The sequence below is a fragment of the Phycodurus eques genome, chromosome 12 (genome assembly GCF_024500275.1).
Source record: "Phycodurus eques isolate BA_2022a chromosome 12, UOR_Pequ_1.1, whole genome shotgun sequence".
NCBI classification, from domain to species: Eukaryota; Metazoa; Chordata; class Actinopteri; order Syngnathiformes; family Syngnathidae; genus Phycodurus; species Phycodurus eques.
Genome location: NC_084536.1, coordinates 13,671,328 through 13,913,633, shown reverse-complemented (window position 1 = coordinate 13,913,633; position 242,306 = coordinate 13,671,328). Strand labels below are relative to the sequence as shown.

Sequence of the window (242,306 nt, the reverse complement as noted above, 5' to 3'; positions counted from 1 at the left end):
AAAACATGTCGGCGGTGTGGGACAGAAAACATGTCTGAGACCGACAACACGTAATGCCTGAATCAGACAAATTTGCTCTTTCACGATTGCACTAAGTCAGACTACTGCAATAAAATCTTGTATTCCGATACCACCGCATTCCATTTTTTACAATCATTGGGCTTTATCTTGTCAACTCAAATGCGACCGGATACACTCGTTACCGTGGCAACAACAACAAGAGTGGATCGTGCTGACTGTATAATAAGAACAAAATGGGGGGGGAAAAAGTGTTGGTGGTCACCGGTGCTCAGGAGAGGACGTTTGTTTAAGGCTTGCTTGAGGTATGTTCCCGTACTTTTAATACGATACGGCTCGCAAGCAGGCAACAAAACGTTATGTAGCCTAACAAGCTAGTGCTAGCACTAACAGTTGTGCGTAAACATGCTGCCCTTCTGTCGAATCATGCTCTAAAGTTTCAGTGTGTGTGAAGTTTAATTACAATAATGTAATTTAATTACAATAAGTTAGCACCCATTATTTCTGTCATGTTGTAATGTTGGTTTGACCTGACTGATTAGAATACATGACCTGACTAGAGCAGTGATTTCCAACCTTTATTGAGCCAAGGAACATATTTTACAATTGAAAAATCTCACGGCACACCAACAAACAAAAATGTCACAAAAAGTAGATACATTAATTACTGTATGTACTTCCTGCCATCTAAAAGAAGACCATTCATTTGTTCTGTCTGTCACTATGCCTCACTGGCAGAAATAGATGAACAAGATACATTATTTATTGTAAATATATTTTTTTGAGCAATTAAGTACACAAGTATATACAGTAAATGAACAGGTCATTAAAAAAGACACACTGCTCCATCTTGTGATCGGATTGGTGATGGGTTATCGTTTTTTTTAACTTGTTGATCGGTCATCGGCCTCAAAAATCCTGATTGTGTCAAGCCTAGTTCAAAGGGGAATCACAACAGCAAGTCATCAAGTATCATATGACCTGATTGTCAATCAAACCTGACAGGAGGGGAAGGGGAGTACCTGGAGGCGGAACCGCGTCCGGGACGATGGCAGGACTCTCCATGGTCGCAATGGCAACATCAACAGCTGCTAGAATACCTGTGAGGACACAAAGAGGGACATGGAACAATTACAACCAGGGGAAACACTGGGAGCAGAGAGACTATTGGAACCATGAGAACTAACAGATCCACTGGCACCAATAGAACCACTGAAACCAGATGAAACTACTGGAACCACTGGGACCATTGCAACCATTGGAACTACTAGTATCATTGGAACCACTAGAACTATTAGAACCACTGCAACCACTGGGACCATTGAAGTCCCTCGAACCATTGGGACTAGTGGAACCATTGTAACCACTGGGACCACTGGCACCTCTGAGAACCATTGGGAACATTAGAACCACTGAGACTACGGGAACCATTGAGGCCACTGGGGCCACGAGAATCATTGAGACGACTGGAAAAATTGGAACTATTAGAACTGCACAATGGATGCTACAGTCACTACGGATGGGGAAAGTGCTACAAAGGAAGATCACGGCCAAAAATACACAAGCCGGGATCGGGATGTGTGAAACAGGAAACAAGTGTTTACGGCCACCAGCACAACAACTTCCTGTCTGGAGTGTGTGTGCGTGTGTGTGTGTGCGATTTGCAGAAATTGAAAACATCATCACACATGCAACCAAAGTCACACACACAAACTTTCAATACACTTAAAGTGTAAACAACAACAACAATTCCACTAACACCAAGACAAACGGTCCCAAAGGATATCATGGAAATTGTCCTTACCGGGGTCAAACTGTGGCATAACAGATTTAGTAACTGTCCAGACAGTGTTTTAATTCCTATTTTTAACACTTAAAATAAATTAAAATTAAGTAAAACTGCTCAGCTTTAGCTAACATAAGCATACAATGAACACTGTTTAATTGAATGACAACTGTACCGGTAATTCATGCATCTTTTTTTGTTGTAATATCGCAATAAGTGCAAAAATAAGCTTAACACAATAAAACATAGGACCAATACATTTTCATTCTATCTGTGACAATTTTTTTAAAATGCCACAAAGCAAAACACACACACAATGATCAACAAAACACAACTTCTTACTTTTAGTGCAGTAAAATATACTATTTGAAGTTAACTTTTCTACGTCCCTAACCAGTGTTTTATGACATTAATGAAATTTTTTTTTTTTTTAAATGCCTTAACTTGTTTGTAGAGACATGAAAGCTTTCAGTAAATATTGGTGTCATTAGAGATCGTGTATCATTAAGTTGTTTATCTTGGCAATAAACATATTTAAATAGTTCACTGACATGGATGTTTCTATTCATCAAGTGGAATCCAAACGTTTACTGCTCGGATCACCAACATGATGCCCACAGGCTCCAGGTAGACCCCAAGAACCACATAAGTAGCCCACGGGCCTGTTCTACAAAAAGCTCACCAGTGATGGGACTTTGCGATTTTCTAGGAATGTTATAGAAGTGATCATTTGAAAATGTAAACACTGACAGAGATACCGAGAGTTTCTTAATTATTGAGATAAATCATTAACATGATCAGTGTTTTCACATAAATTGCCGTCTATCTCCCCAATCGCTATTTGCATTGACAGTAACGGATGAATAGCGAATCACAATCGAATCGTTACTTCTTGTACTATTCTGTAATAAAGACGTCGTTGTCCAACAAATTAAAAATCTAATTTAAATATTTGAAAACTATCTATAGCCCCCTGGTTAAGTCCTGGCCGCAGATTTTGTCAGAACACCAGAAAAGATGCATTTTGGGTTGTGCGAGCAAACGCTGTAAAAAGCTGATGCCAAAAGGCTTCTTTTTAGTTTAATATGGCTTACTTTAACCATGATCCCTTGCTGCATCATGGCAGTGGTCTGTTTTGTGCCATCCTCAGCAATGTAAAATGAGTAAATACATGCTGGCTGCCTGGGAACATCTGCTTCTACTTAGCCAGCTAGTTAGCTTAGGTGCTAGTTGGCGGTAGCTCTCGACAACCATCTTCCACGATGTTTTGAATGAATGTTGCATAACTTTATACAATTCATCTGCTGTGGTCGCAGTCCGCCATGAGCATTCGTGTGGCTCCTCCTCATGGGAAGCTACTTTTTGCGGAGGTTATTGTCTCAGGAGAGCCAGCTCCGTGATTTATATGATCAGCTAGTGGCTACTGTAATATTGCGCATGTGCAGTAAGTCAAACTGGCGGCGGAAGTAAACAAAGGAAGTGGCCAGATGACGTCGCTGAATTGCAGTTTTTGTCTCAATAAAATGTGCTTTCATTCCTATTTATTCAAATGCAAAAATTCTGATTTGGGATTCGTTTTTTTCATTGGAATTCAGGACTCAAGTGACTCTTTCCTAGCACTACATAAGTGATTATCATCAATTATGTAAATAAAGATACTGTATAATAACATATTCATCCATCCATCCATTTTCCATACTGCTTATGCCCAATTGGGTCGCCGTTCATGACCATTCACAACTATGACACACTGAACTGGTCGCCAGCCAATCGCAGGCCACATATAAACAAACAACCATTCGCGCACACATTCACACCTAAGGGCAATTTAGAGTCTTCAATTAACCTATCATGCATGTTTTGGGATGTGGGAGGAAACCGGAGTACTCTGAGAAACACAGGCGGGGCTGGGGATTGAACCCCGGGCTTTTTAACTCTCTACATATATTTGTATGTCTATGCTATAAACAGGGTTGTGACTAGGGTTACTTGAAAGAAAGAAAGAAAGAAAGAAAGAAAGAGAAAGAAAGAAAGTAAAGAGAACAAGGAAGGAAGGAACGGAAAGAGAAAAAGAGAGAATAGACAGATCGATAAATAGATAGATAGACAGACAGACAGACAGACAGAGAAATAGTTACATAGACAGATATCTTCATAACAAAGTTATTAAAACCTTTGAACAATGGGTGACATGAAAACGAGACAAAGACGCAATCTTTGCAGTTAGCGGTGTAGCCCTCCCCCACCTCCCAACACACACACACACCCTCATAATTTTGAGATGATCATATGTGACATCACTCTGGGAAACAACAAACAACGGCGGGAGGAGTTTACCAGCTTACCGGACTTTACAAGGCAGATGCGGGCTAGCTAGCTTGCTCACTAGCAGTCCAGATGAGTTGACAGCTCACACTTGTCATTTAGAATGAATAAGTAGCGGGCCAGTGTCAACACTGGTACGTGGTGGCCACTGGCCAGACACAACCACGTACTGACCCGTCTGTTATATATGGTGCGCATGTACCCGACGGTGCTGTGGAAAATAGCATGTCCCTAACTGAAAGAAGCAGTCAATTATGTTGCAGCAGGCAGCCAATCATATTGCAGCGGGTCACTTCAAACACAAATGTAATTTAAAACAACTGCTCGAGACGGCGCTTGTGCTCTTCTCTCTCTCGCCGTCTATCTGAGAGCGTGCAGGAGGAGTTGATTGCAGTGGAAAAAAGTCGACTTTCAATCATTAAAACATGGACTTGCGCAAGTGCGACAAAATTTTATTTTTAGTTGCACAAGCATTGAATAGTTTTCATTAGTTTCTGATTTCAAAAAGTTATCCATCAATTTCGTCTATATTTGTAATAATATGACGCAATTATACATTTATAGTACATGGTTTCACAATCATAATGGCCCTCAGCATGAAACCATAACTGTGAAGTGGATCATGCCAAAAATGAGTTTAACACCCCTGAAGCAACTGTGAATATCGAAAAAGTGAAGCGTCATTGAGTTTTCAGGGTGTAATTGAAAGTAGAAACGGGTGCTTTTGCAAGGAGATGTGTGTGCAGCACATACGTCTAGGCTAGATTCACTTTGCTCATACATCCTTGGGTCGAGTTAAATAAAATTTAAAAATAAATGTAAAAACATGCAGCGGCACGGTGAGCGACTGGTTAGAGCGTCTGCCTCACAGTTCTGAGGACCGGAGTTCAATCCCCGGCCCCGCCTGTGTGGAGTTTGCATGTTCTCGCTGTGCCTGCGTGGGTTTTCCCCGGGCACTCCGGTTTCTTCCCACATCCCAAAAACATGCATGCAGGTTAATTGACGACTCTAAATTGCCCGTAGGTGTGAATGTGAGTGTGAATTGTTGTTTGTTTGTATGTGCCCTGCGATTGTCTGGCAACCAGTTCAGGGTATACCCCGCCTCCTGCCCGATGACAGCTGGGATAGGCTCCAGCACGCCCGCGACCCTTGTGAGGAGAAGCGGCTCAGAAAATGGATGGATGGATGGATAAAAAAAACACAGTCAGATTCCCTTAAATTGTCAGAGTTACCATTGTATTTTCTGTACCCAAGTAAAATGTTTGTTTGCCTCTTCCACTAACAAAGCACAAAACCCTCTTTTAAAAACGGGCAATACCATACGTGGTCGCATACACCCCTCCTCCTCCTCGCTGCCCCTAATGAAGTGGCCAACCACAGCTCGCTACTTGAAGTCACCATGAAAGAAGGAAAGAGAGAATGTTGTCCTGATGTAGTTTAGACCAAAACATGAGTGCTAGTGAATAATGTGGGACAATTTGAGGGAAGAAATCTAACTGCGCTTTTTCAGGGAGATATTGCAATTCTGATTTGATTCACGTTTAAAGAAAAACATAAAGAAGATGGATGGCTGAATTAATTGAATCAAAAGCTAATACTCAAATAATGAAAGGAAATAAAAAGGCTTTGTGACTCTGAGGCAGGCCTTTTTCAAGGTTTTTAAATTGGTTCAAAAAAGCAATAATTACCACATCTATTTGAGCACTTGCTGTCTTCTCTATATAAATATGTAAAATACTGTATGTAAAAACTATTTTAAACTTTTGAACTAATGTACATGTTAATTGTACATATATGTAAGATTGTACGTAAATAAATACTTTTTCATATTTTTGTCCCAGACTGACTGCTACAAATGGAGACTGAGTGCTTGGCGATATAGTCTAAATCATATCATGATACAAATGTAACAGGATGTATTATGATATCAACTTCAGTGTAAAAATGTGTGAAAAAGTGTTTCTGCATGGGTTATTTAAACAGGAAGTGCAATTCCTGTTAAAAGGGAAAGGAAGTATGAGATTTATTCTTCTCTCTGCTTTTCATTCAAATTTTGGATTTACATGTAATCATTTTCCTTTTCTTTTATGTAATGAAAAATGTAACACATAAAAATAAATATAATCTGTTAACAAAGCTAAATTGATTTAAAAATGTTGAGACCTATCATTGTGTAGCTCTCACAAATCAGCAAGCACTCTATGGTGCAAACGAAACCAAATAACATTTCTGGTATTATAAATATTTAATATACTAATATAATTTTGACCTTATATGGATGACGTATGCGGTAACCAATTGATTTCCTGTTTTCAGGCGTGTGTGCTTGCTTAACGTGTAGCTGCTCTAATATTTTATCTCACGACACAATTAATTTACCTGCTAATTTGCTGTCTATAGTTGGTTGCTTTCCAGACAGACTTCGGTAAAAAGTGTACTGTACACCTAAACACTTAATTCTGGTGTTACTCAACATTTCACATTAGCCCTTAGCGACTCCTCATCCACCTTTAGTGATAACAGTTCGTGTCAGAACTGTAATTTATGTAACGTCATGGAGGCGAGGATTAGTTACTGAGGGGAGGATCACCACTGCAGAAGGATAGTGTTTAGCCACGTCGGCTAGCAAGTGCAGCTCGTAGCTGGTGCTGGTGCAGAGCAAGTTATCTTAGCACATAGCATTCCCCCCAGCTTGCGACCAACAAGAAAAGGAAAACAGGGAGGATGGGTGGATGCACTTTTTCTTTTTTTGCATGCCGCTTCTGAATGGTGAGCTTGGCACGATTCTGCAGTTGACACACAGATTCTGGGTCAGTTGGGAGCGTTGCAAAAAAACAAAAAAACGCAGCTTTGGCGATGACATGCCCGCGTTGTCTGAAGTCACGGTTTTGATGAGAAAACAATTCATTCAACCCGAGTAATGAACTATCATTAGCTAATAGCTACGCATGATACTATCCGTCCGTATTGAACTCATGTATTGAGGTGGATGAATTTGCTTGAATACTACTACAGAACTCACATCGTTCAGCGAAATATTCAATATGTCTTGAGTAATCGCCATTTTACATGGCGATAGACAGCGAAATCCATCCAGTGGCTCCTGAGAAATAGCGTTACTAATGTAATTCTATTACAAAAGTCTTGTTAACATGGCAACCAATTGTGACATTTTCAAAATTTCGACTTTTTTAAAAAGTACACTACGGGTTCATATATATTGTCCAAATTTGAATAGCTTAGCTTCATTATTTTCCTTTTGAATAAAAAATATAGACCATTCCTTTAAAAAATTATGACATTTTGGCAAAGTTTTTGTAATTACTTTCTAATTAGGCCTTTAAATGAGCATCTTCATAAGAAATAAGTTCAAAATCACATTCAGCATGACCAATTACATTAGTGTGTGAATTTTTGTCAAGACATAGAGAAATAATGTTGTAAAAAATAAAAGTTATACTGTTTTACTCTAATTTGAAGGTGTGTTTCTTTTTTTATTTAAAACTAGATTTTCTGTCAGTGTTATCAAACAAAAGTGTTCTCCCAAAAGGACATTTCTTTCCACACAAAAAGCTAAATTTCTCTGGAACCTATCATCCAAACACGGAAATTCAAGGTGGGTTTTACTGAGGTTGAAGTGGCCATTCCAAACAGTATTTTAACAGATTGTCATTTTTGGGAAATCTTTTTGCGTTGCTATTACCATGCTTCTTTTCATAAAAAGCTAATTTCCTCGGTTTTTGTTCCAAAACCGGTGTTTTTGGTGAAGCCCAAACCATGTTCTGTTGACTTTTTTTTACTTAACAAAAAGAGGTAGAAACAAACTTTTTTTCTGGTAAAAGAAGAGTCCACCATTTCTCTTGTTGCTTAAATTTTCACAGATCAAAATATTCTGTGGGTCTTGAAAGATCAGACAAAATGCTCTAAAACAGCTGCCACTGTTCTGTGCTTTGAATATAGCTGTTAGTGAATGAGTTAACAACAATAATAATGATAATAGGTGTCACATACTTCTCAAATTACTTAAATAGCTGTTAATAGTTTCTATGTATTTTTATGTCCCTAACCAGTATTTAATGAGATCATTAAACAGTTTTAAAACAAACCTAATTAGTTTGTCATGATATTAAATGTTTAAAAAAAATGTCTTTAACCTGATTTCATGACATCATTAAACCAGTATCAACATTAAACTAGCTAGTACAGACAATAGATTATCACTAAATTGTTTAACTTAGTATCAAGCATCTTTATAGTGTCATAAACTAGTCATTTCATCACATCCAATGTAAAATATTAATTTGGTTTTCATGACATCATTAAGCATTTTTAAAATGTCACTACTTTATAAAGATGTTATGTTTTTTAAGTATTGCTAAAGAATTTATCTCACCATTAAACATTAAGCAACTACAAACGAGTTAACAGCATTTTACAAACATTTAATAATGTAATGGAAAAACAATTAGGGAGACTATTGAGATTTTTAATGCCAAGACAAACGATTTAGTCTGTTCAAACTAGTTAGTGACATCTGGAAAACGTTGTCATAAAACAGGAGTAGGTGACAAGTGTCACACTAATAATTATATAAATTAATAATTTGTACATACATTTAAGCCTCTTAAAACATTAATACATAATTTATCTTCACTTGGACATTGTCTTAAATGTCGCTGACATAACTTTCCCGAGTTTCTGCTTATATTTTTAACGTGTTTTAAGCGTCATTGTACAGCTTGTGTACTTATGACATAAGTTAGTTAGTTAGTGTCACTCAGGTATTCAACGCGCAAGTCCACGATTCGAACAGAAGTTAAACGTGTCGCTAACGAGTTTATCTCGTGGTTAAAATGTGTCTTTCGGTAGTTTAGAGGGGTAAAACGTCACTAATGAGGAGTTGATGATGACCCCCCCCCCCCAAAAAAAAAATAAATAAACGCCACTAACGAGTTACGCTAGTCTTTGGGTGATAGTTGAGCGACGAGGGCGGACTGCGAACTTAAGACTTTTGTTAAGTGTTTGTAAATGTCAACAGTTGACAGACGGTGCGGAGTTGTGCTGCTCACCTTCTTCATGCTGTCCCTCGCGTCGCGTCTGTCGGCTGCAAGTGTGAAAAGTGTCAAGTGTTGTGTCGAGTTGTGAAGATTTGTCAAGAGTTGTCCTCCTCCACCGTCTCCGCTCACGTCCAGGATTCCTGCTTCCGCTTCCTTCTCATGGCCCCGTAGAAAAAAAGGGGGAAACAGCACCCTCTGGCGAACCACAACCACGTTACAGCCTCAAGTATTACGTGAGTTATTTTTTTTTATTGTATTAATTTAATAATGATAACGTTTTTTTGTTTTTTTAATGGTACTATTTTTATTTAAACGACTATGATAATCGTATGTTAAATATAAAAATATTTTTATTTTAATTAAATCAAAACCTTTCAATTGTTTTCATTTTGTGAGAACTTGAGAAGTATCAGTGGTTCTCCAAAAACTTTTTACGCCACGCCAAGCACCACCTAAAAAATACTTGTCTCTCCAAGTACTTCTGTAATGACCAGCATTAAAATACGCCAGCGTAGCAGACTCAATATTTCCTCAAAAACGTATTGTAAACCACTGTAACAGTATACACAGACATTTTGAAAATTACCACTGGGCCAAAATAACGGGGGGGGGGAGACTGTATTTAAATAATGACTCAATTTAAATGGATTAAGTAAATTCAAACAGTTCGAAAAGATTACATGCAAATGTATTGAATGTAAAAGTGAAATACTACTGAACTGTACTTGACAAATGTATTGTACTGATTACAAAAAGTTTAAGACACTAACATGAAGCAGTTTGCGCAATTGGTATTTGAAAGAATCAGTGATTCTTTCAAATACCACTAGAGGGAGCCCGCACACCACTAACAGTACTCATAACACTGAGAATCAATGATAATGGATTTTCTATTTTATCATTGAGATTGTTGATATTTTGATGAATATAATAATTCCATGTCAAATAAATTGAGAAAACAAGACAATATATTTTTCTTTTAATTATAAATTGTCTGTAGGTGTGAATGTGGAGCGTAAACTGGTTGTTTGTCTGTATGTGCCCTGTGATTGGCTGGCAACCAGTTCAGTACCCCGCCTCTCGCCTCGAGTCAGCTGGGATGGGCGCCAGCACACCTGCAACCCAAGTGAGGATAAGCGGTACGGTGCGGCATGAGAATCAGCACCTCCAAATCTGAGACCATGGTCCTCAGTCGGAAAAGGGTGACGTGCCCTCTTCAGGTCGGGGATGAGATCCTGCCCCAAGTGGATGGAGTTCAAGTATCTTGGGGTCTTGTTCACGAGTGAGGGAAGAATGGAACGGGAGAGCGACAGGCGGATCGGTGCAGCGTCTGCAGTGATGCGGCCTTTGTATCGTTCCGTTGTGGTAAAGAAGGAGCTGAGCCGAAAGGCGAAGCTCTCGATTTACCGGTCGATCTACGTTCATACCCTCACCTAGGGTCACGAGCTGTGGGTCGTGACCGAAAGAACAAGATCCTGGATACAAGTGGCCGAAATGAGTTTCCTCCGCAGGGTGTCCGGCTCTCCCTTAGCGATAGGGTGAGAAGCTCGGTCATCCGGGAGGAGCTCAAAGTAGAGCCGCTGCTCCTCCACATCGAGAGGAGCCAGATGAGGTGGCTGGGGCATCTGATTTGGATGCCTCCCGGACACCTCCTTGGTGAGGTTTTCCGGGCACGTCCCACCGGCTGGAGACCCCGTGGACGACCCAGGACACGCTGGAGAGACTACGTCTTTCGGCTGGCCTGGGAACGCCTCGGGATTCCCCCGGAATAGCTGGATGAGAGGGAAGAGAGGGAGAGGGAAGTCTGGGCGTTCCTGCTAAAGCTACTGACCCCGCGACCCAACCTGGATAAGCGGTAGAAAATGGATGGATGGATGTTTAGCTAACCTTTTTTTCTTTTTTTCTTTTTTTTACCAGATGGTGCCTTTTTCTTTGTTGTTTTGTTTGATTTTGTGCTGATTATTTAGCTAACATGTTAGGTTTTGTGCTGATTCGCAAGCTAACAACGAATCAGAGTGATCAGTTGTCACCTATTGGCGACGCCATTTTGTGCTGACACGTCAGCCAATTAGTGCGGCATGTATGCGTCACGTGATGCATATTGTAGTACCAATGGCTTTTAGGTGGATTTTACTCAATTTTTCTTTGTAACACTTTTTACTGTTTTCAAATTGGTAGTGTTGGTAGAATTTACCCTATTTTTTAGGGTACTTTACCTATCTAAAATAATAATGTACATTTTGGATGATTTTCATGGGTTATATTTACCACTTTCCAAAATCCTTTTTCACAGTGGAGCATCATTAAATTTTGTCTTGACATTGTGTGTCTGTGCGTGTGTTGAGCATTTTGGTCCTGCAAACAAAGCTTTGGACTTTAACTGCTTTGCATAATATGCAAATACAGTCCATCTTGTTTCTTCTTACGTCATCTACACCTGCTGTCCAAACCTTTGACCGTCAGATAGAGCCTGGCGACCAGTTCAGGGTGTACCCCGCCTCCTGCCCCGTGTCAGATGGGATAGGCTCCAGCATACCCGCGACCCTAGTGAGAATAAGCAGTATGAAAAATGAATTGGATGGATCCCGACTGACTGACTGACTGACGATTGAAAACTAATTGAATAAATACTACTATTACACTACTCTTACTGCTGCTATAATAATAATAATAATAATAATAACTTAAATTTATTATGGCTCGAAACATAATACAAATTGTTATACATGAATAAAAACATACGAAGCAAAATAATGCTCGAGTTGGTGGATGTGTAATCATAATCTTTCCACACGGTGGCGGTGTTTACCACGCAGCATTCGGCCAAGAGTTCATGAGGCTGCTTAACAGTAGTTTAGCAAAATGTGATGAAAATGTGTTTAGTTTTTGTTTTATGATTTAATTCAAAGTGCAAGTTAAGTACAAAGTAAAACTGACGCATGGAGTTAAGACGTAGCAAGTTTAATCACTGAAACTAAAGCGCTCTCGTGTCATTTGAGTTGACTTTATTCACATTCATGTTGCCGTAGCGACGCTTCTGCTGCCTTTAAGGAGACAAAAGCAAATTTAAAATATTTATAACGCTGTTTTAGTCACTTTTATACTGTTGTGCACTTTCGAATCTTGGATATATATGTGTGTGTGTAAGTGTGTGTGTATGTGTACTTGTACAAGTATGTGTGTGCATGATTGTGTGTGTGTGTTTGTGTGTGTGTGTGTTTTGTACAAGTGTTTGTGTAAGTATACGTGTTCATGTGAGCGCGTACATCGTATATGTGTTTGTGCGTGCGTGTAGGTGTGTGTATGTGTTTTGTGTGTAGGTGTGTGTTTGTGTGCGTGCGTGTGAGATTGACTCCGCGTTAAAGATTAGCCACCAGACGACCGACGCTCTCCAAAGTTTCCCTGTAACTACTTAGCAACCACTTTATCACCATCATCATCATCATCACCATCTTTGTTGCCATGGTAACCAGCTCGCCTGAAGAGTCTAAAGTTCAAAGGTATTGGCCAATATACTTATTATAATGACTGATATATATACAAACTTCCACTTTTAATGGACAGCGGCTAGTAGTATGCTGGCGATTAGCTTTTAAAAGAGTGGATAGGCTCATAACTTTGACTATAATTTTGGCCACTCACACGTAGCCACACTGTTAATGTCAAATCAACAGGTTAGCCGAGTGGCTAATCTTACTGGGCACTGGCGGCCATCTTGGAAAAACACTGACTACACCCAGCAGCCATCTTGGAAAAAAAATATAAATTGGAGCCTAACACAAGAGGACTTTGTGGAAGGTTCTCTGAAGAGGAGTGTGACATCATTTTGCGCATGTGCATGAAATTGGCTGTCATAAAATAGGATCAATAGGATTTTCGTGGCAATTTATTCCAGTATGTAAATTTGCGCCAGCTGATGCCAGGCAAAGATATGCAACAAAGCTTCGGTACAACATTGGCAACCATGGATTTGCCTGATCAATACGCAGTTATGGACATGTGGGACCCAAATCCAGCCTGACCGGACGCAATATTTAATAATGTATTTGATTAATAATAAAAATAATAATAACAATAATAAATTTTGTTTCTAGGCACCCTTTCAAGTCACTAAAGGTCACGATACAAAGAACTCAAACAATACAATAAAAATAATAAAATAAAAATCAATTAAAATGGCAAATTATACAGAAAATGTTACAGTGAGTCGGCAGTCCGGAATAGGTGTGTCTTGAGTTTGGATTTGAAGAGGGTTATTAATAATGAGTTTGTTTTTCGGCGGGCAGGTGGTAGTGAGTTCCAAAGACGGGGGGGCAGAGCAGCTGAAGGCTCTGTCCCCCAAGGTGGACAGAATGGCAGAAGGAAAAGGTGAGGTGAAGATCTGAGATAGCGGAAGGGTATGGCAACGTGCAGGAGGTCAGCGAGATATGACGGGGCGAGGATATTGATGGCCTTGAAGGTGAGATCAGTATTTTATATTGAATGTAGTACTGGGCAGAGAGCCAGTGGAATTGTTGCAGGGCTGGAATGATGTGGTGAGCGGAGGGGGTCCTTGTGATAATACGGATGGCAGAGTTCTGGATGTCGTTTTTGTAGTAGTGATTGACACACAAATGTACACAAAATAATTAATGAAAGCCTACAAGTCTCTTGACGCATACCAGCAAGTGTTAATCATACAGGTGTTGATTGAAAAATGTTCAGATGATGAAGCGTCTCTGTAGGTGACATTTGCATATGTTCAGGTCCAAATCCCATTCATAATTTTTATAAAATAGTAGGCCTACTATCTGAATTCAATGCCGGTAATGCAACGCAAGACTACCATGATCAAATAATGAAAATAATGTGAATATCCCGATAACGGCCCTTAATTGAACACTTTTTGCCAACCAGCACACCACGTAACCATTTGGTGATGACACAGTGATCACACCAATACTATTTTCTATGATTCATTTTATTTAAGATGCAAAATATGTTAATTTTTTTTCATAATATATAACCCTTTTGTGGTTTAAAGGTTTTTGGAACAAAATCCGAGTTTGGGGACAAGTTTGTCCTCATTGAGTTGGTGTCCAACAGATTAGGTGAGGTATGCGTTTTGGGTAACCACGTTGGCCAAGTTTGTGGCACCTTCTTGGCACTCTTTTACACGCGCATGCGCCGTGTGTGCGTGAGGCGGCAGATGGGCATTTTCTTTTGGTCACGTGACCCCCGGGGCCGTTTGGATAACGGAGGCACCATATGGCGGGAGGGCGTGGTGTGGATATGCTAATTGGCACACACGCGCACACGCACCACTAGCACGAGCACGAGCACGTCGGGTATAAAAGTGTGTCGCGTCCGCGCGCACGCCACAGACTTCCGAGCGGCTGACACGCGCACACACGCACGCACGCACGCACTCGGGATGCGCGACATCTGAAAGGCGGCAAATCAACAACAACAGGTTGGTGTATTTATTATTATGAATCATTAATTAATAGACTCAGTATTATCATAATTACAGGAACAACAATCATTAATTTATCGATGACTCACTGACTCCAATTTCGTGATTTTTAACTTAAATCAACACAACAAAGAACATCATTTGAGCAAAACCTTTATTACTATTTAACATGATATATAATATTTATCTCAAATGAATATATCATTTGGATATTTTCCTTTTAAAGTATATGTTTTCACTTAAATTGGATCTAATAATGAAAATCTAATTGTTTTTGTTCTAATTATACAGAATAACTAATGTTATTATCATTATTATTATTTTGAAGTTTGACTTATTTTGGGGGCCTTTAAAACAATATGAAAACTTTTTGCAGATTTGAAAAGGTTTAAAGTTGACTGATGATGTTGACATGTTTTGCAAATACAATGCAAATATAAATCATGTGATGTGCAGATTTTAGCAGTAGATGTGTGCATTATAAATCTATATTTTGTTTATGAAGATTTCCCCTTGGTGATAAATGGTACTTAATGTTTAAAAAAAAACCTATAGTTTCAGTTTAACAATAAAATACATTCCATACTTTAAAAAAAATGGTTCTCTGTTGAAGGAAATTGATTTCTCAGAATTGAAAGTACATAAAAATGTCATAATGAATTTACAATTGAAATGTTCAAGTTCATTTTTACAAATGTGTAATGATTTTATATTAATATTCGAACGTTGTAGAATTTTCAAACAAATCACTGCAATCTTTGATCAAAATCATGACGCAGAAGGTAATTTGAAATAATCACAATGTCATTCCCCCAATCATAATGATATATCAAATAATAATATATTGTTTGCAGTAATTAAAAAATCTTGTAACTTGTTAAAGTTGGTTTTAACTGTGATGATGTAATGTTTGTTTTCATCCTTTTTTTTGTACTTATTTGCACAATAATAAATATTATCTGGAATGAAGCTTATAACAACTTAATATGAGTACTGATGACTTTGTGTTTAAACTGTGTGGCAAACTTGAATGAAAATGAAAACGGCTCTATTATTTAAGAACGTTTTTTGAGTTTCACATAATAACAATATCATCAAAAAAACGTTCTATTTAAGAAAAATTTAAAACCTCCTGTTATAAAAACGTTTTTGAAAAACAATCTCATTACAAAAACATTTAAATATTCAAGGTTACATTTTGCAGATGCATAATAATTACAATTCACATTTGGGCATGAATAATCTTTCCAATAAATTACTGCAATCTTTGATCAAAAAATCATGATGCAAACTTAATATCAATTAGCCACAAAAGTCACCTTTAAAATGAAAGTTATTTTCTGTATCATATAAAAATGCTTAAAGATGGTTTTGAGACTTTTTTCCATCTTATTTGCATAATAAAATAATTGACTATTGCATGTAAATAAGATCATAAAATGTTAACTTGATGACTTTGTTTTTTATGTTGATATGTTGAATGAAAATCCTATTTTGTATTAATAATGAAAAACAGCAGCGTCATCATCATCATCATCATCATCATCATCATGACGAGATCGGAGCAGAATTTTGGTGAGTCTGAGGTTCAGCAGGAGGAGGCGTGCAGCCCCACAGGAGCAGGAACAGGAACGGGAGGGGAGGAGGAAGAGGAAGATGAGCGCTGCTTGATGGACGAGGACGAAGAAGAGGAAGAAGACCAGGAGGAAGAGCAAGACCAGGATGACGGAGAGAACAAACCCAAAAGACGAGGACCTAAGAAAAAGAAGATGACCAAGGCTCGCATGCAGAGGTGATGCAATTGTCGATCAATAATATAACAAATAGAGAAGTACTTTGTGACTTAACGGTACATAATGAGAACCCGCGCAAGGCGCTGCAGTAAGCCACAACCCACACCCAGATGCTCACACGAAGACTCAACGACTCCAACCCCTGAAATCCCTCACTTGGCCACACCCCTTAAAGGCACACATCCAACACACGGACTTGACGTACAGGAATTACACTTTATAAAACCACTTTATTTCATGACATTCACTTTTATTTTGGGGGGATCAGATCAGATAAATGTCATTTTAATTTATTTTGTCCAGATAAATGTCATTTAAATTTAGTTCAATGGGGAAAAAAATGGATTGATTATATTTTTCTTACATTTTACTTTGCTGATTTTCATTTGTACTCACTCAAGTTTCAATTAAAGTTAAACGAACAGTACTGTACATTGGTGATGCTATGTTAGCATTATGGCTATATCTCTGGCAGCCACAAAGTGGTGTTTTAACGGAAGCACACTATGTGGTGACAAAACTGGATGAAATAGAAGATAAACCAGATTAGAAAATTAGAGACTTGGCTCACGTGGCGATGCTAAATTAGCATGGTGGCTACAGTGTATTGGGAAAGTATTCACAGCGCTTTACTTCTACCACATTTTGGTATGTTACAGTCTTCATCCAAAATGGATACATTATTTCCTCAAAATTTTATAGGTTTCTAAAAGTGAAACATTATGAATTACTTTCCAGATTCACTAAAGTATTCACAACGCTTCACCTTTTCCACATTTTGTTTTTGTAGTAGTCAGTAAGTGCATAAGTAAATTGGCCTAGCAGTGACACTAATATGGATTCAATCCAAAGAGAATATGTAAATTCCAAGCGTTAGCGACGTGGCTAATATGTCTTCGTTTCCCAGGTTCAAAGTTCGGCGTATGAAAGCCAACGCTCGGGAGCGCAACCGCATGCACGGCCTAAACGATGCTCTGGAGAGTCTGCGTAAGGTGGTACCATGCTACTCCAAGACCCAAAAACTGTCCAAGATCGAGACCCTACGCCTGGCCAAGAACTACATCTGGACCCTCAGCGAGATCCTGCGCTCCGGGAAAGCCCCAGACCTCATCACCTTTGTGCAGGCCCTCTGTAAAGGTACAGTACACACTAAACATGTATAATACATACTAAAATTAGTATAGAATATATACTGTACAGTACATGTAGTCAGTATAGATAGAATACAAACTGAAAGGTATGTACCATAATGTCGAGAACAACATAAAATAAGTTTAACATGCAGTAAAATGTGAAGTATTGTAATAAACATGTAACTAATGTGTAATTCAGTTAGTTAACATGAAGTCAATAGGAACTGCAGTAAAATAAATCGATGTAATTTTGGTAAATTTAAATATAGCATAATAGTGACTATTCATCATTTTTTTAGTAATGAACATGTAATCAGTAGTAATTCGTATGCAAGAGACAATAGCGAACATAGCATGTGATGAACAAACTTGAATAAGTATTAATTTACATGCAATGAATGTGTGGCTAACATTAAATAATTAATAAACAGTAATTAACACGTAATAAACACGAGTAAACAAAATTAACCTGTAATGAAGAAGAATCCGCTTTAAGTAAACTATATTGAAGATTAATGAAGATAATTTACATGTAAATAACATAAATGATGAGTAATTAATATGTAACATTAATGAACAAGTAATAAAGCCAAATAAACAGGAAGTAAAATACAATAACACAACAAGAAAATATGTATTAATTGTTGTTCTCGTCTTCAGGTCTCTCCCAGCCAACGACCAACCTCGTGGCAGGCTGCCTCCAGCTGAACCCTCGCACCTTCCTACCCGAGCAGTCACCCGAGCTCCCGGCCCACCTGCCTCCTCCGGGTGGCACTCCCTACGTGGGGCACTTCTCTTACCAGAGCCCGGGCCTGACGCCGGGCCTGCCCAGCCCGCCCTACGGGACCATGGACCCGTCACACATCTTCCACCAGGTGAAGGGTCAGGCATACGGTGCCCCGGAACCATACTTCGACGGCGTCATGGTGACGGAAAGCCCCCCTTTCGACCCGCCCCTCAGCCCGCCCCTCAGCATCAACGGGAACTTCTCGTCCTTCAAACACGAGGCGGCGGCGGACTACGACAAAACCTACTCCTTCAGTGTGCACTACGGAGGTGGGGGAGGCACCCATTGCGGTGGGGGTGGCACACATGGCGGCATATACCCGCAGGTGGACAACCTGATGGGCTTCGACGGACACTCGCATCACGAGCGGCTGATGAATGCCCAGCTCAATGCCATCTTCCACGAGTCCTGAGCAGTGCTCTGGAGCGGCGGCCATCTTGTTTTTCTGTCCGTCCTTTCCACTTCGTGTCCGGGGCAGCAGCCACTCAAGCAGCAATAAGCCAAACTATGCAATTTGATCCCAAACCACCAAAAAAAAAATAATAATAATTATCTATTTTTGAGCATCCTCCTTGTTGCTCTGTTGAACATGTCCTACTAGAGTTTCATGTCCTCACGTTCTATATGTTTGTAAAGACTTTTATTAAAGGGGATATGTTCTGAAAATGTGATTTTAATGTTGTATCCAACTAGCGCCACTCATGCCCACTCATTAAGTGTGAAAACATGTCTGTGAGCGAGCCGTTCTCAATGTTGCCCAATTGTGACATCACAGTGGGGATAATTAAGATAATCTTGCCCACACACCAATTTCTTCCGTCAATGACTTGCTCAGTTAGGCTGGCCAAAGTTCCAGAGCCAAAGAAATGAAAAACGTTCTTTGAATGTACATAATTCGAACATGTGCATCAGTTGTACATGATTGAACTGTGTTAAACTAATACATATAATTTGATTATTTTCAAGGAAAAGGGGAAAATTATGTCAGTTTACCGCATTTTTATCATGTGCAACAGTAAATTAAGTACTTTTTTTCAGAACACTTTGGTCGATCATGTCAAACCCGAAGAAAGGGTAAGCAGAGCTGCAATGTTAGCTGAAATTAGCATTGGCAGCATTAGATTCTGATCGTAAGGTCCTAATAAAGTTGTCTACATGGAAATAAGGAGTGTTTACGTTGTGTGCACACCGTTAAACTAATTGACAAGCATATTTCGGTGACTTGGTGATGAAATGCTGCATGTGATAAAGCAATTAAATCTCTATGGACCCTCGCTTTAAGTGTGAAAAAAAACAGAGGGAGTGTTTCTGTTCAGCGATGTGTCCATGGGCCACAAAAAAACACTGACATTGTCTTGGGCACTCTCTCGTTTTCCACATTCTGGGCTCTGCTTATGTTATAGGAAGTAAGCAGCCAGCTGTTGTCAACAACTCTCAAATTTTCCCTTAAATTGTAAAATAAATGCATACTATGTCCCGTTTAAAACATACACTATTTACTGTGTATTATTATTCTTCAAGAAACAAAAAGACAAAGTTTGTACATATTTTCCCACAAAAAAACTGTTTGATTCAAGCATTTAAAAAAGAAAAGAAAAGTTTTACATGATACATCACATGTGCAGGTTTGCACATAGTGTGTGTGAAAACAAGATTATTTTCATAAATTAAAATATTGCCTGCAGAATGAACTTCTGTGCCCATCTATCTCATACACACACACACACACACACACACACACACACACACACACACACACACCCACAGACGCATGCACCACAAACAGTATGTTATCCATATCTTTGCATTTAGAGTCTATCATGTTAACAGTTAGCTTATAACTGAGCCTGAGCTCATTTTCATTGAGCAGCGTGACTATGTGTGTATTTAAGTTTTAGCTCAGCCAGTGACTAGATAGCATTTAGCAAAGTTAGCTTAGTGATTGATGTGTGTAGTTAGCGTTTGTAATAGTTAGTGGGAGTAATGCATGTAGTTAATTTTTAACAAGTGCAGCGGTGGGGCTCATAAGTGTCGTTAGCATTTAGCAAAGTTAGCAGAAGGGGGACAATGAGTATATTTAGCTTTTAGCAAAGTTAACAATATGGTGGATGCGTGTAGTTAGCTTTTAGCATAGTTAACAGTGGGTCTGATGACAGTAGATGTAATTTAGCAAGGTTAGTGGTGGGGACTCTAGTGTGGTGTGTTCTGCCTGGAAACTACGTGGGAATTTCTAATTATGCGAATGAGTGTGGGTAGCATTTAGCTAAATTAGCAGTGGGGGAGGTATGAGTTTTTGAAAATCTTTCATAAAGTCAGCAACAGCGTTTGTTTCTGCTGATTGTCACAACAACGCAGGCTTAGTTTAGCTTAGCTGAGACCGCCATCTGGCACACAAACACGTTCACAAGTTTGTTACCCAAATAACAGCACGATTACTTGGTCATGTGATCTTGAGACAAAATGGCCTCCAAAGTATACAAAACTATACAATACCAACACAACGCGAAAAGTTTGTAGTACTACTTTATAGTTGTGCGGACATTTCATTAAAAGTTCACTGAAAGCTAATTAGAAGTGAACAGAGTCGAGCGTGTCTGCCGTGCCCGCTCCCGCGACCAGCAGCATGCTCGTCCCTTTCTCTGCCATGTGCACTACAGCCGCGTCGTCTCCATGACGACCAGATCCCGGAAGTGCCTGGATCAGCTTAGACTGTGTGTGCAGCGGGACACGAGCACACGTCGAGTTATTTTTTTGTTCGGCTCTTTTGTTTGTGTGTTAAATTGTGAACATGTCAACCAGGAAGGAGGAGAAAGACAATAAAGGACGGAGGAAGAGGACGGAGGAGAAGCTCAGTGGGAGGAAGAAGAAGAAGGAGAAACCTGAGGAGGAGCACAAGCCGGAAGTGGATCGCAGGTGAGTGAGGGACACGGACGAAGGGTGGTGACGTCGTAGTCCGCCAAATTCACCTCTCTAAACTAAATTTTAGTACACAAGCTAGTAGTTCTGCACTATATTGGAAAAAATGCGATATTTATTGTGATGTTAAAGAATACATGATAACAAATACATAATGTGAAAGCCAGCACACATTTATCTTTTTTCCTCTCGAGAAAGACTATGCTCAGTAAAGCACAGATACGTATACGGAGTCTTTTGTAAGCATTGTACCTATATTTAAATACATTGTAGTATTGAGCAATAGTTCAGACAGACATGAAGCTAAAACGTCAAGTTTATTTGTATAGTATTGTATTAATCACAAAATTTATCACAAAATAGTCTCGAAGGGCTTCACAGGTCCACAGTTGGGAATGATTGATGGCATCCCGAAATCTAAACCCCCCAAACGGTCAAAGAAAAACTCAAAACCCCATTTGGGTAAAAAAGAAACCGTGAGAAGGTACCGCAGATGGGGGGGTTCCCCCTTCCAAGATGACCAGGCTACAATTGATGTTGAATGGACAACATTTATTCATGTTCATTACGATGGCAAGGTGGTGCACAATGTTCATTAAGAGGGCATAAGAGTCAATTTAAAGAGAAAAAGGCACCACACGGTAGATGCCTTCGGTGGTTCTGCCTCAGGACCTGGCCTGGTTGTTCAGAGCAGAATCCTCCATGGCAATGACTCCAACGGAAGTGTTCCACCTCAGGTCTTGTCCCAGTTGGTCGGTGCAGAACCCAAACAGCAACTGCCTCAGATTCGGTCATCGTCACCTAGCCCTCTCTCTGAGCAGGAGGCAAGGGGGGTAGAGATAGGACAAGCAGCAGTAAAACAGGCATATATATATATATATGTAGTTTAAAGGGGAGAAGAGAAGGATCGGCTGAAATATACGTCTATCATTAACCAAAAATATGCTTTATTTTGATATATAAATTACCATTGTCATCAAATAGAATTACATTGAATTAGTCAAATGTTTGTCACCTTTTCGCTTTCAAATCTGCCGCTCTGAACGACGACGTTGCCCCTTCTGGTTTTACGTGTGACATCAGCAGATGACAGGAAGTTGCTTTTTTTACTCGCTCATGCAGTAGTATTTCAGCAAAGTGAGTGGTTGTTGTCCAGGCAAGTTAAAGGTCCTGTATTTTGGCCATTTAGACATCAATAGGTGTCAATTTCATTTAAACAAACACCTTTGTTTTGTCATACCAGTGTCCAGAAAAGGCCCCTCTGACAGCTACTTCTGTTTGACCCAGTTTTGTAGCCGCTTTGTCCATTTTTGGCTAAGACCACCCCCTTTCCTCTGATTGCTCACCCCCGAAGAAGACTCGCTTGTGAAAGCACGTGTTTGTTTTGTTGACAGCGCTGGCTCGGAAGCGGAGAAGTAGGCGGAGATCTTCGCTAATGACGTAGCTCAGCTCGAGAAGTTTGAATAAAGTTGGTTTGGCAAAATGTGTACCCTGATGCCGAAACGGTGTGTGGCTGCAGGATGTTCCAATGTGACTGGAAAGAGCATTAACCTGTTTACATTCCTAAAGGACCCACAACTTAAGCGGGAATGGACAAGAGAAGTCCAGAGAATGAGGGACAAGTGGGAGCCTACAGCCTACTAGGTGCTGTGCAGTGCACATTTTACTCAGGACTGCTTCGAAACGGTGCCTGCACTCCAAGAATCCCTTGGATTTAGCGTACAGCACAAGAGGAAGCTAAAAAAAGATGCAGTACCAAGAGTTTTCAAGTGACAGCGGGAATGTGAAGCTAGTAGCAGCGCAGATACGGGCGCTTCAAAGCGTAGCAGAATGGCTGGGGTCAAACCCGAAAGGCACAGGGTGAGTCAAATTTGAAACCTGGTCATATGGAGTCTCACTAAATATATAACAAGAATATGAAGCATTGAATTGACAGAGTGGACCCACGTTTAACTATTTACCTGGAACTTTGATTAAATTATGTATTGATATTATAGGGTACATTCTAATATTAATATTATCAAACTTTCTCGTCCTTGTCAAAGGTCCTGCTGCAGAATTTTGTAATAACTGCAGGCTTTTAATACTAGACGTGGGAAGACCAGAAAGTAGCACGGTGCAATCGTCGAGGCAAGACGTTACAAATTCGTGGACTATGATCTCTGCGTCACCAGCAGATAGGATGGGCTGTATCTCAGTGTTATTGTGAAAATGAAAAAGAACACAGTTTTGGTAATATTCTTATGTGCTTTTGAAAGGAGAGATTTGAGTCAAATATAACGCAGAGATAGTTTGCTGACTCACTTTGGGTAACGGTGCTTTTGTCAAAACTCAGAGTGGTGTCCGTAAACAAGTGGCTATGTTTAACAGGGCCAATTATCAACAGCTCAGTGTTTTCAGGGTTAAGGAGCAAAAAGTTACAGGACATCCACTGTTTAATCTCAGCGAGACACAACTCCAGATTAGACAATTGCGTGGGCTAGTTAGATTTAATGGCATGTATAGCTGAGTATCGTCGACATAACAGTGAAAGCTAATCTTATATTTGCGTATGATATCACCAAGCGGCAGCATATGAATACTGAACAAAAGAGGACCGAGAAGCGATCCCTGTGGAACTCCGCAAGTAACATTATAATACACAGGGGTCACATTACTGTAAATTACCCGGTGCGTCCTATCCGACAGATAAGATCTAAACCAAGTAAGTGCTGGGCCTGTAATAAAAATACGTGTTTCAAGGCGATCTAGTAGTATATTGTGACCAATGGTATCAAAGGTAGCGCTGAGGTCGAGTAATAATAGTATTGATGAGGTGTCGCAAGCCATAGCTAGTAAAAGATCATTCGTCACTTTTGCAAAGGGCTGTTTCAGTATAGTGGTCTGCCCTGAATCTGAACTGAAGAAGTTCAAATAGATTGCAGGAGGCCATGTGATCATTAAGATGGTGTATTACAAATTTCTCAAGAATTTTTGGAATAAATGGGAGACTTGACACCGGCCTATAGTTGCAAAGACTCTCAGGGTCGAGGTTGAGTCTTTTGAGTAAGTGTCAAATAATAGCTGTCTTGCAAGCTGCAAGTATAGCACTGGAGGAGAGTGACGAATTTATAATATTTGAGATCCTAAGGTCCTAAGATAAAAAACAACTCTTTAACAAGTTTCTCAGGAAGCGGGTCTAGCAAGCATGTTGTCTGTTTTGCCACGCTAACGCGTTTTGTGAGACTATCAAGGGCTACTTCCTCAAAATGAGAAAGGATCGCCGGATGAGTATCTGCAATGGTGCTGATATTAGGCTCAGTGATTGAAGAATTCAACCGGGCTTGAGTCACCGTGTCCTGAATGTCATTCCTAATGAGGTGATTTTCTTTAGTAGAAGCTTACGTGAAATTATCAGCTGAAAAGGAGGAGCTGTAAGAAGTGGGATGCTTTTGGGTTAGCATTAAATAAGTATTTCGGATTATTTTTATTAAGACAAGTTATTTTGGAAAAATAATTAGTTTTCACCTGAAACAAGAGCTTGTTTGTATTTCAATAAACTGTCCACCCATGCCTGACGGAAGACCTCAAGTTTAGTCGCATGCCATTTGCACCCAAGCAAAAGTATCGGTTATTGTCTGAAATGCTGCACTAAGAGGTTCCGACAGGGAATTCATATGAATGTTAAAGAGACCCATGATTAATATACTGTCTGTGTGGGTCACCTTGTTAGAAATAAATTCTGATAATTCATAAAAAAGCCAGAGTAAGGGCCTTGGGGGGGCAATAAATAACTGCAAGATAGAACGGCAATGGTGTTGTTGATCGCATAACGAGAGCCTTGAATGTTTTAAAGTCGATGTCTGGGCTCGTGCTAAGGTTGAAAACGGATCCTCCCTTCTTAATAGGACGCGCAATATGAACTCACAAAGTTTGTGGAGAGATGCCTCATTAAAGCGGTAAGAACACATTTGGTTTAAACCAAGTCTCACAAAGACCAATCATATTAAGATTATGGTCTCTGATAAGATCATTGACAAGCAAAGCTTTTGAGGAAAGTGATCTAATATTAATAAGACCAATTTTCATTAAAGTGATCTTATCGGTGCTATTTTCCCCCAGAGTATTCATAGTAGTAATAAGGGGCTAGGGGCCAGAGACAATTACTCGATGCCGACACATCTTTCTTACAAATCCTGGCTATGTTCCTGTTAGTAACTGATTGCCTCATCCTTGTATCACTGGAGTGAGTTTTGTTTGCCCCACGCTGGTGTCTAGGCCTAACACAGGTCAGCTCTCTAAGGCTAGCTTCGATGTTGGGTGCTCTGGCCCCAGCAATACACATTACAGTGACTGGGCTTTATATTACAAGTGAGCGGGACGGCGGACGACTGGTTAGAGCGTCTGCCTCAGAGTTCTGAGATCCGGGGTTCCCGCCTGTGTGGAGTTTGCATGTTCTCCCCGTCCCTGTGTGGGTTTTCTCCGGGAACTCCGGTTTCCTCCCACATCCCAAAGACATGCGTGGTAGGTTGATTGCTGACTCCAAATTGCCCGTAGGTGTGAATGTGAGTGCGAATGCTTGTTTGTTTATATCTGCCCTGCGATTGGCTGGCAACCAGTTCAGGGTGCACCCCGCCTCCTGCCCGATGATAGCTGGGATAGGCTCCAGCGCTCCTGCGACCCTTGTGAGGGTAAGCGGCTCAGGAAATGGATGGATGGATGGAGTGCATTAGTTCAAGCAAAACACGTTTTTGTGTATACGTGAAGTTTGTCCTTTCGATAATGCCCCGGCTCTCTCCCCTCCTCCCAAATGTAATCTGTTGCGACGTCATCGACATGCATTCGTTCCTATCTCCCGCTCCCTCCCCGCTCGGCGCTGCTTGGGTCTGGCCGGCCGAGCCAGCCGCTCCCGTCACAATGGTCTGATCACTGGAATCGTGAAACGCTTGAGCCGTGAGAACATTGATCCTGCTAGTAGTATATGGTTGTCATTAATATTATATAACCCCAATTTCATTGTATCTGCACCATACTGTATAATGACAATTAAAGGCTTTCTTTTCTATTTGTGTTCAATCTTTATGTACAGTACTTTTTTTTTTTTACAGCTGTGGTGGTTTTTCAAAGTGTTCAGTTCACACACACCGTTTTAAGTGAATGGAAACGATAATTTAAAAAAATATATATTTATTTTTTTTATATTGCCAGCCAATAACATACACACACATTCAGTGAGATCACCACAGGTCAGTGGTGCTGCTATAATGATTGATGTCAATTTGATCCAATAACTATAATCATACAAGAATGAAATCAGATTTTTTTTTTTTTGTGAAAAATGTTTTTTTGCCCCAAATATAAAATCGTTTTTTTTTCTAGAATTGTCATATTTTTTTCAAGAATTAAATATTATTTTATAAAAGTAAAGGTGTGTTTTTTTCCATGAATAAAATCTTACGAGACTAAAGTCATATTTTTTTGTCAAAAAGAATAATGCCATACTTTGCTAGATGCAAAGTCTTAATTTTATGAGAAAAAGTTGCAATATGTGAATTAAGTTTTTTCCCCCTTTTTTTACGTTTGTGTCAGTGAGTGTGTGTTGCTGTGCGGGATCTTCAAAGTGGGCAAGAAGAGCCACGACGTCCTCCTGACCAGCACCCGACTAACCTGGGTCCCCATCCTGCCTGAGAGCCCCACAGGTCACCATTGCACCACACCGACATCTGTGTGGAATGTGACGGCAGATGCTGCTGTAACCGAGACCATCACACACTCTGAACATATCTGTCAAAATGAGACAACGCCAGCGCCTCTCCCCCCGACCTCCCTTGAAAAGTTTGTTTACATTTTTGCACATTTATTAAAAAAGAAAAACTGAAATGTCACACAGCCATAAGTATTCAGACCCTTTGCTGTGACACTCATATATTTAACTCGGGTGCTGTCCATTTCTTCTGATCATCCTTGAGATGGTTCTACACCGTCATTGGAGTCCAGCTATTTTTGATTATACTGATTGAACTTGATTAGGAAAGCCACACCCCTGTCTATATAAGACCTTACAACTCACGACGCATGTCAGAGCAAATGAGAATCATGAGATCAAAGGAACTGCCTGAAGAGCTCAGAGACAGAATTGTGGCAAGGCACAGATCCGGCCAAGGTTACAAAAACAAATTGTGCTGCACTTAAGGTTCCTAAGAGCACAGTGGACTCCATAATCCGTAAATGGAAGATGTTTGGGATGACCAGAACCCTTCCTAGAGCTGGCTGTCCGGACAAACTGAACAATCGGGGGAGAAGAGTCTTGGTAAGAGAGGTAAAGAAGAACCCAAAGATCACTGTGACTGAGCTGCAGAGATGCAGTTAGGAGATGGGAGAAAGTTCTAGAAAGTCAACCATCACTGCAGCCCTCCATCAGTCGGGGGTTGATGGCAGAGTGGGCCGACGGAAACCTCTCCTCAGTGCAAGACACATGAAAGCCCGTGTGGATTTTGCTAAAAAACACCTGAAGGACTCCAAGATGGCGAGAAATAAGATTCTCTGGTCTGATGAGACCAAGATGGAACTTTTTGGCCTTAATTCTAAGCGGTATGTGTGGAGAAAATCAGGCACTGCTCATCACCTGTCCAATAGAGTCACAACAGTGAAACATGGTGATGGCAGCATCATGCTGTGGGTGTGTTTTTCAGCTGCAGGGACAGGACGACTGGTTGCAATCGAAGGAAGGATGAATGCGGCCAAGTACAGGGATTTCCTGGACGAAAACCTTCTCCAGAGTGCTCAGGACCTCAGACTGACTCTAATCACACAGCTAAAATAACGGAGTGCCTTCAGAACAACTCCGTGACTGTTCTTCAATGGCCCAGCCAGAGCCCTGACTTAAACCCAATTGAGTATCTCTGGAGAGACCTGAAAATGGCTGTCCACCAACATTCACCATCCAACCTGACAGAACTGGAGAGAATCTGCAAGGAATGGCAGAGGATCCCCAAATCCAGGTGGGAAAAACTGCATCATTCCCCAAAAGACTCATGGCTGTATTAGCTCAAAAGGGTGCTTCTACTAAATACTGAGCAAAGGGTCTGAATACTTATGGCTGTGTGATATTTCAGTTGTTCTTTTTTAATAAATCTGCAAAAATGTAAAAAAAAATTCTTTCTGTCAATATGGGGTGCTGTGTGTACATTAATGACGGAAAAAAATACTTCAATGATTTTAGCAAATGGCTGCAATATAACAGTTTAATTTAAGGGGGTCTGAATGCCTTCCGTACCCACTGTATGTTTCAGGGCAGCACATTAGATGACTGGGTAGCACATCTGCCTCACAGTTCTAAGGACCTGGGTTCAAATCTGGCCTCACCAGTGAGGAGTTTGCATTTTCTCCCCATCTTTTTGCCCCTTCAAAATTGATCAATAGTACTTTTTCAGTTACTCTATGAAAATGCTATGCTATGACTTAATTTTTCTCATGTTATTTCTGAAGTTACATTAAACAGACCTGCCACAAATTAGAATTTGCATCCAGCAGTGCTATAAGTACCGTACTCGAGTACCGTACTGACAATTCCATTGAATAATCAAGTATAAGGATAAAATATATTTTTGGTTGGTTAAAGACCAGTTATGAATATACAAGAGAAAATGAGACCTCTCACTTAATAATGAAAGACCAATTGGTTTCCTATTTTAGATAATCAAAAGTATTTTTCTTAAATTCACATTGTGCATTTAGCAGGGAAGTGCATTTTGTTGTCAACAAATATTTATGGTTAATAAAACACAAATATAAATAGATTTCAGTTTAAACTTGGCATCTCTTGCGAACGTCAAAAACATAAGGCATTAATTAAAAAAAGAGGAACACAAGTTGGTCACGTTCTTGTAAAGGCACAACTTTATACAACTGTGGCATCTCAGTCAGAACACTAGGGGGTCAGAACCCCCTAGTGTTCTGACTGAGATGACTGCGTTAAAATATTACAACAAAGAGAGATGAAAAAGAAGAAAAGGACAGAAGACAGAATAATGTAGCGTCATGTCGAATAGATGCTGGCAATGTGCTAATCGTTAAATAAAGTGAATAAAAAAAGAAATGCAAGGCTGATTCTTAAGAACACTACTCTGACTAAACCAGATTTTAAGGAACAGGAAGCCCAAATAGTGCATGATTGGCCTACTGTGTAACTATGTGCGTGATCACTCACAAAGCTAGATGCTAATGCTAACGAAAATGAGCATACATGACATCAAGCCTTGCGATTCCCAAAATGCAATGTGGATTTATTTTTTGTTGTAATAATTAACGTCCTTATTGTCACATTAATTGTCGTTTATGTGTATGTTACCATTACTTTGTTGAATGTGTAGTTTATTTATTGTTGATTTGTGTTGCACTGTGGTTTATTTTTTAAATAAAACCATTAGTTTAGGTAGTGTCTGAAAGAGTGATCTCCTGGTCAATTCCTCTACTTGAACGTGCCCAACATCTTTATGGTTATGTTATTCTCAAATTCCTATAATAAAATAAACTTTGGCATGTTGACCTATAGAAAGAGAGCTGTAGAGTGTTTGTTTCTCAATACTTTGGTAAAAGTGGCAAGTCCTTTCAAATCAATGGATTTGAATCCGACTGAAGTCACGAGTCATTGCTGTTCAAGTCGAGTCTAGAGTAATCAAATCCATGACTCGATTTTGACTCGAGTCCAAATTACGTGACTCGAGTCCACAACTCTGCTTGGTACTAACTGGTAGGAAAGGCGAGTAGGTACAATGCAGTGGAAAAGGTTAACAAACTGGTGTTTTTGTTTTGACACAACTAAATGAGTAAATATACAAATGTGCGTGTGTGTGTGACAATCTGTTTTACTGTATTCCATCCAAGGCTAATGTCATTAAGTGTGTGTGTGTGTGCAAGTGTGTGTGTGTGTGTGTGTGTGTGTGCGTGTGTTGGCAGTATTGGCAGTAGTCGTGAGCAGTTGGTTAGGCCCGTGGGGGGTTATTAGATTCTCTCAGTGTGAGGAGATTAACACAGACACACACACGCACACACACGCACACACAGCCAGCATGCGTATAGAAATGGATCAGCTGTTGTTTATGAGAAGTTCTTCCTGTCAGTCTGCTCAAGGATGCGCGACATGTTGTTTACCTGGAGGGAGCTCGTAAAGTTAAAAAAATTTTTTTTTTTAGTGGTTAACGTTTATAAAAGTTAGCAGGGTGATTGATGAGTGTAGTTAATGTGTAACATGGCTCGCACGGTACCCAATTTTTTTTCCTTAGCTTTTTATCTGAGCTAGTGGTGCCGGAGTTAGCATTTACTAAATTTGTTGGTTTGATTGAAGAATATAGTTAGCATTTATAAAAGTTACCACCAGGGTAATTGAGAAGTATAGTTTGCTTTTAGGTAAACAAGCAGCGCCATGATTAGCATTTAACGTGAGTAGTGTGATTAATGAGTGTATTTAGCTTTTAGCTTGGCTAGCGCAGTGTCGAATGGGTGTAGTTCGCTTGTACCTAACCTAGTGGTGTCATAGTTAGCATTTAGCTAAGTTATTGATGTGATAAATGAGAGTAGTTAGCATTTAGCTAAGGTAGCACTGTACTCAATGAGTATAGTTAGCTCAGGCATAGTTGCCAATTGCATTTCAACATAAGTTATGAACTCATCATTGTTGAGGTGGTGACAACATATTTACACACATGCTCATTAACAATTGCATTTGGTACACCATCCAATACAAAAAAAAACAGCCTTAACAAAAATAATAAGGCTATCAATTTAACATTGTTCATTATTATATACTGCGTCATACCCACAATTGCTCCCATTTTCCGTGTGTGTGTGTGTGTGTGTGTGTGTGTATGTGTGTTGGCACAGTGTGTCAGTGAGGACATGATGGGAGATTCACGTCCATCTGGACGCAGCGTCATGCTACAGGCGTGTGAGTGATTGTGTGTGTGTGTGCGCGTGTGCGTGCTGTCACTTCAGATCTCATTCATGTTGTTGTACAATCTGCGTCTCAGTGTGATCGTTTTTATTTCACTTCACTGGACACTAGATGACATATATGTACATATTATGGTAATATGTATTCGTATACATGAATTACATAATAATACTATATAATACATACTGCACAAGTATTTTTATGGAATGGGAAAGGAGAATTGTAGTTTTAGTATGGGGGATATACTTCATATGAAATACCTCTTATCTATAATCAATACAAAGACAAATAACGCAATGTTACGTAAGTTTGCTGACAATAAACTCATTAATTTGATTGACAGGTGTCTGTAATCTTTTGTAATTAGCGTTTAAAGCAGCTCATCATGTGTTACATAATATGAGCATATACAGTTGCAAGGAAATGTATGTGAACCATTTGGAATGACCTGGATTTCTGCAGAAATATTTCGGGTGCATTCAGAAATTAAATCTGACGCCCTAACTCTACTCTGAGACTGCGAGTGTTCAGAGAGGCAGAGCGGTCCCCATTTCTTTGCATTTATGAATAAGGTCGTTTAAATCCACCGTCAGCCAACAACCGTCGCATCTTGCTTAAACAGCTTCCATGCTCATCCTGTCTGCCGCTTTGTCTTCCCAGTCAAATTGGCCAGAGTATGCTCCGCCACTCCCACAGTGTGGCACTCTCAATAACTGAACAGCACATTCCAACAAGGCTCTGAGTTTCCAAACAGTCCGGAGTGTAGCAAAGCGCGCTACAAGTGCATTTCCAATCCTACCCAATATATGAGTCACAATATTAAACAAATGATGTTTTCTTAAGCTAATACCACTCAAACTGTTTCCATGTTTTTACTGAACACAACGTAAACGTCACAAAACCGGGTGAAAAAAAGCAGACAAATGGTCTTAAGTTCTCTTGCAAAATGTCTTCATCAACTTGAGAATTAATTTCTTCCATGAAAAATAGCAATGCGTCCAGGCCCTATGGTAACAAGGCAGTCCCAAACCATGATGCCCCTTCCACCATACTCACAAGTTGGGAGGAGGTTTTGATGGTGGTGTGCTGTGCCTTTCGTTCTCCACACATAGCGTTGTGTGTTTCCTCCAAACAACTCAACATTAGTTTCATCTGTCCAGTGCAGTTAGCATTTATCCAAGTTAGTAGTGTGATTGATGTTTGTGCTTAGCATTTAACCACTTTTGACGATAATGTTGCGTGTGCAGGTGAAGTGTGCACGCCGCTGCCCGGTGTCCTGATGGTACGTGACATCCTGTCAGTGAAAGTTAAGCGGCGTCGGGCGGCGGGACAGCGCTCCGGTGGTGCCGTGCTGGGTGTCGCTTTGTTCTACTGCAAGCGAAGGGGCCGCAGACTGGAGGAGGACACGCTGCACCTCCACAATGCATCCTCTGAACATACGCATGCCTGGTACAACACCCTGAGGGAGGTCCTTACAGGTAACACAGCTTTGTGTTTTTATATACAGTATATATAGTAAATTGGTGCCTTGAGATACGAGTGACCCGACTTTCAAGTTTTTCGAGATACAAGCCATCGACTTGCCATTTCTTTTTAAATATTCTTCCAAAAAAGGTTCCAATCTGTTTATTGCCACCCTCAGCTGAAGGTTATTGTCAAACGAAACATAAAGCAAAGAAAATTACATATTGTGTATTTGAAACAACCATATAGCTTTTGCTATCATACAATGGGAAACGCTATTGGCACACTGGCTAACATTTGGCATCTACAGTATGTAGCAGTATTGTTTAAGCAACAGATATTTGCCGACAAACTTTTCAGGAACACAGATAATATAACAATACTCACAGGCATAGTGAGGCATATAGTCTTTACCTCTGCGAAGAACGACTAATAACCCTGTTGTACTGAGAAGCCGAGAGGATCTGAGCCTCCAGTACAGTACAGTAGTGCTGTGAAAAAGTATTTGCCCTCTTCTCAAACTCTTATTTCTTTGCATAGTTTCCCCACTTTAATGTATAAGATCATCAAACAAATGTAAATATAAGGCAAAGATAACCAAAGTAAACATAAAATGCTAATTTTAATCGTCATCGTTAGCCTTAATCTAATGTTAACATTTATAGCTCTAAGCAAGTAGCTTTTCTGTTTACATCAAGGCTGACAAAGATTACCACCATCGGCTGATACTGATCAAACCGATCAGATCGGTGTAAAGTCTAGTAGTTTCCATTTAGCTAAACTAGTGGTGCCGCAGTTAGCATTTATTGATGTTTGTAGTGCTATTGATGGGTGTAGTTACTACAATTTACACCTATCTGATTCTGATCGTCTTGATTGCATCGGCCGATAATTAGCATTTTATGCTGATCGGCTTTAATGTCATAATTCGCCGATCCGATCAATGACGTCATTTATTGACTCCGCAAAAGACATTTACTCCGCTTCGTCATCATGTTCAGTATATTTGAATCAAAAAGCTGGTTTATTTTTAGCGTTGTCCCGTGTCTTTTGATGTAGTACTGTAAATAACTGACCACCAATTGGACTCTGTCCAATTGGACTGCTCACAAATACTCACTTCTATACTAATGCTTAGATCAGACTACAGGATTTTATCCCTAATATTGTCGGGCGATTTCCCAGATCAGGCCCAACATATTTTGTCGGGAACGACAAAACTTCTTGTAGTGTGACATAATCCACGACCAACGATTTGGCCCTATGACGTTGAAATAAAAAGACTAGCCTGTTTGATTTTTTTAGGATATCTGCCGTGTAGTGTGACATATCAACGACAGCTCTCTGACAGTGCACCTTCATGTAGACCAACAGGATTGTGTATTGTGACTGGCACATTGCCTCCCATGCTTGTCGTTGTCAACATTTATTCACGCGCACAAACCAATTTTTACAAAAGCTTTAGAGCATGATTTAACACAACGCCGGCATGTTTACGTACAACCGGGTGTATCTGGTCTCATTGCCAAGATACGGCAAGATTTTATGGCAGTGGTCTGACATAGTGCAATGGTGAAAGACCAAATTTATCTTGTAGTCTGATCCATTCATAAATCTAGCCTTCATAACTTTATCCCAGAATTTGCAGTGCAGTTGATAAGGGTAGTTAACTATTAGCAAGACTTCTGTATGTTAGAGGGTAGTGCATGTAATTAACATGCTACCAGTTCCAGTCGTAGTTAGCTGAGATGCACAATGTAATATCATTTCAGAAGTCCAATGAGTCACAAAGCCGTCATCACACAGACTAGCTAATCTGCTAATCCTACTCAACGCATGTACAATTTACGCACACCCACACACACACACCGTCACCATGTCGAATCATGTCTGAGAGTGAGATTATCTGAAATGCCCTCTACAGCCGCACGTGTGTGTAAATGTGTCTCAGAAGTCCATTTTACGCCACCTTTCCGAGGCGGGAAATGTCCACCTTTTTTCCGGGATGGTGTTCTGTATCAAAGTTACTGACATGGAAAGGTGAATTTAAATTGATGGGGGGGGGGTGGCAACGTGACCTGGGATATTTTCCATTTTAGGAGTTAGTATGTGAGCGGTAACAGAAGTAGGCCTGTGTAAAAGGGAATTCTGCAATGCAGAAAATGCCCAACTAAAAATAGTCCTTTGCGAAACATGAATTACAAAAAAACTTCAACAATTCTATTTTTGTTTGGACAAAATTAATATGTTCGGCCAAAGAAATGCATATTCGGGCAGTGAAACGTTGGTTAAAGATGCTTATTTCCCACGTTTTATTTTGACAGTAAAACAATATATCTGCCAAAAAAAGTGAAAAGTCATTATTTGCCTTGAAAACATAATTAGTTCAGGAAAAGATCACAAAAACATTTTAGGTTGCCTATGCTGAAATTAAAACATTATTGCTCACAAAAAAAGACATCATTGATTGAACAAAGACAAAACAAATGACTTTGCAAGCTAAGCTAACGCTAGCGTCAGCCATCACATCAAGGAGGAGAATGCGGGCATAGTTGTGAGTCGTTGTGTTGTGTTGCGTCCATTCAGGCCACGCTGCTGCTGCGGACCCGCTGCATGGAAAGTAGTTCGGCCTTTTGTTCCACTGACTACCATTCAGAGGCCTCGTCCCGCAGCTGCCTTGCTCCGCTATCGGCGGGACACAACTCCGTCACAAAAAAAAAAACCTTTTGAGGCTGAAAAATTGGCTTAAGGCGCGTTAAGCGTAACGTACGTTTACCTTGACGGTTACCACAATGGCTGCCGCGCCTTGACGTACACTGTGACCACACGGGCTGACACACGACCTGCCGCCATTCATCTGGTTTAAGCAGCTATGATGGATAGACAGCTGACACGGAGACAGACAGACAGACAGACTAATGTGCTATTCAGATACAGTGAATTATTGTTATTGGCAGGGGACACATTCCAGAGCCACCTGCAATAGCTGAAACTCCACCACCATACAAAAAAATAATAATTTTGTTTCACTCCTAGTACACGCTTTAAACACATTTAACACACAGTACTCCATGCCTGTTCTGACTATCTTGCTCGCTCAGCTCTCCATATAAGAGGCAAGAGGTTTATTTGTTACTCTCCGTTTACTGTAGGCGATAAGGAAAAAATCCATCATGAAATGGGCTATTTTATATCGCAATAACGATATACAGTAGACCCCCACATCCTCATGGTTCAGCACCCGTATATTCACCTATTCGCAGATTCCCACCCGACCCCCAAACCCAATTTTTACAAAAGGAAATTCCAATTTACTTTAAATTTTTGTAATTTGTTTTCTTTTTGGCGGCATAGTGGGCAACTTGTTAGTACATCGGCGTCACAGTTCTGAGGACCTGGTTTCAAATCCGGCCTTGCCTGTGTGGAGTTTGCATGTTCTCCCCGTGCCAGCGTGGGTTTTCTCTGGGTACTCCAGTTTCCTCCCACATTCCAAAAACATGCATGGTAAAGCAAAGCACATGTATTTATATAGTGCATTTCATACACAAGGTAACTCAATGTGCTTTACATGATTAAAAGCATTTTAAACAAAGAAAAAAACCCTGCTTATAAACATTTAAAACAGAGAAAAAATAAAAATACAATTAAAACAGCTTACAGGGCAAGAAATATCATTTAAAAGTGGAAATTGTGGACTTAAAAACATGCACACTTGCAGCTGATGTCACTTCTGTTGGCAACTTATTTCATTTGTGTGCAGCATAATAGCTAAATGCTGCTTCACCATGTTTGCTTTGGACTCCACTCCACTATTTGACCTGAGTCTGTCGATCTCAGAGCCCTACTGGGTTTATATACCATTAGCATTTCATTCATGTATTCAGGACCTAAACCGTTTAGTGATTTATAGACCAGTAGCATAACTTTAACGTATATTATAAAGCTGACTGGAAACCAGTGTAAAGACTTTAGAACTGGAGAAATATGCTCTGACCTGTTTGTTCTGGTCAGAACCCGAGCTGCAGCATTCTGAATGAGCTGCAGCTGTTTCATGCTCTTTTTAGGGAGTCCAGTCAGAAGACAGTTACAATAGTCAAGTCTACTTGAGATAAAAGCATGGATGAGCTTCTCCTGGTCTGCTTGACACATGCAAGCCTTCACTCTGCATATGTTCTTCAGATGGTAGAAGGCAGTTTTAGTAATTGATTTGATATGGCTGTTGAAAGTCAGGTCGGACTCTATCAGAACACCAAGGTTTCGGACTTGGTCTTTGGTTTTTAAAGCGAGTGACTCCAGGTATTTACTAACAGCAATCCTCTTTTCTTTATTGCCAAAAACAATTATCTCAGTTTTGCTGTGGTTTAATTGAAGAAAATTTTGTCTCATCCAGTTATCTGTTTTAGACAGCGACAGAACACCTCAATTGAACTGTAGTCATCTGGACACACTGCTAGCTATAACTGTGCGTCATCTGCATAGCTATGTCAACATTAAAGTTCAACATTAGTCAACATTAGAGTTCTGAAGAATTTGACCCAAGTGTAAGGTTAATTGAAGACTCAAAATTGAGTGAGTGCGAATGGTTGTTTGTTTATATGTGCCCTGCGATTGGCTGCCGACCAGTTCAGGGTGTACCCCGCCTCTAGCCCAAAGATAGCTGGGATAGGCTCCAGCACGACATGACATGAGGTGATGTCATAAGCATGTTTCTCCATATTAACTCATTCAACCCTCACACTTTGCTACTATTAGTATATACAGGAGCTGCCTGTCAATGGTAGTGAAGATGTTTTCAAAGTAGTCCGTAAGTGTGTCCTTTGAGCTTTGCAAATTAAAAAAATGGTTCCCTGAGTCATCATCAGCATTTTTTTAATCAAGGTACCTGAATCAAGGACTCAGTTCAGGCTTGCAACATACTCTGTAGAAATCTTTGCTTGAAAAATGGATAAATGACGATAGAAACGATAGAAGAGAAATGGCACACAATATATATCGCCCAGAAGTAGTTTACTGTAAAAGTCACAGAAAATTAAACATGGTTTATTCCAACATCGGAACACTCAAACAGACCATAACGAAAGTCTGTTAGCTTAATCCTAATATACATATAATGTGAAATACCGTAGATGGGCTAACAGAAATTAGCATGAATGTTATGATAATTCTAAACCTTCAAAAAACTGCTACATATACACACACAGGTAGCGGCAACACATACAAAAAGAGCATACAAAAATACTCACAGGCATATATTCTCTCTGTTCTGTGTGAACTAATACTGTAGCGTAGTTTTGGACCTACTCTGCTCCTCTTTTTTTGCTGTTAATTAAGCTGCATCTCTTCCACTAGAGCTCAGTGCTGCCCAGCATGTTGTGGCACAACATGGTACTACACTGAATACACGCGACTCTAAATTCGGACTTGCCCGTGTGCTGTAAAAACCCATAAGCGTTAGTGTTACTGTATAATGGTGAAACCACGTAAATGTATAATCACTAGTGATGTAACAGTTCGCCAAAAAACATGGTTCTGTGTGTACTGTACCCATTTACCATTTCCCTCTGAGGTCTCATGTGAGGCCATCTTGACTTGACCTCACATGAGTGAAATCAAAGTTGTTTACATGACGGGCAGCTCACTGTGCTCGCAGCCTGGGATTGTTTACCATGGCAACGCTGCATCACCATAGTAACCCGCCGCCTGCCACGCCGCGTGCGGGATACCTGATCTGTTTGTGTGTGTGTGTGTCTCTTGCCATCTTCATCAGCATCATCTGACACAAGATGGCTGCCACCGCAAAGTCTCCAAAATGGCTGCTGTTTTTGACAGTATATCCGGAAAATATTCACTTCACATTAATTTTCCCACATTTTGTTGTTACAGCCTTATTCCAAAATAGATTAAAAATGTGTTTTTTTCCTCAAAATTCTAAAAGTGCGTGTCTGTAAACTTTACTACTCTACAATGACAGAGTGTGACGTCGGCTAGTCACTAATGACGTGTTTTTGGCTTGTGGAGTTGGCAGAGCCACTTTTAACACAGCTGGCTATATTATTTTGAAGGCCTGACTTTATTGGCTACAGGATATTTACGCCAATGATTATAGTACTGTAGTCTACTGAAATAATGTTGATGACGTCAGCAGCGAATAGTCGACGTTGACTTTCATCACATTAGTGTTGACTTTTGTCATTGTGTAACCCTTGAGGCGTGCATGTGTGTGTATGTGTGTGTGTAAGGTCATTAACAGGGCGGGGTCATGGCCCTTAGGGAGAAGATTATAGCTATGAGATGGATATTATAATGGTGTTTTGTGTGTGTGTGTGTGTGTGTGTGTGTGTGCGTGCGTGCGTGCGTGTGTCTGCACGCATGCGTGCGCTCGTATTGATCACCGGTACTCTACTGGGATCCATAATGCGGTCTCTAAATCTGCCTCATGAGCCACCACACACACACACACACACACCCTAACCTTTGCTCGGTGCACAAGCCTGAGGGCACATATAGACGAACAAGCATTCACACCTAGAGACAATTTAGTCATTAATGAAGCTAACATGAATGTTTTGGGAATGTGGAAGGAAGCCAGAGTACTCCTGCAAATATGCTAACACCACACAGGAAGGCCAGAGTCTAAAATAATGAGTATAAAATCTTTATTATTATTTGATTTGTCTTAAATGAAAATCCAGTAATTGGTTTGAGCTTCCTTGTATTTACGCTCTGCTTGCCTGTACCAACATGGCCGCCACTCATGCGCACGCTAACAGTTTTAGTGTAGAGTTTCAAAGGAATCAAAGATATCATCACGTGTATGATATTTGGAGGGGGAAAGCTTTGTGTTTCCATGACAACATGCACCCGCTATCATTCATGTGTGTGTGTGCATGTGTGTAGGTTTGAGTGGCCGTCCCAGGTGTGTGAAGGTGTTCATCAACCCCAGCAGTCACAAGAAGGAGGCAGTTCATATCTACAGAGAGCACGTGGCCCCCCTCTTCAAGATGGCCGACGTCCGTACCGACATCACCTGGTCAGTGCGTGTGTGTGTGTGTGTGTGTGTGTGTGTGTGTGTGTGTGTGTGTGCAGGTCCATAGGTCAGAGTTAATGGCAGTCTCTGGTTGCTCGGTAACCCGATACAGTGGGTGGAGCGTCTCGTCCATCTGTTGTAATAGTCTTTTCTTTCATATTCCTTCCATCATCATCTTTCCTTTTCTTATCTCCTGCATCCTTTCCTTGACTTACTTTTCCTCTTCCATCCATCATCTTTTTTGCTTCTTTTCTTCTCCATCCTTATCTCCTCCAGTCTTTCCTTTCCTGATTTAGAATACCCCCTACTTACTTCCTTCGTCTTTTCATCCTTTCTTTGCTTCTCTCCTTCATACTTCCTTTTTTCCCCTCCTAAGTCCTTTGGTTATCCCTTCTCATCATCTCCTCCATCCTTTTCCTCTTCTCATTTATCCTCTCCTCTGTACAGTGGTACCTAGTGTATGAATGAGCAGACTTGCGAGTTTTTTTTAGATACGAGCAGTTGTTCGGACAATCTTTTTTGCTTTGACTCACGAGCACATACTTGAGATACGAGCGCTCTATGGTGGCAGCAAAATCAACTCACTTCACAATAAGCAGCGGTTTGGCAGATAGTGAACCATTGTTCAAAATAGAGGCTTCAAGCCATTTATTGTTACTCCCAGTTGAAATTGACTGTCGAATTAAACAAAACGAAGAGAACGTGTAGTTATAACAGCCAAATAATTGCCTTAAAAATGCCCATTAGCATAGATAGTTGTGGTGTTTTAACCCTTTAAGCAACAGATATTTGAACACAAACGTAAGAGAAACAATTCAACAATAATCACAGGGATATATTTTTTATCCTCTGCGAAAAATGACCAACATTGTTGCATCTTGCTAAGTCACTAAATGTGTGATGAGACGTGTTGTTCCGCTCCCCGGTGGCCAAGGCGTGCACACCAGAAGGAGCAGCAGAATGAATTGAATTCATGCATTATCATGATGCACAAAGTGCTTAATTCTTTCCCTAGTACTGTTTTCCTGATTAAAAAGCGGGAGGCCGGAACGGATGATTTGCACGACAATTAATTTCAGTACGGAAAGATGATTTGAGACGCAAATGTTTTGAGTTACAACCGTGGTCATTGAACAAATTAAGCTTGTATCTTGAGGCACTCCTGTTGTTTCCTTTTCCTCTTCTCCAACATTTAATTTCCTTCACCTTCTTCCTTTTTCTCTTCTCCTCCATTCTTTGCGTGACCTATTTACTTTCTCTCTTCACTCCATCATCTACTTTTCCAATTTTTCTTCTTTTCTTTTTCTATTCTCCATTGTCTCCTTTCCTTTACCCACTTCGCTTTCCTCATCCTTCCATTAGTTCCCTTTCTCATCTCCTCTGTCCGCTCTTCTCTCCTTACATTAGTTCATTCCCTCACTTCGTCCATCCTTTGCTTTCTTCCACCACTCATCCCTTCCTGTACCAACTTCCTTTTCCTCTTCCCTCCATCATTTCCCTTTTCCTCTCATCTATCCCCTATTATGTCTTAACAATCATTTCCTTTATCATTCTCCATCTTTTCCTGGCCTTCTCTCTTCTCTTCTATCCTCCCCTCACATCTTGTCCTTGACTTCCTCTCCTCCACTGTCCCTCTTCCTCTCCTTTTTCTCTATTCCTCCTCCTCCTTTTCAACAGATGGCAATGTATCTGTTGTCACACTTTTTTTGGAACACTGTGTTCACTTTCTGTCTTTCCATCTGTCTCTGTCTCACCCTGTGTGACCTACCTGTCTGCCTGTCTGGCCACCTGTCTGTCTGTCCTTGCTCGCTTGTGTGTGTGTGTGTGTGTGTGTGTGTGTTTGTGCAGTGACAGAGAGGAGGGGACACGCCCTGTCAGTGATGAAGGAGCTCAAACTGGAGGACTTTGATGGGTCAGTTATTTATTTATTTAGTTATTAATTTTATTTTATGTCTCAGAATGTTCCTCTTCACTTCCTATGACATCATCACCTCACAAAACATTTCAAGCAATAGTTTGAGATGAAGAAGAGGTGGCATAACATGCAGTCGGGAAGTGTGTGTGCGTGTGTAATCTGCTTTCCGAGGTTTATAGTGCCTAGAGTAGATTATTTGAGCATTGCCAAGATATCTGATTAGCGTGTGTGCATGTGTACGTGTATGTGAGAGGCTTAAGTGGAACCTTACATTGACCAATTAGGCGTGCCAAACGTGATGCAGGAAATCCCGTCGACAGGAGGAGGAAGGGTAATTTACAGTGGTTAAAATGCTAACATGCTAAAAGTCGGTATGCTGTGGTGACATTAACCAAAACAGTAAGTCGTGTACGGAAAACGGAAATGTCTTGAGTGAGCCGAATAGTTTGAAGTTGGAATGGATTGAATCAGTTGAGAAATGTGGAAGGAGGAAGTAAATATGTAAAATATGTACAGTTGTGTGTTCAATTTGTCATTGAAAATGCAGATTATCGAATTTGGGAAATATGAAAAATAGTTATGCGTCTATCCTGAGTAATCTGAACACTTTGAAGTCGGAATCGTGTGAGTCTGTTGATAAATGTGGAAGGAGGAGGTAAATACGTCAAATTGATTGTTATTGATTTTGGGTGTGATGTCATCAGAAATGCGAAAACCTAAAAAAATTACAAGATTTTTGGCAAGTGAAAAATGATTCTCAATTTTTCCTGAATGAGCGCAACAGTTTGAAGTTGGAATGGTTTGGAACGGTTGATATAATATCCATGTTTCCAATCTATGAATCCATGTTTATCTGTAAAACACTCATTGGCAAGAGCCCACCCTATCTTGGCTCACCATACATACCACCACCCGCACGCTCCGTTCCAGCAGTTTTATTAACCTCTGTTTTCCCGAAGTCCACACTACTTTGGTCGATCTTCTTTTCAATTTTCTGCCCCAAACGACTGGAACACTCTGTAACAAAGAGTAAAACTCACCTCATTCATCCCAATATAATTGTTTAAAAAGTAAGTTTTAGGGATATTGTACATGATCACTTAACCTGGTTTTAGCCTGTTTAGAACCTTTTATTCACCATGTGCTACAATGTAATGTAATCTGTTTTGTAACTTTGTAACCACTGTATATCACACTGCACAGTTTGTTTTATACAGTATGTATTTGTATTTGCTTTTATTTTGCTTTGTTTTACTCTGTTGTCTGCAGCCAGGTCAGCATTGCAAACGACAATCTCTTCTCAATTGCCTTACCTAATAAATAAAGGTTAAAGTAATTTGTAAAACATGGGAAGGATGTGTTACATTTGGAAAATGTCACCATTCATTTCGAAGGAAATTATTTTCATGTAAAATGTGGAATTGTTCGGAAAGAGGGAATTTGGGGAATGTGCTCGTCAGCATTCACACTGTAATATATTACAGTATATATAAGTGTGTGCGCGTGTGTGTGTGTGGTGTGTGTGTGTGTGTGTGTATCAGGGTGGTGTGCGTGGGTGGCGACGGTTCCGTGGCAGAACTTTGCCATGCTCTGGTTCTACGAGCCCAACTGGACGCCAACTCTCCCAACATTCCCGTGAGAGCATCGCTTCCTCTGGGAATCATCCCGGCAGGTGGGCCCCCTCCCTTCCTAGATCCACATTATACTAGACATTATCACTCTCTTTGGACATGATTTTTTTTTTCTTTTTATTAACGATTATTAATTTTCTTGAAAGGTTCTACGGATGTGGTTTCATGTTCTGTTCATGGAGTCAGAGATCCAGTCACTGCTGCCATACACATCATCCTTGGTACATTCTACTTATTTTACTCGTTCTATTAGTTCAATTGGTTGCACTTTTTCTACTGGTTTGACTGGTTCTGTTGGCTTTAATACTTCTTTTGGTTCTATTGCTTCTATTGGCGCTATTGGTTCTGCTGGCTGTAGGTCGTTATTGGTTCTGTTGAGTCTGTTCACTCCAGGTTGTTGGTACAATTGGTTTTAAGTTGTTGTTTATAATTGTTCTATCAGTATTATTGGTTCGATTGGCTCTAGGTAGCTAGGTTAACTGTTTGGTTTGGTAGTATTGGTTCTATTAATTTTAGGTTGGTGTTTCGGCCTTCTGGTCTACTGGTACTAGGTTGTTAGTTCTTCTGGTTGTATACCATCTTTTGGTTCTAAATACTTTGTTTTACTGGTACTTTGTTGGTTTAATTGTCTGTTGGTTGTATGTTCTATAGGTTCCAGGTCTTTGGTCTATTGTGCCAAAGTATTTGGTATTATTGGGTCTAGGTCATTAGTTCTATTGGTCCTTAATTATTTTGACTACTTGTATTGGTTCTAGGTTGTTTATTAGATAGGTTCGAAGTGGTTAGTTTTATTGGTTCCATTGGTACGAGTTGGGTTCTCGCGTGTTAGCTGTACTCTGCTATTGGGACGATGTCATTGTTTCTATCAATTGTCGGTCATTAGGGTTCTTGTTCTGTTGGATCTAGCTTGTTGGTTCTACTAGTTCTAGTTTGTTGGTTCCATTTGGTCTTGTTTATTGGTTCTATTTTGTTAGTTCTACTGGTTCTATTGGTTCAACTGTGGTGGTAGCTTGTTGGTTCGGTTCTACTTTTTCTATTGGTTCTAAATCAATTGTTGTATTGGTTGTATGTTAGGAATATTTTTTATTGAGAAGGAGCCAATGAGTTTGTTGTGTTTTGATAACGCCGTGACATGATTGGCTGCAGTCAGAGTGAAGCTGACAAGGTGGGTGGTGGTTGAGGGGGCTGGTCGGACAGATGTCTCATAGCAGGATCACTTTCACCTCAAATCACAGCTTTACTTATGTGCTCTGGCTGCCCCCTGCCTCCCCGATGCCCAATCAGGACAGGTCGTTGTGTTTGAATGCCGGGACGTGACAGATGGCAGTAATGATACGAATTAGTACACAATGGAGAACAGGAAGTGATGACTACAGGTGTGTACATACCTCAGGCTGTTGCCATGGTCGGTATTGATTATTATTGGGGCTGGACAAACTTTTGTGCGCCAGGGACACATTTGATTTTTAAAATGGACAGATGGGCCAACTCATTCATAGATGAGGAAAATTGAAAACAGTGAAAATTTGTATGGAAAATACTTTCTTTTGAAATAATTCATTCTCAAGTTGAAATGGTGTTATTTATATGTAACTTACTTGTAGTTAATTAACCAATCAGTTAATAAAATAATCAAAAACATTGATTGTATGTTTAAATTCGTTTACTAATTATTTTATTCAAGCTAACCGTTTATTTCATCAAAATAATTAAAACATTTTTAATTTAATTACATTTTTTCAACTGATACCACATAAAAATGTATTTCAAATTATTTTATAGATCCCCAAGCTACTGGTCATAGACCTCTGGGGGTCCAGGGACTCCTTTTTGAGAACCACTATTACCGACAAGCAGTAGATTGTGTTTTGGGTCCTTTTGGGATCACTGGACCATATTTGCTAACTTTTGATTGATTTTGACTGGTGGGTTAAGCGTCGCCAACATCGGCGGCCACCTCTGATTGGCCGTGTTGTTGTCTCAGGTCACGTGCAGCACGTGGACATGTGCAGTTTCTGGTCGCTCGGTCAGCTGCTACGCTTCGGCTTTTCCGCCATGTTTGGCTTCGGCGGACGCAGCCTTGCTCGGGCCGAGAAGAAGCGGTGGATGCCGTCGTCACGGCGGCGTGGGTACGCGCTGGTCAAGACCCTGGCCAGATTGAGGTAAAACACACACAAGTTATCAAATAACAGAGAGCACCCCTATGGCTGTGTTTAAGTGTGAGTGTTTGTGTATCGTTAATGCAGACCAGAAGACTGTCAGCTGTCTTTTCGAACAAGCCACGTCAAGGACCAGTGAGATACACACATACATATACAAGCATGCATACACACATTGTATCTAAAGTGTTGAATGTCTTTGTCAGGGACCGGGATGATGAACAAGATGGTGACTCAGGTGATCACTCAAAACAAGTTCTGCTGGTTGTACTGTAAAATGGGCTAAAAAAAAAAAAAAAAAAGTCTAAAAAAATAATTTGATTTAAGTCTTACATTTAATCAAAATGGTCTTAAATACATCACAATGACTTTAAAAAAGTCTTCAATTCAATTAAAATTTACTGAAGTTCGTTGTAAATAAATCAGTGTGCTTACAAACTCTTAAATGTGATCAAAATGTTATTGAAATGCCGTAAATGTCATAACATTTGTCTGAAAGTCTTAAAATTCACCAAAGTGGTCTTTAATCGATTAAAGTGGCTTTAAAGTCTTCAATTTCATCAAAACGGTCTAAAAAGTCTTATTGATCAAAATGGCCGAAAGTCTTTAATTTTACAATTGATCCCAGTGTTCCTAATCAGAATCAGAATCAGAATCATCTTTATTTGCCAAGTATGTCCAAAACACACAAGGAATTTGTCTCCGGTAGTTGGAGCCGCTCTAGTACAACAAACAGTCAATTTACAGAACACTTTGGGGACATAAAGACATTGACAAAAAACAATTGTGCAAAAAGATGCAGAGTCCTCTAGCACTTAGAGCAGTTCGAACGACTAATATTGCAATAGTCCGGTGCAATGACCATTGTGCAAAGGGCGCTGAGACTTCAAGGAGTGTATGCGGTTTAAAGTGACGAGTAGTGCGATCATCTGGGACAATGTCGGTTGTGCAAATGTTACAGATACTCCTCAAAATACTCTTAACTCAATCGTAGTGGCTTTAAAAGGTCTTCAGTTTGATGAAAACGGTCTTAAAGGCCTTAAATTAATCAAAATGGCCTTATTAATTTGATCCAAAAGTCATGAAGTATTATTAAAATGTATTAAATTGATCAGCGGTGAGTGCGAATGGTTGTTTGTTTTGTTTCTATGTGCGCTGCGATTGGCTGGCGACCAGTTCAGGGTGTACCCCGCCTTTCGCCAGAAGTTTGCTGGGATAGGCTCCAGCACGCCCGCGACCCTAGTGAGGAGAAGCGGAACGGAAGATGAATGAATGAATTACATTGATCAACGTGGCTTTAACCAGTCTTCAATTCAATCAAAATTATCGAAAAATGTCATATATTTGTTAAATTATTCTAAGTGGATCAAAGTTTACTTAAAAAGTCTTGATTAAAATGGTGGAAAAAAAGTCTTGAGTGGGATTAAATGGTTTAAAAAATCTTACATTCCATTAAGTTCTCTAAAATTGATGAAAGTGGCCCTTAAAACGGTTCATGATTTTACAACCCCAATTCCAATGAAGTTGGGACATTGTGTTAAACATAAATAAAAACAGAATACAATGATTTCCAAATCATGTTCAACCAATATTTAATTGAATACACTACAAAGACAAGATATTTAATGTTCAAACTGATCAACTTGATTGTTTTTAGCAAATAATCATTAACTTAGAATTTTATGGCTGCAACACGTTCCAAAAAAGCTGGGACAGGTGGCAAAAAAGACTGAGAAAGTTGAGGAGTGCTCATCAAACACCTGTTTGGAACATCCCACAGGTGAACAGGCTAATTGGGAACAGGTGGGTGCCGTGATTGGGTATAAAAGGAGCTTCCCTGAATTGCTCAGTCATTCACAAGCAAAGATGGGGCGAGGTTCACCTCTTTGTGAACAAGTGCGTAAGAAAATAGTCGAACAGTTTAAGGACAATGTTCCTCAATGTACAATTGCAAGGAATTTAGGGATTTCATCATCTACAATCCATCATATCATCAAAAGGTTCAGAGAATCTGGAGAAATCACTGCATGTAAGCGGCAAGGCCGAAAACCAACATCGAATGCCCGTGACCTTCGATCCCTCAGGCGGCACCGCATCAAAAACCGACATCAATGTGTAAAGGATATCACCACATGGGCTCAGGAACACTTCCGAAAACCAATGTCGGTAAATACAGTTCGGCGCTACATCCGTAAGTGCAACTTGAAACTCTACGATGCAAAGCAAAAGCCGTTTATCGACAACACCCAGAAATGCCGCTGAACTGGTTGCCAGCCAATCGCAGGGCACATATAAACAATATTTGTTTGAAATTGATGAAAGTGGTCCTAAAAAGTGTTAAATTTGATCAAAGTTCTCTTAAAAAGTCTTACATTTACAAGACCTACACGGTTGTGTGCTTTGTGTTTGTGCTGACGTCGGGTGCGTGTGTGTTTGTTTTCTGTGTGTGCAGAGGGGGTGGAGTCATGGACCACCAATGAGGGCTTGTATCTGAGCATCAGCGTCATGGCCATCCCCTGTCTTAGTCCTCACGCTCCCCGAGGACTGGCCCCCGACACCAAGTATGAATGAAATGCACACACTCACAGGAACAGGTTGACGTTTTCGGTCACAGGTACTGTTTAGTGCTATTTTTACAGGTACAGGTGCAAGGTATACATGTTGTATATACGTACAGTTACAATTGTATTTAACGCTACAAATAAACTCGCAGGTGCAGTACAATGAAAGACAGGAACAGCTACAATGTATGCATGCAGTATAATACTTATGTATGGGTAAAGATACAGGTTCTTAGTAAATTGGTATAGAGTTTCAGATACCTAGATGAATGGCTACATTTATATACATTTTCATCTAAGATACAGTTCACAGATCAAGGTACTGTATACAGTTACACAGCAGTTACAACTAAAGATACAGGAAGAATTAAATGTACAGTAAGTACAGGTACAAAGTATAGTCTAGTATAGTATAGTCCTGCTCACCATTATTGGCACCCATAAAGGTAAGTACTAAATGGAGAATATCTCTTGAAGAAAATGAATCAAGTAAACAACATTTTTCTCGAGAGAACTTAGCGCAAATGATAAACAACATTTTATAGACAGATGAAACAAAACTACAGTATGTTTACAAGTGGGGCAATGAAGCCTTTAAGGAAAAGAACACCCTGCCAACAGTCCAGCACGGTGGACCAGCCATAATGCTGTGTGGCTGCTTTGGTGCACCTGATACTGGAGGCCTTGACTGTATCACAGGCCTCATGAAATCAGAAAATTATCAAGAGATTTTAGAGCAAAATGTCTTACCCAGTGTAGAAAAACTCGGTTTGAGGCGAAATCATGGGTCCTCCAGCAGGACAAAGACACAAAGTACACATCCAAAAGCCCACGGCAATGGTTGAAAAGGGGAAAAATCGACTGTTCTAAAATGACCAGCAATGAGTCCTAAGCTCAATCCAATTGAAAATCTTTGGGGGGGAAGCTGAAATCTGCCATTTGGGAAAAGATTCCTGCAAATGTTCAAGAGCATGAACAAACTTCAAAGGAAGTGTGGGAGAAAATAAAGTAAATAACTATTTACTTTGTTAAATTACTTTGGACTTCCAATTAAGAGATCCTGATAATATAAGTTTGGTACATTTCCATTTATTTCTGAAGATTAAGGGGTGCCAATAATGGTGAGCAAAACTGTATGTGTCGTATACGAATATACAGTAGCAGGTGCACTTATATCTTATTGTCAGAAACAGTTACAGATTCGAGTTGTTTTTAAGAAAAACAAAAAACAAAGGAACAGGTACAGGTCCTGTTAAAGATACATGTACTGGGCGGGTAGTATACCAGTGCACGGTTGTTTCAGATAGATAGAACAGAATGATTCATGATACAGGCACAGTACACATTTGTAGGTTCAGTTAACAGTGAAAAATGCTGATGTGGTTAAAACAGTCAAAGTAGTAGTAACAAGTACAAGTACCATGTTGAGAAAACGTTGCTCTAGACGCTCTCACGAGTGTGTTCATGTTCGACTTTCTTCACTTTTGTACTTTTATGATTGCTGACCGTGTTCTCCTACTTCCTGTTCTGGCTGTAGGCTGAGCAATGGAAGTGCAGCATTGATCGCCGTGGGGCACACGTCCAGATCAGAGTTCGTCAAACACCTGAAGAGGTACAGCTCCTCCACTGGACAGGTGAGTGTCACTTCTTGAGTACGACGTGTCACTGTTGACCTGGTCTTCTTTAAAGCTTCCACTAACGAGCCCGTCAGGGAGCAGATTAGCCTGCTTCTGCACACTAACCCACTTTCTAAATATACTGGCTAAATATACTGTCTGTGTGCTCTTGACCACACTGTTTACTCCCTGACCCACTTCCTGCTTCCTGGCAGGTCAACAACAACATGGGCGTAACCTGGTTAACAAATTACGACAGGACCGATGGAAAAGAATATACGTCGTATTTCCACTTTGGACTTAAAAGTACATCGTCTTTTGGCTTTTATAACCTTGTGATGGCGGTTGACTGTCATGGTTCTCATCATCATTTCTCAAAAATACTGCCAAAATGTCAAAGATTTGTCTTGGTAGCCATGTGGTAATCCTCAAGGCTCCTCTGTGGTCCCCTTGTAGGTGGTTGAATGTTTGCCAATGACACTCAATTCCTCTGTCAATCATGCTGTAACTTCAAAAAAGAAAAGATGCTTATAGATAATTCAAATCACGATTAATATGTACATTTATTTTTTAAAGTCTTACGTGTGATCAAAGTGGTTTTAAATGTATTAAAAGGCCTTAAAAAACATATTGGATTTAATCAGAAAAATCTAATAATCTTATAATCGTTGTCATGAATTTTTATTAAATGTGATTGTGATTAAAGTGGTCTTAAATTAATCAAACTCGCCACAAAAAGTCTTGAATTTGATCAAAAAGTCTTAAATGTGATCAAAGCGGTCTCAGAAACTCTCAAATGTGATCTAAGTTGTCTTCAAATGGCTTATATTTTGTCAAGTGGTCTTAAAACGTCTAAGATTTGATTAGTGGTCTTAAATAGATCACAGTGGCCTTATAAGTGTGAAATAACGTGAAAATAAAGTCTTGCATTTGATCAAAATGGCCTGAAGGTTATTAGATTTGATTTAATGGAAATGTAAAAGGTCTTAAGTGTGACTTTAAAAGTACATAATTTGATCTTAAAAAGTGCGTATTTGTTAACGTTACAAAAGGATAAATCTCATATTGTAGCTTGCATGTACACTTTGTTGTGTGTTGATCTCTGCTGCTCCCTGTTGGCGCTTTACGTAACTACAGGTGGGAAAGTAAATAGAAAGTGGCTGCTGCACATCTACAAGTCTTATTATTGTTGTTCTAGAAAATGGTCATACAGTTTTTATTACATAAAGAAAACCCAATGGCTTTACTAAGTCGCAAATACATAAATAAATGGCCATTAAGTACAATTTTGTGCTCAAAATGCTGACCTTTAGCATTTACACATAACTTCCAAATCCCAAAGACATGCGTGGTAGGTTAATTGACGACTCTAAATTGCCCGTAGGCAATTTGTGAATGTGAGTGCGAATGGTTGTTTGTTTATGTGTGCCCTGCGATTGGCTGGCAACCAGTTCAGGGTGTACCCCACCTCCCGCCTGAAGACAGCTGGGTTAGGCTTCAGCACGCCCGCGACCCCTGTGTGGATAAGCGGCTCAGAAAATGGATGGATGGATGTAGTCTAGGGATGCTAGTTTGACACCTTCACACATGCACGTAGGCACGCACACATACACACTCACAGGCTTTGGTTTGTGTCCAGTTGGACTTCTCCTTCGTGGAGACGCACGCCGTGACAGCGGTGAGGCTCCGCCCCCGTGGGCTGATTGGCTGCTCAGAGGACGAGAGCGAAGACGACTCCAAGGCCATACCCATCATCCAATCAGACTCTACCGCAAGCTTCCCCTGGAATATCGACGGAGAGCTGGTGCAGATCCCCAACGAAGTGCTCATCAGGTAAAAAAAAAAAAAAAAAAAAAGTTATTTAGTCATAATCATCATCATCATTTTTAAGTAGTATAAATACAATTAAAATAAAATACACTACTGTGGAATTTTTTGGTGTCACTTAAAAATGTCCTTATTTTTAAAAGACGATTTTTTTTTTCAATGAGGATAACATTAAATGAATGAGAAATACAGTGTAGATATTGTAAAGTTGGTAAAGAAAATAACAACAACAAAACAAAACAAGTGGTTGTGTTGTGTTCAGGGTGCACCCGGCACTCATCAGCTTGTACGGTGAGGACGTGGACGAGGCCGAGTCCCAAGCATCCTGCAGCTGCATCTGAGGATGGGCATCTGTCCCTTTAGGAGCTCTGTTTCCAAACACTCCCAAGTACTTCCTGTTGATCCAACATCAGCTTCTTTTTTTAATTCAAGTTTACATTTCTGCAGCACTTTAGCCAGCAAATTGAATCATCTTTTTCTATTGAATAGTTTTTTTTTTTTTTTTTTTTTTTAATTGAATCCGCTTTGGCAAGCAGTTTTAGCTTTAAAAGGGGATTTATGTATTTTCAAAAACTCACTTTTTGTCATATTTGGTAAAACAGTCATTATGACTTAACAATGGTACATGAAACATTTGAAAAATCTGCCATCTCTGGCCCCATATTGTGCATCTAATTTGATATCCAAAAAACAAGGAAAAATAACCAATCAGAGACTTAAGGTGTGACTCACGAGGTGTCAGTCATTGGTCACGCACTCGCAAGCATACTCATCGGCCTCACGTTGATCTGTTACATTGTTACCCCAGAAAAGACCTGCATGCGTAATGAAATGTTACTGTAAGACTTAAATATTGGTTTGAAGTTTTATTTTTTGTGAGGGCGCGGTGCTGTGGCCAAGGTGGGTGTGTGCGACAAACAATCAGAAGTCAGAATCATCTTTATTTGCCAAGTATGTCCAAAACACACAAGGAATTTGTCTCCGGTAGTTGGAGCCGCTCTAGTACAACAGACAGTCAAGTTACAGAACACTTTGGAGACATAAAGACATTGACAAAAAACAATTGTGCAAGAAGATGCAGAGTCCTCTAGCACTTAGAGCAGTTCGAACTGACTAATATTGCAATAGTCCGGTGCAATGACCATTGTGCAAAGGGCGCTGAGACTTCAAGGAGTGTATGCGGTTTAAAGTGACGAGTAGTGCGATCATCTGGGACAATGTCGGTTGTGCAAATGTTACAGATACTCCTCAATCAGTGTGCAAATGGAGCAGATGCTACTCTGGCATGAGTGGCCAGTATATGCAAATAGTGCAGCATGGTGAGACAACTACAGTGAGTGCACGAGTAATGTATGATTGGACCCACAGAAATGTGACAACAAACTCAAGTCAAAAAATTCCCAGCTTATTGTAATGGAATTATAGGTTAGGTGTTCAAGAAGTTGATCGCAAGAGGGAAGAAGCTGTTGGAATGTCTACTAGTTCTAGTTTGCGTTGATCGGTAGCGCCTACCTGAGGGAAGGAGCTGGAAGAGCCGGTGACCGGGGTGCAGACTGTCCGAGAGGATTTTGCACACCCTTGTCTTAGTTCTGGCAGCGTGCAAGTCCTCAATGGTGGGTAGGGGGGTACCGACAATCCTTTCAGCAGTTTTGATTGTCCGTTGCAGTCGGAGTTTGTCCTTTTTTGTAGCAGCACCAAACCAGACTGTGATAGGAAGAACACAGGACCGATTCGATGACCGCTGTGTAGAACTGTCTCAGCAGCTCCGGTGGCAGGCCGTGCTTTCTCAGAAGCCGCAGGAAGTACATCCTCTGCTGGGCCTTTTTGAGGACGGAGTTGATGTTGTTCGCCCACTTCAGGTCCTGAGAGATTGTAATTCCCAGGAACTTGAAGGTCTCGACGGTTGACACAAGGCAGCTGGACAACGTGAGGGGCAGCTGTGGCGAAGGATGCCTCCTGAAGTCCACGATCATCTCTACCGTCTTGAGCGTGTTCAGCTCCAGGTTGTGTCGCCCGCACCGCAGCTCCAGCCGCTCCGCTTCCTGTCGATATGCAGACTCGTCACCGTCCTCGATGAGGCCGATGACAGTGGTGTCATCTGCAAACTTCAGGAGCTTGACAGTCGGGTTCGCTGAGGTGCAGTCGTTCGTGTAGAGAGAGAAGAGCAGCGGAGAGAGGACACAACCTTGGGGCGCCCCAGTGCTGATGCTGCGTGTGGATGAGGTGGCCTCCCCCAGCCTGACCTGCTGTGTCCTGCCCGTCAGAAAGCTGTAAATCCACTGGCAGATGGCAGGTGAGACGCTGAGCTGGAGAAGCTTGGTTGAAAGGAGTTCAGGGATGATGGTGTTGAACGCTGAGCTGAAGTCCACGAACAGGATCCTCGCGTAGGTCCCTGCACTGTCGAGGTGTTCTAGGATGAAGTGCAGTCCCATGTTGACTGCATCATCCGCAGACCTGTTCGCTTGGTAGGCAAACTGCAGGGGGTCCAGCAGGGGACCTGTGACACTCTTGAGGTGGTCCAGCACGAGACGTTCAAAGGACTTCATGACCACAGATGTCAAAGCGACAGGCCTGTAGTCATTCAGACCAGAGATTGCAGGTTTCTTGGGGACTGGAATGATGGTGGAGCATTTGAAACAGGATGGAACTTTGCACATTTCCAAAGATCTGTTGAAGATCTGAGTGAAGACTGGAGCGAGCTGGTCCGCGCAGACTTAGAGGCAGGATGGGGACACATGGTCCGGGCCTGCCGCTTTGTTAATCTTCTGTTGTTTGAAGATGCGTCTCACATCCTGTTCATGGATGGTTAACGCAGAAGTCAGAGGTGTGGTTGTGGTCGCGGGTGCGGCCGGGTGGGTGTGTGGAGTGAAACTGTCCTTTTCAAATCTGCAATAGAAGGTATTCAAGTCGTTGGCTAGTGTGCTATTGTTCTCAGCTTGGGGGGATCGTCGCTTGTAATTAGTCAGCGATTGGAATGCACGCCAGACTGTTTTTGAGTCGTTCGCGCTAAACTGTTTTTCCAACTTTGCTGCATAGATCCTCTTTGCAATGTTAATTTCTTTAGTAAGCTGGTTTCTAGCTCGATTATACAGGGCCCTGTCCCCGCTCTGATATGCATCTTCCTTAGCTTGGCGAAGCTGCTTAAGTTTAGCAGTGAACCACGGCTTGTTGTCGTTGAATGTCCGAAATGATTTTGTTGGTACACAAACCTCTTCACAGAAACTGATATAGGATGTGACAGTGTCCGTATATTCATCCAGGCTACCAGCTGAATTTTCAAAGACATTCCAGTCTGTGCAGTCTAAACAGCTTTGAAGTTCCATCTTGGCTTCATTGGTCCACTTTTTGACTGTTTGCACTGTAGGCTTCGCACATTTAAGTTCTTGCCTGTACGTCGGTATTAAGTGAATTAAGCAGTGATCAGACGAGCCCAGGGCTGCACGAGGTATAGCACGGTATGCGTTTTTTACCGTAGTGTAGCAGTGGTCTAAAGTATTATTTTCCCTGGTAGGACAGTCGATGTGCTGCTTGTATTTAGGGAGTTCGTGATTGAGTTTAGCTTTGTTAAAGTCCCCGAGAATAATGAGGGGTGAGTCCGGGTGTTTTTTTTTCAATTTCGTTGACTTGTTCGGCGAGCGTTAGCAATGCGGCGTTCGTGTTAGCTTGCGGTGTAATATAGACTCCAGCCAGTATAAACGATGCAAACTCACGTGGGGAGTAGAATGGTTTACAGTTCAAAAACAGCGACTCCAAATGCGGGCTGGAGTGTGTGCTGAGCACCGTGACGTCCGTACACCATTTTTCGTTGATATGGAGGCATATCCCGCCGCCCTTCGTTTTTCCCGATGATTCCATGTCGCGGTCCGCTCGATGAATGTTGAAGCCGGGAAGCGTGACGGCGCCATCGGGTACGGCGTCGCAAACCCAGTTCTCCGTGAAGCACATGGCCGCGGAACGTCCGAAGTCTTTACTGGTCTTTAACAGAAGATGAAGCTCGTCCATTTTGTTGGGTAGGGAGCGTACATTCGCGAGGTGGATCGACGGGAACGCCAATCTGTGTCCTCTCTTGCGGAGTTCCACCTGAACGCCGGCTCGTTTACCTCTGTGGCGCCGCTTCCGCCTCCATGCGCCGAAAACCGCGGACGCCGCTCCGGTGAGTAACTCGGGGAAAAAACTGAGCGGATTTTCGAAAGTTGGTGACAGAAAGTCCGGAGTAGCCTCCTTGATGGTTAGCAGGTCTCCCCTTGTGTAAGTGAGTCGTGTAAGGTCTCCAAAGACGGACGAAAAACACAGAAACAAAGACAATACTAGAGAGCGCGTTACCGAGGCGACCACACTGGTAGGCGCCATCTTGGTCTCAATTAACACCTCGTAAGTCACGCCTTGTCTCTGATTTTTTTGTTTTACCTCAGGTACGGTGGTTTTTAAAAAATCATTCGATTATAATTATCGTGCATACACTGTGTGAACAATTATTACAGAACAGTTTTCTTTTCTATTGAAAACTCAAACGTTTAATTATCTATTTCTGAACATGTAAGCCCTTTTAAATTTTACCTAACTGTGTCATCACAGTCGGGCTAATTAACATAAAAAACACCTCCACACCGACGTTCTCGAACAATGAGTTGGCAGCTAGGCTGGACAAGCCAAGTTCACCAAGTCAAAAAAAATATATATATAATTGTTGGTCCTTGGGATATTTTGACAAACGCATGTCACCGACATGTTATTAAGACACCTGGGAGCTCTTAAATTGGGAGGGGAGAAAAAAGGCATAATCTCTATATTTTAAATAGAAAATACTTTATTAGAAACATGAGCGAGACTCTCCAGTGCACAAGTTGTCATCGACAAAATATTATGACTTTTATCAAGAGCAAAAAATCTTGACTTTTTTTTTTTCATCAAGCTAAAGGTTTTGTGTGAAAAGCGAGTGACAGAAAGCGACCTCTATGCATCACGAGCTTGTTGTCATACATTAAAATAAAAATAAAAAAAAACATTGTAGGCAGCAGGTAGTTATGGTGTGGAAAGAAAGTGTATCAAAATAAAGCCAAGAAACCAAATGGGGAAAAATGTTGACAGTGTTTTAAACTTATTTACTCTCTCGTGGTCATGTGACAGCAAACTAGGCAAGATGCCAAGAAGGATGTGTTGCAGGAAGTGGGGAAAAACAGAAATGACTAGGTAGTACAACACGCCCCTTTTGAGCTGCGTTGTGCTGCATACGGTTACACACAACGCAGTACAATCACAAGGGAACTGGGAATAACCTTTCAGAGGTAAAAATAATTTGAGGGATTTAAAAAAAATTCTGCATTAGAGACCATGCTTTGGCATTGCCAAAAAAGTAAACCTCGTGAAAATGGGTTGAGAATTGATCAAGTTACGACTTAATTTCAATGTCCATGCATTGCCTTTTATGGGAACGTCGACCTCGCCAACATGGCCGCCACATACACACGTCGGTTATTTGGGCTGCTACAGTGCGCTGGCATATCTAGTCTTCATACCCATCGTGTTGAATGCGAAGAATGAAGTGTCGGAGGAAGTGATGAACATGAAGGAGGAAGTGTAGCAGGATTTGTTTTTTTTTGCCAAGCAGAATTTTTTCCACATCAGACAGGTAATGTTGGGCAACAGACAGGAAGTGATGTACTTAGGGCAGGAAGTGTAGCAGGATTTTTTTTTTTTTTTTTTACACCAGATAGTAAATCTTGTACAACAGACAGGAAGTGTTGAACACCAAGCAGGAAGTGTAGCAGGAAGCAGTGTGATTGCAGCAGGAAGTGGTGGACTCTATCCAGGAAGTGTCACTCAGCAGGACGTCTCGTACTCCAAACAGGAAGCATCTCTCAGCAGTTGACCTGAAAACCTGAACATCACATGACTGATGACATCAAAAGCCTTGTGATTGGTCCATATCTCTCCCTTCGTTTCTCACAAAGTCACATCCTCACTGGCCGCTGATGTCAGCAATTCCTGTCGCACCGGACCAATTGGCCGTCAGTGTCCTGTCACACTGCGCCCGTCAAATGAATGTCCGCCAAGGATGCCATGTTGTTAGGATGTGCTCTCCCTGTTGTTGCGTTTGGGTACGTAGTCCCAGCTGTCACGCTTGAACTCCTCTTCCTCTTTCTTCTTCTGCAAGTCCCTCTTGAAGAAACCCGCCTGCACCACACAATGAATTGGGGTTATTATGTAATATTTTATAATATTAAAATAAAAAAAAAACAAGGTTTACCTTCCACAAGCACCAGATGAGTGCCGCCAGGATCATTAGACCCAGAACCAAACTGACTACGATGATGAACACTTTGATTGGCGTGGAAGGTTTGTGGGTGAAGTGACCCTCCACCAGGACCTGCGCACACACACACACACACACACACACGTAATGATGTTAGCTATCTTAGTAGTGTTAGTTTAAGCAGAATTGGTTGCCTACCTGTGCGGCGGGTTGTTCCCGGTCCAGGATGGTGTGATGGTCGTTCTTGGGCGATGACATCACCGCCCTGCTCTCCAGCTTCACCACGCCATGGCGACCCTGAAACAAACACCTGGTCTACATGGATGCGCTTGACACACGGTCCACACAAATTATTTAAAACATGGTCTAGTCGCAAGTTTTTGACATTTTGTCTATCCATGTGTTTGATAAATGGTCCATAAACGTGTTCTTTGACACCTGGTCAACACGCATTTTTTTTGACACACGTGCTCTTAGACACCTGGTCCATACATGGTGCCAGATGGTCCACACCTGTACTGTGACACCTTATCAACACGCAAGGCTTTTTTGACACTTGGTCTACCCACTTGTTTTCTGACATCTGATCCACACGTGTGTTTGACACCGGGTCCACACCCATGTTCTTTGACATATGGTCCACATTTTTGTCAACCGCAAACATTTGACTTCCTCTTTGACACTTTCCTTGTGTAAACTTCATTTCACCACCACAATATCCTTTGCAAGCAAAACGTACGGGCGCTTGCAGCAGGACATCGGGGTTTAGTCGGACTTCCAGCTGAACGGTCGCATCTCGACCGGCCTCTACGTTGCCCAGGTGACATAGCAGGCGCTCGCATAGCTGGTCACCACGCCCACAGAACTACAAACACACACACAGTCTTATTAGCCACACTAGTGACTAATGTTGTCGATACTTTGCAATGTAGTTACAGTCGATGAGATACAGGTGTAAGACTTTGCTATGATGATTCGGATGGACTCTCATGAAGATTTTGGTATAGGAGAAGATACAGGTAAAATGGTCTAGTGGATTGAGTTTATTGTGAAGATATTGTTAGAATAGAGAATACAGGAGGAAGGGTAAAGTATTAAGATATCAGTAAAGACAAAAATATAAGGAGTATTTAATTCATTCAGTGGCGTGGATGTTTCTATTCGTCAACTGGAATTAACCGTTTATTGCAACCAACGAATATATTCTGCAACTACGTTTTTTAACGGGTAGGCATGGAAGAGGGTCTTGCCCAGCTTGTCTGTTAAATTCAGGCTTTTGTTTAACTGTAATGACAAACTGATGCCAGTTGATGGCAGTGTTGCATCACTGGATTTGAGTTTAAGACAACTTTTGAGTAGAGGCGGTATACAGTAGCTCGGCTTGTTACATCGATTATAAGGGAGAGAAATTCCAGCACGTTGGAAGTTGGACAAGTTTAGGCACCTGACACTCCAACAGTGTGTGTATTAGTATTGTTTAAACAGAGTCCCGGTAGGTAGTAGGAAGTTTGTATTGTGATCGTGAAAAAAGATGACTCAGTTCATGGAGTGAATGACGAATGCCATGTAAAAAAGCTTTTGACATTCAATTTGAGCCATACGGTGAGTCGCCGTCGCTCACGTCGCATTTCTTAATTTTATAGCTGTAAATAAATGAATCACTGTTCTGCTTGACATGTTTCTTTTCACAAAAAACTCCTTTTCTCCACCTTTTAGTCAGAAACCTACAGTGGCCTGGAAGTGAAAAACAATATAACAAATTGTGCAACACTTTTACATTTCAGAAAAAAAATTAACGAAAACCGAAACACACTTACATTTCAGAAAACACTAACAAAAGCAGAAACACTTTTATAAATGACAATGCAAATTACAATTGAGACATTTTCTGAACTGTAAAAGTGTTTCGGTTTTTGTTCATTTGTTTTCTGAAATGTAAAAGTGTTTCACAATTTGTTACATTGTTTTGCACTTCCAGCCCACTGCAGAAACCACTGTTTTTGGTGAAAATGACCCATTTTGTACTGTTTATTACAAAAGAATGGAAAAGGGTAGAAACAAGTTCTTTTTTTCAGGTGAAAGAAGAAAGTCTACTCTTTCTTCTGGTAGGTTTGATGCCGATACATTGTCACAGAACACTACATTATGTGGGTCTTGAAAGATCAGTCAAAATGCTCTAAAACCACTGGCAATATGGGGAACTGCTGCTGAGTCAAGTACGGAGATATTTTTATAGCAGAGGATACAGGTGGAAAGGTAAAGTATGAAGTTTAGTGGAAGAATACTAGTTGAAAGAAGATATTCTGTTGGTTGCAGAGTGGTGCAAAGGTGAGATTCTGGTGATAAGCTATAGGTGAAGAGGTCAAGTGAGAAGACACAGGTGTATTAGGAGACAAGTGTAGGAGGAGACACAGGTGTAGGGGGTGTGTTTACCATGGTGCGTGTGGAGGTGGAGGAGAAGAAGAAGAAGATTTGTTTTATGAAAGAAGCTCGTGGGACATCGCAGTCGTCGATGACGGGAACAGTATTGTTGCTGACGACACAGGCACCTTGTGACGACTGCAACCGAACCACAACAACCAACCACATCATTCCACCTGTGCTAATGCTCATGGGAACTGTGGCTACTTCAAGCATTTAGCTGATGCTAGCTGGCTCACTAATGTTGCTACACATGTTAACTTTGGATAGCTTCCACCTACCTGCCAGTCCACCACCTGAAGCAACCTGTGAGGAAACGGAGTCAACAGCTTCGGTAATGTAATTTCCACCACTGTATCCACTGACCTGCTAGGACCTAAATTCAACACCTACACACATACACAACATGAGTGAATGAATAATTGAGGGATGATGGCAACACAAATGAGTGGATGACATGAAGAATGGAAGAGAATGTGGATGTAGAGATGACAAAATTAACTGACGAATGAATGAAGGGGTGGATAGACAAATGAGAGGGCAGGATGGATGACTGGATGAACAGATGAATGAACTGATGGATACATGACAGGATGGATGAACAAGTTGTTGGATAGATTAAAGCAGATGAATGACAGATTGGTTGGTTGGTCGTGGGATAAAGGGATGGATGAATGATGAATGGGTGAACAGTTGTTGGATGAACAGATGACAACAGAAATGAATAAGAGGGTAAATGTTACCTCGTAGATGTAGTCAAATAGTGATGTTGGATGATAAACGGACTAGTGAATGTTAAAACTTGATTAATTGATGAGAGCCTGGTGAGTGGTTTGATGGACAGATAGCAGCCAAGATGAAGAACTAAATGGATGAGAGGATGAATGTCGCCTTGTAGTTGTAGTTAAAGGTTTGAGAGTAAGAAGGATGAATTGATAAACAGATTGATTGGTTGGTTGAGGGATAGATCGAGTGAAGAAAAATCAAAGAATAGATGAGAGGACAAATGATTACCTTGTAGGTGTAGTTGAAGGTTTGCGAGTAGCATTGGACGGGTGTTGTGTCTTCATCTCCAAACATAAAAGAAGTCGGTGTCACAAAACTATAGAAAGCAAATGAACACGTGAAGAACATTTAATTCATTAACCAAGTTTTTGTCTCTTTTAGTATGTCTTGCGTTAATTTTTACAAAAAGTACATTATGTGTCCTGTATTGTGTAATAAACTTATTTATATGCTATATGTGAATGTTGATGGATTAATAAATGAATGACTTGTCACCCGTGGATGTTGACGTCGACGCCATACTTGAGAGGAAGTAACAAGGCAACGGCGTTGTCGCGGAGATACTCTGAACTTTCCAGGTTGTCACTGAGGACGCAGTACATGTTCATGTCATATTTAATTATATTATCAATTCAGTATGACATTAAATACACTACATCGATTTGAAATATTTTTAAACCTGCTCGTGTTGACGTGAATGATGAGGTCACCAGGTGTGGCGTTCTGGTTGACATCCAGCAGGAAGCTAATGTTAACCTGCAAAATCAGTCAAAATACTTGATTTGACTTGAACGTCTTTTTCGGCTCAGTCATCTCTTTTGGATGTCATAATGGACTCTTGTGAAAATAGGGAAATAAGACAAATTGGTGCCGACTGGACAAAAAAAAAAAAAGTACAGACGCATATTTGATGACATGACGCATTTTACGACGATGAATATAACGACGCATTTAAAGACATGATGAATTTAATACAAACACATGATGCATTCAATGACATGATGCATTCAATGTAATGTATTAAATGGCATGATGCATTTAATGATCTGATGCATTTAATGATTTGAGATTAATTTAATGACATGATGTACTAAATGACATCATGCATTTAATGACAATGTGTTAAATGACATGATATACAATGTATTTAATGACACTGTATTACAATGGCATGATGTATTAAATGATAAGCATTCCCATTACTTGATGCATTTCATGACATGAAGTATTTAATTTTAATAAGTTACCAGGGAGTGAGATGCCAGGATGAGGCTGGAGAAGCCGCAGCTCACTTCAACTGCTGTGCTGTTCACTTCCTGTGTGACACCGCAACTCACAACCTTGTCCTCCTGCGTGCACACACAAACACACACACACACACACACACACCATCATCATCATATCAATGTCATTGTGTGATTGGCAGCTGGGTGTCTTGTCAGTGTTTGATTGGCAGTTGCCATTGTAGGGGGCGTCCCCTGTCCAGGCAGTGTCCTTATTCTCACTCACGTTGTTGAGTACTTTGATGTAGTGAACGTTGTGGTGGAAACGAAGCGTCAGGCGTGGCAGGAAGGCATCGTCTCCAGCCACCGACAGTGACGTGTTCAGCATCAAGCTACGACCAGCACCCAGTGCCAAGTACTGACCGTTCCTACACACAAGTTAAGTCTATAAGGGTTTTATTTACTACGAATATGAAGAGTTTGTTTCTTACTGAGGCAGAATAAGTGTGGCACTGAGTCGCAGGTCCGTAGAACAGTTGGGCAGGAAACACGAGCGAGCGAACAGCGTCTGACACAAAAACATAAACACATCACTAATATATTATGTCAGGGCACATGGAGACAACCTGTCCTTTTTTTTTTTTGTGAACCTGTATGTAAATACAGTATGTACTGCTGGTTCTCCCCGTGCCTTCGTGGGTTTTGTCTGGGTACCTCCCACATCCCCAAAACATTCATGGTAAGTTAATTGCAGACTAAATTGCCTGTAAGTGTGAATGGTTCTTTATCTATATGTGCCCTGCGATTGGCTGGCGACAAGTTCAGGGTGTACCCTGCCTCTTGCCCAGAGTCAGCTGGGTTCGGCTCCAGCACACCCCCGAGCTTAGTGAGCATAAGTGGTACGGAAAATTAATACATGGATGGATAGTTAGCAGTTGCCAGTGGCTATTGTGACGTTCGCATTAGCATTAGCTCCCCCTACCTCGTTGTTGATGGTATTGCGGCTCCCCGCCACCCTCTGCAGGACAGGCCTCAGTGGTGGGAAGAGTTTGTTAGCGTGTTTGTGAGCATTTGTCTCTCGGAGGCTGTAGGAAACTTCAAAACGGACCGGCGTGAAAATGTCCCGAACATCCTTCTGGACACAACAACAAACAGCTAGCAGGGTTAGCATCGTAAAACATCAAACACACACACACATATGGTACAACAAACATGCACAAGTTCAAATCAAACGCTCAAAAATATATTATACATATATATATATATATACATATATTCAGACACATGCACGCATGCGCGCACACACAAACACCCACATACATAATGACAACTACACACACATAAATTCACACTTGTGCACGCACACACACGCCCACACGAAAAACACACTCATACACTGACACACACAGTCACACAAACTAGTCAGCCACATTAGCATAATGCTAACAATGTTTGGGCGGGGGGGGGGGGGGGTTATTCCAGCAAGCAGGTTCAACATTCTCTTAATCTAGTCTTGAGTTCTGACTGGCCTTCCCTAAACTCGAAAACTCGGATCGTTGAGGTCCAGGTCCGAATTAGTTCAATCACTCACCTTGAGCTAAGCTCGTGCTCGGCCACAACCAAAAGACATTGTCAATGGTGCCCCAATATGTGGAATCACCATGGAAATCTATAGAAACATGTCAAGTTACTTACTTCCCCCTTGGAATTTGAGGTGCTATTGTGGGTATTTAGTGATGTGAAAATGTAATCTGTTAAAAAAAAAAAAAAAGTAACATTGCCACGGCAACAAAAGACAGAAACAATTGCAAATGCACGAGTGAAATAAAAGTTCCAACGCATCGCTCGGACATGATTGAACCTCACTAAAATTGTATTCATACTAACTGACATTTATTACAAATGTTCATTTAATATTCAACACAATTTTGTTTACATATTTGTGTCACTGATGTGTAGACCAAAATGTTACAGAACCGTCTATGAATGTATTGTAAATACACAAAATAATCATAATAAGGGTGACCTTTTTCACCAGCAGAAACATCATTGCACAATATTTCCAACAAGGTGTGTAAGATTAGAGACACTATATATGGCCAGAGAATGTTATGAAGATAATACTACTACTACTACTACTACTACTACTACTACTACTAATAATAATAATAGTACCTTTTTCTATAGGCCTTTCAGGGCACTCAAGGTACATGACTGAGTTTGAAAAGCAGTACTTTTCAGAAATTAATGTGAAAATTCTAGCATATCATTTTAGATTTTACAGTGGGTACGGAAAGGATTCAAACCCCCTCAAATTTTTCACTTTGTTGTACTGCAGCCATTTGCTAAAGTAATTTAAGTTAATTTTTTCCCTCATTAATGTACACACAGCACCCCATATTGACAGAAAAATTGCATTTTGGAAATCTTTGCAGATTTATTAAAAAAGAAAAACTGAAATATCACACAGCCATAAGTATTCAGACCCTTTGCTGTGACAGTCATATATTTAATTCGGGTGCTGTCCATTTCTTCTGATCATCCTTGAGCTGGTTCTACACCTTCATTGGCTTTACGGCAGAGTGGCCCGACGGAAGCCTCTCCTCAGTGCAAGACACATGAAAGCCCGCATGGAGTTTGCTAAAAAAAAAAAAACACCTGAAGGACTCCAAGATGGTGAGAAATAAGATTCTCTGGTCTGATGAGACCAAGATGGAACTTTTTGGCCTTAATTCTAAGCGGTATGTGTGGAGAAAACCAGGCACTGCTCATCACCTGTCCAATACAGTCACAACAGTGAAGCATGGTGATGGCAGCATCATGCTGTGGGTGTGTTTTTCAGCTGCAGGGACAGGACGACTGGTTGCAATCGAAGGAAAGATGAATGCGGCCAAGTACAGGGATTTCCTGGACGAAAACCTTCTCCAGATTGCTCAGGACCTCAGACTGGGCTGAAGGTTCATCTTCAAAAAAGACATTGACCCTTAGCACACAGCTAAAATAATGAAGGAGTGGCTTCAGAACAACTCTGTGACTGAGAACTTGAATGGCCCATCCAGAGCCCTGACTTAAACCCAACTGAGTATCTCTGGAGAGACCTGAAAATGGCTGTCCACCAACATTCACCATCCATCCTGACAGAACTGGAGAGGATCTGCAAGGAGGAATGGCAGATGATCCCCCAATCCAGGTGTGAAAAACCTGTTGCATCATTCCCAAAAAGACTCATGGCTGTATTAGCTCAAAAGGGTGCTTCTATTAAATACTGAGCAAAGGGTCTGAATACTTACAGCTATGTGATATTTCAGTTTTTCTTTTTTAATACATTTGCAAAAATGTCAACAATTGTTTTTTTTTTTTTCTGTCAATATGGGGTGCTGTGTGTACATCAATGAGGAAAAAAATGAACTTAAATGATTTTAGCAAATGGCTGCAATATAACAAAAGAGTGAAAATTTAAAGGGGTCTGAATACTTTCCGTACCCACTGTAGTTGTGCTTCAATATCAATGCGAACATGGAGAAACAGAGAAGCTCATTTGCGTCAGGTGAGAGGAAACCGCTAGAAAGTTAGAATTTAGCATACCCAATCTGCTGGTGAGCAGGTTCGGTTAACGGCATCTGTTACTGCGGTAATTCCTCATACCTGACTTTGATACAGACTGATCAGGCTTTCCCTCGTCTCAGAATCAACTTCCTCCAAGCTTTCACATAACCTGCTTGCTGAAATACCCCCCTGGTCAGCTAGGTCAGCGTGAGGTTAACATAGTGGCCTTTACCTTCTGGTACGCGACGTGATTAGTGCAGCTTAGATGGTCGAGCCGCACCTTCACCCGAGCCCTCGTGCTATTGGACGAGCCGTTGCCGTGGAAATAGAAACGGTGCGGGAAGGATGGCTGATGGAGGAGGTCGGATGTCAGGTTGTATTGAAGATCTGATGGCAAAATTGTTATTTTAGCATCAGTGGAGGGAAACAAAACAGAGATGATAAAGCTGCTACTTGTAAACTAGAGGGAATCATAGACTCGCTCAGGCTACTCATGCTAAGCTAATTTAGCTAGCTTGTGCTAAGCTAACTGCTAGCTCATCTAACTGTTTAATGATAGCACTAGTTAGTTAATGTGCTTAGCATGAATCAAGGGAGCAAAGGGGAGGCCTGGTGAGCCTATTTATGCTAACCTAACCAAGCTATCTTATGCCAACTGTTTTGTTTTATCTAGTTGCTTCATTTTTTATGTTGGCACTACCGGGTAAGTGTTTACTATAAAAATGTAATCAGACCACACACACTCCTTTACCTTAACTGTGGATGGATATCTGAAATGCGATGCGGGTTGTTGTAAGGCCAGTGATCAGGTCAATGCTTACACCAGTGCAAAGATAAGTGAGAAGACTCCGACTTGGTGTGCTCGGCAGCAAATCTTGCTTCAAAAGTCACCTCGATGGGACTTTTGTAAAAACAAAGGTACTTCTGGATATGGTGCAGTGCTGAACTTTGTTTTCATCAAGTTCAAAATACCATCTCAAAGCAAAATGTGGTACTGTGTATAGTATATTTGGCACTTGTAATTAATTGTGATTAATGAAAATTCAAATGTGTGATTAATCTGATTAGAGAAATTAATCAATTGACAGCCCTAGTTATAACTCGCTTGTTGACTGTCACCTAGTTTAGCATAAATGAAGGGAGCAAAGCAAAGTTAGAGAGAGATAACTAAGCTTGCATAAGATGTAGCCTCCTTATGCTAAGATAAGTGAGTTAGCCTATGCTAAGACAATGTACCTATGGCTCCTTTATACTGTCTGGAGGTGACTCTGAAGCAGACGCTGACGTTGATGCTCGCCGCATGCTGCTGGATGTTCTCAGGCAGGGTGAGTGAGGCCGCCACCTGCAGGACAGGACGAGACCTGCACCCAAAACAAAACAAAACCACTTCCTGTTTCTCGTGTACCAAATGCTAACTTCCTATCTGACGATTTTTAGTTACCTGAGAACGACCGCAGCATCCGAGAGGAACGCACCCACGGCAACGTCTGCAAAACATACACAACAAAGTCAACAAATTCACTCAAAGAAGGATCAATTAACAACACACACAAACTGATTGTACTTTTCCATCCCAAAAACCTATCGTTGACGGGGTGGGGGGATGCAGTTACAAATGTTATATTCCTGAAAAGGGGTATTGTGGCCGGGACACTTTGTCCACCCCGCCTCCCCGGTACCGCCCCACCTGTATAAACGTGCACGCAGAAGGACAGACACAAAAACACACTTGACCACGCAACAACAATTACAACAAAATGTCAGTTACCTTGGTAACCATTGTCATCAACATCCACGCCCGAGCTCAGCGACTGGCCGAACATCCGGAGGTCACGACCAAGCACTGCCCCGCTCATCCTCTGCGAACACAATGTCATCATTAGCATTGCCACATGAACAATGCTAAACTAACAACCTAAGCTAAGTCTGACTGTGACTGTGTGGTGGATGGCCTACTGCATAGCTTTAGCCACAGTCGTGCTCGTTTTTGGACTGTTCTGTTCTGTAATTGGCCAATGTGGGTTCAGGAGGTGTGGCTTAGTGGATGGACAATCAAGTAGTCTGTGTGTTTCTGTGAGTGTTTGAGTGCATGTGTGTGTTTGTGTGCATGTGTGAGTGCGTGTGCATGTTCGTCTCTGTCGTTAATTGTTTGTTTGTATGTGTGTATTCATCTTAAATGTGTGTGTGTTTGTATTCATGCTTGTGTGTACGTGTGTTTATATCTTTGCTCATAAGTGTGTGTGCGTATCTGAGTGTTTGTTTTTTTGTGTGTGTGCATGCATTTGCAGGTCTCTCCATGTGTCTGCACATGTGTTTGTGTTTGTATAGGTTTTATGCATAAGTGTGTGTATATCTGAGTGTTTGTTTTTTGTGTGTGTACATGCATTTGCACGTGTATGTGCGCATGCGTTTGTGTTTTTCGTGTATGTCCTTGTGATTGTGTTTGTATAGTACCTGTGATGGTATTTGAGTGATGCCATGTTTCCTGCCGTTGTAGATGTAAACGGCCCCTTTTAGATCGTCCTCCTGAGGGGCACCCACTGCCACCTCTACACACACACACACACACACACACACACAAAGCGTTATGTTTGTATTTATGTGTTTCCTGGTTATCAGGAAGTAGCACTTGGCTTAGCATTAGAGGGATTACTACCTCACTAATCAACAAACTTTGTCAAACACTGATAATTTTTAGTGGCAGTTGCGAGCGGCATATCGTGTAGAGCATAGATATCAAACTAGTGGCCCGGGGGCCAGATCCGGCCCGCCACGTCATTTTATGTGGCCCACGAGAGTGTGCATCGACTTTGTGTTTCCTGCTAAAATACCAATGATATGGGTTTGCAGCCATAATGGCCCTCCGAGTGGAACCATAACTGGAATGTGGCCCGTGACAAAAATGATGTTTGACATCCATGGTGTAGAGTATCACTTACTTGCTAGTAAATGTTAGCCCTTGCTCCTAACTACTAGCTATTTTAAATGTTTAATTTGACCACTTACTGATCAGTTCTTAATGTTAGCTCGAGTTAGTAATTAATGATGATAGCACTAACTTGTAACGGTTAACGTTAGCAGTAGCTGGTCAATGTTAGCAATAGCAAGTAAATGTAAAATGTTAATTTGATGTTAGTATTAACAAATTATAGTAGTAGCTTGTAACATTAAATGTTAGCCCTAGCAAATAGCAGTAGCTCATCAGTGGGTAGTACAGTAGCACTTAGCATTCCTTTAGCCATGGCAGTAGCATCAAAAGGCTGTAGTGTAGTAGTCCTTTGACTTTGGGTTAGCATAGCTTTAGCATGTTGGTTACCAGGGTAACCGTCATCATCCAGGTCTCCCAAGTCTGTGATGGTCTCCCCAAAGCGAGCGCCGTGGGTATTGCCCCCGCTCAGCTGAAACTCCGCCTCCACTAGCTTAGCCTGAGACAGTCAGTTAGCATGATGTCATCAGTATGATCTCATGATGCATTTATTCTCAAAGTGGCTTCTTTGCCAGCTCACCTGTCCCTGATTGAGGTAGACGTGGACACGCCCCTCCTCCCTGCTTGCGCCTGTTGCCATTGGAGCACCCACCAAGAGATCTGATAAGCCGTCGCCGTTCAGGTCCACTGTGCGGATGCTAGCGCCAAAGTATGAACCCAGCTACACACGCACACAATTATCATAAATATCAGTTGATATTTTGTAGTCCCAGTACTATTTGTTAGCATTAGCTGGAGCACTAGCATCAGTTGGTAGGAATCATGAGCCATAAGAATCGTAATTTTAGTTAGCAGTAGCTCGTAGTTAGCGTGATCAATAGTAGCATCAATTGCTAATAGTATCTAGTAGTGTTTGTGCTGTTTGGTTAGCAACAGTAGTAGAGCTAGACTTTGTTTGTCATGCTACTTTAGTAACAATAGTACTATTAGTTAGCATAATTAATTAGCATAATAGCTGGGATAGGCTCCAGCATGCCTGCGACCCTAGTGAGGATAAGCGGTACATAAAATGGATGGATGGATGGATGGATGTTAAAAGCACACTTTTAGTTAGCAGTAGCCACAGTATAGCATGAGCAGTAGGTTACCTAACACTTTTGTAGTGTTAGTTAGCATTAGCTGTAAAAATTGTGTTTATGATCACCTCTGTTCCTGACACGTGCGCTAGCACACGTAGCATGTTGCCATCCACCGAGAAGATAAACACCTGGGAGTAAAAATATTATTATTAATAAAATCATTGTTTCAATTTTTAGAGTACTAATTGTATTACTTTTCCCCTCTGGTTGTACTGTGGGGCGCCTCCCACCACCTCCATGCTAGTAGCATCCAGGAAATGACCTGCATCCACTGAGTAGCCTGAGACATACAAAATTATCATTCATAGTCATAGGCATAATAAAACTAACAACTAATTAATAGCATCCTTTAGCTAGTTACTTGCATGCTTAAGACAATTACAAGTATTCTTAAGCTAATTACTAGCATACTGAGGCTAACAATAATCTATAAACTAATTACTAGCCTTCTTAAGCAAACCTCTGGATTTTTTTCGGCTAATTACTAGCATTCTTAAAATAATTAGTAGCATTCTTAAGATAATTACTAGTGTTCTTACGCTAATTACTACATCCTCAAGCCAATTACGACCATGCTTAAGCTAATCACTAGCATCCTGAAGCAAATTACTAGCAATGTTATGATATCTGGAATCTTTAAGCAAAATACTGGCCAAGTCAATCTTATTTTTATAGCCCTTAATCACATCCCTAAAATAATTACTAGCATTCTTGAGCTAATTATTTAGCATTCTTGAGCTAATAATAACATCCTTAGACTAATTACTAACCTCCTTAAGATAATTACTAGAATTAAGCTAATTACTTTAATCCCTGAGATAATTATTAGCTCTCTGAGGCTAAAAATAAGCATCCTGAGGCTAGAAATAAGCATCTTTAAGCTAATTACTAGCATGATTAAGGAAATTACGAGCATCCTTAAACTAATTACTAGAATCGCGAAGCTAAAAACGAGTATCCTCCTGCTAATTACTAGCATCACGAGACTAGACATTAGCATTGAGATGATTTGGTGGTATGTTATCTTAGAAATAATAAATTTTGTTAGCATTATCGTCTGCGGTGTATTGAACACTGTATCGCAGTTAAGTCTCTTCAGATTAAAAGCTTCAGAGTGGAGGGTTTAGCACCCTTCCCCCCTCAAGTGTTAACAGCAGCACTAATGTTTAACTTCATGTCAACACTGGAGATGTCCTTGAGTGTGTCTGTTAGCATCTGTTAGCGCACCACTAAAGCACGAACTGTGAACTTTGAAAACTCATGTGACATGTCAGGGCCAGTTACCGGTGCCTAAGATTAGTGAAAATGCTAGAGGCCTGTTCAATCCCCTAATAGCGCTCCAGGGAAGTCACAAAGATCCTTTTGATCTGAGCGACCGTCATTGGGGAAAAACTGGGCTGCGTGTTAATGTTGATGTAGTAGTTGTTGTTGTAGTAACGTCCTAACACGCGCTGCAGTTGCTCACCCAGGTAGCTTCCAAAGCCTACCGACCCGTCATCGTCCAGGTAGACGGACATCACACTGCTGGATGTGTTGAAGACCAGGACGGAACCGGTCCAGTACGACGTCCCCGGAGCGCCCATGATTATGAGGTCCTGGCCACAACATCAGAAGAGAACATCGGTACAGCATGAGTAGTCGAGATGTTGTCCAGATGTGTAAAGCGTTGTCCAAACATGTTGGAATGTTGTCTCACCTGAGTGAGTTGGTTTGACATTCCAGCCTGACAGGAGCCGTACTCCTCACCAAACTTCCTCTGGTGGTCTGGAACACAACAGGGACATTCACATGTGGAACCCTTTCACGCGGACATCCTTTACCAAAGAGAGCCTTTTACGCAAACATATAGTACAATGAAAAATCGTTTTTCGTGATGAACCTGTTCCAAAAAAAACGAAGTGTACGAAATTCAAAGCAATATTTCTCTTAGGGAAGAATGTAAATCCAATTAATAAGTTCCAGACGTAAAATTATGATCAAAATATATAATTTATAGAAAATAACTATAGCTTTACATTAACAACAGAGTGAAAAAAATAAATACAAGTGACTCATGACGTGGATAAATTAATATTTAACATAACTTTTACCTTTATTGACGACTATTGATGCCGTATACAGCGATGAGGGGACAGAGGGAAGCCATTTTCAGTCTTTCTTTCTTTGTTTTTTCGCCTTCTTTATCAAACGGCCGACACTGAACTTTCTGTCGTATTGTGTACAAAAGTCTTTTATTAACAACTCAATAACAAGCCTCCCAATCTGCTCGGCAACATCGGCATAATTTCCTGTCAAAAGTCAGGCCTTCAAACTAAAAGCACTGCAGTATAATAAAGAAAGTGTGGTGAAACTGTTATTATACTGCATACTTTTATTTTGAAGGTCTGACTTTGGACAGCAGATGTTGCCCTAACGTGTCAATATGCCTTGTCATCTGACGAACCCTTTTCGTGCAGTTTATGAAATGCTTCGGATGACCACGGATTCATTCCAGGAAACGATTGGCCGAGTTTTTTTTTTTTTCGAAAATAGAGCGGATTTACAAAAACCGGGACAAAATTTAAAAACAAAAAATTGGATGAAAACAGAATCATATGAAAACTAGGGTATACGAAAAACGACGTTCCACTGTATTTTCAAACAGACATCCTGTCACACTGTCTGTGTGTGACATGATGTGTGCGCGCGCATACCTTTGTAGCAGGGTATGATGGCCTGTGCATGTGTGAGGTTGTTGTCATAGCGATAACAAACTCCGTGTGGCAGTTTGTTGTTCTGACCATCGTTCCTGGAGTAAAACACGTTCTTCCAGCGGTGTGCACATGCCTACACACAAACAACAACACACACAAATTACAACGCACACACACAAAACCAAACACACTCTCGACACCCACTCCTGTCGCATGTTCGTATTTTTTTAATCTTTTCTGCTGCGTGACATTGTAGAATCAACAGGATTCTAAATTATATATGAAGTGTACATGCATATACAGTATATATATATATATATTTTGTTTGTCTATATGTGCCCTACGATGAGCTGGCGACCAGTTCAGGGTGTACCTCGCCTCTCGTTATCCAATTATAAGCACTAAACATTTTCAACGCACACACAAAACCCGCTGTTTTAATTTTTAAAAAATCAATAGATGTCTTGTGTACCAACCAGGATGTGTCCTCCTGCTCCTCCATGGTGGTTCCCGGGTTGTCGGGACAGACTGACACCCAACCACTGGTGATCGCTCTCAGCCTTGCACGTCTTCCCACAATGTGACACGTCTACACACACACACACACAGACAAAAGGTTGTTTTGTGCATGCTGTGCCTCTAAATGGCGATGATGGGGGCTAACATGAAGTTAAAAAGTTTCACTTCATATTTTTAAATTAAAATTAGTCAATTCAAATAAGATAAAAAATAAATAACGTACACAAAACCACACCCACACTCAAAACCAGACACATTAATTCAACCACAACACACAAAAAAAACAGACAAAACTAACCATATGTGCACAAAACCTTACACACAAGCTTGTCTTGTGCATGCCAGACCTACATACAGATGGTGGTGATGGCCAAATTGAAATTTTTAGTTTGTAGTTGTTAAAATTGTAATTTTAAATCAGATTTAAAAAATAATGAATAAACTTACTTGAAAAAATACACAAAAACCACAGACTCATACCCAAGGCTGTCATGTGCATGTTAACGCTAGAGTTAAAGTTTTTTTTTTTTTTTTTTAAATACACATAAATATATTAAATGAATAAACATACACGAAAACACACATGCACACGAAACCACATGATTTCATACATACAGGCTGTTATGTGCATGCCAAGCCTCAAGGTGGTGATGATGGCAGAGCTTATGTAAAGTTAAGATTTTTAGTAAATAGTTGTTCAAATTGAAATTAATAAATACAAAATACAATAAAAATTAAAAAATTAAGTTAATTAATAAACATACATGAAATAACACACACACACACACACAAAACCCCTCACTATCATACACAAGGCTGTCATGTGCATGCCAGGCCTCTAGATGGCAGAGCTTACATAAAGTTTGAATTTTTAGTTAACGGTTGTTAAAGGGGGCATACTTTGCCAAACCAACTTTTTCTCGTATTTGGGATATAATAGTCCCTCTCCGTTGCCTCAGTAAACCTGTGAAATATGAATTTTTCTGCCGAGGCCTGAAATCCGGTCATTCGAATTTCTCGACCTTATCTACGTCACTAGCATAGATCTTCACCTACCTCTCCGCTGTCAACGTAACAACCACATGTGCACACACAAGTGGGCCTTCTACATGGAGGCAACATAATATGGACAAAGCGGATACAAAACTGGGTCAAACAGAAGTAGCTGTCAGAGGGGCCTTTTCTGGACACTCATATGACAAAACCAAGGTATTTTTTGAAATGAAATTGACACTTTTATATTAAGTCCATGTTAGAGAATCACTCTATCAAGGTCTAAATAGCCCAAATACAGGACCTTAAAAATTGAAATTAATGAATACAAATAAAATACGAAATAAATTAATTAAATGAATAAACATACACGAAACCACACACACACACAAACTTACCGTTCGAGGCTTCTACATGACATTGATGCAGGAGCTAATGTAAAGTTTAATTATAGTTCATAGTTTTAAAATGTAGAATCAATTAAAATAAATAAACCTAAGTTCAAATAATTAGCATAAATACAAATATAAATAATAAAATAAATGTTGTAGGTTCATGTTTTTACAATCCTTCTTTCAAAAATTACCTGCAGGCATCAGCTGACAGTTTCGCTCATCTGTTGTAATGGCGCAACGGTAAATGCCGCCTGGAGACAACGAAGAAACAGAAGAAGAGTTGTCCACTGGCGCTCCCACCACCAACCTAACACACACAAACACATGCACATGCACACAAACACACACAGAGTGAGTGTATGAGGCTCATCAGCGCATGTGTTAGTATGCTAATTAGCCACTAAAGACGCCCACCAGCTGTGCATCCCGTGCCGGTGCAGCAGCACCGAGTAGCCGAACATGGACGCGGGAACGCCGGCGAAATGCACCGCGTGATCAACATCCAATGTGTACCCAGAGACCAGGACCAGGGTCAGAACCCCAACCAGGAGTGGTACTAGGGCCGGCCTGATGGCTGAGAGACACGTCATCTCAGTGGAACAACTACAGGATGCAAGACACAACAGCCCTATTGATTTTGAATGATGTCATTTTGGAACACGCAGAGACTTGATTATTATTCAAAAGATTCAAGTTAGAAAACTGACCATGTTGATACAAAATAAGTTACATTAGTGGCACAAAGAGGACATGAAATAGTAAAAAGGACAAAAGATAAAATGCCCATTTTTTAGTCAGTTTAGTAGTCAAAAAAAGTCCCTGAGCTGGTGGCTCGCATATCTTCACGACTGAAATACTCTATAAAACTGACGTAAATACATTTACATCTACTTAAAGACTGGCCAAAGTATTAGAAGCACTCCAAAATTGACTGAAATACTAAAATTACCCAAAAACAAACAATGATCTCCCTAAAGTTACCTAAATATTGAATCTATGGAAATACTCCATACCGCATACGCAGTATATCTATTGAAGAACTCCATGTTATCCAAATGCTCTTATACCTCCTTAAATACCGTATTTTCACGACCGTAAGGCGCAGTTAAAAGTCTTAAATTTTCTCCAAAATCGACGGGGCGCCTTATGTGAGCACCGAGTTCCAACATCTATAAATGTTGTTGTGTGATGAGCGCTCCGCTTGACTGACTGGGAGCATTTCCTGCCGGCACGCTACTTATATTGAGGAAATGCGGACGTAAAGCGGGAACGGAGGGCGTGACAGAGGACGCTAAAGACACGCCCCCAGTAGGTATATAGTTCCGGTATGTGCATCGGTTTGGCTAAGGACCCCCGAAAATGACTGCGGTCAAGCCAGCCCCCACTCGTAAAGTAGCAATCAAGCCAGCCGCCCCTAATTTTGTTCATACTAGGCATTACGGTAATAAGTCGCCAACTCGCGGCGAAAGCCACCTTCAAAATAAAAGCCTCCCAATAATACGGCCGTAGCTTATAGATTTTTTTTTAACAGATTTTTTCAGTCAGGGGTAATGACAGCAAAATATGCAGTTTTCAGAGACTTTTATTTTGAAATACAATATCAGATCTTCATCAAACCTCTTTTGGTGGAGTCCTTGGTGGTCTGTCACACAGATCTGGACTTGTCTTGCGATACCAATGGGATTATGTTGGGGGGGGCTTTGGCTCAGTAGGTAGAACAGGTTCGAATCCCTGCTACGACTGCCCGCATGTCGAAGTGTCCTTGGGCAAGACAGTGGGGCTGGCAGCGCCTCACATGGCGGCAGTCGCCCATTTGTTTATGAATGTGTGTGTGAATGTGAGGCTTTGTAAAGCGCTTTGAGCACTGTGATGATGTAGATAAAGAGCTATATAAGTGTAGTCTATTTACCATTTATTTTTCCTAAGATATCAAATAAACTACATTTTTTAATGTATCTCAAGATTCAAATTAACTTTGCTGGTTGCATTCCTTAACTGAAGAGCAATGACGTCCGTATTATTGGGAAGCTTTTATTTTGAAGGTGGCTTTTGCCGCGAGTTGGCGACCTATTACCGTAATGCCTAGTATGAACAAAATTAGGGGCGGCTGGCTTGACTGCGACTTTACTACGAGTGGAGGCTGGCTTGACCACAGTCGAAGACGGCACCTACGAAGAGACACGCTTACGGAGCACAGTTTAAACTGCAAGCTATCAGTTACGCGAAGGAACATGGGAACATGGGAGAGAATTCAAGATCAACGAATCCGTGGTTCGCAAGTGGAGGAAGCAGGGAAACGAGCTTCGCCAAGTCAAGAAGACGAAGCTGACTTTCCGCAGAAACAAGGCGAGGTGGCCCGCGTTGGAAAACCAACTCGAGCAATGGATTAATGAGCAAAGAACAGCCGGGAGAAGCGTCTCTACAGTCACCATTCGACTGAGTGCAATAACTCGGAGCTTGACGAAGGAACTCCAACCGCTGGACATCGGTGTTAACAGGACGTTCAAAGTGAAGTTGCGAGCGACATGGGAGCCATGGATGACAGATGGCGAACACAGCTTTACTAAGACTAGGGAGCAGCGCCGGGCGAGTTACGCCACAATTTGTGACTGGATTGTGGATGCTTCGGCTAACGTGTCTGCTTGCACTGTTGTTCGAGCGTTCGTAAAAGCCGGCCTCATTTCTGAGGAGCCGCACGGCAACGAGACCGACTCCGACAATGACGAGAGGGAACCTGGCGTGTTTGATGGAGAACTTGCCCAGCTGTTCCTTTCGGATACAGAACATGAGGACTTTGATGGATTTATGGATGAGGATTGATCAAAAAATAACGTGAGTACATTGTTAAATACTTCAATAAAGTACAACCGAGCTCAGTTTTGCTCCCGCTACCTTTTTAAAAAGTTGTTTTAGCGTGCATGCCTGCTACCGTATGTTTTAAGCTAGCGTATGTTTTACCAGGCCTGCGCCCAATAATACGGTGCGCCTTATGTATGTGTTAAATACAGAAATAGACCCCGTAACTGAGACTGCGCCTTTTAATACGGTGCGCCTTATAGCCGTGAAAATACGGTACAATAAAAAGTTACATAAATACTATACAGCTATTGAAATACTCCATGCTATTTGAATAAAGTTACATAAATAGTCCTAAATTTATTGGAATACTCAATATTACTTATACATAAACATTATGCACATCTATGGAGTACTTCCTAAAGAAGCAGAAATACTCTTATGCCACCTGAAATACTATCTAAAGTGACGTGGTTTCTCCTGAATCGATTGAAATATGCCATACTACTTGCAATAATACTCAGTATATCTATTAAAGTACTCTGTAAGGTTACCTAAATACTCAAACCTCCTGAAATAGTATTGAAAGTTAAATAAATACTCCTGGAAAGATGGAAAAATGCCATATAATTTGCATTAATAGTACATCGATTTAAGTACTCCCTAAAGTTACCTAATTATTCCTAGACCTCCTGAAATACTATTCAAAGTTACATAAAAACTCATTAATGTATTGAAATACTCCACACGACCTGCAGAAATACTACACACTCAACAAAAGTTACATAACCTAGTAAGGATAAGCGGTACAGAAAGTGGATGGATGTTTTGTTAAAAAAAAAAAAAAAAAAAAAACTTTTGGATGATGTCATTTTGAAGTATGTGCTGGCTGGTTTCCAAGTTGTTATTAAAGTGAAGTTATGGAAACAGAACATTTACTTAAAAGTAGTGACAGAAATCTAGACCGATAAATGATTTTGTTTAGCCTTGTTGTGAGTCAGAATAAAATGTGTCACGTTACCAAAAAATTCCCATTTAGTGGCTCATGTGCCTTCAGAATGTGATAAAAATACATTTTGTTGCATTTTTCCCCCAAACTAAAAATTTTTTTTTTTTACATGTACATAAAATGGTCAAACAAAGACAGATAAACTAGTTTTAATAGATCAGTTGTGAGTTAATGTGAAAAGAATTCCCTCTCCTTGTGAGCCATTGGAAAGTGGTGGAAAAAAAAAAACATTAGAAAAAACTTGATCATCTCAGTGGACCAATTGCAGTATATACATTAAGCAGCAACCGTATCACTGAAAAAAAAAAGTTATTTAAAATTGATTACATTCCAACAACAACAACAAATACTGATCATGTACATTGGTTGCACATGAATAAATGTGTAAAATTAGCATGTATTTGATATTTTTGGAGGAAATTAGGGGAAATTACATCAGTTTACCACATTTTAATTATGTGCAACCGATGTTCATGATCAGTACTTTTTTCAGTGTTGACGTCATACACCTGTCACACGTGTCGGAAGGATGGTCTGAAGTGAATATTAATGACAAAAAGAATACATTAAATGGTCCAATCTAGTCAGATAAAGTCGGGGGTTTTTTTCAAGTTAGTTTTTAGTCATTCAGAAGAAAAATGTGTCACATGTTACACAAAAAAATGTCCCCTCCGGTGGCTCACGAGTGACCAAAAATAGAACTTTTTGTTGGGAGAAAATGAAATACTTTAGTCCAATTTGTGATCGTCATAACTTTGCGTGCGCGTGCGTGTTACGTTACCGCTCGGTTTTCGTGACGTTCCGGTTCCCTTTGGTTCCTCTCCTGTGGTTTCTCCTCGCCAACAAATTTCTGTTGGTCTTGACGCCACAGTTACAGAGTGTTTGCGTTAGTTTGTGTGTGTGTGTGTGTGTGTGTGTGTGTGTGGAAGTGAAATGCGCGGGGAGGCTCCCTCCCTTCATCTGCGCGTGCCCGTGGCTAACGGTGTTTCCTCTCCTCCCTTCGAGGCGCGTGACTGCGCGCGCGCACGTTTGGAGTGTTTCCTCTTCATTTCTTCACACGACCATATCAATGTCATTTGATTACGTGCCAGGATCTTTACCCACTACTACTACAAAGTACTTACAACACTCATTGCAAACGTGCAAATACTACAATACACGTCATTATGGCTTACATCTATGCTCACATACTCCAGAGAGTTTACCGAGATACTCCTAAATACTCTCAAAAGTTAAATAAACGCTTCTCCATCTGCTGCCGTAAACCGTGAAACCGATATAAATATTCCTCCCTCCCATCTACCTTAAGTTACCTAACTGAAATACTCCATAAAACTTCAAGAAGTATTCTTAAATCTACTATAAAAATATCTAGCAACATACTCAGTAAATCTGCCGAAATACTCCATGAAGTAAAATAAATTCTATTGTTTAAAATTACAACTATGAATTATTCATGAAATTTATATGCTCCAAAATACAGTAGACACAAACACTTGCTGTAGTTACCTAAATGCTGCCATATGTACTGGAATAGGCAAAAAAAGGTTTCTATATACTAGCAAATGTACTGAAGTGCTCCTTAAAGCTGGGATGGGCAACTTAAATGATGGAGGGGGTCCCAATTTTTCATCAGTGCTACCAGGGGGCCACATAGGACTGCACACTTCCTAATGACAAAATTTCCATTTTGGATATGGACAAAAATATGTCTTTTTTTGTTGTACCAATGTACATCACAGTATCTTAATATATTTCATGGTCAAATGCATGTATAAAACAATTCTCTCCTCAATAACAAATAGTTTGAAACATCGGTTTTCCCAGTGGAAAGGGCTCTCGTGCATTGAAATGACCATTCGCAAATGGCACAAAACTGCTGAACAGCAAAACCAACATAAAGTGCAGGAACTCATTTTTCGTTAGTCGTTTATATTTGTTTATGTTCCCCATAGTTTGTAGAATGTGTGTCTTCATTAACTGTCGGGTTAAACCTATGTTGCACGTTATGAACATGAAACTGTGACTTGTGTGCGATACAACAACATCCCAGTTGGTTCCGTCGATTGTTTAGCAAAGGTTAGTCATAACTAGTGTCTCCCCTGGCTATGCAAGTGTGCTCTTTCTAGCAGTGATGCAATATTAGTTAGCGCTCTCTTGAACAACTCACTGGGGACACAAAATTGATGACAATGTCTATAGTTTTTTTTTTCATCAATAATGACCACTGAACAACCTGTTGAAGTGCTGCAAAGTGATGTTTGTCATCGAGTGGTGGACCTCTAAAAAATACTGCAAGACTCCATTAAACTTACCTTCAAACTATTATATCGCCTGAAATACTGTCTAAAGGAACTTAAAGACCCTCTAAAGTCATTTTCATATTTTGCTTCTAAATACATTAAAGGTCCCATATGTTGGCTATCTAGACCTCCATAGAGTGACTGTCCAACATGGACGTAGTATAAAAGTGTCAATTTCATAAAAAAAAAAAAAGACCTTGGTTTTGTCATTCAAGTGTCCAGAAAAGGACCCTCTGACAGCTACTTCTGTTTGACCCAGTTTTGTATCTGCTTTGTCCAAATTTGGCTCAGACCACCCCCTTTCCTCTGATTGGTTGCCTCCGTATAGAAGACCCACTTGTGAGAGCATACGTGCCTGTTATGAAAGCCCTGGCTCCGGAGCAGAAAGGGACAGATTGAGAAATTTAAATGACCTGATTTTAGGCCTCTCGGCAGAAAATCCTCTCGAACTCAGGAATGCGTGGACGATTTTAATTCATATTTCACATGTTTACTGAGGCACCACAGAGCCAATATTACATCCCAAATACAAGAAAAAGTTGGTTTGGCAAAATATGGGATCTTTAAATATGTTCAAGATAAGTGCTGAAAACGTGCAAAGATTGAGAACAATGTATTACTGAAACGTCGAGATATAACGGTGCTTAACACTGTTTTTCACCATCTGAGTTGTCCAGATTGTTTGGGCGAGGCTAAAATGGTGCGGCACTTTGTGTTATTTGGGCTAAAGTGCCTGTGTCGTGGTGTGCCCCCATGTGAGATGCATAGCGAGGCAGCAGGGAAGCGGACGTTTCCGCCGACCCGGCGGCCCCACGCCAGTCTGCCAGCGGTAAGGGTAGACACCAGCGGTTCGGCTCAACCGTGTTAGGGCCGTCAGACCGTGATGTAGCTGGGTGAGGAGGAGGGAAGAAAATCCTCCAGGGGTTCAGAGCCTGCTTGGCCGCCACAGAGTGCCTCTCTGCGGCCTGTGAGTGCGTACGCAATGTGCATCGCTCGGAATTCTCTTACGAGCCGCAAGACAAGGCATGTTTTTGATTGACAGGTGTAAATTCAGTGACATGCCCACAGCTTCTGCAAGCTGAAATAATGTCTCAATTCTTGACCATTTCGAAGCCTGATTTTACATACATTTATTTTCGTATTTTTATTCATTTAAAATTTTCCAGTTTGTTACAATGCTCTTCTATGTGGTGTGTCACATTTACAAGACATTTTTTGAGTGACTTTAGTGGGTCTTTAAATACTCAGTGAATTGTCTGATTTACTCACTAACATAACACAAATAGAGCACTCACTAAATATACTGAAGTTACCAAAATAAATTAACTACTTTAATGTATTGCAATATTCCCTAGTAATGTAAATCTCTAAATACTGATGGATTATTCATTAGTACAGTACTGTGTAGATTGACATACAGTATACGAACTGAGATTCTTTTAAATCTGCCTTAAATGTTCCATGACACGTTTGTTGTTTGATTAAAATGAAAATAATGAGAAGTGACTTTAGGTCTAGTTTTGGCCCTGGTTCTGGTCCAGGTTGTAGTGTGTTGCCGGCATGCACTGGATGAGTATGAATACGAGGAGTAGTCTGGATGAGTGTGAAACGGGAGAAGAGGAAGCCTAGAGCTGTAAACAAAGATCCACATTCCCAAAATAAAACTACATGAAATAAAAAAAGATGTCAGATGCGCATGTGTGTGTGTGTCTGTGTGCGCGCATACATGCGTGTGTGAGTGTGTGCGTGCGTGTGTGTGCATGAGCGTCAGACAAGAAGTCAGAACCAAAGTGTTTGTTGGCATTTCCTGTGCAGTACGACCCAATGTGAGCTATACAACATGAATAGTAAAACATGAAAGCTGAGTTTACCCACAATGCAACGTGGTGCGATTGAATGAACAGGCAACGATAAACCAGTTGGGGAATAGCTCACTTCCTGTTTACTTCCTGTTCACTTCCTGGTCCAATTCAAGGGTCTGTGAAACCACTTCTGTGAACATTCTCGTAGTCAGGCTAAACTGATTAGCATAATGATAAACATGCAAAACAACAACAACAAACAATATGTGCTTTTTGTGTATACGGCTATTGCTGTGTTATTGTTGCATTGTTGTTCATTATAATTTTTTCGCATCCTCAGGCTAACAAGCATGTATGTCACTAAAAATTCAAACCACCTGTATATCAAAATAGAGGAGATCATTGATTGCATAGAGATTTGAAACGCAAGTAAAATGAGTCCTAGTTTGTAAGAATCAGATAAGGATTTTATGTCACTTTTTATCGACCCAAATTGACTTGTCCAGAAATCAATGAAAATCATTAGTTAATCATTAGGTTTTTGACTTTCTGACGTACAGGCGTTTGTGCTGTCCAATTTACCGCCGTTTAGTCCGTGAGCCACGCGTACTTGGTTTCACACAACAGTGGCACTTAAGACAAAGTTAACTGTTCATTACGTTGGCTAGCTAATGACCTAGCGAGCTAATTAGTTAGCGAGCTCGCTTGACTGGGGGCGGGATCGTCAAATACGTCAATGCCCGGCTTGTGGTTGTGTCGGTGTGTGGGTCCACATAAAGAGACATTTTAGTTAAAGGTACCTCTTTATTAAATACAGTGGCACACGTTATTCAGAATGTTGAGTATACATTGTACGAGAAAACATATTTTATTGACAGGTGAACGTTGAGCGGGGCGTGTTTTCAGTGCATTCAGCGGACATGCCCACAGCAACCAACGGTTAGAAGTGGGCTCTATTTTTCATGATTTTTGCAGCCTATGTATTTATTTCCGTCCTTCCATATTCTGAGCCGCTTCTCCTCACAAGGGTCGCGGGAGCGCTGGAGCCTATCCCAGCTCTCATCGGGCAGGAGGCGGGGTACACCCTGAACTGGTTGCCAACCAATCGCAGGGCACACATAAACAAACAACCATTTGCACTCACATTCACACCTACGGGCAGTTTAGAGACTTCAATTAACCTAACATGCATGTTTTTGGGATGTGGGAGGAAACCGGAGTGCCCGGAGAAAACCCATGCAGGCACGGGGAGAACATGCAAATTCCAAACAGGCGGGGCCGGGGATTGAACCCCAGTCCTCAGAACTGTGAGGCAGATACTCTAACTAGTCGGTCACCGTTCCACCATATTTGTATATTATCATTATTGTTATTATATTTTTTATGTATTCAATTTATAATGCTTGTTGACAACACTGTTCTGTGTGGTGTTTCAAATTCGTAAGATATTTTATTTTAACTTTACATCACAACATGGTTTTGTTAACTACTAAAGTGACATTGCAGACAAGTGAGTTTCAACAGTGAGCTCACATAATGATGTCACAACACACACACACAGGAAGTGAAGTGTGTGTCTGGCCTGTGTTTAGTCACCAAAAATTATCACTGAACCCTGTAGGAGGTCACCACCTCAAAGATGTTTTACATCTTGGGTCTGTTTAAAAAAATACATGATGACACACATGCACAGACACAAACTCTTCACACACACACACACACACACACAAATACAGTGTCCTGATGTTAGCAATTAGCAGACGTTATCATGGCCTGGAGACGTCACAAGCTGTTCACAGCCCCCCTTAACACACACACACACACACACACACACACACAAACACACACACGCACACATGCAACGCACACACACACACACACACAAACACACACTTATGTTTCTCTCCCTCCCTCATGGGGCATGTGACTCTATTATATATGCACTGATAAAATATTTACTCTTTTTATGAATGACCTACTTTCATATACTATATACTCCGGCTAAAATAAACAACCCAAGTATTCCATACATACAAAGAAAGTAGAACAAATAAAAAGAAAGAACTGAAACTCAAGGTCCATAAAAGAAGCTCATGGAACCTTCAAGATTTGAAGACTAGTTGTGTTGAGGCATGGGCCAAAATCACACCAGAGCAATGCATGCAACTAGTTTCTCCATACAGGAGGCGTTTTGATGCTGTCATTGCAAACAAGTTCAGGAACATGGCCATATATGGTCACACACCTTTCCTTGTGTTAAGAATGTAATGATTTGTGCAACATGACATGGTAGCTAAACCATGGCAACAACAATGCAAGACCATTTTAGCCAATCAGAAAGCAGAAGTATATCCCGTATGGAAAAGGAACAATGACAGTCATGAATGGCTTGGAAAATAAATAAATAAATAAATCACACATACATGCACACACAGACACTCACATGTGCAAACATAAAAGACAGACACACGGTCACACACACCTAGACATACATGAATACACATTCACACATAAATGTACATGCACAGGCACACACAAACACCTACTCTAACGCAGGAGCACGTGCACATACACACTCGTGTACATACACACACCTACACACACACACATACACAGAAGCATAAACACACACTTCCACAAACACTGACACACACACGGACACACACACTCGTGCACGCAAATACCTACACACATTCATTCATTTACACACACCTATACACACTTGGACACACGCACACAATACACACATACACAAACACACACTCATACACACACACACACCAGAAGCATATTCACGCACACATGCAACAATAACAACATGACAACTAGGTTGCTCAGGCTAACAGCTAGCATCATAAGTGATTCTAAGCTGATTTAAAGTGTCAGTAGTTGCAGACAGAAAAAAACAAACAAACAGTAGCTTAGCATGGTCGTCGGCCATTTAAATTTTTTTTTAAACACATTTGACTGGAATGCTTTGAAGTGGGACCTCCCAGCGAAAGGTTTCCGACTTCACGGCCATCTGGAATGCAGAGGCATCCTTGGCATTCCTTCATTAGCTACCTGCTAACCACCTATCAGTAGGAACAAGCATCAACTGGGCTTGTCAAGAGCAGCATTTGCAGAGTAAGCGCTAACTAGCATCCACATTAGCATCATTAGGCTAACAACTAGCATCACCAGAACATGAGGACTGCTTGTGTGTGCGCATGTGTGTTTGTGCGCGGTTGTTATCTGTGGAATGCTAATAGCTAATAGTTGGTGTGTCCCTGCTGTTTTCATGTCTATTTACTACAGATTAGTCTGATCAGACCCAGACCAATGATAAGTGTGTGTGTCTGTGTGTGTGTGTGTGTGTGTGTGTGAAAGATTGAGAGAGAGAGAGTGTGTGTGTGTGTGTGTGTGTGCGTGTGTGTGTGTATGTGTGTGCGTGTAAGTGTGTGTGTTTGTGTGTATGGGAATGCCTGTGCATATATATGTGCATATATATGTGTGCATGTGTGTGTTTGTTTCTGTGTCAAGTTGTCTATGTGTGTGTCAATGTCTGTGTTTGAATGTGTGGCTGTGTGTGTGTGTGTGTGTGTGTGTGTGTGTGTGTGTGTTTGTATGTTGTTGTAAATAAACTGCAGTCACATTATCACAATGCTAATTAACTACTAGATAACACTCCATGTGTGTGCGTGCGTGTATGTGTGTACATCATCCTCAGTAACAGCTTGTGTTGCCTGTGGGACAACAGACACACATACATACACACACTCATACAAACACAAACACACACACACACACACACATTGTGTTACTGCTGCAGGCTTTGAAGTCGTTAATGATCCAACATATGGACATGCGCGTACGCACACACACACAGACATACACACACACATACTCACACAGACACACACACACGCACACACACACACACACACACGTAGATGTTTATTCATAGACATTGTTGTACGTCTGTTTTAAGTTGTGCTTGTTCTTAAGGTTTGGTTATGTTAGTTGCTAGCCTGAGGATGCAAGTCTTTAGCGTGTGTTAACGTGTGTGTGTTACATACAGTATGCAAAGTATGCGCTCTGGTTAGCGTCAAGTTAGCGACTGTTTTGACGTGTTGTTATCTGAACGAAAAAGAAGTCATCTTGACTTCTTTCTTTTAAGGTGTGTGCGTGTGTGTGTGCTTGTGTGAGTGTGTGTGTTCAGATGCACAACCAAACAGAGAAGATTTATACTCGTGTATAATGATGGTGTGCTGGAGACTACACTCACACATGGCCAGCAGTGCATGTGACGATGAAGACACAATTTAGTTCACTTCTTTTATACTTGGAACATTGTTTTATGATTGTCAAAGTTTGACCCTGGAAAAGACCAAGTAAGCTGCGTGGAAAGTTTGCCAAGCTCATAAGCATTTTTTTTTTTTCCAAAAATATGTTTTCTTTGGAAAACTTGACTTTTTTCAAAAATAGTTTTTGTCAAATACACAACTTTTTTTCAGAAATATACTTTTTTCTTTTAATTTAATTTTTTTTATTTTTTTTTAAATTTCAAATGTAGGATTCTTTTCTAAAACATATTTTTTTTTTTATTGACAACTTTTAAAAAATATTTTCCAAATATACAATTCCGGAACTAGGCATTTTTCAAAAATATACGATATTTTCTATATAGTTTTTTTTTTCTTAATGTATGATTTTTTTTTTCAGAAATATGCAAAAAAAAAAAAAAAAAATAAAAGCTTTTGGGGAAATATATGACAAAATAAATTCCAGTATGCCGCCTTTTTTGGAAATATCCAACTCTTTTTCAGAAATTTGCGACTTTTTAGGGGAAAATAGTTTCGGAAAAAATAGCTGGTATAGGCTCCAGCACAAGGCACGGTGGCCGACTGGTTAGAGCGTCTGCCTCACAGTTCTGAGATCCGGGGTTCAATCCTCGGCCCCGCCTGTGTGGAGTTTGCATGTTCTCCCCGTGCCTGCGTGGGTTTTCTCCGGGCATTGCGGTTTCCTCCCACATCCCAAAAACATGCATTAATTGGAGACTCTAAATTGCCCGTAGGCATGACTGTGGGTGCGAATGGTTGTTTGTCATCTGCCACAAAGTTCTGAGGACCTGGGTTCAAATCCGGTCTCGCCTGTGTGGAGCTTCCATGTTCTCCCCATGGCTCTGTGGGTTTTCTCCGGGCACTCCGGTTTCCTCCCACATCCCAAAAACATGCGTGGTAGGTTGATTAAAGACTCTAAATTGCCAATAGGTATGAATGTGAGTGCAAATGGTTGTTTGTTTATATGTGCCCTGCGATTGGCTCGCGACCAGTTCCGGGTGTACGCCGCCTCTTACTTGAAGATAGCTGGGATAGGCTTCAGCACGCCCGCCACCATAGTGAGGATAAGCGGTACAGAAAATGGATGGATAGATATTACTTTTTCTAAAATAACTATAACATAAAAATATGAAATTTTTCAGAAATACACTTTTATTTGTATTTTTTTTAGGACTTTAATATAAGACTTTTTCCAGAAATAGCTAACCCTTTGCAAACGTACTGACTCGCATTGTAGTACTGTACTGTATTGTACTGTACATACAGAATTAGAGGGGGGAATTTTAACTTTAACGTTTGTTTTTTTTTTAATCTCCTTCAGGAATTTCCTCGTGAATCCCCCATAAAATGCGTACATGCATGACTTTACGCTAAGCTACCTGCTAACCCAGACGACAGCGCGTACGCCGGTTGACCCACATTCTCCTCTTCTTGTGTCAGAGACCTTGATAGTTATTACATCACTTCCTGTCTGGAACAAGCACCATTGTGCCGGGCAGGAAGTGAATCTTCCGCCACAGTCTCACGTTTCCCTGTCAAAGTCGCAAGCACACGGGGACGACTCTCACACACACACGCGCACACACACACACAAACACACACAAGACGTTTGTGTTCATTCACAGACATTACATTGTCCACATCTACTTGAAATCATAGTTTTTAAGGTACGCTGTTACTAATTGTTAACCTGAGAATGCTATTTGGTGCCACAAGGATTCTAAGGATGCTAGTTGTTAGCCTAGTAATGCTAGTGGCTGGCGTGGTGAAGGGAGTTGTTTTAGGATGCTAGTTGTTAGCTTGAGGATACTGGTTGTTAGTTTGAGGTTGTTAGTTGTTAGCTTGAGGTTGATGGGGGATTGCAGTTGTTAGACTGGTGACGCTTGAGGATGCTACTTTTTACTCTGAGGATGCTATTAGTCACCCTGAGGAGTCCAGTAGTAAGCCTGGTGATGTTAGTGGCTAGCCTGATGATGCTAGTTGTTAGCTGGAGGATGATTGTTAGCCTGACGATGCTTGTTGTTTGCTTGAGGATGATACATTTGACCCTGAGGATACTAGTTGTAAGCCTGGTGATACTAGTGGCTAGCTTGTTGATGGTAGTAGCTTGAGGATGTTCGTTGTTTGCCTGAGGAGGCTGGTTGCTAGCTTGAGGATGTTAATTGTTATTCTAAGGACGTTACTCTTTACCCTAAGGGTTGCCAGTTGTTATCCTGGTGATGTTAGAAGCTAGCCTGAAGATGGTAGTTCTTTGAGGATGCTAGTTGTTAGCTGGAGGGTGCAAGTTGTAAGCCTGATGATGCTAGTAGTTCGGCTGATGATTGCTGTTTTTTTTTGACGATACTAGTTGTTTGCTGGAAGATGCTAGTGGCTAGCCTGATGGTAGTTGTTTGAGGATGCTAGTCATTAGCCTGGTAATGCTAGTTATTAGCTTGAGGAGGCTATTTTTTTCCCCTGAGGATGCTAGTGGTTACCCTGATGATGCTAGTTGTAAGCTGGAGGATGCCTGATGGTAGTTGTTTGAGGATGCTACCATAGTTGTAACTTAGCCTAGTGAAGGAATTTGCTCGTTAGACGCACACACAGCACATGAGGATGTATGTCAAGTGGATTATTAGCAAATAAGATAACACATACATACACAAAGTTATGTTTTGTCACCTTATTTAATACAAAATACAGTTGACTATTTATGTATTTTTTTTTATAAGTTTCTCAATTTGCTTGATTTGTTTTGCAAGTCACGATGTCCTGTTGTTCGTCATGATCATGTGTTTGAGTCCCACACGTCCTCACACAGGAAAGAGGCCATGTGCTACACTATGTGTGCAAAATGTGCTTTCTGTATGTGTGTGCGCGTGTGCCTGTGTGTGCTTTAAAGTCGCGCTATATCAGCACCTTTTAACAGATTGTTTGTCATTATGTGACAGAGGTCACATATGTGCAAGTCACAACCTTCAAGTCTCAAGCAAGTCCCAAGTCACTGTGGGGAAAAAAAATAAAGCAAGTCGAATCAAGTCCTTACTTGGTTTAAAGCAAATCGCAAGTCAAGTCATACAATCTTGCTCCAGTTACAACATATATTGGAGTGGTAATAAAATGTTTCTTCACAAATCATAACAAAAAAAAGTATTCACACCTTATAAAGCTTAAATGAAAAACAACTGAGATTATGATTGATTTTATTTATTGCACTGAATTGTTTTAAAGTTGTATTTCAAACTCAATTTAACTCAACTTTATTTCTGAACAGACCATTCTGTTTACTTTGTGGTGACAGCCTTGCAACTTCTACGGTTCTTAAGAAAACAATATTAAACAAAAGCCCTGTAAAACTTTTTGAGAGAAGTAAAAACAAACTGAATAATGTATTTGCTTACATGCCCACATGCTTTCATAACTAGGGATGTGGCTGTATTCAGAATTAAACAATCTTATTTAGAAGCATTGACTCTGAACAATTGACAATTGGTGTTACATTAAAACTTATGTTCCACATGCTGTGGTCTCAATTTAAAAAACATAGACTTTCTCTTGGGCGGCACGGTGGACGACTGGTTCGAGCGTCAGCCTCACAGTTCTGAGGACCGGGGTTCAATCCTCGGCCCCGCTTGTGTGGAGTTTGCATGTTCTCCCCGTGCCTGCGTGGGTTTTCTCCGGGCACTCCGGTTTCCTCTCACATCCCAAAAACATGCATGAATTGGAGACTTTAAATTGTCCGTAGGTGTGAATGTGAGTGTGAATGGTTGTTTGTTTGTATGTGCCCTGCGTTTGGCTGGCAACCAGTTCAGGGTGTACCCCGCCTCCTGCCCGATGATAGCTGGGATAGGCTCCAGCACGCCCGTGACCCTAGTGAGGAGAAGCGGCTCAGAAAATGGATGGATGGATGGATGGATGGATGGATAGTCTTTCTCTTACCTGTCTTTGTGATTTTTGTAGTGACGGATGAAGTTTGACGTCGTTGTTGTTGTGTCTTTAATGTGCAAGTTGGAAGCTATGCAGGTTGCCATCCTCTTTTTACAGAGTTCATTGACAACATAATTCTTGAATCCAAATTTTATTATGTTTGGAGGTCCTTCCATTGTTGTTCATACAAGTGGCTACGTTAAAAAAAAAGACAAATTGTCTTAATTAAAATACAGATTTCTAACGCTAAACGAGATGACTTGTCAAGTCATGTAGTTCAAGTCAAAGTCAGGTGAAGTCTTTTGGCTACCAAGTCTAATGTCAAAGTCAATGTCTTAAGTATTTGGCAAGCAAGTCGCAAGTCATAAAATCGGCAACTCGAGTCGACTCGATTCAAGTCAATTGACTTGACTGTTTGACTTGAACAAACATGGAAGTCTGTGAAACCATGTGAAAATGTCAAAACACAGAAAATGTAAAACATGTAAAGGGTCACGGGTGAGCTCTAGCCTATCCAAGCTGACAATGGACGAGAGGCAGGGTGCAATTTGGACTGGTCGCCGGGCAATCTCAGACAAACACATACAATACATAAAACAGACGGAAGACAGGACGGGTTTGGGATTGAACAATCATGATTGTCTTTGCATCTGTAAAGTTGTAAAGAGTAACAGTGTTGATTATATTTGACTTTAATGTAATCCCACTTAATATATAAAGCATAAACTCGACATTTGTGTTGATAGTAATAATTTACCCATGCAGACGGTTCATTTGTGATACACGTCAATGACGTCACGTCATCTTTAGTACACGTCTCCATGAAATGACATCATTGAGGAATGATTGTCTTTTTTCTCCTAAACATTCCTACCTCCTCTTGCATCGCTCCTCTGTCAATATCCTGGCTCCTCGATAGATTTTCTGGTGGGAAGAGCTAGCATTTAAAAGAGGAGCTAGGAACTAGGACCTAGGAAGTTCCAAATATAGAAATGACATTCACCCATTGGCTTCCTTGCAGCTGTAGGACAATATTAGTTTGCAAATTATGTGGAGAAAAAATCTTATTACTGTGTTTTCTTTAAATTACAAGACGAGTGCAATATTTCTTATGAAAAAAACCAACGAATTTTTGGTGTTTTTTGGAGTGCTGGAACGGATTAATTGCATTTTGATTCATTTCAATGAAGAAAGAGGATTTGAGGTGCAAGCGTTTTGCGATACGGCCAAGGTCAGGTAACTAATTCAACTCATATCTCAAGGCGCCACTGTACATAAAAAAAACAAAGGCTAAATTCATAAAACCCAAAGAAACAGGTGACGCTATAAACTTTCACTGATTGTGGCCTATCAGAATACACAGACTCTATCAAGTCAAACACAACCTAAACCAAAAAGGAACTGAAACAACTCCATTTAAATGACTGTTAGAACTAGTGTGTGAGTGTGGTTGTGTGTGTGCGTGTGTTTATGTAGTGAGAGATAACCAAGTCGCAACCGCAGGGAGATAAAATTCAGGATGAATACCCCCTCCCACTCTAAACACACAAACCCCAACCATCCTATCACACACGCGCACGCACACACACACACACACACACTCATGCCAAGTTTGAGGTAAAGCACTGCCCTCTGTTGTCGTGAAGTATAGCACGCTTTTTCCTAATTGACAGAAACAGCTCCTTAGCATTATGCGTCAGATGTACTGTACTTGTGTGTATGTTTGCGTGTAAAGGATGCAACACGTTCCTATGACGATAAAAATGGTCAAGGACACGGGAGGGAAGGGAGACAGGATGTCAGGGATCGCCACTTCCTGCTTGGGGACAAGCGCCAAATTGCTGACATCCAATCAGAGCCTCGCCTGTACTCACTTCCTGTCAGTTATGGGGGACACACACAAGCATACACGCTCCTTATCCAAATTAGTGTTTTGAAGGCCGATGTTGTTTTTGATGTAAAAACAGCTGCCGTGACCAGAGGGGTTGATATGGCAACGGAGAACCACAATGTCGCCAGACCGAAGCATCTGTCGTGTCCACGGGGCTAACGGGACCCACTGACAGCTTCCTTGCTTCGAGTTTGTTTCATTCATTATAAAGAGTGATAACATTTTGTTTATCGCTGAATTAATGTTATGGGTTGTAGGCCACGCCTATGGAATGTTTCATACAATTCCTGACATGTCACATGAAACGCATCAAACAATCCTAGTCCATTTTTACAAAAAAAGATGTGAAAGAAATAATATGTGAAATACTTTGTATCGGTCCGTTGTGGTGAAGAAGGAACTAAGCCCACAAAGGCGAAGATCTCAATTTACCGGTCGATCTATATTCCTACCCTCACCTATGGTTGCGAGCTGTGGGTTGTGACCACAAGAACAAGATCACAGATACAGGCGCCTGAAATGAGTTTCCGCCGCAGGGCGTCAAGGTTCTCCCTTAGAGATAGGAGCTCAGGCAAGAGCCGCTGCTCCTCCACATTGAGGAGCCAGATGAGATGGCTCGGGCATCTGATTAGGATGCAATATTGTAATTTGTCATTAGGTCAACATGGTATGGTAGTTTTCCACATGCTGTACAAATTTTTTTAAATTAAATATTTAAATTTCATGTTTTGTTATTTACATTTTTTTATCAGTTTATTATTTGTGTGAAGAACAAATGTGGTTAATTCCCAAATAACAATCTATTGTTTTATCCACTTTTTTAAAGAGGAAACATCCAAGAGTCCTGTTGATGCCTTAATTCAAAATTAAGACAAGTGATTAAATTTAATTTTACATCACCACATAAAGTTACACTATGACATTTTCAACAGGATTACTTGTAATTGTAACCAACTACATTTCCAAAGTAATCTTCCCAACATTGAGTACAATACCATCAAGTGCAACATTTTTAGGAAAAAAACTAATTTTGATTGTTTCTTGGTTGTTAGAAGGGATTAATTGCATTTTTATTCATTTGAATGGGTCAAGATGATTTGAGATACAAGCAGTCACTGAATGAATCCGGTATATGCGGAACGTCACGTGACTAACGCGGAACACGGAATAGCTGACGAAAACGGAATGCGCATATACCAGATTAAACTCGTATGTCAAGACACCACTGTATTAAGCACACAAGAAACATGAAAGCCATAAAATACAAGAAAACACACAAACACAAAAATATTTAAAACACCTGCAATGTCTAAAAAACATACATATTTCACATGCAGATAAAAAAGTAAACATTTCAGAAAACACAAACTAAATGAAAACATAAAACATACAGAACACAAAACGTTTCAAACACAAACCACGTGTCAAGAATGAAAACACGTGAAGTATGTAAAACATTATGAAAAACAAAATATATTGAAACAACAAAAACTAAAATAATTTTCCAAATACATTTGCACAATAAAATTGTGAAATAAAAAAAATAATTTTCCAAATACACTTGCGCAATAAAATTGTGAAATAACAAACAAAAATAACTTTCCAAACACATTTGCGCACTGAAATTGCTGCCTTTTGTCTTCATTAGTGATGGAAAAGTTGCCGCGGTTAAACTGAGTTCAGCGAACTCTACGTGTAGTGTCTTATAAACGTGTACTTCCTGTCCGTGTTCCCATGACAACCGACCGTGGGGGTTATTGACACATGTAAACGTAGTATAAGAACACAAGCACACGCTACAGTTTGTAGACACAAGTGGCATTTAGCAGCTACCACACGCGGCTAACGGCCATCTAGGGAATGTAGAGGCTAAAATAGCAACTAGCATTTATGCTACTGTTACTAAATCCATTTCAATCATATAAGCACTTGTGTACTCGCCTGCTTATTGGGTAAAGTGACTATTTGTGGGTGGGACAGCCTGTGTGACAAAAGCAGGTCAACAGCACCCTCTGGTGGCCACTGGGGAAACACTCCAGGCGACATCAAGTAATGTACAAACTTTATTGAAACATTATAAAATAGACACTATAAAAGAAGCACGCACACACACACGTTATCCTCATCCAATCAGCAGCAAGTGTCTGGTGATGACGTCACCATCCAAACATGTACTCCATTGCCTTGGAGACAAAGCTGTCGTCCTTCCTGGGTGTGTGACTGTCTGTCACCACCTACACACACACACACACACACACACACGGAAAAATACATCCAAACCCACAGATAAATACACACACTCATGCACAGAAAAACAGTTGCAGTGTGTTATTGTCAAGGTACCTGGTATTCGCTGGCAGAGTTTCTGTAGGTGGCGCTAAGCGGTCTGATGGCCGAGCGCGGCGTGCAAGGGAGGGAGGAGCTAGCTAGAGGGGAGGAGGCCACCTCGCTGCTGTCCATCACGCTCTGACACGTAAAACGCAATATTGAAGGGTCGTGTGACCACACCCGCCAATCACAACACAGTCACAGATACACAGGTTGTTCAACGTCACATACAGGCATTCAGTGACGCAAATACACATCCAAAAAAATATATACTGTACTTGTGAAGTTGTCACCGTCGTAATAAATGCCTCAAAATCGACTGGAGTCATAACTGACAGAGACCTAGCCTTCCGCAGGGCTAACGATATGTTCGTGAGGTGCATTAATTTACATTAGTCTCACTGATTTGCGCTACGTTCATTTGACCCCTTCTGGGCGTCCTCGGCACAGAGCAAAATACAACGATTATACGCCTTCCATTTCAGTCTGATATGTTCCCACACTTTCGCCATTTTCTGTCTTTTGTTTTCTTGCAATTTTCTTCTCTATTCGTCTTTCCCATGCTCCCGCTCCTTCAACCAAATAGCTTCGCTTCCACCTGCTACTTCCTCTCGTAGGTGACGTAAGCGTGAGTTAATGCCCGCGCATCCAGCCCAACGAAGCTTTTTGGGAACATCTCCGAGGTTCAATTATCGGAAAAACTTAAAAATCTGCGATCCGTAATTTTGCTTTTCAATGAGGCGCAAAATGCTAATTTGGACTCTCTTATTTCGAGCCTTGGACACAGACATTTTACACACACTTCCAGTCACACACAGTCACCTTGTCTATACAGGGTTTGACGCCCACCATGATGGCATCTCCGAAGACTTTTCCGTCTTTGGACAAAGCTTTACGAGCCTGAAGTTTGGACTGATACTGGAGATGCATCCAGTTGCCGGGAGACGCCATCTACACACACACACACATAATCATTATTATTATTATGACATCAGGAGGTTCCACTGTACAATTAGTGTGTGTGTGTATATACGTGCACGTCTTACAGTATGTTTGAGGATGTTTCCGTACTGAGCAAACTGTAGCAGGATGTAGGAGGCAGAGGCTAGAGGGAAGCTGATACACCAAAACAAACACACACATGTACAACTCAATATCAAATATACTATTATGAATATTACTATGAATATGTTTATTACCCAAAGACAGTGACCCAGGTCTGGTCCAGGTGGTCTTCGGAGGACAGCGCCTCTCCCTGACTGTAGAAAGGGTCCATCTGAGCTGGGGACTGGCACAGCTGCTGCATCCCTGGAACCAAACGGGTGACATCATGTGACCTCATAGCCTGATGATTCCAGGTATGTGGCGTGTACCTGAAGTGGACGCCTGGCGTGCCGACATTGGAGACTGCATGCTAGGAAAAGACTACACACAAAGACACGCACATACACACAAGAGAGTAAACAAACACAATAATTCTGATTTGATTGAACAGCATGCTGCGTCACTGCCAACCTGTCTTTGCGCACTGAGGGGTGTTCCCACGGTAACCAGGCCGTCGTGGATGCTCCGCACGGGCGGAGCGCCGCTCTTGTCCTTTGGGGTGGGGACCATGGGCTGCGGGGCTGAGCCTCCTGCGCCTCCTTAGGTCACACAACAACATTAACACACTATCATTAAACCGCCTGCACACACACACACACACACACACACACACATTCTCTTATTTACACCTTTGAGGATGGTGCTTTCCAGAAGGGGCGCGGTCATGCTGAAGGGGCGTGGCTGAGGGCTGGCGGGTGCGGGCAGGTCGCCCATTAGGAAGCCCGGCAGGAACTGAGCACTATGGGTGAGCTTGGGGGAGGTCGGGGAGCCCAGAGTCATGGGTTCCGATCCCACTGTGAGGATGCAGACAATTTCCAACAACTTTCAAAAACACATCTATTTCTGGCCATGGTGAAATTGGTTCGTTTTAGCACTCATGTTGTGCGCCTATCCCAACAAACAAGCGAGCGACCAAGAAAATGAAAAGATGAAATGAAAGCGATTACCAAAATTAAAGTCCCTGTATATTGAAACTAAATAATAGAGAAGAGTGTCGTTAACAACCCTGTCAAATGTGAATGATAAAAAAAAGTTAAGTTAAAAAAATCGGCAAGTATATAAAATGAGGTTTGACAATGGTGAAAAATCAAGCCATTCTCGCTGCTGTCAACCACTGTGGACATTTGCTCTGAATGTGCTTGAATCCACACACCGCTCAAATCTACTTTGACAACAAAAATTGGGGGCTACTTCACTACTTCATCTAGAATCTTCCTTATGCCTACACATAACTACATTTTTGAGCCTATCTGCCTAAAGCCTCCAGTGGCTGGACTATATCTGACCAGTTTGTTGCGGGGCTTTTCCGCGCCGTGACAACAAGGCGCTCTAAAGAAGCCACATTAGCGATAAGCCCCTGTCCACAAGCTGGCTGTCATATCAGACTTATTTATAAAAAAAAATAATAATAAAAAATAAAAAAAAAAAATCAGTCCCTCCTCAGCACTCTTATTTCTTTCTCAAAGTGACGTGTGCGCACACATTGCCAACAACGAGGCACTCTATCAGGACTATCTGAATGGCAAGATGCATTTTTGGGGTGTTGCTAAACTAGCTAGTAAACTGCCCTCAAGTTCTTATATAGTTGTAGGATTTACAACTTAAAGTGTGACAAAAAACAAAACAAACAAAAAAAAATTATCTGGAAAACAAATGGTGAAAAACTCTTTAACCCTATATCGCCACAATAGAGTACTCGAAAAATTCTCAACCTTTTTTCAGCAATTATCTTCAAACATGTAAAATGTATTTTGGAAACAAATCTTGACATTCATTCCATAGGGTCAAAACGTTGTTTATTTTCAAGAAGTCATGTACAGTAATAAATAAAGTTATACTACGCTCACATACATGACCATACGCAAACACGTGGACTAACTTGTACAAAGCTAACGCTGCCATCCCACTTAAAGCGATTGCCTATAGCGAATTTATTGCATTACCACCGGATGATGCAGCATTTCATCGCCAAGCCACTGGAGTACACTTGTCAAGCAACATAGTGGCGCATGCCATGGCCAAACAATTTCGCCGAATATTATTAATAAATGTATTGTCAGAAGCTAATGTTTCGAGCGCTAGTCTGCGCCAACTGCAGCTCTGCTTACCTTGTGGCTATGACGTGACAGTACTTCTGTGCTGTTAAAACATGTCCCAAATTCTTGATCATTGAGGTACTTTGACCATAGTGTCCCACAGAGATGTTATTAACATGCCTGGGAACTCTTTAAAATTGTGAAAAAAATTGCATTATGTCTCATTGAAGCTATGCAATTCTGAGTAAGAAATAAAACTATAAAGATCAGTGTGCAATAGGTTATTTTATGATAAAAGTGGACTTACCTTGGAGCTCCATCATGGTTAGGTTAACTTTGGTTTGTTTTGGGCCACCGATTTCAAATGCAGGAAGTGACGCCAGGCTAACGCCGAGCTAACGCGGCTAGCGGCGCCCTAAAACGTGCCAAAGCGCCGGACGTGACGAGGCTTCCGGGGACGAAATAATGTCACCCAGGGGTTTCGTATAAAGTAGGCTCAAATCCACAGGGTAACGGTTCCAAATGGGTTGCAGTTCGGAGGGTGCGTGGGGCGCGCCGTGTAAAGTGTTCCCCCGTGTTCTCACATGTACCACCACACACCCGGAAGTAAATGCAGTTTGAAAAGATGCGTTCAGGGACCCAACGCAAACCACTTTTGCAAACTGTCCATAACAACCACTCAACATCTTGAACAATCAGTTTTTCAACCCCTTTTTTTTTTAAATATACAATATGTCCGAAGAAATGTATACATTAAATTCTGATCATTATGTTTGGTTTTACCAGATTGGCGAAATATTCAATCGTCATTTTATGCACCTGAAAGTATCAAACATCTACGCAAGCTCACCGGAATGACGTCGACTCTACACTGTGTTGGAGTTGACGCATTAATTCAACAAATGTACCTGCGGAAAAATTACACTTGGCCCCCAAAATATATTTCTTTTTCTTAGGAAATAGGTGTATTAAAGAAAATGTGACACGCAATAAATTGGTCTGCCGTTTATCTGCGCTCTGGCAAACGCGTTGACCTTTATTCTGAAACGCGATGGACGGTAAACGAAGTGCGTGATCACTAACTTGATACCGGCGAGATCCGGATATTGAGGAGGATATTCTCATTTAGCTTTTCTACTTTTTGAGGTAGCGCACCTCATCGACAATAAAGCTCCAAGGTAAACCTACCTACCCACATGTTCTGTAAAATGTTACCATAAACTTCTTCGATAGATTATCAGAATGATTAAGTTCACGACTAAGCCGGGAAGCGAATACCTTTACTCAACTGGGTACGTTGATGTATACGCTCGTTAGCATACCATCCATCGCAAATGTTTGCAACAAACTCAGTGTAGCGATTAATAAGTGACCATATGTTTAGTGAATTGCGGTTTCCCATTTTGGAAACTCGTTTTGTTCATGAAGTTTCTGGAAAATGGTTATCATATGTTCATTTTTCACATTGTAAAGTGTTATTTTTAACAGTTAACATGTGTTGTAAGTCATGCGCGAATAATGAACAAGGTGTTCAGATGCTGCAAGTAACGCCATTTTAGAGCACATGCCATAGAAACATGTAGACAGAAAATGGTAATCGTTCCCAGAGGTTACATTCAATGCAAACATAACTACATATCTTCAAATTACAATAAACACGCTGGAGAAAACCCACCCACACGCTGTAATGTGGGAAGTAAGCTCATATAATAGTTGTCCACGCTCCCCAAAGTTTATACTTTCCTATAGTAATAGTTTAAACCCTAAATCTAGTCGAAACGGTGATCCCCAAACACTAAATATCATTTAAACCTCACCATTAACATTACCCTTTAAAAGAAGGCATACAGCTAAGCAGGTAGAATATAGTTCCAGCAGTTGTCACAAAAATGTCATATCGTTTCAAAAATAATTTATGTAAAAAAATAAAATAAAGTATTTCCTTTACAATTATACTTCTGAAAAAAGTTGTATATTTCTGAAAACATTTATGTATTATTAAATATTTTCTCCCAAAAAGCAGTTTTAAAAAAAGTAGTATGTTTGAATTTGTTGGTATATAAATATTTCTTAAAATTTTACTCCATGACATATTAGAAAAACACACAAACATGTTTCCATAAAACACAAAATTCAAATGTGAAGGAGCAGAGGGGGAAAAAAGTTGTGTATTCAAGAAAAAGTTGTAAATTACCACCAAATGTGACATCTTTTTGGTAAAAAAAAGTAAATTTTTATACAAAAGTTTTCCCAAGAAAATCATGCTTTCCAAAAAGTTGTACATTACTGAAAAAAGTTGGATATTTTCGAGAGCAAAGTTATACTTTTGGAAAAATGTATATTAAAAAAATATATATATATTTCCCCCCAAAAACGGTACACTTAATGTATTTGTATTATATTTTCAAGCAAAATTTTTTTTTTCAAAAACAAGGGGAATATTAAGAAGTTGTATTGAAAATAAAATGTGTTATGAAAAGCCCTAAAAAAAAAAAATAGCCCTGACATTTTAAAAAATACATTTCCACCCAAAAGTAGCAACATTTTCAAGGAAAAAAAAGTACATTTAGTGTTCTAAACTTGGTCATACTGAGATAAAATCAAATCAGGATATCAACTCTCCATCAACCAGTCCTAATTTCTCATTGTCTTGTTTTTCTGTCCCAGTTCTTCAGCTCCAGCGTCTGCAATGGTAGGACAGGAGACGTGGTCCAGGTCAGCGTCGCGGACTCCGAGACCTCATCCCATCCGCACGCTTCTACCGCTGCTGCTCCTCGGCGCTGCATTGCTGCCCCAGTCTGTCTGCACCGCTGGCCGAGACTATTACGAGCTTCTGGGGGTGGGCAGGGAGGCCAGCACCCGGGAGATCCGACAGGCCTTCAAGAAGCTGGCACTCACCATGCACCCTGACAAGAACCCTGTGAGAAACACATTTAGAAAAACAAAACAGAACTGAAAGATGTGCATTTTTAGCAGTGGTTCTCAAAATGATACAACATAAATTATTTTCTAATTATTTTTGCAGACCTCCAACAAGGGGGTGCGTAACATAGCTATGAATATGACAACATGGCTAATCCTTGAATGCCCCCTAGAGGTCATTGATGTTTTAACTTTTGTCTAAAATGCGAGAGAATACTTTAATTAAGATACTCAGTATACAGTACACAAGTTTATACAATAAATGAACAAGTCATGTAAATAGACACATCGCTCCATCTTGTGATAGGATCGCTGAAAGGTTATCGTTTTTTTAAACTTGCTGATCAGTGATCGGCCCCAAAAATCCTGATCATGTAAAGCCTAGCTATTACCTGTTGGTGCAAAAGTAATACTTTTATTGCTTTGGGCTAAGCACAAAAACAGTAAATACTGTAGGCTCTTATGCAAATAATGGAGGATGCGCTTCGCCCGAAAAGCTCTTGACAAGGCGAATCTGGAAATGGTGAAATGTGAAAATGTGAGAGTTCACTCTAAAGGCGTCTTTTCCAGAAAAAAAGGCATAATATTACGAGAATAAAGTTATCCTTTTAAAATTCACTTGTTAAAATGTCTTCCCTGGTTAAACATTGATTTTTGTTTCAGAATATTATTACTTTATTTTTTATCTTTTTATTCCAACTAAATACATATTTGCTGAAAAAAATCTGACTTTATTCCTCTCACATTGGATAATTTTCTATACAAATAAATATCGGAACATGACCTTTTTTCCTTATAAAATTAATTAATTAGAGATAAACGCAGTAGTTATGTTTAATTGGTGTTGGGATTATGAGGAAATATTTCGGGAACCCTTGGTTTAAAGCCCCTCTCACTCCAAAATGTTGCCAGGGAGATTCGTTGGCCCACGAAAAGTTCTTGCAAGTAAACCGAGCTTACGAGGTCCTGAAAGACGAGGATCTGCGCAAGAAATACGACAAGTACGGCGAGAAGGGGCTGGATGAGAAACAAGGGGGACGATACGAGAGCTGGAGCTATTACCGCTACGACTTTGGTGAGTCCACGCCATGCTGTTCTTTATCACATCAATTTAAAAAAAAAAAAAAAAATCCTCCATATGTTTGAAATGTTTTGTCCAGGCATCTATGACGATGACTTGGAGATCATCACACTGGACAGCGGGGACTTTGGTAAGAAACCTCAGGCATACATGATAGCGGTGCAAAAATTAATTGATTAATCGACACCTAATCGATTATCAAATTAACAAATTACTATTTTGATAATCAATAATCATTTGAACATTGTTTAACTTAAAATTGTCAATCAACATTTTTGCCCCATTTTCTGACACATTATGGCCCAAACCAGTAAATTAATCATAATTAATTTCCGTTTTTGCATTTTCTGCACTGTCAATTTGAAATAATGTAGTTTTTGACTAAAGGGGTGGAAATTAAAGAGAACGTTTTTAAAAATCTGATTAATTTATTCATTGAAAAATTAATCAACAGATTAATCCATTATTAAAATAATCGTTAGTTGCAGCTCTAATATAGGACTTCTGGAAAGTGTTATTGTCATTATGTGGTGTTTTGTGTAGAATCTTTAGGAAATAAATTATTTACTCCTTTTTGGGATAAGGCTGTAACATAACAAAATTGGAAGTGCATCCGGAAAGTATTCAAAGTGCTTCACTTTTATAGACTTTTAGAACTTTGTTCCATTTTGGAATAAGACTGTAACGTAACAAAATGTGCAAAAAGTGAAGTGCTGTGAATACTTTCTTGATGCACTGTTTCACCTTATAAGACTTTTAGAATTTTGCTGCATTTTGGAATAAGGCTGGAACATAACAATATGAAGAAAAAAATTAAAGTGCTGTGAATACTTTCCAGATCCACTGTCTCACTTTTAGAGACTTTTGAGTGGAAAAATAAAATGAATCTATTTTTAAATAAAACTGATACCGAACAAAATAAGGAAAAACAAATGTGTTGTGAATACTTTCGAGATGCACTGTATTATAATTATTTTCCGCATTTTAAAGTTTCTAGGTGTCTTAAGAAACGCTCTTGTGTTATATCACTGTTTTACTTTTAGAATTTTGAGTAGAAAAATTAATTGAATCCATTTTGGAATAAGGCTAATACCTAACAAAATGAGGAAAAAGTAAAGCACTGTGAATACTTTCCAGAGGTAACATATTATTATTCTTTACGAGACTTCACTAGATTTTGTGGTAGCGGACCATTACAAGTTGTCGTTACCATGACGACCAGGAGCCGAGCTGCGGCATAGTGACAAAGTGAGCGAGTGTTGCTGACTTCGCCATTTTGTTGCTATATTTAGTCACTTTTCCAAACCCCATAAAATGGCTGGGCAAAATGGTTTTAACATTTTTTGTTGTTGTCTTTCACAAAAATCAACATGAAAAACTGAACGCATGCAAGATACACCGTCTTTCGGTTCAGAAATTTTTGTATGAATTTTGAGGTGTATTTTCACCAAAAGACTTTTGGGGACAGTTTTACAGGTTCCACTGTATAATAAGTGTATGGGTATGATAATTTTGTGTGTGATGATGATTGCATGGGTGTATGTGGTTTGACGATTACGTCTGTGTGAGAATAATTTATTTTGTGTGCGTTTTAGAGGCGGCAGTGAATTCCGGAGAGATCTGGTTCATCAACTTTTATTCCCCACGGTGTTCACACTGTCACCAGCTTGCTCCCACAGTAATGTCAACATCCTTCACACACACACACACACACAGACACACACGCACACAAACAGTGATGGTGTGTGTGTGTGTGTGTGTGTGTGTGTGTGTGTCAGTGGCGGGAGTTCGCCAAGGAGATGGACGGTGCCATCCGTATCGGGGCAGTCAACTGTGGTGACAACAACCACTTGTGTCGCAGGAAAGGCATCAGCAGCTACCCCAGCCTCTACATATTTAGAGCAGGACATGTATGCTTTTTAGTTTCATTTATAGTCATTGTAAAGAATCCTCCTCTTCATCATGTCCTCATTTTCCCTCATGTTCTTCACATCCCTTTCCCATTACTCATGTCATCATCCTTATCTCATATTCCTCTCATTTTCACATTCCTCTTCTGTTCCTACACAATTTAGCTTTCATGTTCCTCATGTCCTTGTTTCTGACGTTCTTCACATACCTTATGTTTCTCATATTTATGACAGCATGTCATTAACATTAGTCGTTCTTTGTCATTCTTCACATCCCTCGTTTTTTTCCACATTGTTTTTCGTATTCTTCACCTTGCTCATGTTCTTTACATTTTTGTTTCTCATATTTTTAACATTACAAATTTTTATCATAATCTTCATGGCCTCATGTTCTTCACATTCTCATGTTGCTAATATTCTTCATTTTCTCATGTTCTTAATATTCCTCGTTATTTTTAATTTCATGTTATAAACATTTCACATGTTCATATTCTTCATGACTCATGTTCTTCACATTCCTTGTTCACATTCCTCTTACAACCCCAATTACAATGAAGTTGGGACATTTTGTTAAACAAACAAAAACAGAATACAATGATTTGCAAATCATCTTCAACCTATATGTAATTGAATACGCTACAAACAAGATATTTAATGTTCAAACTGATAAACTTAATTGTCTTTAGCAAATAATCATTAACTTAGAAATTTATGTTCTGCAACACGTTTTTGGAGAAACATATGCTGCCATCCAAGCAACATCTTTTTCATGGATGCCCCTGCTTATTTCAGCAAGAAAATGCCAAACCACATTCTGCACGTGTTGCAACAGCGTGGCTTCGTAGTAAAAGAGTGGGGGTACTAGACTGGCCTGCCTGCAGTCCAGACCTGTCTCCAATTGAAAATGTGTGGCGCATTATGAAGCGTAAAATACGACAACGGAGACCCGGACTGTTGGAACATCTGAAGCTGTACATCAAGCAAGAATGGGAAAGAGTTCCACCTAAAAAGCTTCAACAATTAGTGTCCTCAGTTCCCAAACGTTTGTTGAATGTTGTTAAAAGAAAAGGTGATGTAACACAGTGGTAAGCATGACCCTGTCCCAGCATTTTTGGAACGTGTTGCAGCCATAAAATTCTAAGTTAATGATTATTTGCTAAAAACTATAATAAAGTTTATCAGTTTGATCATTAAATATCTTGTCTTTGTAGTGTATTCAATGAATCATAGGTTGAACATGATTTCCAAATTGGCGGCACGGTGAGCGACTGGTTGGCGCATCTGCCTCACAGTTCTGAGAACGGGTTCAAATCCCGGCCCCGCCTGTGTGGAGTTTGCATGTTCTCCCGTGCCTGGGTGGGTTTTCTCCAGATACTCCGGTTTCCTCCCACATCCCAAAAAAATGCATGGTAGGTTAATTGAAGACTCTGAATTGCCCCTCGGTGTGAATGTGAGTGCAAATGGTTGTGTGTTTATATGTGCCCTGCGATTGGCTGGCAACCAGTTCAGGGTGTACCCCGCCTCCTACCCGAAGTTAGCTGGGATAGGCTCCAGCACTCCCGCGACCCTAGTGGGGTTAGCGGCTCGGAAAATGGATGGATGATTTGCAAATCAGTGCATCTGTTTTTATTTATGTTTAACACAACGTCCCAACTTAATTGGAATTGTGGTTTTATATTCTTCACAACACATTCCTCTTTGTCATATTCGTCACACCACTCGTCTTTCATAGTCCTCATGTTTGTGGTATTTTTCACATTACTTTTTTTTCATAATCTTAATGTCCTCATGTTCTTCACATCATGTTTTTCACATTCCTCATGTTTCTCATATTCTTCAGTTGCTCATGTTCTTCACATTTCTTTTGATCCTCATATTCTTGACCATTTTCATGTTCCTCATGTTTGTCATATTCTACACGATCTCGTGTTCTTCATATTTTTCATGTTTCTCATGTTCCTCACATTCACATTCCTCGTTCTTAACATTCTCATGTTCCTCTTCTGTCCTCACACGTTCATATAGCTTTCATGTTTCTGACTTTCTTCCTTTTCCTCGTGTTTGTCATTCTTCACTTTTTCATGTTTGTTGTTCACATCCTTGAGTCCTCGTGTCTCTTTTTCACATTCCTCATGGTTCTCATATTCCTCATGTTGTCATATTTTTCACATTCCTCATGTTTCTAATTCTTCACATCTCTCATATTATTCACTTTCCTCGTACTTCACCTCTTTGTTTCTCATAATCTTAACATTCCTGTTTTTCACATTTCTCATGTTTTTCGTATTCGTCAAATCCTGATGTTCTTCACATTTCTTGTTTTTGTCATTTAAGCGTTCGTTTTTTTATATTCCTCGTTTCTCATTCTTTACATCCCTCATTCTTCACATTTCTCATGTTTCTCATATTCTTCACAATCCTCATGTTTTGGTCATGTCCTTCACAACCCTTTCAAGTTCCTGACGTCCTCATCTTTATCGCATCTGTTAGAAACCTGAGAAGTTCCATGGCGAGCGTGTCAAAGACCATCTGGTAACCTTCAGCATGCAGTTCATCAAGACCAGCGTCATACAGCTGTGGCAAGGTGAGCTAACCGCCAATCACAGCACAAACCTGTGATTGGTTGATGAATTGTTCTTATTCTTATTCCCATGCTTGTTGTTGTTGCTAGGCAACGTGTTCAAAGAGATGGAGAGCGCGTTCGCGTCAGGCCTAGGCTGGCTCATCACCTTCTGTGCGGACACAGGAGGTAACCGACACACGCTACCTCTGTGGTACATGCAAACTGTTACCTTAGCATGTGCTAACAAAACATCTCTGCTTTGTTGACAGATTGTCTGGAGCACAGGACCCGACAGAAGCTGGCGTCCATGCTTGTGAGGATGCGCAAGTCCCATTTGATGTGCTAAATGCTAAGATAAATGTAAAAAACTAAATGTGTTTGTTTGTGTAGGATGGCCTGGTGAGGGTGGGCTGGATGGACTGCAGCACACAGCCACAACTCTGTGACAGTTTCCAGGTAAATATACGTTGACTAGTCAGTCACCGTGCAATATAGAAAAATGGAAATCTAATAAAAACACAAATATTTAGAGAAAATCCAAAAATATATATATTTTAGGGGTGTTCCGATCTTTGAAATTCCAAATCAGCCAAACAATAAGTATCAGATCGGACTGGGTCTAAAATTTCCAATTTTACCACTCATATACAAACAGTCCATTCCATGCTCCTCTCCAGCACATCTATCCAGGAGCGCCCAGACCGCATGCAGAACTCACGTGATCACAACAGGTTCCTAAGTTGCTAACATAGTAGCAAGGAGTAAGATTGAATGTTGCTTGCTTAAAGTCGCTTGTTGACACTCCAGTTGAAGTTCATTGTAAAACTAAGCTCACATAACAAAAGAATTACACTTATTGAATAGTCAAATACATCACAGCCTTTGTTTCTTTCTTTGTTTTTGTTCCCAAAAATCGCTAGCTCAAAGTTAACACACAATAAATAGAAAACACCATTGACAAGCTAACAAAAATTGAACTCGTGTTGAAGATTGGTATACGAGCGCTCTATAACCACATAGAAACAGGCAATTTAACAATACTCTATGGCATATATTATTCGAACTCTGTGAAAAACAAGTTATAATAACAATATTTGAACGATACTTCTACTTTCTTTGTTACTGCAAGTGTGTATCTCATTGTGTGTATCACACTGCCTCTCAGAGGCCAAGACGTGCCCAACAGGAACAGCCATTGTCAAGAAGTTCAAAAGTGTAATGCCTCACGTGGAGAAAGTGAAATGATATTCCCACCATATAATGACAGTAAAAAAAAAAAAAAAAAAACAGGATTTAACTTTGATCGTTATTTTGCAATTTAAAAGTATAATTAGTGTTTATTATTTATTGAGAGTTTTTTAATGGTTTTCTGATTTATTTTTTATTTAATGTATTCAAATGTAGAATATGCTTATGTTTTAAGTTCAGCAGTGGTTATGTTGCTATTTAAATATATGTTTGGTATTGGTTTTTACACGAGAATTCACGGTAGGTATACAAAACAAAACAAAACAAAAAAACATTTACTTACTGTTGCCAGGTAACTAGCGGAGCGACTGCCCTGTTCCCACCAGGAAGTGCTCTGAATAAGGAAGGCAGCATGCTGGTGAGTATTGCTTTAGCATGTTAGCATTACCCCAGCATATGACACATTTATTGTGGTTGCAGTGGCTCAACACTCTGGACAGCAGGGAGATCTACACACAGGTCCTCCAGCACCTGCCCGAGTTACAGCAGCTCACCGTGGACAACTTCCATGTAAATAACATCAAATTCTTGTCATTCTTCAAATGAAAACCCACACTCGTTCCCACAAAGTCACTTCCTGTCACCCCCTGTCCTCAGCTGAAACTGGCCCGCCATCGCTGGTTGGTTACATTCACGTTTGGAGACCGCAGCCAAGCCTCCGACGAGTACAAGAAGCTGCAGGCCTTCCTCCGTGATGACCACATTCAGGTGGCGCTCCGCTTCTGTCTTCATCTTTGTCACTCTGTTAATGTGTGAGTGTGACCTTTGTTTGTGTGATTAGGTGGGCCGGGTGGACTGCCTTGTGGACTTGCAGCTATGTCAGTCCATGTACATCCACAAAGCCTGCGTGGCCGTCTTTAAAGGCCTAGGAGTCCACGACTTTGAGATCCATCACGGTCAGTTTTCTTATGCGCTATTCTTCATCATTCCTCATCTTCTCATCAAATGTCATCACATTCCTCATGTACTTTCACATTCATCATGTCATCATAGTCTTGAAGTTCATGTTTATCATATTCGTCACATCCTCGTTTCCATATGTTTCTAATATTCTTCATGTTCCTCATACTTGTCATATTAGTCACATTCCTCACATTCCCATGTTTGTCATTCTTCACATTCCTCGTCATTTATCTCATTCCTCATTTCCACGTTTTTCATATCCCTTTCACCCTTCTCGTCATCTTTCCTTCCTCATATCCTCACGTCTCTCATGTCATACTCATATTCTCATCATATATCATCATATTACTCTTCTTCACAGGCCTCCTGAATATGATGACCTGAGAAATGTGAAAAATATGTCCCCTTCACATTCTTCGTTATGTTCTTCACATTCATTAAGTTGGTCAAATTTGTCACATCCTCATGTTTGTCATATAATTCACATTCCTAATGTTCACATTTCTCAGACTCTTCTAATTCATCATGTCACTTGTTTTTCATGTCCCTATGTGCACGTAGCCCTTTCACCTTCCTCATGTCATTTTTCTGGTCTTCCTCATAACCTCACGTTCCCCATGTTAGACTCTCACAATTCCTCATTTTCTCATCATATTCCTGATGTTCTTCACAGTCCCCCTGTTCTCACATATCTCATGTTCTTCACATCCCTTTCACACTTTTCCTTGTCATATTATTTTCACATTCATATATCTGTCATACATTTACTATATATATATATATATATATATATTCACATCATAGCCTTCACATCTTCGTTTTCTCATGTTTCCCATATTCTTCATAATCCTCATTGTCATATTTTTCACATTCTTGTTCATCATATTCATCACATTCATGTTTGTTATACAAATCAAATTCCTCACATTCTCATGTTTTTCATTTTCAGATTTTTCATATCCCCGTGTTAATTATACCCTTTTCACCGTCCTCATTTCAATGTCTTTCTCATATTGCTGATATACACACCTTCCTTATAGTCCTCATGTCCCAATGTTTCACTCATGTTCTCCATAGCCACTTTCATTTTCTGTCTGAAGTTCTTCACTTTGACATGTACCTTTCATATTCCTCTTGTCTTCCTCATGTGCCCGTTATATTTGCATTCTTCATGTTGTTCATATTCCCTTCATATTGTTCATCAAATATCATCATATTCTCCATGTTCTTTATATTCCTCATATCCTCAAGTTTCTCATGTTATTCTTATTTCATATTCCACAAGTCCTCATGTTGTTCACCATCTTCTTGTCTTCATATTTCTCTCATGTTTTTGCAGGTTCTTCAATTCCTCATCAAATATCGTATTCTTCATATTCCTCATGCTCCTCATGTTTTCATAACTATTTCACAGTCTTCATGTTCCTTTGAAGTTCCTCATGTCATCATCTTTAACTCATATTTATTTTCTCACGTTCCTCATGATCTTCTCACATTTATCTACTCATGTCGTCACAGCCTTATGTTCCTTTCAAGATCATGTTTCTCATCAAATATCATATTCTTCATGCTCTTCATATTCCTCATATCCTTATGTTTCTAACAGCATTAGCTCATATTCCTCAAATCCTCATGTTCTTCATGCTCCTCTTGTCTTTATCATGTCCTGAGATTTCTGTGTCATTCTTCATAGCCTTATCTTGGGTCGAAATGTTCGCTTAATCTTCCTAGCTCTTTATATCCGATCCCAGTGTTGGGTGTCGTTTTCATCTTCGATCTTCTCTGCAGGTAAGGACGCTGTGTACAACATCGTAGCTTTTGCCAGGGACAGCGTGCGGGCTCACGTCACTACGCTGAGGCCTGACAACTTCCCCTCAGACAAGAAGGAGCCATGGCTCGTGGACTTCTTCGCCCCTGTGAGTCCCCATCATCTTCATCAGACAGCGAGCGTCCATCTTGTTGTTGTATGCCACAGGTGTCAAACTGGTGGCCCGGGGGCCAGATCCAGCTCGCCACATCATTTTATGTGGTCCGCGAAAGCAAATCAAAATTGATAAATGTGTTCTGGTGTAATAATTGTTTTTGTTTCCAATCCCCCTTTGAAAAGAGATGTAATATTTGAAAACTATGATTTTATAGGGTTCTGATTTCAAAACTGGTTATTCATCAATGTGTAGTGTATACTGTATGTAATTATACGAGGTAATCTTACGTTTATATGGGTTCACTGTCGTAGCGGCCCACCAGGGAAGTCATAACTACGATGTGGCCTGTGACAAAAATGAGTTTGACACCTCTGTTGTATGCCATTGTGTTGTTGATGTTGTTGTGTAACAGTGGTGTCCTCCATGTCGAGCTCTGCTTCCCGAGTTGAGGAAAGCTTCCATCAAGCTGGTGGGACGGATGAAGTTTGGTACGTTGGACTGCACCATCCACCAGGACCTTTGCTCCATGGTGAGTCTCCACAGTGGACCTGGCCGTACCTGACAGGGCCCGCCCATGTCGAGCATTTACATGATCAAGAATTCTGTAATTGATGCATGCAATCATTCAGCTGTTCCACATATATATACCGGTGTATACATATGTGTGTATATATTGATGAAGATATATATATATATTTATATATATATATAGTATTTTAATTGTTTTATTTATAATGAACAAATAATGACTGAACAACTTCATATGGTTAACTTTTTGTATTGATTTTATTAAGTAACTGATTGATTTTAAGTAACTGATTAATTTATTGTAAACAATTTACATTAACTTTATTGATTTTATTAGGTTATTGGTTAATTACTCAATTGCTTAATTGGTTATTACGTTCTCAATTATGTAACTAAAATTAAATTTTTTATCAGGTAACATTTTCGCGACCATACGGCGCACTGTATTAAAAGGCACAGTCTCAGTTACAGCTGCTATTTCTGTATTTAACACATATACGGCGCACCGTATTATTGGGCGCAGGCATGGTAAAACATACGCTAGCTTAACACATACGGTAGCATGCATGCACGCTAAAACATACGCTAGCATATGTTTTTAAAAAGGCAGCGGGAGCAAAACTGAGTTCGGTTGTACTTTATTGAAGTATTTAACGATGTACTCACGTTATTTATTTTTTTTATCAATCCTCAATCCACAAATCCATCAAAGTCCTCATCTTCTGTCTGCATGCTGTCCTCAGTCACGTCCGCCCTTCCTCTATATAAGCAGCCTGTCGGCAGGAAATGCTTCCAGTCAGTCAAGCAGAGCGCTCATCGAAGTCACACAACAGTATTTACAGATTTTGGAACTCGGTGCACACACAAGGCGCGCCGCATCATAAGGGGCCACGTCCATTTTGGAGAAAATTTAAGACTTTTAAGTGTGCCTTATGGTCGTGAAAATACGGTAATTGGTTTATTACTTAATCACCCATTACTTAAAAAGAAATCTATCCAAAAAGTAAAATATATATGTAGTTGTTTTTATTTTATTTTTCATTTTTTTATTCAGAATAAAATCCTAATAGAATACACTTTTTTAGATGCGTATAGATTTAAAAGTTTGTGTGTTTGAGTGATTTATAATATGAATTTATCATAAATAAAATATTAACTAACTTAAAACACATTTAACATTTTTACTGATTTTAAGAATTGGTTAATTGAATTACTACAAAAAATTAAATAAAAACATATTAAAAAATAATTTTACATACAGTGACCAATTACAACACTTTTGTGTTATTTCAATAAATTGGTTAGTTGTAATTTAATGAGTTATTATTAATACAATAAAAAAAATAGACTGAGATTTAATCTGTTAAAAAATAAATTCTTACCTCATCTACGAATGACCTTGCTGATGTGTTTGTTTTCAAAATGTGTCAGTACAACATTGAAGCCTATCCCACTACGATCATCTTCAACGGATCTTCCGTTCACGAGTATGAAGGACGACACTCTGCCGACGGCATCCTGGAGTTCATCCAGGTACGTCTTCATCATCCTCATCATTCTCACCATGAGAAGGTGATGTTCATTCTCGGGTGTTGGTTTTTTGTACCTGCAGGACCTGGTCAATCCATCCGTGGTGGTTCTCGATCCGTCTAGCTTCTCTGAAAAAGTGACAGGTGAATGCCACGATGCTTCACCTATGTTGTCATGTTCCTCGTCTTTTTGTCATATTCCTCATATTATGACGTTTCCCATGTTATTCTCACATTCTTCGTCGTCACATCCTCACCTTCCTTTTAACGTTCAGGTCCAAACATTCCGCTTGCGTTCCTCATGTCTTAATTTCCGCCCCACTGCCCATGTTGACACATTCCTCATGTCCACATCTTTCTCTCATGTGTCTGTGGTGTTTTGTGGGCTGCCCAGGTTTAGGTGAAGGTGAGGTTTGGGCAATCGATTTTTATGCACCGTGGTGTGGTCCGTGCCAGGCTCTGCTGCCGGAGTGGAGGCGCATGGCGCGGGTTTGGACAGTACACACATTCAGCATTTATTCACACACAGTGGCACACTTGCACACTCACACAGACAGACGCACACACACAATGACAGAGACTGACAAACGTTGTACACATGCGCACAGACAGACGGAAACAAACACACACAGACAAATACAGACACAGATGCACACAGACACACTCGCATTCACTCACACACAGAGACAGACATACAAACACACACTGTCACAAATAGACACAATGAAATAGACACTGTAAAAACACACACAGACGGAAACAAAGAACATGCACACAGACACACAGAAACAGACAGACTGACAGACAGCAGAGCTCGAATTAAGCGGTCTTGCATCGCAGTTTGCGAGTTAAAATTTGCATTGTGCGCCTCAAAAAACACATTAAAAAGCAAAACTGCAAGTCACATTTTTACCGCGAAGACGGAAGCATACAGGGGCGTATGTGACATGCCATGGCTTACGTCACAGATGCGTGGAAAGTAGAATACGGGAGTGAAGTTACTCAGTGGAAGGAGCAGGAGTATGCGATGCGATTCAGAGTTGAAAAAAGAGAAATGGCAAAGGTGTGGTAGCGTTTCATAGTGAAATGAAAGGAGAGCACCCGTTCGTTGTAACACGGACCTTTCTCTCTGCCAAAGACTCCACATCGTGGGACCCGTCCGTGAGAGGAAGGTGAAATAAACATGGCGCAAATCAGTGAGATTAACGTTAGTCTGCTTTACCAACATAACAATCGCCATGCGAAGCATTTCTGTAAATTATAAGTGCCGTTGAACAAACTTTCATGAACTAGGTCATATTTTGGGCAAACGTGAACTGAACTTAGTTGATTTCTGCCTGAAGGAGTTATTGAGAGTGCACTCGTTGTGGTGTTTGGGGGGGGTTTTCAAGTGCGAGGTTTTGTTAGGGATTTACAGGACAAAACCCCTGTGAACACACTATATACGAAACTACATACGTCGGGAGACAAATGCCGTATTTGGCAACCGATTCAGTGTGGTCGCCATTTAATGTTTACATGCGCGAGGTGCGTTCAGGGAACCTCTGTAATGGGAGAGAATGTGTTTTGTTCAGAAGATTATTTGTAACAGAATGCTTTAGTTAGCACACACACACTGTCATAATATGGAATTTATTTAATGTAATGTAAGATGATAAAATATTTTAATATAGTCAGCCCTGCTAAGAATGCAAAGTTATCAATTTCCTTTTACCGTCGTACTGTATTTTTATTTGCCTGTTTTTGTTTTCCTCATTTTAAAAAAAAAAAAAAAAAAAAAAACACCATTCAAGTTTTTCTTCGTGTTTTTGAGATTGCTGCAGCTGGCTACTAGTGTGGACTGAATGAGTGGCAACAATGGGGAAATGACATGGCAGCATTTTGAGGGTAGTAGCCTGTCAGCAACATACATTATTGGAAAAAAACAACAACTATGAACTAGTTCATTTTTGGAGTAGTGAACTTAGTTCAAGATTTTGAATTATGAACTATGAGCAGAAGTAGTTCATTTTTGATCAGTGAACTGAACTTTGAACTAGTTTGTGTAGAAAATTAACTTTCCCAATACTGTGTGTGACTTTCTTTATTACGAAGGTGAAGGGCAGTACGCAACCACATAGCAACCATAATGTTACTTACAGGGGCTTTTGCTCAGTGTAATCACTGTGTGACATATGGCCAGTGTAGTAGTCTACCATCTGATGATCTGTAAGTGGCAAAACTTTGAGTCAAGTAGGTGAAAAATGTGGCAAATGTGGCCAGAGAGGAATAGTGGGTAAAATGGGTCATGTACCCAAACAGAGGAGGGTTTTGGTGAAGTGAGATAAAGGAAATACTTGTATTCTCTTGAGGTTTCTTCATTTTAGTTTGAACTAATTGAACACGTCCAGAACTTGTAGTAGTACAAATAATATTTGTCTTATTCCTAGACAGCTGGTCTAAGCTTGTCAGTACACAGCCATGAACCTAATGTATTAATATTAGACTTTACACTGATCTGATTGGCGTTATCGGTATCGGCCGATAATTAGCATTTTATGCTGATCGGCTTTCATGTCATAAGTCGCCGATCCAATCAATGTCGTCATCGATCGGCCTCCGCACAAGACATTTAACTCCGCGTCTTCGTCGCGTATGAATCCAAAAGCTAGTTTATTAGCCTTATTTAGCCTTGTCACGCGCAGTACAGTAACTATCTGACGACCAGTCAAGTTTTTTTCAATCTTGTCGGTGTAAAAACATGTCGTCGGTGTGGGACTATTTTGCGGTGTCTCAGACAAACAACACGTAAGTTATTTGCAGTCTGTGCACAACTGAAGTATGTCGTGGGGAACGTCATCGAAATGCTTCAACACAAATTTGATCGAGCACCTGAAGAATGTACATGAGGAGCATGCTGCGTTCAAGCAACGCAGCGTGGGGGCGGGGGGAGAAAAGTGTCAAACGGACTCAAACTCTTGACAGCACTCGTCCATATCCGAGACAGTGAGAAAGTTAGAGTAAGCGTGTCATTAACAGTATTTTATTAAAGTAATTTAATTACAGTAAGTTAGCAGCCATTATTTCTGTCAGTTGTTATGTTGATTTGACCTAAACTTATGTCAGTGGCCAATTCATGAATGCCCCCGAGAGGTCATTGGTGTTTTAACTTTTGCCTAAAATGCTATAGAATAATTTGAGCTGGGACGGCTCCAGCACGCCCGCAACCCTTGTGAGGATAAGCTGTACAGAAAATGGATGGATACAGTATAGAGTGCACAAGTATATACAATAAATGAACAGGTCATGTAAATAGACACATTGCTCCATCTTGTGATCGTTTATGGTTTTTTTAAAACTTACTGATCGGTGATCGGCCCCAAAAATCCTGATCGTGTAAAGCCTAATTAATGTCACAAAATGATAAAATGCTCGCTGCTTAAGTGAAAATGCACAAAGGCTGTTAATGCTTATTTTATAATGAATGCCTTATCTTTTATGCACAATGTGAATTTAAGAAATAAAAACTATTGATTAAATAAAAAGGAAACCAATTGAGCAATTTCATAATGGCTCTTTAACCAAGCAAAAATATAGTTTATCCAAATACTCGATTGTTCGATAAAATTTTCAGTAGGATAAACGACTACTAAAATATTTCTTAGCTGCAGCCCTACATTCCTTTCCCCCATTATATTGTCGTATTTTTAAGATTTTAAAAAACCCTTATTTTGGGTCCGTGTGATTAAATTAGAAAAATGCTCCTCAAATGAAGAAATGATGAGCAAAAAAATAATAATTTTTTAGAGTCTTGGACAGACAGACAGACAGGCAGGCAGGCAGGCACAAAGAAACATGCACAGACAGACATAGTACTAGCACACTTAGACTCACACAGGCACTTACAGATACACACAGACACAATATACACAGACAGGGAGACACAAAGACACACATACTCACTCAAAACTGGACGTTGACAGACAGACAAAAATTTCAGGCACACTAACACACGTGCTAAAGCGAACAGACGTACACGCACACAAAATGACCGTTGTCAGTATTATGTGACAGTGTGTGTGCATGTGCGCAGCTGTTGTCTGGCCAGGTTTTGGTGGGTTCCGTGGACTGTCAGCGCTTCCACTCGTTTTGCCAAGGTCAAAGCGTGCGCTCATACCCTGAAATCCGCTTGTACTCTGGCGGTGGCAGGACAGCCTATCGCTACACGTATGTACTTCAACATTCCTCACACGCAATCATGATGGTGTATGTAATGTTGTTGCTTTTTTTGTGTAGAAGTTACAATGGCTGGCACAAGGACGCGCACTCGCTGCGAACGTGGGCCCTCGGGTAGGCGGCTATTTTGCGGCATGCATCTTTGAAACTAGGGCTGGACGATATGTTTGTCATCCACAAATGATCAGAATTTTAATTTTAATATTTATTATGCTCATTCTTTTTTTGTGGGGTCGCTTTTGGGAAAAATAGTCACGAGAGGGGTCAAAAAAGTTGCTCAGTTGGCAACACTAACAATACTTTTATAAGCTAGCTCCACTGTTCGTACCCATGTTGTTTGTATAAACTGTGCATGTCAGCAAGGATACATGTTCAACTCCAAGCCAAAAAAAAAACATATTTTCAAATAAAAACAAAAAACAAACTTTCATTTCATAAAAGTACAATTTCTTAAATTTGAATCAATTTTAATAAAAAAGTTTCTATTCTTCAAATTCCTGCACGATAAACTCAACTAAAACAATATTAATGAAAATACTACTGACATCATCAATTAGTCGACTTCGACCCCGTTATCATCACATTTGCGTCGACTACAACAAATAATTTCATACCCCCATCCCCCAAAAGCAAATCCTTTGCAGTAAACTCTAATTAATTAATGAAACTGATTAATCACCAAGCTCTATTTGAAACATTCATTCATTAAAACTCTCTGGTGGTGTATTTACGAGCAGCGGATTGCCCAGAGCGTCGCTGGATCTAACTCCAAACTCCTTCCGTTCTCTGGTGCTGGAGGGTCACGACCCCTGGGTGGTGGACTTTTATGCCCCGTGGTGTGGACCCTGCAATCACTTTGCCCCTGAGTTTGAGGTTCTGGCTCGGGTGAGATGCCATTTTGCTTCTGTTTATCCCCCATCCCCAAGGAAAAGTGGGCGTGGTCTCATTGCCAGTGTGCTTCACAGGTCCTTAAAGGGGAAGTCCGGGCTGGTAAGATTGACTGTCAGGCTCATCTTCAGGCTTGTCAGTCAGCCGGAATCACTGCCTACCCCACGGTGCGCTTCTACCCCTACCAGGACACTAACAGGGTGAAGACACACACACACACTCGAATACACATGCATGCACACTAATTAACCGTGAGATGTGTTGATAGCACCCACACAGCGGTGAGAACATCAGCAGTCGCGACGCTAATGTGATTGCAGACATCATCAGGCAGAGACCACAACACTCGTCACGGTTACACAACAAAAGAAAGGTGAGTAACTACACAAATCTACAGTGAACCCACTTTTATCGCGGAGGAAATGTTCCAGACATCCCTGGAAGAAAATATGCGAGAGAGAGACCATATAAATTATTCATTCACTGCCTTGGATGTTCAAATTTGTCAACTAGAATTCAGCCGTTTACTGTTGCAGACAAATATATTCAAGTATGTTTTTCAGTGGGTAAGCGTGGAAGAGGGTCTCACCCAGATTGTCTGTGATATTCAGGTTTATAAACCACTGTAATAACTAGCAGATCCCTGTAGATTGCATTACTTTAGATTTTAGATCAGCACACCTTATGAGTAAAGGATAAAGATTAGGTGGTGAATTGCTGCTTGTCACGATTATGAGGGAGAAAAATGCAAGCACGTTGGAAGTTGGGCAAGTTTAGGCACCCCGCACTCGAACAGAGTATTTATATTAGGGCTGTAACGATTTTTTTATCGAAACTAAAAACTGCGGTTTTCAAATATACAAGCCCGTGTCGTCTTTGAAATGGCAGCGCCGCAACACGGCCTTTCAACTCTGTGCCTCCACCCCACACACACCCATATGCGCTCACAGTGCTACCAAACTTAATAGAATTAATATAACAATAATGATTAAAATTAATATTATTATTATGCCTGGCACGGTGGATGATTGGTTAGCACATCTGCCTCACAGTTCAGAGGACCGGGGTTAGATCCCCGGCCCTGCCTCTGTGGAGTTTGCATGTTCTCCCCGTGCCTGCGTAGGTTTTCTCCGGGCACTCCGGTTTCCTCCCACATCCCAAAAACATGCGTGGTAGGTTAATTGAAGACTCTGAATTCCCCGTAGGTGTGAATGTGAGTGCGAATGGTTGTTTGTTTCTATGTGCCCTGTGACTGGGTGGCGACCGGATCAGGGTGTACCCCGCCTCCCGCCCAAAGATAGCTGGGATAGGCTCCAGCAACCCGCGAACCTAGTGAGGATAAGCGGTTCAGAAAATGGATGGATTATTATTACGTAAATTAATGTAATAAACCCTAAGCCTAGATTGAAGATACATTTCTTCAAGCCTCCTCCAGCACGTGTCATGAGACTACTTTTCCGTTGAGCGAAGTGATCAAACCTGCGGTTACTGGCTAGGTTAATATTGCTAGTTCAACTACGCGAGGAGAGCGGAAGAAACTGCTAAAGTAAAGACTGAATCAGTCACAATCCTAGCAGATGGATGGGCGTTCGGTGCCTCATAAAGCTACATGACCGTAACCGCACACCCTGAATTGCTTGCAGCAAGCCTGTGATCTATGTTCTTCTGCCTTCCCCGAGTGTGGTTTAAACTATTTAATGACACCCCAGATGTAGTTTACTGTAAAATTAAATGCGCAACAAAAAGAATTACACACATTGTATATTTAAATACAGTACACATCGTTTTAGAAATTGCCAACTTAATGCTAAAAAAACTCACAAACAAGTGTGACGTGGGCTTTGTCCCCTCAGGATGAACTCTGACGGACGAGATCGGACCGACCCACAAACACAAATGAGGCACAGATGTCGCACTGGACTCTGCGTTGTTTTTGTTTATTTTTTAATGTGGACGTCTCTGTGGTTGGTATTTACTCTGTGAGATAAAACTAGGAGACACTGTTACTGACACACACATACACACATACACACACGAGTATAGGCTTACATGCAAGAGACTGTATATTCCTGAATGTACGCAAATAAAACCAAAATATTCCCAAAATACTCCTGCTGTCATCTTGGATTGGTCATGATGTCACTTAACGCTTACACTGAAGCGACCAACATGTCAGGTGAGTCAACTTTTTTAAAATTTATGTTATTTTTACTTCCTATGTGTGCATGTGCGCTCACAAGGAAAACATTTTATTGTGCCTCAAAAGCCCTCTTTGTTCAAGAAAAGGCTATATATGACATACATAATAATGCACTATTAAAATATTTAACTCGTAATTATTTGTTGCCATTTGCTCAGGAAAAAGTTTGTTTTTAATGGTTAAACAGGTTAATTTGTCACTTAAATGCAGTATGTTGACATTAAATCACTGCATTTGCTCACAAAAAGGTTTAATTGATCCACAATTTTTTTTTTATTTGGCCATGACCGACATCATAAATGGGCAAAAAAAATACCATCAATACAGTTTCCTCTTCCTGGATGTGTCCCAGTCCTACATTTACCGACAATCTGAATGTGACCAGCAGGTGTTGCTGTTGCTTTCAAAGGACTCACAGCGTCACTTGTGAACTATGGTAGTGAAATGGCAGCAACGTGTGCGTGCGTGTAAAGGACTACTACACGATGTCGACAATGTCTCCTGTGTTCATTTTACGCGCGTGTGTTTTTTGTTTGTTTGTTTCCTGTGTGTGTACGTACATGCATGCGTGCAGGTGTCTGTCTGTGTCGTCCTGTGTATTTTTGTCCATCAGTCATTTTATGTGCGTGTGGAATGTGTGAGTGCATGCCTGTGCTGTGTGTGTGCGTGTTGACTTTGTTGTCTTCCCGTGAATGTGTTGATTGTGTTGTGTTGTCCGTGTGTTGTGGTCTTGTGTGGTGTGGTGTGGTGTTTTGTATGTGTGTTGACCTGACCTAGTCATCCAGGTTATGGTAATCCACAAAAGTTGAAATGAGGCAACTGGACTGTTATTGGTTGTAATCTTCAAATCAAATCCAAAAGGCTTCTTGCACAACAACTGTTAACATGCCTGCTTGCAAAACGGCTCCTGAGTGGCCACTTTTTCCATGTAACGAGGCAATCTGTGAGCCAGGGATGTCAGGGCTTTATTGTTAACGGATGATAAGCGGAAGTGCGTAGAGTAGCCACAGCTACAAATTATACTCTGGAGTACTGTTAGTCAGAATAATATGACTCAAGTAAAAAGTAATCCCCCAAATAATTAGTTAAGTATTCACTGAAAAATCTCTTCAAGCAATTAGTAAATGGTAACTTATTTTAATCAAAGCATGAACGTCAACTAGACAGAAATGCCAATTCAGATATTCCCTACCAATATTAGACCTTCATAAAGTAACAAGGCAAATTCTGCCACATGAAGTTGTCTTAAAAGAACTTTGTATGTTTATATTCATGAAAAGAGCACAATAGACTAACCAGATAGAGATTACATAGCCATTTTCTGTTATTTTCACCAGGTTTCACAAACAACAATCACTTTGAAAGCTTTGCTTCTATGAGGCAGCGACGACTGTGTGTGTGGTCATGTGACTGTATGCTTCTGTTTGACGAGCGGAATATAACCAAAGAGTAAAAATATAATTTCTTCTTATGAAAAAATACTCCTGTAAAAGAAAAAAAGCATGTTGCATTAAAAAATACTCTGACAAGTACAATGTATTCCAAAAATTATAAATGTAATGAAGTAAATGTACCAGGTTACCTGTGCTGTTTTAACCCAAACCCATTGGGCCCGCTTTACACTTGCACATGACGCCAGATCTGAAACCGACACACTCATTCGGTACCCTTACACACATTAGCTACCGTAACGTTGTTGTTGAACACTGGTGTTGATGACCATCATGACAAAATGTTTTAGTGTCCTGTCATGCATCACTCATGCCCTCAGGCAATATCCTGTTTGTGTGTGTTTATGTTTGTGTGCATGAATAGAAGCTCTTTTGCAGCAGGAACAGCCTGGGCCTTATTCACGTGTGCCAGGCAGGTGTGTGTTCAGCTGGAATCGACACGAGGACGAGCAGGATTAGGAAGATGAGGAGGCGGCAAGGCCGTAAATCCCCACCAAAAACATTTTCTCATCCCTCGCGGGGCCAAAACGCAGCTGAGAAAACACAGTGGGAAATGAAGGAGGTAGGAACCGCTGGACTTAGGCCCGTACACAGACGCACGCACTGCTGTTTTGTCAGCATTCCCTTATGTCACCCTGTTAAAAAATAAATGAGGTTCAACTCAAAACACAGACATTTTTATTTGTTTTTTTATTGCTTTTTTATCTGACCTTTTACTGCTAGCCGACTTACCCTATTTTATGGCGAGTCATCCAATTTCCACACAAAGAAGAAAACAAATCTTTTGCAGTTTATCTTGGCCCAGCTGTTTATTATTTAGGGTTTCAATTTGTGAGCAATTGGACAATGTAACTACGATGAGTTCCCTTTGAACTGGGTCCAAAATGCCAGTTTCTAATCAAAATAGCAGTCTTGCTGTGTCATTCCGGGCATGGATTCTCAATAATTTTTTGTGGGTCTAATTTACAACAGACATGTCTAACAAATGTCGTGTGGCTTCGGGGGCTGAATTTTCAAAGGAATTTAAGGACTCTGGAGAATGTCCAAATTGGCTCAAATATGGCCACTTTGAACCCAAATGGCAGACTTATTGTACCTTTTTGGGCATGGATTTTTAAGACTTTTGTGGGTTCTCACATGATAGGCATTACTACTAAATTTCATGTTGTTATGTGAAACTGGCTTCGGGGGCTGAATTCTCAAAAGAATTGAAGAACCCCTGAGAATGGCCAAATTGAACCCAAAATGGCCACTTTAATCCAAAGTGGCAGACTTCCTGTCTTTTAAGGCATGGCTTCTTGATACTTTTTTGTGGGTATACTCATGATAGACATTTCTACCAAATTTCATGTTGCTATGTGTAACTGGCTTTGGGGGTTTAATTATCAAAATAATCGAAGGACCCCTGAAAATGGCCAAATTGACCTAAAAATGGCCACTTTAATCCAAAAAAGCACACTTCCTGTGTCATTTTGGGCTCAGCTTCTTAAGACTTTTGTGTGAGTCTACTCATAATAGACATGTCTACCAAATCTCATCTTGCTAAATGAAATTGGTTTCAGAAGCTCTGTGTTTTTTTTTTTTTTTTTTCCTCCCTCCAGAGTGGTGCCTCCATAGTGCTTTCCTTGGGCCCTAAACAAAATTGTACATTTCAATTGACAATTATTTTTACTGATATGGAAAAAATCCAAAGACAAATGAATTATTATTCAAAACAAAAATTTTTTTTTTTATTTTTAGGATTTTTCATTTTCAATTTTATTTGGTTCTTTCATAGTAACCACGTCATTGTATGCAAAACTGAATCCATTCAAGAGCAGCATCAGTTCTTGTTTAAAGAGCAAAGAAAAATAGTGTCTAGTGTTTACATGATCTTATCTGATATTGTTCATGTTGATATGGTGACAAAAGAGCTAATTAACCAATTGAATGACATTTTTTTTTTTTTTTTTTTTGCACGAGGACAGCAAGTCACTAACATTCATGAAAAGTTGCAGAAATCCCCTTTATGTCAGGAAAACAGAAGAAATTAGCCCGGATGACAACATCCCAGGTGAGAAGCTGCACACGTACACGTGCACACACACACGCACCCCTTTACAAACAGCATACACACACACACAAACAAACACACACACTAAATGGCGTTTGTGCAAAGATAAATGAACTACATTCAGCTACTTGTGATAGTGCAATATACACACACATACATGCGCACACACACGCACGCACGCACTGGTGGTCCCATCTCAGTGGCGACTCCGGCGATGAGCTGCTCGGGCTTTTCCCTGCAGGATCTGATCCCACCGCTACACAGACGGAGACACACACAGGAAGTTGAGCGTTGTTATCGTTAAAGGGACCCACACACAGGTCACCAGGTCAGACAGAAACGCAAGGATGGATGTAAAAAAGAAAAACTGTTTTCCCCCAACACACACACACACTCATAGGACAGAACCTCATACCTTGACTTTACGTCCCATCTTGTCCTTCCACTTCTGCACGATGGAGCCGTCAATCAGCAGTAACCTGCAACAGACGCCCCGCCACCTCCACCTTGTCAACCATTTCCCATCACGGTGCTAAGCTAGCTACCGTAGCAGACCTACCTGGACGTCTCCTCATTCTCGTATCCCATAATGAGGTACTCGTCTCCGGCAGTGACAGGCGGACATTGGCACGAGGAGGAGTAGTGAAGAGTGATCGTTTCTCGGGGGATGTGTACCAGAGAAGACTTAAGGACCTCGCGAACCTCCACCACCGCCGTGGGCTCCATGCTGCGCGTACGGACCTCACGCACACGTGCACGGATCACTGGGCGGATCACACATTTGATTCATTCCGTGGGGGAAATGAAATTGTCGCAGCAACAATAGTCACACATACTAAATACTAATCACAGTGGTAATATAGGACAACTTGCACGCACACAAAAACACAGGGCGCACAAACAAATATGCACACACAGAAGAACACACTCACCCAGGAAAGGACACTCACAAGCACAGACACACACAAGGCGAGATACAAACAGAAGGACGCACACACACTGTTTGAGGAAGACTCCGCTGTTGTCTGTTGTACAAGTCGACATGTTTTCTGGATTTCTACTAGGCCCCGTGTGTCCGACGGGATTCCCACCGGATGGGACTAAATATCACAGTCAGTCACGTGATTGGGCAGGAGTTGGGAGCGAAAGTCACGAGGAGTGCAAACCATGACGGTGTTTCCACTCCCGGGGACTTTCCAGGTGTTAATATCTCCAAATCAACAATAAATATTTTCCCACGGCTTGCAAGTGCACGTAAAGGTCATTTTTACACTTGCCCTTAAATACAACACTAATGCCAGCCAATCACAAACATCATTTCATGTTGGCCTTGCACGACAGCCGCAACCAGCTCGTGACAAATCTCCGATTGTGGCAGCAATGAAGCGCGCGTACTTCCCACACAGCGGGAAATTTTACAGCATTCGACGGATTTAGAAGTGTGTGTGTGTGTGTGCTGTGTGTTTGAAGACTACAAAATGTTTTGCAAATTTACAAAAATTTCCACAGACACGCTCAAAGTGACGGAAGTTATTCCACCCATAACTCAAAAGTTTTACCACAAAGTTTGAAGCACATTCCGATTGTTCAACATGTCTTCAGGGGCATTTAAGGAACCAAGTCCGACCTCTGATTGACTGAATTAAAAGCTCTGTCACAATACTTTAGTCCACATACAGTGGCTATAAAAAGTACACACCCCTAAATGCCCCAAATCAAGTTCAGATGTTCTAATAGGGTTTTCTTGACATTGTTTCCAACCGCATCATCACAGTTGTTTGTTGTATTCGCCCCTCGAAAATGTCATGATTTTTTAAAATTGAGTTGTCCAGGTTGCTGGCTGCATTAATGGCTTTGAAAGTTTTGAAAGGATTTGTCCTTGTCTCATTTTTTTATGGTTAAAAACCTGACATCTGAACAGCGGTCTGTAGATTTTTCTTTTATATATAGTACACTGTAAGCTGATACATGAAATATTATGTTGTATAGTTAAGATAAACTCACCATAGTTGTAATTGTTCTTCAGGTAGGTTTTCAAACCCATCTTGACTGTCTTACATTTGCAGCGATCTACACACACACATGCGCACACATGCACGCACACACACGGAGAGGGTCAGTTTGTGTCTCTTGGTAGCTCTGCCTCCCCAAAGTGTAAGTTTACCAACGGGTCCTCTGCAGTGAAGGTTGTTGGCGTCCAAGGGAAAGTCCGGACTGGATTCTGTCAATCAAATTAAAAATTCACTTTATGGAATTCTCTAAAAAAGAAATGCTTTTGATATTGTTTGTTTTGGTTTGGGTTGTGTTGAATTGACCTGGGTTGCACCTGGCCGGGTCCTGGTAGTACGGATCTGCAAACACGAGAACACAACTCAGTGGGACACAAGTTGAAGACCAATTCCCACATTATATACTCCACAAAGGCAGAATGTACTCCTTAGTCATCAAGTGATTATGACTAAGGAGTACATTTGGCATTCAATATTTATTTTTAGTTTAAGGACTTATTTCTAGCGGCACGGTGGCCAACTGGTTAGAGCGTCAGCCTCACAGTTCTGAGGACCCGGGTTCAATCCCCGGCCCCGACTGTGTGGAGTTTGCATGTTCTCCCCGTGCCTGCGTGGGTTTTCTCCGGGCACTCCGGTTTCCTCCCACATCCCAAAAACATGCATAAATTGGAGACTCTCAATTGCCCGTAGGTGTGCATGTGAGTGCTAATGGTTGTCTGTTTGTATGTGCCCTGCGATTGGCTGGCAACCAGTTCAGGGTGTACCCTGGCTCCTGCCCGATGACAGCTGGGATAGGCTCCAGCACGCCCGCGACCCTAGTGAGGAGAAGCGGCTCAGAAAATGGATGGACTTATTTCTGTGCAAATGCGTTTGTTTTTTTAATTTACCATATTCTTTTTTGACACATTTTGTTTAAAGATAAAGACAAACCAAGATGACAAAATGGTTTTATTTAAAATGTTTTTGTTTTTATTTTACATTAACCTGGTGAAATTTTCAGGTCAATAGCACATTTGGAAGTATATTTAGTGAGAAAAATGGTGATGTGTTAAATACTTATTTCAGCCGCTGTGTGTGTTTTATATATATATATATATATATGTATATAGTTTTGATTTTTTTGTGTGTAAGTACTTTTGATTTTGGGGATTTTTGTTTATTTTACTAAATGCTTTGATCACTTTTGGATTGATTTGTCTTTGTGAAAATGTACTATTCTGTTTATGTGGTAATTTTTAGTTTGATCACTGAGTAAGACATTTTGTTCTTTTCACTGAAAATGTCAATCATAATGTTTTGTTTGTATTTATAGCTGCTGTTTTTTTGGTTCTTTTTCAGCAGTACCTGGCCCCTCAGCCTTGACGATGGCCTCGGGTGAGATGCAGACGCCGCGGTCATAGAGGGGTAGCTCACTGCAGTCCAGGCTGTCGGGCCAGCTGTGGTTGTAGCGCTTCATGACAGGCTCGCAGCCCTGCTTGGCGCGCTCACACACCGCCTTGCACGGCTTGATGGGCTCGTGCTGGAAGTCGATGGTGCAGATGGGAGCGTACATGGCGCACAGGAAGAACAGCAGGTCGGCACTGCAGCCCGTGCCTTAAGGTAACAACATCATAGTCACAAAAACATATGTATGGAGCATGTTTAAATCATATGTCTGTACTTCTGATATACAGTAACATATCAACAACTGTGTGTTCTCATACGTCCACTTCCACGTCACTCAACCGAGTAGACCCACCTTTAAAAGGCATACATACATTCACAGTCCAAGTTACTCTGGTCAAGAATGTAAAGACGGTGACCAAAGTGGACAAAAATAATACCTGCTTATACTGCATTGTTTATTGATGAGTAAGAGTATGTGTGAAACTTCTATAAATAATAGCATAAATACTTGGCCGCTACTCTGTGGATTTCGTCCATTGCGGGTGTGGTCTGGAGTGTAACCACTGGAATAAACGAGGTTTTTTTTTGATGAGATTCAAATTATACCACAATATAAGTCATTTCAAAATAGCACAATCATTAAACAAAACGTAGCAATGAGGAAAATATGATGCTTACTATTCAGGCATCAGCCATATTTCCCCAAATTTAGATGTTAACTTATGAACACAACTGTACATCATAATGTCTATACCCCTCGACTTTAGCTTGTTTAATGTACTGTATGTCAACACAATGTTGCATATTTACATAATGTTGCATGTCTAATGTAGCATATTGATATATTTAATGTGTCACCTCTTCATTCATCTTGCGTTCCGCTTATCCTCACTAGGGTCGCGGCCTCTAGCTAGTCCGCTAGCTTAATGCTCACACAAAATGCGTAATGCCATAGACGGGCTAACGATTACCATCTATGTGGCGGTGTTAAAATATAACGTGTAGCACATTACAGATCCTAATTGGAAAGGGATGCGTCCGTGAAGTGACACGCATATGCACGAAACACTAAGTCGTTAGGCACTGTGTATTTATGGAAGTAATATGGCCCCTCTTGTAGGCCTCAGTGGTGATGCAATTGTGGCAATTTCAAGGATTTTGTGCAACCGGAAACAACATTTTCGTATATTTATCACTTCTCAAGCATCTTCTTTTTGCTGATGACTCTTTTCTACTCCTTCATCTGCCATTGCTTTTCGCACCCGTCTGTTTTTGTGACGTTTGACGCCTTGTGATGACGTGTAGGTCGGATGACCGCAACCTGAACGTCCACACACACACTGCAGTAGCATCGGCTACATATCCAATTCATATCCACGTACAAAAGATGCCTGGGCCATATTTTAAAAAATCGGAATTGTACTGTTCACATTGACATGAAAAGAAATCGGATACATGTTGTCACATATGGGCAAAAAAATCGGAATTGACCTGGGGTATGAACATAGCCTTACAGGAGTTGTGAGACTCTTACTTACTCCACCTTCCCCCCCCCCCCCCCCCCCCCCCCCCCCCTGCCCACTCTCTTCACCCCTTGCTTCTGGCCATTGTTTCAACTTTTGGAGTGACCGATAAACATGTTATTTCCTATTGACATTATGTTTGATGTTGTATATGGCTCTGCGGTGCGTTCAAGGGGGCGTGGTGAGCAGAGGACTGTCAGGGTCAGGCCGGTTCAGAGTCCGTCTGAAGTTTTTGGCCCCTCTTTCCGTCCTTTGCTCTGTCATTAGCATTCTTCTGCTCCTCTGTGTTCCCAACCGCTTCCGTCTGGGAAGCAAACCTCCGCCTCCTGACTGACAAGCTCTTCGTGCTGCGCGTTTTCATTGTGGTTTTACGAGGACAAATCAAATCAACACACAAGGAGACACAAGATGACACATAAATACACTAGAGGACACTCAGTCAACCCAAGACGACACACAATCAGCACTAACACAAGACGACAAAAAAAATCGCACAATTAACAAACACACAATCAAGACACAATTACACATGAGGACACACAAGACTACACAAAAACAATTGATCACCACACACACAGAATGACACAGCACACACACAATTGAGGCACAATGCGACACAATTAACACACAAGATGACAATCCAAAACCAGCACAAGACGACACACAAACAAGTGGACACCATCAACACACAAACACAAGACCAAACAACCAACAGACAAGACACACAATTGATAACAACAGACACAACACAAGATGATATACATTCAACATGCGCGCAATCAGCAAATACATACAAGACACAAAATCACCATCACAAATCAATATTCGTCAAGTCTGTTTTTCAACAGGCAGGCGTGGAAGAGGTTCTCGCCCTGCTTGTCTGTGAAATTCAGCTTTGTAGAACACTGTAATGACTGACAGATGCCAGTAGATGGCAGTTTTGTATCGCTTTGGATTTGAGATCAGAACAACTTCTGAGTTTGAGATAACGATGAGGCGGCGTATCGCTGCTTGAATCATCGATTATAAGGGAGAGAAATGCCAACACGATGGAAGTCGGGCAAGTTTAGGCCCCTAACACTCGAACAGAGTATGTATATGTATGGTATAACCGAGAATATGTTAGGGTAGGTGGTAGAAAGTGCGTGTTGGGATCATGAGAAAATATGACCATGCAGTGATTTAACGTCACTCACGGCACATTTCGTAGTCAATACCCTCCAAAAGTATTGGAACGGCAAGGTAAATTCCTTTGTTTTCGTTGAATGTGTATGCTGAAGACATTTGGATTTCACATCAAAAGATGAATATGCGACAAAAGTTCAGAATTCCAGCATTTATTTCAAGGTATTTACATCTAGATGTTAAACAACTCAGGACAGATCACCTTTTTTTTTGAACACACATTTTTCACGTGAGCAAAGGTATTGCTACGTGACTGGGGGTTTCTAGTTGCTCAGTTGTTGCCTTTTAGATTCATTGCTTAAACATCGTGCTCGTTTTTTGGCTTTGGGTTTCACCTGTGAAAACTGCATTTGCTATTAAGCAAACATGAAGACCAGAGAGCTGTCTGTGGGAGAAAAGCAAACCATTTTGAAGCTGAGAGAAGAGGCTGTCAGCTTGGGATTGCAACTGAGAATATGTTCTCAATTGCCCGACCTCCATAAATAAATGTTAAATGGAAAGTAAAATAAAATATCTGTAAATAAATGATTCTTTTGCCGTCAAAAACATTTCCTCAGTCTTGTTTTTGTGATTTTACAGTTGGAGGTGTCACATAAGCAAAAAATATCAGCGTCAAAGTCACAGTTCTGCTTGACCTGATTTGTGTTTTATTCACTTTTTGGTCAGACACCGGTCTTGATGAAACCAACCCATATTCTACCACTGATTACTAAAGAAGAGAAAACAATATAATTTTTTTTCAGGTGAAAGAATAGACTACTATTTCTTTTGGTAGGTTTGGTGCTTATATTGTCATAGAACACAATATTCTGTGGGTCTTGCAAGGTCAGTCAAAATGCCCTTGAACGGCTACATGGAAAACTCAGCTTGCAAAACCGCAAACAGCTGCCAGTCAAAGAGTTAATAACGCTCTTATGGTGTCCACAGTTTGACCCTGAAAGCGATGATTTTCCCTGGAAAAATATTTCCAAATCCAAACAAGTTAAAGGTAAAGTTTAAAAGAGTCAAATAAGATGTTTGCGGAGCAGAGGAATGTGCAGAGCGTGCCGGCGAGCAGCCCAGCTGGTCACACACACAAAAGCAGGTTAACATTTGATAGCATAAAACTGATATGATATTATATGATAACATGACTCAGCGGAGATGTTTTGGGACGACAACAAGGAGACAATGTGAAGCTTGCCGGATATAATGTTTGAAACGCGTCAGGGTGCAATGTCAAAGTGTGAATACAATATTCAAACATAAACTGACACACTTATACAATGGACTAAAGCTGTGATTCTCAAAGGGGGGTTATGCGTACCACTCATGGTATGCCAAAGAGTCACTGCTGAAGTCCAGTTCAGTTGGGATTGTGCCAAACAAATCTTGTGAATGACTTGCTGCGGTGTGACCCCTAATTGGACAATCGGATAGTTGCAGCACTATTTTAACTTAATCAACCCAACTATAAACTGATTCAATAATAGCACAGAAGAAGACCAAGACCATGAAGACTGCAAAGAGGGACCGGACTAAAACTAATTCCGAAGATGACAACGAATAAGACTGTACTAAAACAAAAAACGAGGGAGACAGGACTAAAATGAAGAAAATGAAGAAAATAACAAGATGACCGGATTAAAACAAATAAGAGGAAGACGAGGACAGTCAATACTGGACTAAAGCAAAGATGAAGATGGCGACGAAGGCACAGATGAAGAAGCCGAAAACTAGACTAAAATGAAGACGAGGAGAAAGACTAATGGAAAATGAAGCTGTTGACGAAGAAGATTAGACTATAACGAAGAAGAAGACAACAACGAGGAAGACTTGACTCAAACGAAGACACGGATGCGACTGGAACCTGTCCTAAACGAAACTACTCTGCACAATCTTGTCAATTCCAGACGTTTCTTTGTCCTTGTCAAACCAATTACGACGAACTGGACGAGTGACTTAAATGACTATCATCACTTTAACAAGCGGCTCTGTCATTAAAGTGTGATCAAGTTTTAAAGCAACAGGTAGTAGTGTAATTGGAGCATAATTTGAGTATTTTTCGGTAAAGCGTACTGACCGAGGAGTCCCTCGAACTGTTCGATGGCGAGCACGGCGTTGTCCTGCGTGCTGTGGTGCAGATGGTTGGGCATCTTGGTCATGTTCCAGGGCATGGAGCGGCACAGCGGGATCCGGACCGACTCGCACGCCGCTCCCTCGACTGGCGCCGGACCCCCCGGACAAAGCGCGCAGCAGGCGGCCAGCGCCGCCACCAACGTCCCCCACCGCCTCATCGCCAAATTGGCACGAGCTACACGGTACTTGTAGAGTTTGTCAGGAAGGGTGGACCCTTGAGCCGGTGTGCTCGGCAATCTGCTCCCTGTCCTTATGACTCCAAGTCCACTCGCACCCGGGATACAAGCGAGGGGAGGCAGGAGAGGGGTGGGGCACTCTTCTTCTCCTCCTCCTCCTCTTCACACTTTCTTATCCCTCCTCTTACCTCTATCCCCCTCCCTCCTCTTTCGTCCCTTCTGTCCACTCTTCCTGTCTTTCTCTGCTCTTTTCTTCCATTCCCCCCCCCACCCTCCTCTTCCTCTCCGCCTTTTCTTTCTTCTCCCTGTCAACTCCGCTCTTTCTCACCTCTCCACCCTTCCTTCATTCATTTCCCCCCTCTGCTCATCTCCCTTCTTTCTCCAGATCTTCCCATCCCACTTTCCTCCTCTTCCTCAGTGTCCCTTCTTTCTTTCTACCTGTCTAACCCTCCTCTTCCTCCCTGCTTCTCTCACTTTTTTATCTAATCTTCCCCCTCCTGTTCAACACTTCTCTCCTTCTCACCCGTTCATCTTCCCTCCTTTTCCTCACCCCTTCCTTCTTTGTCCTTTTTTTGCCCCCGTCCAATCCTCTTCTTCCGCACCACTCTTGTTCACGTCCCTCCTCACCCCTTCTGCCCTTCTTTCCCCCTCCTATCCAGGTCTCCTCCTTAACCCTTCCTACCCTCTTTGCCCTTTTCAACACTCCTCTTCTGCCTCCTCAACCCTTCCTCCCCCTTCTGTCCACTCTCACTTTCTTCCTCAGCCCTTTCCTCCTATCTTTCCCCACTCTCATCTTCTTTTCCGTTCTTGTCCCAGTCACCTCTTATCTTCCTCACTCCTCCCTCTTCTGCTTTTCACTTTCCCTTTCTTCTCATCTTCCTCTCTCCCTTCCTTCCCCATTGCACACCCCACCCAACTCTTCTCTTCCTCCCCTTTTTTCCACAATCACTCTCTTCTTTCCCCTCATTTCCAATGCTACTCTTTCTCACGCCTCCTTCCGCTTCCTCCCTAGTTGTTTTCCTTTCATGTCCCTGTCAACTCTCCTCTTTCTTGTCCCTTCCTGCTTCCTCTCTTGCTGTCTCCCTTCTTTCCACCCTTCTTTCTCCCTCTGTTCTTCATCTTTTCCTCTTCTGCCCCTTGCCCAACTCTTCTCTTCCTCACCCCTCCCTTCCGACTTCCTCCCTTTCACTCACATCCAATCCTCTTCTTCCTCACCTTTCTTCCTTCCACTCCCCTTCTCGTCCTCACCGGTTCCTCCCTTCTTTCCAACCTGTCTCTTCCTTCTTTTCCTCCTCTTTTTCACTTCACCACCCTCATCCCTTCTTCCATCCCCTATCCCCCACCCTCATCTTCCCGCCTACTTCGTTCTCTTGTCCCACCCTCATCTTCCTGCCTACTTCGTTCTCTTGTCCTCAGCACTTTCATCCCTCTTTTCCTTCCCCCATCCCATCAACCCTTCTCCTCTTCCTCACTCACATCCCCCTCCTGTCCATCTCTCCTTCATGCTCAACCATCCCTACCTCCCTCCTCTCAACTCTCCTCACTCATGCTTACCCTTCACTAATCTTCCTCACTCCTATCCAACTTTCCTTTTCAACCTCATTCTCATCCTTCCTCCCCTTTCCCCAAGCCTCCTCCCTTCTCTTCCTCACCCCTCCTTCTCCCCCCTCTCCTCTTCCCTCCCCCATAACCAGCTCTCCTTTCACCTCATTCCTCTTTTTCTCCCTTCTTTCCTACCTCTTGCTGAGGATGAAAGTCAGTCATTTCATTTAGGTTTGGTGTAAATGCTAATAATGTGTCATCAATTTTGTGTAACGAGACTAGAGCAAAGTAAACGGGGATGAATGATGGATGTAAAAGGAGTGCAGATGTGTGTGATGGATGTGTTTTTGATTAAAGTATCGAATAATCACTTCCAGTCATGGGAAACCCGAGAGGACTTTTGTCAAAGCTTCTGGATTTTAACTCTTCACACTCCAGCCACACAACACAATAGAACACATATAATTGAGTTATGGCTTCACAACACAAAGTGACAGAAATACGACACAATGTGAAACAACATAAAAATCTGACACAATGCAACAAACATGACACAAAGTAACACAAATTCAGGAAAAAAAAACAGAAACACAACACAATCTGACACACGTCACTCAACTCAGTATCTAGAGCACTTTAACAACCACAGTTGTAACAAAGTGCCCTACACATAACACAATGTTACAAATAATAATATAATAACAAATAAGAATCAGAATCATCAGTTATTTGCCAAGTGTGTCAAAAACACACAAGGAATTTGTCTCCGGTAGTTGGAGCCGCTCAAGTACGACAACAGACAGTCAATTGACAGAGAATACTTTGGAGACATAAAAACATAAAAACACAGTCACCGAGGAGTAAAAGGTTACCAGTAATGTGGTAATGCCGGTACAATTTATTTATTTGACAATTGAGCAAAATTGTCAAAAAAAAAAAAAAAGTAAATTAATCAAACACGATCTAACAGAACTATGACACAATGTGACGTGTAACACGACACAGGACAAATACAGCACAAAGTAACACAATTAAACAACAGAACACAAATACAATGTGAGACAATGTAACACAAATACGACACATGGCAAAATCTAACGAAAATGACAGCATGTGACACACGTTGCACAAATAGGAAACAATGTAACATAAATTCAACACAATATATCACAAATACAACACAATGTAATATTAATATGATATAATGCAACACAATAAGAAGACGGAGCACAAATACGAGAGCGTGTAACACAAAACACAAATGCGACACAATTTAACACAAATACAACACAATGTAACCCAAACGATGTGGACCCGAAGCGACCAGGACCAGGACCTCAGGTACGTGACTTCTCTCTGAGGCTTCGTGTTGCACTTAGGTGTCCTGAAAATGTTTTATTTGTTTTTGATAAAACATCCTGCTAGAGTCAAAGGTGAACAGGAAACTAGTGAGTAGAGCTTTACCGGCGAACTGTCCCACATCATTCAATCATTAGAGAACTCCGCTTCCCAGCATGCTTTGCAGCCCTCACCCATATATGTTCAGTATCTCATCCTTTACTGACTGACTGAGTCAACTTTGAACCCCCAGTGCATAAACTCCTCTGTTCTGTTAGTCTTCCTACCAAGTGGGATGACGCTCCAAAGTGTGTGTCTGTGTACGTGTGTGAGTGTGTGCGTGTGATAGAAGTAATGGTTGTCAGATGTTGCAGCAGCAGCTTCTCATGTTTGGGTTGACTTACTGCCAACGCACACATGCACACGCACACACACACGCACGCACGCAGTGGGTTTTCTGACTCATGTGTCAACACACAGAAGGGAGTCCGTCAGCACTTTCTTGTCCTTCCTTCCATCCTTCCTTCATTCCTTCATTTTGCCTCCTCTCGTGTGTGTGAATGTGTGCGTTTGTCATGAGGATCTTATCAACACGACATTTATGTTTTCCTCCTCCGCGAAAGCTCTTCTTCTGATTAAGTGCATTTAGTAGGACAACACAAGCACAAGTACACAACTAGCATGGCTGTGACGCAAATGTGTGTGCGTGTGTATGTGTGCGCGCGCGCGCGCCTGTGTCAAGGGCATGGAAAGGTCCAATTAAAGGCAAAAAAAAAAGTGTTGCTTTGCCTCTTTTTTCGCCGCACTAAAATATTCTCGGAAACTACCAGAATCTTTTCCAATATAAATACGAGCACAGCTGCACACGCACTGACGCAGACACACGCGCATGTGCACACGCACGCGGGCTTCGTACCACATCCAGGAGATGTATCACTAACACAAAGCAGTGGGACAATTTGACAGTGTAACACAATCTTAACACAAGTATGACATACTGTACGTGTAACTAAATGTGACACAATCTCAAACTGGTACGAAAATGTGAACCAAATGTAACACACTGGGATACTATGTAACAGAACCACAACACAACATGACAAGTGTAGCACGTTATGACGCCGTGTAACTCAAATGTGACACAAATAAAACAGAGTGACACAATGAAGCACAATAGCATGTGCAAGGCTCCATTGTGTTTATCTTCCAAACGTCTTTCATTGAGTAACTCGTGTTAATATTTACAGAAAACGAAGTAGCTACATTTCGGTTCAACTGGACTTCATATTGGTTTAGCAGCAATACTTCATAACGTTGTCATCATCATATTTTAACAAGTGTTTTCATTTTGTTGTGATGTTATTGTCATTAATTGTCAAGACTCAAATTTTCCTTCAGGTTCCACTGGTGTAAAGTGAGAATGTGGCGGCCTCTAGTGGACGTTTTCCGTAACCGCATGTCTTTATTGTCCTTTATCTACAACCAAGCATGTGACAATCAACACTGACACATCCTCGCATATGCAGTAGTTTATATGTGCACATATGAGCATGAATTCCTCTCATTTCTCTGTATTGTTCATGAATATTTAATAATATACATAAAGTGGTCATTTCTTTAGGTGCATCATGTAATGCTATACTCTAAAATAATTTCACTGTAAAAGACTGTAAAGTACTGGCAGCAGGGACGCCAGGAATTTAGTTACTTTACAGTGCATTTACTGTAATTTGATTTGATCAGTGTTTTGGATTCCATCATTATCCCAATTTAACAGTGCATCTACCGTAATTTATTTTAACAGTCCACTGTATTATAGATTGCAGTTTGTCAGTGTAATGTAACAGTACATCAATCCTAATTTATTTTAACAATATACGGTATTACTGTATTATGGATTACAGTGTGTTATTCTAATTTAACAATGAGTGTTCGTAGTTTATTTTGACTGTAAATGTATTTTGGATTATAGTATATTACTGTAAGGTAATGATGAATGTTAGTTATTTTAACAGTATACAGGACTACTGTATTTTGGACTACAGTACACGATAGTGGGATGACTGTGGGTTATGGTAATTTGACAGCATATCCCAGTATGTTACTGTTTCTTCATAGAGTAAATCCTGTTGGAATTCTTCTTCTGGTTCGAATGACAAAAAAATGAGTAGCGTGAGAACTTTGACTAATTACTAAGTGTTGCCACCAAAATTGAGACGTACGACCTCAATCATCAGTAATCTGGGCATGTGAAGGGATGATGGTGCCTACTTCCATCGCTTGAAAGAAAAGAAAATACATTGGTGACTGTTGCTCAGACCCAGCCATCCACCGACTAAAGAGTCAGCAGTTTGAATACCAGCTCCGACTGTCTGCCGTTTAAGTACCCTTGGGCAAGACACAGAACCCTAAATTGCCTTCAGGTCGGCATTGTAAATGAGAAACTCAATTCTCAATTGGCTTACCTGGTTAAACAAAAGAAACTATTATTAATTATTATACTGTTAAATTACACTTTGTTCATGTTTTTTTTTTTTTGTCCTGTTCGGCTGTTAGGTCAAGCAGAATGAAAGATCTGTATCCCTTTTATGCCGGAACAGTTTTATTGTGTCACAGTGGAGTTTGTAAACTACCGCTGTGGTTTCTTAGTATTATAATTGATGTTTATTGAGAATCAGAATCGATCAGGCGAACAGAACAAAGTTTCTAGAGGGGAGAGAGAAACGAAGACAAAGCACTAACTGTAAACAGGATGAGAAAAGTAAATCATTACATAGCTATAACAATGAAACATTAGATATGAGTGTTGCATGGGGCTGTAGTGCTACACCCTGTGAAGGAAGGATAGGACAAGCTAGAACAGGATAAGGACAGGAGAAGAAGCATACAGGGCAACTGAAGTGTGGTGGGATTGACTATGTAAATTATAAATCTATAGGAGGAGAGTGTGAGTGAGGGGATACCCAAGCAATTCGCATATTCACGAGTTATTTGTCGCAATAAGTGAGTGGCTCCACACCCACCGGAAGAGTCCCAGGGGTGTGTGCCTGCGGACACATGCAAGTGAATTGACACTGTTTCGCATGCACAAAGACTGATAGAAGTGTCCCCTATTTGCTGTGCCTGCACCCCGAGGCTGAGGACCCCACCCAATAAATTGAGGGGCGGGATCGGGCCCAGGGATCCACCGAGAGCAGCCCGGTGGACGACGGGACACGTACCACACCGAGGGACACAGGACGGTCCGGCGGCCCCACCGAGGCGCCCTGACAACTGGCCACCCGGTGAAGGCCGCAGGGACCCAATAAGCAAACTCCCAGGAGAGCCTGACACCCCCCCCCCCAACCAGCAGGGCTCACAATGCAGCCAGTCCCCACCCAGCCCGAGGGCGGGAGGGTGTTCCTTGTTTGTTATGCTATTAAATTAGTTATTTACTGTTATTGTTAAATGTCTAATTTAACTGTTAATTGACCTGCAAGGATGACCATTTAACAATATTGTATTTTTTTAAAATGAATTATTATGAAATACAGTAACATACTGTTGTAAATTCACCATAAATTTACAGCAATTCGTTAGTGTATGTCATACAAAATTGTCCACTAACACACATCATAAGACATCATAACTATTGCAACCCAATTTAATGTTTTTACACGTTACTCAAATTCACAGAATTGAATACAACTGGTATAACACAATGTAACACTCTTGTGACACGAATGTAACAATGTATCTCAAATGCAACACAACTGCTGTGTTTAACAAAATAAGTGGAATTTAATAGAACATAACACCAATGTACAAAAAGGTAACAATGTGACTAAATTCCAAAACATTTACATAACTGGAAGACAAAAAATGGCAAGTGGCCACTTAATTTAGGTACACCTTTTTGTGTTGTGTCACTTGTGTCTGTCGTATTGTTGTGTTAGTTGTCATTGTCAGTGCAGAGACGGTGTCAAGTGACACAGCAGCACTTACACCTCACGTCCAACACTTGGGGCTGAGTACTGCTCCTGAATGTGGACAAGTCGCAGAAACTGGACCGTGGACGTGAACAAGTGCGTCTCTTTTTTTAGGGGCTCTCAAGTGGACCATTGACCCCGCTCTGTGGAATTTAAAAAGCACTGTTTGCCAGTAGTGGGACTTTAGTGAAAGACTGGAACAAACATAATCAGGTACGTCAAATTGTTTATGACTTTGGATATGTCAGCAACAATTGTCTTTCAATGTTCCCAGACTTCTCACTAACATAAGGTCTGACCTGTGGGTGGCGCTAATCATGCCAAGTGAGCTTCTCGAGTTAAAATACATCAGCAACAAGTAGGAAAAAAGTGGACTCTGTACAAAACCTTGAGATACACCGTAGAGACCCATTGCATTAGAGATGATATGCCAGGAAGGCAGTATGGAAGCCAACAAGCTTCCTAGTTACACTGTTTGAGTGCTTGTCATTCCACTTAAGCCCTGTAGATGTCTCTAGTGTGTTTTGAAACTTTTGCTTGGTTCGTAATTGGTAATAAAAATAAAAAATAAAACACAAAGTGGGACAAAAAGGGTACTTGGTACAGAACCTTGAGGTACATCTTAGAGACAATGCATCAGAGGGGATATGCCAGTAAGGCCGTGTGTTGGGGGCTAAAGCTAACAAGCCTCATAGTCACACTGCTTGAGTTATTTCTATTCCGCTTCAGTCCTGTAAATGTCTCGTCTGTTTTCAAACTGTTGCTTAGTCTGCAGATGGTAAAAAAAAAAAATGACAAAGTGGGACAAAAGGGGTACTCAGTACAGAACCTTAAGGTACACCTTAGTGAGCGATAGTGTTTGTTGGGAAGACGGTTTTATAGGGGCTAAAGCTAGTGAGTAAAATACTCACACTGTACATTTGAGGGTTTGCTATTCCACTTGAGTCCTATAGATGTTGCTATTGCACTTACCTGTTGCTTCGTTTGTGGTTGGTAAAAATTACACCAAACGTGACAAAAAAAGGGAAGTCTGTACAAAATTTTGAGGTACACCTGGCCCCGTTTTTGTGGAAAGCAAGTGTTACTGTCCCAAGTCTCTGAAAGTGTGAAGCTGTCGCGGCTGTTGTCTATGCGCAACGTCAAGCTTCGGCAAGATACTGTATATGTGAAAGTGACAGACAAATAAGTGCCGGCCATAGGCTAGTGAGCCAGGAAGAAAGTTTAAAAGGGGCTAAAGCTAATGAGTGTAGTTCCACTTAAGTCCTGTAAATGTCACTACTGTGCTTTCAAACTGTTGGTACAAACAGCACAAAATGTGACAAAAGAAGGGACTCTGTACAGAACATTGAGGTTCAATTGGTCGATCGATTGGTGGATGGTCCAAACCCATCCACATTGGTTTTCTGTCTCACTTCCTTTCAGAAGTCGTACGTATAGTGGCCATGCAGTCCCTGGCACAGGAGATCCAGAGTTTCTCGCGCACGAGTCTGAAGCGTCAGTGCACTCGCGTGACATCGCTGAGCGGTCGCCGCATCATCGAGACCTGGAAAGGTTCCGTTGTTACGGTGGTGGAGGACCCCACACCCCCAGAGACGGCGCTGGGGTACGTCCCCGACACCTCCTGGGACCTCCAGGTGGGCGTCATCAAACCCGACCTGCTGCTGGGTGAGTCGCTTTTACTGTACGCTGACAAACACGCGTGCAATGTAACACGCATATAACAAACGTGACGTAAATGGAATAATTGGACTCAAGATAACCCAAGGTGACTCGAACATAACACGACTGTAACACAAATTGAAGACAATGCGACACAAATGCAACATTCCAACTCAATGTAACAGAAATACAACACAATTTAAAACAACTGTAACAATCCAACACAACGTAACACTTTTAACACAATGAGACGCAAATGTAACAATGTACCTCAAACGTAACAATTGTGATAACACAAATGAAATACGACATAACACAAATGTGACACAAATGTAAAAATCCATAACCATGTAATACAACACAACACTGTCACACACATTTAATACAACATAACCCAAATTTTAACAGATATAAATTGACACAACATAACACACATGTAACATCAACTGATACAGTGTAACACAATGCGACAAATGGTCCATAATGTGACACAAATGTAACTGTGTGGGTGTGTGTGTCCGTGTGTGCAGGTTGTCAGGATGCTGCACATGACTTCAGCACACTGAGGAAATACAAGGCGAGTTGCCTTCCTGTGACGTCATCCACATTTGTGCTGTTTTGGTTCAGATGTCGTGTGGTTGTGTTGTTTCTTAAGACCTTGTGTGTACACGTGGTTAGGTGTCTCACATCCTGAATGTGGCGTTTGGGGTGGATAACGTGTTTCCTGATCTTTTCATCTACAAGACGCTAAGCATACTGGACCATCCGGACACACCCCTTCTTCCGTATCTCACAGAATGCTGTCACTTCATCCAGCAGGCGCGACACGAGGTAACTCAGCTGCTCAGGTCACTGCCAGTCCATACATACATACACACACACACACATTCTTCATATACATAACATTAAGCTATGTGCAAAAGAAGTTGTCCCAAAGCCAGTCAGGTACCAACAAAGTAAAAACTACAGTATTTTGTTTCAAACACCTTTTTTACATAGGAAATAATGCATCATAGATGATAGTGTATATTGTCACACAAGTGTCAAAATAAATGATGTATCCACACGGACATTATTGTCACTTTTCTTTCTTGGAATGTTCCGATTTTCTTCTTCATTTAACTTGATGTTACTGGGAAGTTTGCTCGTCACTTGTTAAAATTAAAACTCATAAGTTATTTTCTGGGTGGCACGGTGGATGACTGGTTAGAGCGTCAGCCTCGCAGTCCTGAGGATTCGGGTTCAATCCCCGGCCCCGCCTGTGTGGAGTTTGCATGTTCTCCCCGTGCCTGCGTGGGTTTTCTCCGGGCACTCCGGTTTCCTCCCACATCCCAAAAACATGCATGAATTGGAGACTCTAAATTGCCCGTAGGTGTGAATGTGAGTGCGAATGGTTGTTTGTTTGTATGTGCCCTGCGATTGGCTGGCAACCTGCCCGATGATAGCTGGGATAGGCTCCAGCACGCCCGCGACCCTAGTGAGGAGAAGCGGCTCGGAAAGTGAATGGATATATAATTTTATTTTAGAAAATATTAAAAAGAGAAAAAAAAAAAAAAATATATATATATATATATATATATATATATATGTGTGTGTGTGTGTGTGTATATATATATATATATATATATTATGCTCCAAAACCATGTTTTTGTTTGTTTGTTTTTCTTTTGTTTGCTTTTTTTTCAATAGAAAAATCAGCTTTTTTTTTCTCTTGGAAAGATCACTATTTGAACTGTGTCACACAAATGTATCAGAATGTGACACACACGTAACCCAATGTGACAAAAATATGACACATTTTTATCAAAATGTAACACAATGTAAAAGAATACTGTATATCAAAATGTAATGCGCCATAAATGTAACACAGTGTTCTGGACATGTAATGCAAACATGTTCTGGACATGTAATGCAAACATGGCATAAATATAACCCTAGATGTAACATATCTAGCAACTTGTTACACAAAAAAACACAACAGGCTCTATTTTCGTAGACAGCGGATCTGCGGCGGAGTGCAGAAACTGTCGTAGCTTGATTTTTGTGCAAGCACAAAAGGCTTGCTCCGCATGTTTGCTAATTTGGCAGACCGGTCTGCCACAAGCTGGGCGTTTTGGCGCAACAAGGGTGTGTCCTTTGACATGCGCCCTGCACATGCGACAATTTGGTGGCAGAAAGGTGGCGTCCTCTTCCGCATGTATCGCTGTTGTGTCTCCACAATGGTGCACTTGCAATGGATTATGGGCGAGCGTGTGGATGTGACACGTCAATAATGCAGCAACCTCTGCTTCCTGTTTTATTGATTAGCATGCAGATCACATGCACCTGAACATGACACCATGCGCGCATACACACACACACACGCACACTCACACTCATTAGTGGGCTATGGGGCGTCTTTGCTTACAGGAAATGTGCTTTAATTACAAAGTGTGTACTCTGCGGTAACTCCAGCCTTCATCGAATCGACGCTCTTACTTTGAAAAGCGGCTCGGATTACTCGGCAGGCCATCTGGACGGTAATGAACCTTACTAGCATTGTCGTGACAACATCTTCTGTCTGTGATTGGTTGGCTGTGCTGAACAGAGGCGGGGCTAAACGTGATTGACATTCCGAGTCCGACATTCAACTAAATGTTGTGTTGTTGTTCAAAGTTTGTATGATTCTGTGGAACAGTTTATTCCGAATTAGTCATAATTGTGTCATAAATGTTATGTTACACAGTGTGATGCAGATGATAATAAAATAACACAATTGTGACACAAACGTGACACAAATATACCACAATGTGACAGATGTAACGCAATGTTACACACATGTAACCGAAATGTGACACAAGTGTGACACATATGTGATACAAATGTAACATAATGTCACACAAGATTGGCATAATTGTGACACAAGTGTGTCTCAATGTGACACAGGTGTGACACAGATGTGACACAAATGTTACACAACGTAATACAAATGTAACAAAATGTGACACAAATCTGATACAAATGTTAGACAATGTAATATAAATGTGACACAAGTGTGTCTCAATGTGACACAGGTGTGACACAGATGTGACACAAATGTTACACAACGTAATACAAATGTAACAAAATGTGACACAAATCTGATACAAATGTTAGACAATGTAATATAAATGTGACACAAGTGTGTCTCAATGTGACACAGGTGTGACACAGATGTGACACAAATGTTACACAACGTAATACAAATGTAACAAAATGTGACACAAATCTGATACAAACGTTAGACAATGTAATATAAATGTGACACAAGTGTAACACAATGGAACACTAATGCGACATAATTATGACACTTTCTGACATAAATGTAACACAATATGACACAAATGTGATGCGAATGTGACACTATTTGACTGAAATGTGTTACAAATGCAACACATTGTGACACAGGTGCCCTCCCTGAGCGTCCTTAAAGGTTTTTATTGACATCCCAGTTTGAGTTTACTGTAAAACTAATCACACAACAAAAATATTACACGCATTGTATATTTAAATACAAGACATAAGGGTGGAAACATAGCCAGCTTAATGCTAGCACTTAATGGAAAACCCTATCGGCCGGCTAGCAAAAATTAGCCTCAGACATCCCGAGACGGATTTACCTTAAAATAACGAACATACAACATACAAACGGGGTAGTGACACCTATAGACCGGCAATGTAACCGTACTCACGGGCATATAATCTTCCTAATCTGTGAAAAACGAGTTATATGAATAAAATTTGCCACTTTGTCATCCATGCACTGCCCTGCCACTAAGAAGCCAACGCGCGCCCAGCAGGTATTTTTATTTATTTGTTTATTTATTAAAATAGTTTTTATTGTTGTGGCTATTGTTTTAATATATTATTAGTTGTTGCTCATTTATTTTCTGGTTGTTCTTTTAAGTTATATTTAAGGTGGAGTTTTTGGTAGTTGAATAAATACTACATTTTGGAATCAATGAATTATCGTGTTTATTAATCATGTTACCAATGTCAATCAAAAATAATTGCGATTATTACTTTTTCCATAATAGCCCAGCCCTAATTTGACTTAGTTCTAGCACAGATGTGATACAAATGCAACGTTACACTAAATTTAACACAATGTGACACAAATGTGGCACAATTTGATGCAAATGTAACACAATGTGACCCAAATACAATGTAAAGTGACACAAATGTAACACTTAATTCCACATAATTGTAACACAATGTGACACAAATGTCGCACATGTAACACAGTTGTGATACAAAGTTATTGCAAATGTAACATGTGACACTAATAGGACACAATGTGACAAAAATAGAAAACTGACAGATATTATGACAAAATGTGAAACAATATATGATCCCTCGTTTATTGCGGGGGTTTCATTCCGTATCACCCCGCAATAGGTGACTTCCATGATGTGGCAGCCATGTTTTTTGAAACACGTTTTTAAGCTGCATGACTCCCCCCAGTCCCACACTTATCGTTCCCACACTCTTATTAACCTCTACCTTACTCCGAAACGTTTCATATACTCTTAAACATAAAGTATGTTTACTGTATACTATATTCTTAAGCATGCATATAAAGTAAAGGTACTCACCTTTGAAATTGATGTCGATTTTGAATCTACTGCACGGCTGGGAAGAGCATTACAGCTGTTCACCCTGATATTACTTTCATCCTTCTTTATTTACTGGACCAAAGATTGATTGGTGCCATAATGGAACAAAACATGGTTACTGTGAGACGTGCGCCGTCAACAAATGCTCTCTCACCTGGAATAAAGTGTGTTTGTGTCTTATATTGTTCATCTTTCTAATTTCTGTAATGTTTGTGCGTCAGAAAGGCGTGGTGTTGGTCCACAGTAACGCGGGCGTGTCCCGAGGTCCGGCGGTGGTGATAGGCTACCTGATGTCCCGCCAGCACCAGTCCTTCGACTCGGCCCTGGCGTGCGTGCGTGCTGCCCGGCCCGCCGCTTTCCCCAATCCGGGCTTCGTGCAGCAGCTCAAGAACTTGGATGCTGCGCAAACAACAAACCCCGACAGGAGCCAACAGTGAACAAAAATGCAAAAGACTGAGGGAAGCTTTCTTCTTCTTCTTGTCGCAGCACACCATAACTTCTTTAGCATTTTGCTTCAATGGACATTTAAGAAACGGCACAAGTCGCAATGACATGATCAAAGGTTTTTGCCATCAGAGGATGCTGTTTCATAGGGTGGACAAAGAATGGCTTCGAGTCTCATACGACTAATAATAATCGAAAATAATATTTAGTATTTTGTGAGTATTTAGAAATGATTTTGTTAATTTTTTAAGTTAAATCTAATTCATTGGTTTATTGTAAAAAAAAAAAAAAAAAAGAAGAATAATAATGGAAAATATTAGTTAAATCAATAATTTTACAACTTTGATAACTGGTCAATTTATTTAGTCCAAATAAAATAAAATAAATTGGTAACTAACCAATTTTACAAATGCATTTACATTTTTATTAAATATTTGGTTAATTTGTTCTTTGAAAATAATAACATTGATAATATTAAAAAATATATACATAAAAAAATCTTCCTTCATTGTTAATAAAATAAATATTACTAAGATAAACAATTATACATATACATTTAACAATATTTTTCGAAAATAATTGGTTAATTTAATGATTTGAATAATAAAATGAAATGGTAAAACATTTAATAATGTATTCATTGTTTGATAAAGTAGAATTTAATTTATAATAAAATAAAACAATTCCTTATGAATTATAACAGAAAAACATGATCATTCATAATTTTGTACTAGACAAATAAGGATTTACTTTCCTCATCTTACAGCAAATGTCCTGTCTTTTGTTGTGTTCTCTTCCAATATTATTTAGTTATTTTTTCATTCACTTCTCTCTCTTTTTTTTGTGTCTCCCCTTTAAACTTTGTTCTATCCGACTGAAATTTTCAATAACAATCTATCAGAATACAAAGAACCACAGTGGCAGCTTAAAAACTCACAGTGGCACCGCACTGTTCCGGCATACAGTAAAAGGGATACAGATCCTCCTTTCTACTTGACCTAACAGCCGAAAAAGGACAAAAATAAAACCCAAACTATAGTTTACTCCTTAAACAAATACAGTGGATCTCAATCTCCTGGCAAGCGATATGCTTTTGGCGGTATGTCAGGCTCATTTGAAACCGCTGTTTTTTAACCCCCCCCCCCCCAAAAAAAATCATAAATGTTTTTAACTTTGCAACAATAGGGAAATTATTATTATTATTATTATTTAATTATATATTTTTTGCAAATCAGTTGTTGTTTTTGTTAGTGTATTTTTTGATTGATTTTTGATGATTTGTGTTTCATGCGTATAATTGGCACTTTTGTGTATTTTATCATCATTGCAAACTAAACATGAAATAAATTGTAAATCTTTGCTTGTTTGCGTTCAAAAAATGTACTTACGAGCATCTTATTAAAATTTACATTGTCCTTTACCTGCTGATGAATTATAATCTGATGAAATATTTATATATATATATATATATATATATATATATATATATATATATATATATATATATATATATATATATATACAGCGGGTACGGAAAGTTTTCAGACCCACTTAAATTTTTCACTCTTTGTTATATTGCAGCCATCCATCCATTTTCAACACTGCTTATCGTGGTTAGGGTCGCGGGGCGCTGGAGCCTATCCCAGCTGACTTCGGGTGAAAGGCGGACTACACTCTGAACTGGTCACCAGCCAATCGCAGGGCACATATAGACACGGACAACTTGTTAAAATCATTTAAGTACATTTTTTTTCCTCATTAATGTACACACAGCACCCCATATTGATTAATTGTTGAAATCTTTGCCGATTTGTAGATTTGTTAAAAAAGAAAAACTGAAATATCACACAGAACTGGAGAGGATCTGCAAGAAGGAATGGCAGATGATCCCCAAATCCAGGTGTGAAAAACTTGTTGCATCATTCCCAAAAAGACCCATGGCTGTATTAGCTCAAAAGGGTGCTTCTACGAAATACTGAGCAAAGGGTCTGAATACTTATGGCTGTGTGATATTTCAGTTTTTCTTTTTTAACAAATCTGCAAAAATGTCAACAATTTCGTTTTTTTCTGTCAATATGGGGTGCTGTGTGTACATTAATGTGGAAAAAAAATAACTTAAATGATTGTATTAAATTGCTGTAATATAAAAAAGAGTGAAACATTTAAGGGGGTCTGAATATTTTCCGTAACCACAATATATACATATATATAAACACACAAACACACACGTATATAAAAATATACACAATGCATGTTAACTAAAAATACTGGGGGAATTTTAAATTAAATTTAAAATTTCAACCAGTCGCCCACCGACCGTTTAATTTAGCAAACTAAAATGAAACACAATGAAATAAAATCCAACGTGTCAATATATTCATTAAAATGAAAGAATGTATTTATATTAAATACATGATTAAATAAAATGTATTGTTAAAATCAGTATTTAAACCACATGCATGAATATAAAATTCGGTACACTAAAATTAAATATTAAAATGGAATTAAATGTTAATACTGTTGCATTCATTCAAATATTTGATATCAAATCTAATATAACTGAATGAAGTCCAATTAAATGGATTGAAATGAGCCCATTTCAAAATGTTTTCACAAGGAGGCAAAAAGTTCAAATTAAGAATGTTTGGTCATTGTTTTTTTGGCGCTTGAAGAAGTTTGCTGAGTTTTATGTGCCAATCGTTGCTTATATAATGAGCTTGTTTGCATATTTCAGATCATTTCCAATTTCCAGTGTTGTTCTTGTGGTTTCAAAGCAAAAATAGTAAACAACCACGATGTCATCAGTGCAGTTTAATATTTGTTTACGAATGTATTTTTTCGTAACATTTAAATGTATGGTAATGTTTTTTGTGCGGAAACACATCCCATAATATCACCCTGAGCACACCTCCTTCCTCCTCCTCCTCCTTTTCCTGTGGCTCTTCTAGAGAGCGACAGCATCGGCGGCATTGACGACGCTCGGACCGCTAAACGATCGCGGCGTATGTTGCCACCCCGACCTTCGCTCGACCATGGGATCCTTCTGCTCCTGCCTGAACCCCAAGACAGCGGTGACCACAGCCACGCCGAGCACAGGTTAGATGTTAGCGCCTTGTGGGGCCTCACCGGTCGTGCACGTGCGTTTGGTGGAGTCAAACGCTCGTCTCCAACTTTTTCTGAACTTTTTTTCTCCATCTTTTTTAAATGTGATTGACACAGAAGATAAACACAAAGTGTGCACACACTCTTCTGACTACATTACACACACACTCACACACACATGAACACACAAGCGTAATTGTCTCTCAAGTGTTGATTAGAGAGCAGCAATTATGACTGAGCAATCATGCGGTTGCCATGACTATTCCTTGCAAACTAAAAATATTAACGGGGAAAAAAATAAATAGAAAAAAAGTGTAAATGAAGAAATCAATTAAGATAACTAGACTAAAATGTCATACAATAAAAAAAATCGACATAAAAAAAATCATTTAAAGAACTATCGATTTAAAAAAATTTATGAAAAATCTCAATTAAGAAAATCAGTGACAAATTCAATAAAAAATGAATGAAAAATTGAAACTTTAAAATTTGAAGAAAAAAATCACTAAACATTTCAATGAAGTCAAATACATCAAATAAATTTAACAAATAATGAAAATACCCAATTAAATAATTCTAAATTATAAAACGATCCCTGAAAAAAATACTGATTTGTAATCTCCTAAAAATATAAATGGAAATCTATATTTCTCAATAAATAAATACAATAAATAAGTCCCAATGAAAAATCAATAGAAAAAAATCTCAATTAAAAGAAATCCCTAGCAAAACAATTTAATGAAAATAGTCAAGAAAAAATATCTCGTAAAAAAAGTAAATTAAAAACAATTAGTGGAAACAAATAAATTCCTAGTTTAAAAAAAATGTCAATGCAAAACAAAAAAATTAATTAAAAAATCGCAATGAAAAAAAAAAGATGGTAGCGCTCTCCTTTGACCAGCAGTGGGCGCCACATATCCCTTTTTCCGTTTCAAGAGGGCGTTCCTTCAGGCCCTCCTGAAAGTGGAATGTTTTTTTTTTTTTTTTTTTTTTAATGATTATTATTATCAGACCCCGTAAATTCCCAGAATTTTTGGGTCAGTTAAAAACTTAAATTGTTGAAAAATCTTGATGAAAAGTACTTGAAGGCTGAGGTTTTTTATTTTTTTGAAATATTTTATTAATTCAACTCAATAAATAGTAGTTCAATTAACTGATTTCTTAACCCAAACAATTACCCAATTAATTAATGTACTTCTCATGGTATTTAAGGATAAGCCATTAAAAGTCCAATCAAAGTAGTTCACACGTAAGCAAGTGCAAAACAAAGAGAAGCACAGTGAAAGTGCTTCTCTTTGTTTTAATTTGAAAGGATGCTACAGGAACAAGCAGTTAAGGTCATTTGTTTCCTTTTTAAATTTCTATTTCAGCTGTTTAGCTCTCCATCATTTTGCCAGATGTGATTTTCTTGTGTGATTCTAAAAACAAAGTGTGACGTGCGTTGTCGCCATCAGGTGACCTTCTCCGGCCAACGGGAGAGGAGGGCCCGACGCGACGACCGACCAAGAGCAGACGCAGCATCATGAGGCGTGCCCACGCAATAGCAGCAGCATCCAATCACAACGCAGAGAAAAAGTTCAAGACAAGGTATGAGGCCTAGGTTGTTGTCATCTTAAACAATAAAAACAACTTCACGTTCACAGCGTAACACAATGAAAGAGCCAAGAGGAAGGGAGGATGAAAATAAGAAGAGGAAGATGGCAGAGGGAGGAACAAAGCATGAGAAGGAGGTAATATTTGAAGAGGAGAAGGAGGGAGACAAGAGGAAGGAGAGATTAAACGAGGAGGACGAGTGGGATAGGAGAAAGGGAGGAGGATGTGAAGGAGAAAGGGAGCTAATTGGAGCAAGGTCAAGATAGGAAAGAGAAAAGATGGAGGAACGAGGAGAAAGGAAAGGAGGAAGGTCGGAAAAGGAGCAGGTGAGGAGGAGAATGAAGATGGAGAAAAGAGAGCGAGATGCAAAGAGAAAAGGAGGAGTGAGAGAGGAGGAATCTAAGAAGGAGGAAGAAACTAGGAGAGGGTGCAGGTGAGGAGACTGGAAATAAAGGACAGGAGAAAGGGAGGAGGAAAGAGGAAAGGAGGTGTGGGAGGGAATTACAATAGAGAGGGGATGAAAGCAGGAGAGTGGAATGAGAAAAGGAGGAAGAAGATAGGAGATGGAGCAAAAAAAGGAGGGGGAGACAGGAGAGGGACAAAACGGATATTTAAGTAAAAAGGAGAGAGGGAAGACAGGAGTAAAATCAAAGGAGGACAAGAAGGGAACAGTTGAGTCAGAGAGAAGGAAGAAAAAGAAGGCAAAGGAGGAAGTTTGAAAAGGTAGAGGGAGGAGCCAGGGAGAAAAGTAGGAGGGAGGACAATGGAAGGAGGAAAAGGAGGTGAGCCAGGAGGGAGGAATGAGAAGAAAGGAAAGGAGGAGGTAGGAAAGAAAGGGGAGGATGAGGAGTAAAGAAGTATGACAGTGCATGTGTGTCGGCTGCAGAATTCCATCACTCTTCGCAACGAGCCGCTTTTACGTTGCCACGGTAACGCTGTCTCATGTGCTCTACTGCCGCTCGCCCTCTCTCTCTCTTTCTTTCGCCTCTCTCTTTTTCTCTCCCTCCATCCACAACACCGGTCCACTTTCTGTCTGCATTTCCACGTCGATACACTCTGGGACGAGGAGTCCGACGCTCGGGAGCGTCCAAAGCGTACAGCAGGAAGTCGCCATCTCCTCTTTTCTCACCGTTTCCTCCTCAACTTTGACGCCTCCTCCTCCTCGTGGAGGTCGCCCCCACGCAAGAAGTTGATGAACTTCCCACTTTTCATCCTCGTTTCCCTCGTCCGACGTCCATGTTGTTGGACCCGTGTGCTTAAAACCACCTCCTGCGCCTCCTCATCCACACCCACATGAACACCCACGCCCAGGAGGAGGCCACGATACCACTAGACCAAGACCTGTGGCAGGAGCAAAGACTGCATGAGGTACGGCTGGAGGAGGCACACCAAAGAGAGCAGATGAAAGTTGAGGAGGAGATGCAATGGACTGAGGAGGTGGAGGAGGGGGGGCAACAAGAGGAGGTACAGCCGGCTGAAGGGGAGCAACAGGAGGAAGAAGAAGAAGAAGAGGAGGGGCAACAGGCTGTCAAAATAGAGCAGGAGGATCAAACTGAGGAGGTGCAACAACAGGAGCAGGAGGAGGTTCAACAAGAGAGCGAGGAGGAACAAGAGGAGGTACAGAAGCAGAAAGAGGAACATGAAAAGGAGGAGCTGCAGGAGGCACACCAAGGAGAGCAGATGAACGTTGAGAAGGAGGAAGAGGAAAGGTATCTTGCTGAGGAGTTGCAGGAGATTGAGGAAGTGCAACAGGACGAGGTACAACTGGCTGAAGAGCAGCAACAGAAGGAGGAAGAAGAAAAGGAGGTCCAGCAGGTTGTGAACATGGAGCAGGTGGAGGTGCAGAAGCAGGATGATGTACACAAGAAGGAGATGATGCAGCAAGGGATGCAGGAGGCGCAACAGGAGGAGGTACACCCGGCTGAAGGGGAGCAACAGGAGGAAGAAGAAGAAGAGGAGGGGCAACAGGCTGTCAACATAGAGCAGGAGGAGGTTCAACCAGAGAGCGAGGAGGAACAAGAGGAGGTACAGAAGCAGAAAGAGGAACATGAAAAGGAGGAGGTGCAGGAGGCACACCAAGGAGAGCAGATGAACATTGAGAAGGAGGAAGAGGAGAGGTATCTTGCTGAGGAAGTGCAACAGGAGGAGGTACAACTGGATGAAGAGGAGCAACAGGAGGAGGAAGAAGAAAAGGAGGCTCAGCAGGTTGTGAACATGGAGCAGGTGGAGAAAACTAAGGAGGTGGAGGTTCAGCAAGAGGGTGAGGAGGTGCAGAAGCAGGATGATGTACACAAGAAGGAGATGATTCAGCAAGGGATGCAGGAGGCGCAACAGGAGGAGGTGCAGCATGCTGTTAGTAAGGAGCGGCAGGATCCAACTGAGGAGGTGGTGCAGCAACAGGAAGAGGAACTCATAAAGGAGTTGCCTGCAGGAGGAGGAGGTGGAGCAAGAAGAGGTGGCTCAACAAATGGAAGAGCAACAAAAGAAGGAGGTGCAACAGGAGGAGGTACAACTGGCTAACAGGATGGAGCAGGGGTACCAAACCGAGGAGGTGCAGGAAGAGAAACACGTGAAGGAGATGCCGCAGGAGGAGGATGACACTATGCAGCAGGAAGAAGAGCAACAAATAGAGGAGGAGGTGCAGAAGCAGGATGAAGAACAAATGAAAGAGATGCCGCAGGAAGAGGAGCCACAAATGGAGGGGGGGCAGCGACAGGAGTATGAGGAGGAGCAGGTGCAGGACTTTGTGGACCCTTTGGAGCACAACCACAACAGTCAGGTTCTCATTCGCCTCAGAGGAATGTAAGTAAATGGCGGGATGAGGATGATGTCATATGGATGACGTCATAATAATGAGGCAAGGATGCTGATGTCATAATGAGAGAAGATGATGGATCTGTGTGTGTGTTACGTGTAGCTGTCCGTTACATGTGCGTTTGCATGTGGAACAACAGTAGCAGCAGCGGCATGTTGCGTGGTTACCGTGGCAACAGATGAGCGTTGCCAGGAAGCAAAGTATCAGTGAAGACGTGTTACATGCTACGTGCTACATGCTAAAATGGTACGTGTGAAAGTTTAACAGATTTGACTCAGCTGATAAGTAACCACAGAAGTTAAGTTAGAAAAGATAAAGTAAAGTGGCAGTAAGGTAGCGCGAAAAATATGGTAGAAAAGCAAATAAGGTAGAGCTGCACATCATGTAGAGGAAGAGATAAAGCTAGAGATAGGGTAGACTAGCATCCATCCATCCATCCATTTTCTGAGCCACTTGTCCTCACAAGGGTCGCGGGCGCGCTGGAGCCTACCCCAGCTATCATCGGGCAGGAGGCGGGGTACACCCTGAACTGGTTGCCAGCCAATGGCAGGGCACATACAAACAAACAACCATTCGCACTCACATTCACACCTACGGGCAATTTAGAGTCATCAATCAACCTACCATGCATGTTTTTGGGATGTGGGAGGAAACCGGAGTGCCCGGAGAAAACCCACGCAGGCACGGGGAGAACATGAAAACTCCACACAGGCGGGACCGGGGATTGAACCCCGGTCCTCAGAACTGTGAGGCAGACGCTCTAACCAGTCGTCTATCGTGCCGCCGGTAGACCAGCAGTTCAGGTAGAATGGCACATAAGGTAGAACAACAGATGAAGTAGAGTATTAGAAAAGGTAGAGTGGCTGAATGGGTAGCAAGTCAGATAAGGTAGATGAGACAGGGGCAGGTTAGAGCAACAACGTAGAATGGCAGCTCGAGTAGATCAGCAGATAAGGTAGAACGTCAGATTAAGTCGAGAGGGCAGGTAAGGTAGAGCTGCAAATAAGGTAGCGGGGCAGATAGGGTAGAGTACGCAGATAAGGTAGAGCTCCAAATCGGGTAGAGGGGCAGATTAGGGAGAATGGCAGATAAAGTAGAGCACCAGAAAAGGCAGAGTGACGGATAAGTTAAGCTACAGCGGCGGATAAGGTATGAGCACAATTAAGGTAGAGCTGCAGATAAGGTAGAGCGTCAGATAAGGTAGATGAGACACACGCAGGTAGAGCAACAGACAAGGTAGAATGGCAGATAAAGTTCAAAGACGGGTGAGGCAGAGTGACGGCTAAGGTACAGCGACGGATAGACTGTAGTAAAACCACAGTTAAGGTAGAGCATCAGATAAGGCAGACCAGCCGATAAGGTAGAGCGGTAGATAATACAACACGGCAGACATGATAGAGTGACAGATAAGGTAGGGTAGAGCGGCAAATGTGGTAGAGCAGCAGATAAGGCGAGCATTTTCCTTCACTTCTCAGTGAAAGTGATCTGTAAAGGTGCACACTTGGGTCGCGTTCCATTCAACGTCTTGGTGGAGGTCTGTGTTATGATGTCATGCTTGGCGGCGGCCATGTTGAGCTGGGCGTCTTGCGTGGCACACCTGCCGTGTGGCGGCCATCTTGTCGTCTTTTTCCGTCATTAAACAAACAAACGAGTGCAACAGGCTGAGGATGCTTTTCACCATCCTGGTGCCAATTCTTGCCCGAACACACACACACACACACACACACTGGCGCACGTTAATGTGTGAGAAACAAACAGTGAGGGAGACACGTTTAGCTTCAAGCGTCTCTCACTTTCTTTTTTACTTTTTCTTTTCTTTTTTATTGCAAACGTGGTGCAGAAGTCGCCCGGCAACACCGCTTGTTAAAATAGAAATCATTTTTTTGTGTCACTCTAGGGACACAATTAGACCTACAATAAAATAAAATATGAAATCTATTAAAAGATCCAGAGCACCAGCTAAGGGACAATTGCAGAGGCTGAATTTAATTTTGATGTGTTATATGGATGGATGTTTATTTAGATTAGATTATTGTATGTGTACAAATAGATTATTGTTGGATGCTTTATGGTTGACATTTTGATATTAGTTACTGTGAAACCCTTTGAGGCTTGTGATCCAGAACTATAAAAGTAAAATTTGATTGAATTGAAGGTAGAACAGCAGATAAAGTGGTGCAGTAGACAAGGTAGAGTGTCAACTAATGTAAAGCAACAGATAGGGTAGCGTGGTAGATAAGGTAGAGCAGTGGATAACGTAGAAGGGGAGATAAGATAGAGTTGCAGATAAAGGAGAACAGCAAATACGGTTGTGCTTCAGATAAGGTAGTGTGGGAGACAAGTTGGAGCATCAGATAAGGTGACGGCGTAACAAATAAGGTAGCGCAGCAGATAAGGTAGCACATGAGATAATCTGAAGTAGCAGAGAAGGTGGAGCGTCACATAGGGTAACGTAAAAAATAAGGTAGAGCAGGGGATAAGGTACAAATGGAGATTAAAAGATAGAGTGGCAGATAAGGTAGAATGCGAGAAAGAAACAATGTAAGGTAAAGTGGTAGGAGATAATTGGGGTAAGGTTGAGCATATAATGTAGAAAGGGATATAAGATAGAGAGGCAGATAAAGTACAACTTGATATTAAAATAAAGTGGCAGATAAGGTAGAACAGCAGATGAGGTAAAGCAGTAGACACGGTAGAGCATCCGATAATGTAAAGCAACAAATATAGAAGAGTGGTAGATAACGTAGAAATGGAGCTAAGATAGAGTGGCAGATAAGATATATTGGCCTCGGAGTGAAAGAGGAGGAAGGAAAGAAGGGGCAGCAAATATTGTACAGCAGTAGATAAGGTAGAGCAGCAGATAAGGTAGTATGAGATAATCTAGAGTAGCAGAGAAGGTAGAGCATCAGATAGGGTAGAACAGCAGATAAGGTAATGCGGTGGACAAGGTAGCGCATCAGATAAGGTACAGTAACAAATAAGGTAGAGCGATAGATAAGGCAGAGAAGCGGGTAAGGTAGAAATGGAGATAAGATAGTGGCTGATAAGGTAGAGCAACAAATGCTTAGAGTGGTAGATAAGGTAGCATATGAGATCATCTAGACCTAGAGTAGCCGAGAAGGTAGCGTGTCATACAGGGTAGAGCAGTAGATAAGGTAGTGTGGTGGACAAGGTAGAATATCAGATAAGGTAGAACAACGGATAAAGTTTGCCACGATGTACAAAGCAGCCGACAGCAGACTAGAAACAGACAGCGGCAAGTATGTAACAGGAAGTCGAGCATCTAGCAAAAAATTCATGTTAGCTCAGTACTAATCATATGCTAATATGATGCTAACTACCATGCTACATGCTAACATGATGTAAAGTATCATACCACATGCTAACATGATGCTAACGATCATGATTTGTTAACACGACAGTAACTATCATGCTATACACTAACATGATGCTAACTACCAGGCTACATGCTAACATGATGCTAACTACTAGGCTACATGTTAGCATGATGTTAACTATCATGCTACATTCTAACATGATTCTCACTATCATGCTACATGCTAATAAGCTAAGACTGTGAATGAGGTTACACAAGCAGAGTGAGCAGCTTCCTTTTCTTGTGTGGTTAAGGACACACACATTTGTATGTAGTACGCACACATTTGTGTACATCACTGGCCTCTTCGCATGGTGACAACACACAAAATCACACGTCAATGCAGGACTCTGAACAACATGGACAAAAAGACAGCAGAATCAAAACATCTTGACATCTTTCTTTTGTTGCACTTTGTGTTGTTATTGTTGTGTTCTTAGTGTGTGTCATTTTGTACTTTGAAGCATTTGTGTGTCTTGGTCCTAAAAATGTGCTTGTGAGTGTGTGTATGTGTGTACAACATGAATACATCCAGTATTTGTACACATAAACGAAATGATGGACCTTTCTTTCCTTTTCGAAACAAATTATGTCATGGTTATTGTTTACAGTACTTTATGGCGATACATTTTTTTTTTTTTTTTTTTTTTTTACAGGCAGAAATATAAAAACACATCACAGAGGTAAGACACACGTACACACACACACACACGGACAAATGCACGGACACATGCTCACACGCATATACACAGACTATTATTGGTCCTGGTAGAGTCATTATGATTTGACTTAAAAATGTGTCTGTCTCTCTCTCTCTCTCCTCCTGTTGCCATGGAAACTAAAACATTTCATCCAGCTTGGTCACCATGATAACAGCACAATGCATTTGATCCACAGGAGTCCAGCAACACTTCACAACATTTAAACATTACCTTAGATTAGCTTAGCTTTATGTGTGCTCAATTTCTACACAAGTTTCCTGGATGTCCACCAAGGCCCTCCTTGCTGGAAGTAATGATCCAATGAAATTTTACGGCAACAGGAAAACGAGACAAGACAAAGAGAGATTTTTAACGTTAATATTGACTCTACTAGGATAAAGAATGTATGCTATATGTTGCTGCACTGTTTGTATTCAAATATCCTTTGCCTGAAGGGTTATAATACCACATCACTGATGCTATTTGTTAGCCTGTCTATGGCATTTTGCAATCGTGTGTTAGCATTAAGCTAAGCTTACTTTCTTAAGGCCAAAGCTTTGAGGTTTTGGTTAAATACACAACGTTGAATAATAAGTGAGTTGAGTAAAGTTCATTGCCACCATACAGCCCTCTTATATTTTTGCTCGCAAGTCAAAGCAAACAAATCAGCCAAACGACGGCTTGTATCGAAAAAAAAAAACCACGGTATGTTGTGGTGTCGTACAAAACAATATTGTCATTCATTGTGATTTTTATTTTGAGGCTGAAAGCGGTCTTGGGTCAGATGGACCGCGGCGTGGTCGACATTCAGGAGCTGCGCAGTAACCTTCAGATGGCGGCCACCATGTTGGATGCTGTCTACACGGACGAGACCAGGTAAGATAGCGGAGACAAATATGAAATTTCACACCTACTACTGAAACACTCCCACACATTATACTGGATTGAAAAACAGAAACATTTTCACACGACTGAAATGCCGTCAGATTCAAATTAAGTGCTCTCATACACACACCTAAAACACTGTCACACAGGCTACTGAAATTCTCTCACACAGAACTGAAATGCTTTCACACTCTACTGAAATATTTTTACACACAACTGAAACACTCATACAAACAACAAAAATATTCACACATACTACTGAATCACTTGCACACATAATGCTGAAATGCTCTCACACTCACTACTGAAACACTTTCAATCAAACAACTGAAACATCGACACACACACACACTGATGAAATGCTCTCACATACACTAGTGAAAGGCTTTCTCACAGACACACACACACACACACGCACACACTGAAACGCTCACTCACACTACTGAAACCATCGAAACACACTTACAACTGAAACAGCCTTACCATACAAAAGTGATACGCTCTTACACACTTTACTAAAATATTTTAAACACACCCGAAACACATAACTGAAACTTTCTCACACACTACTGACTTGCTCTCACACACACACACACACACACACACAACTGAAAAACTTTCACACACGCTACTGAATCGCTCTCGCACAAACGCTTTTGAATCGCTCTCACATCTGCCAAATCACGCTCACACATATTTCTGAGTCGCTGTCACGCACACACTACCGAAATGCTCCTATGAACACTACTCAAACTCTTTCTTACCCACTATTGAAACGATCTTATACACAAAATTGAAACGCTCTCACAAACGTCACTGAAACATTCGTACAAAGAACTGAAACAGTCAGACACAAATAAAACATTCTCACGCACAATTCTGAAATTATTTCCCACACAATGAAACACTCTCACACATGGTATTAAAACAATGTCACACACTATGAAACCTCTGTCAAACATACTACAGAATTCGCTCTCACACACATTGCTTAAACACACACCACAATGGAAACTCACACAGCAATTGAAACCCTCTCACACATACTACTAAAAGACTCATACACATTCTTACACGTAAACAAAATGCTCTCACACACATTATTGAAACACTGTCTCACATACATTATTGAAATGCTCTCACACACACTACTTCCAGCAGACGTCTCCTGGACCCCGAGGACGAACTGAGCGACCTGCAGGCCGAGTCGGTACCCAGGGAGGTCCGCGATTGGCTGGCCTGCACCTTCAGCCGCAAGATGGGCGTGGCCAAGCGGCGGCCTGAGGAGAAGCCGAGATTCAGGAGCATCGTCCACGCCGTACAAGCCGGGATATTCGTGGAGAGGTAAGGTCGACCGCTATGTAATTTTTTTTTTTTGTCCATTGTGACAGTTTTCCCATTCACTTCAAAGGTAAACTTACCATACATTGTGCACGGCACGAAATACTCACGTGCGGACAAATTTTTCTGAGAAGTTGCCAAGAAGAAGCTTCCACGTCTTTGTTGTTTTTCATTTATACTCTTTACTGTTTTGTGCCAGATTTAACTGAATAAATATACAAACAAAACAAGCAAAACAATTTTAACTTATGAATTAAATTGACTAAAATATATGATAACTAATTTAAAAAGATAAAGCAAAATTATAGCTATTATTTTATAAAAGTGTGATTTACTCAATGTTCAATATTGAAATGGCATGTGTCGGATTCAACTAAATATGAATAATATATTTACATTACATTGGCTTTACATTTAAAAAAAACTGATTGTAAAAAGATATCAAAAAGGTTATATTTAATGTTTTCATTTTTCCCAAAAACAAACTATATATCATAAAAATAAACATTTTGAAAGGTCATGATTTCTGAAGAATTTTAGCCAATGAATATAATGAAAAATATAAAAAAATAAATATACTATATAAACTAAAAAATGTTTTGCACAAGATTTTATTGAACTAAAATCTACTAAATAGAGGAAGAAAATGTGACTTTATGCTTTTCCCTGTCAAGGGTATTCAAAATGTGTGCAGGATTCAATTACATAAATATAATGTACACTACCCACTCGCTATTCGCAAGGGATAAAGACTGGGACGGGCCGTGAATAGTGAAAATGCGCAAATAATTGACAGGCCATTATAATTGCATTGAGAAAAAACAAAATAAATAAATGCATATATATATATATATATATATATATATATATATATATATATATATATATATATATATATATATATATATATATATACATTACACGCACACACAGCAGCTGAAATAAGTACTTAACACGTCACCATTTTTCGCACTACATATATTTCCAAGGGTGCTATTGACATGAAAATTTCACCAGATGTTGAGAACAACCTAAGTAACCCATACTTACAAAGAAATTAGAACAAATAATATCAGCAAGTTATGTGTAATAATGTGAAATGAAACAAGGAAATAGTATTGAACACACCAACTGGTATTTATTTAATACTTTGTACAAAAGCCTTTGTTTGCAATGACAGGTTCAAGACGCCACCTGTATGGAGAAACTAGTCGCATCCATTGCTATGGTGTGATTTTGGCCCATTCCTCCACATAAGCAGTCTTCAAATCTTGAAGGTTCCGTGGGCTTCTTTTATGGACCTTGAGTTTCAGTTATTTCCATAGATTTTCGATTGGATTCAAGTCAGTCCACTCTCGTTTTATTTTCATCATCCTCGTAGATGGCAGCAGATTTTTGTCAAGAATGTGTGGGTACATTTGTCCATTCATCCTTCCTTCGATAATGTGAAGTTTACCAGTACCATTTTTGAAAAGGAGCCCCACACCATCATGTTCCCACCGCCGAATGTTGCTGTTGGTATGGTGTTTTTAGGGTGATGTGCTGTGCCATTTCTCCTCCTAACTTGGTGTGCATTATGGCATCCAAACAGTTCAATTTTGCTCTTATCCGACCAGACTATATTCTCCTAGTATTTAACTGGCTTGTCTAAATGTTGTTCAGCAAACATTAAACGAGCTTTGACATGCTTTTTTTTTCCAGCAATGGGGTCTTGCATACAGGCCATGGCGGCAGAGTGCATTACTCACTGTTTTCCGTGTGACAACAGTACCTGCTAATTCAATTTTTTACGCTCTCCACAGGTGGTCCTTGGCTCTTGGACAACTCTTCTGATTATTCTTTGCACTCCTGTGTCACAAATCTTGCGAGGATCACCTGATCGAGGCAAATTTATGGTGGCACGATTGGCTTTCCACTTACGTATTATGGCCCCAACCGTGCTAACTGCAATGTTCAGAAGCTTAGATATGCGCCTGTAACCAATGCCATCATTATGTTTTGCAATAATTAGTTTGCGATGGTCTTCAGACACCTCTCTGCTCTTACCCATCAGATGTGTCTTGACACACACCTTGGCAATGAAACCTTTTGTAGGCCATCAATTAGGACCGAACCAGCTGATATTCATTTGCACTGACAAGGGGCTGGATTGCTGTTTGTGTATTGATAGATTTTAGGTGTTGTCTTGGCTTTCCATGCCTTTTTCCACCTCCCTTTCTTCATGTGTTCAATACTTTTTCCCTGTGTCATTTCACATTATTACACACAATTTAATTTGTGATCTTATTTGTTCTACTTCCTTTGTATGTATGTATGTATTACTTAGGATGTTCCCAACATCTGGTGAAAATTTCCTGTCAATACCACCTTTGGAAATATATTTAGTGAGAAAAATGGTGAGTTAAATACTTATTTCAGCCTCTCTCTCTCTCTCTCTCTCTCTCTCTCTCTCTCTCTCTCTCTCTCTCTCTCTCTCTCTCTCTCTATATATATATATATATATAAATAAATATATATATATATATATATATATATATATATATATATTTACCCCAAATATCCTAGACGAAACAGAGATTTACCACAAGTAGCATCCAAACCTGAACCATTCACATTCATTAAACGATGATGATGATAATGATGGTGATGATGTGATGTGATGGTGATGTTGACGGTATGGGTTGGTGTGTTCGGTGTGCTTAACGACCCGTGAAATGTGAAGTGTGTTTGCAGCACGGTTGCCATGGCAACTGACAATCCATCCTGCTCGCAACGTGTAGAGGAGGATGGCTGCACAGCACCATATTCTTATATATCTGTGTCTGGGTGTGGGTGTGTGTGTGTGTGCATGTGTGCGTGGGTGTGTGCGCACGTGTGCGTGCCACCAGGATGTACAGACGGACGTCCAACATGGTCGGACTGACGTACCCGCCCACGGCTCTCGCAGCTCTCAAGGTAACCGAAATAAATTAATAAATAATATAATTAAAGTTTTATCGCTGCGGTTCTTCCAGCAGGAAGTGACATCATCATAATTTGTCCCTCACAATGATGATGATGGGTGACTACAAACAACAAAAATGACATCAGTGACTTTTTGTTTTTTGCAACAACCCTGCCCCGATTTTACGTTTTTGTTAATTAACACAAATTATATATATATATATATTTGAAAGACAATTAAATTTAATTTCCAATTTGTTAAATTTATGTTATAATTTGAATCCTGTAATTTTTATTTTTTTTCTTATGAAACACTTTTTGAATCTTTCTTTCTTTCTTTCTTTCTTTCTTTCTTTCTTTCTTTCTTTCTTTCTTTCTTTCTTTCTTTCTTTCTTTCTTTCTTTCTTTCTATTATCATTACAAATTTAACCTGATAAATAATAATTAAAAATTAACAAAAAAATAAAACAACTCCAAAATGCTAGTTATATTTTAAAAAGAGAAATAATAAATACATATATAAATACAGCATTGTTAAATTTGGAATTTAATCTAATCAATATAATCAAATACCAATGTCAAACTAAATGTACCATTCTTTTGTTTTTAGATATAATTTAATAAGTATAATGAAATAACATTTTCTTAATGCATATTAACTAAATAAAAATTAACCCTAATAAGTCTAGCATTTAAAACAAATCTAATAAATATAATATAATTCAATACAATATCAATACAAAATATTTAAAGAAAATATCTATTATCATCATTGTCTATTTATTGAAATAATACCTAATGAAAATGTAAATATTATAAAGAAAATAGAAAATATATCAAATAACTTATTATATTATCATTGATAATTGATATGATTGATTGATAATTGATATCATTGATTGAGAACTCTAAATTGCCCGTAGGTGTGAATGTGTGTGAGAATGGTTGTTTGTTTATATGTTCCCTGAGACTGGCTGCCGTTGAGTCCAGAGTGTTCCCCGCCTCTCGCCCAGAGTTAGCTGGGATAGGCTACAGCACGCCCGCGACCCTAGTGAGGAAAACTGGTTAAGAAAATGGATGGATGGATTAAATTAAATCAAAGCGATCTAACACAAAAAAAATAAAACAAACTTATACAATCAAAATGCCCTGCGATTGCCTGGTGACCAGTTCAGGGTGTACCCCGCCTCTCGCCGAGAGATAGCTGGGATAGGCTCCAGCACGCCCGCGACCCTAGTGAGGATAAGCGGAATGGAAGATGAAGGAATGAATGAATACAATCAAATATTATTATTATTATTATTGTTACACATTGGCTGCTCCATGTTTAGTTCCTTGTCTGCTGATTATGACTTATTCTATTTGTTATGTTCTTTTGTGTGTTTTGTCTTGAGAATGTGGACCAGTGGTCCTTCGATGTGTTCTCCCTTCACGAGGGCACGGGGGAGCATGCCCTCAAGTTCCTGGTCTACGAGCTCCTGACGCGCTATGACCTCATCAACAGGTTCAGGGTACACGCGTCTTTATGTGGTCACGTGTGTGAGTGTGTATGTAGCAAGTGTGCTTGTGTAATGTCGCGCGTGAACTACATGGGTACCTTGACTTACGAGTGCCCCAACTTTTGTTTTTTTCCAGTTACGAGCTGTCACTCGGTCTCTGTCTTTTTTGCTCTAGAGTTGCGAGCAAATATTTGCCTTAAAAGTGAGCTTCAAAGGTTCTGCCACGAGAAGGCGACAGCGACGTTTACAACATCTGGCCACCATCAGTTCACGTGGTTATCGCACAGTGAGCCTGTTGTGTTTTGTGGTTGCATTTTAGATTTTTTGTATGCAAGTATTTTGGCACAACTGTTCGTGCTTCAAAAGTGAGTGCTGAGCCAAAAAATTGGATTTAAGCTTGACATCACAGAAAAACCATGTACAAGGTGTGCCTAAAGTCGACCTGGCAAAAAAGTCCAAGCGTAGTACTTATACGATATGTACTATACTGAAGCAGATGGAATGGATAAATGCCTGCCAAGGGCGCTAAAAAAATTTCTAAACTACGGACTTCTGTCCTTGAAAAGATGGATAAAGTGAGGAAAGTGTGGGGTTATGTATTGGGTTTGGGGATATAGTATAAGTATGGGGTTTAGGTTATATCATCAATGATAAACCATCATGGTGATGTCATCAATGGTGATTCCACAATCGTCTCTGATCAGTGCCTCGACCCGAGCACTATTCCCAGAATTAACCGCCAAAGATGATCTGTCACTCCTTTGCTTGTCACAGAGGTCACTCAAAGCAGGATCTTGTTCTTCGGCTTTGAACCTGGACACCCACTTTTCGACTGTGATTTAGCCTATTGCAGCTTCGCCACACATTTCGCAACCTTTTGGAAATGTTGAGTGGTGGTTCCCTTTCTAAAGCTCACGGCTCTCTGCCTCTGACGGCAGCCAACAGTTACCTTATTTTCAAAATGGCTGACAGGAACAGGTCAGGCTTAAACTAAACTTTCATTTTTAAAGTAAACCTTCAAACAAGTATTTAAACTACAAACTGAAAATTTCAGAAAGAATTTCAGTTGTTAATAGTTTAAATTAGGCTGCCACTTACATTATTAATGTTATTACTGTATGTTTTTCTACATAACAATACTGGACAGAGACATTGTTTTTATTAAAAAAACATGTTAAAATGTTTGGGGTGTTTTTTTGGGCCGCTGGATTGGATTAATGGCATTTCAATTAATTTCAATGTTGAAAACTGACTTGAGATACAAGTGATTTGAGTAATGAGCGTAAGTCTGTTGTTCAGATTCCGGTGCCGGCCCTGGTGCAGTTTGTGGAGGCTCTGGAGAACGGCTACAGCAAACACAAGAACCCGTACCACAACCTGGTCCATGCCGCTGACGTCACACAGACGGCGCACTTCCTCATGCTGCACACCGGAACCATGGTAATGCAACGCAATCCTGCAACACTGCGAAAAAGGATGTGCTTTCATTGTGAAATGTGAACACAAAAAAAATTAAAAGGACTGAATCTGTGAGTGTGTGTTTGTGTGTGTGTGCGTGTGTGTTTGTGTGTGTGTGTATGTAGCACTGGCTGAGCGAGCTGGAAATCCTGGCGATGGTTTTTGCCGCGGCCATTCACGACTTTGAGCACACGGGGACCACAAACAATTTCCACATACACACAAGGTAGAACTCCACCCCCGCCCACCACCATTTTGCATGTGTGTGTGCGACTGCACGTCGTCTGTTTGTGGTCGTGTGACCCGCTGTGTGTGTATGTGTATAAATAAGTGCGTGTGTGTGTGTGTGCACGCATTAGGTCGGAGGTCGCCATCTTGTACAACGACCGGTCGGTACTGGAGAACCACCACGTGAGCGCCGCCTACAGGTTGATGGCGGACGAGGACACGAACATCCTGGTCAACCTCAACAAGGACGACTGGAGGTAAGCACACACACATGCACGCATGCACACAAATCTATCGGCCGTGAGAGCAAGACTTTCACATATAAGAGTATTTAACTAGTGTTTATGAGAGTTTGAGTAGTGTTTATGAGAGCCTTTCAGTAGTTTTTGTGTGTGAAAGCATTTGAGTAGCAAGTGCGAGAGCTAATCCTAAATAATGTCCCTAACGGCCCCTCATACATAACCATATAGACACATACACACAAACACTCTCACAAGCACACACGTAAACACACACGTAGAGACTGACTCACACCCACACACACACATACACGTAAACACATAAGCATACAGACTGACTCACACCCATACACACATACTCAAACACACGTACACACTCATTGACACACTCTCACACATATATATTAATGTATACACACACACTTTCTCACATGCACACACATATCCATATAGGCACACACATGGACGCGCACAAACACAAACAAATACCCGTATCGACACATACACACTCTCTCATGCACACACACTCACTGACACACACACACATTCACATATACACACGTTCACTCACACGCGCACACATATAGGCACAGGTACACACATGGACATAAACATATCCATATAGACACACTCTCTCTCACACTCACACAAACACAATCATTCACTGGCACACAATCACATTACACACACATGCACTCACTCGCACATACTCAAACACACTGCACAAATAATACAGACACACACATGATGAATGTATTCTTAGTGCGTGTGTGTGTTGCTCTGTAGGGAGCTTCGTGCGCTGGTGATTGAGATGGTGATGTCCACGGACATGTCCTGCCACTTCCAGCAGATCAAGACCATGAGGAACACCCTCTCGCAGACACATGGGTCGGTCAACAACTTTTGGTGCTCAACATTTGCATTTTTGCACAAATATTGCACTTTTGAAGCCAAATATAGAATTTTTTTGACAGTGTTTGGAGGCTAACTGCAACCCTTTTATGACAACTTTTTGTGTTCAACCATTACATTTTATGTCTAAATATTACACTGACTTTCTTATCCAACCATGCCTGCTACTTTATTTGTGTTGTGTTTTTCGGTTGGTGGTTGATGTGACGTGTGTCCAGTGTGGACAAGGTGAAGGTTTTGTCTCTGATGCTGCACGCTGCTGACATTAGCCACCCCGCTAAAACTTGGCCGCTGCACTACCGCTGGACGCATAGTCTCATGGAGGAGTTTTTCAGACAGGTATACACACACACACACACACACATACACACACACACACACACACATATTTGTACACTAGCACTTGCAGCTTGAGTGTTTGTTTTGTGTCCCAGGGAGACAAAGAAGTGGAACTGGGCCTTCCTTTTTCTCCTCTTTGTGACCGCAAAGCCACCATGATTGCACAGTCTCAGATTGGTAAGAAGCAAACCAATCACAAAACACCAGTAACCACCTCTGTTAACTTGTTGTGAGCAAATTTTTGTGTCTTAATGGCAAAGTACAGTGGACCCCCGCATACTCGTGGTTCGGCACCTGCAGACTTTTTATTTTTCCCCCCACAGTTTAATTAAGAAAAAGGGACCAACCCTGAAAATGCTTATTGGCCATTTATCCATGCTTATTTAATATTTCTTTGGGTTAAAAAAAAAAAAATAATTATATATATATATATATCAGTGGCATGGACCCAAAAAAATCCTACAAAACAATCATTTTGTGCTGTAGCGTAATATGGGTGCATATGGTAAAAAAAAAAAAAAAGTGCTTCAATGTCATGGACAATCGGTTAAATCGGACGACCCCCCACGCCTATTCGTCCATTATATTGAGGTTCAACTGTATCGTGTTTGGAGGCTAAGTATAGGATTTTTGTTTCCAAAATGCAACTTTTTGTGGTCTGCTATTGCATTTTGTGCATAAATATTGTGACCAAATATACAATTTAATTGGTGTAGTCCGACCTCTGATTGCTCGATTGATTGTCAGGTTTCATTGACTTCATTGTGGAGCCGACGTTCAGCGTCCTGGTGGACATGACCGAGAAGGTGATTGGTCCCCTAATAGACGAGGAGAGGAAGGCCCAAGAGACGGGTAACCGACGTCCTAGGTATCACAAGCCCGCTCTACGACAAGCGATAGACTAAATTTACCAAGTTTCCCATTGTGGTTGTTCACTGGAGATTTATTTTGAAAGGTTTCAAATGCTAGTTGTTTCTCCAGCTTGACGGGAAGCGGCTCGGTCACCGTGGAGTCTGTCCAGAGACACAGCAGCTGTCGCCACGGCAACCGTGATATCGGACAGATGGACTTCTCATTGACCGCTATTGACCTGCCTGAGCTCAGGAAGCATCTGAGTGATGTCATCAACAGGAACAAGGACAGGTGGAAGGAACTCTCCGTGGATGGTACACGCAAACACGCACGCATGCATGCATGCACGCTCGCATGTAGGCAGGCACGCACACGCACACACACAAACTCACACAGTAGTAATGTAATGTGTATCTATACATGGTGAGCAGAATTGGCCAATAAGGAGCTAGACGACCAGGAGGAGGTGGAGTCTAAGATCAAAAGCCATACGGCTGACCAATCGCAGGCCTCGGTTCACTGCCCACTTGATGAAACACGTAACCATGACGACGACTACCAAGAGTCACCTGACATCCAACCTGAGGACCACTCCAGATGGAACGGTACAGAACACACACATGCACACGCACGCATGCACACACACACACAAAACAAACAAAACAAAGAAACAAACAAAAACACAAACACACATGCACACAAACAGACCGGTGTTGGGAAAGTTCCAAGTTCAAAGTTCACTTCATCGTTCCTAAAATTAACTAGTTCATTTCATAGTTCAGCGGCACGGTGGCCGACTGGTAAGAGCGTCAGCCTCACAGTTCTGAGGACCCGGGTTCAATCCCCAGCCCCGACTGTGTGGAGTTTGCATGTTCTCCCCGTGCCTGCGTGGGTTTTCTCCGGGCACTCCAGTTTCCTCCCAAATCCCAAAAACATGCATAAATTGGAGACTCTAAATTGCCCGTAGGTGTGAGTGCGAATGGTTGTCTGTTTGTATGTGCCCTGCGATTGGCTGGCAACCAGTTCAGGGTGTACCCCGCCTCCTGCCCGATGACAGCTGGGATAGGCTCCAGCACGCCCGCGACCCTAGTGAGGATAAGCGGCTCAGAAAATGGATGGATGGATGGATTTCATAGTTCATAATTCCAAATTTTGAACTAACTTCACCACGGTAAAAATGAACTAGTTCATAGTTTTGTTTATTTTTTTCCTCAATATATTGCTGATGAGGTTAATTGAAGACTATAAATTGCCTGTAGGTGTGAATCTGAGTGCAAATGGTTGTCCGGGTCTATATGTGCCCTGCGACTGACTGGCGACCATTTCAAGGTGTAGTCCGACTTTCGCCGGAAGTCAGTTGGGATAGGCTCCAGCACCCTGGCGACCCTGATCCAAGCAGTATTGAGAATGAATGGATGGATGGACACTTTAATTGTACATAGCTTAAATTAAAGTATTCTGCTACAAATAATAATTTTCCTCGTAATCCATTTTTACAATTACCGTATGTACTGAATTACAAAAGAACCACCGAAGAACACGTTCACTCCCATTTACGCAGTGTCCCTAAATGCACCTCGCATTCTCACACAGCTGGGACGCGCCTGTCATGAATGGCGGCCGTGGTCGCGCTGAATCAAATACGGCATTTATCCCCCAACATATGGAAGCTCGTATATAATGTGTTCACACGGGGTTGTCCTTGAAGTCCCTAACAAAACCTGGCACTCTTCAATGAAAATGAACTTTCATTCGAAAACCGTTCTTTGACGCCAGAATGAGCGTATTCTCAGTTATGTTCATCAGGCAGAAAGTAACTAAGTTCAGTTCACGTTCGCAGAAAATATGAACCACTCAATGAACTTTCGTTCATTGAACTCATTCAGGTACAACACTGGCACAGACACATGCAAATGCGTACTCTTTAACATACACATCGACACATATGCAGTCGCACGCACGCACTAACACACTTGCACACACTATCACACACACATGCATACACTTTACTATACATAGACGCACACACATAAACAAAAACATGTACACAGACACACACCAACATACACAGACATGTACATGCAGTAACTTACACATGGACTCACGCGTATGCACACACATACACACAAGAAAACAAATGCACACACAAGCACAAATACTGTCGGTAACGTGTTGCTTTGGTAACTCTTGTAGGGGCCAGGCCGGGAGAGGAGCAGGAAGTGCCTGAAAACGCCTAATTGGGACATCTGCTGTGAATTCTGCCAGGGAAACTGTCGCCATGGTGACAGATTGTAAGGCGTCCCTCAGGGGTCATGGCAAAGCCCTGTGGAACTTTTCTTTTTGGACTGACCTTGAAGGGATCACGCCAATATGGCTTCCTGTGCAAACAAACAAAACAATCCGTTTGACAGGAAGTGTGTCGTTGAACACATTGAACACTGAACAAGCATTTAGCTTAGCACCCATCAAGCTAGCTAGCTAGCTTAGCATGAGTGTTACGGACACATGGAGGTGTTGTTTGGATCTTTGTCAGTCATCACATCTCCATGTGAACCCTTTCAAAAAGGGAGCACTGTGTGTGTGTGTGTGTGTGTGTGTGTGTGTGTGTGTGTGTGTGGCTTTATTGTGAACTTTGTGTTTGTGTGTGTGTGTTGTACAGATGTTTTGTGTTTAAATTGAAATAAAAATTCTCAAACTGACTTTTGAAGACTCACTCATGCAACAGACACTTCATCCTATCCACTCATTGACATGGACACGCACGCACATACTAACATACACTTATATACAGTGACGTGCGGTGAGGTTCATGATTGGTGAGGCACTGACTACGTCAGTCACGTGATGTCTGGAGTTCGATGAAGCTCAACTCAACACTGCCACAGGCTAGTTGTGGCACCGTACATAACAGACTCCACTGTGCACTTTTAGTGGCTTTTCTGGTCGATAAGAAAGACTAAATGTCATGCACTTTCATGAAATATATTAGACAGTCTGTTAAACGTCAGTAAGTGCAGTCCATGTGTGATAAAACGTATATTATTGGCGATGTAATGAGGAAACACCAATGTCTCTTGTGTGAAGCCACGGACCAATCACAGCCTCCCTGGATGGACGTGTGCGTGGTCTCTTGAAGCATCATGGGAGCGGTGACTCAACGTGACTCGTAGCTGGGCTTCCTATGCATTTGAACAGTAAATATGAACATTCAGCTATTTTAATGAAAAAATCATTGAAATTATTGGATTGAAAAAGAAAATGGATGTAAAGCACGGACCATAGAACTAAAATGGAACAATTTCATGTAATTATAAGGTTTTATTTACTATTCACATGCAGTGGAAAAGAAAGACCACCAGGGGGCAGTGAGGCTCTGCCTCACTTGCCTACCCTGACCGCGCGTCACTACTTATATACACACTGAAAAACATACACGCATACTAACACGCGCACGAACACAGTAGTAACATATATGTGACATGCGCGCACACACGTACAGGCACTAAAATAAACATAACACACACACATGTGCACAGTAACATACATGGACACATGCACACACTAACACGGACAGTTGCACTCACCATCACAAATGCACACTATCATGTACACTCATAAACACACTAAGAACGGACACACACAGGAACACACGCGAACATGGACACGTACAACAAACATGATCGTGTGCGTGCACCACAAGTTGCGACCACCAGGTGTCAGTAGACCGCCACCAAGAGGACTCACGGGACAGCCAACCGAGTGACAGCTTCACGAAAGACCTCCTGCCTCCTCGACCAATCAGAGGCGACAAAGCATCCCGAAGGTAAATCACGTCAGGTTTTATTGGCACACCGTTTTTTTTTTTTGTGGGTGGCTTTGAAATAATTGTATTAACAAATTCAGCCCCTGAAGCCAGTTTCCCTTAGCAACATGAAATTTGGTTATCATGTCAATCATCAGTAGAATCACAAAACAGTCTCAAAGAGCCATCCACATAAAGACACAGGAACGCTGCTATTTTGGTTTGAAGCAGCCATTTTACGGTCATTTTGGCCATTTCCAAGTGTCTTCAATTTCATGGAAAATTCAGCCCCCTAAGCCAGTTTGACCAACCATTTGGTAGACATGTCCATTGCACGTCGAAACACCCAAAAACTCTCAGTCAGCCATTTTGGCAATTTCCTGGAGTCCTTCAATTTTTGGGCAAATTCAGCCCCCAAAGCAAGTTTCACTTAGCAACACAGAATCTGGTAGGCATGTCTATCATGAGTAAACCCACAAAGTGCCTCAAAAAGCCAGGCCTATAAAGACACAGGAAGACTGACATGTTGGTTAAAAGCAGACATTTTAAGGCCATTTGACCCATTTTTAGGTGTCCTTCAAAGACAACCTCATCCTAAAGATTTTGGTGTATTGTTACTAAATTTGGAGCACCTGTACCACAAGTGGACAACAGCAAAATTGTGAAGGTTTGGATATTTTGCTGTTGTGTGTCGCTGAAGCGTGGCGGTGAAATTAGATGACTTGCCTTAAAACACAAAACAAGTAATAACTCGTATAACGAATGTTTTGAAAATTCAAGCAAGTTTGACTTAGCAAAATGGAAATCGCTATGTCTTAAGAAGTCGTGCCCAAAAAGACACGTCGACAAAGTTTGATGATGATGGTCATTAAAGACAAAACTCTCATAAGTCGTCTTATGAATGTTTTGAAAATTCAGCCCCTCAAACCAGTGCCACTTAGCCACATGGAATTTGGTAGGCATGTCTACCACGAGTAGACCCACAAAAAAGTCTCAAGAAGCCATGCTTGAAAAGACACATGACCACTGCCATTTTGTTTTGAAGCAGCCGCTTCAGGATCATTTTGTTCTATTGCTATACCTAATTCCAAACACAAAGCCCCAGTCGGTGGCCTTAAAAGCTCCGAGAGCTCTCTGTAGTTTTGCGTTGATGCTTTGGCGTGTCACCGCGTCTTTAATCAGAGCCGGGCTGTGGAGCAGCACATCATGTTGGAACGTGGGCCCTTTTTGTATTCCCCAAACTGTTATTTCTTCGCTGTGTGTTTGGGTTGGGTCAGCACGTGTATACCGCGACTTGTCTCCATGCCACTGCTACACGTGCAGGGGCAGTGACGTCACGATGGCTGCAATAACAGTTGGGTGCGACTCAGTCGGTGGAATATAACGGGTTATAAGATTTGTTTGGCTGTGTGTGTCATTGACAAAGTGAGTTGCGACACACAAATATACTTTGAGTGCTTTTTTAGATTAGTTGTTACCTGTTGCACCGGAATGAGTTATTTTTACATGGAGTTAATTAGCGACAGTTACCGTGAATGGATCGCTATCCGCCGAAGTGGTGGCGGTTGTCTTTCAGAATAAGAGCAAAATACAGGAGGTGCTATGTTAACAGTGTAAATGTTGCTAACTTAACGGCGCTCTTGATAGACACTGTATCATTTGTTAAGTGTATTCTTTTGATTATTTTTTATTATTTATCCTATGTTCACTTACCAGTCTGTATTTGGTTCTTTCTCTCTTAGGAAACCACACACATAATGTACAAAGAGAGAGGAATTGTTTTCTTGGAAATGACTAAAGGACAAAACCTCACATACTGGATCTGCCTCAGTGAATTTATTACCATCCTTTCTCTGAGTCTGGCCTCAAGTGGTGTTCTGGCCGACACACAGACATGAACACAGCCAGACTTTACCTGAACTTGCAACAGAGGCGAATACCTCCACTATACAGCCTGTTACTGGGTTGCTTATAGTTTAATGGTGCAAGTGCAATTTTTAACTTTCACTTTGGTTGTTTGACCCATCCGTGCATTGACACTTCGCCAGCTGTAGGCGCAAAGATTGACTATTACAGTATTATCGTATGTGGGCTGACCAACCTCAATTAATGGACCGTTGACTTCTTTGAATTCTTTGTGGCCCTTTACAATTTGTATTTCAGTGCCTCTGCGTTCGACCCTCCAGAAAATAGTTCTTCTTTTTCGTCCTCCATTAAACGTTTAACAAAGCATCATGCTTCGCTTGTGAATCGTGTGCAACCTCCATTTGAGTCCAGCTAAATGGGAACAGTGGGAACATGGAACACTGAAGTCAAATATTTGATCGTTTTTGTGCTCAGAGCAAATCAACATGTTGTGACGTCACATAGTGGATGTGGCCTGGAGATATGCCGATTATGCGAATGTCTCACATGGAGAAGTTAGAAGTCAGAAAAAAGTGAGAAATCACCACAAAGTTGATATTTACCCACTTTAAATCATGGTACCGTTACTGAACTTTATTTACAAAACAACAAAGTTAAAAAGTTGATTCACAGTGTGATGTCATCAAAAGGAGACAGAACCAAAAATGTCACTTTGGAGAACTCGGTTCACACAGCGGCATAATTGAAAATTGCCCTGTCGGTGGGTTTAATTAAAAAATACAAAACAGCACCCGAAAGTGGGCTCCCGCCAGGAGACATCGATGCACAATGATGATGTCATCAGCAGAAGATGAACACCCCACCCCAAGTTCTATTTTTCCCTTTGAATTTCCTGAAGAGAAGTCCATTCACAAAACAGGCAATTAAAAAAAACTATTACAGTACTTGTTAACTAACTGGTCAGGTAGGTCATTTTTTTAATATAAAAAAATATGAAAGTGGACTCACATACTGGAGATAGTGAGGCACAATGTGATGTCAGCAAAAGCCCAACCAAAAGTTATTTTTTCACGAAACAGAAGTTCACTCAAAAAACAACCTGTTTAAGAAACACCGCTTGCTTACTTGCTAACATAGCAACATGCAATGGTGATGTCATCAAAAGGAGACAACCCCCAAAACATGGATGTTTACGTAGAAAATGTGAGTTTCCACTGTTTGTGTGCGTGCGTGCGTGCGTGCGTGTATGTGTGAATTCAAGGTCAACATGCATAGCAAAGTACATGTTCATAAAAATAGCAGCGTCCTCTAAATTTAACTTAAGCACGTTAAATCTCTCCAAGCATAGTGCAAAATGGGACATCAAAGGCCGGTCCACCAATAAATTATTATTATGGGATGTTTTTATGGGCCTCCACATGTGCATTTGGTACGCAGGCTTTTATTGGGAACTTGATATAACATACAAAATATAATGTAAAATACAACCGACTGACCAAAAATGCTGATTATTAAATGTATTAGTGCTCACAGATCACTATTTGTTGTCATCTATGGCGTTTCCTATTATGTGTTAGCATTAAGCTAGCGAAAGCATGTGGTTGTTAAATACACAACGAGTAATTCTTGTTGTTTTAGGATGAGTTTGACAGTAGACTTCAACCGGTAGTGGCATTTAACAGCATAAATCCTCTTTTTTGAGAGAATTGTGAACTATTTATCTTCTGCCACGCTGCTGCATGTTGTGAAAGAGAGTTGAGTTCACTGCTGCCGTACAACGCTCACATCTCAAATTTTTCTTCGGAAGTCAAGGCAAAACAATCGGCCGAACGACTGCTCGAAAATGTGGGGCGACTCGTATCTCAAGGCACCGCTGTGCACGTAGTGAAAGGAGTGCAGCCAAGGCTGCAATTTCATTTTGAATTTAAGTTGTACGTATAGTTGAGTGCTTCTGCTCGTGTTTAGGCAGGCAGCGCACACGCGTGATGTGAGCAGCAGGAAGTCGGCGGCGTCTCTTCTCAGCTTGTTGTTCCCTCCTTTGTTTGGATGCTTCCTGCCTTTATTTGCGCCGGCGGAGCAGCTGGTAGCGACACGTCACCTCCTTTGAGCTTGTCTGTTTGCCGGCCGTGTATATGCCACAGCACTGTGTGGACTGGATGCTCTTAAAAACAACAACAAGGTCCACTTTCTTCTCACACGATGGCTCCTGGGGGGATGATCCATGTTATATTAGTTGGAATGGAAAAATAAAAAGATGAACGAAGAATGGAGAAGGCCTCCCGTTACCGTGGCGACGGTCTGTTGACACCTGTCGATCTACAAACAAGCAAGAAAAAAAAATCATCACGGGTTTCTTGAATAAGTGGTAATGCTGGGTCATAAGTAAAAGAGTATATTATAACAACCTTCAGATGCCCAGAAAAGATGTGAGCAGCATTGAGGCATGACATTAGACTCTTAGTAAATGTTTAGATTATTCCTTCCATGGATCTGAGTTTAGATTTAAAAAAAAAAAAGCTTATGAGTGTTGACAACGACCATAAAGTTGCATTGTAATGAATATTGGGTCATCTTTTTTTGTTGCGGAATAGTGTCAACATTCACACAAATACGAGATACTATTACTACTACTACTACTCATACAACAACAACCACTACTACTACTACTACTACTACCAATAATAGTAATAATTATATATATATGTGTGTGTGTGTGTGTGAGTGACAGATGTGTTTGAGTGGTTTCTAAAATAATGATAAGTGATCGATAAATATATAACACTTATAGTGCTTGCTAATTAGCTAATGAGAACAAGCTATTCATCCATTACTCTTAAACTAGCCGTTTTAGTACATTAGCAAGACAGAAGTGTTTGTATCTGATTCGAATTCATGTTAGTTAGACTTTTAATCCACTTGTATTTCTTGAATACGCGTACATTTGCTCCATTGCAACGGTCCGTACGTGCGGTGGTGCTGATGACGTCCTTGTGGAGAGCCGCCTCCTCCTCGACCCGCCTCAGCCCCTCCCTGGCCGGGTGACATCAGCCGGGCTGGCCGCTGGCCTGGCGGTGCTCACTGCTCGGGCGGCCGGCCACTCACTCGCTCCCTCGCTCCCTCGCCCGCGGAGCCTCCAGCAGAAGCAGGCCAAAAGGCGAAGCTCCACGACGGCGAGACGCGACGTACTAGCCGGTGAGCTGCCATCTTTTCTTCTCCTTCTTCTTATTCTTCATCTTTGTCGTCGTCATGGCGGAGGATTTATGGAAAGTTTACGACCCCCGGAGCAAAGTGGGGAAGCTTGACGACTTCAAAAACCGGACTTGACGTGGCCGTGGAGGTTGTTTTGGTGCTGTTTCGACGAGTCGTGGGGGAGCCGTGGCTACCGAACCGAATCGGTACCGAAGCCGAGCTCCAGCAGCTCGTCCGACACATAACGGTGTCGTAAGGTTAAGCGTGTGGTTGCCATGGAGATTAGGAACGCGGATGCTCGGGTGGCTTCCTCGGACTCATCCGACCTTGATTGAACCGTGATTAGCTTGATTAGAAATCAATACTTTCTCGACGAACTCCGGACGTGTTGTCGCTTCCAGATGCTTTTGAGTGGAACATGTTGTTTACACGCCGCGCCACCAGGGGGCACCGTTGAGAATGATACTGAATGCTGCGTTGGGAATGTAAACGTCAAAAGAACAAAAAAACAACAACAACAACGCTAACAAGCTAGCTTGGTTTTGTGCGTACAACAACAAAAAAACGTTTCATCAAGTAACAACCAATCACACGTAGTTATAAGAAGTAACTAATAAATACACATTAATTGATTTCATGGACTAAATCAATGGTTCTCAAACTTTAAAAAAGTTACACCAAGTATTACAACTAAATAAAACTTGGCTCGCCAAGTACCGCTATAATTACCGCCAACAATTAAATATGCCTCAAAAATATATTTTAAGTATATTTAATATTATTAAAAGTCACTGGAACATTTTGTACACTTGTTTAGATGTGAAAAAATAATAACTACTAGAGGTGTAAATGAAATGTATTTGTCAAGATGTTTTTTTTTAAATCAAAGATTTTTTTTCGTGTCCTCAAACAGAACATTTTCATTTTTGTAAAAAAAAGAACCATTTTATTTCCTGGCGAATTTTTAGGCCAGGTTGTTTGGTTCTGTTTTTACTTGTCATGGGGGAGACATTTTACCGTATAACAACAAATTACAGTAAGTTAATAATAATAAATAGCCAATAAATGCACATTATTATTATTCGATTTGTTGGAGTAAATAGAATTTGTCAGGAGGGTGTTTTTTTTTTTTTTTAATTAATGTTTTGTTTTTTTATCTGCTTCCAATCGGAAATAGTTTTTTGAGAACAAAAAAAAAAGAACAAAAACAAAATGTTTTTAGGGCATACCACGTCAGCGGCATTTCATTGCACTTTTACTCGTTACTTTTACTCAAGATTTTAACGTAAGTAGCATTAGTAATAAGAGAAGAATCAAACAAAAAAAACGTGGCAAAAAGCAGAGTACAAATGTTTAAGTAATGACACCTCAAAGACATTTAAGTATGTTAAGGCCGAATTCAAGCAGTATTTCGTTGCATTATTCCTCGTCTGAGGTAGGAAATTTACAGATTGCCAGTTTTCTTGAACGCAGCAGGGTAGGAAAAAGAAGTGCGAGGAAACAAATTCCGACTAATGGGGTGAGTAATAACGTTGATTGACAGGTGAGTCAAAGAGCGTTGCCTTGGTAACACCACGTCTTGGTGTGGCAGCAACTATTGACTCTTAAGTGTTTTTCTTCTCTCAATAAGATGAAAAAAAACCCACCCTCAATTGTTGGCTCACAGGTGACATCTTACTACTTTCACAACATTTGTGTCATGAGAGCCAATTGTGATTTCGAACTGTCCCAGAAGGCAGTGCAATTAGATCGATTGTAGAAAAGTTAACTAAAGTTCGAAGAACATTTCAAATGTCACTTTGGTGTTTTTACTGGAGAACTGAGATATCAGACTGCCCCTGAAGACAGCTACTGAGTAGAGTAGGTAGACAGAAATATATATATATATGTATAAAGAGATAGAGAGAGAGAGAGAGAGAGAGAGAGAGAGAGAGAGAGAGAGAGAGAGAGAGAGAGAGAGAGATTTCTGGCTGTCTGGTAGGTAGGTTGGTAACTGAGATTACAGTCTTCTGGCTGTCTGGTAGGTAGGTAACTGAGATTACAATCTGTTCCTGAAGGCAGCACCAGAGTAGGGCTGATAGATAGGTAGTTAAAATAGGTGTGATTTCGGACTGTCTCTGATGGCAACAGCAGAGTAAGATATATAGGTTTTGTGTAGGTCGTGATGTAAGCACAGTGTAGCGCGCCGCCGGCATTGACGTTTGGGAAAAGTTGTGCTGATCTCGGGTTGCTTCTTGAATGAGCGTCATTGTTTCGAGGAACACATGTGATCTTAGATAAGCCTCATCGGACCCCCCTATTCTCCCCCTCCCTCCTGGTCCCACTCTCGGGGGGAAGTCATGTCGCAGCCTGGTATCACCTAGCGAGCGTGTGACTACGTGTGACTACTTTACATGCAAACATGTTTGTTTGTTCACCTGCTGCCTGATCACACTATTCTTACACGCGTGTCTATGCTAACCAACTAGCCCCTTAAACTCCTTTCACACTGCCCGTAGAAGCAACAAAACATTTTAAAAAAAAAATCTCCTTTGAGTTAAAATAGTTAAGATCCTTTATCTTTTTCCTGGTGTAGTCTTTATTTTGACACTAACTACCTAGCTACCTGGCCAACTGGTTAGCCACTTAGGTCCATTTTATGCTGCCTGTAAAAATTGGTGTTCTTCCTTTGCGTTGTCATGCAAATGAGCGACCAAAATGACACCATTTCTATCAGTTAGTAGCCTGGATAACCAGCAAGCCACTTCAGCCCCTTTCACATGGCTGGTAAAAGTGAACAGAAAAACGACACATCTTTTTAGTTTTCGGTTAAAATCATTACTGTCCATAACAGGGTCCATGACCATGACCATGTCCATGTCCATAACAAGGCTTCGTTGTAGCAAGTCTGAATTTTGACGCTACCAAACTAGCTATATGGCTAATCAGTTAGCCACTCCAGCCCCTTTTATGCTGCCTGTAAAAGTTGACAGACAGATCTATCTATCTATCTATCTATCTATCTATCTATCTATCTATCTATCTATCTATCTATCTATCTATCTATCTATCTATCTATCTATCTATCTATCTATCTATCTATCTGTCTATCTGTCTGTCTGTCTGTCTGTCTGTCTATCTGTCTATCTATCTATCTATCTATCTATCTATCTATCTATCTATCTATCTATCTATCTTAGATAGATAGATAGATCAACACCGTTGATTGATTGATTAAGGTTCCGGCATCACAACACCGACAGTAGGCAAGTAAAAGAGCTAAATATTCTGTCATATTATTATATTCTGGCCAGAACAGAGGTGGCACAGCAAAATGTGGCTAACTAGCTAGCCACGTTTACACTGCTTGTCAAAGCAGACATTTTTTTGACTGTGTAAAAGACACAGGAGAATAAATGAACCAAAACCATCGCTCAAAAACATTTTCACTTGGCATGGCGCTTAGTTGCACGTCTGTGATTGGCCAGCGAACTGGACAAATGTAAACAATTATGTCAACAGTGAGTGAGGAAGATTCATCTCACGCAAACAATGAGTGTGTGTGAATGTGCTGATGTCATCAACAAGATGTACAGCAGTGACAAAGAGTGCCGTTTTCCCTCGGTAGTGGTGGTGGTGGTCGCGGTCGTCATGGCCGCAGCCGCCACTCTGGGCTCCTCCTGAATAAGTCATGGTGTCATTCCGCGGGCCGACATTCCTCACATTCCTCCCGTACTGATCCCGGCGCTCCGCTCTGCTTAGTTTGGAATCCTCTCAGAATCACACCCAACCTTAGTTGGTGGAAGATGCTGTTAAGGTGTAAAAAGAAACTCTTCTAATGAATATGGGAAACTCTTGGTGCAGTGGGATGTTCCTTTTAAGATCAGAAATCAAAAAGTTTCAAAATGACAGTTTAAAACAACAAGAACAACAGGCAACACCAACAATTCAATTAATATCGTTAACGCCCATCTTGAGAGCCCACTTGATGACAACAACAAGTTGCTAAGGTGCTAACATAGTAGCAAGGAATAAGAGTGAACATTGCTTGCTTATTGACACTCCACTAAACACACATAACAAAAGAATTACACCTATTCAATGTTCAAATACCTCACAGACTTCGCATCTTTCTTCGTTTTTGTTCACAAAAATCACTAGCTCAAAGCTAACACACAGTGAATGAAAAATACCATTGACAAGCTAACGAAAATTAGCATGGAACTTGCGGCACTTATCTCACTCAAAATAATGAATATTGGTACACAAATGCTGTATAAACACATACAAACAGGCAACACAACAATACTCTCTGGCATGTATTCTTCAAACTCTGTGGAAAAACTAGTTATATTAACAATATTCAATCCTGACTTCTACTTTAGTTGTAACTTCAAGTGTGCATCTCATTGCCTGCACCACACTGCCCCTCAGAGGCCAAGACGTGCACAGCAGGAACAACGATTCCAATGAGGCACACAGATCGCTAAGCACCTCCAGCCTTACTACATGACTCCTCATTTCCTATCTTGCACGACATTTTCAATAAAACGAAACCCCAGTTCCATCCAGAAGTTCAAAAGTAATTGCAGCACATATGGAGAAAGCAAATGCTGTTCCCACCAAATACTGACAGTAAACAAATATATAAATTGAATTTTAATTTGTGGAGTTTGCATGTTCTCCCCGTGCCTGCATGGGTTTTCTCCGGGTGCTCCGGTTTCCTCCCACATCCCCAAAACATGCGTGGTAGGTTAACTGAAGATTCTAAATTGCCCGTAAGTGTGATTGTGAATATTTTTTTGTTTATATGTGCCATGCGATTGGCTGGCGACCAGTTCAGGGTGTACCCCATTCTCCAGCACGCTCGCGACCCTAGTGAGGAGAAGCGGTAAGAAAGATGAATGAATGAATTTTAATTGTTATTTTGCACCTTAAAAGTATAATTTGTATTTCTTATTTATTGAGGTTATTTTTCATGGTTTTCTAATGTTTTTTTGTTTTTGTTTAATCTATTCAAATGTAGAATATGCTTATGTTTAGGTTAAGCAGTGGTTATGTTGCAATTTTATTATTGGTTTTATTAGTTTTCAGGATTTTGTAATATATATTTTTTATTTTTATTTTGTATTTTTATTTTATTCAGTTGTAGTACATTTGAGTCACTGTTAGTGTAGTGGTACATTTGCCTGACTTGGGTGGAGGCAGCGTGGGTTCAGTTCCCACTCAGTGACAATGTGAGTGCGAATGGTTGTCTGTCTATATGTGCCCTATGACTGACTGGCAACCAGTTCAAGGTGTAGTCTGCCCTTTCCCCTGAAGTCAGCTGGGATAGGCTCCTGCACCCCGCGACCCCGAACAGGGTAAGTGTCTTGAGAATGGATGGATGTAGTACATTCTTATTTTTAAAGTTACTTTATGTAACCCATTGGTTAATAATGAATGGGCCAGTTTTTCTCATACGTACTGTTGCTGATTATTGTTCTCTGTTTGAGGAATATCACTTCATCAAGCCTTTTCAAACATTCCATACTACAAAATATGTAAAGTATGTATGATTATTGCTGATATTGGTATTGGTCAAAACTCAAGGCCGCAATATCAGTATCGGATCGGAAGTGAAAAAGTTGTATCGGGACATCCCGAGACCTTACGTCGATTTTCGTAGTCTGGATTTGGATGCTAGCTAACCAGCTACCTGACTAAGAAGTTACACAATTTATCCCTTTTACCACTGCCTGTAAAATCAATTAAAATCATGCTGGTTTAAAACAAAACAAAACAGCAGATTTTAGTTAAAATCATTAATGGATCTTAAAGTAACTGCAACACAAGAAAGGATCAGTGTGTAAACATCCACAAATTTAGCAAGCAGATGCAAACTAAATACTCTCATTGAACACGACACAACAAGATTAATTGGCGCACTCTCTTACTGGTTCGACTTCATTTTACTTTCATTCAACAGTAGTTTACCTCTCTTTGCACCTGTGTGGCAGATAGGAATGTTAAAAAGTAACTTTGCCTGTACAGTAAATAAATAATTCACCATGGCCGCATTTTGACCCTGCGGCAGAGAGGATTTCTATTTATATTATTTCCTATGGATGGGAAAAGATTTCAGGCTCCACCATAGCCACAAACTCTTGGCGGCTAAGTTGCTAACTAGACTGCTCGCTGGGGTTTAACTGCCTACAGGTGGTTGAAAAATATTTGTTTACTTTTATCATACATAACAAAAGATAAGAGCACCTCCCCTCCCACACACACACACACACACACACACACACAGCGGGAGTATCTACCTTGCAGTCATCTCAGACTGTCATCACAAAGGCATTTCCTCCTCAGCCGCTCACTTCCTGCTTCCCGGCAAGAGGCCCGACGTGGACCAAACCCCTAATCCCCCCCAACCCCCACTGGACCGCTAGGATGCTTCTATTACTGCGGAGTGAAAGCCGGGTACAGTCATCATCCCTCCTTGCTTTTTTGGGGGATATTGCAGCCATTTCTTCCCGTAGGAAATCATGTAACTCGAAACTGCCGTACAAGTGTCCATGCATGTCTTAATATTAAAATCTTTGTAACGTGAAACTAAAAATGTCTTGTAAATTTGACACACCACAGAGAAGAGTGTTGTTGATAAAGCTGCCTAATTTGAATGATTTAAAAAAAATCCCCAAGTTGGCTTATATAAAATGAAGCTTCAAAATGGTGAATAATTTAGCCCTTCTCTACGTTCTTGAACACTGTGAGCGTGTCTGCTGAATGCAACAAAAGCATGCCCTGCTCATCTGTCAACTGTTCATCAAATACCACTGCTACGACCTGGAAAAAATGGATGCAACTACATGTTTAAGTTGCAAATATATTTCTGGGTCTAGCTTCTGGTGGTTGCAATATATCCCACCGGGTTGACGTGGAGCTTTTCCACTCCGTGAAAACGAGGCGCTCTCAAGCGGCCATTTGTAACATTATTGTTTTCTTCTAAGGTTTGTGAACTTGTCATGCAGTATTGCCTCAACGACGGATTGGCCATTTTCTTTCCTGTTCGCTACTCGTCGTACACTGTGTCGGTGTTTCCTCAGTCTGTGTTTCTGTTCACTTCATATTTTGTCAGCCGAATTTTTTTGTTGCAGGGTGCAACACTTCCTTGAGTGAAGCTTTTGCATGGCCAATCGCTTACTGACTGAATTACTTAATCCACTGCTTAGCTGCTGTAAAAACATTTCAGTAATAGAGGGTGCTAACAGACTCTAACATGGTCATGGTCTAACATGACTTGCCTTGGCATAAATGAAAATATTACATTCAATAAAAGATAAAATTGATGTTTAATGTTTATTTACCCATTTCATTAGTTATTTGTATTTATTTCACAGTGTTTTGTCTGTGTTAAACTATAGTTATTCTCTATAAAATGTTTATTTATTCATTTTTTGAACTATTTTTGTGTGTCTGAAAGTGGATTTATTGGATTTACATTATTTCCTCTGGGAAATATTGCATTAGTTTTCATACGATTTGGTTTTAGTCAGACTTTGCGGAATCGATTACCGTAATCACAAAAAGTACAAGAAATAATCCATAGTAAGTAAAAAAAAAAAAAAAAAAAAGTAGAAATTCTCAGGGATAATTACATGAGCGCAATGTGCGATCATATAATTAAAGCTCTCACTCATCTTGCCAGTTATTCACAATAAACATCACCTTGCACAATTAAAGAAAACAAAATGACTGGAAATAATCCACAGAGTAAAAAAAGACATGTCCATGGCATGCTTGGTCAGACATGTATTTACCTACAATAAATGTGGTCTTTATGATAGCCGCCAAAGTACACAATAGAAATAAATGATTACAAATAATCCATAGAGAAAAAAAAAATTGGGTGAAAATACATTTTATTAGATAGGATAAGATTTGACATTGAAATATTTTATGTATAGTCAGCACACACAAAAAAGGAAAAAGCGAGTGCCCCGCCTGATGTGGGTCAGTGGAACGCAGCAGCAGAATTCATCATTTGTCATTTAAAATGTATAAGCACGTCTGTGCTGCTCCAGAAACACTAAACTGCTCCTATTGTCATCATAAATGATAAAAGCACGATTTAAATTGCCTGTAGGCGTGAGTGTGAATGGTTATTTGTTTATACGTGCCCTGCGATTGGCTGGCAACCAGTTCAGGATGTACCCCGCCTCTCGCCTGAAGTTAGCTGGGATAGGCTCCAGCTCGCCCGCGACCCTAGTGAGGAGAAGCGGAACAGAAAATGAATGAATGGATGGATGGATGAACAGATTTGGTGCATAAATGCTGTTTGGTAAGCTGTCATAAACACGCTTTTAAAATGGAAGGCATGTCGTTGCCATGGCAACTGGAGTAACTGGAGCTGAGGCGCAGATGTAAACATCAAAGCGGAATTCCCGCAGTGTGTCAGTGTGTGTGTCCCCTTCACTGGTTCTGACCCAATAATAAAAACACTAACGTTTCCTTCTTGCATGCTGCAATCTCACTGAGGAGCCCTGGGTGGTCCACTATCTACGGGACCACCCAGGGCAGCACACGATGCAGGGTGGAGAGGCAAGTGGGGGGTGGGCACATCGAATATTAAAATGCAAATCATCCACAAGTTGATGTATAGTGAGGTTCTCCCCAAGGTTCTTGTCGGGTTCTTCTGTCGTGGGAACGTAACGTGGTGGAGATGAAGGGCGTCGTCACACCAGGATATTTGAACCGTGACGGCCAGGATTACCCCCCTTACTCTTGTATCCCTCGCTGGCCTACACTCACACAGCTCTCGAAGCATTTAGATGGGCCTCGATGTTTCATGTTGCTAATGGAAAGCGGCTCAAGTATGGGCAGGCCCTCAAATTGAAACAATTTTAAGAGGGCCTAATTAAAAGACGCCGATCAAAAAGCACGAAAACGCATGATGAATAATTCATGTAACTAATTCGATGAAATCTCTGCGGTGCCTTTCAGAGATGACGGGAGGAGGACGCTGCTGACCTGGCACACTGCCACCAGAGAATCTGCTCCAGTCATGGCCGCCCATCGCATTAGAGCCTCAGCCAGTAGCAACACTTCGCTGCCTCGCTGCAGGTCCGAGGGGACGCTGATTGACCTCAGTGAGGGCGTGTCCGAGTCCAGTCTCATTGATGTCAAAGGTAAGATGTGGCCACGCTAGCGTGTAATGCTAACAGGCTAAAATTGTTAAAAATCCAATGTAATAGGTTCAAGGGTTAGGGATAGAATAGGGTTGAGGGTTATGGTTTAGATTTCTAGGTTAGGGGTTGTTTTAAATTTTGGTTCAGGATTAGGAGTCCAGCCACATGAGGGAGGACAGGATTCGAGTTTAGACTTTAGTTTAGGTTTAAGTTTAGGTATAAGTTTTGGGGGTTATGGTTTGGTTATTAAATTTAGGTTTATATTTTAAGGTTTGGGTTAGGCCTAGGTTTAAGAGGGTTAGGTTCAGGGTTAAGCCATGTGAGGCAGTGTTAGGTGGCGACTATATATATATATATATATATATATATATATATATTGGAGGTGGGGGAAGCAAACAAATAAATTAAAATAGTAAAAAGAAAACTAAAATGTCTTGGTCATGCCCTAACATTCTTTTATATCTTTAAAATATGGTTTAAAAAAGGGGGAGGGAAAGAGAGGGAGAGGCGAAGAGAAGGGTTGTGTCAGGGTTGGTTTTATGGTTAGGTTTATAGTTTTGCCACATGAGGTTGGTTTAGGGGTTTGGTCAGGGTTAGTGGTTTAGGTTATAGGTCACGGTTGGGTTGGGTTTAGAAGTGTTAGGTTCAAGCTATATGAGACAGTGTTAGGGTTGTTTGGGTCGGGGTTAGGGATTAGCGTAAGGTTTACTGAATGGGGTTTAGGAGTTAGGCTTGGTTTTGGTTGTTAGGATTAGGGTCACGGCGTTAGTTCAAAGTTCAGAATTTAAAGTTAGAGTTGGGTTGTTGGGTTTAGGGTTAGAATTAGGTTTCGGTCGTTGCATATGCAGTATTTAGTTCAGTGCTTAGTGTTCACACTGCCATATCTGACACCGTCCCTGATCTCATGTTCCCAGTGCCTTCTCCTAGTGCCTTACGCCTGGATTCCACCGCCTCTTTGGGCACGGCCCGGGAGGTGGTGGCCATTAAGGATTACTGCCCATCCAGCTTCACCACGCTCAAGTTTTCCAAAGGCGACCGCCTCTACGTACTAGACACATCGGGTGGCGAGTGGTGGTATGCCCACAACAACACAGAGATGGGCTACATCCCGGCTGCCTACGTTGAGCCCATCAATTTCAGAGACTCGTCCTTCAGTGATAGCGGCATGATTGACACCGCAGGGGACACCAGGGAGGAGACGGCCTCGGAAATGGACCTTCTCGGAGAGTGGGCTGGTGTAATTCTCAAACCCACCACTTTCCATAATGGAAATCCTTTCATAACCACACATACCTCAACCAACCCGTTCCTCCGCGGGGGTCCTCAGAGCCCACTGGACCAGAACAGCAACGAGAAGTCAGTTGATCTTCTTCTCTTTGACACCCCGTCTGTGTCAGAATCAGTCAGCAGCACCGCGGACCTCAACGGTTTTGGTGGGATTGTTTTTAACCCTCCAAGTAGCACTCCAGGGATGGAGCTTCGAAGGGACAATCCATTTTTCAGGAGCAAGCGGTCCTACAGTTTGTCCGACATGTCCATTCTGCAGGCTCAGTCGGACAACCCTCCATTGTCCAGTGGTTTCCTTAGCAGCCTTAAAGCGCCAGCTCCGGAGCAGTTCCAGAACAGGGAGGATTTCCGGACAGCGTGGCTTTCCCACCGCAAGCTGGCCAGGTCCTGCCACGACTTGAACTCGCTGGGCCAAAACCCGGGCTGGGGTCAGACGCAGCCGGTGGAGACCAACATCGTCTGCCGGCTGGACAGCTCAGGAGGCGCTGTTCAGCTTCCAGACACCAACATCAGCGTCCACATTCCTGAGGGACACGTCGCGGAGGGGGACACCCAGCAGATTTCCATCAAAGCTCTCTTAGACCCGCCTTTGGAGCTGAACAACGACCGCTGCACCACCTCTGGCCCAGTGGTGGAGCTCAAGCTCAGCAACATGGAGACCAAAACCAGCATTACACTGGAGATGAAAGTATCCGTGGTTGTCAAAGCAGAAAACCGGGAGACCACCCGGATCCTGTACGTCAGAAGCGACTGTAAAGAGGGGCCTTACACTCCCATCTCCCAGACTTGCCTGTACGGGGACACGGTCCAGGTGACCTTGGACAACTTGGAACCATGCATGTATGTTTGTGTGGTAGTGGAGTCCCAGTCTACATCTCCAGACTCCACCGTGTGGGATCATGTGGTCAAAAAGATTACACTAGGGGTGTACGGTCCCAAACACATTCACCCCTCATTCAAAACAGTTGTAGTCATGTTTGGTCATGATTGTGCCCCCAAGTCGCTGTTGGTGAGCGACGTGGGTAGGCAGACGCAGTCTTCGCCTGTAGCGCTACAGCTGTGGGGCAAACACCAGTTTGTCCTGTCCAGACCCCAGGACCTCCGGGTTGGGGTGTACTCTAACATGGCCAACTACGAGGTTAAGGCCAGCGAGCAGGCAAAAGTGGTCCGGGGTTTCCAGATCAAACTGGGGAAAGTAAGCCGGCTCGTCTACCTGATAAGTTCTCGCAACGGCACGGATGTTTCAGACTTCACTCTGAGGATCCAGGTCAAAGACGACTTGGATCTTATACTGGCCCAGTTTTGCGTTCAGACGCCCACGCCTCCGCCCAAAACGGGTCCGAAGACGTCCATGCAGCGTCGCTTCCTGAAGAAGAAGGAAGTGGGTAAGATTGTCCTCTCTCCACTGGCCGTTGCCACCAAGTACCCAGTGTTCCAGGACCGCAGGATCACCAACCTGAGGTTTGGAAAACTGATCAAGACAGTCATCCGGCAGACTAAGAACAGCTACCTGCTGGAGTACAAGAAAGGAGACTTTGTGGCACTTTTAAGTGAGGAGAAGGTCAAGCTGAAGGGTCAGTTGTGGACCAAAGAATGGTACATTGGGTACTATCAGGGCCGGGTGGGACTGGTCCACACGAAAAATGTACTGGTGATGGGCAAAGTAAAACCTATTTACTTTAGCGGGCCTGAGCTCACCACTTCCTTGTTACTGGAGCAGGTCCTAAGGCCCTGCAAGTTTCTCACATACATCTACGCCTCGGTTCGCACCGTCCTGATGGAGAACATCGGCAACTGGCGGGCATTCGCAGATGCCCTCGGGTACCAGAACCTGCCCGTGACGCACTTCTGCCGGGCCGAGCTGGACAGTGAGCCAGAGAGGGTGGCCTGTGTTCTAGAAAAGCTGAAGGAAGACTGCAACAACGCTGACAGCAAAGAGCGCAAGTCCTTTCAGAAGGAGCTACTCATGGTAAGTCCATAAATCCGGATGGGTAAATCGTGGCACAAGTAAGACATTAGCACTAGTGCCTAAGCCATTAAAAGTTAGTCATAAGTCCATGATAAGTTAGTTCCTATTCTACTACAACATAGTTACTAGGGAGCTGTTTTTTTTTTTTTTTTTTTTTTTTTTTATTAAATCTGATTTCTAGTTATTTCCTATTTTGCTATGTATTAGTCACAAATCTGCTATTGGTTAGTCACTAATCTGAGTTATTTCCTAGTCTACTATGAGTTAGTCACTATCAATTACTTCCTATTCTACCATGAGTTCGTTCCTATTGTACTTTGAGTAGGTCCCGAATCCACTACGTTGATCTATTTTACTATGAATTAGTCACTTGTCTCCTACAAGATTGTCATGAGTATATTATGCATTAATTAGTTCCTATTTTTTGTGAGCTACTCGCTTGTCTACTTAGTAATAATTCCGATATAACTATTGAGTTATGAGTCTACTATTAGTCACTGTCCTACTAGGAGTTAGTCACTAGTCTCCTCTGAGTTACTCACTAATCTACCTTTGTTTAGATCATGCTCTACTACAAGTTAGTCATTATTCTACTTTGTGTTAATTAGCTCCTATTCTACAATGAGTTAGTCTACGTCTTTCTGGAAACGTCACGGTGCTTCGTTTCTAGCCATTCATATTTGACCATTTAGAACAGGGATTCTAAAACTTTTTGGGTCCAGGCATCTCTGACAGTGGATATATTTTTCCCAGGACCCCCTCATATTTATTACACCAATTAAACATCTTTTTCAAGGAAAGAAACAGCCAAACCAGTAAAACCATAGCTTAAATATTAAATAACAGTGAATTGCTTTTTACCCCTTTATTTTATTGCAAAATAATAAAAGTACATCAGGAAAATCTTTATATTTAATGACCATAATTAATTTAACCTGATTCCCTAATAAGAAACAACAGCAATCTCGCACTGTCCAGGTATTTATTTCACACACTGGTTAGATTTTTGGGAGAAAAAAAAAGGATACTGAATTGCATTCAAGCTACTGAATCATTTCGGATCATATCGTTGTAAATCACATGTGTCAAACCCCCGGGCCAGATCCGGACCACCGCATCATTTTATGTGGCCCATGAAAACAAATAATGTGCATCAAGTTCACTGATTCTTGCTAAAATATTATAAAAAAATGTCATATGTAATAAAAAACCCAAAAATTGTCATATGTAATAAATAACGTGTAATAAATAATGTTAAAATATTTTTTTTTTGTTGCCAAACCACTTTTTACAGTAACTGAACAAACTATTATCCTTGACTTCTGATTTCAAAAGTAGTTATCCATCAATTTGTTGTATATGTAATAATATGATGAAGTACTTAAACATTTATATGGTTTCACAGTCATAACTAAGGGTAACCATAACTACTATGTGGCCCGTGACAAAAATGAGTTTAACACCCCTGTTCTAAATGAACCAATATCATCCTTGAATCGAACCGGGAACCCGGAATCGTGATACAAATGAAATTGTTGCTAAAACGAATCGTTACACACCCAGTTAGTTCCTATTCTGTTTGTCACTGTGTGAAATACGCAAGGCATAGTTTGTGAACCTAAGCAATATTTGTTTGAAAATCTTTTTCTTAAACTGATTTGTTTTTGAACCCAGGTTCCACTGTAGTTCCCATTGTCCTGCGTTACTCACAAGTCTACTATGTATCAGTTCCTATTCTGAGTTATTCACTAGTCTATTACAAGTTAGTCACGAGTATACTATCAGTAATTTACTAGTTGACTGCATGTTAGATCCTAATCTAGTGCCATTTTCTCTCCAGTCCACTCTGAGTTAGTCACTGTAAGTCTTGTACAAGTTAATTTCTTTTCTCATGTGATGCAGTTTATTTCACGGAGTAGGAATGTTTATTGATGTCATTTTTTATTGATGTCAACTTGGCTTTGCTGCAGCTTGCTGATCTGTTATGGTGTCATGTATGGTAACTCTGAAAAGTGTGTGTGTGTGTGTCTGTGTGAAATGACGCAACAAAATGACAAGCGTGTGTAATAAAGAGAAAGTAGCAGTAACTTGACCATGTTCCCCCATTGAAGGCGATAAGCTTTGTGGATGAAGCTGCATCTCCAGCACAGACTGTGATGAAACATTCATAGCGAGTGAAAAGAACATACTAGAATCTCGTGAGTGTTTGTAGTGGTCGCTGGTGCAGCAGCAGCGACTCTTGTTTCTCTTGGATCCTAACACAGTGGGTCCTGCTGTGTCCACATGACGCAGAAGTCTCTCTCTGATTGGCTGCTGTCCACCCTGGATTCTATTTTTAGGAGAAAGCAACAGAAGGAAAGCACTGTTGTTACTGTCTTCGCCCACCCACCCCCCCCTCCCCCTCCACCCCTCCCTAGCCTAGTTAGTTACTACTCTACTATGTGCTTCTCTCTAGTTATTTCCTGTTCAGTGTCTTGTACTAGTCTTCTCTGTGTCAGTTAGTTGTATTATGTTAGTTGCTACTCATCCTCAGAATTAGTTCCCATTCCATCATGAGTTAGCAACTGGTTTACGATTGGTTAGTCACTAGTCTTGAGTTAGTTGCTATTCATCTATGCACTAGTCATAGAGCTATGCTCTTGTCTATTATGTGTTATTGATTAACCTACTATGACTTGTTAGTCTTCTTCATGTTCGTTCTTATATATTTGGCACATCCTTCCTATTGTAGTATAAGTTAGTCACTAGTTGATGATGTGTTAATTAGTTTTCATTTTGTTCTGAGTTAGTCACTGCTGGCTTCTACTGAGCCCCCCTCTCATCATTGCTGAAGACCAGAGGTAGTCCAGACTGGACACCAGACTTGCCCGTAGTCATTCCTCTAAAGCGCTGACATGTTCTAGAGCAGGGGTGTCAAACTCATTTTTGTCGCGGGCCACATCATATTTGTGGTTTTCCTCAGAGGGCCGTAGTGACTGTGAAACCATAGACTGTAAATTAGAGCTTCAACAATTATATCAATTAATCGAGAAATAATAGGTTATCACAATAATTGACAGCTATTTTGATAATCGATTAATCGTTCAGAGACCATGTTTAGCTTGAAATTGTCCAAATCATCAAAATTTCAGCCTCTCAAACAGTAAATATTCTCAGATGGCTGTAGTCCTCCATAAAAGCAGACTGATTATCTTTATCTTTCATCATAATAAGTATTTGCAAACATCTGCTTTTACTTTTGAAAACACTGATCAACAGTTTTGTCCATATTCTGACTAATGTTTTCCACAAAACTGCTAACTGAAACATACTCAATTTATGTCTATGCATTTTCTGCACTGTCAATTTGAACTAATGTCCTGTTTTGGAATGAAGGAAAATAAATTATTTTTGACTTTATGACTATTTATTTTTTCATTGATTTATCAAAAAAAATCAACAAATTAATTGATCAATAAAATAATTGTTAGTTGCAGCACAAGTGACAATGTATAATCAGCCCATATTATTACAAATACACATCAAATTGATGGATAACGAGTTTTGAAGCTCATAAAAACTCTTCCACTATTATAAAATGTATCTTTAAAGTGGGCCTGGTAACAAAACAAGTTTGCAATTTTCCAATGTTATTACCGGTGAAGGTTAAGACAATTTGTAATTTTTGTATTTTAGCAGGATGCCAACCCACATGATTTGCTTTCACGGGCCACATTACATGAAGTGGCAGGCCAGAGATCTGGCCCCCGGGCCTTGAGTTTGACACCTGTGTTCTAGAGCTTCAACAAGTGTCGCTGTCCAAGAAGACCGGAAGGAGGAGGATGAAGCATCAGGTGCTGGGATCTTGTTCTGAGGCATCTCAAGGCGGCAGATGTTTCCTGCCGCATTGTTCTCAATAAACAGAATAAACAGAAGCTCCAGTTTGCGGACCAGCAGGCGCCGGTCCCCCAATACCAGAACCTGCTCCTCTCCCCCTTGAGCCTTCCTATACACCGGCATCAGACACACACAGGTCCGACTAACAGGTGAATTGTGTTAGAAGAAGCTAACTTCAAAATACAGTGGCACCTTGACTTAGGAGAGTCACAACTTAGGAGTTTTTCGAGTTATGAGTCATCGCTTGATTGATTTTTTTTGCTTTGTGTTGCGAGCCAAAATGTGAGATACAAGCTTCAGCTACGCTGCCGCTCAAGTGAAATAAAAAAATACAAAATGGTTTGCAGTAGTTGAAGCTGCAGTGCAGTGCTAGCTGCTAGGCTCTGCAGCCGCTAACAGCTCAGGAGCTAGTGATGATTTTGTAAAAACGTAACGTAGCAATCCAAGAGGGAGTGATTTCTTGAGCGATAGGTTTAACGGTAGACAACTGGAAGTGCAAATCATGTTGCAATGGAAAGTAAGCGGTAAATTACCAGTACTATAGAAAGAGGTGGCTTCAATAAGCATGAATAACATAACTCTTTTTCTTGTGACTGTCAACTTGTCACAATGTACAATAATTGTTATTTAATACATGACACTTTTTTGACTACACCGTTTATTTCTTTTCATTCTCTTTTATTATGTTTTATGATACTTTTATACAACACATAGCTTTGTTTTTTTTTCTTTTTCGGTATCCACTATTGCTGCTGAAATGATGCAAATTTCCCCATTGTGGAACTAATAAAGGTTATCTTGTGTTTTCTTTATTAAAAACATGCAACAAAAAAATTATGATTGTTTTTTTGAGGGGCTGGAACGGATTAATGGCATTTCATTTCATTTCAATGGGGAAAATGGATTTGACATATGCGTAAATTGAGCGAAGAGTAGAGCTGTTAATGTCGAATATTTTTAGAATCGATTATTCTTTTGATTATTCCATCGAATAATCGGATAAACGTATTTTGCATTCGTGTATTCCAAAATCTTTTTCTGATTACTGTTTATTAACTGTAGTTGATTTCGTATTTAATGATTAAACATAACCAGATAAACAATATCACAGAAGAGGTGGATGATGTTTTCTCTTTTTGCTCTGCATTGTGTTGTGTGCTCATTAACTACAGTGACATTCCTGCACTGTCACCCACACTGCCACTGCTCAGAGCCCAGGCCACCAAATTGTGGCACCCTCTTTTGAGGATTCGGAGAACTGAACTTTCAGCTGTCACTCGTGCCTTCTCTCACGGCTCCTAAAGTGGGAGGAGAATTTCCAGCGAAGGAATTTGCACGCTCTCACGGGCTGCAGAGAAGCAGCCTCCGAGCTTGCGTAGTGACCATCGGTTGCGCCACCAGGACAATTTTCCCTTCTTTGAAATTCAGTTGGACAATGCGCTTCTGTGGCCGCTGAAGGGTGCCCCAGAAGCGGCCACAGTATAAGAAGTACATTGGACAAAATAGAAGCCAAAACTATTGTCCATACAGTGGGTACGGAACGTTTTGAGACACCCTTAAATGTTTCACTCTTTTTTATATTGCAGCCATTTGTTAAAATCATTTAAGTTCATTTTTCCCTCATTAATGTACACACAGCACCCCATATTGACAGAAAAAAAACGTAATTGTTTACATTTTTGATGATTTATTGAAAAAGAAAAACTCAAATATCACACAGCCATAAGTATTCAGACCCTTTGCTGTGACACTCATATATTTAACAAGGGTGCTGTCCATGTCTTCTAATGATCCTAGAGATGGTTCGACACCTTCATTGGAGTGCAGCTGTGTTTGATTATACTGATTGGACTTAATTAGGAAAGCCACACCCCTGTCTATATAAGACCTTACAGCTCGCAGTGCATGTCAGAGCAAATGAGAATCATGAGGTCGAAGGAACTGCCTGCTGAAGAGCTCAAAAACAGAATTGTGGCAAGGCACAGATCTGGCCATGGTTAGAAAAAAAGTGGCCTCCATAATCCTTAAATGGAAGACGTTTGGGACGATCAGAAACCTTTCCTAAAGCTGGCCGTCCGGCCAAACTGAGCAATTGGGGGAGAAGAGCCTTGGTGAGAGAGGTAAAGAAGAACCCAAAGATCACTGTGGCTGAGCTCCAGAGATGCAGTCGGGAGATGGGAGAAAGTTCTAGAAAGTCAACCATCACCGCGGCCTTCCACCAGTTGGGGCTTTATGGCAGAGTGGCCCGACGGAAGCATCTCCTCAGTGCAAGACATGAAAACCCGCATGGAGTTTGCTTGAAAAAAAAAAAAACACCTGAAGGACTCCAAGATGGTGAGAAATAAGATTCTCTGGTCTGATGAGACCAAGATAGAAATTGTTGTTAATTCTAAGTGGCATGCGTGGAGAAAACCAGGCACCTTGTCCAATACAGTCCCAACATTGAAGCATGGTGCTGGCAGCATCATGCTGTGGGGGTGTTTTTCAGCTGCAGGGACAGGGAGACTGGTTGCAATCGAAGAAATGATGAATGCGGCCAAGTACACAGATATCCTGGACGAAAACCTTCTCCAGAGTGCTCAGAACCTTAGACTGGGCCGAAGGTTCACCTTTCAACAAGGCAATGACCCTAAGCACACAGCTAACATAGGACCACAGGAATGGCTTCAGAACAACTCTGTGACTGTTTTTGAATGGCCCAGCCAGAGCCCTGACTTAAACCCAATTGAGCATCTCTGGAAAGATCTGAAGATGGCTGCCCACCAACATTCACCATCCAACCTGACAGAACTGGAGAGGATCTGCAAGGAGGAATGGCAGATGATCCCCAAATCCAGGTGTGAAAAACCTGTTGCATCATTCCCAAAAAGACTCATGGCTGTATTAGCTCAAAAGGGCGCTTCTACTAAATACTGAGCAAAGGGTCTGAATACTTATGGCTGTGTGATATTTGAGTTTTTCTTTTTTAATAAATCTGCAAAAATTTCAGCAATTCTGTTTTTTTTTCTGTCAATATGGGGTGCTGCGTGTACATTAATGTGGACAAAAATGAACTTAAATGATTTTAGCAAATGACTGCAATATAAAAAGAGTGAAAGATTTAAGGGGGTCTGAATACTTTCCGTACCCACTGTACATAAACTATCCAATTCAGTCGATCAGCAATGATGTTTTTTTTGGAAAAATAAAAAAATATGTCCACCATTATAAGGTTGATGTAAAACAAACATTAAAATGAAAAAATATCTTAAGCCATAATTTATTAACTATTTATGATTGTGACTGTCGGATGGAAATGTTCTTCACAAAATTTTTATAATATGGAAATTTAGACAAAGCTGGACAAATTGTTCTGGAAGTACATTTTTCTAGGTTGGCAGCTTTGCGTATCTCAAGACACCACTGCATATACCTCAGAAACCTGCAAATCCGCAGGTCAACTTCAAGCCCCCCTTACATACAAGACAGCGAGGATTTGCTTTCTCGGGAATTCTTCCCGTGTCCTTTCAGACCAAATAAGAGAGAATTCCAGAGCGCGGTGTGAGCCAGGACACTGTGGAATCTTTGGCCTGACCTTCCGGAAGACTTCCTGCATAGATAAGATGTCTTATTTGTGGATAACAGCTTTGAAGTCCAGTGAGACCACCTGCTCTCATTTTTCCATCTTTGTTCACACATTTCCTCATTTTAGCATCATTTACTGAACCTCCACTCTGGCCGCTCTCCGGGTGGGGTGGGAGAAAATGGCCTGGTAATGTGCAAGTCATTTCAGTCCATCAGACTGAAGGGTCAGAGTTCACACACACCAGGAATGAGGTCGGAATGTCACAGATGGAGCAGTGGACTGGAAGTGAAAAATAACAATGACAATAACAAGGGTTATTATAACAGAGATGAAGGATGGAATCGCACGGGACGAAGCTTCTTAAGAAGACGCCGCCGGTTGGGAAAAATGCGCAAGTTAAAAACATGTACAAAAGTATTAGGACACCTGGAAGAGATAAGTGGGGCAACGAATCATATTTTGTAATGAAAAAAAATACATTTTCATTTTTTTTAATGCGCAGATATTACACTTGTCTGTCCAAACACAGCATTTTTGTTATAAAATAAATTGTATTTAGGGCAGAGTATATTTTGTAACAAAATATGACTTTATGTGGGAAAACTATTGTATTTTGGCTTCCAAAAAAAGTAGTACCTTGAGTTCCAATTGTACCATAAGTAATGTTTCCGAAATACCAGCCGTCTGCTAGCCAAAACTTGAGGCGTGAGTGAACTTCAGAAGGCTACAGAATCCACCCACTTCTTTCAATAGGAACTATTAATTTGTGATGAGTGAATTGAGTTAGGAGCAATACGCAATATTTGTGGCAATATATTGTATTTTGGTGGCAAAATAAAGCACTTTGGGACAAAGTCCAACTTTTTGTGGACAGCTGTTGCACTTTTGCATCCTAATGTTTTCTTGTTACATGTAGTGTATGTGGGGCATAGTAGAAAATTATAGTGACACACTCCCCAACTTTTTTTTGTGAGCAACTATTGCACCTTTGTATCCAAATATGTATTTTTTGTGACAACATATTGTATAAAGTTTTGGGACGGCATATATCATTTTTGTGACTTTTTGTGGTCACAATAGCATTTTGGTGCCCAAATATTACACATTTGTGTCTGAATATTGTATCTTTTTGCACAAATATGACACTTTTCTTGATTGACCCCTTGAAATGCAACATCTCATTTTACGAGGGGGTACTACACATTAAGAGATACAACAGACAGGGCAATCAAAACACAACACTAGAAACCCATCCATTTAATTTTTTTCTTGATTGTTCCAACCCAAAGAATTTTGCTGAAAGTTTTAGTTTGGTTAAGTAATAATTTGTTTTCAAAAAGCCAAGTCTGAAAAGTATTAGTCAAGGATTCTTGAACAGAACAATCTGAGAAAAAAGGGGACGGTCATTAATAAAAATAGCAAATACTAAAAAGAAGCGTAGCTAAGGTTGATCCATGAGGAACACCTCTAGATTGAATTAGTGAATTAGACTTACAGCCTTTGAGAGAAACACTTTGTTTCTCCTATGTGGATATCTAAACCATAATAAGGCATGTTTAGAGAGACTAATGGCACTTAGCTTTTTGCATGTAAATTTCTTGTTTTTAGAGCATCAACTTCCTGTGTTTGACGTGTCAACATCTTGTTGTTTGTGTAAGGCTCTACTGAAGCTGGACTGCCAGGGCCTGGTAGCCCGTCTGGTGATGGACTTTGTGCTGCTGACTACGGCGGTGGAGGTGGCAGGACGCTGGCGAGAGTTGGCCGAGCGCCTGGCCAAGGTTTCCCGCCAGCAGATGGACGCCTACGAGGCGCCGCACCGCGACAAGAACGGCGTGGTGGATGTCGAGGTGACCTCTCTGTTCTCAAGCTTCTATTGTCAAGTGCTTGATGTGATGTGATCTGTAGTACTTCATAGATGCCTATACTACAATTGGGACATTGTGTAAAACATATATAGAGAGTACAGAGTACAATGAGTTGCAAATTCTTTTCAACCTCTATTCAATTGAATACACTCCAAAGACAAGATATTTAATGTTAAAACTGATGAACATTATAATTGTTTTGTTATTGTTGCAAATATTCTCTCATTTTGATTACTAGCACAAATATCTCACAAACATTATTTTTGGGGTGATTTTAACGGTTTATTTAAAGATTTGCCTCAGTCTTTGTCTTACATTGAAAGGCCAACAACTGTCAAGAGGGAATGGAGGCCATAAACGCTCTTCTTTATTGTTTATTGATAGTTTTTCAGTCAGGTGTTTCAGTCAGATGTGTAAATTGGGTGTTAAAGTCAGGTGTTCAGGTTGGTGTTTAAGTTGGGTGTTTAATGTTGAAGTCCGGTCTCTAAATATGTAAGTGGGGTGTCTAAGTCAGCTGTGTGAGTCAAGTGTTTAAGTCGGGTGTCTTAAATTGGGTTGAAAACCTTTTAAGAAAAAATGGCCAGTAATACATGCCCTCGTTTGAGAAACTCAGGTGATCATTACAATAAATGTATATAATGACTGTTTTAATTTTACTGATGCTGCTGATGTGCTCGTTTAGGCCATGTGGAAGCCGGCGTACGACTTCCTGGTGACGTGGGCGGCCCAGATGGGCGACAGCTACCGGGATGTGATCCAGGACCTCCATGTAGGCCTGGACCGGATGAAGAGTCCCATCACCAAACGCTGGAAGCACCTGAGCGGAACTCTGCTTCTGGTCCACTGCCTGGACACCCTCCGAAGTTCCGCCTTCAGTCCCGTCTCCGCCACTTCTTCCTCACAGGACGACTTCGCCATCTGACGCTTTTTCTACTCGCCTTTTTTCTACACGCACCGCACGTCTATTTATTTACACTCGGTTCTGTCTCCTGTGATTCTGATCGCGCTCGTGTAATTTATTAACGTCGCAGACCCGCCAAACGCTTGGAACCGGACTCTCATGAGCTACGCTTCCCCTTTCGTATCATGTTTTTTGGTCTACTTTCTCATCCTTGCTTGTTTTGAAGCTTTACCCTCCCGGTTCTGGTGTGATCGGGTCAGTTTTGATGTGATCATTGCAGTTTCTGATGCAATTGGGCCCATTTCAGGTGTAATCGGATCGGTTCTGATGTGATTGTGTCATTTCCTATTGCAATTAGGTCCAATTCTGGTGTGATTGGGTTCAGATTTGATACAATCTGGTTTTGGAGCACCTGGGCCAATTCTGGTGTGATCTGGTTTGGTTTTGTTGGAATTAGGATAGGTTCAGATTCCATTAGATCAAGTGCTGATTGGATCTGATCTGGTTCTGGCGCAATGAGGTGCCGTCAAAAACAGAACCGGCTTCTCATGGAACTCACTCACTGTTTCAGAGTTGTCGTCAACTTTCACATCCTTGCATTGTTCGGGGGTGTGATTGGGTCAGGTTCTGCGGGTGAGGTGTGGGGTCTGGGTCAGGGTCTGGAGGGTGCCATTAGACCTGTTTCTAGTGCGATCAGATCAGGATCAATTGTCATCGGGTCGGGGTCAGGTGCAATTGGGTCAGTTTCTCATTTGAAGGGATGAGATTGTGATCCGGTGCAATTGGTAGGGGTGCCAATGTTTGCTGACTCCCCCTGGAAACAAAGACAACAGTGACACCTTGTGGCTCAATTGTCCATTTCGATCGCTTGTCATCATGGTAACGACAAACAAGCCAGCGCTCTGAAACTGAGCAACATTCCTGACCTGTTGTCTGATTTTCACACTTCGTATTTTACACCAACACTTGCCAAAAAGGACGTGTGCGGTCACGTGACGGTGTCATGTGACATCATCGTGTGACATCATCACCGCCGTTGCCGCTCATCAGAAATAAAGTGTAAATATTTGCACATTGGTCAGCCTGGCCTTTTGTGTCCGAGTAAATGCGTGCGTTCGTGCGTGTGTGAGTGCTGCATTTGCATGTGTGTGTGTGGGTACGTTTGTGCATTTGCGCATGCATGTGTGTGGTTGTATTTGTGTGTGTGTATATATATATATATATATATTAGACTTTACACCGCTTTTATCGGGCTGATCAGTATCGGCCAATATTTAACATTTTATGCTGATCGGCTTAAATGTCATAATTTGCCGATCCACTCCGCAAAAGACATTTACTCTGCATCCCCATCGTGCACAGTATATTGGAATCCAAAAGCTAGTTTATTTTTAGCCTTGTCACGTGTCTTTTGACGTAGTATTGGAAATAGCTGACGGCCAATAAAGTTATTAAAAAAAAAAAAAAAAAAAAAAACATGTCGGCGGTGTGGAACAGATAACACGTCTGAGGCAACACATAATGCCCGGCCGGATCAGACTACAAGACAAATTTGGTCTTTCATGATTGTAATGTCAGACTACTGCAATAAAATCTTGTATTCCGATACCACCGCATCCCGTTTTTTACGATCATGGGCTTTATCTTGTCAACTCAAATGTGACCGGATACATTCGTTACCATGGCGACGACAACAAGGTGGATCACGTGACTGTATTATAAGGACAAAATGGGGAAAAATGTGTGTTGGTGGTCACCGGTGCTCAGGACAGGAGAGGACGTTCGTTTAAGGCTTGCTTGAGGTATCTTCCCGTGAATACGATACGGCTCACAAGGCGGCGACAAAACGTTATGTAGCCTAGCAAGCTAGTGGTAGCACGAACGGTTGTGCGTAAACATGCTGCCGTTCTGTCGAATGATGCTCTAAGGTTACAGGTGGGTGAAGTCATTTAATTTAAAATAATTTAATTACAGTAAGTTAGCACCCATTATTTCTGTCATGTTGTAATGTTGGTTTGAACTGACTGATTAGAATACATGATCTGACTAGAGCAGTGATTTCCAACCTTTATGGAGCCAAGGAACATATTTTACAATTGAAAAATCTCATGGCACACCAACAAACAAAAATGTCACAAAAAGTGGATGCATTAATTACTGTATTTACTTCCTGCCATCTAATAGAAGACCATTCATTTGTTCTGTCTGTCACTATGCCTCACTGGCATAAATAGAGGAACAAAGATACATTCATCCATCCATTTTCTGAGCCGCTTCTCCTCACTAGGGTGGCGTGCGCGCTGGAGCCTATCCCAGCTGTCATCGGGCAGGAGGCGGGCTACATCCTGAACTGGTTGCCAGCCAATTGCAGGGCACATATAAACAAACAACCATTTGCACTCACATTCACACCTACGGGTAATTTAGAGTTGTCAATTAACCTACCATGCATGTTTTTGGGATGTGGAAGGAAACCGGAGTGCCCGGAGAAAACCCACGCAGGGACGGGGAGAACATGCAAACTCCACACAGGCGGGGCCGGGGATTGAACACCGGTCCTCAGAACTGTGAGGCAGACGCTCTAACCAGTCGCCCATCGTGCCGCCAAAGATTGATTATTTATTGTAAATATAATTTTTTGAGCAATTAAGTACAAATACATACAGGTCATTTAAATAGACACATTGCTCCATCTTGTGATCCGTTATCATTTTTTTAAACTCGGTGATCGGCTCCAAAAATCCTGATTGGCCCCTAAGATCCTGATCGTGTAAAGCCAAATATATATATATTTATATATATAACATTTTTTCAAAACTCACTACTTTTAATGTTTAACAGTAACCTTTCAAGATTTTTTTTTTTTTTGTGGTCTAATATAACTGTCAGCTTTAGTGCACAGATTTATTTTAATGGAAAAATAAGGCATTTACCTGGCAAACCAAACCAAATATTCTACTTTTGTGACAAACAATATATTGTCTTTTGGGGGCAAAGTATATCATTTTTGTACCAAAACAACTTTTTGTAGTCAATGAATGTATTCTTTTACAAGTATTGCACTTTAGTGTCCAATTATAAGGCTCTCCAGTACAAATTGGAAAATATCCCCAATACTTTTTGTCGATGTTTCCAACATAGAATTTTCTCGAGAGAATCTTGTCTTCTGTCTTTAAATTCATCGTGACTGAGGAGCACTCAGCAGCAGCAGCAGCAGCCACTTAAAGGCTCTTCCGCGGCGCCATGGCAACCTCCACTGAGCGGCATGCTCGTCTCCATAGCAACCTTTGTGCGCGGGTGTGACCTCGTTGGAAGTGAATGCTAACGATGGAAAAAGACGTACCGTTTTTGGGTGCAATTGAGTCTTGTTGACTGCAACACTGAGTTTGTTCACTTAAAAGACAATAAGTTGCATTACTTTTTTTTTAAACAGTAGAAGCAGGGGGGAAAGTAAAAATATCAGAAAGTAATTCATATTATGAAAAACACATTGTAATTTCAACCCTAAAACGTTTGAATGTGACAGTATTTTTTAAAATAAAATCTTCATATTATGAGACACACATTTTCTTTTTTTCTGTAGAAAAAATGAATTATAGGTCGAGTGAAATTTTTTGGGTGAAAATTCTTCTTTTTTTTAAAAATATTACGACACTAAAATACAAAGAGAGAGAAGACTATTCCCAGAGCAAAAGCAGATATATTTGGTAATAGACTATGTGTTATAATACTTTTGAAAAATGTTTTGTTGTTGCTTTAAAAAAAAAACATACTTCTCAGAGTGTTCTCAGAAAGTAATTACAACTTTTCAGAAAAGTTGTTTGGAAGAATGATTTTTATTTCATCATTATTTTAAGCATAAAATGTTTTTATTTAAGACTGGAAAATCGTGACAATGAAACCATATTCTTAAGTAAAAACGAAATACTATGACAAGTTATATATTGTATTACAGTGAAATTGTGAAGCTGTCTCGGACTTGTCTAGAACTTGATGTTATTGTAGTTTTTGTTTCCAGGATTTAATGTACGAGTACTCCTGTTTATTTTATTTTGTTTAGAAAAAGCTACAGTGTAATATTTTCCTAGAGCACAGGGTCTTTCTCTCCCGTGGTGAGAAGAGCAATTGTGAGTTTGGGCACCATGTGGTAATTGCCTTTTACGTCAACTGTGCTGCTGCTCTGCTTCCAGCAGGGGGAGATAAAGCTTTGCTTTTCATACACACCCCAATCAATCGATAGATAGATCAATTTTATGGATAAATATTTGTTGTTCTATATAGCAATATTACAAGTCTAAAAGCTATTTTTTTAATAGCTTGAGTAAAAGAGTTGCATTTATTGAGTAAAACAGGTGTTTTTATAGAGAAAAACTTATTTTTTAGAGAAAAGGTGTGTTTAACCCCCACCCTCCAAGACAGTTTCTGTTGATTACAAGAAAAAATATCTTCAGGAAATGTTCCTTCCATCATTTAAAAAAAAAAACGTCTGTAAATGTTTTATTTTTGCTATATTTGTGGGTTGGGAATCACTTTTATTTTCAGTTGTTTTCCGAGAATAAAAATGCTATTTTACAAAATAAAATGAGAACAATCATTTTTATAATTTGAAAAAAAAGTATTTTTTTCAAGAAAATATTGATTTTCCTCAGAAGAAAGTTGCAAAAACAAAAATGAGATTTAAAAAAATAACAATGTAAAATAAAAATAACAATATATTGTTTTGGTATGCAGTTGAAAAGGTTACACTTTTGGATATGAACTATTCCTAATATGATAACCTGCAGAGATGGATAATACAGTGGAACTTCAATTTGACGGACCTCGATTTAACGGACTTCTGATTGAATGGACAGAAAATAGTGTCCAGTTAGAACTCAAGATGTCCCCCTTCAAGCACTAGTGAGGTAAGTTTGGAAAAACATCAAACATTTTAAAGCTATTTTTTAAAATATGAATTTACAATAATTCTGTACTGAACTGGGTGTTTTTAGCCCATGAAAAAAGTACAAAACAATCATTTTGGACTGTAATGGTGTTTTTAGGCCACAAAAATGTGCTTCAATTTAACAGACAATCTGATTTAACGGACGAACCCTTCCCTATCAGTCTGTTAAATCGAGGTTCCACTCTAGTGTGTATTTTATTTTCTTTGGATTCAAAATGAATGACATTGTTCTTCCCTTCAATCAGGGGCGAGTCTAGGTAAAGTACTTTGGGTGTGCTGAGCCCATGCATGTACTAATTTTGGAAAGTACCCTTCTGAATTTTGATCAAACTTTTTTTACCTTGAAAAAGACCAATTGGTGGACGACCCAAAATAGGGTGAGCCTTGCCACTAATACATAATAATAATAATAATAATAATAATAATAATATCTATGTATTCAATACATTATTAAAGTCTGGTTTATTGTCAGAAAAAGCACCAACCTTTTGTAACACTATGAATACAATATGAGTATTTGATCACAGAGCAAAGGAATATTAAAAAGATTTTGGCTAGTCTCGAGCTCTGTGAAAAAAGAAATAAGTCGTTTATAAGATCACCTTTTGATTTTAGTAATAGACAACACGGTTGAAAATGTAGTATACACGGTATAACAACGACATAAAAAAGAAACGAAGACAAACTCATCATGCAATAATATATATTTTTTTTAGTCTCTCATGTGCACCTGGCTGACCTCTTTTAAAAATACAGCTTATGTCCATCTATTGAAAAGCAGACATTTGAAAACAGTGTTTTATAAGGTGTCCTGTCGTAAACTATCATTTAACTAGATTTAGCACATGTATTTATGGCGATGGACGCAAACTGATACTGCCAGCGTTTTTTTTTAAAACTGAAAATAAACACCCAAACTGCAAAAACTCAAAAGCTTAAAAAAAAAAGACGTATCACCTTATTTTCAGACAATTTTAACTTGTTTCAATCTATTTTTTTTACTTGAAATAAGTAGACAAAACGTTTGACAAGGGAATTAGTTATTTTTATTCTTTTTTAATACTCCACTGGCCTTTTTAAAAAATATATTTTTGACGTGATGTGTCTAATTTTGAATAGGCGAGAAATCAAATATTCTTGGTAAGATTTTCCTGTATTTTGCTGGTTCATGTCAACTTTTTCTGCCCCCTTTTCCTGCCATAAGATACTTCATAGATACATATCCTATCAGGTACACTGGGCAAAAACTCCTTTCTGCTACATTAGCTAGCGATAGCTCCAAGTGCCTAATTAGCTTATTAGCTAATAACTACGCAGTACGCATCACATAGTTCAATTCAAGAGGAGGCATTGAAGCATCGCCGTATAGTCAACTCTCATTTCATAGATTGTGTCAGGGTTGTGAATCAAACTTTACCTGGTGATTGGCGTTTACACATCTGGAATTGTGTGTAGCGGTTCGGACAATAAATAGGATGATTTATACGCCAGCGGGCTGTCGCAGCCCGGCTACTCGACGTGCCTACGTGGCGGCCATGTTGGAATGGTCAATATCCTCTGCAAAAGAATCAACAAAAACAAAAACAGTACAACAAAAATATAATTTTTTAAAATGTATTTATTATAATTAATTTGAGGACGACCCTAGTGAGGATAAACGGTTAAGAGAATGGATGGTTGTTGTTGTTTTGTTTTTTTGCACAATATGTATCATGTAATCCATTTGTTGTCATGACGTCCGAGTGATCACGTGACCTACTCGGTCGCTCATTGGAACTAGCTCTTCGCGTGGGCGGAGCTCTGCCTCGGCTCGGCTGTCTGCGAGTTTTCCGTGTCACTCGCGTGACAAGACCAGACGGAGAAACCGAGCATCTACCCGGCGGAGGTGGCGCGACCGAGGAGGAGAAGCCGAAGAAGACTCCAGATGGGGCTCGGCGCGTCCGGATTGACGTCGTCCCTGCACATCGTCATGCTGGGCCTGGACTCGGCGGGCAAGACGACGGTGCTGTACCGGCTCAAGCTCAACGAGTTCGTCAACACGGTGCCCACCATCGGCTTCAACGCCGAGAAGGTGCGCCTGAAAGGCGGCGTCGCCTTCCATGTGTGGGACGTGGGCGGCCAGGAGAAGCTGCGGCCGCTCTGGAGGTCGTACAGCCGCGCCGCCGACGGGCTCGTCTACGTCGTCGACTCCGTGGACGCCGAGCGACTCGAGGAGGCGCGCACCGAGCTGCACAAGGTCAACCAACACAACACCCCCACACTCGCACCGACTCGTGTGTACAGACGGTGTTGTTGGTTGACAAAAACAACACTTTGGGAAGATGTTGGAGTGGTCCCCTGAAAACGCTTATTGGTGGTCTATGCCTGCTTATCAAATTTTTGGAGTTAAAAAGATATTTATTTTCAATGCAGTTATAATAGGGCTCCATTATCTGCAGATTTTCCAGCTACGGGAATAGCGGGGGTCCACTTTACTGTTATATTGCCTGTCTACAGGTGTTGATGCACCGTTTGTGTTCAAATATCCATTTTAATCCCTTAAAGCATTTTTGCTGCGGGCCACATCGTAGTTGTGGTTTCCTTCGGAGGGCCGTCATGACTGCGAGCATATATACAGTAAATGCACATTTGCTTCATATTAATAGATATACTCAAAAAAATCGATGAATAACTATATTTGAAATCAGAAGCCAGTAAAAAGGTGTTAAATCAGTTTATTTTGAAATGGGGATTGGGAACAAAAATGTTTGTAATCAACATTTTCAAAAGTGAAGACGATTTGCAATGTTGTTATTTTAGCAAGAAACATGAAGTCGACACATTTGATTTGCTTTCGCGGGCCACGTAAATTGATTTGGCGGGCCGGATGTGGCCCCCGGGCCTTGAGTTTGACACCTGTGCCTTAAAGGATTAAAACACTGCAACTATCAGAGATAATTGTTAGCAAGTCCATGGCGTTTTCCATTATGTGTTAGCATTAAGCTAGAGTCGCGACTCTCAAGGGACTACTGCCTTTTTCCTATGAAGAGCTTCCATTTTTAAAACTCCTGCTTGATTCAGTTCACTCTTGTAAATTCCCATGAAAGTTCCTAACTTGTTGAATTTTGCACACATGTAGGTGACGCTCCTGCCTGAGAACCGCGGCGCCCCGCTGCTGGTCATCGCCAACAAGCAGGACCTCCCGCGCTCGCTCCAGGTCGAGGCCATCGAGCGCGGCCTGGGCCTCGGGGAGCTGGCGCCCGCCACCCGCTACCACGTGCAGCCCGCCTGCGCCATCATCGGGGAGGGGCTGCGCGAGGGCATGGACAAACTCACGCGCATGATACACGACCGGCGAAAAAGCCTCGCCGGCAGCAAGCGGCAACGACACAACGCCAAGTGACGAGAGGAGGAGCCCGGCGATGGTGATGTCGTCGCTGTGATGACACAAATGACAAGGGGAGTGGGAGGGGCCTGGATGTTGTGATGTCATCACTGTGATGACATGGGCAGTAGCGAGACTCACATACACGCACTCTCACATGCAGAGCAGCATTAATAAACACTCTCACACATGCTAACAAATACACACAAGTGCATACTAACACATTCACAAACACCTACACACACGTAAGTATACAAACACACACATTCATTCACACAGATATACATAAACGCACACATTCTTGCACACGACGTAAATATACATACACTCACATACAAATTCACATGCACATTGACTCTTACACACACACATAAATACAGACAAACAGACACACGTGCGCACATATAACTACAAATACGCATGCACACTAACGCTCTCTTAAGTACACACACACACACACACACACAGATTGAGGGTTAAGAGGAGAGTCTGAAGGGGGTGATGTCATCCCGGTGAGGATCAGGAAGCAAAACAAAAACAGGCGGGCCTGTTAATGGTGGACTTCCTTATATGGGCTTCCTCATCTGGACTTCCTTAGCTGCACTTTGCTAACATGACAACGCTAACGTGCTAACCAGCACACCTGTGCGTGTGTGGACTGAACTTTTTGGAGAGTATTAAACAGTTCAAAGCCAGATTTGAGTGTTTATTTGTCGCTACGTATAAAAAGCTGCACCGGCCGACCTCCATTTCAGAATCAGAATCAGCTTTTTGGTCAAGTATGTTGCAAGACACACAAGGAATTTGTCTCCAGTCGTTGCAGCCACGCTAGTATTGTTTGGATTCTGAAGCCATTTTGGCTATGTTCACACTGATCTTTCCATGCAGTCGTTCACATTACAAAAACAAATGGGACTTGTAATGTGGATGGAATGAGTCCGTGACGTTTCACGCATGTACACAAAACAGGACGTCACGTGACGCGTACGCATAGACGCGAGGCGTGGCCTCTTGCCTAGGTCTCATTTGTAGAAAGTAAGCGTAGGATGTATTCGTGGCAATTGCAAGGATTTTGTGCAACCACAGTCAACATTTTCTTATATTTTTTAGTTTTAAAGCATCTTGTTTTTGCCACTGACTGTTTTCTGCTCCTACGCTTGTCGCGCGGGTCTGTTTTGTCAAACAATTGTAACGTTTGTCACCTTTGGATGACGTATAGGTCGGATGAGCAACCAGACTGCACTTGCATCGAATACATATGAAAGAGGCCTGGGTCGGATATTAAAAAAAAGAAAAAAAAGAAATCTGAATTGCACTGTTAACATTGAAGTGAGAAAATCAGATACACGTCACAAAGGGCAAAAAAAATTGGAATTGACCTGCAACAAAGTCATTCTTTCTCAGTCATTAATTGCCTTCTAGAAAAACAGTGAAAAATGAAGTTCATCAATTTTAATATTCAAAAGTAAAATGTCAAAGCAATAAAACTGTCACTAATAATACAAATGTAAAAATATTTGAATTGCTAACATGCTAGCAAAACTTGTTTTTTGATCAAAGAAAGAAAGGATCTTTGTCATCTACACACACGTCGCCATCTCGTCTGTCACTTCATGTGTGTGCGTACGTGTGTGTTTAACAGAGGAGTGATGAATCTGTCGGCGTGCTGCCACAGTTTAGTCTGAGAGTGAGAACACGTCTCAATGTGGACACCCAGCAAACCTCTCTCTTTCTCTTACACACACATACGTACACACATGCTTTTAAAGGGTGCCTTACAAAAGTGAAAAAGTAACTAAAATTCGACTGGAACAGTAGTTTTACAAAAACAAAAGTTGTTTCTGCCAAGAAAAAGATTTTTGTGAGAAAAACAAAACACAAAAAGTAAAATTTTTCATTAAAGATATAATTTGTGTCGAGAAGACAAATATTGGTTCCCTCCAAAATGTTTTACTATTTTTTTTTTCCTCAGGGTTGGATTCCCCCTAAGTATAATTTCTCCCTGAAGGTGAATTTCTGAGAAAGACAACATATATTTTTTAAACAAACTTAAGTTTTATTTTTTACTACGAAAGAAAATGCCATTTTTCAAAAACGCATTTACGTTTTGTGAGATGTTTTATTTGTGAGAAAAAATAATTCCAACAGTTGGACTTTTTCTTTTTTCTTTTTTTTTAAAGAAGTAAAATTTTTGTCCGTACGAGAGAAAGGGTTAATTTTTTTCTGAGAAAAAAAAAATTTTGGGTACGGAAAATTCTATTCTTTTAGAGAAAATATTCTATTTTAGTGAAAATTTTGTTTTTATCTTTTGTGAAAATTTAAGAGAAAAGTAAATGTTATGTTGCAATAATTTCTTCAAGAAAAATAAATTAGTAATTTAATTATAAATTCAGGCGGCACGGTGGGCGACTGGTTAGAGCGTCAGCCTCACATTTCTGAGGACCTTGGTTCGATCCCCGGCCCCGCCTGTGTGGAGTTTGCATGTTCTCCCCGTGCCTGCGTGGGTTTTCTCCGGGCACTCCGGTTTCCTCCCACATCCCAAAAACATGCATGCGAGGTTACTTGACAACTCGAAATTGCCCGTAGGTGTGAATGTGAGTGCGAATGGTTGTTTGTTTGTATGTGCCCTGCGATTGGCTGGCAACCAGTTCAGGGTGTACCCCGCCTCCTGCCCGATGACAGCTGGGATGGGCTCCAGCACGCCCGCGACCCTAGTGAGGTGAAGCGGCTCAGAAAATGGATGGAATTATAAATTCAGAGGGAAAAATACAAAATTTGGGGATTCCCTCATGTTTTGGGGGAGAAAAAAACCCCACACACTCTGTAATAATGTGTTTATTGGATAGCAATAGCTGGAGCGCCACCAAATTCGATCATGTTTCTTTGATTCATTGTGTGCTCATGTTCGAGTTTACATTGTCGTCGCTTGCTTCCTGTGGATTTAGCACATTTAAAATCAACGTGATAGCTTTTGATCTACTTTTACATACAAGTGTAAAAGCAACTCCCTCTGCTAGGACTTTAATAACCTCAATTAAAGTGTAATAAAACACACAAATGAGACGTTGGTTGAGTGCAGAGTTATCTGGAGGGACGGGTGGGTCGACTGGGTTGGGGGAGGGTTTGGGTTCAGAGATCGTGCTCAACGCATACTGGGCAGGGGGCTAAGCCAGCTACAGGAAACGCAAGTTTTTGACTTTTAAGTCTCTAACGTTTACTTGCTAAATGTTTCAGAAGGTTGGAATTCTGGAATTGCACACATACAGACTAAGACAGATCTTAGGGTGCCTTTCATTAATTGAAAAAAATATATATTGCAAGAAAATTTTAATCATTTGAGAAAAAAACTTTCTGATGATGAAAAAAAGGTTCTATTTTTGAGTCAAATGAACTTTTTGAGAAAAAATTATTTTTCAAATAATAGGAGTTGCATTCTTGCACTAGATGTAGAAAACAATTGTGTTTTTGTATTTTTGAGATTTATTTATTGAGAAAAAAGTAGTAGTTTAATGGGGAAAAGTGTCATATTGTGAAAATTCCAAGAAAAAGTGAATTCCTCTGAAAAGTTTTTTTTGTTGATAAAAAGACTTCAGTTAAAAGGTGAGATTTTTTCATTATTATTCTGTCAAGACAAAATATTCCCTCCAAAACGTAGATTTTTTTTTTACACAATTTCTAAAAAATAAAAATAAGACATACATATATATATATATATATATATATATATATATATATATATATATATATATATATATATATATGTATGTATGTCTTATTTTTATTTTATATATATATATATATATATATAAATATATACATATGAAAGGAAGAAATTACTTTTTCTGAACTTTTGGGGGAGAAAACGTTGCTGCAATAGAATTTCATTTTTCAGACTTCAGAAAAAAAGGCATATTTTCCAGTATTACAACAGTATTAACTGTATTTTAGAGTTGGATTTTTGTGCGACAGTTTTATTTTCTGTATGAAAGAATAGTACCTTTCCCAAAAATAAAAACAATTCAAATTTTTGTTTTTTTTCTGAAAAAAAGTTAAATTTTTTAAGGATTGTGTTTTCAATATTATGAGTGTATGATCGTAATTCTACAACAAAAAAGTTGAGGGGAAAAAATGCATATCTTTCCATTTTAAAGAAAAAACATTTCATCCAATATTATAACAATTGTGAGGAAAGACACAGGATTTGTTTCTTGTTTTAGTGGCATCAAAGAAAGTTAAATTAATAATGAATAATATACCGCTTGAGAAATTAGGCTTGTGAATACATCTGCAGTGTGTGTGTGTGAGGCTCAACGTCAATTGCGCTCCGTTGTCTGCGCCTGAAAGCCGATAGATGGGTTCCCATGGCGACCGGTCAGCTGGTTCTCGTCCAGCTGTCGGCGGGTGTGGGGAGCGAGGAATGCCAGGACCCCCGACACCAAAGAGACAAAAAGCCTCACCTCACGCTCTGCGGGAAATAAACCGTGAAAAAAGAACATCAAAGCAGTGTTCGACGTATTGGACTTCGTAGGAAGTCAGCATTTGCTATTCGTTGCCACAAAAATGCTATATTTTGTCATACAAGTGCAATATTTGTGCATAAAAATGCAATGGTGCGTCACTAAAGGATCTACTTGGCCTATAACCTATGTTGTTCTCGAAAAGACTACATTGGACCAGGAACAGGAAAAGGCTAGATTAAGCAGAACTTAGTTTTGTGGCTTAAAGTGTTTTATATTTAGCCACAAAAGTGCATTATTTGATCACAAAAAGTTGATTTTTGGGAAAACAATGCAAAGTTTTACCCAAAACACTGTACAATATGTACACTGCACTGTCACAACACATAGAATTGTCCAGAAAAGTGGTAGATTTGCACACAAATGCATATTTAAGATACAAAAATTCCATTTTTGTCGACAAAATTGCACTAGTTGAGAGAAAAATCACACACATTGGTATTATTATAATGATGATTATTAGTTGTTGTTGTTGTTGTTGCTGTCGCGACAGTAATGCTCGGATTGGACAACAAGACAAATGTGGTCTCTCGTGATGGCACGATGTCAGACTAGGCCATGTGCAACAGCCCGTATCAGGGGGTTCAAGACCCCCTGCCCACTAATATGCGGTCAATAAAGTAAAGTAGGGTTATGATGTGCAGGTCACATGATCCAAGTGTCACAAGTCGGGATGTTCTCCTCTCCTTTGTGGAACATTCCGCAGATGCCGGAGAAGTTGAAACAGATCCTCGTCGTCATTTTTATTCTCAGTCAGCGTAGTCGTGTTGTGTGTGTGTGTGTGTGTGTGTGTGTGTGCGTGTGTGTACTTGTCTCGTTTGTGGACTTTTACATGAGTCATGTAAGGATAACATGTGAAATAGATTGCAGTATGTTCCGCATGCCGTTGGTCAACGTCCTGTGTGACGCGTTTGCATTACGGGAAGAAAAGAAAAACCACAAGAAAAGAATTGACACTTGTTTCGAACCCAAATTTCACAGCCTCAAGCCTCAAATTCTAATTTGAAACCCAAGCACCTGTTAAAACCTTGAACAGTTAACCCTGGATTGAAACCCCACTTCATTCACTTCTCCTTGTTGCCTTTCCCAGCTGCCTTCATCCTTCATCATCCTCATCTTCATCCTTGTTGCCGTGGCAGTGGGGAGGGGGCTAGAGGTGGGGGGGGGGTCGCCTGTCTGGAGGCTAACAAACCCAGCGGGAGTTCCTCTTTTCTTCTTTATTTCATCAAGCGCTAAGTGAAGCCGCCCGCCACCATTGGCACAACATCAGTTGGTTTATTATCCTTTCGCACGCACACACGCACTCGCACACACAGGAAGTCATTCAAAGACAGGCAGGAATTCGAACAACATTGTTATTGGACGCTTGTGTGCAACATCAAAAACACGATACAGTGGAAGGAAGTGGAAGAAAACAGAAGAAACCACCAAAAGATGAATTCCCTTCATTCGCCAAAAGTGTTATGGAGGGAAATGGTGTTACTATTTTATGTGTAAATGGTTTATTTGCATCTTTGAAGACGGAGAAAAGCTCAACACTACATAAAACCTATGCATTAGTTGTAGTGGGCCCATTTTGTTTTTCAACACCCACTCTTCTTACGCTGTTCACTTTCACTCCTTTCTTTGTTATTAACTTTGTGGGTCAAGTCGATCTTCAGTTGCAGTATTTGCCGCGGGCCGCCGAAAAAACGGACGGGGCGGGCTGCAAATGGACAAATGTACACGACGACGACAGCAACATGGTGACGTAGCGTGTCGCGTTTCGAACTAAACACCTTCAAAGTCGGATCTTCCCTCTAAATGCGAGACACCAGAGTGACAAAGTTGAAAGTACGATCAAAGAACTCCACCACTTTTAGGTGGCGTGCGTGCGGGCGCGCTTGAAGTCGCGCGTCGACGTGGCAAAACAGCGAGCTCGCCAAAATGGCCGCAAGAATGCGCTCGACGGCTCCGGGCTTGTCCTCTTAAATGCGAGCACACGTGACGCACCCGCTGCGGTTTGGACATAAATCACAACCTCCGACACACACGCAACACACACTACTGTAACACGTATTGTGTATTGTATGAGTTTTGTATGAGAGTAGCGTGTGAGAGGACTTCCCTGGGCCGAGTTGTGTGTGCGAGAGCCATTCAATGGTGTGAGTGAGAACATTTCAGTTGCTCGTCTCGGTCGCTCTCAGAATGGACAGAGACAAAGACAGCAGATAAATATGCACTTCCTGACATGTAATACAATGATTTGATTGGTTTAAGGTGAAATGTTGTCTCAAGAGAAGTGAGCAGCGAATGTGTTTGCTGTTTTCGTCAATGCACGTGTGAGCTGCTGATGTGTTGAAGGCTTGTTCAGACTGCAAAGTTGCGACCGGCTGACAAGTGAGGACAGCACAAGACCGGACACAGGAATGTAAAAAGAAAAGTTGGCCGAGGGTGACCTCTACTGGTGACTACTCGTCATACACTCATAAAAAAAAGGGGGATTCAACGCCTTTAGAAGTGTACTTTTTTTAAACAGAATTTTTGTCATGTGTTTCATGTTTTAAGAATTTGATCCTCATTTATAATTTATTGATATTTACATATATCTTTACATTTCAATTACATCTTTAAAAAAAATACCTATTAGAATTATATGCGTCATAATGTTAGAAAAAAGTTTTTTTTTTTTTTTTAATTCACACCAATAACACCATATATATATATATATATATATATATATATATATATATATGGTATATATATGTATGTGTGTGTGCGTGTGCGTGTATTTATGGGATTTGTACTATTTAATTGTTTTATGCATTTTGATTCATGCAGAAAAATGTGAATGTTTGTTTTAGAATGATTTTCTTAGTTTTGATATAATTGCATAGTTATGAAAATTATGTGGGTGGGGGGGTGGTTCTCACCAATTTTAAAAATGTAAATCATATTAGTCAAGCCAGGTTATTTATATACATATCTCTGAATATATTTATTAAATTTTTTATATTCCTTTTTTAAAGTTTAAGGTTTAGTTTTTTATTTTAATTAATTGAATATCATTTTAAATGTTACAAAGTTTTATTTACACTTTAATTATTACAATTAATACATTTTACAATAAGAATCATAAAAATAACAATATTAACGCTTATATCAATCATTAATAATTTAACAATTACTATTAGCACTCTGAGATTCAATGTTGTAGTGAGTTACATACAAAATAAAATTTTTATTATGATGATAAGTATAATAGCTATAATAACAAAAATAAACGATATTACACAATTGAGTGAAAACTCTGCAGCTTGGCCCCGCGCCATAAAAAAAGAAAAAGAAAATAGGCAGTTGTCTCCCTCTGCTGGCCAATAAATAATAACTGTTTCTCAAGGCTTCTAATTTTTGCATAATTTCCTCACTTTAATGTTTAACATCATACACACAAACGTAGATATCAGACAGAGATAACTCAAGCAAACATAAAATGCATGTTTTAAATGGTGATTTTATTTATTAAGGGGAAAAAATAGTTCAGCTACCTGGACCTGTGTGAAAATAATAATAATCATAGTTGTATATATAGGCGGCATGGTGGCCGGCTGGTTAGTACATTTGCCTCACGAATCCAGGCCCCACCTGTGTGAAGTTTGCATGTTCTCCCCGTGCCTGCGTGGGTTTTCTCCAGGCACTCTGGTTTCCTCCCACATCCCAAAAACATGCATGCAGGTTAATTGACGACTCTAAATTGTCCGTAGGTGTGAATGTGAGTGCGAATGGTTGTTTGTTTGTATGTATGTGCCCTGCGATTGGCTGCCAACCAGTTCAGGGTGTACCCCGCCGCTCGCCCGAAAATAGCTGGGATAGCCCGCGACCCTAGTGAAGAGAAGCGGCTCAGAAAACGGATGCATGGATTCATATATATATATATATATATATTATAGATTGGATGTCAGCATTTGGATTTCAGATCAAAAGATGAATACGAGACAAAAGTTCAGAATTCCATCTTTTATTTCGTGGTATTTACATCGAGATGTGTTAAAGAACTCATGACTGAGCACGTTTTGTTTGAAGCCACCCACTTTTTAAGTGACCAAAAGTATTGGAACAGACATTATTACATTAACTTCAAGTGAATAACATTTAATATTTGGTGGCATAATTCTTACTTGCAATTACTGCATTGACTTCATTTTCAATTTGAAAAATATGATGCACTGAAAGAGATGCTTTCATTCTGCAATAGCTAAAAAGTTAAAACGTCTCAAATTATTATATGAAGGGGTTAGACGTTACAGATGATCCTGATTTTCCTTCTTTTCAATTGCATTTATTTGTTTTGTGTAAATTTGTTCGATGTGTTACCGCAATTTTCCAAAAAGTAATTTAGATCCAGAAGGAATCATCTACTCTCCAGAATTTTAAGTGAGTCTTAATTAAGACCTCTATAATTGGTTTCAGCGATATTAAGAGGAAGCTTATTTGCCGGGAAGCAGTGACAAAGTTTTTCAAATTTTCAAAATACAAAGCGTTAACATAATCGTTTAGTGATTGGCGGAAGGTAAATTCTTATGACTAGGGTTAGTGTGTTACAGTCAAGGTTAGGGTTCTCCTCGATGTCATGATTAAATGACTTGTGGTCTTCATGTATCATGTAAAATTGTGAATCAATCACATTGATCAAAATGTGCAGGGTGTAGTAATGCACTGCACAAAGGTTCAGTCATAAAACACACAGCAGAGATAAAAATCCAAACGCTTCCATGCATTATTTTCTAGTTAGAGTCAAGTGTATTCTGCCACCAACTGGTTGTGCTGGGGGTAGGAAGAGGTTGTCATGGTTACACTGGTCTTCATTTATCGTGTGGCACGGATCACATTCAACACGACATATGTGACGTCACCGTTATGCCTCGTGCCGTTATGATACGACATAGTAGAAGTATATGCTGTGCCTATAGGTACGGTTTTTAAAACACACCGCTGTGTTAAAAATCCAAACACACACGACTGACGTCGACAAACAACCTCATCATGTCAACATTTTAAATAACAGTCGCCTTTTGAGAAAACATTTTCAAAGCGATGGCCACAGAAAGAAAGCACATGGGTGGTCTACGGTGTGTCGTCCCCCCAGGAAGCAGGCTGCAGTATGTGCAGAGTGACAATGCGTTTAACAGCTCTTCTAAACCACGGGTACAACCACACATATATCAAGGGATTCAAACAGGAGTTCATGTAGTACAGATTGAGCACGTGCGAGGCACTCGGCAAGCTGTCACCGGCTAGCGTGACGCAGTAGTACGGACAGAAGCACACCAGGAAAACCAGGACCACGACACCAAGAGTCCTGGCTGATTTCAACTCGCATTTCTTTGCTCTCATGGGGAAGGACGGTCGGCGTTTGCCACATGTAACACGAGAGCGCATGGCTCTCGCCTGAGAGACAGCAACCACAAACACCTTCATGTACAGAGTGATGATGATGCTGAGAGGAAGGATGAAAGTCAGAATCAGGTCAAAAACCGCTGCGGTGTAGTCAATGTGAATAACACACTCCCCGTAGCATGAGGTATACATCCCGGGATGCACCAGATCATCCTTAATCAAGATGCTACTCAAGAGAAGAGACGAGAACCAGCAGAGACAAACACAAAGTTGAATTCTTCTCACGGTGACTCTGACGTTATAATGCAGAGGATCGCAAATCGCCACGTAGCGGTCAGCTGATATCAGCACCATGTTTCCCACCGAGGTGGACGTCACCGTGAAGGAGACGAAATTATACACAGAACACGGAATATCACCGTGAGTCCAGCAGGATTTTCTCAGGTAAATCTCACCGGGCCACACCAGGAGGCCCACCAGTAAATCGGAAACGGCGAGGGAGAGGAGAAGGAAGTTGGTGGGAGTGTGGAGCCGCCTGCACACAAATCAACCAACAGGCTGTTGAAACCACTTCAAATGATGACGCATCATTCCACACAGTCTAGTACTCAATGCACACAGTTTCGTTGTTTCCTTGAGAGAAATGAGGCGAGAACAATCATGAACAGCCTGCGATTAAATCAGTCAAACGCATTACGGTTAGAGAAGAAGAACATGTGCCTGAAGTGGGAGATTGAGGTGATGACAAGCAGGTTAAGCAGCACAGTGAGAACGCAGCTGAAGTACAGCAGAACGGTCACAAAAACACCTTCAGACCAACCAGACGAAGGCTTCCCGCAGGAGATGTTGGCCAGCTGTGGAAAGCAGAGCTCTGATTGGTCCTCGGTCTCCATGGTGAGCAAGAAGAGACGAGAAGATGGAGCTCTGGCGGCTTTCTTTCTTCGAGGTCCTCGCTTTATCTGCGCCGGTGACTTCGTCCCTCCCTTTGTCAGTGTTGCACTTCCTCTTTCGCCTTCCTCTGATTGGTCCTTGTCTTGGCCTCTTTGCGATGTTGGCAAGCCCAACAATGACAGTTAGCTTCAGGGTTACGGTTGGTGTCCAGCCATGTGAAGACGGTCATTGTCATATACCAGAAGGAGGCCAGATTAGGGTTAGCGGTTTGGTCCAGAAATTAGGGCTCGACACCAAACGGTAGAGTTGACGCAGGTGCTGATTGATGGATTTATTTGTAATCCTTTAAAACATGTTTGATGTTTTTATACAAGAAAAGTAAAATCAAAAAAATCCACAGAAAATATCTTGGTCATGTTGTAATGTTGGGCAGATTGTTTTTGTTTGTTTGTTTTTTGCTTTGACTTGCGGGTAAACATTTGCGATACGCGCGCAACGAGCAGCAGTTTGGCAAATGGTTCGTGAGCAATTCTTCAAAAAAGTGGCTTCAGGGTGTTTAATGCCCCTCCCAGTTCGAGTTAATTGTCAAATTACACAGAAAACAAAGACAATTACACACTGCATTTAAAACAACCACATAGCTATGCCTTAGGAAAGTCGTCTTAACTTAAACAATGAAAAATGCCTATGGCATGCTAATTGTTAGCATCATTAGTCGCAGATTTAGATCCCTTTAACAATGGATATTTGAACACGAATGGTTGTGCAACACATGCAGACAGACAATATAACAACAGTCACAGGCACATATTCTTATATTCTTCTTGTTGTGTGTTATGAGTGTAGCGAGATGATGAATTAAACAGAATGATATAAATATATAAAACACATTTCTCAAGTCAATAACTGTAGAAATGATCCCTGAAAGTTAAATTTAAGGTTAGTCTCCAGCCACACGAGGACAGTCATTATCATGCACCAGAAGGAAGCTGGATTAGGTTTGGAGGTTAGAGGTTCAACCAAACTAATTTGTGTTTTTGTCGTAGCGTGTAGGTCAGGCACGGTGGTTTGATGACTTGTCACAAATGCTCAGTATCAACCCCTTGAATTGTTTGAAAATGTAACGCCTGCACCAGATTCCCGAAGCAACATGAAATTTGTTCGGCATGTCTGTCATGAGTAGATCCACCAAAAAGTCTCAAGAGCCCATGTTGTAAAACATACAAGAAATCTGCTGTTTTGGTTTGAACTCCTGTTTAAGTGTTTGATCATTACCAAATTTGAAGCACGTATACGGATGGGTGATGCCAAGTTAGGAATTTGACGGGGTTTTGTCATAACGTGGAGGTCAATTTGTTGATTTGTCAAAAACTGCATGCATCAAAAGCTAAAACGTGTGGGGTTTTTTTTATGGCTCTTGTTTTGTGCTCTGAAAACAGAAAATGGCCTTCTCCTGCAGAAATGGGATTTGGGAAGGGTTAATAATCAAGCAAGGCCCTGTAAGTTAAAAAAAATAAAAATAAATCATTATTCAGATTCTGTTTTCGAAACGGAAATTTCAAGAAGCAACTTAGTAGTGAGATCCGTGGTACGCGTGGGAAACATCAAAAAAATACCTCAGGGTCGGAAACACAAGTTACAAATTTGATTTGTTCCAAATTCAATATTTAAGATACTGGAATTCCTTTCTAAAAAAGTATCATTTCAAGTGTGCCTTGTGTGTTCCCGGGGGACACGTTTCCCCAAGCGCATCGGTCCACCATGTTTTTGCCGCTGGTTCACACATTGGACCATTAGTGTGTAATGATGGCAAAGGCTTGCAATTAGAGGTGTGAAAATAGCACAACAACGTGAGGCAATGTTTGTGTTTTCCCCCGCGGAAAGACAGACAGACAGACAGACAGACAGCAAGACAAGCTTGTTGTTCTTCATCAACTGGACAATGTTGAAAGCAGGATGACGTCAATGTTTTATACCAAAGACAAATTGACTGTTACAGTGCCTAACAACTGCCTTTTTTGATGACTGCTTTTTAATTCAGCCCCCTAAAAAAGTTTCACTTACCAATATGAAAATTGTTAGGAATGTGGACTATGAGCAGACCCACAAAAGTCCAAACCATTCCTGAAAGCATACAGCAGGTCTGCCATTTTCTTTTGAGTAGGCCATTGTTGGGCCTTTTTTGTTGTTGTTGTTGTTGTACTCGCTCCGAGTCTTTCATAGACAAAACTGTCCCAGAGATTTTATCTGATTGCGACCGAATTTTAAGCACGCACGGTATACGAGACAGATGGGCGATGCTAAATTGGGAAAAACATTCTGTTTTCTGTTTTTATAGTGTGTGGGCAGAACATGGCAGCAACGTTTGATGACTCACCATGAAACATAAACTCAAGGAATAAGTTAGCTCATGAATTGTTTCAAAATTCGGCCCCCCGAAACCAGTTTGACTTAACAGCACCTTTCTACTCGTGTCTATCATGAGTAGAACCACAAAAAAAGTCTCAAGAGGACATGCCTGAAGAGACTTTATAATATATATATAAATAATATTTTATGTTGAAGCAAACATTTTAGGCTCATGTTGAGCAAACGCAAACTTGTAGTTTTTTTCTTCTTAATTAATTCACCCCCAAAGCCCATTTGATTGAGCAATATGAAATTTAGCAGACATGTTTATCATAAGGTCCTACTATGAAGGTTCAATATCTCCCCGACAACCCAGGCAGTGTAGGAACTCGAACCCAGATCACCAGGAAGGTGAAAATTGCAAACTCCCCTTCCCCTGGGGCCGGCCGACGGAAGCGTGGCTGCCATTCTGCGCCTACGGCCCCTCGCATCACCGCCGCACATCCAACCGTATTCGTTCATAGGCAATGTGGGTGAAGTGGTCTCGCCTAGGGACACGACAACGGCATGCGCTCGGGCGGGCGTACGAATCGACGACCCGCCGGTTGCGGGGCATAAACGTCCGCAGAGGAAAAGCAGAGCAAACGCTCAGCCTGGCTTTCCTTCAGCTATCCGGTGTCCTCACTGCAACGGCAACAGACTTTTCAGGGCGAGATTTTTATCTTGATTTTCGCTCAAGTGCAAGGCTCGTCGGCTTGTTTGTCAATTTGGCACAGCGATCCGCACCAATCTCTGTACACGAGAGTGTTTGTGCTCGCTGTATCTCTCGAGCCCTGCATAGGAAGAGTTACACGAGGATGTCCTCTTTCACCTTCTTCCAATGGACAACAGCAACAACGAAAAAACTCTCGAAAGTTTAAAAATCACATTTTCGTCACACCTGACAAGACTAACGTACGGGCGTTATTTACCAACGAGTCAACGTTTCGGTCACAAATTTCCTGGACATTTGGGCCGATTTGTGACATAAAAAGCGGCCTACAATTCTTAATCCCTATCCAATTCTTACAAACTGGAGCTAATTTTATTTGTGTATCACTCCTCTAATTATATTGTCCGTTTTCATATGCAGGTATTGAACATTTTAGTTACATCCAGTACCTATGTCTTGTCTTGACACCTGCTTGTGTTTATAAAAGTAATCCTTGCCTCGTTTGCAGCTCCTATGCGTGCTCCCCATCAGTCAAATTCTTGTACTTTTCTTCGTGGCGATTCCTGCGCGCCACGAACTAAGCACACAGCTTGACCTTGAACCTAAGTCAATAAATATTTAGCAGTTCAAACGTGGCATTCAGTATCAAGTGTTCTTTTTCTTAACGCGGACTGACATTTTTGGGGGGATATCGCCTTTTGCCGTCCCCAGTCAGCACGTGGACACATCCGGTGTTCCAAAATAAAAGCAACACACTTGTATTACATGCACAGAATGAATCATTGTTTGCCTTCATTTTTAAGGGGCATAAGGCGGGCGGGATTTGGCCCGTGGGCCGTCTAATGCCCAGGACTGCCCTTAATCCTAACCCGACGGCGAGCCTTCTTTTATTGCTTTCGATCGTATCACAACGATTACGGAATCAAAACATTTTAGGGTGATGTGGAATATGATGCGAGCGTGAATATGTATGTATTCATATGACAGTTGATGGTTCGTTGTGTGGTAGTGTATGGCGCTCGTCATGACCTCATAGTTTGAGAACATTGACAAACTTTCATCCAATCACATGTTCTTGGGGGAGGTACAAGAACAAATAAATGAGGTGTACAAAAAAGAGGTTCAGGCAGAATGCTGTTTCAGCTCCGGCTTCTCGATGGAGACCGGGGACCAATCAGAGCTCTGCTTTCCACAAGTGGCCAACATCTCCTGCAGGAAGTCTTTTTCTGGGTTATCTGAAGGTGTTCTTTCGGTTGTCCTGCTGCCCGTCGTCTGCGTCCTCACTGCGCTGCTCAACCTGCTCGTCATCATCGCAATCTCCCACTTCAGGCACATGTTCTTTTTCCAGGCTTGCAGCTCCATTTCACACACGTTGCCTATGGCAAAATGTAGTATGGTTGTCTGTCCTTTTTTGGCTCTGACATTGCTACTGATGTTTCTTTTTTGTTTTTTTTTGTCCAAATGAGAACATGTCCTCTCTATGTTGGTGTCTTTTTTTTTTTTTTTTTTTTTTTTTCCCCCCACCCCCTTCTTGTGTGCAGGCAACTCCACACTCCCACCAACCTCCTCCTCCTCTCTCTCGCCGTCTCCGACTTCCTGGTGGGACTCCTGCTGTGGCCCGGCGAGATCTACATGAGCACATCCTGCTGGGCTTTAGGTGATGTTGCATGCTTTTGGTATCATTTCCTTTCCTTCATCATCACATCTGCCTCAGTAGGAAACATGGTGCTGATATCGGCTGACCGTTACGTGGCTATTTGTGATCCTCTGCATTATCATCTCAAAGTCACAGTGAAAAGAATTCAAATTTGTGTTTGTCTCTGTTGGTTCTTGTGCTTTGTGTACAGTAGCATCATTTTGCGGGATCAGATGGCTCGCCCCGAAAAGTGTAGCTCCTGTTACGGAGAGTGCGTTATTCATATCGACATTGGCGGAGGGATTCTTGATCTGGTTGTGATTTTCATCCTTCCTCTATGCATCATTGTCACTCTGTACTTGAGAGTGTTTGTGGTTGCTGTTTCTCAGGCTCGAGCCATGCGCTCCCATGTTGCATGTGGCAAATTACAACATGCCGTCTCTTTGGCAGCAAACAAATCTGAGTTGAAGGCGGCCAGGACTCTTGGTGTTCTCGTTCTCTTCTTCCTTGTTTGCTTTTGTCCATTTTACATTGTTTCTCTCATGGGTGATTCAACCTTTTCGTCATCTGCGCAATATGTTCTTTACCTGTTTGATTTCAATTCGTGCGTGAACCCCTTTATATACGCCTTGTTCTACCCCTGGTTTCGAAGAGCTGTAACGCACATTGTCACACTGCGCATTGTGCAGCCTGGCTCCCGTGAGGCCAACATACTGTAGCGGCCTCGGACATTACAGTACTGCAGACTTCATCTCAAATGTACTTTTCTTTTACCGTGTGTGCAGAATAATAATGTGATGATGCAACCAAGGAGAACAGCGGGCTGTTACTTATGGTGATGACATTTAAGAGCATTGTTGTTTACACGTGTTACCGCCAATATGACAATAAAGGGTGGAACCATATGCACTGAGTCCTGGTCTGTCACTTTTAACTCAAACCCCCCCTAAACATACTAATCCATTAATATGATATGTGCAAAGTGATCTTTATCAGTCATTTCAAAAGGAATAATAATTACAAGTAAAATCCATCAATAACGAGACATCAAAGCTGTACAAGAAAAACTCACATGCTGTAGAATAACACATCATAAGATTGAAAATCATGGAATTATATTGAAGCCCCCAGTCTCAAACATTGACATGGTACATCCTACACTATATATTACAATAGAATATGATTAAATGCAAATGACATGAAGCCATCACATATCAAAAATACATCCTGTGATTAAACATACATTGAGAACTGAGCTACGAGATCAGGGAAATTCAGAGAATACAGTAGCCTGTACATTAGAGATGACTTCAATAAGAAGGAGAGAACAATGGTGTCAAACACAAGGCCCGGGGGCCACAGCCAGCCCGCCACCTCATTTTATGTGGCCCGCTAAAGCAAATCATATAATTCATGTTTCTTGCTTATATCTGTAGCTTCACTTTTAATAACATCGCAAGCATTTTTCTTATCAAACCCATTTTAAGAAGTAATTCAGTAATTTATGTCTTCATTTTCTTATTTCCACGTCTCACCTGACTCTTGTGGGATTTGACGAATAGTAAAACACTTTCATTTGGGGAACACATACATAAATTAATACCCGGTTGTGCTCCACTAATTATGAGGGGCCAAGTTTTTGTCACAGTGCAGTCCTGCCTCCCAGAGAGGTGACAATCCAATCCATCCGTAAAGCCCCAGACAATTTCACTCCTTGGATCAATGGATACCCTCCTCCACCATAAGGAGATTGCTCACGGCGGTGCCATCCCTCCATTTCCTGAGCCGCTTCTCCTCACAAGGGTCGCGGGCGTGCTGGAGCCTATCCCAGCTATCATCGGGCAGGAGGCGGGCTACACCCTGAACTGGTTGCCAGCCAATCGCAGGGCACACAGAAACAAACAACCATTCGCACTCACCTTCACACCTACAGGCAATTTAGAGTCTTCAATTAACCTACCATGCATGTTTTTGGGATGTGGGAGGAAACCGGAGTGCCCGGAGAAAAGCCACGCAGGCACGGGGAGAACATGCAGACTCCACACAGGCGGGGTCGGGGATTGAACCCCAGACCTGAGAACTGTGAGGCAGACGCTCTAACCAGTCTTCCACCGTGCCGCCACGGCAGTGCCAACGATAATAAATAAATAATGCGTCAAGAACATCAAAGTAAATCTTCCAAATCTGCCTGCACATCAAGAACAAAAAATAAAAAATAATCGCATGATTGACAAGACATGTTCTCTACAACGTTAGAGTAACCAAAGCACAGACATCCATGTTAAATTCAGTCACAGGCAACGCGTGTGAAATGGAACTGCGAACCTGGAAAAAGAACATGTGCCTGAAGTGGGAGATTGAGATGACGACGAGCAGAAATCAGTTATCCAGAAAAAAAACCAGCTACATTAGTCACATTAGTTTTTGGTATAAAACACTGACGTCATCCTGTTTTTGACATTTTCCACTCGATGAAGAACAACAACAAGACTGTTGTTTGTCTCTCTGTCTATCTATCTGCATGGACAAACACAAGCATTGCCTCACGTGTTGTGTGTTCTCTTCACACCTCTGAATACAAGCTGCTGTCATCATCACAGGTGTCAAAAACATGGCTGACTAAAAGCTCAGAGGACCTCTTCCAGGACCTACCTGGTACAATTGAAAATAGAGTTGATAAAGCTGCTTTAAACCACTTTACAACTTTATCCCTGACCTGTCAGGAGATTTCCTTGGCCTTTTTTCATTAGTGTTACTCCAGCAAATCAGAACAGGTGCATTTATACTGAGGGTAAATTACACAAGAGGTGGACTCGATGACTAATTCGGTGACTTGTGCAGTCAATTGGTTGGATTGGATTGGTTTTTAGGGTAACAGAGTACAAGGGGCTGAATACAAATTGTCTCGCTCAGAGGTGACGGCGAAATCGCAGCTGCATTCAAGACTTCTGTTTTTCATTTGTGTGATTTCAACTCGTGTGTGAACCCCTTGATATACGCCTTTTCCTACCCCTGGTTTCGAAGAGCTGCTCAACAAACACATTGTCACTGCACATACTGCAGCCTGGCTCCCGAGAGCTCAACACACTTTAGGCCACTACTGTATACAAATGTAATTGTTTTCCTTTCGAATGTTACCTGTCAGGGAACACCTGAAGAGATTCTCACTGATGATGTGATTATGAATAACTTTCTAAGGTTTCTTCTGTTTCACGTAACATGCCGGAGGCTTTTTTAATGCGCTGTTAAGCGTGAAACGTCATTCATGTCGACGTGTATTAACATTAGTACTGTTGTGCTCGAGAGCCACTGTTTGTTTGTTCAAAAACAGATAGACGAGCCAATTTATTTGTAGATGAGTTAAAAAAAAAAGTTTTAATCTGCATGCATGTTGTGTAAGATAGTAAAAAAAAAAACAATTATTTTATGATGTTAATAGATTATAAAGTATGAATAATTATTGTGGTAGTAACAAAATAATAATCCATTCTCATGTTTTTATTGTATTATTCGTAATTATTTGAACAATTTATACAACCTTGTCAAATATAAAGTATGTAAAATAACTTATTTGACTGGTTTTATTTTAAAAAGAAACAATGAACCAATTACTTAAAGGAAAATCTGAATAAATGCACGTTTTTTTTTTTATTCTGTTCATATTTGCAATTTTAATTGTGTAAACAGTTGTTAAAATACAAAAGTGCTCACAGCACATATCTTCATGTTTCTGATATACATTTTTCTCATGTTCTTTTTATAAGATATCAATAAACCAGTTCCTGTACTAAGCGAGAAAAAAAATAAATCACTTTGCGAGTTCAGGAAGGACCAATGTCACCACCTCGCGGCCACCAAACGTGACGCATGCAGCACGGCATGGTGGGAGTTTTTATTCAACCGTGGTCAAATAACCTTCACAGCATAGAATTGCGCGTGTGCTTGAATAAATATACACTGTGTAATTTGTTGATCGAACACACACACCTATTTTTGTCATCTATGGAATATACCTCTTAGAATTAAATTGTTTTGCCTTTTGGAGACGTTATTGAAGATTATTTCAAATGCTGGGAGTTGCAGGTTTAATTCAACTGTGGTCAAGCGACGTTAACAGCATAGAATTGCAGCTGTCTTGAATAAATATACACCAGTTATATAATTCGTTGATAGAAAATACAGCTACTTTTTGTCATCTATGGAATAGGATCTCAACATAATTTAATTGTTTTGCTTTTTGGAGAAGTAATTGAAGATTATTTCAAATGTCAATCTGAGTTCACTTAGTGCCTCATTTTCTGTAAATTGAACAAAAATCGGTTAGCGCTTGTTGTAAATATTGACATTTGTGCCCATCTACATTTTCATCTCCAGCAATGATACCATCAAGCACCCAACTTGTACCAAACAGAGACAAAGGGTTCATCTTTGTCTCATTTGTCAATATTTTCAAAGCTCCATTCACCCAGCCTCCCAAATACTCCAAACGGAGTGAAAATTGAGCAAAGAAATCTTTAGCCAGTGCACCAGATTGAACAGCGTTCAGTAAAATTGATTTACATTAGTTAAAAGTATTTTTGAAATATATTATTTTAATCAATTTATCAAAATTTTAAGAAGGAATTATTTCATTGTTAAAATAATCCACATTTTACACATATTTATACAGCGGAGAATACTTGATTACTTTTAAAAAAATACACAACTTTACATATACTTTTAAAAATGTAGTGATTTTATTAAATTAACCAGTTATTATTACATTACCTTTGAGAGGGATGAAAATAATTTATTATTCTATTATGTAAAACAATAACATTTTACATATATATAAATTTGTTTTCAAAAAACAACACAAGACAGAAAAAAAGACAAGAAGCAAAACGTCTTTGTTTTAATTCTCTGTGTTGGACTGTCCAAAGATTATACACACGCACACAAACACAAAATATTTAGCAGTACAACCGCAATTATTCCCCCCCGCCCACACCCCCACCCCCACGCTGAGTTTTTTTCCTCTGTCTCTGACTGCACAGATTGATTGTTTTAAAGCTAAAGAAAAAGACAATCGAAAAGTCCAGTTAATTAATTGGTAAGTGTGTTAATGTTACAGCCACAAGATTTTATAAAAAAAAAAAAAAAAAAAAAAAGTTACCCTGAATTCATAGTGCGCTCACACATTAAAGCTACAATGACTCGGATTACAATTTGCCGGATGAAAGCAGTTTTTGTGCCATTTATTTTTCTAGGAAAAAGAAAAGCGGGCAGTGGTCTCCCCACATCGTGGCTTCTTCACATTTAATTTTCGCTGGCCACCCTGGAAAGAACAGCTAAAGATGGAATACAAATGGAAAAACAACCAACAAAACAAACAAATCTCGTGTTGACTTAAAACTGGCAGATGGTGGTCTCCACCACAAACATGCTCTCGAAGTGGCGAATCTTACGGCAGTCCAGGACTTCGCGCTTCTGCATGCCTGCAGAAAAATGCTGTGTTAGCTTGATTTCCGATTGCCAATTGACAAGGTAAAGAACAAATGGTCGCCGCCATCTTACCCAGGATCCTGTCGCGTTGTTGTAGCTTGAAGGTGTCCTTGCCGCGACACAGGGTGTAGATGAAATAGCCTAGTTGCTCCACGTGCTCCAGCTGCTCCGTCACCACCATCTCCTCGTGCACCAGGTACGACTGTGGCAGGTAGGCGCCGGCCTGTGGGAGGTGCCAAAAACAAGCTCAGTGATAACAGCAAACGCTGAACGCTAAGCTAGGCAAACGCAAGACTTGTTGGTGACAGTAAACATGACAGCAGTAGGCTTGTGCCAGCACTGCGAGTGCCAAACAAGCCGACTGCTAAGGGTAACAACAAATGCTACATACTAAGCTAGTCAAAGAACACAACATGAGATTTACGCTAACAGAAAAATATATATTTTTTAACTAGTCAGAACAAAATGAAAGTTAAACTGGTCAAAAGACAAAACGTGCAACAAGTACAGAAATGTTAAATTGACTGCAGCAGGTGGGCACCACACAAGCTCGGTGCTAATGCTTACTCAAATGCTAAATGCTAGGCTCATCAAACAAAAAAATTAAGAGACAAGCTAAATGCTAAGATATGACAAAAAACAAAACGTCAGACTTGGACAGGAGAGTAAACATAAGTGGGTCAACAAGCTTGGTGCTAATGTTAACAAGAAATGCTAAACGCTAAGCCAGACCATGAACCAAACGCTTGAGTGTTGCTATACCTTGAGATTGACCAGCACTTCCAGGAAATCCCTGGGTGGCATGACGATGGAGGTGTTGAGCGGGATGACGTAGCACTTGTTGAGGCTCAGGTCCAGGTAAGCTGTCAACCTCTGAACAAACGACAAGCAAACAACATACAGAGGTGTCAGAGCAGCGCATCATCCGGTTTGCAGAAACTGTCTCTCCGATGCCTCACCCTCTGGAAGTCGTGCACAATGTCGGCCGGGTCTCCGTCCTCAAACTCTGGCACGGGCACAGTGATGAGCGCCACCTGCTCTCGTTCCAGAACTCGGATTCTCTCCTCCAGCTGCCGCAGAGGGCTTGCAAGATTCACCTCCACCTAGGAACATTAGGCACGCTTTTCATTCATTGAAAACAATCAAATAAAAAGCATTAAAATGCACTGCATGCATTGAGATATTTGTAAAATTTACATTAAAAGTATTTAAATAAATGTAGTAAATTGACTTTCAAATCTTTTCCTTTCGGCTTGTCCCGTTAAGGTGTGTCATCCTTTTCCATGTAAAGGCCTCTTTATACTCGCGCGACCGACAGTGCCCGCATTGCATCACGTGACCGACGCATTGAGCCGCGCGGCCTCTATGCGTCACTCGACGCGCACACGGCAAAAATTGTTGCTGCACGTAGAATGCCGCGGAGATCATCTCTCGTGATTGGTCCGTTTTAGTCACATGGTGTGATGAGGTACTCAACGTGCCCTTAGTTCTACATACCAGTTCTACGGCGCTGCCTTCTTGATCGATTTTGCAGCATCATGAAACGTATCATCTGGTCATTTAGGTCCATTTGTTCTAGCAGACACTGTTCCACGGTCACCATTGTTGTTGCTTTGTTCCTTGTTCCGGAAAGGAAAGTAAAAACGGCTTCCGGAAACGGCCAAAAAATTCAGAGGAAACTCCACCTCGTGGTGTCCTAGCAAATACCAGCCGTAGTGACACTCCCGACTTGGAGGTGAACTGCGGTACAGTTTCAAAACTGTGCATGTGGGTTGCGCTCGAGTATAAAGGCAAACTGCGCGCGGAATAGATGTAGTGACATCAGCGCGGTCGCCGCCCACGCGAGTATAAAGTAGCCTTAAGCCTACAGTGCGTACGGAAAGTATTCAGACCCCCTTAAATTTTTAACTCTTAGTTATATTGCAGCCATTTACTGAAATCATTTTTTTCCCTCCATGTACACACAGAACCCCATATTGACAGGAAAAAAACGAAGTGTTGAAATTTTTGCAGATTTATGAAAAAAGAAAAACTGAAATATCACACAGCCATAAGTATTCCTGCATCTGCCTCTCTCACACCAACTGCCCTCATGTCTTCCCCGCACTACATCTACCAACCTTCTCTTTCGTCTTCAAGCCTTCTTGCCTGGCAGCTCCATTCTCATCATCCTTCTACCAATATACACACTCTCACACTCTCTCCTCTGGACGTGTCCAAACCATCGAAGTCTGCTCTCTCTAACTTAGTCTCCAAAACATCTAACCTTGGCCATCCCTCTGATGAGCTCATTTCTTATCTTATCCAACCAGGTCATCATTTCTTATCTTATCCAACCAGGTCACTCCTAGAGAGAACCTCAACATCTTCATTTCCGCCACCTCCAGCTCTGCTTCCTGTTGTCTTCAGTGCCACTGTCTCTAATCCGTACATCACACCCACCACTGTCTTATAAACTTTGCCTTTCATCCTAGCAAAGACTCTCTTCTGTCAAATAACACACGTGACACGTTCCGCCACCCGTTCCAACCTGCTTGGAACCATTTCTTCACTTCCTTCTCACACTTAACATTGCTCTGGACTGTTGACCCCAAGTATTTAAAGTCCTCCACCCTCGCTATCTCTTCTCCCTTGAGCCTCACTCTTCCCCCTCCACCCCTCTCATTCATGCACATATATCCTGTTTAACTTTGGCTAATTTCCATTCCAGTGCATGCCTCCACCTTTTGAATTGCTCCTCCACCTGTACTGTAAATATCTGACAACCAATTAAGTTATTTAAAAAAAAAAGTCGGCGGTATGGAACAGACAACGTGTAATGCTGGATCAGACAAATTTGGTCTTTCACGATTGCACTATGTCAGACTACTGCAATAAAATCTTGTATTCCGATACCACCGCATCCCGTCTTTACGATCACTGGGCTTCATCTCGTCAACTCAAACGCAACCGGATACACTCGTTACCATGGCGATGACAACAATAATGCATGTGTTTATAAGAACAAAATGGGGAAAAACGTGTGTTGGTGGTCACCGGTGCTCAGGAGAGGACGTTCAGTTAAGGCTTGCTTGAGGTATGTTCACGTACTTTTAATACGATATCGCTCGCAAGCAGGCAACAAAACGTTATGGAGTGTAGCAAGCTAGTGCTAGCACTAACAGTTGTAAGCAAACATGCAGGCGTTCTGTCGAATCATGCTCTAATGTTATGGTATGTGTGAAGTAATTTAATTACAAGAAAGTAATTTAATTACAGTTAGCACCCATTATTTCTGTCATGTTGTAATGTTGGCTTGACCTGACTGATTAGAATACATGATCTGAGTTGAGCCGTGATTTCCAACCTTTCTGGAGCCAAGGCACATATTTTACAATTGAAAAATCTCACGGCACACCAACAAACAAAAATGTCACAAAAAGTGGATACATTAATTACTGTATGTACTTCCTGCCATCTAATAAGAGGACAATTCATTTGTTCTGTTACTGGCATAAATAGATGAACAAAGAGACATTATTAACTCCTGTGAGTCAAAACCCTCATCCTACTCAAATTCCAAAATGTTCTCACCCATTATTTGCAAACGTACTGCGCTACTGACATCCCTTCCGGTAGCCCTTGCTGTGCATAGAGAAACTCAGGATGTCTCAACATCTGGGACGTTCAGGAGCGCAGAATAAAACCCGTTTTTTAGCCAATTTATGGTGGACAACTTGCTGGAAATGACGTGTATTGTATTACAAAAGATGAACAATGCACATATGAATTTTAACCAACTCCATAAAATCCTTGCACCTTGACCTCTAAACTACTTATCAAATAAATTAAATAATTGGGGTCTTCTTTAATCCCCGATACATTACCGGAAGCAGAACCTCATTTAGACAATAGTTTGCGCAGTGTCAATGGGGCCCGCGGGAAGCTACGGTACCAGGACCTTTAAGTTGAAAGCCAACGCACTCATGTACTATGCTGACCTGCTCCAATTCTGGGATGCTGAGGTTCTCCTCACGGTAGTTGACCCCACACACAAACACCTCACCCTCCTGCAGGGAGAAGAAACAGCGGTCAGTGGTTGCTCCAGTTGCAAAATTCAAGTGTGAAAATTTTCAAGGGACTAAAGCAGGAATTTACAAATTGAAGGTTGGTTATTAATAGGGAACTTAAATATAGTAAGAGAACCAGATTTCATTGAGTGCAGTGACACCTTGATTTACAAGTTTTACGAGTTATGAACCGTCACCTCGTCATTTCTTTCTCTCTTTGCTGGGCAAAATTTAAGGTACGAACAATCTTCAAATACTCTGCTACGCGAGAGAAGTAGAAGAAAACAATTGGAGCAATTAAGGTACTGTAATGCCCTCACATATGGGCAAGGGGATCCACAGTCACCAACACACTTACTTTTATTATCATCTATTATGCATGAATGTCATAAGAATATGACAATTTATTTTATATCTCAGCCACTGTGAACTTTTAGCGAGAGAAAAGGCAAAACGTTCAGATTAATAGTGGTTGAAATTAAGTTTGGGTTCAAATTTTGTCATATAGGGAGAAGTCAGGACTTTTCCTTATTCATCAGTCCAACACAGGATAAGCTCCCATTTCAAAGATGGCTTTGCCCATGAAACCAGGTTTCACCTCCCACAAAAACATCCCAGAAAGTGAGGTTCAGAGACTGATTGAAGACTCAAATTAATTAGTGCTTTACTTGGGTGCCAGTGCATCTGCATGTTAGTAAAAGTGAATGTCATCATTCACATTTTCATATCATTTTTCGTGATATTGATATCTTTGACAGATGTTTGGACTGAGACCACTACTGCACTGAAAACAAATTTAATCCCAGTTTGTTTCTTTTCTTTCAGGGCACCTAGATGACACTGAACAGGAACCAGCTTACTGTGATGACTGTATCTCAGTTGTAGATAAAAGTGTCATTATATCACATAACTTTCAAATTTATTATACAGTATTAGGCACAATGCCCAACATTGTTTATAAAAAAAAAAAAAAAAAAAAGTGTCCAGAAGTAACCCTGGTGACGCGGTGGCGCTATTCACCTCCAGGATGTAGTAACGGTACAGGTAGGCTCCGCCGACCATCATTCCAGAGAGCATAAGGGCCAGACCAAGACACATGCACCAACGCCATGCCCGGGACTGCTGACGAACCAGCCCTACAGCCGCCTCGGCATCCTGCGAGGAGAAAAAAAAAAATAATAATAAAAATTAGTAGTCCATCCATTTTACGTACCGCTTATCCTCTCCTAGCGTCCTGGACGTGCTGGAGCCTGTCCTAGCTGACTCTGGGCGAGAGGCGGGGTACACCTTGAACTTGGTGCCAGCCAATTGCAGGGCACATATAACAACCAACCAATCGCACTCACATTCGCACCTATGGGTAATTTAAGAGTTAACAGGCACGTACAGGGAGAACATGCAAACTCTACAAAGGCAGGGCCAGATGTGAACCCGGGTCCTCAGAATTCCCTCCCAGAATTGGCCCAAATGATCCTAAAATGATTGATTTAAAGAGAAATTGCAGACTTTTTGTGTCTTTTCAGGAATGGCTTCTTGAGACTTTTTTGTGGGTTTCCTCATGATGGACATTTCTCCTAAATTTCATGTTGCTAAATAACTGGCTTTGCGGGCTGAATTTTCCTATAAAATGGAGGACTCCTGGGGTCAAAAGAAGCCTAAAATGTTTGCTTCAAAGCAAACTGACAGCCATCTTCTGTTTTTATTAGCATGGCATCTTGAGACGTTTTTTGTGGTTCTACTCATGATGGACGAAGTAACATGACATTTGGTTGACAAATGAGACTGGCTTAAAACTAAAAACTAAAACTGCAAACTAAATTGCAGTTTTCATGTTTTTTCAGGCATTTTTTTCCCCCTGGGTCTACTCATGATACACGTCGACCGAATTTATTAAGCGAAACTGGCCTCAGGCAGAATTTTCCAAAACAAAACTTTCTAGGACTTTAGCAGGATGCTTTGAAATGACCAAAATTGCCAAATAATGGCCACTTCAAACCATGATGGCAAAACCTCCCATGCCTTTTCAAGCATGGCATTTAGAAGACCTCTGTGGGTCTACTCATGATCGACATTTCTACCAAATTTCATGTTGCTAAATCGAAACTGACTTCAAGGGATGAATTTTTCTTAAAAAAATGAAGGGCTCCTGAAAATGTCCTAAATGAGCCGAAAAAAGCTGCTTCTCAGAAAAACGGCACATTGTTGTCTTTGCAGGTATGGCTTCATGAGACATTTTCTGTGGCTCTTCTCATGATAGACATCTCAACCAAATTTCATGCTGCTAAGTCAAACTGGCTTCAGGGACTGAATTTCTAAACGAAAACTCTAGGACTACTTACCCTCTAGCACGGCGCCTGGAAATGGCGAACACATACACCTAAAATAGCTGCTTTAAAACAAAGTAGCAGACTTCCTGTGTCTTTCCGTAGATAGCTTTTTGAGACTTTATTGTCTGCGCGTGATAGACATGCTTGGCAAATTTCATGTTGCTAAGTGAGACTGTCAAAGGCTTCGGGGCCGGAATTTTCAAAACATTGTTTGGCATTTTTATGATGTCACTCTCATTCCCATTACAGCAAGTAGTGCTGCATGATTTATTGTTTGAACCTAATCATTGCAATGTGTGCATGCACAACAGTCACATCACAAGGTCCTGCAATGTAAGAGGCAAAAGAACTCTGGTACCTAACATGTACTGCGTGCATCATTCGAAACACCAATTACAATCTTACTGTGAATTGTTTGACACAGCAAAACATTCTCAAAATAAGAGGCAAAACGTTCTTGCTTCAAGTTGTCCATTCAAACTCCCGAGCTATAATTTTATGTAAAATTGACACATAAAACAAACAAACGAATGGCTGCTGCCAAAATGCTAGCTTAGTGATTAAGAAGAGCTAACCATGCTAATAAGATTAGCACCAATGTTACAATAAAATATAACCCATCCATTTTCTGAGCCGCTTCTCCTCACTAGGGTCGCGGGCGTGCTGGAGCCTATCCCAGCTGTCATCAAGCAGGAGGCGGGGTACACCCTGAACTGGTTACATTAAATTTTATTTAATGTAAAGCACATTTGAGTTGCATTGCATGTATGAAAAGTGCTATATAATAAAGATTGGTATCACTGCATCTGTCGAACATCTTCACAAGAAGGGTAGTTTCAATTTCACAGTTCCGTTTCAATGTGGATGAGTTTTTTTCCCCCATGTTACCTAACACATTGCACAATGACCACATTATTTGGCAACGCAACAGTCCAACTTGTCAGGTTTGGACTGGGCCGCCGCACCCGACAGATGTTTTTTCGGGCTTTGTTTACAGCAGATAACCAAGGCTACACACACACACACACACACACACACACACACACACACACACACACACACACACACACACGTCTAACAGTAAAGCAATTTTATAAAATGCGATCAACGTTACTGATCCCCAAGGGGTAAACGTTCGTATTGTCACACAAACATCAGAGGATTGTGGGTAAATATTTATCAGCAAACTGGGTGCAGCAAGATTACAAGTGGCAACATGTCTGCTTTTCGCTTCCCATAAAAACTGTCAAGTATTTCCTTTCAATCGTGCTCAGCTGACACAGACACAAGATTTTAAGGCAGGTAGGGGTGTCATCCATTTAAACTCTTTGGCTGAGTGTGTTTTAGCGATTAGCGGCTAATCTCTTTGGAGGCATCCACGTTCCTCAGAGCAGCTTTAGACATTGCAAGATGTTTCTCGGCCGTGAATGTTAATTGCACACTTTGGCTTCTTGATACAGCTGGCTAGCTCTCGTCATCTGCCACGGTGTATTGGATCCTGTACAACTCTCTTCCATTCATTCTGCCATGGTCGGCTCCTTTCCGGCTTCGGGGAAGGCTATAGCTATTTGCATCCATGATCTATGACTGAAAAAACTAAATACGACTGCGCAGATGCACAGTCAGTCAAAATATCGTCGGCTTGAAAATCATACAAGAGTTTCTATTTTTTTAGATAAACCCAGTGTGGTAGCAGTTGCAGCTCTCTTCAGAATAAAGTAGTATGTATTACTTATTAGTAGTAGTTGGTGACGTCAGCGCAACCAGGTTTCATCACTACCCAAAAAAATCTAGCAAATTTAGAAGGTGAAAATTAGTTTTAAGCTATTTCTCAACAAGTCACTAATAAATTGTTCTAAGACTTCGGACATGTTTTCAGCACATACCTTCAAACATATTTAATGTATTTAGAAAAAGAAAAAACACGCATAAATGACTTGTGTTCATCTTTAAAGCAAAACGTACAACTTCCAGTGCATCCATGCGTTCTGTAGTTACCGTGAATGTGTATTAAAAAGTGAACGCCAATTTTCTCACCAGTCTCAGTTTTTTTCCACTACAGCTCCATCTGCTGCAACTGGTAAGTAACTGCCCCCACTTGGCCCCAATGCAAGCAGTCAGTAGCAGACCTTGAACGAGACCCGCACCAACATTTTATAGATTCTTACTTGGCCCCTGCGCTACTCCTCTGTAAAGTTCCATGGGAACATGCTCTTTTTTGTTTGTTTGTCTCATTCTACTAGCAAACCAACTAACGGCTATCAAAATATAACCTCATGCTTTTCAGGCTTGGCGGAAGAATAATTGCCCCACGCGCTCCACTGCAGATGCTGCACTGGCGTGGTTAAAGTCCTAAAGCCGGCTTATCCACGTTCAAGGAAAGTAAGTGACAACAGAGCAGATGGTCAGTGCACAAACGGAAGCAACGGGAGAAAAAAGGAAGAGAAGCACATCCTGACTCTGGCGAGTGGGAGGGCCAATCTAAGCCATGCAAAATATTTTGCAGGCTCTAGTCACTTCCTAACATAAGTCCAAGGTTGTGTTTATCTGACAGGAACTTTATATGAAACTGTGATTCAATTTAGAAACTAACCAAGCTGCAGGACGTTTGTTGAACTTTTACATTTGTTTAAATTGTCATCCACACAGACCTGGTCGGCTTATTAGGCAATTTTGGCAAATGCTAAGGGCGGCCACAAAAATCAGAAAAATAAGTCACCTTCAATTTAATTATATTAGAAGTTCCTACTATGAATGCTGAAAATGGAAAAGGTAACAGATTCAAATGTAAAGCCCTGCCCAATAATACTACTACAAATGTTAATAGACTGTAATACCAAATAGGTCCATTTGGGTAGCCATATATAATATATACATACACACACACACACACACATATTATATATATATAAATACACACACACACATACACACAACGCACACACATATATATCAGACTTTAAACACCCAGTTGTTTGCTGCGTGACATTACATATGGTCTAAAAACAATGCAATTTGATTCATTTTGTAAGAGTATGTAAACTTCGTCCATGTGCACCAACCAGGCCCATGGCTAAACCATCACAGAGCTTAACTGCTGAGAATGGAGACCAATTCTTAGCTCGAGTTCAATGACATGGCTAAAAGAATTCCAGTATGGCATGTAAAAAGACAATTTTTCTACCTTTTCACAGCAATTGTCACCCAATCTAAAATTTGAAAATGGCTAAAAGCGCTATGATAGCGCTTCACTTTTTAGTACCAATGTGACAAGTGGTCGCCAGCTTGGTGAAATTGGGGGGGAACATGGAATGAGAACTTCAAGTGATGCTAATATTGACCATAACAGATACATTAATGGAAAAACTATTGATGACAAATGTACATGACCTATTCTACAGCCCACACTGCTCTTATGGCGAATAATGTTAAATTTGCACGATTTAAGTCAAGTTTTTTAGGGCAAATAGTGACACAGAAACGTCATGGTAATTTTTAAGGCGTCATCTTTGGAATGTTGGCCCATATGAGCTTAATGGATGTTTGAACTGAAAATTGTCAGCTAATAAGCAAAGGGGTTTGCCGAGTAGCAAACGAAATGAAAAGCTCGCTTGTAGCTGTGGAAATCCCCACAAGGACGGCAAAAATCTCAGTGTCTTTTCTGGTTGAGTACTGACATTCCATGTCGGTTTAGTTTATTCCCTTAGACTCAGAGCAACTGTTAATTTCACTTCGTAGTTGTAAGTAAAAATGTAAGTAAAAATGAGTGTTTTTGTAAACAGACGTGTGTGCGGCACATACTTGGACTTTGCTCATACGTCTTCGAGTCAAGTTCAATAAAAATAACGCATATTTCGTTTAAATGATCAAAGTGTTCAATTTTACTTTCTGTACCTCAGTACTAGGTTTGCTTGCCTCTTCCACTAACAAGGCACAAAATCCTCTTTGAAATATGGAAAATAACATGCAGTTGCGACCAGCTCCTGCTTGCTGTCCCTAATGAAATGGCCAACCATGACTCACTACTTGAAGTCAGCAAGAAAGGAAAAAAACAAGAGGATGTTGTCCTGATTTAACTTGGTTTGCTTGTGGTTGTTGGTAAATTCTAAATGACTAAACATTTGTTTAGAATGTTCAAGTACATGATGTCGTACAAATTTAAGATTACAATTAAATTTTGCTCATTTCTTTGCTTTTTTGTTTTGGCCTCCAACTTGAGCCAGGCCCATCTCCACCTGCACCTGATGCCTGCTTCAAGCTGTGCCACATGAATCCTCCTCTTTAAGCACTCTCATTCTGGAATTGAGTAAAACCATTTTCTGTGTCACTTCATTTTTCACTGTTACCAATTTCAAAGGCTCATCCCAAATGCATCTTCCAGGAAAATATTAAGTACAATATTTTTCTGTTAGTATTGCCCATTTCTTAATGTGAAGTTAGTTCATTCTGTGTTGTGACATAATCTCTAAGATCGCTCCGCTGCTTAATAGATTTAACATCCGTAAACTAATTAGATAATTGTAGCCGCGTTTCATAATTAATAAAAGATGTATAAGCGGATCAACTCTTGTTGCAGATGTTATGTGTGCTTCGCAGTTCCACTGGGACCACAACCAGAGCCACGACCCGCAGCACCTCAACACAAAAATACAAAAGACCAGTGCAACAAATACGACACTGGTTGATCTGATGAGCAAACATTTTGCTTAAACGTAAGAGTAGCGACAGAGGATGTCCGCTCCATAGGTGGGTAGAGTAGCCAAATATTGTACTCAAGTCAGAGTACTGTTACTTGAAAATAATGTGACTCAAGTAAAAGTAAAAAGTAGTCCTCCAAAAAAATACTTAGGAGTGAAAACTGCACAGTGAAATAATTACTCAAGGACTGAGTAAAAAGTGAGTAACTTCAGATTTTTTTAACAACAGCATGAAAAGTCAATACAAAAAATTACAAATTAAAATGTGAATGTGCAAATTCTGATGTTGCTGCATGTGTGTGTGTGTGTGTGTGTATATGTATGCACAGTCTAAACTACAAAACATCTGCAATTTATTGCACAGTGTTTTCTCAAGTGCGCTGAAATAGCCACGTTTGGGCAGACAGTGCCAAATTCTACAATACATGAAAGCTGTTGTTTTTGTTCCGTCTACATGTAAACACAAGTAGCGAGCAGTTGCCTTCATGGTAACGACGACTTTCCCAACATGGCCGCCAAGTAGGCACGATGATCAGCGTTTGCCAAGTTGCTACTTTTAGAGACTGAGAATTTTTAGGAAATGTACTACATTTGGTCTCCTACTGAACTGCTGTTGTGATTCCTCCACTTTGTTACTCTTTGTTAAAGACATACAATATTTTTCTCCCAATAACTGAATTCACGGAACGGTCGCAGATGATGACCTTCACTGGTTTCTGGGGGGGAAAAAAACCTCCCTTAAAGAAAAAGAACAGCACATTCCATTTTTGTGACATGTTGAAGACGACTTCCTACCTTTTGGCGTTATAGTCCCCTTGCATTGGGGCCACACCAGCTCCAGCAGACAGGAGCTTTAGCAAAAAAAGCTTGTGTGCAGCAAGCTTTTTTGGAATGGAATAAGTTGCCAACAGAAGTGACATCAACCCCAAGTCTGAGTGTTTTTAAGTCCAGGTTAAAAACGTTTTCTTTTTTAGAGCATTTCCACTTTTAAATGATATTTCTTGCATTGCACGCTGCTTTATTTGTACGTTTATTATTCTCTTTGTTTTAAATGTTGATTAACAGTTTTTTCTTTCTTTTTAATTGCTCTTAATCATGTAAAACCCATTGAGTTACCTTGTGTATGAAAGGTGCAATATAAATAAATTTGCTTTGCTGTGTGTGAACAGTTTACAGAACGCACAGACAACGCCATCCCTTGTGGAGTTTGCGTGTTTGTCGAGTACCCAGAGAAAATTCAGGAAAACACGCCCAAAAACATGCACGATAGCTTCAGTGAAGACTCTTAATGACATGTGTAACAATTAATTTATTAATAAACTAATCAATTATCAAATCAATTGTTTATAGAGACAACTCAAAATCTTACAAATACTTGAAATTTTAGCCTCTTAACAGTAAAATCTTTGCAGTCCTCCATAAAACCAGATTGCTTATCTTTGTTTAAATAAAATAATAAATTTGCAAATATCTGATTTTACTTTGGAAGGTGATGATTAAAATTTTTGCCAATTTTCTGACATTACAGACCAAACCAGAAACTGAATCATAATTTATTTTTGTTTCTGCATTTGCAACTTGAATACAAGTTTGAACAGTAGTCTACTTTCATCTGGACCACATGGGGCACTGCCCCAGCAGATCCGGCAGACAGGCTCTACGGTTGAAAAAGGCTTAATGTGTAGCTGAGCATGTTACGACTTGTCACCGGAGTGCATCGTCTGTTTTAAAGTGAAGAACTTTATCTTAAAGGCAGGAAAAGCACAAAATATCTCCCTCGCGTGATAAAGAGAAGACGAAAAAGATGACAGGAAACATCTTCCTTTCAAATGCCACAAAGGGTCAAAACAGTCTTCAGATGATCGGAGGGGGGACAACATAGCATTCGCGGGAATGACGGTAGTGGATATTTGCATTATTACTGGCTCCAACATTAACGTCACATTATTGTCCATAAGACGAGAAGACACAATAACACAAAAGCAAACCACTAACTGGAGCAACCTGAAAATTACGACATTCGACACTATTAAGTATTCCAACTTTAACTTTTTAAGAGCCCTGAAAGAGAAGTAGTGAGAGCATCATAACGCAAATTGAGTAATAATAACGTAGACTAATAAGGAAGTCAAAAACGACACTTGGTCCGCGTCGAACTGAACATAGTACGACACACGCATTTCACCCTGACATACAACACTACAATATTAATCAATATCATAATCAACGTGTAACGCTGTCAAAGTGCGTACAAAAGCTAAAGAAAACGAGTTTATACATGGCAGTTTAAAAAGCCGAGCAGTCAGTGTCGCACTCGCACGTTTAAAACTTAACAAGGTTTTAGCTCGGTTAGCCATTTTTTTTCCGTCTCTCACTCACTTTGTCCTGGTCGGGAATGAGCGTTTCCGCCTCCTTTTTCACGTCTTTCTGCGACAAGGCAGAGTTGAAAGACACCTTGACCATCGTGGAATCGCTTTTAAGTCCTACTCGGTGAAAACAAAACTGAAAGTGTCGCTACACGAACAAGAGAAGTACTTGAGTCAACTTGTACGTCCCACAGTCAGTCTGGCTCTTGAGTTGAGCTGGTTGTTGTTGTTGTGGTGGTGGTGGTGGGAGCGGCGATGGGGATGTGGCGCAACGCTTCCGGTTTACTTTCAACATAAGAGCTTCTTCGTTCGCCTCTCTTTCAACAGTAAGGCTCTGACAACGTATTGCATCGCTCTTCCATTGTACAGTATCGATACACTACTGTTAAAAAATTCATCAATATTGTAATATCATATATTGTATCAATATCACAATTTTCTCACGGCATTTCTCATGGAAGGGGAAGGGGCTGAGGGCCACATGACCCCCCCCCCCCCCCCCACCCCCTTAGTCCCCCTACGTGTGCAGCAAAAACTGCCCTTGGAGTAGAAAAATGTCCCATTAGCCCCCCCCCCCCGACGATTGTTTCGGAGGAAAAAAAAAAAAAATCCCTTCTGACCGTGAAAAAGTGTCTCAAAGGTGCTGTGCCC

At 40.8% G+C, this 242,306-nt stretch overlaps 13 protein-coding genes across 16 annotated transcripts; 8 read left to right on the top strand and 5 right to left on the bottom strand.

Moving 5' to 3' along the window:
• Positions 1-14,548: 14,548 nt before the first annotated feature.
• neurod1 (neuronal differentiation 1) lies at positions 14,549-20,045 on the top strand. The gene is made up of 4 exons (XM_061692721.1): positions 14,549-14,638; positions 16,158-16,433; positions 17,342-17,571; positions 18,228-20,045. Exons 2-4 carry the CDS (start codon positions 16,192-16,194, stop codon positions 18,764-18,766), a joined length of 1,011 nt encoding a protein of 336 aa, XP_061548705.1. The 5' UTR covers positions 14,549-14,638; positions 16,158-16,191; the 3' UTR covers positions 18,767-20,045.
• Positions 20,046-21,051: 1,006 nt separating this feature from the next.
• On the top strand, positions 21,052-52,658 carry cerkl (ceramide kinase-like). The gene is made up of 14 exons (XM_061692546.1): positions 21,052-21,267; positions 26,839-26,948; positions 32,449-32,679; positions 39,563-39,703; positions 41,541-41,604; positions 43,149-43,279; positions 43,385-43,459; positions 45,223-45,400; positions 45,485-45,532; positions 45,604-45,635; positions 47,850-47,958; positions 49,496-49,592; positions 51,214-51,407; positions 51,664-52,658. The coding sequence occupies exons 1-14, from the start codon at positions 21,143-21,145 to the stop codon at positions 51,740-51,742; spliced, it is 1,614 nt and encodes a 537-aa protein (XP_061548530.1). The 5' UTR covers positions 21,052-21,142; the 3' UTR covers positions 51,743-52,658.
• Positions 52,659-56,316: 3,658 nt separating this feature from the next.
• Positions 56,317-79,043, bottom strand: itga4 (integrin alpha 4). Of its 2 annotated transcripts, none has more exons than XM_061691684.1 (29): positions 78,882-79,043; positions 74,710-74,898; positions 74,487-74,602; positions 72,865-72,977; positions 72,389-72,521; positions 71,392-71,459; positions 71,161-71,290; positions 69,890-69,975; positions 69,761-69,823; positions 69,137-69,277; positions 68,947-69,055; positions 68,085-68,179; positions 67,399-67,489; positions 67,072-67,117; positions 66,867-66,991; positions 65,863-66,017; positions 63,067-63,219; positions 62,576-62,652; positions 62,371-62,512; positions 62,109-62,210; positions 61,541-61,617; positions 61,357-61,446; positions 61,090-61,177; positions 60,357-60,464; positions 60,088-60,213; positions 58,394-58,519; positions 57,853-57,951; positions 57,649-57,768; positions 56,317-57,575 (listed from the first exon to the last, which is right to left on the bottom strand). In XM_061691684.1, exons 2-29 carry the CDS (start codon positions 74,883-74,885, stop codon positions 57,468-57,470), a joined length of 3,063 nt encoding a protein of 1,020 aa, XP_061547668.1. In that variant the 5' UTR covers positions 74,886-74,898; positions 78,882-79,043; the 3' UTR covers positions 56,317-57,467. The 2 variants fall into 2 exon arrangements, with proteins under 2 accessions (XP_061547668.1, XP_061547670.1); XM_061691686.1 differs by having other exon boundaries at positions 63,067-63,216.
• A 14,249-nt stretch (positions 79,044-93,292) lies between these two features.
• nup35 (nucleoporin 35) lies at positions 93,293-98,382 on the bottom strand. Its single transcript, XM_061692060.1, has 9 exons — positions 98,100-98,382; positions 96,386-96,550; positions 96,168-96,295; positions 96,026-96,077; positions 95,852-95,960; positions 95,699-95,768; positions 95,475-95,603; positions 94,668-94,790; positions 93,293-94,558 (listed from the first exon to the last, which is right to left on the bottom strand). The coding sequence occupies exons 1-9, from the start codon at positions 98,113-98,115 to the stop codon at positions 94,481-94,483; spliced, it is 870 nt and encodes a 289-aa protein (XP_061548044.1). The 5' UTR covers positions 98,116-98,382; the 3' UTR covers positions 93,293-94,480.
• A 500-nt stretch (positions 98,383-98,882) lies between these two features.
• dnajc10 (DnaJ (Hsp40) homolog, subfamily C, member 10) lies at positions 98,883-119,847 on the top strand. 2 transcript variants are annotated; one of them, XM_061691211.1, is made up of 25 exons: positions 98,883-98,970; positions 100,460-100,712; positions 101,627-101,789; positions 101,875-101,925; positions 103,391-103,473; positions 103,574-103,705; positions 106,196-106,289; positions 106,377-106,454; positions 106,538-106,581; positions 106,659-106,724; positions 107,809-107,874; positions 107,937-108,026; positions 108,114-108,224; positions 108,298-108,412; positions 110,208-110,335; positions 110,757-110,873; positions 112,304-112,405; positions 112,485-112,545; positions 112,796-112,890; positions 116,474-116,607; positions 116,677-116,730; positions 117,354-117,501; positions 117,582-117,704; positions 117,773-117,877; positions 119,358-119,845. In XM_061691211.1, the coding sequence occupies exons 2-25, from the start codon at positions 100,482-100,484 to the stop codon at positions 119,367-119,369; spliced, it is 2,403 nt and encodes an 800-aa protein (XP_061547195.1). In that variant the 5' UTR covers positions 98,883-98,970; positions 100,460-100,481; the 3' UTR covers positions 119,370-119,845. The 2 variants fall into 2 exon arrangements, with proteins under 2 accessions (XP_061547195.1, XP_061547194.1); XM_061691210.1 differs by lacking the exon at positions 98,883-98,970 and adding an exon at positions 98,989-99,084 and having other exon boundaries at positions 119,358-119,847.
• A 3,010-nt stretch (positions 119,848-122,857) lies between these two features.
• frzb (frizzled related protein) lies at positions 122,858-131,847 on the bottom strand. Its single transcript, XM_061691213.1, has 8 exons — positions 131,374-131,847; positions 126,562-126,810; positions 125,524-125,559; positions 125,373-125,429; positions 125,213-125,278; positions 123,768-123,972; positions 123,624-123,687; positions 122,858-123,464 (listed from the first exon to the last, which is right to left on the bottom strand). Exons 1-8 carry the CDS (start codon positions 131,585-131,587, stop codon positions 123,405-123,407), a joined length of 951 nt encoding a protein of 316 aa, XP_061547197.1. The 5' UTR covers positions 131,588-131,847; the 3' UTR covers positions 122,858-123,404.
• Positions 131,848-138,504: 6,657 nt separating this feature from the next.
• On the top strand, positions 138,505-145,532 carry dusp19a (dual specificity phosphatase 19a). The gene is made up of 5 exons (XM_061691214.1): positions 138,505-138,666; positions 139,876-140,118; positions 140,643-140,689; positions 140,791-140,943; positions 144,968-145,532. Exons 2-5 carry the CDS (start codon positions 139,896-139,898, stop codon positions 145,181-145,183), a joined length of 639 nt encoding a protein of 212 aa, XP_061547198.1. The 5' UTR covers positions 138,505-138,666; positions 139,876-139,895; the 3' UTR covers positions 145,184-145,532.
• A 6,176-nt stretch (positions 145,533-151,708) lies between these two features.
• Positions 151,709-170,172, top strand: pde1a (phosphodiesterase 1A, calmodulin-dependent). The gene is made up of 17 exons (XM_061691772.1): positions 151,709-152,093; positions 152,434-152,687; positions 156,733-156,759; positions 157,540-157,653; positions 158,824-159,006; positions 161,892-161,958; positions 163,341-163,457; positions 164,745-164,885; positions 165,029-165,129; positions 165,263-165,388; positions 166,157-166,258; positions 166,501-166,621; positions 166,717-166,798; positions 167,369-167,489; positions 167,603-167,787; positions 167,905-168,078; positions 169,667-170,172. Exons 1-17 carry the CDS (start codon positions 151,710-151,712, stop codon positions 169,708-169,710), a joined length of 2,343 nt encoding a protein of 780 aa, XP_061547756.1. The 5' UTR covers position 151,709; the 3' UTR covers positions 169,711-170,172.
• A 6,011-nt stretch (positions 170,173-176,183) lies between these two features.
• On the top strand, positions 176,184-200,418 carry LOC133410368 (SH3 domain-binding protein 4). 2 transcript variants are annotated; one of them, XM_061691464.1, is made up of 5 exons: positions 176,184-176,333; positions 185,295-185,479; positions 186,394-188,735; positions 197,835-198,023; positions 198,724-200,418. In XM_061691464.1, exons 2-5 carry the CDS (start codon positions 185,356-185,358, stop codon positions 198,961-198,963), a joined length of 2,895 nt encoding a protein of 964 aa, XP_061547448.1. In that variant the 5' UTR covers positions 176,184-176,333; positions 185,295-185,355; the 3' UTR covers positions 198,964-200,418. The 2 variants fall into 2 exon arrangements, with proteins under 2 accessions (XP_061547448.1, XP_061547449.1); XM_061691465.1 differs by lacking the exons at positions 197,835-198,023; positions 198,724-200,418 and adding an exon at positions 192,411-193,525.
• A 5,296-nt stretch (positions 200,419-205,714) lies between these two features.
• LOC133410369 (ADP-ribosylation factor-like protein 4C) lies at positions 205,715-207,965 on the top strand. The gene is made up of 2 exons (XM_061691467.1): positions 205,715-206,123; positions 207,006-207,965. The coding sequence occupies exons 1-2, from the start codon at positions 205,812-205,814 to the stop codon at positions 207,267-207,269; spliced, it is 576 nt and encodes a 191-aa protein (XP_061547451.1). The 5' UTR covers positions 205,715-205,811; the 3' UTR covers positions 207,270-207,965.
• An 8,906-nt stretch (positions 207,966-216,871) lies between these two features.
• Positions 216,872-218,037, bottom strand: LOC133410611 (trace amine-associated receptor 7e-like). Its single transcript, XM_061692003.1, has 2 exons — positions 217,865-218,037; positions 216,872-217,679 (listed from the first exon to the last, which is right to left on the bottom strand). The coding sequence occupies exons 1-2, from the start codon at positions 218,035-218,037 to the stop codon at positions 216,872-216,874; spliced, it is 981 nt and encodes a 326-aa protein (XP_061547987.1).
• Positions 218,038-222,237: 4,200 nt separating this feature from the next.
• LOC133410734 (trace amine-associated receptor 13c-like) lies at positions 222,238-223,451 on the top strand. Its single transcript, XM_061692214.1, has 2 exons — positions 222,238-222,425; positions 222,638-223,451. The coding sequence occupies exons 1-2, from the start codon at positions 222,253-222,255 to the stop codon at positions 223,449-223,451; spliced, it is 987 nt and encodes a 328-aa protein (XP_061548198.1). The 5' UTR covers positions 222,238-222,252.
• Positions 223,452-227,602: 4,151 nt separating this feature from the next.
• On the bottom strand, positions 227,603-241,915 carry itm2bb (integral membrane protein 2Bb). Its single transcript, XM_061691561.1, has 7 exons — positions 241,669-241,915; positions 233,286-233,420; positions 232,197-232,265; positions 229,176-229,319; positions 228,979-229,089; positions 228,289-228,439; positions 227,603-228,209 (listed from the first exon to the last, which is right to left on the bottom strand). The coding sequence occupies exons 1-7, from the start codon at positions 241,750-241,752 to the stop codon at positions 228,121-228,123; spliced, it is 783 nt and encodes a 260-aa protein (XP_061547545.1). The 5' UTR covers positions 241,753-241,915; the 3' UTR covers positions 227,603-228,120.
• Positions 241,916-242,306: the final 391 nt, after the last annotated feature.

Bases quoted from the DNA above. Each gene is read 5' to 3' on its own strand.
- neurod1 (XM_061692721.1), top strand. From the start codon at position 16,192: ATGACGAGATCGGAGCAGAATTTTGGTGAGTCTGAGGTTCAGCAGGAG. The intron at 16,434-17,341 runs GTGATGCAATTG...TTCGTTTCCCAG, and splicing joins ACCAAGGCTCGCATGCAGAG to GTTCAAAGTTCGGCGTATGA. The intron at 17,572-18,227 runs GTACAGTACACA...TCTCGTCTTCAG, and splicing joins TGTGCAGGCCCTCTGTAAAG to GTCTCTCCCAGCCAACGACC.
- cerkl (XM_061692546.1), top strand. From the start codon at position 21,143: ATGTCAACCAGGAAGGAGGAGAAAGACAATAAAGGACGGAGGAAGAGG. The intron at 41,605-43,148 runs GTCAGTTATTTA...TGTGTGTATCAG, and splicing joins AAACTGGAGGACTTTGATGG to GGTGGTGTGCGTGGGTGGCG. The intron at 43,460-45,222 runs GTACATTCTACT...TTGTTGTCTCAG, and splicing joins TGCCATACACATCATCCTTG to GTCACGTGCAGCACGTGGAC.
- itga4 (XM_061691684.1), bottom strand. From the start codon at position 74,885: ATGACGTGTCTCTCAGCCATCAGGCCGGCCCTAGTACCACTCCTGGTT. The intron at 74,603-74,709 runs GTGGGCGTCTTT...TGTGTGTGTTAG, and splicing joins CGGCACGGGATGCACAGCTG to GTTGGTGGTGGGAGCGCCAG. The intron at 66,992-67,071 runs GTAACTAAAAAT...TTTTGGGTGCAG, and splicing joins GATGCTGCGGTCGTTCTCAG to GTCTCGTCCTGTCCTGCAGG.
- nup35 (XM_061692060.1), bottom strand. The intron at 95,769-95,851 runs GTAATAAACATA...TTGGTGTATCAG, and splicing joins ACCTGGGTCACTGTCTTTGG to CTTCCCTCTAGCCTCTGCCT. The intron at 94,559-94,667 runs GTACCTTGACAA...GTGTGTGTGTAG, and splicing joins ACTCTGCCAGCGAATACCAG to GTGGTGACAGACAGTCACAC.
- dnajc10 (XM_061691210.1), top strand. From the start codon at position 99,035: ATGATTAAGTTCACGACTAAGCCGGGAAGCGAATACCTTTACTCAACT. The intron at 99,085-100,459 runs GTACGTTGATGT...TTTCTGTCCCAG, and splicing joins GAATACCTTTACTCAACTGG to TTCTTCAGCTCCAGCGTCTG. The intron at 112,406-112,484 runs GTACGTCTTCAT...TTGTACCTGCAG, and splicing joins GCATCCTGGAGTTCATCCAG to GACCTGGTCAATCCATCCGT.
- frzb (XM_061691213.1), bottom strand. From the start codon at position 131,587: ATGAGGCGGTGGGGGACGTTGGTGGCGGCGCTGGCCGCCTGCTGCGCG. The intron at 126,811-131,373 runs GTCAGTACGCTT...TGTTACCTTAAG, and splicing joins ACAGTTCGAGGGACTCCTCG to GCACGGGCTGCAGTGCCGAC. The intron at 123,973-125,212 runs GTGAGTTTATCT...TGATCCGCCCAG, and splicing joins GAAGAACAATTACAACTATG to TGATCCGTGCACGTGTGCGT.
- dusp19a (XM_061691214.1), top strand. From the start codon at position 139,896: ATGCAGTCCCTGGCACAGGAGATCCAGAGTTTCTCGCGCACGAGTCTG. The intron at 140,690-140,790 runs GCGAGTTGCCTT...ACACGTGGTTAG, and splicing joins GCACACTGAGGAAATACAAG to GTGTCTCACATCCTGAATGT. The intron at 140,944-144,967 runs GTAACTCAGCTG...TTTGTGCGTCAG, and splicing joins TCCAGCAGGCGCGACACGAG to AAAGGCGTGGTGTTGGTCCA.
- pde1a (XM_061691772.1), top strand. From the start codon at position 151,710: ATGGAGCAGGTGGAGGTGCAGAAGCAGGATGATGTACACAAGAAGGAG. The intron at 152,094-152,433 runs GTGAACATGGAG...TACCAAACCGAG, and splicing joins AAAAGGAGGCTCAGCAGGTT to GAGGTGCAGGAAGAGAAACA. The intron at 167,490-167,602 runs GTATCACAAGCC...TTGTTTCTCCAG, and splicing joins ACGGGTAACCGACGTCCTAG to CTTGACGGGAAGCGGCTCGG.
- LOC133410368 (XM_061691464.1), top strand. From the start codon at position 185,356: ATGGCCGCCCATCGCATTAGAGCCTCAGCCAGTAGCAACACTTCGCTG. The intron at 185,480-186,393 runs GTAAGATGTGGC...TCATGTTCCCAG, and splicing joins CAGTCTCATTGATGTCAAAG to TGCCTTCTCCTAGTGCCTTA. The intron at 198,024-198,723 runs GTGACCTCTCTG...GTGCTCGTTTAG, and splicing joins ACGGCGTGGTGGATGTCGAG to GCCATGTGGAAGCCGGCGTA.
- LOC133410369 (XM_061691467.1), top strand. From the start codon at position 205,812: ATGGGGCTCGGCGCGTCCGGATTGACGTCGTCCCTGCACATCGTCATG. The intron at 206,124-207,005 runs GTCAACCAACAC...GCACACATGTAG, and splicing joins CGCGCACCGAGCTGCACAAG to GTGACGCTCCTGCCTGAGAA.
- LOC133410611 (XM_061692003.1), bottom strand. From the start codon at position 218,037: ATGGAGACCGAGGACCAATCAGAGCTCTGCTTTCCACAGCTGGCCAAC. The intron at 217,680-217,864 runs GCACATGTTCTT...ATTTGTGTGCAG, and splicing joins ACCTCAATCTCCCACTTCAG to GCGGCTCCACACTCCCACCA.
- LOC133410734 (XM_061692214.1), top strand. From the start codon at position 222,253: ATGGAGACCGGGGACCAATCAGAGCTCTGCTTTCCACAAGTGGCCAAC. The intron at 222,426-222,637 runs GCACATGTTCTT...TCTTGTGTGCAG, and splicing joins ATCGCAATCTCCCACTTCAG to GCAACTCCACACTCCCACCA.
- itm2bb (XM_061691561.1), bottom strand. From the start codon at position 241,752: ATGGTCAAGGTGTCTTTCAACTCTGCCTTGTCGCAGAAAGACGTGAAA. The intron at 229,320-232,196 runs GTCAGCATAGTA...TAATGTTCCTAG, and splicing joins GCATCCCAGAATTGGAGCAG to GTGGAGGTGAATCTTGCAAG. The intron at 229,090-229,175 runs GTGAGGCATCGG...TCGTTTGTTCAG, and splicing joins TTGTGCACGACTTCCAGAGG to AGGTTGACAGCTTACCTGGA.